The sequence below is a fragment of the Oculina patagonica genome, chromosome 14 (genome assembly GCF_052425735.1).
Source record: "Oculina patagonica isolate OP01 chromosome 14, crgOcupat, whole genome shotgun sequence".
NCBI classification, from domain to species: Eukaryota; Metazoa; Cnidaria; class Anthozoa; order Scleractinia; family Oculinidae; genus Oculina; species Oculina patagonica.
Genome location: NC_135771.1, coordinates 8,399,727 through 8,626,280, shown reverse-complemented (window position 1 = coordinate 8,626,280; position 226,554 = coordinate 8,399,727). Strand labels below are relative to the sequence as shown.

The window sequence follows — 226,554 nt, the reverse complement described above, 5'->3', positions numbered from 1 at the left end:
TACGAGTAAGTGAATACGTGACGCTATGTTACAAAAATCACAATTGACGCTCGACCTAGGAAAATTTCTTTCTATTCCGTGCAAGGTCGCCAGGGGTCTTATGGAGATTGGAAGAGTCCTTCTCAATGAAGACGATGCTAAGAAGATGTAAGTTGTAACACAGAGAACCCACTCGCCAGTGCATTGTGTATAGGTTCCTTTATCCGTTTCGTTTATTTGCTCTCGCACATTCACAGACTTCCAGATTTTGTATTAAAAGTGTTGAGACACTTCGCTCTTCTTGAGTACCTTGGACAAATTTCACCCCTCACCTCCTCGATATAACCCCCTCCTCCGAAACAATAGGGAGCTTTAGCAAACCACGACGGCAACGTGAACGAAACGTCACCAAACAAAAGGTTTAATGAGCAAAATAAAAGCCCTGCACGTGCGTTTTATATCCTGGAACATTTCTTGCCCGTTCTCTGCAAAACAACAACGTCAAATGACCAAGTTCTGCGTATTTTTAAGAGCGTGAGCGACGTCGGCTAAATTTTCGAATTCCTATTTGATAATGAACGCTTTCTGAAATGTTTAGCTCCAGCTTGTTGCTAAAGCAATAGATACACTGAATACATTTGGATAATAGCGAGATTCTCAGGTAAAATATAAACTTGCACCAGGGTTGTCTTCGGCGTCGCCGTTGTCATTGTTAAAGCTCCCTTTTGTATCTGGAAGACTTGCTTCATTTGTGTACAACATTGAAAAGTAGAAGCAGGGACGGTTGAAAATCTACATCGTATTTAAAGTGGGAAAATAAAAAAAATATTAAAATTAGCACTCATTCTCAGCACCTATCTCAACTACTTTGTGATGTGTGAGGTCAGAGGTGTGACCCTTACTGAGGCTTAAGGTCGCGCAGGACCCTTGCAATCATTATGTATGTATTTATTAAAAGAGTATGCGCGAACTGCGACGACTGAAGCCGACAACAAACGAAATATTCATGAGAATGTTTTTCTTAAATTTCTTTATACAACTAATTACACGTTATTGTTCTCAGCTTTGAGTCCCGTGCGGTGGAACAAAGCGAATTATCATAATTAGATTCACAGCTTTGAATATGGCACACGTTTTTGTAAACATTGACTCGGAAAATCTTCCGAAGCCTCAAAATCTGCAATTTTGTGTCCACGTTTTCTCCTTCGATGTAGAATTTCAGGAGTTGATTCGCGAGGAACATAAACTTGGTGTACTCTATTGTGTTCTGACAAGAGCAAATTTTGTATTGTCCTTCTCAAAATGAAGAAAGCACGTTTCAAAGTTTAGTTTTCACATTTTTACTCTCTTAGAATCCATTTACTTCTAGCAGTTTCTGAAATCAAAAATTCCGTTCTTGTCAGAACACAAAAGAGGTTATGATTTATCTCTAGGTTATATAATCATTTAATTCGGTGCGCTGTTCTAGCTGAAAACTTGGACACAAAATCGCATTATCTGCAGTTAAACTTTTAAGAGCTTGTAACATCACAGTAAACGGTCATCTCTCAGTAAAAGGACAATTATGATGTAATTCTATCATCCTTTAATATCCTTGAAAAATATTAGAGGAATCGATGTTCAAAATGTAGCGAATTAAAGCTTTACAAGATGACACCCCGTCAAGAAATTTGGCTGATGAATTTATTTAGAGCAAGGGTCCTGCGCAACCTTAAGCAATCTATATCTAAAAGGAAAAACTGTCCAAGCCCTGCTTCGAAAATAGGCCTTTAAAGAGGAATCATTGTCCTTTAGCCATTTTAGGGAAAGAAACGTTTTAAAATTTTCTTCTTTTTCCAAATATAATTACAGGATGAGTGACCTAAGTCTGGATCGCAACCAAGACGGTAAGATAAGTAAAGCAATAAAGAAAAATAAATTAATTAAAAAATAAATAAATACCTCTATTTAAAGGGGTAGTATCACGAAAAGTCATCTAAGTCTTTTTGTGTAAACTATTCTAGAATTGTGAGGTTGCACTCACTGATTAACAAAATAACTCTTGAACAACAAAAGAATGGCATAAATTCCTTCTCCAAGATGTAAACAAACCGTAAAAAATAGTTTTCTTCCGAGTATCACTGTCAAAACTTGAAGTTTTTGACCACTTCTCTCCTACCCGTCCGTAGCCAAACCCCTTTCTAACAATTTTCATCACACGTTCCCACTAGCACAAAGTGTTTTAGCAAGGCCAGGCCACAATAGGTGGATTTCTAACTAATACCAATACTTTTATTAGATTTTCAAGTAGTACTAAATTTTGGTGACGCTGTCCCTTTAACAGCAAAAAATTCCCCCATGAGGCATCATAAGATCCAATATGGCAGAGGTTTGGAATTCCATATTTTTGTTTGTATTTTTCAGGTGTAATATCATACAATGAATTCATAAAATTGGTCACGGAAAGCAAAGTGAAGGACATAGTGCACTATTTGGAGAAAGTTCATAAATCGAAACAAAATAAACGAACAAGAGACAGCAGCAATGCATTCCTTGATCCGTACGAGCACATTGATTTTAAACCACTCTTCGACAGCCTTAGAGACAGGTAAAGAATTCACCTCTCCTGCTAAATTAAAGTACACTGCATGTCGTTATTCGATAAATAAAAAATTATAGTACTTATATCGTTAGTCTAACTCTTTCCGTCACTTAGCGTTTTTGGCATGGACAGGGCCAGAACTGGTGTTACATGTGACTTTGTTATATGGCTGGAATTTTTCCCAACAGCGCGCGCTCTTATTGGCTACTTCGAAGTCACGTGATATTTAACAATAAAACTGTTTCCCGCCAAAAGTCTTTGAGCAGGCATCATTGATTTTTGCAAAATCTATGACGTCAGACCTAGAGGGTAACAGTGCAATGTTACCCGCGAATGTTGACCGACGACCGCCGTTTTTCAAAAAATTCGTATGCTACTTCCAAATACGGTAATTTCCCATGCCTTTGTATTTGCGATATTCAGTGATAACCAGACATTTTTATTCTCCAGAATACGCTTGGTGACGAAACTTCCTAAAGACATGATCTGGAGCAGTGAAAACATGCAGGTACGCACGTCTTCAAATAAACATCGATGTTTTTTCATGGGTTAAGTTGCCTACCACTCATTTCAGAACGTAGCTCCTTTAAATATATACTTCCATACGTTTTAACAGCCTTCCACTTTATCTTCGTTAATTATTGGTATTTTGGCTCGACTGCGTCTTGCCAAAATACGAACCATGGCTCAGCCTAACTCGCCGGGTGCAGCCGAAGGATACCAAAAAGGTACGATTAGGTACAATGATAAAGTCACAATATTTTGATGAGACATTGCGCAAGCAATGGCGTTATATCTAACAATTATTTCATGAACACGCGTTGGATATGAGATGTTAGATCCAACAAGCGCGAGTGAGATAGAACGGTTTTCACTTGAGTGTCGAAAGTAAATTGCGTTTTCTTTGGTTTTGCATTACTACGCTTAGTGATTGGCTTAAAACTCTTGCGCCACTTTCTCAGCCAATCAGGAGTAAAACCAAAACCAATCGTGACTAGCTCGCGCACGTTTTCCCGCGCTTCGTGCCAACTACATGTATTTGCTTCGAGTTTTGATTGGTTCACTGGGTTGTTTGTGTCCTTTGTGATTGGCCAGAGTAATTACTTTAGTTTTGGTTTTACGGCACTCAATTGAAAACTGCTCTAATTGTTTTATTAAAAACACCCAAAGAATTGCAATATTTGAGCTCCCCGGCTGTTCTCTCTGACGTGTACACTACCATATTTGTACTTCATAGTATATGAGCTCATATACCATTGCCTGTAAATCAATTAAAACTCAGGAATTGCAAAATACCATGGCTTGTTTTTAATACTTCAGGTTATTAGGTATAGCAAGAAGCAACATTACCACTGTCATTATGATTCCGAAGAAGAAGAGGCGAATCAGTTGCCTTGTTGCCATCATGCTGAAATTCTCGCTGAAGACTACTGTCAATATGGTGGTACAAAATGTGTTCCGTGCAGGTGAATACTCTAATCTAGAATTAATAATTAACAATTTTCACCAAAGTGGAGGTGAGTAGTGGTGGTCGCGGCGAGGTAAAATCCACCACATTCACCGACACTGAGGTGAATAAGTATACCACATAGTCAAGTTGAATAACTAGCGGACCAAAACATCACTTTCGGTAAACAAGGCGACACGCGAAGGCAGGTTTTGTTTCTCTTAAGCTGCTCGGAGGTAAATAGTACTTTGCTAATCACCTCCGAGCTAACCAATCAGCGCGCGCGAAAAACACTATTCACTTGTACATATGCTATATACTAACTTAATATAACGTTTTAAACGGTTTCTTTTACGTAAACAGCTCAATAAGCAACTACCAGTTGATGACCAATGAAATCAGGTTGCCGAGACGACGAGCCCCAGTTTGCGTCTGTATCAAACGAGTACCTACCCTCTCGTAGGCTCTCCTTTTTCAGATAACAACAAGAGAAAAAGAATGATCAGCGAATACGAAAGGATGGAATAACTCTCAATATGGCTCCAACCGAGATGCTCGTCTTCCTTTTAGGGGTCGAAAATCGTGTTTTGGTACATATTAGTGATGGCTTAAACCGTAAGCGCTTTGAGCTCCGGTTGGAGTGGTCCGCGTTCGAGCCCTGGCCAGGGTCACTGCGTTGTGTTCTTGGACAAGACACTTTGCTCTCACAGTAACTCTCTCCACCCAGGTGTATAAATGGGTCCAGGCCGAGTGAACTATTAGGAAAACCTTGTGTCCCATCAGGGGGAGGGGTAGAAATACTCGAAGTGGCTTCATGCTGCAGAAACCGGGAAGACTGCAGTAATTGTTGCATATCGTGGTACCTCTTAGAGGCTGGCTGTGTACCTTATTAAGTTAGTGCCTTATAGGGTGCATTTACAGAATAAGCCGCAAATAACAGGAACTAGTTGTGGGACAGGTTATAATCTCCCGTGTCTTGGGCGTGTCTCTTGCCTGGCCAATGTCACAGTTGACTTATCAATAATAGATTTTGGACTTGTTTTCTTAGAGTGGTAAAGATGAACTTAAGCCATGCCTGCTCTACCTTCCCCTCCCTCCCCCTCCCTCCCCCGCTCCTTTTAAAATTCTCGACTGGCATCCCCGTCTCCTTCCTATGAGACTTACCCCCACCCTGCAGGGCCAAGCGATGAAAGGAATGATCTGGGAGGCAAACGGAGGACCTCGTCACAGACCAACTTAGACTTGCCCAATGGGCTGCATAGTTGTCAACGTCTTAACGATTATATTTTGTCCTTATTTGTAGGTATTTGACGTTCTTTTATTACCTCAAGGGGCCGAAACTAGGTGGAGAGACTGCTTTTCCTATTGCAGACAGCGATGCTATCCCGACAAATGATAATAGTGTATGTTAATAGAGCGGTTTTCACTTGATGGTCGAAAGTATTTAAACTCTCGCGCCACTTTATCATCCAATCAGAAGTCATTCCGTTTTCCCGCGCTACGTGCCGGCTATATGTATTTGCTTAGAGTTTTGATTGGTTCACTGGATTGTCTGTGTTCTTTGTTATTGGCTAGAGTGATTACTTTGGTTTTGGTTTTACGACACTCAGTTGAAAACTGCTCTATATCTTAGGCGAAATACGGCTAGTAATTATTCTATAAGCTAAAATACGCCTAGTGTCCACGAGAGATTATCACTCGAAGCTTAAAAAGAATTGAGCTGTTTAGGTAGTAAAAAAAGGCCTCGATCGGCATTCCTTACATCAACATCATCATAACCAAATAGCGACTTCAAAAAGCTTGGGTGTCTCAAGTATCGAGACTCCATAGTATCGCTGTATCGTTGTGTGCGGACTTTCTTCGAACTGAAAGTTCAGATCCGGCAACAATTTTAGTTTATAGTTCAGTTGAGCTTTTTCTGGCGGCTTCCCTATAATGTCAGTGAAATATATTCCTATTTATACGCATCGTTAATGCTGCATGCTTCGGTTTGTCCGTTCGTCCGTTTGTTCGTTAGTTAGTTCTTCGCTCATTTGTTTGATAATGCACCTTATTTAATTAAGGTAGAAACCCTTAAAGAGGAAACAAACCAAAAATTGATAAACAACAATGTTAACGACTCGGGAAGATTAAGTCAAATTACCATCAACGAACTTCAGTTGAAAAATTGAGAAAAACCTTTCAACTTTGCAGCCAGTTGAGCTGATTATGGCGAAGGGTTGAAAGACCTGGTATTAACGAGTGGGTTTTTACCCTCCGATCTGTGTTAATCTTACATCGTCGGGTCACACGTGCGATGCAAACGCAAGCGACGTTCATGAGTAGAACGCAAATGCAAGCAACGTAAGATACGCAGGTGTAGTTGGAGTCTTTTTCCAAGGTGGTAGACAAGTCGCGTTTCCGTTGCTTTCGTTTCCACTTGTATATACGTTAAACCTGGTTCACACGTGCGACGCAAAAGCTAACGCGAGGAAACATAAGTGTGAACCCCCCTCCTCCCCTCCTATATGAAACAGACGGGGATGCTCGTCTGAAATTTTGAAAAGAACCCCTAAAAGAGACCAATCTGGGTGTGGCTCAAGCTTTTCTTGACCCCTAAAAGATACCGAAAACTAAGAATAGAATTTATATTTGTATATTTCTTCGAGTGTAACCCTAAACGAGACCATTATGGCTAAAAATATTGGCGTTTTGCCTGGAACACCCTAAGCGAGACGAAAAATTCCGAAATTTACACCCCTAAGCGAGACGACAAGCATCCCTGTCACTTTCATATGCAAGTCCCCTCCCCTCCCCCCCCGGGGTGTGAACTACCGTAACGCAAATGGCAACGCAGACGCAAGCCATGTGCAAGAAAATGGATAATTCTCTATTCCTTGCACTTGCTATTGCCTTTGCGTTGGGCTAGTTCACGTGTTCTTCCTCGTGTTTGCGTTTGCGTTCGCGTTTGCGTTCGCGTTTGCGTTCGCGTTCGCGTTTGCGTTCGCGTTTGCGTTTGCGTCGCACATGTGAACCATGGCCTGTTGTTCAAAGGCTTGAATAACAATACCCACCGCATAAATTACTATCCAGTGGATAAGTGCTGACAAAACGTACTACGCTATCCACTGGATAGTGTGGATATCCGGTTGATAGCGTTATCCATCCTTTAATTAAACAATCAAGGCCAGGCTTTACAGCTTAAGCTTAAAGTTAACATAAAATGTTTAGATTTAAAACTATTTAACTTTTGCCATTGCTTTTAGACCCTGATACAAGGCGATATAAACAAGTGTGACCTGAGCGATCATTGCTACGATGCAAACTTGTATTACACGCCAAAACGTGGCGCTGCCTTGTTTTGGTACAATCATCATGTCAGCGCGACAACGGGCTGGCTTGGTTCAAGGGACGTCTGGAGCTATCATGGCGGCTGTGACGTCATCCAGGGAATCAAATGGGCGGCAAACAATTGGATAAATGCTGGCGTCGACCGTGAAACCGATTTGAAAATTTGGAAGCGGAGTAGTTTGAGGGAGGAAGATTTTCTGAAGAGAATGAAAAGAAATCCCTTGGAAGAAGAAACAAGCGAGAAGGGAGACGATGGAGGCAGTGATAATAAGAAAAACAACGAATTCGAACAACCTGTTGTTAATTAATTAGTCGTGATTTTTAAAAGAAAAAACACGATAAAGAAAGTGCCTGAAACGGCTCTCACTCTGCTCAATGTTGCGTTAAGTATTCATTACTAAGAATAGTTTTACTTTCTTTGTAGTTAGTCTTAATCTGATTGTGACTAGAAAGCAACTTTTAATCCAAGCTCAGTATATTTTTATAAGACAACGAACACTTCTGTAAAATAATAGGTTAATGGTACGTTGGGCAAAAAAATAACAAGTAAAAATCTTAGTTCTGAATTTCATTAGTAAAGAATGTCTATATTCTTTGGCAGCGGTCAAGTTTAATAAAATGTTTTAAAGCAATAAAGATGTCTCGTATTCGAATATTTATTGACTAAGACATCACACTACGCTAATTAAAATTCACGAATACTATAAACTGCATACTTAAGTACACCACATGTACCACACCATACCACCCCACCCAGAGAACACTACACCACACTGCACGGCACCACACCATACAAAATCACACCACAACACATCACATTACACCACATGTACCACACCCCCCCCCCCCCACACCATACCACCCCACCCAGAGAACGCTACACCGAACTGCACCGCGCCACACCAGGCAAAAACACACCGCACAAAACCACACCACACCCCCCATCACATTACAACACATGCACCACACTACACCACACCAAACCAAACAACGTACCATTTTCCAGCTCCTTGTAGTAGCAATCCAGATGTGACAAAGATCGTCGATTTCCGTCTTCTTAGCAAACTCTTTCCTCCGCTATTATGGCTGCAAACCTTTTTAGTTTTTTTCGAAGCTATCGACTTTAGAAGTTTTCCCGGGGGGAAGCCAACTGAATATGAAAATGTCGAGGATGCTTATCGTCTCGCTTAGGGGTATTAATTGAGGATTTCGGTCTCTAGCTTTTAGAGTTTTCAGGACAGAACGCCAATATTTTTAGCTATCTTTAATGGTTTCTACGTGAAGAATTTTTCTTTAAAAAAAAAACGCCGTACTGTGTTGACGGCCTAGACCGATCGGGTTTAAAAAATGGTTTATTTTAGGGTAAAAAATAGCTTGAGCCACACGTAGATCGGTCTCGATCATTCAGGATTTTAATTCAGATTCCCGGATGAGCATTCATGTCCCTTTCCCCGCAAAGGGGGAGTTATCTTCAAAATGAGATTATTTTTGGCGCGAAAAGAATATCGGTTACAAATTTACATTGCAAATTATTCCAGCAGCGCATGCTTACGTACGCTACTAATTATTCATCACAAGTTCAGTTTGCTATCATCTTCGCTAGTTCTTGTTGCGTCCACGTCTCCGGCTTCCAAGAAAGGGGAAAGTGGGCTACACTGGTGAAACATGATGCTATTACGTTAGTACAAGAGATAAGATGTGCTCTGTGGTCTTGTGTCGACAACTGGACCAAATTAACGATATATTCAACACAAACTGAGACACTTGTACAAGCGCGACACACGTGCTTTTAATGGCGGCTTATTCTTGCTCAAATATGTATGGAATATGGCTGTTAAGGCTTTTTGGAATGTTTTTTGTCTTCAGGTTAGTAGAGTTACCAAAAAAATAATTGGTTAATATAATTTTTGTACACTAGTTTACTTTATGACAAGTTTGCCTACATTGTTTTCACCGACGGTATGCGTCGCAGGAAAATATTTACGGCTGTGTGACGCAAAGTTGACTTTCAATGGCTAGAAAAGTATCCTATACGACTCGTTTTAATTCACCTTCTTCTAAGGAAAGCGACACTTTTTCTTTTGGAGTAAAGACTAACTATTTAGTTTGTTTATGGAAAGGGCTATGGGGAATGCGTTCAGAAAGACAAAATATTCACGTCCGCATTCAAAATCCTCTATCTTAACCGTGAACAAAAAATGTTCAACGTTAAGGAATTAAAACACAACAATAATTATTTTGGAGCTCAATCCTCGAGCAAAGCTCGCTAACTTCACGGCAGATGTTCATAGTCAGTTCACATGCACTGGCCTTCTGCTCGTGCCCAGTTTTTAACTCTCGTCAGTTTCGTTTTAGGGTTAAAAATCTTATAAGGTTTAATTTTTATATAACATTTTACTATTTTCCATTTTAGACTTGTTGTCCAGTAGAAAATCAAACCGATGGACTGCAATCGTTTCTGTGACGTCTGTACGTACTTGCATAGGTGAGCATCACTTCTAATCGTGCCAATATACTAGTTATGCAACGCCATAGTATACCATGAGAAAGAGTTGTGTAACTATTTTATGCCATGCCATAGTAAATACGCTTACTAAATTTCGTCGAGAATAAGATCGCAGTGCACGATGGGAAGGTTGAGTTGAATACCGACAAATATACAACGGCTGAATTATGATTGGCTGTATTTTATGGTATAAATCACTGTATGTCTGTGTTTGTGTTTGCTTGTTATGTGGATCGTCGGAATAAACCTCCAGTATCTTTACTCACATATCTAACTTTCTGGTCTTGTTTCATTAGGGTTGACCAAGGTTTTCATGCATCCTGCAATTTTGACGAACGAATACAGGTCTTACAGGCAAGAAGCTTGCACAGAACTTGAAATGGTACGTGTTGAAAGTTTTTTGTTTGAGCCCCTCTCAGGGATTCCAATGTACAAGGGAACGTGGCAGAAATAGTTGGGAACAAGGGAACAAAAGGAAAATAAAGCTGCGAACACGGGAAAATTTTAGCAGTGATTCGGATATTTTAGGAAACAGGGCGCACAAAAATAGACAAACTACTTTTAGGGAACAAGGAAACAAAAAACGAGCATTTTAAAAAACGAGCATTTAATGCTTTTTTCACGAGCACTTTCGGTAAGAGCCTACCCCCACCCCGGGAGGGGCTCTTGTTGGTTGCTTAGAAAGTACCTAGACAATATGTACACAACAAGAGGATGGCCAGGCTATCTATAAATAAAGGTTTGATCATAAAAGTTTAGACCCCTTTGTGAGGGAAAGAAGAAAAGGAGGCAGTACTACTGCTGTATTCCCCCTCCAATCCACAGAGTAGGTTGATCGTTTTAATGCAAAAATTGCAAGGCCACGCGTGTTACATTACTTCCTATTCTTATATTCCTACATAATCCAAGAATACTAAAAAGACAATCAATTTGACGATTGAGAAAATCTTCAAGTGGACGTAATGCAATATGACCTAATGAGGAGGGGAATCGGGTTTGAGTAAAGTGGTTCAAAAATGTTAAGGGTTCCTGTTCCCTCTCTCAGTTATTATTGCTCGCTCGGCTAAGTTAAGTTTCTAATTTTTTATTGTTATTAATCGGGCGTGGCCGATTTAAGGTTTACCCTTTGGTCGTCCTAGAGCGTAGTCTCCTGGCGCGGCCAAAAAGACGGGGATAGCTCGGGGTTGCTACAAAACCGCTACGGGTGACGCATACCGCAATGGTTTTCATTTTAGTTTTGACAGGAAATCGTTGCAGGCACACTTGGTCGACTTTTGGGTTAATGTGTAATCAGGTTGTGTTTTTTTGCTTCGGCGGAAGGACAGAGAAAAAAGCTTACGGTGCAAAGTACAGTATGGGGCCCAGTTCTCGGCCACTTTTGACGTAAACTTGTATTTCTTACCTCAGAAGAACCGCAGGAACTTGAAATTTCTCGCAGAGCTAGCTACATTATTCAGCTTTTTGGTGTAAAGCTATCGACCGGTCAAAAATTAATTTGCCCGAGCAATAATAAAAATAAAAGCTCCATTTGTGGGCCCAGTTCTCGGCCACCTTGGCCCAGTTCTCGGCCACTTTTGACGTAAACTTGTATTTCTTACCTCAGAAGAACCGCAGGAACTTGAAATTTCTCTCAGAGCTAGCTACATTATTCAGCTTTTTGGTGTAAAGCTATCGACCGGTCAAAAATTAATTTGCCCGAGCAATAATAAAAATAAAAGCTCCATTTGTGGGCCCAGTTCTCGGCCACCTTGGCCCAGCTCTCGGCCACTTTTGACGTAAACTTGTATTTCTTACCTCAGAAGAACCGCAGGAACTTGAAATTTCTCCCAGAGCTAGCTACATTATTCAGCTTTTTGGTGTAAAGCTATCGACCGGTCAAAAATTAATTTGCCCGAGCAATAATAAAAATAAAAGCTCCATTTGTGGGCCCAGTTCTCGGCCACCTTGGCCCAGTTCTCAGCCACTAAAAAGCGTGTGCGTAATTATCTGTAAAAAAAAATGCTCAATTAATTTTCACAGTCATAAAATCACTCTGTAAACCTATTTATACTATATCGATCCCAAATTATTTTTATGATGCTTTGTTTTACTTTAGAAAAGAAGGATTTTAACGCGCCTAGTTGCCTATGTGCAGGTTCTGGCAAAACCGCATTGTGTGACCCGTGCATTTAGATGGTTTATTTTGCAGTGAAAAGGTCTTGAAATATTTAGGTGTTGTAGAAATAATAGACAAGACAAAAGTCAGCTCAAAACTTAGAGATAAGATTGAACTTTATTTTTAAAACATTTATTTCTTTCATTCTGGCAGCAGCAGATGAAATTATATTAAAAACCAAGCGCTAAGCTGTGATAGCGAGCAGGGTGGCCGAGAACTGGCAAATACGCAAACGTCGCAAGAAAAAAATTTCGAAGTAAATTAAGACCAAAAAATACAACGGTTCAACGAAAAGTTAACTAAAGCAGAAAGCTGAATTATTCTACGTTTCACATGCCAAAAATTAGCTCGTATGGTGGGGGCTTTTGGATAAAATACGAATTTAACTACATCCATGAATTTGGAGCCGTAAACAAACAACTACCTCCGCGTAAACTCGACGTGTGAGCTTTCTATATCGAATTGAACGATCAAACTCAAGATACTTAAAGCACATGAATCAGTCTATCGTTTGAAGGAAATACCTTTTCTTTTTGATTCAACTGGAGTGTGAAAAAACGCGTTAAACACAAAGTGGCCGAGAACTGGACCCGGCCGAGAACTGGGCCGATATATTCACCATTGTGAAATTGCACTTACTTTGACAAGTTAAAGTTATTTTTGTAAATGAAAAAGGTAACGTCATTGATGTCACGCAGTGTTTTTTTTTAGCAAACTAGATGGTTTGCTGGTTTCTGACTATGAATGGGGGTGTGATCTTGCGGTATATTTTTTGAGCCTGACTCCGCCGTAAAACTTTTTTTTTTATTTAGGAAGAACTGTGTCGATTTTCATTTCGAACAATTGGTCGTCAAGTCGTTTGTCACAAAGAGTAGAATGTTTGTACAGCATGTTTTGGAATTATTTTAGATTTGGTTAGTAAGACGCTTCTTAAGACCTGAGCAAAACATTGGGAATGTACAGTATTAATAGGAACTTGAATGGAATTTTTCACAAGTTGGATAAAGGTATCAACTGAAAAAAATGGAATTCAAAATGAGAACTTGGATTTTGTTGTAATTAAATTTTATCGCGGATTGGATGCATAATATCACGGCTTTGAAAGTCTTCAAATAATTAGAAAGGTTCCTTTCTTCCTTTTGATCTTATTGTTATTTTCATGTATTGATTATTCGAAAGTGGTTTTCGTTGATACGAAAAAAAAACGGGTTTTCACTGAATTGCTTGAAGTATTTTTAGACGTGATAATATTGGCTTAATCAAATTACATTGTGCACGAAATATTTGTTATTCTTTTGTCTTGAAACTTTGAGGAAATTGAAATTTTTGTTTGACAGTAGTGTATGAAAGGCATTTTATAGAACTGAATAAAAAATAAGAAACATTGATAAAGGTTATTTCAAAGATTTATTTTGCCTGATTTTGAAGGGTTTCGGGAGTTTTAAAGAGTGCTGGTAAACGGCTGTATGTTGTTTGTGATTACGGATCTTATTTAGTTTTGAACGCTCTAATTTTTAGGTTAAAACAGGTTAAAACCGGGCGGTTTCATGAGTTTTTTGGGTAGAAAGGTACGGTGGTGGTCAAAAAAAAATGTTTAGAAAGGAATGACTGTAGTAGCACGTAAGTCGGAGGTTTGCGTGAGTCACGGGGTATAGTATGCGTGAGCTGGATTTCCGGCGTCATAACGGCATGTTTTGTTTACTGAAAGATACACTCGACGTTTAGTTAGCTTAGTCGGCTTGGGAAACTATTTTAAAAATGAATGTTGTAATAGTTAATTAATAGTAATCTAGAATTAACCCACTCTCGATTGGAGTCTGTTCTGGATTCGCGCTACCTTTTCGCCGCGAAGGAATTTTGTAAAATTTCGCTAGTGGAAAGAGGTACTGTAAGAACAGTATCAATAACTCAAAAGGAGGAACTTCTTTGTAGCTCTGAATTAAGACGTATGATAAAATTTTAGAATAAGAAACTTTCGATATATGGTTTTCATATTGTTTTTGTCAATTTCCTTTTGTGGCAGATTTTTTGAGAATCAGCTTTTCTTTCGTGTGATGACAGACACAGGACAGAACGAGAGGTGGATGAGAAAGATGCCGAAGATGAATAGGCACCGAAAAACGACAAGAACCGTCAAGGACTTATCTTTAGAGGGCGGGGAGTTTTGGCATACTGTATTTCGAGGACTGGACTGGACTAGTAAAACGCGGACTAGTAAAACGCGGACTTGTAAAACGCGGACTAGTATAACGCGGACTAGTAAAACGCGGACTTGTAAAAGGCGGACTAGTAAAACGCGGACTAGTAAAACGCGGACTTGTAAAACGAGGACTAGTAAAACGCGGACTTGTAAAACGCGGACTTGTAAAACGAGGGCTTGTTAAGCACGGACTTGTAGAACGCGGACACTAAACGGAAACTAAACGGTTTAGCGAGCGAAACAATTTGTGTTTGAAGCTCTTGTGTGTTTCTTCGACGGCATATTTCTAGCTTTTTTGAGCACTCTATGGTCTGTTTTAGCGTGGAGATGTTTTTGCAGTATAGCACATGTTCGTTCTGCAAACCCCTACTAAAACAACGGGATTGATGCTATGAGTTGTGTGCATATGTTTCTTTCTTTCCACTACTTGACGTCTGTTGAGTGCAGTCGTTTGTATTGCTCGCACGAGGTAGAACGGGGCCCGTCCAGAAATCAACAGTCAATCGTAAATAAAGGTGACGGGCCTACACGACTCCTACGTTCGTGACATTGGAATATTTGCCGTTAAATGTTTAATTTCGGTCTTTCGACCTTATTTGCTTCTGACTTCTTTCTGAGGGTACTGTTTTAATTTGGGGGCAGTATGTGGTAAATAAAGGTGACGGGCCTACACGACTCCTACGTTCGTGACATTAGAACATTTGCCGTTATATGTTCAAATTCGGTCTTTCGACCTTATTTGCTTCTGACTTCTTTCTGAGGTTACTGTTTTTTTGAGACATTATGTATTGAAGAGAGCCGTAAGATGATTGTGGCCAAGGAATTCGAAGTGTCTAGAGGCGTTTTACAAGTCCGCGTTTTACTAGTCCGCGTTTTACTAGTCCAGTCCAGTCTACAAGTTAAAGACACATCAAGACCACCCCACTGTGAATTGCCATAGCACAGACAAAATTATAGTCAATATCTTATGTGTTTTTAAGAGAATTACATAAGAACCAAGGCATGTCTTGTCTTGCCTTACATTGACATGCAATAATTTGGAAATACTAAGCTCGTAACAGTTTAAGACAGAATCCATCAGAATTTGAGTAACATTAATTTTAGTTACGCAAAAATTGAGCACCAGAATAATTTAAATCCTTGTGTTCTTTCATACCTTGTTAAAGGCTTGACATGTGATAACACCAACATAACACCAACAACAGTTCTTTATCAGTGGGGATTGAAGAAAAAAATGGAAACATCATCACACAGTTGACCCCCATGCAAAAACACTCCAGGATGTCACGGGACTGTTTGGTGTCCGTCTGCCAATTTCTAACTTCAAATTCCAATGTTAAATTCACATTAAATTTTCAATATTTCTTAGTTGTCTAAATTTTACTAATTCTTTTAAAAAAAACTATCACCTGCCAAACATCCCCAAAAATCACTCAAAAAATTACAAAATACCGAAATACATAGATACATGGGATGAGTGAAGTTTCCTTGGATTCCTTGAAACACCAACAAGATATTTCCGTTTAAGGTGGCTGATAATGGGTTTCAGTATTTCCCAGTCCTTATACTTTGGTTCAGGACTAAAAGCCTTCATCAATTGCTATTACAGTAATGGTATGAAACAAATGTTCAATCATTCATCAACAAGTTGTGGTCATTTTCTTGACAATAGTAGTTCCCCGGTAAACAGTTGTAGTACTGTCCCATCAAAGTGCAATGCCTGGAAAATACCGAAAAGCACACGACCTTCAGGTGAAACCGCACCTTACAGTATTACCAATACACTGCACTTTGCTAAGTCTTAAAACTTTACATTGTCTAGTCGTCTACTTCAATCGTTTATTTGTATTTTGTGAGATACATTTATAAATTGAAACCATCATGTCATTAAGTAATAATGCAATCTCGACAACGTTCTAGATATTATATTATGCACACTAATACAGCTCATGCAAGCCCTGTGACTTACACAAACACAGTCGGACTGAGTGCTACTTAAGTAACTGCTTCGTGGTTTCTGCTGTACTGAACCCTGCCTTTCAAGGCAAAGCGCCCGATTTTAAGCTTCTCAAGCTTCTCAATGTTCTTGTTCCTGCAGTTCCATGGTACAGGGATCGCTTGCCGACCATCCGCTGTTGTCATAACAACGACATCTGTTATGGTGAGTTTTCAAACGTTTTTCTGATTATTGATTCAGGGTTAGCCTTTCGAAATCTCTCACAATTCTTTTTAGAAAATTTAAACACACTTTGTCGCGATATGGTGTACAGACGATTTTCAAATTACAGAAAAGGAAGAAAAACGACAAAAAAGTGAGAAAATAAACGAGGATGGTTGTGACTGTGGAAGATTAAAATGGGTTGCTAACAACAAACTTGAAACTGAAATTAGCAAAAGTGTTCATGAAGGGCCGTCTTTAACGTAGATCCAAGAACTAAGACATAAAGTACTTTCAGGCTATGTTGCTTCTAAACAGTCGGTTGTCTTCGGCGAGTATTTATAAACCAAAAATTTTCAAAATTGACAAAGATTTGGCCGATTTCAAAAGACAAACTTTAAAAATTCAGGCTGCATTTCTCAAACTGCACTCTTCGATACGTTATTAAAAGTTGAATCGACCATGGACTTGATGTTATTGTTTGCAGCGAACTTACGAAATTTCTTGTTAAACATTTTCGTTGGTGTGGACAACTGCTTTTAAATTCTCCTTGCAATTTTTTATGACCTTGAATGACCTTCAATAATACGCTTTTCTCACGATAGCCGCCATGTTGGTTTTCTGTTATTATGCAAATTAAGCACGTGCTTTCTAAAAGGTTGGAAAGGGCATGAGGGGAACATTGATGAAAACGCACTATGATAGGGGTATCCTAGATATTCAAGCTAACGTTTATTTGTCAGTCAACAAAAAGCAAGACAAAAGTTAAAAAATTATTCGTTGGTAAAAAATAAAAGGGTTGCTTTGCTAAAGCCTGGTTTTTACTAGCGACGCAAGCACAAGCGCAAGCACAAGCGCGATCACGCAAAAAGGACACATTTTAACCCTTGTGCTTGTGCTTGCGGCAAGCACAAGCACAAGCATCAATATGCAATGCGCTTGTTCTTTTGCTTGTGTCGAAGCCGTTTTCACGGTGAAATAAGAGCTGATATCCTTGCGCTTGTGCTTGCGTCGCTATAGTGAAAACCAGGCTTAACTTTTCTGCTCGGAAATGGCCTTATAAGAGATTATTCAGTGAAAACATGGATTACTATTGCTGCAAGTTTTTTTTTTGTTCTCTGTAGAAAGTTTTTTAAAAAATGCCCATAACGATGCACAATCATTATTTATGGCGTGAATAACGTGAAAAAATATACCTTTGCAAAATGGCTGACCTTGAATGACCTCCAATGGGCCGTATTCACAATGGCAGCCGCCATGTTAGTTTTCGTAATGCAAATTAACTGTGTGATTACGGCGAAGTGAAGAGGGGTGGGCAACAAACTCGATCACGAAGGCGAGCTAAAAAGGGGTATTCTCAAGGAATCAAATACTGGAGGTCATTGAATTTCTTTATTAACGCTAAAGTAGTTTAAATTTCAAAATTTTTGTTAGCGATGAACAAAAAATCTTTGATTTTCTTTCCAGTTATTTTAAACCCAACAGTTTTGAACTGCTTTTAATTATTTCGATGTGCAAGAAATATGTTAATAGCGAAATAACATTGGTGTCAACACAACATTATCACAACGAGCGTGCATGTTTACAACTCACAAATTACAAATTTCAAGTACACAACTTCACCAATTCTATTTCCTAATATATTTGTCCACAGTGGATTTAAAGGAACTACGTCACGAACAACGCATTTTGATAAAATTAGCATTTTTTTCATGTTTGTTATTCGTAATCCATCTTAATCTATGTCAGTCAAACCATTTTTTTATAACTCCTTTGTTGTTTTTCTGTTAGAAAAATAAATTTTTTAGATTTCCTTCAATTTGAAAGCAATTATAATTAGAAAAATGATTTCAAATATCGTGGCATTGCTTCCTTAAAATGCAAACATTTTGTAAAGCTGTAGCTCCACATGCAAAATCAAAGTGGAAGTAAATATGGCGTGGAAGGCACAAAAAGACAAGTCATTTTCATACGGACCTAACAACGAAAACTATAGACAGTATGCTTGAACTTGAGATATGTTTTATTCTAGTTCACCCCCACAACCCGCCCCCCACCAAGAAAACTTGGCTCGTATCTAATGTTATAATTTAAAAGACACCACGGCAGCAAAATTGAATACCTCTTTTTGAATAAGATGCAAAATTATTTTGCCTCATGCAATATGTTAATAAGCACTTTCCAGGTCTTTGTTGGTTTTGAACTTCTCATTAAAGGTCAAATCTTTAGTGCAATTCTTTAACAAATTTTCTGAGTATAATGCTTGCGAGGTACAATTAAATTAGAAGCTAAAAAATTACTAATGATAAATGTCCTTATTTTTCCTTAGAGTCGCTCCTTGTATCGGATTCTGACGAATTCTCATGGATTTTTTCTCATGGATTCTCGTGGAGGACGGATGGCTGGTTGTTGACATGAAGTAAATTCTGGATCATGCTTGTATCACGGGCTTGTATCATGTTTGCCCTTAGGTAAAGAATAGTAGTCTATATCGAGACAAGTTTTAGGTAAATGCGCAAGTCTTTCGGTTCGGAGAGTCATCAAAATCCATTTTCTCCTACATGTACTAAATCGTAAATTTTCTACAAAGTATTATTGTCTTGGCATGACATCAAATTCTCATAAATTATGTTAAAGGAATTATACGGCAATCAGTGGGAGAATTGAAATTTTCAGTTTGATCTTAGGACAGGGAACATTTTAATAAATGCGCACCCATGTTTTGGAGCCAAAATGGATTTTACATTTCTTTGATTTTTTTGAAAGAGATTTCTTTGATCATTTATTCACGACACCATTAATTGGAATTTAAATTTAATTTCTTTATCAAATATTTACATTTTGCTCCCTTTTACAATCCTAGTTCGAGTGACAGCAAAAATATCATGTACAATTCAAATTTTAGCACGCAAAATATTCTCTAAAAAACTTTAAGCCATGATGATTGCAGAAACTAAAATATGTGCGTATTGACCAAAGTTTCCAGTTATCTCGCTTTAAATCTTCTGTTTGATTTTCTTCGATAACATGGGTGCGCATTTTTTGTGGATTTCAGTTTTTGCAGAGAAAATTGCTTTGATTTATTTACAAAAAATCTGGCTCTAAAAACTTTATTTTGATACAGATTTACCAAAGTTTCCACCATTTCGTTTATTTGACGGGGTTTTGGATTCAATCGTTAGTTTAAGCGTAAAGCGAAGACTTTTTCCCAGAACTTGTTGAAATTTTTACTAACCTTTCCTATATACTTAAAAGATGTTTGCTCGTAAAAATTGTTTGAATAACACGGCAACTTTTACTTGTATTTAGTTTTGTTTGAGCAATTTCTCTTATCGACACTTTAACTTTGTACAAAATTTCTTGTAGAATTGTGTTCTAGTTTCAATGACATACTTAGTTTTTTAATAGGTGACCTGTTCTTGTAGCATATTTAGCAAAATCCTTCTGTTTTATTTGCTGTAATCTATATAGTTTTAAACACTTGTTTGTACTTAGAAATGTAGTTAATTAATATTACAACTTGTACTTCGGTTCACTCGTACTTTTAATAAAGTTGAAATAAACAAACAGTTGTAATAAACGAGTCTTGCTTTATTCAATATAAGAAAAACAAAAAAAATAATTGCGCTTTTAAAAGGGGCCTGGAAACTAGTCAGAATGTAGGCTATCTCTTTTACTATATTTTGACTAGGTAGGGTTGCCAAACGCGGAAAAAATTTCTGCACTATTAAACAGAGTCTAGTAATAAATCAAAATAAATGCTGCTTTTTGATGGGTAAAATCTGTTTGCAAACTGCAAAGATTTTTCCCGCCAAAAGACTTAGTTTATTTTTGACTTACTAAAAGACTCCATTTAAAAGCGCAGACTTTTTTCCCGCCAAAAGACTTAGTTTTTTTTTCGACATTTTTTCAGGCCCCTTTTAAAAGCGCAAAACGTTTCCCGCCAATAGACTTTTTTTACTTCTTTTCGGCCAAAAGACTAAGAATTTTTTAAGCTTCCCGCAAGAACATCACTTTTCAGCCAAAGTCTTACTATTTTTTCGCAAAGATTTCCCTTGAATTAGTAACTTTCCTGACCAACAAGCTTGCTAGTTCTTAATTGAATACATCAGCACGGATTAAGCATGAAAGTAGAGGGCTTGCGGCATCTTCAAGGTCAATTAAACAGCGCATTAAGACTTCTTCACTCCTGCAAGAAAAAAGAGACCAACATTAGAAATGTCAAACTAGCTAGCTTGCTACATGTATAAAAATAGTGATTCATTATGAACTTTATAATGAGACATGACGGTTTAGAGTTTTCATGTACGACAGCAAGACCACAAAATATCAAGATTAAAAAAAAATACTTGTATTATAAATATCTCAGCATGCAATAAACGTTGTTTACTGCTGGATGTTTTTACTCGTCACTTTGTTTTACTTCGTTAATTCTCGCCAAAAGGCTCATAAACAAGAAACATAGCCCGCAACAATACACAAATTCAATACGAAATTTTTACTTTCTATTTATCACGTACGTATAAAACGAATCGTTATAAATCAAATTTTATCCCTTGTGTGGCCCTCGACTAAAGTTAATGACAATCTACAAAAACGACTTAAAAATAACCTTAGATATACTAACAGAAAATTATTTACAAAGCTGAGAACGTTGTACAAACGACACAATAATTCAAACATCTGGTAAACAATACAACTTGGCAAATATGCACAATAAACTTGAAAAAAATAATCCACAGGCTATACGAAATTGTGCGTTGAATACTCGTCCTTATTCCTGTATTTCTTGCCTAAAATTGGCGTTATTTCATATCACTTCGATACGTAGAAAACAACTGATGTCATATTTTTTTCTACGGAAACCCGTTTAGTATTTTACTACGGTTAATCCAACAAACAGCCACCCCTAAAATTTTCGTTTTTCAGTCTTTGCGTTATATATCGTTTTGCACATTCAACAGGTTATGAATACATAGAATGAGGGAAAACCATTGTCGAGCAACAGGACCACAACAGCAAAACTTTCACGGTATTCAAATCTCTTCCAGGATGCATTTTGGTATTGATTCGAAGGGAACTTCGTCGAAGCAGTATTTCTGTCCCTTTCAAGTCACTTTATACATAAAAAACCCACGCCTTGAAATGTTTTTTTTTTTAATTAAATTGAGATAACGTGCTTCTGAATCGCGCAAAATTTGTGTTTTACCTATATCGAATTGTCACTTTAAGACAAAAAGCTGCTATTGTTTTCATACTGATCTGATGTAAGCTACAATCCCACAAAACACCTTTGGGGAACAACATCAGTGAGAGCAACTGGTTATAATACACATTTTCGAAGATTAGTTTGTCTCATTAATTAGAAATGATATTGCATTCCAGGCTAATAATTTACAATTTGAGAGTTTAATAGAAAACAAAACGTCATAGAAGTGAGCGGTAAATTAAAGTCTGAAGTGATAACGTCTCTAGGCGAAAACTAGAGTGAATAATTATACTTAGGGAGAAATGACGTCAAAGGCTCCAAAATACCTCACGGGTTGAAATTATAATTACAATATGTATTGAAAATCACGCGAAAAGCAACAAAAACTTTGGGCTTGTTTTTCGTGCAATTTTTTATGCTGATTGTTATTCTTATTTCAACCCGTGAGGTATTTTTGAGCCTTTGACGTCATTTTCTCCCTATTCGCAACCAAGTCTTGGAACATTGGTTGTTTAATGGCGGCCGTAAATTATCGGAAATAAACGTTAAAATAAAACGACTTCTGATGTTCGTAATAGATTGAAATTTGGCAAAGTGAGTAAGAAAGTCTAATTGTTGACGACAATGTAACAAAATGAAAATCAAAAATTTGATCATTGTAGCACTTTAAGACCAAACAGTTTTTTGTTTTATTTATTGGGAAGTAATTTTCCTTCAATTCGCGTTAATTTCAAATACCTTAATTAACACAAGCGTTAATTTTCTATAAGGTATTCTCTTATTTACGTCATACGTACATTAAAACAACCAATGTAACAACTACAAAGAAAAACACTCATTAAACACTCACCCTTTCAATCCATCAAAAGCTCGATGTGCAAATTCATGTACGATTTTTGTCAGCCTTGGATGATATTTGCTCGTCGAAATTGAAGATTTCTTTGTAGGTTTTGCCTTGGTAATTTGAAAACAAAAACAAAACCAGAAATTAATCATTTCAAACTACATTCACAATACATAATACCACCAATTAGTATAGTATACGTATACGAAAATATGTTCATATGCTCACCTTTACTGGGTACCAGCTTAGTAACTTCATAAAAGCAGTCACATCTTTTTATTCCTTTGGCAAGCCTGAAATTCATATGGAAAAGTAAAACTACATCCAACAGGGAAATTTAATGAAGTCTAAAAGTGTTTTGAACCGGCTTCAAGAGTCCTCATGGGCCCGATGAGGATAAGTAAGTAAGTAAAAGTGTTTTGAAGGCTTAAAAATAAGAACGAATTGTGGGTAGCCTGATAGTGCTTCTGAACTCATGATCAGTACGGGTAATGCCTGCTGGAAACCGATCTGTGAACCTCAACTTAGAGATCAGTTCAAGCAGTCAAGACGTTTTGTTTACTTCAAATACTAGAAGAATTGATTGTTTAAGGTCGCGGGGGATACCTACAGCATAAATAATTAAATTAGGCGAAATTTTGCTTGACCTGCATCTTTTAAAACGCTTATTTCTCGGCTGTTATGCGTGCGATTAAGCTCAAATTTTACAGAGACGTTAACAAATGATGGAATATTATGAATGTCATCTTTTACTTGGAAGATTTCACTTGACGGCGGTGATATTAATTGCTTTGTAAATGACAAACTGGGAGAAACATGATTTTGTGGCAGAGTTTGAGTATCGATTAGGAGACAGCAATCTGCGATTATGTCAATAACTGATCAGTCAATACCTATAGAGTGTCATAACAGAAGCGGATTTTTTAATTTAAAGTTTGCCAGCAAGTTATGATGGTTTAAATGCGCAAATTTTTTCTTTCTTTCTCTTTCTAAAAGCGCTCTTTTAAAATTCCGTTTCTGTTATGATACACTACAGTATTCCTAGTTTCCCTCTCTGCCGCAGCCGGGCAGGTCACGAAGTTCTATATCCGCGTTGAATTCTCTGCCACAAAATTGTCGGAAAAGTCCAAACTTTGAGATTTCCAAAGGTGTCCCGATCAAAACACGGTTTCCAAAGGGTAATTATAGTAATTATTTTCCACGCTTTTATGGTGAGAACAATGCGTTTTCAAAAACACATAAACAATTCCACACGCAAACACATCAAATCACGCGCGCGTGCTCATATTTTTATGCAAATATCTCGTCGTAGAGTTGTCGATGTCAGTCGTTGCACTTCGTGCATACGCTTTAAATAAATGCATAATGATGAACCTAAGCTGTCCCCCGCGACCTTTAGCATTCAACTAACGAACAAACAATTAACTTGATTTCTCTAAAATTTACTTGGCGAAATTACTTTCGCCAAGCCTGAATTCTTGGTTTGCAACCACGTGACAGGGCGGCCATGTTGGATGACCAAACAATAAAACATGTCTGCGCGGAATTTGCTTAATAAAAAAGTTAAGTTCCCAACGGAGGAAAACGCTTTGTTCCTGTCATCCAACATGGCTGCTGTGACGTCAGCTGCAAACCAGCAATTTTAACAAATATGTATTCCAAAATATACTGCGCGTAAAGGAGGGCACTATATAATAAAACAGGGAACGCGTGCATAAAGTAACTGATTTAACAATGGTTTTCTGAAATTCTACCAACCTGAAAACTCCCACGAAGTCGTAAGAGCCATATTCAGAGACAGCGAGCTCGAATAAGTCACCAGGATTTAGCACGTGAAGTTGCGTCTGCGTCAAAATCATCCCTTTAGGTTGCGCTTCTGTCCAAACGTCCATATCTAGCCATGAAGCATATCTACGTGAAGCATATCTTGTACTAACGTAACAATCTTGTTTTACCAGCTTATTGGTGTAACAAACTTTGCCTTTTCTTTTGAGACATACTAAACGGAGCAAGAACCGGCGAAGGCGATAGCAAACTGAACTTGCGATGAATAATTACCAGCATCAGCACGTGTTTTTAGAAAATTTACAATGTAAATTTGTACACGAGATCATTTTCGCGCCTGAACTCCGCGCAATCGCGTCGATTCGTCCTACACCATTACTATTTTAGACGACAAGCATCAGAAAGAAAACGAAAAAAGCGCGTGTGTTAAGACGAAAGCAAAGACAATATTTTTTACATTTCCTATGATGTAATTTGGGTGGTTTAAAATAATCCTACAGAGTTATCGCCATGAGGAGGGGGGGGGGCTCTTGCAGAACAAGTGGAGTCTGGGAGGGGGTACTCGTTGTGTGAAAAAAATAGTTTAACCTTTTGAAAACAAGGATTTCTAAAACTTACATTGTTTTTAATCTTAACAGTACAGAAACTATGCAATCAACACTTAATTAAACGATTCACTATTTAATTATTTTATTATGACGGTTTACTTTTACTCATCCAGACCCGGTTGTTCGGAATCCGATGAACGCTAAACCAGGTTTGAAAGTTAATCAAGGTAGCTTTAATCTTCCTACCCATTTTTATCCCTTGTAAAAAAGTGTTTTTCAACTTCAGTAAAAGACAAAACTGAAGGGCAAAAACTATGAATAGAAAACGTCACTGAAGAGTTAAAAAAACTGAAGTCAAAATCCACGCTAATGCTGGATTAGGTTAAACTCGCTTTGAACAACGGGGATGTGCTAAGTATTGTAGTTATATTTGTGAGTTTTTAGCCTGACTTGTAAGTAACAAGGGTTTTAATCCCATCTCTGTCTACTTTAGGCCAAGTAAAAAATACATTTTTCTCGTCCCTGTCCGCTTCATTTTTGGGGGCCACCTCTCTTTTTTAATTCTTTGTTATTGAAAAAGTTGGAACGAACAAAATCCAACAGGCTTTGCTTTCACGTTGTACGTAGTTAAAAATTCTGTAAGACATGACTTTTGTCCGCGTTAGGAACTCAAGCCAAAATTTTAAAACCTTGGTACGCTAGGTCTGTACTGGAGAGGTCAATTACCTTGCAGGATTTATTTTGCAAGTTCGCTTCTGGAAAATTTGACGATGGAATAAAACAAACATCGATTTTCGAACAACATAGGTAAAGAATCAAACAAAATAATAATAAAAAAATAACAAACAAAAACGCCAGCCCGCTCTCTTTTTTATAGAAATCCGGACGAGAGACATCGTTTTTTTTTTTCTTGACCATATCGCCCAGTGTACGTTTACAAAACATATTCCGCCGCTCGCTATTTTATTATTAAGCTTAACTGCGCTATACACAGTATTCCAGCTTGTTATTTGATTTTCTTCTTGGGATTTTTGTATGAAACCATCGTCTCACGTGATTCTCCCAGAATATTAATCCAATTGTTGGCGATCCATTTTTCGCCTTTGATGATATCGCACCCGCCATGATAGCTCATCTGATCTAGCCTCCCGTTCCACCCGGTCTTAGGGTCTCGCAAGTGATTATACCACATAATTGCCTTTCCTTTTTGGGGCTTCACAAATAAGTTGGCTTTGTGGCAATGTTTGCTCAGGTCACAGCGTAATTTTGTGATCTTTGCCCAGTCCTAAAAAAAAGGAAAGCCAGAAAGAAATTGACAGCGCTAAAACATGTTTTCTAAATGTTACATTTAGAATTGCCCAGCCCCCCACCACTTGGGGGGGTACCCAAAAACGTTTTGTACGGGGGAGGCTCCGCCCCGAGCTCTTACCCCTTACCCTTTTATACAACATTTTTGCCATTAATTGTACCCCTTTGGTATGCCTTCTATTGAAAAAAGGTACCCCTTACATATATCTGAAAGTCTTGGTATAGACTAAAACACGACGCTTTCTTGTCATTTTCAAGTAGCGCTTAATAAATTGAAATAATACAGCCATAAATTGCATCTGTTCGAAATATTTCAATTCAGAAGGCCCTTTTAAAAACCTAAATTACAGATTTCCATACCCTTTCGTGTACCTAAACTTGTGAAATCCCTACCCTTTTATTTACCTCAAGCCTGAAAGAGGTACCCCTTTCGGGCGGAGCCTCCCCGTATAGGTCATTATAGGGAGTACCCCCCCCCCCTCTCCCACGGGTGTCCAGCTCAGTTTAAGGCGCATTTTTCCCTGGTATTTTAACACATGCCAGGGAAGATTAGGAAAACCTGTTCTTCTTTGCTGAAACGTCTCGGCTAGCACTGACTGGGATCACATGCCTTAGCTGGTTTGGTCGCCCAAAGAAAAATGATTAAAACGAAACCAGCACATGCCTCCCTAATGGCTAGGCCTAACTTACATACAGCCCCGCTTTGTTCCCAAACGAAGAATTTACGTCCTCAATCAGATTGACTCACGACATAGAATTAACTAACAGTGAAGTTCAGACCGATTCATTCTGGACATCGATCTAAGAGGACAGCTTTTTTGCTAAGGTTTGTAGGGTGAGTAATGGTGTTTTTGTATATTGTACCTCAATGCTAAAGGTCGCATTATCTGCAACTGGAAATGCAGTCTCGCCTCCTTCTTCCACGTCGTTCAAAAAGTACAGCACCGTGATATATCTACAACGAATGAAATAAAAGAGGTTACTGAGCGCCTGTTTTTACAATATTATGAGTGCCAAAGGTTTCTCGAAGCTCGTTGAGGAAAATGTGATATAAATAACTTGTATCCAGGGCAGTTTCATACGACTGCCAAGAATTCTTCAGAAAGTACGTAACATAGTAAATTTTACTCCGTGATTATTATTTTATGTTGAAGACCCTGGCACACTGAGAAAGAAGAGCGCGCAAGAATTTCCTGTCGCAATCACCCCACGCCCTAAGTTACAAGAGGATAACCTCTGTAAGAAGGAGGGTTAAGATGGGAGATTGTTAATTAAATTAGCAATTTCAATTTTATTATAAAAATCAGGTTTTAAGTAAAAGTTGTAGTACCTGCAAAGACGGCAGTGCCGTCTGTCTCGGAAAGCACAACAAGGAACTCTTGGATCGACATCCTGGGAGTCATGGTGACAATGATAATGTCCCTCGGGATGATAATGAACAACCTTAACAAAAGAATCAGATGCAAATAAGTTCAAATGATCAATCAATCAGTTAGGCAGTCCATAGTTAGAACGCTCAGTTTGGCCTTCCATCCGTCAGTCCATCAGTCAAACAGTTGATCAACAATTCGGTCTCTCAGTTAACGAAAGGATAACCAATGAATGGGGCAAACTATTACTCCAATTAGAAACCATTTAGTCCATCGGTCAGGGGTGGTGCGTTCGTTCTTTTGCTCAATCAGTTAGCCAGCCAACAGTCAGTCATTTAGTCAGTCAGTGAGTCAGTCAGTGAGTCAGACAGACAGACAGACAGACAGACAGACAGACAGACAGACAGCATGAAGTCAGTCGACAGTCATTCAGCCACCGCCCAGTCAGTCAGTCTTCCAGCCAACAGTCAGTCAGTCAGTCAGTCAGTCAATCAGTCTTTCAGTCAGTCAGTCAGTTAGTCAGACAGCCAGCCAGCGTAAAGTCAGTCAGCCAGTCAGCTACTCAGCCAGTCAGTCAGCCGGCCAGCCAAAAGTCAGTCAGTCAGCCAGCAGTCAATCAGTCAGACAGCCAACCACTCAATCTGTTACCTGTTTAACAAAACACTTAAGGAATCCATCGCTTAATCAATGACTTATGACGTCAGCCCGCAATCACCAAATATAGTCATCAAACATTCATTGATTCATTAAACAGATAATGCCAATGAGGCTTTTAAGGATCCTCTAAAACTACAGTTTACATTTTAAACACAGTCTATAGTGGCTGCTGCAAAGAGACGGTCATTCAGTGAAGCTTATATAAGAGGGTCTCAATGGGGTTAACCGTTAGCCGTAAAACGACCAAAAAATAAGCCATTAGGCGTAAAAATTGGAAAGTTTAAACCGTTAGCCGGTAAAATATGTTAACCGTAAAAAAATTTAAATAAAACAGACTAGATCGCTTCATTGTCCCAGAATGGCCTTAAGACCTTAAATATGTTTCCCAATAATGGAAATTAATTTTTAACTTTTAAAACAATTGAAATTAATTTTTAACTTTTTGTTAACTGTAATGGAAATACATTTACCTTTAGCCGTAAAAAAGCCAAACTTTTAACCGTTAACCGTAAAAGCCACCACCCCATTGAGACCCTCATATAATCTAAGTGGGCTACCGTATTTATTCGATTAAGCGCCCTGGGCGCTTATTAAATTTTTCGACCTTGAGGGTGGGCGCTTATTCGAGGTGGGCGCTTATTCGAGGTTGGGCGCTTATTAAATTTTCATAATTTTTAGCAAGTAGTACGTTGATTTTGCAGGAAAACAACGTATAATAACTAAACGTGAAGGTGTACGAAAGCTGAATTTTAAATGTTCATTCAAAGTTTCAGTAAAAAAAACCTAAAAAACTCGGTCTTCGGGATAATGTCTTAGTAGTACTTAGTCAATTTTAATCTCAACTTCAACAATAATCAAAATTTCTCTTGTGCCCTCATTTTAGGGGGGTGGGGGTGGGCGCTTATTCGAGGCTGGGCGCTTATTAACTTTTCCTACCTACAGGGTGGGCGCTTATTCGAGGTTGGGCGCTTATTAACTTTTCCTACCTACAGGGTGGGCGCTTATTCGAGGCTGGGCGCTTATTAACTTTTCCTACCTACAGGGTGGGCGCTTATCAACTTTCCCTACCTATAGGGTGGGCGCTTATTAACTTTTCCTACCTACAGGCTGGGCGCTTATTAACTTTTCCTACCTACAGGGTGGGCGCTTATTCGAGGTTGGGCGCTTAATCGAATAAATACGGTATTTCGCGTTTGATCGCCAGTTCTTACCTGTAGCTCCTCACTTTCTTCAATAACTGTCCTGGGAAGTTTTGTTAAAGCTGCCACTCTGAAAGTGAATCTTTAGATTAAAACTCTTACCGACGACAAGATATTGTAAGAAGAAATTAAACACAAACCCGGCCGAAATGAGGGTGAAATCGGCCTGAACTTACGGTCAACTTGAATTGAACTAAAATCCAGTCGAATTGAGGTTAAAATCAGCCTAAAATTAAGCTAAAATCCAGCTGAAACCGTAAGGGTAAAATCAGCCTTGAATTGAGCAAAGAGCTAGCTGAAAAGAGGGTATAAAATCCGCATAAAATCATGCTAAAATTAAGCTACAATCTAGCTGCCCATATGCAGATGGTAAGCATCGCCAAAATGCAGCCTAAAATTCAGCTACAATCCAGCCGAAATGAGGGGGAAAATTCTTTAAGAAATCAGCCTAAGATTGAGCTAAAACCCAGCCCAATTAATAAGGGGGTAATATCCAGCTAAAATCAGTCCAAAAGTCATCGAAAATCCAGTATAAATCAGGTTTAAATTGAGACGGGGGGGTGGGGGCTTACTAAAGGTTTGAACTTTCGACGACCGGGGCGTGAGTGGGTTATTAGAAAGGGAAGCCCAAAAGAGAAGGGGGGGACTCAATATAGCCTTTATGGGTAGCTGTATGGGGCTTGTTTTTACAGCTAACGGTCATAGAGTAAGTTGATGGCCACAACGAAAGCCAGATCGGAAACGGGTTGATTTCCCCAGGATCAACACCAACATTGCACTCGTGTTTTTCATTAGAAACAGGTCCGCACCAATAGATGTTGAATTTTGTAGCTCGTAATTCGCAAACCTGAAAGAGCTCCACTGGTATTGGACAAGATCTAGATAACTTGCAAAGTAAAAATAGAATTTTTCGCTAGCGCAAAAAGACCTTCTTTTCAAATCATCGATAGTAGTACCACACACCGTTTATTGAGAAACATGATACAATTCACAGCACGCCAACCTCTGCAATTTGATAGGTAAATGCAGAGGATGTCAGTCAAACACATCTTATAAACTCAACTACCTGTCATTCAGTCCTTTGATTTTGCGATGATCCAGCCATGTTTGCCTGCTGTTTCGGCTTTTGACTCGTGGCAGCTTTTTTGCCATGTTATGGAGACTGGTCATTATTTTGTTGGTTGTTACTGCCAGAAACTCCTTCAAGTCCATAACACCTTGGACAAAATGTGATACAGTCAATTTTATCACAACGCCTTGATTTCGGGGTCGAGTAGCAGCTCTCGCAGGGGGGGGGGGGGGGCTGTACATTTTTGGGTGGGGGTGTGCCGCTGGGAATTTAAAGCCCTTATCCTATACCAGACCATGTTCAGCTGAATTTTGCAACCCTATACTAGACTAGACACCGAAAATCCCTACCCTATACCAGACTTGCATTTTTTTAGATTGTATTACCATACGTGTTTTAATAGAAACCATCTGTCAACAAAGATGCTGCGATGATTTTTTTGTTAAGGTCACCTCTTTCTCTTCTCGTTTCTTTCCTGTTCTGGACTTAATTCGTCATATCACCGATCAGTTTCCCGGCAAATGCTACCCTTTTTTAGACAAAACTCTCTGATTTTTATACCCTATCCCAGACTAAACTGCTTGAAATCCATACCCTTCACAGCGGCACATACCTATATAGCTCATATATGGGAGTGCCCCCCCCCCCCCCCCGGGGTCTCACATGAATGGCTCGCTACCCTTCAAGAGAACAATAGAACAAACAACAGGAACAATGGCCGTAGCGCCACCCTCCCCCAAAGAAAATAGCAACTGCTACAATAGAGGACCAGTGGAACTGCAAACTTATGAGAGCTGCTACACTACTGGACTCAAGGGTCAATGATAGCTATAACTATATCCCGCGTGGTTTACCGTAATCTTTGTCTCGTAACATTTTTTTAATAAATACAACGAACGTGCAGCACTATTTTGCGATCTCTACAATCCCTAGAGAGTGGTATGCGCACTATCATAAATCCACGGATCGACAAATAAACTAATACGTACGTATGTAATAAATCCAGTAAATTATCATAAAGAAAAAAACAATCGCTTACATACCGTTGTTGTTCTTATCCACTTTGAGTTCAGCAAACCTGTAAATTTAAGGTAAAACACGAAGTGATTTCCTTTAAAATGTAAAAGGGTTTGGTCGAGGGATTCTGTGCCATACAAAAATGCAAACGATGATTATGATGGTGGTATTTGTGGATTGTCCTGAAGGGGGATATAAATCCCATTTTCACAGCCTATTCTTTTCCCGTAGTTTCAAAATCCCAGTCCCAGTTATATTGTTTTGTTTGTGTTCCCAGTCCCAGTGACCCAAATCTCAATTTCCTAGTGAAAATTTGCCCAAATCCCAGTTCCCATTTTACCCCTTCAGGTCCCTCTTTGTGGTGGTGGTAGTGATAAATAAGAAAATTCATTGCGAACAATCACTTACATCCTATCGATGTCTTCTTCCGAGAAGTATAAATCACTGAGGTCAACAAGATTATGCATTACCTGTTTAAAAAATGCACAACAATAAGACAAGAGTAAACGCTTCTTATTTGTAGTGGAAAAAAAAAAAAAAAAGAAAAAAAAAAATAAAAAAAAAAAAAAAAAAAAATTGCCCCCCAAAACCCCCTATGGCAAGGGCCTGGTTACGGCCCTGTAGTAGTGATTTTGTAAAGAGGACCTAAATGTTACCGGTAAGAAGTGTCACTCTAAACTGAAATATCTCATACCAACATATTTTAAAACAGCTCTTCAAACCCTTTACCACAGAAAAACAACGACACGTGCGGCAGAGTTCCACTGCTACAAATCAGCCTAGTCCTCCCTGTCGTTTTCTCCGACTCATTGCGAGGAGCGCTTACTGAGTATCTAGAGCATCACTTCTACTGCCACGATAAGTAGTCACCATCAAATGAAATTAAAGCATTACTAGACGAAAAGTCCTTCAACTCCGATCAAAAATTGCCGATCTGCGCTTGAATACTAACTCGCCGAGCGAGTTAGTTTCGTTAATAACTACTCGCCTTCGCTTTCTATGAGCGATAGTCAATGACTATTCGCTAACGTCAACACCCCGGGTCGTTAAGATGTTAAATAGATGTAAGAGAGGATGATAGAAAAATGCGCTTGATTCACTCTCCTCCGCAGAGGCTCCTTCAGTGGGGGAAGGCGAAAAACACGAAAAATGCGAAAAAAGCAGCCTCGTCCCCAGGCCATACCGCGCTATGCGAGTGAGCGGAGGAGGCTGGCCGAGCGCGCTTCCCCGACAAGCTTGGCGGGTGACGTCACATCCAAATTCGCCGGGGACGACTGGGGACGAGGCTGCGAAAAAAAACGAAAAATGAAAAAAAGGGGGAGCGCGGGGGACCTTTCCCTTTCCCATTGTCCCCTGCGCGCTTTCGTTTCGATTCTATCCAGGCTCCGCGCGCTTACTTTTCACCTAACCCCATTTCCCAGCCCGTACGAAAAAATACGAGGCCTCTGCGGAGAAGAGAGAGCGCGTGATTTGTTAAATAGCCCCTTTGAACTATTAAAAACGACGCTGTGAAAAATAAAACAAAACAAAAACAAAAAATAACAGGCTGTTTATTACTGGCTCCAGGTATCCCTGATTCTCAGTTCTTCTTACTACGTACCTCAACTTTGTCAATAACACCGTCATTGTTGTAGTCCCAGCTGTGAAACGTCTCCTCATTGGTTGGCTCGATGTTGATTCCTGTTTCAGGGTCCTGGACCTCACTCGTATCCAGGCCTTCTCTTGAGGCGAGATTAATTACGGTCTGGCATTCTTCGTCAGTTAAGAAGTTTGGTATTTCTAACGAACAAGATAAAGTATAACAGAAAAAACGCATGCTATGCATAGCACTATTATATCTAGAAACATTAAAAATCCATTTCTATCTTGAGCAAAAACTTCAAATAAATAAAACTATTTTACATGTTTAGTACCAAAATAATATCATCTTATTATATAAAACTATATAACAAGACTATAAAACCTGCCTTACCGAATATAGGTGGTTTAAGGCTAAGTGTTTTTATTTCGTACATCTTTCCTGTGCTTAGCTGTCTTTTTTGTACATGTCCAACCTAAAAAATAAAAATAAAAATCATAATAAGGCACTCCAGGCTAACCTTACACCCAAGTCTAATCTGCGAGGAAATGAAGAGATACAAAAATCACCACACTAGTAAATTTTTTTCGGCACCGCACTCATGTACACCTTACGCTGTTTCAGACCAAAATGCCGTAAAATTTCCGGTTATGAACCCCCCCCCCCTCCCCCACCTCCGCTTATAAGCCCCCCTGGTTATAGGCCCATCTAACTGGAAACAAAAAAATACATCTGGTTATAGGCCCTCCCGGATATAAGCCCCCCCCCCCCCCTTTGTTGGATGACAATATTGAACAGGGCTAAATGTTGCTTTATCATGACTATTTAACTTAAAGACGTATTTCGATCAACACTGCCGTTGCTCGTTTTGAAACTGTTTTTTATTCTGCTTATAAGTCCCCGGATATAAGCCCTACCGTTTAAAACCCGTCATGAAGTTGGGTAAGCCCAGGGCTTACAACCGAAATTTAACGGTAAGCTGTTTTCCCTAAGCTATTTCAAACCCAACCCAAAACGTGATATTCTATTTCGGACCAGACCTCACCCAGGAACTATTCGGTTTGTCTAAAAATAAAGTTTCTTCCAAAAATGATACCAAATTTCTGACCGGAGTGCACAGACCATACCCTATCACAGACCAAAACAACTCGAAAACCTACCCCTTGGCGTCGCACATACCGTGTATAGCCTACATTAGGGAGTCCCCCCCCCCCCCCCCCGGCCCCCCTAGTGTTTACAGCCCTCTATTTTCTAGTATTTTTTTGTTTTTTTTTTGGATCGTTGAGAATCGGGAAAATCACGAGAGAAAACTCTTAAAATAATTTATTTTCCACTTGTAAATACTTTGCTCGTCTAAGGGCGGTTTATAACATTTTACTGAAAAACAAAAGTAAAAGCTCTTGCTGTGTGTGTACCTGTAGTTCACAAATGCCTGAAAGCATTTGTTTATCACCATGGATTGCGTTACATGTTCCCTCTATGTCACGTTGTTACAATCCGCCATCGACAATTCTTTTCACGTTCTAAAGCCACGTTCAACTCCGATTTGAACTGCAGCAGTCTTGGTGAATTTCAAACGAATCCTTTTCCACGCACATACGTACTCCACGTTCGTGTTATAAATAGTTGTATCTATCAAATAATTACCCGGAGTCAGGCTCCTGACCCAGGGTATAATTTGTCCTTAACGACTTGGCGATAATTTGCAGTTTTGAGGTTCGCACAAGGAAGAACAAATTGTATATCACCATAAAAAGATTTGAATAAATGAATGGGCTCAAAGCAACTGAACATATAAGCAACAAGTACAAATAGTGGTATTAACATAATATTAAATACAACATAATCGACACGTCATTCGAAGCTGTACTCAGCTGAAATTTAATTACCGTATAAAGAATATTAATTAAAAGGGTTTCTTTCGCTCACCTTAACTCCATCCAGTCGAGGAAGAACTTTAAAATCAGTGTTAATAATGTCATTTCTTGTGTTACCTGCGCTCCCCGTAGATTCTCTCGAGTTCTCAACTGTCCTTTTGTCTAATTTCTTTTCAATTCCATATCCGTTCTTGTAATAAACAGCCACGCATATTGCTATAAAAGCGGTTACGGCGACTGCTAATGCTGTGGAAGGAAGAGGCGATTTCGAATCCTTCTTTGTGGCTTTTTGTTTTGATCTTTCCTTCGAGAACTTTTTGTTCTCCACACGTGGCGGAGCCATGGTTGATTTTAAATGGCTTCCTAATTGCAACTTGTCGATTTCACAGCAACGACCAATACATTAGCATATCATTTGTAAACAAAATCACGTCCCGCTGCAATACAAACGCACAATTTGTGAAGGAATATGCTACGTAGATTTCACTACAGATCCAAGGTTTTCCTGTAAAAAAAAAGGATTACAGAAATATTTTAGCTCAAGACAAAGCTGCAGAAGTTGCAGACCGTGTGTTTTTATACCAATGCTCCGTTAACTATAGTATTGCGTGACAATAATAACTGTCACGCTTTCCTTATGTGGACTGCTTTTATGTTTCAACCCAAATTCATGCAACCTAGCAACGTTTGTTCTCTTGAAAAATGGCAGCATACAGTACACCGGAAGGCATGTTAAGCCAAATTATCCGGATATCATTTTTTAAAGTTTTGTTCTGTCTGAAGTAAAAGCTCGAGTCTCTTCGGTCTTGCGGTAAAAAAAATCCACGGTTTCTTGCTATTGTTGTTGCTTTGTTTTTTAATTTTCTGCATACATCACTCTTGCCATTCTTACTGTAATCTGTAAACGTTCCTCCAAATCTGACTCAAAACGGCATATTCACTGTAAGCCTTTTTGACTGTCCTCTTTAGCCAATATTGTTGTATGTTTACCCGTCATTGTACCGCACTATTTGTCAATAGCATAAAATTTTAGTGATAAAATAAAACTAATTTTTAAGTCTAAGACTCGAGTCCGAGAACTTCTTCTAGAAGTATCATCTCGATATCTTGGTTTCTAATAAACTTATTTAACCTTATATTGTATTTGGTAGTAGATAGGAAAGAGGTATTATAGGAAAAATCTTTAGAAGATTGATAGTAAAAGAGGTCCTCTGCGGTACGAACGAATTTAGACTTTCAAACAGGGGCAGAAAGTTCTTAGAGAAGTTCAGAAAAGTTCAGACCTCTCAAAACATTTTTCCCATAACTGTCGTTTCTGATGCACTTTATTTTGTATGTCAGTTATCAAAATTTACAGTCTAATTGGAACTAATAACAACTGACAAACGGCCAAAATGCAGTTGACAACAGAGGCCATTTCTGTCATTTATAATGAAAATTAGGGTTATATCTCGCCGTCTAGACCCCGAGGTCTTTGACCGCATAACAATCCTGAATTTGTTTCACGGGGTTTAAAAGAAATTGAAGAATTAAAACTATGAGAACATTAAACAGATCCTACAGAATACCAGCTGAACGGATTTGCCTGATGCGTTTGTCTTTGTTTATAACCCCGGTACCGTTCGGTACCCGCTTGGTTTATTTAAATTAACCAATCACAAGCGTGGAAGTAATGTCGAGAATCACATGGCTGCTTTAGAGTAAAACAATCTGTTTTTCATGAATGAAAAGCATCTGAGCCGTGATATTTTGGATCATTTATTTATGAAAAATTTTCTGATCGAGGTTCCGTAGCTTGGATGCCCGGCATAACAACATATGACCGCACTAATGGCCGATAGAAAGTCCTTAAACTTTATTTGCTGTGTAATATGTGTTTTGTTAAGTGCCACGAACTTACGAATCGACGCTGAAGAATTTTCACCTCGACATGGTACATGCGACAGCGAAGAGAGTGAAGACAATTTCTGTCACACTGAAGATGAAAATATGTATCTTGGAAATTCAAATTCCGATATAAAGAATCATGGCACAGACTTACAAAATTACGAAGATGGAAAGATTTCTACAGATGATTTGCCAGAGGAGAAGCTAAGTACAGAAGACGGTGCTAGTTCATCGGAAATCAGTGATAAACAAATGCACCATGTCAATAATTTCACCAATGAATGGTTAGGACTTCAGATTCCAATCGTCGATGGAGTTGGAGTAAGTGTTGCGTTCATTTCTTCGTATTTTCTGTTTAGATTTTATATAGTACCACAGCATGAAAACATAACTTTACTCTGGTGTAAATCTTAAGCAAAGCTGGCGTAAATTTGGAATTTATTTAGCTTTTCACTACCTTAACATTTTTTTAAACCTGACCTTTAAGCCAGCTTTACTTTACACTCATATTTAAAAGATTTAAGCGACCTTTAAGTTGGCTTAAAGTTTCTTAAGTTTAACGTCCTTTTAGAACATTTAATTTGTGGCTTATATTTGGATAACCAACTTTAAGGAGATTAAAGCCACCCTTTATTTTCCGTAAATCTCCCTACTCATGCTGCTTATATACTAAAATACGTTCTGGCATTCTCTATCGAAACTGCAATTGTATTTGCCCAAACGTCACCCAAGTATAAGTTCGAGTGGACTCTAGCCATGATTCTGAGTTAGCCCTTAACTGAGCTCTTTAGATGATCGATCAAAATGGAATCATAAGTCTTTTCCAAAGTTTTATGTAAAACTTTGAACTTGAAGTTTTGAACTTTCAAGTTTTATGTAAAACTGTGATTTATGTATTGTGGCTGTATCAATATTTTTAGGTACCTTACAAATGAGCTGAAATTCACTCGAATTTTAAAGTTAAGAGCAATCAAAGAAATACAGTTTCGTTTATATCTTGGCTAGGTTGGTCACGTTCAGGAAGTCGAGATCCTTCCAGGGATGAAGCGTCAAATGAAGACATTGAGCATGCGTCCTCTTGTATTTGGTAAGAAGTCTTTAAAAACTGATATACAACTCTCTCTAAAACGGACACCGTCAGAACCGGCTCCAATTGTCCGTTTAAGAGGGGTGTCCGTCTTATAGGGAGTTTAGTTACAGTAAAATGACTGAAAAACGGCAGGGACGGGACCAACACCAGGTGTCCGTCTTACAGAGGTGTCTGTCTTATAGGTGTCTGTCTTATGTCTGTCTGTCTTATAGAGGTGTCTGTTAAGAGAGAGTTGACTGTATAGCTATTGAACCACATTAAATTCACTATTTTTTAAAGTTTGTGTGTGTGGAATGGCTAAATGTAAATATAATACAAAAAAGGACACTACACTCAAGCTTTTATTTTTTCTTAACAAATCTGTTTGTTGATCAGAAAAGCTAGCACACCAGATTGAAAAAGTACGAGTTAACTTGGCAAGTCGCCAAAAAGCTCTCGTTTATAAGCTGAATAAGTAGCTCTTCAAGGACACTTGCTATTGAAAAATCAAAAGCGTTTGAGTTATCAACTTTGGCCGAAGTCTGTGACTGAAAACACAAATCTACAGAATGACAGATGGTAGATTGCCAACGAGATGAGCCAATTACACTATAGCTATAACCTCAATTCATTCTACATTTTTTTTTAATTCTTCGTTTTTTTAGAGATTCCCGACTTTCTTGACGCTGACGAATGTGAACTAATCATAGCACTTGCCGAGAATAAAAAGCTCAGTGATAACCCTAAGAGAACGAACAATCGAGGAGTATATTATGAAGACCCTCTTAACACGTTCAAACTGTGGGACTTGAATGGTGATGGCTACATTGATCCGGCGGAGGTTTGTGAAACGGTTGTTCGTTTGTCATAAATTTAAAAAAAAGGCTACAGAACGAGTTCGTTTATACGAGTTTATACGAGTTCGTTTATACGAGTTCGAGTTCGTTATTCGAGTTCGTTTATACGAGTTCGTTTATACATGTACAATTTAGCAATAAGGCTACTAGCACGAGTTTTTTTATTAAAAAAAAGTCAACGAAACGCAGCCGAATTGAAATTCGCTTATAGAAAATGAGGGCGAGTAGTCTAACTTTTTTAGTAAACACTTTAAAGGATTGCAGGATGTTCAAATCCTGTACATTTATCGTGAGCCGCAAAGAGCGCGGGTAGACAAGCAGAGTCCCTTGGGCAATTAAAAGGTTTACTTAATTAAGTACGTAAATGCAAAGCATTCGTAGAAAGCAGCTTCTTCTTTATATAGCTTATAATTAGAAATTTTAGTTTTTTGGTAGGATTATTTTTTTAAAGCTGATGATTAACCGTGTTATCCAACACAATTACAGATTTCGTGTATACGATGTAATGATTTACATTTCAGTGGTTTTTTTTTTCTACAAAACTAAACCAGCAATTTCTTTTTGTCCACAGATTGTCTTAATTCCTGGTAAAATGGACCTGAAGTTTACTGAGCACAACGCCACTCAGATGTAAGTAGAGTCCACACTCACCATCTTAACACTCTAAGCATACTCCAGTTGATCACGCGGGTTTTTTGATTAACAACCATGCGTTAGGGCTTCCTCTTCAACGCAGTTCAAAACTCATAGATTAACTAGTGTTCTGAAGTTATGTTTCTTTTTGGTTAACAGGATGAAAACACTGGAAATGGACAAAGATGACAATGGTTAGTATCCCCTTCGTATTACAGAATCATGAATTATCTCAGTTTGCGTGAATTTGGTAAACTAAGCCCTTGGTTCGGGCGACTCCAATACTGTTATCAAGTCAAATCAATCTTTATCGATGAACGATTGGTTACAAATTGTCACTCAAAGCTAAAAAATAAAAAATGCTTTCAAGATACTGTTCTATATAACTGTCGTGTGTGGATCCAATATGCCTAAGATATTGTTAATCTTTCGTTTGAACTTTTCGGCCGAGCCAGGATTTCTTTCACTTGAAAATCAGAGGACCTATGTCACAATACTCAGTCTTTTTATAATGTACAAAGTGACTGCAAAATTGAAGTAAACATCGGAATAATATAACAATAAACGGAGCCAATTTTTTTCCAAAAGTGAAACAGCTTTAGTAAGCTTTTAATTGTACTGGTCCTCTAGTGTAGCGGTTGTTTACGAGCTAATGGTATTGTTCCTGTTGTTTGGTCAATTGTTCTCTCAAAGGGTAGCGAGCCATTCATGTGAGAACTTGTGAGAGCTGCTACCCGAAACCTTTGAAAATGCGCGCGTTCTCTTCGTAGCTCCTTTTATGAAAATGTTGTTGTTTCAACAGGGAAAATCGACTTAATCGAGTTCAAAAATATAGAACTGGAAAAAATAAGAGAATACATTGGTGGACTTCTAAATGATTCGTCACTAAGAAGAATACCCAGCAGCAAAGCATCCTGGTTATGGCATGATGAAGATGAACTTTTGAGATATCAACCGGAGTTACTTGACGGATTTCACGAGCGGTCAGTAAATATTGGGTTTACTTTTCATTTATAAAGGCCTGGCTAAACTATAGGAAACATTGTTGCGGAAAAATTGTTGCAGAGGCAAATGTTTCCCAGTTGGTTAGGCCACGCGGAAAACAAATGTTGGGGAAACAAATTTGGTTTCAAGGAAACAAAAAAATGTTTCTGCCTCAAGTCAAAATCATTTTTGTTTCCGGTCACAAATTTTGCTTCCGAAACATATGTTGCCCAGTAAGCCACGATGGAAGCAATGTTGACTAGTTTATGCGCATGCTTGACACTTTTCCAAGAACATTGTTTCCTCATTTAGCGAACCGGGCAGCAAAACATTTTGCTTGCTTCCCGCTAATTTAGCCTCCTAGCGAATATGACAAGGAAAAATGTTTCTCCAACGATGTTTTCTAGTTTAGCCAGGCATTAACACTCCCCTATTTAGGGGTTTGTGCACAGATCTAGAGGATTGTCATCTTCTACATATAATTCAGTTGAGTTTTAACAAAATCCATTACAATTATCTTTCGAGGTCGTTCCTTAACATGAGTGTAACAACTTTCTATGTTGCTTGATTGTAGTTCAATGGTGCTAACAGCAAATTTTATTTCCAGGCTTCAGGCGATTACCAAAATACCAAAGGAAATCATAAAAGAGAGCGAGCCTATGCAGGTAAGTCGAGTTCTTATTCATATCTTGTATTATAATTGTTACTAAAGGGAGTTAACGCGGCGACAATTATCAGGTTAATTAATTAGTATAATTAACATGATGATGATGATGATGATGATGATGATGATTAGCAAGATCTGTATTGGATCTAAAATCTCCTCCACTCTTATTTTAGAAGAACAGTCTTTGAATTCATGCATGTTTAAATCCAAATATAGGTTCTGCAGTTTGAAGAAAACAATTACCAATATTGCCAGCAAGATAGCGAACCTAAATTTGAAGGAGTTCCGTGCTGTCTCTATGGCGACATGCAAGAGTGCAGGATATGCAGGTACGCTTGGAAACAAATAAATCAACAAATTATTAGCAGTCCTTTGGAAGGTGATAACGCAAGTTTAGGGGGTATTTGGGATGGATTTTCCCCGCCGGCGGTCTTGATTGTGTCAGCGGTTCTCGTAGGTGTTGCTAAGCAACCTGACGTATGATTTTTTGTCCAATGATCACGTGACAGCTTAGGATGTGTTTCCTCGTGCTTTCTATTCACGAAATACAAACATTTTTTTTTTCGTGTTTCCGCAGAGTTGTGGTTAGATTTTATGTCAGTAGTGATGGCCATTTCCATAAATAACTCTTTCTTCAGGTCAGAATGGCGAGTCGATGAAGAAATAAAGATAGCAAGAAACCTACTAATACTTCCTATTGTCAGAGAAACTTTCAGTTGCCCCGTGTGTTACTTTTGTATTTTATGTGTCCCATAAAGTTTTTAAGTTAACATTCGATTGTTATTTTATTTTCCAAGGTATATAACAGTGTCTTATTTTCTGAATGACGTTGATGATGGAGGGGAAGTTGTTTTACCATTAGCAAACAGCAAATTTGAGGTATTTCATTTGTTTCCCCCTTATTTGTTTGTCGGAAAGTGATTTTAAAAGAGGACTTAAGGAAGAAAGCGATTATTTTCTAAAAAAAAACTCAGTTTTGCTGCGTCAGCGTGTGTGTGAAGCACTTATTTGATTATCAGCTTGAAGTTGGTATAAAAGTTAATTAGCCGCCGCTGCGAATTTAAAAGCTGAAGCTTGGACTGTAAGTTCTCCGTGGTCGAAACATTCGTTATGGTTGTTGATTTACCTTCGATTTTAAGTTGATCATAAACTGGCAGGGGGTAGGGCAGTGAAGCGAAGTACCTCATGGTTAACGCACTTAGCTGCGGATCGAGTGGTCCCAGTTCGAGCACTGGCCGGGCTCATTGTGTTGTGTTCTTGGGCAAGTTACTTTACTCCCACAGTGCCTCTCTCCACCCAGGTGTATAAATGGTCACCGAGTGGATTTAATGCTGGGGGGTAACCCTGCGATGGACTAGCACCCCATCCAGGAAGAAGTAGAAATACTCCTAGTAGCTTTATGCTACTGAAACCGGGATAAGCTCCAGCCTGTTGGGTCACAAGGCCCAAACACAGACATAACCTTACCCTACCTAACTATCTGGCCCCAGTTGTTCAAAAGGTGGATAACGCTATCCAATGTATAAATCACTTTCCGGTGGATAGCAGAGTATGCTTTGTTTTAAAAGACCTATCAGCTGGATAGCGACCTATCCGGTGGATAGCATTATCCACCCTTTGAACAACTGGGCCCTGGTTTCTTATTAGTATTTAGAATTCCCATTTTTGCTACCATGAGGACATGAAGTTGTGATACTACTTTTATACAACTTAAAACAATAACAATCCAGACATCTCTTCTTTTAGGATGACATCATGAACAACTCTGGTAACTGGACAGGTTTCTTCACTTACGACAAGACAACGGGAAGTCAAACTCCCTTCGAGGTGGATATCCAGTTCAAAATGGACGGTGCTAACAGAGTCTTGTATGGAAAAGGAAAAGACGAAAGTGGTGAATTTGAATTGATTGACAGTTTATTGACAGGAGATATAATACGATTTCGCAAAAAGTATTTGGCTCAAGGGAAGAATGATATCTCTATTAAATACGCTGGAAGGTTGAAAGGGAGTACGCAGATAGATGGAAAGTGGTGGTTTCCAGGCGGGAAGAAGATGCACGGACGCTTCTTCATGCGTCACACAGCGTACGAGGTATGTCTTATTTAAATTTGTTGGTGATATCTCTTAAAGTGCATAAGAAACAAAACATTCCTGGCCTATTTCAACAGTATAAAGTTTTCAAGACACTATTAAGATGTTTAAAGCCAAAGGTTGCGCCAGTTATATTACCACTAAAATTTTGTAAGAATGTTTTACAAAGCAGCTCTTTTGGGGTTAAAGTTTAAATTTACAAAGCACTTTCTCTTTATCTTTTATTATTGAAACTTGCTCAGGACTGCATTTGAATATCAGTTCGCAGTCTCTACGATCAGTCCGTACTGACTACTCGCCCTCGTTTTCTATGAGCAATAGCGCTCATAGAAAGTTCCAGATTGCAGTCCAATTGTTAAAGGTTCAGTCAGACATGTGTAGCTGTTAACTTTCATGACTAGGAGCTCGTTTTTTTCTCTACAGAAATGGATGGATACTGAGCTACGAAAATGCAATTCGCACGAGTACTGCACAAAAGGAAACTTGGTCATAAAACCAGAGAGGGGCAAGGCAGTCATGTGGTACAACCACGTGACCAATGACGATGGCACGTGGATCGGAGGACTAGACAACAGAATGTACTATGGTCATTGTGACGTCAACAAAGGCGAGAAATGGATCGCTTCTAATTGGTTGAACATAGACGGCGACGGAACTACGGAATTACGAGCCTGGAAAAAAGGGACCAATCTTATATCCGAGACTAAAAAGCTCGAAAATCAAAACATTCTGCAGAGAATGCGAAAAGATGAAGAAAACCATATCCAAGATGTCATTGAAGAAGAATTTAATAGTGATATGGAAAGCGCACAAGAATGGACGTTTGAGTCTCGTCCGAAGGAAAGGCATGTACTTAACGCTGTTGTTTCGTTAATAGAAGCTCTTAAAGAAGAAGAACTTCGCGATGTTTCTAAGAAAGTACACGAGAAACTTGAGATGTTATGCGTTCCTTTAGTCCTTAATCAGGGTGGTAGAATTTCTATAGTAGATGGAAGTAAAGCGGAATAAAGGAATTAAGACGGAACCCATCAGCAAATCGAATAATCGATCGCGAGTAACAGAATCATTTGCCTTACTTTCTACCCTTTTTAAAAGCTAAAGATGTAAGTAATTATCAGTGATAACATCAATAACAATTTCTTATCAGAACCTGAGAAAATGAACTTCAAAGTTCACAAGAACCATGTAAACTATAGGTAAAATCTCACGCGCAGCTATTTTGTAAAATCATCATTTTAGCGATTCAGTGGAATTCAGTGCAACTTCGAAATTTGTTTTCAATGTCAGTTTGTTGTTGTTAGGAATGCGTTCTTTTGAAGATATTTGAAACAGTAACACAGAACATACCAACCGGTATCTGGGAGGCCATGGGTTCGATTCCCGTCGGGGACTCAGATTTTTTTTTTTTTTTTTTTTTCTTTGTCCCACGCTCGTGTCATGTAGAATAATTTCTTCACTATTTATCACCGAGCTTAAAATCTACCATCTTTATTATTTACTAGTAACACAGATGTTTACAATAGGATGTAAATAATTTTGGTACACTGATAATTTGACAAATTAATGCTCGAAGTCCTGGCGGATTCCGTCTTAATTTTTTTTTACTCCTAATGGTTAAACCTCAACTCTATAATATTGTTTAGTTTTAACCTTAAAACCTGGTTTGTCCCATTTAAATAAAAGCTTATGAGAAGTGTTGCCATGTGGTATTGTCATGGTAAACTTGGACAATTTCAGTACAGCACAACTGAATCTCGTCAGTTACGTTTACCAAAGGGATAGACCTTATTCTTCTGTTCTATAGTTAGAGATAGATTTAATTGAATATGAATTTTGACCATTCTGGGCTCACATGTAAGTTTTTAGTGAAGAAGCCATCTAAGAAAGCTAGAGTTTACCCTAGCAGGTAAAGTGCCATATGTTTCTTTTCCTTATAATTACTTAAACTTTTTAACTAATGCAATACTTGTGATTATCAGCGACTGTAAATAAACGAATTTTTGTACCACGCTGGATGTTTTATTTAATCATTCTAAGTCAATAAGGCTCGACGTAATCCCTGCGATTACAAAGAACGATATTTACGAAACTGTGAAGCTGCTGTTTAGCAATATTGGCCAATGTGAACAATTTTTGAAAAAAGAAAACGGATTTCTTAATCGGGGATGTCAGGTGGATTATTTGGTCATATCTAATAACGCTGCTAACGTTGCAGTCAAGAAGTTGAAAACACTCGCTCCAAACGTGGAGGCCAAATATGCTGACTCTCAATCTGAAACGGTCTTCATATTTAGGGCGTGTTTAAAACACGAAATGGCGAAATGGCGAAATGGCGAAATGGCGAAATGGCGAAATGGCGAAACGGCGAAATGCCGAAATGGCGAAATGACGAAATTTGCAAAATGATAAGATAAATACACGTAAATAATAGAGTTTGGTTTCCCTTTGAACTTCAAGGCAGTTCTGTTTACATGTCTAGACTGAATTACTGTTCAAGGGAACATTTCAATCTTCTTGCCCAGGAATATAATGAATACTTGTCGCTTATCACAACGCCAAATTGAACGTATTGCTGAAAGGTCGCAGCAAACCAGGATATTATTTTTTTTAGTACTTGCCAAGTTGCCTATCAGTATCTGCACTGCACTACAGAGCTTACATTGTACCGAAGGACTGATATAGACATCGAACGTTACTCCGTTTCTGTACAAAGAACGTTTGCCACTGATATCGTGTATAAACTTTATCGCGAAGTAGGTTCGGTTTTGTTAATCCATTTCTTGTGAATGTTGGAGCTCAAAGCATTACTTCTTAGCCGAGACTCGGTGGCAAATACGAGATAAACAAATCATTCTCTTCCGATCTCTAAACGAAACGCCGACATCTCGATCAAGAATTAATGTCCTAGGCATATCAAACAGCGCCCTGTTAACAGGGAGAGACTGGAATCCAAATTACCCATATGTTCGTGTCAAAAATGTTCGTGACGGGTCTACGTGACGGAGAATTTGCAGTTTCTTTTATTTTTCGGGACTTATCTACAAGGATGAATTCGGCAACACATGAACATTCCAGTAGAACGGTAATATCGTATAACTGTGGCTTTTATCTTCAGTATCATTTCGTCATTTCGCCATTTCGCCATTTCGCCATTTCGCCATTTCGTGTTTTAAACACGCCCTCATATTTATGTATATTTATGTACGTGTATTTATTTGCATTCTAAGTCAGTTAAATTACAATCGTGGCCAAAAGGATTTAGGAAACTTCCCTTTTTCCTTGCTTTTTTTATATGGAAATTACAACTAACTTACACTCACAGTACAGAAATAGCCACAAAGATCTTTCCCCCACATCCCCTAAATGTTGATGTCCAGCCTTGGGTACATGTGAATTTGATTGAAATTTTAGGAGGTTTAAAGAAAGGAAAGTAGAAAGGTTATTGTTTTTGAAACATCACCAGACAGTTGACCCCCAAGCAAGAGCACTCCAGGTTGTCAGGGGGACTGTCTGGTGTCCGTCTACCAATTTTAAACTTCAAAATCTAATTTTAAAATCACATTAAATCTGCAAAATTTCTTATTTCTCTAAATTTTACTAAACCTTTGAGAAAAACTATCTCCTCCCAAAAAATTCTAAAAATCACCCAAAAATTCACAAAACACCGCAAAACATAGATTTGTGAAATGAGCATAGAGTTTTTGGATTGCTTGAAACGCTAACGAGATATTCGCATTAAACCCACATTAAACGATGGAAAACCGGCTTTCACGTGAACATGCCCTCCGCCTTAAGCAGTTGAAGATTTTTGACACACACTTAACATTGCCCAGGGGGAGGGGGAGTAAACAGAATTGCTGTTTTCATGGACATGGAAAGATAACAAAGTGTCCCAAACCTTTTTGGCCAGAATTGTAGTATTTCGTAATAAACATGTATCTTTGAGAGTTTTCCTTTTAGACACACAAGGCTCATTTCCAGTATCTCACGCAAAGTTTAGCGGGTGGTTACATACGGTTGAAAAAGTCTCTTGCCCAGTCCCACTCTTGTAAACACTGGGAATAAGATTAGCAGTGTCAGGTACTTGTTAACTACCTGTTGAACCTGTATGAATAAATTATTAGGTGAATAAATTATCGGGTTTGTAATGATAGATGTTTTAGAGTGATTCAACTACGCAGTGATTCCTTCAAATCAAAGCAACTTTTCGGAAATCTTTGAGTGATTTTCGCGCATATAATGGGAATATATCTCCGCCATGTCTTAGCAACCATTTACGTGTTTGTAAATATAACATGCCGCGGGCATATGGTGAACTGCGATCATCTTGAAAAGCAACGAATCAGCGAATGTCGCGACAAAACGGGAGATTGTTTAGCACAACGACAGGATGGAGAGAGAAATAATATTCAGTTACGCTTACCACGACTAGAAGGAGTAAAGGTAAAAAAATATTATATATATATACTTATACTACAGAAAATAACGGAAATTCAACTGAAGATGTAAATGTACCTTGCCTAGCTCATGTCGATACCAGAAGCATAAGCTGGTTCTAATTTCTATTTTTGTCGCACACTGCTATAACTATTAGAAACGGGAAAATGTGTTAGTCTTAATTGAATTTCGAAGTCAAAATCAAAATTAGCCACTAGATGTCGATATATGCAATAAACGATCCTGTTTGGTTGTTTATTATTACACTTAGAAACCCTAGTACTTATATTATTTTGTAACCCTTCAATGATCAGATCAAGTATAATAAACAACTGAACACGGTTGAATACTATGGTAAAATTAAGGAGCGAAGATTTTTTCATTTAGAGAATGAAGAGCAGCGAGCTATTATATAAGAAAAAAGCTAACGCGCTAAAAGAATTAATATCAGTAAAATACAGCTACAATCCATGTTATAAACAGACAGGGCAGTGAAACAAAATTTTGATTTTAGCTGTTTAATCGTGTGTGCTTAATCCTTCCTCGATGTTATCTTAGAAATCTTTCTCATCGCGCAAGTAACCAATTGCAACGACTGATGGAACTTCGTTTTTTTCAACATCTCAAGGTTGTCTCAAGTATATTATGTGGATTAAATGGTCTAACACATGTAGATTGAAGCTTTTATTCGATTTACTGCCGGAAAAGTTGAGCTTTTTACCACAATAAACGCATTGTAATATTGTAATCTATATAATAAGCTGGGTAAAAGCTAGTTCGATTTGTTTCATTACTTGCAAAATGACAGTGTTTATGGTCAACTGCACTGAACCGTGCGTTGCTCGCCACGCACGAGCAACTCTTATACATTGCAAAGCTGTTTAACTTATATACGGGCCGATAACTAACGGTGTCTTGACTGATCAGTCACTAAACACGTATTTCAAATATGTGGAAAAATTGAACCTCGAATAAAAAAAAGGGAAAAGATTACTTTAAGGAAACGCGTAAAATGGAAAACGTCTTTAACTCAGAAATAATCCGTTTTAAAAAAACTGGGAGGGACTGCTCTATTCTTAATCAATTTTAGACTCACGGAAACCTATCAATGACTTAAAACAAACCAAGCATCACCGTCAATGCGTTGCAAACTGTTGAGACCGTGCTCTTGAAATTTTTGAAATGATAGTTTCTTTTCTAAAATATTATCTTAACCTGTTAAACGGCACTTCTTAGCTTATTTTCTCTTGTTCTTAATTAATATTGTTACCAAAAAATTACTGCAAGAAAGCAACATTGATTGAGGGAAAACTGAAAGATATCATTTAAGGGACAATGTCACGAGAAGTCTTCAAAGTTTTTGTGTAGACTATTTTAAAACTGTGAGGATGCACTCACTGTTCAACAAAATAACCCTTGAACAATAAAAGAAAGCCAGGCAGGCATAAATCCATTCTCCAAGATATGCATAAACCTTAGTCATATGGTTTTATGCGATTTTCTTCGAAGTAACGCTGTCAAACGTGAAAACGTCGGCCCGACGTTTTCAAGATTTCGGCCACTTCACTCCTATCCGCCCAAAGCTCCATCACTTTTTAACAATTTTCATGACTTGTACAGTGTGTTTTGGCAAGGCCAGGCCACCATTAGTGGATTTCCAATTAATACCAACACCTCAATTGGATATTCAAGTAGCACTAAATCTTGGTGACACTGTCCCTTTAAAAACGCCCTAAATAGCTTTCTTTTTTTAAAAGTTTCAACCAATCACAACGTACGTGGTAACTTGTTTCTTTTATAATATGAAAAAGATTGGGGTTAAAGCTGATTTCCAGTCCGTACTTCGCAGACTCGGGGTTTGTTTTCGTTTTTGTTTTGAATTCGTTAAAACGTTGCACTTCGTTGACAGCATACATGAAGTGTTTTTAGTCCGCCATTACAGTTCGCTTCGTTCAAGAATTTCCGATGAGCTGAAACGTCGGTTTGAAATAGCGTCAAGGTTCTTCTACTTGTTATTATTTGTTCTGCAAGGATATCTGGCGTTATTAATGAAGAAACAGGTAAGTTTGTCACGTAATTTTTAGTTTTGCTTTGTTTGTGAGGCTCACATAAACATTGCAGCCGAGATTGCGCAGTACGGACTGTAATTCATCTTTAAACGATTTTAAAATACAATGTCTAAATTGAATGTTTTGCGTGACTATTCACTGACACGTTTATATAACCTTGTGTTGTTAAACAAATTGTTGAAAATTGAGCTCTTGGGCTCAGAAACCTTTTGCCTTATAAAACACAATCATTTGATTGTCTATATCGATTTCACACAAAGGTATAGTTTACAACCTACGTCGGATGCATAAAAACGTTCCTGTATTCCTATAGAATAAAGGCCTGTTAACATTGGGCGCTTTCCATTCGACCAAAAATTCTGGTTTGAGTTTCCGGAAAATTCCAGTGGCAAATGGAACAGCATTTTCCAACTTTTCCGGTGACTGCACGGAAGGCAAAACAAAATTTGCATATGGTCAGGTAGTGCGTCTAATATGGAAATTTCTACGGTGCATTAAAATAATGCACTGTTGCCGGTTTCCTGCACATATAACTCGATATTTTGGAAAATAAAAAGCATTCCGAGCACTGAAATAAACGCCATGAATGACATCGTGGCTACAAATACAGGGACCTTTCAAAAGGCACACTACAAGCAACGAAAACGTCGCCAACTCAAAAAGTTTAATGAGCAAAACAATGGCGTAGCCTGCACGCGCGTTATAAATATTTGTACATTTCTTTGCTGCCGCCTGCAAAACAACAACGAAAAACAACGGAGTTCACCTAAATTTTTTATTTGGAGTTTCAAAAATGCTTCCTTAACATATATAGCTGCTTTCAGCTGTACAAATCGCTAAATTTTCTGCCGAAGGAACTTAGGCTGAGTGTAAAATGGTAGCTTTTTCCAAAATTTCCGGAAAAGAGGACAACCTCGCAAGGTAGACCCAAATTTTCGAAAACAATTTCCGGGAACTTTCAGTTCCATTTGATTTTACTTCTGGAATTTCCGGGGTTTTCGGTTGAATGGTTCGAATTTCGGAAAGTCAACACTTTCCAGATTTTCTGGAAACTTTCCGAGGAAATTTCTGTACCTTTCGTCCTTGTTCCGAAATTACCGGATTTTTTGGTCGAATGGAAAGTGCCCATTGGGTAGCCAGACTACAGGACTAGCAAACGTTCAAGCGATATTTGACGCTTTTCACGCATTACGACTCTAGTGACACAGCTAATTACTTCTAGCTTATGCTAATTCTTCTCTAGGTAGGACATACCCAAGAAATGGAGCTAACAAAGGGCAGCAAGCATATTGTGAGAACTCTCAGCTTAAAACCACCAGTCTTTGGTAAGTACTCATAACACTCCTCGAACCAAAAAGTGGTGATGACATAAAAGCCAAAAATAACATCAATGTAATGATAGCTGTTGGTGTATTACTGTCGCATGCTAACAAAGAACGCTAAAAATTAATTTGAAAAATCATTTTAATGGTTAAAACAAGGGTGCAGCTTGGTAGTCTTCAGGATAATCAAACAATCGAGGAACAAGATACATTTCTCCGTCAGAGTCCGAAGTTTTTGTCAGGCTGTTGCTAAGTAACATGATATACTCTGATGATACCAAGCTCACGTGACAGCTTTCGGAATTTTCGCTCTAACTTCTGATTGGACGACAACAATCGGAATTTCTTCGAGTAATTTTATAAATCGTTACCGTAAACGGTAAACTTAAAACGGATGTCAAACATCACTCAAGTTCGTTTGAGCCGTTGTAGTCAAAGCCTTTAATAAAGGAGGGTAGTTTTCGCTTAAAAGAACACATGAAGGAAATCGGCCTCTAAGCGCACAGTGAATATACATCATGACTGCGTGGGTCTTGAAGTCAATTATAGATTTATTTTTGCTTAATTCTATGTCATGTCGAAGGGGGTCTTTTCCTTAGTTACTATTTAATTGATACAATATTGTGTTATAGAAATTCCAAACTTCTTCACCGATGAAGAATGTGAAATGATCATAGACTTGGCTCTGGAAAAAGGTATGAGAGAGAGCCCGCTGACCCAAGACACTGACAAGAATGTTGATGAGGATTCTTGGAAAGACAAGTTAAAAGACTGGGACAAAAATGAAGATGGGTTTATCGACAAAACGGAAGTAAGGACACCTACGTATCTTCAATTTACGCCACATGTTAAATGTACTCACTAATAATTTTACCCTAGCATCACTTTCCGTTTAGTTCAGCTTTCTCAGAAAATCTAAAGCTGATTTTGGGCGCGAAACTTTTTAATTTAGCCTGCCCGCAGTGCAGTGTTGTGGTAATATTTTGTGCAAGTTTCGTTGTTTATTACTCTGAAAATTAACTGACATGATCTTTCATATACCTACGATTGAAAGGGACACTGTGTTAGTAAAGTATTTTTCCTTAGAGAAATAGCAGGAATTGAAGTCTATTGTGCGGATGTCGATTAACACAGTTTTCTAACTCCTATAAGTGAATTAAATCAATAGATCATGTAGAGACTAATTTATATGTTGTTTTTTTTTGTTACTAATCTAGGCTCTTCATTTGCCTGGAAAGAAAAAACTTTATTTCACAGAAGATGACGTTTTGGAAATGTGAGTTCATCGGTCTTCGTCCCTTTTGATAACAGTGGTTACACTGATTGTTTGAAAACCAGTACTTTTAATAAATTATTCCCCCATTTAATTACTTGATAAATAAACTGATTTTAAAGAAGCTTTTTGATCGTTGTTGTAAACCTAAACCCTAGCACTAGGCAGAAACTACTCGCCAAGGCCAAAGAAATATTTAATTTGTGGAACAAATCATAATTGGCTTTCTGTTCACCAGATATACATCTTGCAATTGCTTTCCGCTAACTGGTAAAGCACTTTGGATGACTTTTCTAAACAAAATTTAGAATTAAAATAGCAGACACATAAACGAGAACAAACAATTTTTCACCGGAATTTTTTTCTTTTAGTTTCCCTCCCTATAACTTAAATTAATGCAATGTGGCAATATTTTTGTATTGAAGGTTCAAAGCGCTAGACTTAGATCAAGATAAAGATGGTATGTAGAAAGTAATGTTATTACCCTTTTTCGTTCGTTAGCCTTACGGTTAAAGGCCCATCTACCTGTAGACAAAAAAATGCCTCCAATTATAAACCCCCCGGATGTAAGCCGATATAAGTATCTTGCCCAAAAACACAACATGGTGATCTCGATCTGGGCTCAAACTTGTACCTATCGATCGGAGTCCAACACACAAACTGTCAATGGCATGGTATGATATTAATTTTCTTTTCGATGCAGCGTATCATTCTATCAGTGCTGATCGCCAGTAAGACAATCGAATTCAAAATGGAAATGGGCCTAATTCTTTCCAATTTTATAGTTTTCTCTTTAAACCTTCATCAGGGCAAATGGAATTGTTGAAAAATATTATTTTATTATCAATTTATTAGGAAGGATCTCCTTGAAGGAGCTAGAACGAACTTCAATGGAAAACATCAACTCTTATCTTGACAAACAAAAGTTGGCGAAACCGCGCATGAGCAGTCACAACAGTCAGCAAGTTTGGTTATGGCACGATGATGATGAACTTTTACAATACGAGGGATTACTTGAAGATTATCACGACAGGTAGGGGTGATATCAATCTGTTGCAATGAAATTTGGGCTTATTGACCAAGCGAGAAGGCCGCACGGTAAAATATTGGACCTGAGGTCACAACCTCAGAGCGCAACTACGTCTGCGTAAAATGATTATAAGCAAAATTCTTTTTGCAGTTTACCAAATCAGCTTTATTTCGGGGCTTCGGCAAAGTTTAATAAAGTTATGCAGTTAGAACCTCGAAGTTCCAAATTACAAGCAATGAAAGCTAAGGACACACTTCGAAAAACCGCAATATCCGCAAATTAAACGTACCGTTTAACTTATGTATAGGTGACAGGGCAGCTCTTATTCTACTGATTGTGCAATACGTCTTTTATTTTTCAGACTTGAACAGCTTACCAAGATACCAAAGCCGATACTTCAGCAAAGCGAGCCAGTACAGGTATGAAACAATGTAAAGAGTTGTTACTTTAAGGGAGAAAGAATTATGCGGGTTGTAGCTGCGTATGTACCACTGGTGGGTTAAACTCCAAATTATCCATTCATATATCAATTCATCGATCACAATGATCATCGTGTATTTTGCAGTCAGACCCTAAACTTACCAGGAGGGCTGCATCTGGCAGTTAGCCTTTGAAATCTCTCAAAAACATCTGGTATATCTGTTAAACGGCCCTTTTCTAAATTTGCTTAAAATTGCTAACAATTGTCTGAAACGTACGAGTGCACATGGCTACCTTACTGAGCCAATAGATAAAAATACAGTTTATAAAGTTTCTAAAGAAACTGTTTTGCTGCGTTGAAACACTCAGTTGATTTTCAGATGGAAGTTGTTGACAAAGGCAAATAAACAGCCGTAACGAAGTTTGAAAAGCTGAGGTTTCGAGCGTTAGCTCTTCGTCGGAGCCACCAACGGCTGCTGCCTATTTCCCAATAGCTGCAGGGTTCCAAAGCACGCCCTTTGTGTGCTGCTTAAATTGATGACTTAGTTTTCTACTCTTAGTGAATTTCGAAAAGGTGACGTTTCGAGCATTTGCCCTTAGTCGGAGCTCTCACGGAGCCACCAATTGTTGCTGGGCATTTTCCAATAGCTGCAAGTTTCCAATGCACACTTTTGTGTGCTGCTAGAAAACTTAGTTTGTCATTTTCTACTCTAAAAGGTTGTACGTTACAAGGAAGAAGGTCACTATCACTGTCACCATGATAGCGAGGCAGTCATGCAGGAGAAACCGTGTTGTTTGTATGGCTCAAAAGATTGCAGGCTCTGCAGGTAATTAAGCGAACTTTGTTAACTGATACCGCATGCTGACGACGTATTCTAGTTGATAACTGAACTGTTAGGTCTGTGGTTGTTGTGTTTGTTTGTTTGTTTGTTTTCTTGTTGTTTAGTTTAAGGTTAAGGTTAATGACACTTTGTCATGTACAGCAAATAGCTTTAATAAAGAAAAAAATATGGGGAAGAAAAGTGGGAAAGCGTATCAGACAATGGGAGAAGTAGTGAGGGGGAACTGATTCTCATTCTAAGATTACTGTCTAAAAATGGTAAAAATGGTAAAATGTTTCCCAGTAGATGATGTTACATGATCTTTTGGGAAAAATTTGAAAGGATTACTGACCAAGTTAAAAGGTTCTTCCCAGCAGATCATGGGTTTATGTAAAAGTTAAAAGCTAAAAGGTTTCCCCAGTAGATCATGTTACATGACCTACTGGGAAAAAACTGAAATGCCTGTTCAAACGAAAACGGTCATAGATAGGAAAAGTGTCCTAGTGGGACACTTAAACTGAATCAAAGGTATCAACTGAGTTTGATGGCTAGCGACAAACTTGATCGAGACCATAAGACAAAACACAACCGACCAAAGGTGAATGATCCAAGTACACGCGACTTTAACTCTCGCCCTGGAATTCTCGTCATGCAACCCACTCGGTTGTAATATACACTTTTTATAGAGTGCTTTTCATTTGAGTGTCGTAAATCCAAAACCAAAGTAATCACTCTGGTCAATCACAAAAGACACATTGAACCAATCAAATCTCGAAGTAAATACATGTAGATGGCCCGAAGCGCAGGAAAACGATTGGTTTTGGTTTCACTTTTGATTGGTCGAGAAAGTGGCGCGAGTTTTTTAAACCAATCACCAAACGTTGTAATCCAAAATCAAAGCAAACGCGAATTACTTTCAATTCTCAAGTGATAATCGCTCTAATGGTCCAAGGATTACCTTTAAATCACGACAGGTTTTTCACATGCTGCAATTGTTTTCTTTGTCTGTCAGATATCTAACGATCATGGTTTTTCTGAATGATGTTGAGGAAGGAGGAGAATGCACATTCCCTGTTGCTGATAACACGACTTTCAGTTGGAAGGTAAACAAAGAAAAAAACAGCTCTCCTTAAAATATGAGCAAAGCAGTCTTACTTATATACTGTACAACTCTATTACACGAGCAGTAACAATCTTACCTCTTACCAAAATATCGTTAAACCTTGCTAATTTTATTTTGTAAAAAAAAAAACGAAGACGGGTTTTGTCCACCATGTTTGTCATAGTAAATTATAAAGATGGTAATTTTTTTTAAGCTCGGTAATAAATAATGAAGATGAAGTGTTCAACATGACTCGAGCATGGGACAAAGAAAAATTCTGAGTACCCGACGGGAATCGAACCCATGGCCTCCCAGATACCGGTTGGGCGCTCTAACCAACTGAGCTACAAGAGACTCGTTGTGAGCTGGGCCATTTTACTAGGTTGATAAGTGACACGCGTCCTGCATACTGCTAGGACTAACACTTCATTTTCATCATGTTTGTCATGTACGGAAGAGTGGCTGATATTCAACGGCTGCCAAGACAATCATTGTTCTGGAAATGCATTATTCAATGCTCCAGTGATTAATAACTGTAATTATATGGTAATAATTAAGATGTCCGCTTGGCAGGAAGATTGATACGCTAACTTCTAGATTCCATTTTTTCCAAGACGTGGTCGAACGAGTCATCCCAAAAGTGTAACATGGTGAAACACTGCGACAAGTCTAACTTGGTAACCAAGCCACGAAGAGGCACCGCCCTTCTTTGGTACAACCACGTGCTGGATGATAAAGATAGATGGCTAGGAAATTTGGACCCATTCTCCTATCAAGGGAGCTGTCAGGTCCAGAAGGGAGAGAAATGGGTCGCAAAGATTTGGGTCAATATCATTGGCGACGGGAAGCGTGAACTCAGGGCTTGGAAAATGGGGCATAATTGGCTTGCACAGAACAATTACAACAAAGAGATAATACACGCTTTACAGTCGGATATTTATGAAGAAGCGGAAACTGAAAATAGATATACCAGAGAAAAGAATGGATTTGAAAGTAAGGTGGACGTTGTTGATAATGTTGCGAACAAAAATGTGGCCTCTTCGAAGGAAGATATTTATGGTATAAAGGAAGGAGGAGTCGAATCAGAAGAAAATTATGTGCGCGGCCATGATGAAATTACAAACAACGAAGAAGCAACTGTTGAAAGTTTAGAGGATTCATCAGAAGAGGCCCCAAAAGGGCCAAAATTAACAAGGACAGAAACGTCTTCACCTCTTCCCCTCACGGAAGAGCAAATGACTCCAAAAGGACCCTCACCTGGCCAACCGCCACCGCAGAGGTTCGAAGGCAATCGCATAATGCAGTCAATAATGCTTCTATTAGAAGAACTGGATCAAGTAGAACTTGAAATTATCGCAAGGAATTTGCACACGAAACTTAAACTTGTTTGCGTTCCACTAATAGTGAATCCAATGGGCCGCATTTAGTTTGATCAATGGTACATGTATCTTTATATGAAAGAACGCTTTTAATGTGTTTATAGGAATTAAATTTTGTCAGTCTTTCTTTTTGGTACATCAAAACAAAAGAGAATTAAAACACTGAGGGACGAGCCACAGTGAGCAAGCCGGCTCTTACAAGTTTCATTGACCTAAAATCAGATATTACTTAAGGACCTTAGTCAGCCACACCTTTGTTATTGTTTACATATAGTCAGGTGCCCAGGAGTCCAAAATGTGACACCCACGGGCATTTTTGTCTGATTTTTGGCAACATTGCTATTTTTACTAAATCGAGTACGCTGATTTCGAAAATCAATGTTGCCAAGCTTAATTCTCGCGTTAAGATGATGTTTTGATGCATTTAATTATGACGTCATGGTCCAAATAAGGAATTTTCTTTCCTTTAGCTATTTTAAGCATAATACATTCAGAAATTCATTTAAAGCATTGTTAGTGTGCTGTAAAAATGATTTCAAGAATTTTCTGAGAGTTTTTACGCTGTTTCTGTGAAAATCAAGCCCTTCAGTGACAATTGACCACGCCCTCTTAAACAAAATTCACCATATCGCGGGAACCTTATCACGGGTGTAGTTTTGTTATTTTGTCAAAGAACAAATGCGATATTTGTATTAACAAATCGCTATAGTTGCAATAAGAAAGAAAAATATGGTCGTCGTGCCACGCTGAAGCTAAGAGCTAGCGAGCATCAAGAATGACGCCATTACAATTTTCATATATCGAGTTTCCCTTGTTTCAGCATTTCGTTTAAGTTTTGTGGTAAACTAAATGAAAATAACATCATAGTTAATGTCGTAATATATCATCGTTGTTTTAGTTAGAGATAAAACTTTATTGATTGTCTTGTATATTGCTGAATCTAACTTATTTCACAATGCACTTTGTCTGTTATAGGCTTATGATAAAGACTTTGGTTGAACGCATGTAAAATTAACGAATTTAAAATGATCATAACATTGCTCCTTGCTTTCAGGTTTAAATCTGTCTATAATATTTTTAATCAATATCGGTAAATATTTTTAATATATCTTCTGAACTTTTTTAAAAACACTGAACTAATATTGCTTTTTAAACAAGTTTCTTTAAAGCGCTTTAGCACAGTTTGATATAGCAATTAGCGTCGGTCTTGGTGCATCCACACAGCCCAGTGCACATGGCATGCGTTTATCTAAATTCATAGCGAAGAGGCATATATATAGCCAGATGTCAGATCGGATTTCATTCATTCAACAAATAAACGTTTTCTGCGGAGGTAGTGGTGTCAGCTTTGAGGACATCTTCGCCGACCGAGAAGAGAAGAACACATTTTTCTGTGATAACTCTCCACAGATGAAAGAGGTGCTGTTACAGCTGCCGGTGATGGTGTGAGATGGTAACAATGAACTTGACGAGTTATTAGGAAGATTTGCTGAGACATCCTCTAAAGTTATTTACGTTAGATTCTCTGAAGTTCCTGCCCATATCCACACTGTTGACGAGAGCTTAGCGCGATCGATGTGCCAGGAGAAGTAACAGCAAGTCTGTGCCTCGAGTGGAAACTATAATGTTGTCGACATACCCGCTATGACTGACTGCATAACGAACAAACTTCTTATCAGCCACCTCTTGGTTGGATCTCAAAAAGGCTACATCTAGGCCAGAATCTGAGCAGAATCCACTTCGTATGAAAAACCACCAGATATATTACGATTGCAGAGTCAGTGCCTGCGAGATAAGTTCATCTGAGAGAATCCGTGTAAAGTCCGCTTTGTTGTCTCCTAGTGCCAAAAATGCTCGCCACTTCATCGGCCGCAACTGAACCTCTCTTACGTACTTCAATGACTCTGCTCACGTACAGGCCGCGCCGTGTTCTAGGAGCGTCGACTTCTTGTCGTTGCTTTTATGGAGTGCCTCCCATCGAGTAACACATGAATCCTCTGGTATCCAGGACCTTTCCGTAAAACAGTGTTTACGTAACATTTCGCAAACCCACCGAAAGCATTTGCATTTTTTGGTTTGCCAATAGCTGCCACCATAATTAGTATGCTGCCACCAGGGCGAAGCCATCGAAGAACAAACTGACTCTAGGCACTTGACCTTTTCTTCTGAGAACGTCTTCTAAAATTGACTTGTTTCACACTTCTGCGAGAAACAGTGGCACCGGCATTATACCTCAGATGCTACAATATGGCTTGCATGTTATCTCGCGCCTGCCTTCATACATCGTGACTAGACAACATAGAATACTCTGGTTTCCATGCAAATTTAAAGTCTTTCTCTTTTTGCGGCTAGTTGCAGCACTTTTAACTTCATAAAGGCTGGCAAATAGAGGTGGATTATTCTTGCGAACAGGGTCACGAAAGTTTGTCTTCCATCCCTTCTTCCCGTTCTCGTTCTTCCTCTCTGTCTGAAGATAGTAGCCTCTATTCCACGAATCGTTCAAGCTGAGTCTGTCCAATCGAAAGATCTTGTTTTATTTCTAGAGTCACGAGATCTTTCTTGACAATTTTTTGCAATGTCTCATTTGTCAGTGACAAGAACAACCCGGATTTTGTTGTGTGGAATGTACAGAATTCTCAGCTTCATTATCTTGCTTCTGTCTCTCCTTGCCACTCTCTTTGTGAATAAAAGCAGTCGTTATGGTGTATGTCAAACATCGCTGATGTTTGTGGAGCAATTCAATTACTACTTTTTATTAATACAAGAATCACATTCAGTTTTTAAACAAAATGTTAACACTATACCCGTGATAAAGTGAATTGATAAAGTCAATTCCCACAAGACGGCTTGATATTCATAGAAACGGTATAAAAACTATCAGAAAATTCTTAAAATCATTTTACAGTATACTAATAATGTTTTGAACGAACTTCCGGATGAATTATGCTTAAAATAGCTAAAGGAAAGAAAATTCCTTATTTGGACCATGACGTCATAATTAGATGCATCAAAACATCATCTTAACGCAAGAATTAAGCTTGGCAACATTGATTTTCGAAATCAGCGTACTCGATTTAGTAAAAATAGCAATGTTGCCAAAAATCAGACAAAAATGCCCGTGGGTGTCACATTTTGGACTCCTGGGCACCTGACTAATACGAGAGTTTCGGTAATAATTTTTACGCGGAAAGTGTCTAAACGAAAGAGATCACTGTAAAACTGACATTAAACTTATTTTTAGTCCTAAGTTAATTTTAGTTTTTAGTTTTAATCTTCGAGGTCTTTTTTAAAAACCAACTATGTGTGAAAAGGTTATTAAACAGACATCTAGTAACACCATTTACAGCAGTGTAAAAATATTTCGCTGCACCATACAATTTTCATAATTTCGATGGCATCGAAAATGGCGGAGGCTGACTAGGATCCTTTAAGCTTGTTGAGCGTGATTCTTTGATGCAGAAACTCAGCATCAGCATCACGAGTAGAACTTTATTATCGTAAGCTTTTTTATCGTAAGCAGAAGAATTTGGAAGTACTTTGAAAGTTGACGCAAAACTAAAACACCCTTTGTTGAGCTATGTCCCATTCATAATACTAGTTATAAGTGATCTTGGTACAAGAGACACATGCCATAAATGTAAAGAACGTAATCAAATTAGTAAGACTTTGAGGCCATTGACGCTTTTAGCAGTGCGGGGTTTTATATAGCGGTTTAAAAATTTGAAAAATTTAAAAGATTTGTAATACTCGCTGTGGCAAAGCTTGTCATTCAGTAACTTATTTTCGTGATTGGCAAAGTCAGATGCAGGATTTTGCAAAGTGCCTATTAGAGCAGTTTACAATTGAGTGTCGAAAATAATTCGCATTTGTTTTGGTTTTGCATTGCTATGCTTTGTGCTTGGTTTAAAAAACTCGCGCCACTTTCTCATTCAATTTAAAGTAAAATCAAAACCAACCGTGGCTCGTTCGCGCACGTTTTCCCGCGCTTTGTGCCGGTTACATGCATTTACTTCGAGTTGTGATTGGTTCACTGGATGTGTTTGGTTATTCAGCACTCAATTGAAAACCGGTTAAACACGTCAACGGTTCAGAATTTGTGTCAGCAAACTAACCAAGTAAAGTTGGTAATAGTGGACAAAATAATATGACTCAGCGACCAGACTCTCACATAAATAAATGACACTGCTTTATTTATTATAATGGCTTTAAGATTAATAATGACTTTAAAAATCCCCCTTTTTATCCAAGCACAGATATATTATAAACAATTAACCTGTTCAGTGGTATAATACTTGGTTTATTAAAAAAAGGGGGGAGCAATTCTAATTTTACATATTGTTTTTTCGCTGTACCGAATAATGTACTTTCGAAACAAATGTTTTGCGGCAGCTTAATAGGCCAAGTAATCTTTGGGTTAAATTACTCCCCTGTTTCATTTCTCGGTCTTGATTATTTACTGCAGTTCATTCTTTTTAAAGTTTTTAAAGTTCCATGTAAAATCCCATTCGGCGTTGCAAAAGAGAACCAAAAAATCGAAAAATATGTTAAACAAATACTAAATAAATCTGCAAGCAAAGTTATATCAATCCGAAAGTGAACGTTTTACAAAATAACCTTTTGTTTAACTATACTGCGCTACAGAAAAACGGAAATATAAATCTTAGAGCAATACAAATTTCTATTTTGCAATATTTGTTCGGGCCTGTATAAAATTTTCATGCCATTGAATGTTCATTGAAATGTTCTCTGACATGTTTCAAATTTCCGCCGATAGTTTCTTCTCGTACCTTAGAGTCCCGCTTGTTTTGATCGTATTTCCTCGTACCTTAGAGTCCCGCGTGTTTTGCAACTCTTCCATTTTGGCGCGAAACGTCTGGGGATCAACTCCACTGGGGATAGTCCCATAAACTCTATAAGCGGCCTCTTCGTATTCCCTCTTGTAACGCTCATACTCCTTGCTTTTTTGATAGTAGTACTCTAACATTTCTTCGGTAAGACGACAACCAGTTGACGTGCCGTTTTTCTCTTCAGGATTATCTTGAGGATCGACCTTCCCTTTGTTGCTTTCTTTCAACGAGGCTCTGGCACTTGACTTCTCTTGATCGCTGTTAATCGAAGAGTCAGCCATTGGTAAAAATTCGGCCAGTAGTTTTCGGCCAGCAAAAAGTGATGATTTCCTGGCGATAGCTTGTCAAAATAGCTAATGAGAGCTTTGGCTATCTGATTGGAACCAGTGTTGTAATAGTACCGTACAATCGCAACCGATGACGTCAGTGACGAATGTCAATGTCAAGACATCAAGATACCGCGCTTCTTCCATTTGCGTCACTTTTCTTTATGTCGCCGCTGAGGTTTTTTAATGTGAAATACGGTTTTGGAATATTCTCCTTTTCTTTCAATTTAGCAGAAATGAGAGGTGGATCCGTTTTTGGAAAATCTTTGTGAAAATGCACACATGAAGAGTTTGTGGTACTTTTGCCAAATAACATAATACTGACATCACAGGGTAACCGTTACATCACGTTTAATTACGTTTGACAAGTATTCTGTGGCCAGGTTAATTAACGTTTTTTTAACATAACTAGCGGCGTTTTTGTTCTCATGTTATTTTACGTAATAGAGTATTACGCCGGTAATTACACCCGCGTTCAGTGTTACGTACATAGCGCCTTGCTATCGACTTCCATCTTTTGATGTGCTAAATAAACAAGATGAATCGAAAATCCGCCAATCACAGCCCACTAGCATGACCCTGAACTTGTGGGCTCATTTTCATGAAACCAAAACCGGTATGCATCGGTTTTGATCGGCTCTTTTCAAACAGTTAGTTAAAAGACAGTGTCGAAAGATGGATGTAAAGAGATAGATATGCGCTAAAAGTGGGTGTAATACACAACTAAATAACTAGTGATCACAAAACCGAATTTTGATAATGATTTTGCCTAACTCTCATCAGAACAAATTGTGATTTTGTGTTTCCAATTAAATTACTCATTTAATATTGAATCAGTTAACTCTTGGGCAAAGAAATAATTTCTACCATTTAATTACAGATAGCTCCCTCGGCCTCAAAAAAACTAAATAACTCCACTTCCAATATGCAGGAATATGTGCGACTCTTTTAACAATACGCTTCCCCATAATTCGCCTTTGTGGATTTTTGTCCATTGCAGTCTTCATAAACTTCAACCACTCTTACAGATAAGATAAGATAAGATAAGATAAGAAACTTTATTTAAGTGTCAGAGCCTTATAGCCTGGAAAATAAAACCATACTAATTAGGGGACACTGCTAAAAACTAAAAGCTACACTAATACTAAATATAAATACAATAAAAATATATATAAGTCATATAAAAAATGTTATTATAATCTATGGTGTAAAAAATGTTAAAATCTTATAATAATGTTTTGACTTGAGAGGCACTAAGTGCAGCATAGGATGCATCCCTTACAGCCGCTGTCCATTAAGGGAGTTATATCTTTTTTGCGAATACGGTTTGTGAAAGCCTGCAGAGTCTTGGCTGATCTGTCAGCCGTAGAAAGTTTTCCCCATAGTTTGGGTCCTACATAACGCAAAGAGTGCTTTCCATAAGTAACAGTGTTGTATCTAGGAGTAGAAAAATCTGATTGTCTCAGGTTATACGTGGAATTATGCTCGTTAAATCGAGCTCGCTCGTTATTATGCTCTTTGGTTTTATTTCTAGTATTTTTGTTTCGCGTTTTGTTTTCTTGGTGCGAAAGCTAATTCTTCGTCCAAAACGCGCTCTGGAAATTGAACTGACGCGATATCGACCGCTGCAGCTGTTCCAGTTGATTATAGAGAGGATAATACTTGGTTGCGCATTGAACACGAGAAGAGAAATTTCATATCTCCAAGCAACCATGTATTATTTTGTTTATTTTACAAAGCTACTTATAACGAGGGTCATGGCGATTTTCCGAAGATTTTCAAAATGTTGTCCGAAGATCAAACGAAGTTTCCGGACATTTTCCGAACTTTTCCGAAAATGTCCGAAGATTGCTGAGGAAGATCCAAGGATGTTTCGACTTAATATTGACAAATTTTAATTTGATCCATTCAACATTGAAACATGGCAAACTAGTAAGCAAATGTATCGAAATCGATATCTTCAAATGTGAAAGATATCATATCTTATACAGTGTGAAGATATGATTTTTTTCAGCGAGATAAATCCTGGTAATTTATTCTAGTTTATATAATAAAAATCAATTTGTAGACTGCAAGCAGCGAAGCCGCGAACTGCGAGTTGCGAGTAGCGCGGGCGCCAGAAGAAGAACTCTTCTTTCGGCGCCCGCGCTACAACTCGCGGCTCGAGGTTTCGGCGGTCGTATTCTTTGCGTCACTATTTCATGTTCGTCTCCATGGATTTTAGATTAAAAAGGGACTGCTCGCCGCATTATCAATTTGTTTTAATCCTTAAGATGCTTGATGATCAATTTGGCTGTGCCTTGTTGATTATTTGCTCTAGAAAACTTGGGCTCGTTGGTCAATATGGTGACGCTAAAGGCTTTTGTTAATATTTTACCACTTTTTAAAGAAGTCTCTGAGACCGAAATATATATTCTCCTGACTGTTTCTTCGCATATACTTTAACGTCAGTTTTGAGAATTTACTTAATATCGATTATCTTATTTATCACCTGTCTCCCTGACAGTGCTATTGTTTTCGCTTTTCTTTTCAATTCATAAATTCAAATGAGTTTCAGCTGACTGCTTTGTTAACCAAACTATGCAACCTGCAGAAGCTCAACAAAGGTTTTGTCTTTTTTCTTTTCGTCTGTTTGTTTCCAGTTTTTCAAACCTGTTACACATAAGAAAGGCCTAAAAGCATTTAAATTGCATAACATGTGTCTGCTGTCGCCATCAATATTTTTAAGTCTGCAAAATAAGAGCCTCTCTGTGGATATTTCCGAAGAAATCGAAGACGCGAAGATCACCGCGGAAAAACGAAGATCTCAAGATTAAAGCGAAGATCTGAATTTGACCAAAGTTCGCGTGATCAAATTGAACACTCTGATATTAAGCTGTCAAAACTCATAAACACTACAGAAAATATCTGTTATTTCTGAATTTTGGCATTTCACCACATTTCACAGAAAAAACGAACGAAGATAAAACGAAGATCGGCTTAAAAAAAAAACTAGTAGGTAGTACTACCCAAAGAGAGGCTCAATCTGAAATGAATTCTTCAAAATATAATTTTTCTTCAGTTCGTTTTAAGCCTGCTCTACATAGGGAAGAGAGACAGAAAAAACTGCATAAAATGGCTGATATGTTGCAGAATACTGAAGCGATAACCATATGTTTCAAAGCCTAAGTGTAAATGTAAAATCTTGCGATTTTTTTTCGCTTAATTCCTTCTTTAATAAGAAGATTTTTATACCTCATCTACCTAAGAGAGATTATGAAGGCATTTAAATTGCGTAACCTCGCTGACATATTCATTACAGATATAATGTTTTCCAACCCTGCGAAACATATACAAAGTCTTGCGATTACAATTTAAAAAAATAATTATTTAAAGGAGTTCAGTTTATACCTTTTCTACGAGGGGAATACATTAAGGTATTTAACTTGCATACTAAACTTAAACTCGATGATATACAATTTACAGAAACGGAATCTATACAGACTTGTAAAAATGCAAAATCTTGTGATCACATCAGAGACAAGATCATTTAATCACAAAAATGCTTTCAGATCTTTGTACCTGTTTAAAAACAATATCATTATAATTGCACAACACGTGTTTACATGAAGCATTTTTTTTAAACCAACAAAACGAATAGAAATCGTCAATGAAAAATCAAGTTAACGATCACTTTCTGAGGGGAAAAATCCAACAAGAAATGACAGAATAATGTTTAAAATTCACCGAGGTAGTACAATTTGCTTTTCCTCCGAGCGGAGATCTTGTTAACAATGTTAAACCGTTGGAGAGAAACTTCCTTTAAACTACTTCACCACACAGCTGTCACAACTGGTTAAAACTCGCTTCGTGACGTCACGACCTCTGCTTTGTTCTTGTGCAGGAACCGGTAAAAACCCTGAAAAATCGATATTCGCCACAAACCTCGAACACAAATACCTCATTTATCACACGGTTACAAGCGAGAAGATCCTTGATTTTAAGCAAGCATGGAAAACTGGAGATATCTTGCTTTTCCTTGCCTTATTTTGCTATGCTGCCTAATAGAAGTGAACAGCGAGAAATCTGAAGATACAATCGACAAAACAAAATGGACTCCAAATCTGCGAGACCCAGTGAAGGTAAGCTGAAAATCTGAAATTCTTCAAGAATATCATTTTAGTATCTTCTACTGAGAAGCCGAGCGTAAATTTGCCCTAATGATGGACAATAAAAATTATAAGACAATTAACGCCCTCTTTTTGAGATTTCAAGCTAAAAGAGCAAATTGATAAACTTGAGCAACCACGTGCGTAACACGCTAAGGCACTTCCTTTTAATGGAAACGTATTTTGCCTGTTCTGAGGTCTTTTCCGAACAAGCGTGTTTGTTCGTATTGTTTTCAACACAATCATTTTCTCCACTGTATTTATCTCGTCATCGCCTAAATCAGATTTGTAACTGAAAAAATTCTGTCCAAGTCAACTTGATAGCAATCAGTGCGAATACAGCCGCCTCTCACGACTCTAGCCGCTTCGAGTGTTCACGAGACTCTCTGGCGAAAACCCTTAACAAAATTGGCAAGGATCGATGAGAGTCGTATGTATTTGCGGGCTGCAGCTTGATGGAAAAGCCTCCTTTACTTATACTTTCAGGAACTTCAAATTCTCCGGACTGTTGCTTAAAAAATGAATAGAACTAGTAATGGGAATCTGTGTTTTGATACTGCCACCTGTCAATTTAGTCTTGCTTCGTGAGTGAAATCACGTTCGTTCCTTATTGAAAGACGCAAACTCATTTTTAAATTCGCCCGATGAGATATAAAGAAAACAAATTTGGAAATAAAAACTTTTCACGCTGGTGTTTTAATTTTGTCCAACGTTTTGGCAAATACTATACAGTTTTTGGTCTGCGACTTCGATGTAAAGGAACGCGTCAAAATCACCACATTGTTAAAACTTCAGGCAGATTACAACCATTTTTTTATGTAAAGTATACAAAACATTTTATCTCGTACCACATGTACAGCAGTTATGGATTGACATGCTAACGTTTTTTTTCTTTTTCAGTTCCATTACTAGCCTGCGTTGCAGACCCGGGGGGGGGGGAAAGGCCCAAAACTGAAAAATGACACCCTCTTCAAGGGAAGAAGAAATGATCCGTGACGACGCAAATAACGGCTAACCGCGCACAGCAAAACACAAATCTTTATGAAATTAAAATCGCTTTACTAACACTTGAACGGATGCCTTTTTACGTTTAGCTGGGCGTTTTTTTAGCTGATAGAATTAAGGTATTCTATCTAAGGATCACACCGGGAACACATTGCCAAAAGGATCAAAAAAGATACCCTATTTAAGGACTGAGAACCTCAAAAACCATACCCTATGGGGCGGCACATACCTATATAGCCCATAAATGGGAGTACTCCCCCCCGGGGGGGTTGCAGAGCGTCTGCGACGCAGGCTCTTCCATTTGAAGAAGAACTTTGCTTGCAGTTCCATATTCATTTCTTAACCTTTCTTTCTTTTTTATTGAAGGTTGGTCACGAAGAGGAGGTGATGATATTTCCATTTCACAAGAGAAAAGTAAAGACCATCAGCATGAAACCGCCGATATTTGGTGAGGTTTATATGAGGATGCAGTAGGGGTAGACGGAATTTACGAAATTTAGATGAGCCCTTCTTGAGAATAAATAGCTTTACCTTTCATGTTATTTTTTAAAACATTTTTATATTTTTATTTATAACAAGACCACATCAGCTCTGTGCAATACTAACACTGCTTCTGAAGCGCACAAAGTGGTTTTAAGGCAAAAATTGCAAGACAAATAAACTGTGTTTACACTGAAAACAAATTACGAACAGTTTTCGTGACACACTCGATTTGTGATACGTAGCTATACCTTTTTGTATTCTTGATTGCTTCGCATACCACTTTCTCTCCCACAAGCGAAAAGCGAACAACTAGTGGTAAAGGTATTTGGAAATTATTTGTTAAGCACGAGATTGATTTGTTTTTAGCTGATAGCGGTAGTATTGCTTCGGGAGCAACAAACAGAATTTAAGTAAAAAAAACTCAACCGGTAGCAACCGCGAGAAAACATGCAACATGCTCCCAGCGCGGGAAAACGTGCATGAACTCACGGAAAACCCGCCCCACCTGATGACATTGATTGGCTACGACATGTTGCAAGAGTATTTTTTAACCGATCAGAAAACTCACGAAAGCCAACTGAAAGACACTGAAGACTTGCAATTGAAAAACCGCTCCAAACAAAAGTGGAAAAAGTAATTGTTATATGTTCTTCTTATTTTGAAGACAGTGCCTTCTTCCTTGGCCAGCTGAAAATTTACTTCATTTTCTTTGTCTTATTTTATTCAAGAGATTCCAAATTTTCTGACTGATGTGGAATGTGACCATTTGATCAGTTACGCCAAGCGCCTCGGTTTGGAGAAGAGTCCGTTACAGAAAGCTAACCAAACCATTGATGATGAAACATCGGAGAGGACTTTTAAAATCTGGGATAACAACAATGACGGATTTATAGAGCCTGTTGAGGTAGGTCTAAAAAGGGCTTGAGCATGCAGTAGACTACCGTTGGCCATGTTTCATGCGGTATCCCATTTTAGGGCTTACCATGTCATGTAAGGACAGTCGAAAGATGTCTAAAAATCAAATTAGCCAGTAGGAAAGAAACAGAAACACTCTTGAAATTGCGAACTAAATTATTCAAAAACAGAAAAAATGTGACAGATTTTTGGCACAATTACACGCAAGAAGATAAAACGTATATCTGCTCCATAATTAACTCACCATTAATGGTTTGACAGACACAACAGTACTAAAATATTGTTACAGTAACCTATTACTTTGAGATACTACCGACAGTGGGAACAAATTTCCAACCTGAACTTTTACAAGTTAGTTTAGTTTAATTAATATGGCTTTTTAAGTTTTCACAATCTTCTTTCGACATGCCGTACTGTCCAAATAATTCCTTTCTATCACTTAGAGTTCGTATGACTTCATAAATTAAGCGAACGTTATAGAATTTTAATTCGTTGTAAATCTTTCAGATTATGCATGTCCGTGGAAAGGAAGACCTATATTTCACTGAAGAAGATCTTCTTGAAATGTAAGGAAAATTAGTATGATTGCCTCCTCCTTAAATAATTTGTTTTTATAATAATCACTATTGATCACGTCCTCTGATTGGATGATGTGTTACTTTATATAGACGCAGCTTCAAAATGTGAAAAAGGTATATACTGAATAGAAATGTCTCATTTGGTTCCTAGGTTCAAAGAACTTGAAATGGACAAAGACAATAACGGTGAGTTTACACTTAGCAACCAACGGTGTGGAAAGGCTACACAAATTATTTTTATTCTATTTGCGAGTTGACGGTTCTAAATTTCATCTACTTTGCGCTGGGTAGTCGAGAATCCGTTCACACTCAATTGTAAATATTTTCAAGTTCATGATTTTTTCCACTCTTTTAAATCCAAAGACACAAACATACAAGACATGCAACTCATTAGAGTCACTGGCTCGCTCCCAAGCCAAGCGCTGCGCCGTTTGACAATCTATTCGTGTTGTAAACGAGAAATAAGGTGACCGGATCCCTTTCGGAAAAATTCTTATTGATAATGGCAATGAATATTGATTATTAAAGCTACAAGTTCACTGCTATTAGTAGTTTGCGGCGAGATTTGACAACCAGCTAGATTATGAAGTGTATATTTTGTACTTCCTTTTTTTTTAAAAAAAAAACCTATTTGAACTTGGCTTTTTTTTTTTTGCAATTCTTTCGTATTTTAGGAAAGATCGATTTTGAAGAATTCAGCAAAGTAACTGTTCCAGTCATTAAAGATTACTTTGACAAAGTGCGCAGGACAAAACCTCGACTGCGCAGTCGCAACAGCCGACAGGTTTGGATGTTCCACAACGATCCCAAGTATCCAATCCTCTCGGATTTTCATGGCAGGTAGGAGAATGGTACCGAGCAAAGAACAAAAACGTTTCTTACTATTTCAGCTGATCAGTAAGGCATTATCTAACGGTGTCATGTTCCATTTGTTCAAAAACAATTGCAACTTGTCACGCAATGGCGTTACGTGGCAAGTTGCCGCAAACATCGCAACGTTATCATCATTACGTGACAACTTGCTGAAACGATTGCAGATATAAGAACTAATTCCTCAGTGATTCCTACTCTCTGCAACCAATGCAACAAGCTTCGCACTAATAGAGCTTATTGATCATGACTGTGGTTTATCGCCATTCTACGAGATTTCCTCTTAAAAATTCCTTCCCTTTCTCCTTCTTTTCTTTTGCTAGATTGTCGCGTTTAAGTCATCTTCCAGAAGAATTTATTAACAAAACAGAACCTTTACAGGTATGTAACTGGTTTGATTGACAGCTCGCATAATGAATGGCCAAAATAAGCGAAGCACAAAGATAGTAAGTTAAATTGTACAGAAGGTTTACAACACGGTTCCTCGTACACAATTTGAGTTGAAAAAGCCACCAACGCGAAATTGTTGCCTAATACTCAAAAATGCAGAGGTGGAAGACACGGTGTCTAGCGCTTTAGACTCGGAATTGCGCGGTGTGAGTTTGGGAACTGGCCAGAGTCATTTTCTTGTGTTCTTCTGCAAGAAACTTTACTCTCACTGTGCCCCTCTGGAGTATTAATAGCTACCGGCGAACCGTTGGGGAAACCAACTGTAATAACCGCCGACCGGTTAGCTCAGTTGGTAGAGCGCCGGACTGCCGTGCGGGAGGTCTCGGGTTCGAGTCCCAGACCGGACCAACACTCAGGGTCTTAAAATAACTGAGGAGAATATGCTGCCTTTGCAATGACATCTGCAAATGGTTAGATATTCTAGTCTTCTCGGATAAGGACGATAAACCGTAGGCCCCGTCTCCTGCATCTTCAGTGTTATGGTCAACAGGGGACGTTAAAGAACCCACACACTTATCGAAAAGAGTAGGGCACGGAGTTCCCTGTGTTGTGGTCTATCTTTGCGCATTGTGTTGTATACTGTGAAATGCTCGGTTTCATTAGCATATACTTGCTAGAGCCCTAACACGGCTCATAATACCGAGGGTAAATAAAGTTTCAATTTCAGTTTCAATGATCTGCAAACTGCTGCTGAGAGGTAACATGGAGGAACTGATAGGGCCATCCAAACTGTAGTTATAAGGATCATAAAGACGACTTATCTATAGATGCTGGCGGTAAAAAACGTTTTTTATTTCGCCAGGTCGTCAAGTATGACGTTCATGGGCATTACCACTGTCATCACGACTCAGATGATCTTGAACAAGGCGTACCATGCTGCTCTTTCTCAGAAGATGAGGACTGTCGACTGTGCAGGTGAGAGTTTGACACGAAGGAAGAAGGAGGAGGGAGGGGTAAATTTTCCCCCTATTCCGTGATTCCCCAACAGTGATCTTTGCCCATTGTACTGTGTTACTGTGAAATGCTCGGAGATATTAGTTGTATAAGCTACTCTACAAATCCGAAGGGTAAATTAAAGTGATGTGTTATGTGACAACCGTTGCTCCTGGTACCACAGGCAGTCCAAGCTCATTATAAAAGGTTTCACATCGCCTAGCATTGAGAATATACAAGGTATTTATAGGGAAAGGCAACAGAAGTCACTTAAAAGCCTCATTAGCCATAAAAAAGTCCAGTAAACTTTTTAAAGAAAATTGAGTTATCGAGCCGATGTGTGCTAAGTCCGGAAAGGCCCCCAAGACAACAGGCATAAACACAACATGCTCAGTTTAGAGAAGAAGGAGAAGAAGAAGAAGAAGAAGAAGAAGAAGAAGAAGAAGAAGAAGAAGAAGAAGAAGAAGAAGAAGAAGAAGAAGAAGAAGAAGAAGAAGAAGAAGAAGAAGAAGAAGAAGAAGAAGAAGAAGAAGAAGAAGAAGAAGAAGAAGAAGAAGAAGAAGAAGAAGAAGAAGAAGAAGAAGAAGAAGAAGAAGAAGAAGAAGAAGAAGAAGAAGAAGAAGAAGAAGAAGAAGAAGAAGAAGAAGAAGAAGAAGAAGAAGAAGAAGAAGAAGAAGAAGAAGAAGAAGAAGAAGAAGAAGAAGAAGAAGAAGAAGAAGAAGAAGAAGAAGAAGAAGAAGAAGAAGAAGAAGAAGAAGAAGAAGAAGAAGAAGAAGAAGAAGAAGAAGAAGAAGAAGAAGAAGAAGAAGAAGAAGAAGAAGAAGAAGAAGAAGAAGAAGAAGAAGAAGAAGAAGAAGAAGAAGAAGAAGAAGAAGAAGAAGAAGAAGAAGAAGAAGAAGAAGAAGAAGAAGAAGAAGAAGAAGAAGAAGAAGAAGAAGAAGAAGAAGAAGAAGAAGAAGAAGAAGAAGAAGAAGAAGAAGAAGAAGAAGAAGAAGAAGAAGAAGAAGAAGAAGAAGAAGAAGAAGAAGAAGAAGAAGAAGAAGAAGAAGAAGAAGAAGAAGAAGAAGAAGAAGAAGAAGAAGAAGAAGAAGAAGAAGAAGAAGAAGAAGAAGAAGAAGAAGAAGAAGAAGAAGAAGAAGAAGAAGAAGAAGAAGAAGAAGAAGAAGAAGAAGAAGAAGAAGAAGAAGAAGAAGAAGAAGAAGAAGAAGAAGAAGAAGAAGAAGAAGAAGAAGAAGAAGAAGAAGAAGAAGAAGAAGAAGAAGAAGAAGAAGAAGAAGAAGAAGAAGAAGAAGAAGAAGAAGAAGAAGAAGAAGAAGAAGAAGAAGAAGAAGAAGAAGAAGAAGAAGAAGAAGAAGAAGAAGAAGAAGAAGAAGAAGAAGAAGAAGAAGAAGAAGAAGAAGAAGAAGAAGAAGAAGAAGAAGAAGAAGAAGAAGAAGAAGAAGAAGAAGAAGAAGAAGAAGAAGAAGAAGAAGAAGAAGAAGAAGAAGAAGAAGAAGAAGAAGAAGAAGAAGAAGAAGAAGAAGAAGAAGAAGAAGAAGAAGAAGAAGAAGAAGAAGAAGAAGAAGAAGAAGAAGAAGAAGAAGAAGAAGAAGAAGAAGAAGAAGAAGAAGAAGAAGAAGAAGAAGAAGAAGAAGAAGAAGAAGAAGAAGAAGAAGAAGAAGAAGAAGAAGAATGCGACTGATTCATACAGCTAGCACGACACAGCTTTCAACTCCGACACCTCACTACCGCCAGTCAGCGATCACTTAGGACTTCATGTTACTTAAGAGGAAATCCGCCTGGACTTCGAGTAGTTATTGGACAAAATTATGTACCAAAACTATTTACACCTTATTGCAAGCTTTTGTGTTACTGCTTCAAATATCTTATCGAAAGAAATCTTTTCTAACAACACCACACATCGAAAACACATTTTGAAGTTCCGCTGAATTCCACTGAATCGCTTAAAAGATGTAAGCTTTTGCCCATAGCTTGTGAACTTTAAATATCATTTTCTCAGACTCTGATAAGAAATTGTTGTACCAGAATTATTTTCACCTTATTGGAAACCTTTTTTGTTACTGCTTCAAATATCTTATCAAAAGAAACCTTTTCTAACAACACCACACATCGAAAACACATTTTGAAGTTCCGCTAAATTCCACTGAATCGCTTAAGACGAATTTACAAAATGGCTACACGTGAGATTTTGCCTATACCTTGTGAACTTTGAAATTCATTTTCTCAGACTCTGATAAGAAATTGTTGTTGGTGTTATTACGGATAATTACTTACATCTTTACCTTTTATTAAGGGTAGGAAATAACGCAATAGGATTTAAAGTATTCTGGAAATTGATTTTTGTCCAACTTTAATAAATATTACTCGACTTCCTAGTGGATTTCGTCTTAATACTACAATGTGTGCCCCTGTACTCGACCAGTGGATGTAACGTGATATAGGCGATTTTTTGTTTTCAAATATCGGCGACTGTAAGAATTCTCGAGGATTCGCTAATCGAAATGTTACGAACTCTACTTGTAAGCTAAAAGTATTAATTTGAAAATAAAAATTGACTTTCCGCAGCGTTTTGTATTCTAAGAGAGTGCGAAATCGGGTTAATGAAATGGCAAAAAGACGAAATCACTTAAAATCCCCTCGCGAATATAACGGTGATAAATCATGCAAAATACGTAAGCTGTAACTACCGACTGACACCAATCTTGTCGTTATATATACATTATTTTGTTTGTTTTACAGACTAGCTACAGTATTACTGTACCTAAACGAACCTGAAAAAGGCGGAGAGACTGCGTTTCCTGTGGCAGGCAACGAAACGTTTTCACAAGAGGTATGGACGACATTTAACGATATGTATTGTGTTCACACTTAGGCCCCGTCCACACTGACCCGGGTAAATTTGAAAACGCATCTTTTTTTCTCCGGTTAGGCCAACCGTCCACACTGAAACGGCGTTTTCGGTCACCGAAAACGGAGCTTTTCAAAAACGCTCACCAATGAGCGTTTGGACTTGGAGCGTGAAATAGTGTATTTTTATATTTTATTGTAAATAATTTTAGAGGGCCACTGGTTTGTTAGTATTTTTTATGTTATTTTAGTGCTACCCTCGTTAAATAAAGACTTTACTTTTACTTACTAATGAAGCGTATCGTTTTCAAATTTACCCGGGTTAATGTGGACGGGGCCTTAGTGCCCGAGCAACTGGTACCTGAGAAAAAAAAAACGTCCTGTTCACACACAGAAAACCAAGGTACCCAAGTACCATTAAGTGCATGAGTAACTCGGCCACGGGCAAGGTGCCGAAATTATGGCGAGGGTACTTGAAAAAAAAGTATGTTCACATTAGTGTCCAGTGAGAATCGTACTCGGGCACTGTGCCAAGGCACCAAGTGTGAACACAACCTAAGCTTCCTGTTCGTCCTTTGTTTAGGCTTGGGAGAAGGAAGATGGTTGGAAGTGCAATCTCGCTCAAAACTGCCACAAAAGCAATCTTGTCGTCAAACCAGAGAAAGGAAAGGCGATCATGTGGTACAATCACTTGCTGGACAAAAATACAGGTAAATGTGAAATATTTTTGCTTTCATTTTCGAAACAATCTACGTTTTCAATTGTTCAGTTACAAGTTTTCTTTAGATTGTAATTTCGAGTATGAATTTAGAAGCACTCATTTTTGTTGTAACCCTACAATTTTATATCTATCTGTCTATGTAATTAACACTTCCTTCATTCACTACCGACACTACACTTCTGTACCATGCGGCTTTGTTTATATCATTCAACATACCTAGTGCCTGTAGTTGCCTTTGTGCATTACATGAGAGCCACTTGATCCCCATTTTGCACAATTTATGTTCTATACACCTACATTTGGTACAAAAGATTATATGAGACTGGAAGATACGAGTGACCGGTCTGTATAAAGAAAGCACTCCGACCACACCTGGTTCAAACAGATCATAAATCCTCGAAATCCACATGCAGCTGTCTTAAATGCTAACCACATCATCCACTGATAACAGAGGTTCCTTCCTGTGTTGGTTGATTGGAGATTGCTTTGATTTTGGAAGAACAAGCAGCCATCGAGTGCATCACTTTCAAACGTTTCGACGCCATTTTGTTTTGGAAAACACGGCCAAGACTGGGTATTAGACAAAATGTACCAGCCAGGGGATGGGTAGATGTACAGAAAGACGCGCTTAGTTTTTGATAGAAACGCATTTTTTCACTGTTTCGCCACCAAACCCTTGAGGCTTTTAAGCCTTAAATCCAAAAAGCAAAGAGTTACTAAAGCCCAGTAAAAATTGAATTTGTCTGCTTTTGTCTATTTTTTAGCTCACATGTTTCAATATACGCAGAATTTGATTATTCCAGCTTGTTAAATAACGGCAAAGAAATGTAGAAAGATTTGTAACGCACGAACGCATGTGCAGAGCTATTGTACTACTCATTAATCTTTTGAAATTTTAATTTTTCTGACTGCTGCGTGCCTGCGGCTAATCCGACTGGAAACCTCCACCTTTTTTGTGCGATTTCTAATATGTTTAGATTTTTAAGTTTAAAAAAAAAAACATACCCCTAATCCATGCATTTGAAAATGTTTTGCAGGCTGGCTTGGTGAGCTGAACCAACTGTCTCAACATGGCGGCTGTGATGTATTGGAAGGAACAAAATGGGTTGCGAACCTGTGGCTGACTTTGGTTGGAGAACCCGGGACAGGAGATGCTTTTAAGGGCTGGATTGATTACGGGAAAGACGAAACGAAATACGAGCTGGGCACCAACTGGAAAGGAGAGGCGATAAAAACAGGCGAGGGTGCAAAGGAAAGCGAAGTGAAACAGGAAGGAACTGAAGAGGAGAAAAGTGGGATGGAGAAAGATGAAGAAACGAAAGAACAGAAAGAAAAAGTGATCAAGGAGGCCAAAGAAAATGGAGATGGTTCATATGATGTAAAGCTTGAACTCTAATAATAATTAATATCAATTTCTCCTGCACTTTAAGAAATAAACGGAGATCAGTGAGGAAAATTTGTAAGTTGCCACTAGGAGATTTAAAGAAGGTTACCTCTGTCAACCATTTTATAATTGTGTCATTATTGCGTTTTGTTGTTAGATAGTACTGCTGTTTTTAAATAAATTCTTGCTGTTGTTTGATTCTTAAAGCAGTTTTGATTGTGTGTCGAGAACACTTCCTAACTTTTTTGTGAGTATCTTGTTTCCTACTTGATTCCGATTGAAAAAGAGGAAACTGATCTGCGATCATCAATCTATAGATTGATGCGGAACGATAGCGGAACGGACAATATTTTTTACTTCTAAAATCTAAGGAACCAGGAGTTAAGGGGTGTATGAGCACATGACCCAAGCAGTAAAACAGTGTCTTTTCTTGGAGCTAAGAAACAAGCTACTATAAAAAATAATACATATTCGAAAGCCTCAGCCTACCCTGTCTCGCTACCGGGGTCGGGACGGGGGAGACTCCAGTATGAAAGGATTGGAATGTCCTTTGTCACGCTTAGGAGTGTAACTTACGTTATGATTTTGGACCGGCACTTGAGGTTTTGAGAAAAGAACGCCGATATTTTAACTGTCAAAGCCTCGTTTAGACCCTTCAGCCGGGAGTCCTCGCTCTTCTTCTCTTGTCTTAAAACTATAAATAGTCTCTTTCTGTGTTCCATCCTTTGCTTGAAAGCACACACACATGCGCTTGCATATATTACCTTTACTGAAAAAAAAAACACATAAGAAAATGCTGTCTTTATCACTACTTGAAGTTGAATATTTGCCTCCGCTATTTGGCCGAATATATGTAAATACTATTTCAAGATCTGTTGAAGTAAAAGTACGATTCTCTGCAGAGCTTCTTAAGCTATCTACAAAAATACTACAAGATGAAGCAGGTTTTTCTGCTAATAATAGTCATTTTCGTCTTCTTCGTCCTTGAATAAATCACCAAAATTGTCTAAACTTGGAATATAGGGTCGCATGGAACCCGTATTTGGCCGAGCGGCAAGGATATACAAGACGAGATTTGACACGAAGTCTTTCCACTTGATGGTGTCACACCGCTGATACAGTGCTTGCTCATAATTTGGTTCAGTTTTCTTGATCCATTCAGTTCCAAGCCAGTCCCAAACAGGGACGTCTTCGTGTGGGCGATTTATTAGCGATAGATACCAGCTTTTATAGACCTGTCGAGAGGACATTTTGCTGATTTCACCTTCTCCTTCTGGGTCGTAAACTTTGAAGAATCCTTTGATTTTGTTAATTTCTTGCTTCGTAAGAAGAGCAACGAGCGTTCTCTGAAGAAAAGAAGGGAATAACCCACTTTGAAATACCAATATATGATATAGAGCGGTTTTCACTTGAGTATCAAAAGTAATTCGTGTTTGATTTGGTTTTGTACTTCTACGTTTAGTGATTGGTTTAAAATACTAGCGCCACTTTCTCAGCCAATCAGAAGTAAAACCAAAATCAATCGTGACTTACTCGCACACATTTTCCCGCGCTGCGTGTCAGCTACATGTGTTTGCTGCGAGTTTTGATTGATTCACTGCACGGATTGGCCAGAATGATTACTTTGGTTTTGGTTTTACGACACTCGAAAATCGCACTATTATAAGTTTTGAAAGCATTTTGTAACAATGCATGCACTAAGAAAACACCAAACAAGGCGAGTTTGCATTTTGATATCACATTGATACAGGAGTGAGATTCCTTTCTTTTCCTCTTAATATTTTCTAAAAGAAATAGAAAACAATTTCTTTGTGTTCACATCGAGTTATCAAAACACCCGTGAAAGTTTGTGACACTTTACACGACAAAAAGTTGTGTAAACACTCGTCAAAAAATACGGCTCATGTTCTTACAGTTTTTCTCGCTCTTCGAAACTCGATACAAACTCGGAAAATGTTTGTTATTTCGTAAATATTACAACAACACTTCTTTACTGACTGTCGTAAGACAAAAAAGCCAAACTCATCACAAATGCCAATCAAAACGTGCTTCAACCAATCAGAGCTCGTATAAAATCGTGCAACCAATGCATAGGAAGAGTAGTAAGCCATGATGGGCCTCTAATCTCCCTCCCTCCCCCTCCCCCCTCCCTCTCCCCCTCCCCCGCACCTTTTTTTAAACAAAAAATATAATAATCACCTTCTTTCTTTCTTTCAATTTTTTTACGCACATCGGTATCATGAACTCCCACCAGTCAATAAATTCCGTGTTACTCCTATCCATGTCATTAAAGGTTCGCTCCTCAATAGACACTCGAAATCCTGGCATTTCCAAACCAAGTAGCTTTTGGTAACAATCTTTCTGGTATTCTAGAAACTCGTCCTTGTTTATAAATGAATCTGAAATGATTTCAAAACAAGAATAAAATGTAATAAAATTATTTCATATGAATTTATATTACACCTGACTGCCTCAATTTTTTCTCAAGGTGTACAAATACTTATTAGCATTTTGATATGGTAGAAGTTACTCCGTTAGTAGGGGTAAATTTGAACCTAAGTGGAAATTACGTGTATATTCTATAGATTAAAATTGACATAATTTCTTTAAGTGGAAGTGTGGATTAATTGCTATACCAACCTTGATTTGTGTCCATTCGATCAAATGTTTCCATAATATCAATCTTTTCTGTGTCATATAAAAGATCGAACAAATTTTCCTGCAAAACGTACAAATGCAATTACTCCTCCGCCGTATTTTTAGTAGTCTGGAAAGTTACTAAAAGTAAGTTCTCTTAAATTATTCAAGCAGTGTGGCTAGACTGTGAACAATGCATGTTCCCTACTGAGAAAGTGAAAAAAACACAACAGACACAAAACGCAGACCCTGTCATTTTGAAATCATCTCTCGTGTTTCTTGAATGGTGATTAGGAAGGGTGGGGCGAAAGCACCGTTACAACTCCCGTTTTTGCTCTCTCATCCCAGCCCCCCTCGTCTTTCCAGACTTGTTGAGTTCATGCGTTTTTGTTTTTGTTTTTTCTCTATGCACATTTCCCCACTGAGAACTTAGAACTTAACCCTGGAATTAGCTAAGAGCAAATGTTTTTGCTCGCCGTCCATATCCAATACTTACGCAGTTGAAACAACTCCAACCAATGTCTGTTGTAGAGAGCTTTACAGTTTCACGTCCTAGGGTTCCTGAAAGATAACCTCGACTCTCCAGGCAGTCAGTGTGATAAACTCGTGGGCAGATACGACAGGGATTTAGAACACTGTCCTCCGTGGAAGAACTGTGACAAATATGGCAGTGATTTTCCCAATGTGGCTGAAAACAAATTTAATATAAGTTAAATACACAAGGATGGATGTGAGTAGAGAGGGGGGAGGAAGAGAGAGAGGAAAGAAGAAAGGAATTAATGAATTAGGGGACTAACGGACCGACTCACTTACTCACTATCTCCCTGACTGACTGACTGACTGACTGACTGACTGACTGACTGACTGACTGACTGACTGACTGACTGACTGACTGACTGACTGACGGACGGACAGACGGACAGACAGACAGACGGACTGGCTGACTGACTGACTGATCATGACTGACTGACTGACTGACTGACTGACTGACTGACTGACTGACTGACTGACTGACTGACAGTCTGTCTGGGACTGACTGACTGACTGACTGACTGACTGACTGACTGACTGACAGACAGACAGACAGACGGACAGACTGGCTGACTAATAAGTTAATGAGAAATAAATCAAAGAAGAATCAACGTCTCATACCAACAGAATACGAAGTATTTTATATTCTCTTGCTCATACTCACTATAAATTCGTCGTTGTATGAGATTTCCTCACTGGACACCTTCCCCTGATGAGCTGCAACTGAGCTTCTTCTAACAAACCTTATCATATCAGCTATTTTCCTAAGCCGCCCAGTTTCTTTTGAAATTGACTGTAAGACTGCCCTATCACGGTTTGCCGATTCACGCAGAGCATTCCACGCCACACTGGTATCGTTAATGGCTACCCGGTCGCCAACATTGACACTGGAAAGAGAAAAGATAAGAAATTAAAAATTTCTCGTCTAGCTATCGATGTTTCATGTTCCTCTTTCGATTTAAAGGAGCTACGTCACGGTGATTTCGCAGATTTTTGGTCTTAACTGTTCTGAAATTAGTGGTAGGCAACTTAACTCCTAGAGCAGTTTTCAATTGAGTGTCGTAAAACCAAAACCAAAGTAATTACTCTGGCCAATCACAAAGGACACAGACAATCGAGTGAACCAATCAAAACTCAAAGCAAATACATGTAGTTGGCACGAAGCGCGGGAAAACGTGCACGAGCGAGTCACAATTGGTTTTGGTTTTACTCCTGATTGGCCGAGAAAGTGGCGCGAAATTTTTAAACCAATCACTTAGCGTAGTGAACGCAAAACCAAAGCAAACGCAAATTACTTTCGACACTCAAGTGAAAACCGCTCTAACAAACATAATCTTTGAACAACTAAAGGAAGATTTAACATTAATTTGCGGATAAAAATCGATCTACGGCTGTAAATAGCGATTTTTGATGACGCACGGAAACAAGTTAGCCTAACTTTTTCAAGTTGCAATCTGGTTCCATCCAAGCCTTTCGCAGCCAAAGATGCTCGTAAATAGTTTCAGTGTTCTAATATAGCAACTTTTGATAAAAGTGTACTATTATTTTTAGGTTTCCTGCGACACAAATATAAATTTTGGCTGTTCAAAAATCTGGTAATATCCGTGACATAGTCCCTTTATTATCGTGGAGGAAGTCTGGTGAACTTAAGAAAGAAATACATAATACCAGGAGCCCATTACCCGAAGCTTCCATACGTACTTTACGCTTGAGTCAAGCCTTTCGGAATCTTTTTTATTTTTAGAAACGCCTTTCCGGCGAAATTATTACTCCTACGGTAGACCGCATGTGGCGCGGCTTGTGCGATGCGACGATGGAACTATAGTTGGAAGGAGGGGAAGATAAGCTCGTGATTTTACTCGTGTTTTCACACCTTAGCAGCCAGCCTTTAATTACTTGTTCAAAATGCGCGCGTTCAAACTGTGCGTGTAAAAGACATCGAGAGTCTTCGGAAATCATCGGAAGCTATCGGAAATATATTCGCAGCTCCTCGTAAAGTCGGAAATTTTGACGCAACTGCAGAGTTCTTTTATGGATTTGACGAAATAATTAATTATAAGTTGCCTTTGCGCGTGCAGTTCGGGCGTGCGCCGATAAAGGAAAGTAGCTGTTAGCTTATTGAGCAGTTAGATAACAATAACAACGAAAGTGATATCGTAAAACGGTCGTAAAACTAAGTATAAAGCTATGTCCAGTATTATCTAAAGTTATATCCAAAACCAGATCCGGTACAAAACCAAATTGGTCTTTTATCCAATCGTGGCTTGGACATAATTCCTGTGAAATAAAACCGTATGCGTATTTCTGTTATTCCTTTCTTACAAAATAAGGCAGGGCCGTACGTAGTGGGGGGGGGGGGAGAATGGGGGGGAGTTGCCTCCGCCAGGGAACTGAAAAACTAAGGAAACTAAAGAAAAAAAGAAAAAAAACTAATCTAAAAAGACCCCAGTTGCTCCCGCCAGGAAAACTTGCCCCAGCAGACAAAAAATCCTAGGTACGCCCCTGTAAGGTTATGCTCTTCAACAAAAACGGCCTAAAAACTGTCAGTCAGACAGTGGTTGGTATAGTTTGGCTATTAACCTCAAAATGTTTGCTGGCAATCAGAACTAAATATACAATCAAATTTTAAACCAGCCAAAAATAATTATTTCAGATGCAGCGTTATCAATTATTCACAGGTGCTGGTTACAGTTTAATAAACCTCCCGGTATGCTGGCTACAGCTAAGTGTATTTATACCATGCCATAGAAAATACAGCCAATCAGAATACAGGAAAGCCGTTGTATATTCGACGGTATTCAACCCAACCTTCCCATCGTGCGCTGCGATTGTATTCTCGACGAAATTTAGTAAGCGTATTTTCTATGGCATGGTATAAAATAGTTATACAACACTTTCTCGTGGTATACTATGGAATATCCCACTTGTCACTTGACTCGTGGGATATTCCATAGTATACCACTCGAAAGCGTTGCATAACTAGTATTTCTTGTTTTCCAGCCCGGGCCAAACGAGGATGAGAGTTGATGAGAGTTGTCTCTCATGAGAGTTTTTGTTAACTCTCATCGACTATCATCAACTCGGGCCAAACGAGAACGAGAGTCAGTCAAACTCACATCGACTCTCACGAAAAATATGAGCACGTTCAAAGTCGATGAGAACGCATGAGAGTCGATAAGAGTGCATGAGAGTTCCATGCCAAACGGGAGCGAGAGTTTGAACTCTCATTAACTCTCATCCTCTGTCCCAGGCTTTACACTAAAACAAAAACAGTTTTTGGCATTCAGCGACAACAACAATCTTGGCAACGCGCAATAATAAATGCATTTATTCAGAAATAAGATTAAGTAAAGCCCTACCGTGTTAAGCCTACATCACCGCATTACTTAACTTATTTGCTCCTATGAAATTAAGAGATTTATAAAATTACTTATATGGTAAACAACGGCTATTAGATATTATTTATTATAAAGAACCAAATATGAATAGTCGTAAAACGGGCATCAGATTTGAGATGTACCAGCGATGTTAAGTTGTTTTCAAACTATACCAGATACTACTGTTACAGCCAGCTAAGTATCAAAACCATTTTAGTTAGATTACCTGCGCACAAACTTAAGAACTTCTTTTCTGAATCGTCAGCGCCTTCTTGCGATTCATCAACAGTGGCAAGTTTTCCGCTACCAAAAACGTCTTTCTTCCTTCGAAACTTCCACGCAAGTATTTCTTCTATTTGTTCTGCTGTTGTTTTTCTTTGCGATTCTTTTCTTCTTGCCTTGAAAACGCCAGCGGCTCGGACCGTGGCGAGCATTTGGTTAGGGTTTATTTCGGCTTCCTCTCGTCGCCCAGCACGTACAATATTTCCCATGTTAACTTCAAAACTGTTCGTATTTGCATTTGTACTTTTAACATGCAAGCGTTAATTAGCGAGTAACAAAAGCAGTCTATTTGACGCAACAATGGAAGTGATTAACTATAATTGTGAAACTAATTAGTCTTCCACTCAAAAGTACTCGAACTTCTCGAGCTGGTAAACAATAAGCGACGGAATAAAACGAGTAATGATTTTAGTCTTTTAAGTGTTTATATATTTTATAATTTATTTTATTTATTTTAAGTGTCCCCTATTAGTAGAGGTTTTATTCTTCTGACACTAAGATTCATTCCAGTGGCGGATCCAGCTAGACCTTCAGAACAGTTTCAGATGAGGGGGGGGGGGGGGGTTGGGCAATCATCCAGACCCTGGAATAAGATGAGGGGGGCGCTCTCAAAAATACTTTTTCTCGTCCCAACGGGCTTCTAGATCATTCAATAATTATTTTCATTCAATAATTTTTTCCATCATTGAAATGGGGGGGGGGGGGGGGTGCTCTCAACTTTTCACTGGGAGGGGATAAAAAAAAAGATAAAAATTTCTGGACCGAATTTTGAAGGTCGAAACAGCTCCTGCAGTTTTCAATAATTAAGGAAAAACCAATCGGAAAAGCCGTCGGAAAGAATAGCTAATATTGTTTCAAGGTCTATCCAAAAAGCGGAGAAGACCCTAGGGACGGTCAGCGGATATGTTCTAGTTACCAGTCTTTCGTGAGTCGATTACACAAAATGGCGGACGAGAAAGCAGCTAAGGCTTCGAAAAAGGCCCAGGAACTTGACAAGGAAATTGATGAGTTCATTGAATCTGTTAAAAAGAAATCACATGGGAAAAAGCGTGAAATTGAATTCAAAGAGGAAAATTGGGAAGAGGTAAAGTAATTAGCGTGCAAAGATGGCAAACACGTCAACACGTGTAAGCCAAGTGTGATCGTGGGGGTAAAAACCTGTGAAATTTTTCTTTGTTTTGGAGCAATTGTTTTCCTGCTCTATATTGTTTCGAGGTTCTTTGTTGTCTTGGTCGTTCTTTGTTTTTCGTGGCTGCTGAGTTTCACAGGTTCTTACCAAGGATGAGCCGATTGTGGCACTCCTTATAAGTCTCAAGTCTCATGATTGTTTATTTTGTATTGAATTAATTTAATTTATAACAGCTTATTGTTGAAACTTCTAAACTTCCTTAAGTGGACACCTTTGGAATCAGGATATGTTTACTCTAAGAAGAGGTTGTTCCGCTTATGAGAGTTTTAAAAATCAGTGCTTGTAAGTGGCCAAAGGGTTAATGCTCTCATAAAAACATTTCAGCTCTTATTTTAAAACTCTCATAAGTGGAGCAACCTCTTCTTAGAGCAAACATATCCTGATTCCAGCTGTATCTTAAAGTTGGTTTAACTGCAAGACGTAACAAAATAATGAATCCAAACCTTTTCCGATTTCCCTTGAAGGTTTGAGTAATCGAGATTAAACTGTAGTTTTATTGATTTGATTCTGCTAGGGTGGCCGTCACATGCCTCTTGCCTAAATAATGCCTTATAAAAGCAGCCCTTGTGCAGTGGTCTCTATTTCTTTTGTAGGAATTTGAAAAGGTACCTGCTTTTATGACAAAAGCCCCGACACAAGAGGAAATAGACAATAACCCTGCCTTAGCAGCCCTTCAAGCTATTAAATATGAGGATGAAGACCCTGTAGGTAAGTGCAAAACACGTTTAAATATCCTTAGAGCCTGCCCCAATTTCTCAGTGTGGCTAGCTAGAAGTTGCTCAGAATGTAAGTTACTCAAAGGGGAAAAACATAATTTGTCAAACAACTTGTGGAAAACATTACTCAGGATCTGGACCCTGAATCAAGTTCACCACCCTAAGTGTCAGTTAAGAGTATGATATTAAAGATGATTTCCAGTCCGTACTGCGCAGACTCAGGGTTTGTTTTCATTTTTGTTTTGAATTCGTTAAAACGTTACACTTCGGTGATAGCGTACATGAAGTTTTTTAGTTCGCCATTACAGATCGTTTCGTTCAAGAATTCACGATGAGCTAAAACGTCGGTTTGAAATACCGTCGAGCTTCTTTTACTCGTTATTATTGTTTTGCAAGGATATCTGGCGTTAATAATGAAGAAAAAGGTAAGTTTTGTCCCGGAATTTTTGTTTTTGCTAGTAAAAATTCTTTTGTTTGTGAGACTCACAAACATTGCAGGCGGAGATTGCGCAGTACGGACTGGAAATCATCTTTAAGGCCGAGACACACTAGGTGACAAAATGCTGCAACATGTCAGGGGGACAAGTCGCTGCAAAATGACACTGTGTGACCTGGTGCATTTTTGTGAAAATCTTTGTTGCTGTGACAGAAGTTTGTCGCTGCGACTAGTCGCACAAATTCAAACTGGGTTGAATTCATGGGTCTGATCACAGGGACAAAATGAGCAAAAAGCAGCATTGCTCCAATTTCTGAGAATTATGGGTAGAAGGTTGCTCAGAATGCAAAAATTAATGTTACTTTAGGGAAAATTACTTGTGGAAAGCATTATTTTAATTTAGGATCTGGACCCTGAGTCCAGTTAACATTTTTTTGGCAAGAGTGCCACTAGACAATCATTTTGGTCAAGTTTTATTGTTTTTATTTTGCACACCTTAATGTGATATTTATTTTGCTGATGAGTGCTATATAACATACTCAACAATAAGTGGGCATTACTGGGGTCAAACAGCTGCATTAAAAGACTTTTTTTTCTTTTTTTCAGCAAGAGCAGAAGCACATAAAGAAGATGGTAATTATGAATACAACAGAAAAAAATTCAAGGAAGCTATTGCAGCCTACACAGAAGGGATCAAAGTCAAGTGTGATAACGCTGGTCTAAATGCCATTCTCTACACAAACAGAGCGACAGCACAGTTGTGTTTGGGTAAGTCATTTAAAGCAAATTTGGTCATGGGCCAAGTTGTCAATACAGCCACAGCTTATGTGGGTACTCTCCCCCCTACCCCCCCCCCCCCACCTTCCTTCAGATTAACCTGCGATCAGGCTTTCTTTTTTTTGCGGCGGAGGGAAGGAGAAAAAAAAGGAAAGCCGCCTCGTCGCCCCCCTAATTAAAATATCTGTCAACGTCGTCGAGAATGTTGGCGATGCCATCAGATAAGCGTGTTTAGCGCCTTCAAATTATATTTTTACTCTCACAAACATGTGTTTGAATAACCCTTTTTTAACAAGCTGATCGGATGGTTTTTAAAATTTGTTTTCTGCAAAGGCTGATTTTGTGTAAGGCTCAGGTCAGACATTTCAAGGTGTCGTAGTTTTCGTCACTGGCACGATCATCTGGCGTCTTTGGTGGTGTGATGCAATAATCTTCGACACCATTGGTGATAGATCACTTGAATCTTGCCAAATCCCGTCGGAAGCACCGCCAAAACATCTTTTCTTTCACAAACTATTCGTCGAATACACTCCCTTTGTTTCGTCTTTAAATGTTTTGTGAACAAAACTCTTGAGAGATTTTCTAAAAGCTAGAAGAACTCGCTTTCTACTTCATTCCGCTCAACACCCGCCATGATAACAATCATCTACGTGCAATATTTTTGAACCGGAAATTAGACTTGAACTCAATTTGCCAATCAGAATAGAGTTCTAATGTTGCCTTTTGTTTTCTGACCAATCAGAAAAAAGTCCAGATTCTGGACTTTTTACAGACGACTCGACAAGTAATTGTATCAGGCGTTCATTTTTCCGTTGACCCCTCCGCCGCGAGAAAAATAACACCTGATGGCAGGTTACCTTCAGATGGGATGCTACAACACCTGTAGTACATTGCTGGTTCCCCCAATCTTTTCCATTATTTACTGCAAGGTTTGTTCCAAAATTTGTCAGTAGCCTTTTGTACACCTTGGCGGGGAAGAGCCAGGCCTCAAATGACCTCCAGATTTCAAGTGCAAGGAGCTGACTATTTTAACTTATGCACACAAAGGCCATACAATTAACAAGGAAAGCATTAAACTTAAAATTCCTTTATTTGTACCTACATGTACATTATTGTGATATTTGTTTATTCCCAACAACTGAATATTCCCCTGTGCAAAACCACTGCTGGCCAGAAGTCATTTTATTACAGAATAGTAAAGCTATGGAACTCTTTAGACAAAGACTTAAAACTGTGCAAGAGTCATACAATTTTTAAGAAAACTCTGAAGACAATTGAAAGCTTCTCAGCGAGTTTTTAAATTAATTTTTTTTTCTTATTTCTTGCATTTTTCTTTCTATTTCTTTTTATTTTTTATAATACATAACTAGGGTACACATTTTAAATTTTACATTTTTATTCAACTTCATGTATTGTTCACTGAAAAACCTCTTTAGGAGTGTTCAATAAAATTTTATCTTATCTTATCTTATCTTCGTGTTTGTTGTTGTTGTTTTGAATGGCTTAATGATGTACATTTCTTAAATATGATACCAACCACATCAGTGTCAAACTAGTTAACTCAATTATGCAATGTATTTTTTTAACAAAATCGATTAATCTTACAGTTAAACCTTTCCTCATAGACACCTCTATAATACAGACACGTCCCTAAGTAACAAAAAGTAATAAACTCTACCTCTGTAATATGGACATCTCCATAATACGGAAACTTCCCTGTCCCTTTGTTGTCTGTATTAGAGAGGTATGCTGTATTCTGGAAGCATCACTACTGGTAGTCTAGGGATCAGTATATACAGGATACAATTATATGGCAACTCAGGGTAAAATGGAATTTCTTTTTGTTTTGCTTTGGACAGGAAACAATCGGAGTGCACTGAATGATGCAACAGCTGCGAAAAAGTTGCAACCAACTTACATGAAGGCTATTTTAAGAGGTCAGCCTGTCAGTTACAATTAAAATGTGTTTTTTTTAAGTAAAGAAAAAAAAATTAACTGAAACCTAAGTATAGTTGAGTAGACAAGCAAAAACAGAAAAAAATTAAACAACCTGTTCACCAGTGCCGTAGCAAGGGGAGGGGCCGGGGGGGGCTCGTGCCCCCCCCCCCAGTTTTCTTTCCCAAAAAGTAAAAACAGACCTGTATAAAATGTTGAAAACAAAATTTTATCTCCCGAGAGGTTTGAAACAATAACATTTGTACTTTTTTTCATTTTTTAACGTACGTACAGGTAGGGTGATGCACAACAATATTAAACAGCCAAAAACTAAAACAAACCAGAAATCGTGACTCTGAAAGGTGAAACATTTACTGGTTTCACGATACAGAGACAGTCGGCTTTCTATTTTGTAATAGCCGATTCCCTCTATAACGCGCCTGCAGGGAATCACGGTAGTTGTATTCATCAAACCATGCGCGAGACTCAGCAACGTGCATCGTTGCTGAGTCTCGCGCATAGCTTGATGAATACAACTACCGTGATTCCCTGCAGGCGCGCGCTATAGAGGGAATCGGGTATTGACGTTGCAAGTATTATACTCTCTTAGCATTTCCAAGGCTCTAGATTTCAAAATTTTCTGGGGCAGGGCCCCCCCACTTATTTTACCCTTGCTACGGCACTGTTCACACTACGCTAATGTCAATGTGATTCAAAACCAGTGCAGGTACAAAAAAGTTGTACATATGGCTTAAAAATGTACATGAAAAACTCCTGCCAACAGTTCACACAAAAACGTACTTTCTGAATACAGATGGGGGAACAAGTACTTTGTATCAATCTTGTTTAATGTTGTGATGACAAAATAGATTGCTTGAGAGGTCTACACTATGAAACAAGTTTATTACATGCATGTTCCTTTTTTGAATATAGGTGCGAGTGCTTGTGTGGAACTTCAAAAATATGAAGAAGCCGTAAGATGGTGTGATGATGGATTAACAGTATCCTTGATGTAAACATTCTTCCTTGACCAAAGCTTTTCAAATTATCTGTCAGGATCCCAGGGAGAGGGGGGGGGTGGGGGTACTGGCTCCGCCATGAGGTCCAAACCTTTACCCTTTCATATACCATTTTTGACAGAAAAGGTAACCCTTTTGTATACCTCTGATGGAAAATTGCACCCCTTTTATGTACCTATAGAAGGAATACTGCATCTTTTTTATAATTTTTCACTTGAATAGCTCCTAAAGAACCGTATAATCTCGATTAAACGCCGGGCCCCGAATAAACGCTGGGTCTCCACGCTGTATTTGAAAATAAACCCCTTAAACATTTATTCAAGGTTTAATATACTTTAGAAATAAAGTTTACATATATGGCTGTCAAAAAAGTGAATCAAAATCATTTCTTAGAAACATAGGGCTTGAATAAACTGCTGGAATCAAATAAACGCCGGCTTTACCGGGCCAAGTTTGAAATAAACGCCGGGGGCGTTTAATCGAGAAAATACGGTACTTAAATGAAGCGAACGTTCGGTGGGTCTGTTCGAGATATTTTAAAAGGCTCTTTTAAATACCTAAATAACAAATTTCCCTACCCTTTTGTATACTTCAACTCGTGAAATCTCTTTTATTTGCCTACAGCCTGTTAAACATCATTCCTGGATTACAGTCGTATATTTACTTAATGAACTATGAAATTATAAAGCTGAAGCCATTTAAAAATGTGGATGATTTTCTCAATTTACTGTTTGAAAAGTTACCAATTTTATATATGTCAGTTAAATTTTTTGACTATAAAAAGATTGAAAGACAAAACAAGAGGTTGTTGGAAATTAGAAACAAGTCTCTTGCTGAACAGAAAAGAGTGTTGAGAGATCAAAGGAAAGCCATGTTGAAGGAAAAGAAAGAAAAATCTGAAGCAGAGGCTTTGCTATCAGCGGTGAAGGTATGTCAGTGGCATATTGTCACAAAGAAAAATTAACTTAAAATTATTGTTTTTAATGTAAGTAAGAGATTCTGTATTCTCTGTTTATTGCTGCTAAAGAACAAATTTAATTTTCAAAGTAACCTTTTTTTGTAATGATGATCTATCATTATTTTAAATTTTCCAGAAAATATCCATACCCCTCCCATGGAAGGTTTTGGATTGAATCCCCCACCCCTCTGGAAATTCTAGTTAAGCCCCATACTTCTTTCCATTTCACAATTTGACTTTTTTGACCACCCCCCCCCCCCCCAGAATTTCCAATGACCTTCCATGGGGGACACCGCGGCAGAACGTCTACGCATGCGCTGAATTTAGCACTTCCGGTCGCCTTTGCAGTCACTCAACGGGCTTCACTCGTCGACACTCGTCACGCTTTCCGTTCAAGGTCAATCATTGCCTACGTTAAGTTGTTTTGCTTCGTGAATTGCGGTGTTTTAATCTGCTGTCGTCGTGGATTACATTCAAGCTAAATATGACCGAAACAATACTCGATAGATTTAGAAAAGGTAAGTCGCGGATTCACTAAGGTTTTGATTCTGAATTTGAGCAGTAGATGAGCTTTAATAAGCTTAAATTTAAGCTTATCTTTCACACAAGGCGGGAAGGCGGAGTTTTACTTGCCAGTTTCACCTCATCGATTAACCTTGACTAAATTCATAGTTTTGATTATTTTCAGTTCTACATTTATTTAACCTAAAACTTCAGGCCTTAATATCTTTTTGGAAATGAGAGTACGCAGTTGCTTCGTGTTTGTTTTTTGTTCAAAGGTATAAAAACTCAGTTTGATTACACCTGGCAGTGAGTTCCGATTTTTAACTATTCGGTTTTCACTTTTTGGTTTAAAGCAAGTTGTAAAACAAGTCTATGATTCTGCTTTTCCTTTCAGATTGAAGAGAGAGAACCGGTACGATAGTCTGAAAGTTTAAATTGGTAAATTGAACGCCATGTGCGAATCTGCAAGTTTCGTGTTCGCGCGTGAGGCAGCCACACGGACTGGAAATGTAGAAAAACATCCGCCAAGTAGACGAATATTCGACCTTGTGAGGAGGATTAAGAAATCAAATTGCCTTTGTCTTGAATTAAAACACTTTATTAACTTGTTTAGCTTCTCGGCTAACAGCTTTCAATCCAGCAAAAACTCCAGGTACTGTACGGGAGTATCGATCGAAGACTCAATTCATTCTTGTTGAACCAAGCAAACACTGAGCAAATGTTGTTTTCTTTCTTGTTTTGTGACTTTTTTCTCAGTGAAGGCAAGATTCATCTAACTCGCCTAAACCTGAAAGTTCAGTGGTTCTTTATTTTGGTTTATGTAGTTTTTCTTTCTCATGTTGCACTTTAATTTGCGAGCAATTTAAAGCGGGAAAAGTAATAGAAACCATGAAAACGAATTGCCGCTGTCGACTGTCGAGCGCTAGCGACCTGCAAACTTCAAGCATCATTTTCAATGTTGGTGCAAGCAGGAAACCCCATGGTGCAAAAGTATGAAGCTACAAAAATAAATAAACTTTTGAAAGAGACCATCCTTTTCCTTAAGTTTCTTTGCTATTTCTTAAGTTTTGTGTTTAAACTTCGCGCGACGGGAATTTGTATTTACGCGACTGGATTACATAGTCAACCGGAAATACAAAACTGACCGGATGTTAATTTCCCACCCATGTGCAGTGCGTTCTGCCGCGGTGTCTCCATGGGGTGGGTATGGATATTTTCTGGAACTGCACAGTAGGCTTAATATTGGGGGGAGGGGGGGGGAGGGGGCTTTTATAAAAAAATGAAAAACAACTCCAGACAGCGGTTGTTGTAGAGTTGAGTGCTTTAAGAGGGGAAAGGGGGTTAGAGCTTTACTGTAACAATGAGAACCACTGTAGTTTGTAAAATTGCATTACATTTTAGACTTTTTTCTTGTCCTTTTAGGCTCGAGGTGTCAAATTAGAGAAGGACGCTGACCTCTTAGGACCCATATCTGATGGTGGTCTGGATATCAAGATTTATATGGACAGTTCTGGTGTTATCTACTGGCCAGTCGTGTTCGTTTACCCAGAGTTCGAAGAAACAGATTTAATATCTTCATTTAATGAGAATGACAGGTACTCAGAGAATGCTGCAGTTGCTTGAAACAATCTTTTGTCTTGTTTGGTATAAGTTAGTGTCTCTCATTAATATTGTTTGAAGTTTCAAATCCAAATTATGTGAAGATGTTGTGCTTGTGGACGTTTAGAGTCTAACCCACCGTGCTTAATTTCAATAAGGTGTACCCTATTTGCTGGAATAAGCGCTGGGACACATATTAAATTTTTCGCTTAAATTTTTCAAGGGGAACGCTTAACGGTATTTGAGGGCGGCACTTATTTAAAATTTGGATGCCACAAAGAATCTAATCTTTTACAGTAATTAAAAAAAGCGTCTTTTGAATGTCAGTATTCCTCTCTTGCTAAAGAGAAAAGTGGTGCAAGCTGTCCTGGCAATGTTTGTGGTCTTCACAACATTTACAGAACTATACATTGTAAGAATGTTGGATTAAGAAAAACTAATGGGCAAACTGCAAAACATTGCTTTTGATGAAAAAGAAATGTCCAAGTTTGTTATAGAGTTGCCTTGTAGTTCTGTTTTTAGTTTAACGGACTTCCTCAAATAAGCGCCGCAAAGGGGCTGCAGTGCTTATTCGGGGAAGGTATTATTAAATTTTTTATCCCAAATGCGGCGCTTATTCGAGGGCGGCGCTTATTCGGGTAAATAGGGTAATTAAAATGGGTACTGGTGAATTGTTGGACCAATGTGACCTAAAGGCCCGGGGTAACCCATGATGAATTACTTTGAGCACCCCATCTAGAGGTTGTAGGTGGGAGTTACAGTGCCTAATGGTTAGCACGCTAGACACCAGATCAAGTGGTCTGGGAACAAGCCCTGGCTGTGGCCTTTGCATTGTGTTCTTTGGCAAGACACATTACTTTCATAGTGCCTTTCCTTGCCCAAGTTTATAAAATGGGTACCGATGAATTTAATGCCGGGGGTAACCCTGCAATGGACTAGCAACCCATCCAGGGAGAAGTATAAGTTAATACTTCAGGTCACTTAATGCTCTGGAAACCAGTATAAGCTAAGGCCAGATGAGCCACTTGGCCTAAACCAATACGTAACCTTACCTAGTAGTTTATGTAATGTAGCGGTATCAAAATAATTATGATTTTAAAATCTTTCATAGGATCTCCGATCACCTGTTCGCAATGTTTGAAGATGAATCCCCCTCCTGGGATGCAGAAAGAAAATACAGACTAGCAAATATTGAGGTAACTGATCATGACTGTGGAACACGCATAGTTTGAGACATGAACATAACGAAAAGTACTTGAAAAGTGTGGTCACATGTGCTGCATCTTTTATTTTCTGGTTTGCTTTCTTTGCCTGTATTTGCAATGGGGCAGCCCTTCAATATACAAACAATGTGTTTCAAAAGCCCCCTTTGAGAACAATTATTTTAATTAAAATGGGTGTGGAAAACCTGGGGGGTAAGACGTGCCAAAACCCCAAGATTCCCCATGGCCATTTTTCCACTTGTGCTGTTATTCGCTTCAGGCTTGATGGACTACTCGCATTCTGGTCCTATCAATCAATCAATCAATAAAATTTATTTACCCTCGGAGCTGACGGGGGCTGGCTAGGCCCCTAGCAAAACATATGCTAATATGCCGAGAAAATAAATTACAAATGTAAAAATATATACAGAACGAAAAATTCGTTAATAAATAAGTATTAAATTAAATTAAAATTAAAAAGGGACTATCTAGCTGCGCACAGCTTTGTCTCAACGTCCAACAGAAGTACTGATTCCCAGTCCGAGAGGCCTGAGAGCAAACGTCTGGCAATCGATGTTTCCTTTGCAGCAAATATTCTCACTGACTCACTCCACTGTGGTTGCCTCGGTAGCTCAGTGGTTAGAGCACCTTCCATGAGATCAGGGTGCGGTGGGATCGAATCCCGCTCAGGGCATTGGATTTTGTCCAGCATTTGTTCTGTTTATACAGATAGGCATATCAGAGTTCACCTCTCTGATGATGAACCTTTCTAATTTTACACCCTAAGTTTCTTTTTATTAATATTTTCCTTGTATATGTCTCATTATTCCTTCTAGGTTTATTTTGAGGACTCTACTGGTGAAAAGCTATGTCTAGTGAAACCCAACACTTGTCTTAAGGATGTTCTTTCAGACTCTAGGTAAGTGGTTACTTATAAGGTTTAATATCAGACTGACTAGTACACAGTCGGGAACAAGTAGTGTGATCATGAAGATGTGTACTGAGTCGGGGGGAGGGGGCAGAAGCGTCTGATTGAACAAACAGCGTTTGTCGTGGCATTATAATCGTTTAGTGAGAAAAAGGAAATGCATGAAATGCCACCTAGGGCCAAAACCCCGGGGACGTTGGGAGGGAAGGTTACTCCCTTATATCTGTTCTATTAGTTGTATACGTGTGAGCGACTCCAAAGGGTACGGTTTTCGAGCCGTTTTGGTATGAAGTGGGGTGTAGATTTTGACCTTTTTGGTCTTAAATAGGGTAGTCAGAATTAGGTACAATTTTTGGAAGAGACTATTTTTTACTATTGTTTGACGCCCTTGCGAAATCTTTATGCAAACCAGGCAGTTCCTGGGTACAGTCTTGCCTGAAATAGGTTAGCGATTTTGGGGCGAGCTCTGAAAAGGGTTGGAAAGATCGCATAGTCGTTTTGTGCAATTGAGTAAGGGTTACAAAAAGCGCGCCGCACACCCCTACCCAAATTTTCGGCGAGCACCCCAAACCCGGGAGGGGACCAAAATGACTGTCTGGAAATCGAGATTCAACTGCTCATGAACTTTTCCTAAGAGAAATTGCCTTCGAAATGGTATCGTTAAATTGGTCGCCGCTGAATTTGTTTTCTCTTTTTATTCAGGTTGCTGGTAAGACAGAGAACACCTTCATTTATTATCCTGAGTAAAGAATCTCCATTCCGGACAACTTTCCTTCAGCGATATCAAGTTGAGCGATAACATACATGAATGACTGCAGTGCATTAAGCGGAGCTCTGCCTCAGGAATGACCAAGCTGGTCTTCGTCGGATCCTCGTGAAAAACCCGAAGAGTTAACGATTCTCCTTGTCCTATCAAAAAATTAGCGCGAACACTGACGAGCACTCCGAAATTTATCCCGCGTCGGTTCGACACCATGTACGTACGTCACCATGTTGCCAAACAACGGCCACGCCGTGGACCGCGGGCTCGGTTAATTCTTGGAGACGCGACATGTTCCAAGCACTTAGATTCTGCGACGAGCAATGGAAAGTCAAACAGAAAGAAAAAAACCCCTCTGTGTTTCAATTTTCGCTCGCTTCATTTTACTGAGCAATTTCTTTGACAGAAATCGAAATTTTATTTAATTCTTAGAGGCTGAATCAGTTTTTCAAGCTTTGGACTGAAAATATGTGATCTAATGTCTCCAATTGTCATCCATTTATTGATGTCTCCGTGCTACTCGAGCTCAAATTTTGTCATGCGAACAACATAGTTACAACTGATACGATCGTCATCCTTAACATCTTTTAACGTTTCGTTCTCGAGTTCATTAATTCCGTCTTCAATTTGCTCGTCGCTTAACTGGTAAAATGAACTAATGAACCGACAACGAAACATTTCATACAACTTGGATTTTGCCACGTTCCAGGGATACGTGCACTCTTTCTGAGAAATTTTTCCTGGTAAATTCAACCCTTTAAGTAACTGTTCAGTATCGCCTACTCTTGCATACTTCATTCTCTGGGTCGTATCCGCCATTTCAGCCATTTTGAACATGGGGTTACCAGTGCTTACCGTAAAAAGTTGAACAAAAGTACCTCCGGGGCGGAGAGACCTGACTATGCCCTTGTAAACAGCGTCTGGGTCAGCGAAGTGATGCGCGCTATATACTGCTATGACTTTATCAAAGCACTGACTGATTTTCGGATCGGAGAAAAATTCTCCTGCCGTTTTCTGGACGGCGTAAATCCCTTTCCTTTTTCGTGCTACTTCTTGCATCTCCGCGCTAGGATCTACACACCAAACAGAGTTGTTTAGCTTGAATGATGTAAAGAGATTCTCGGCAATAAGGCCTGTTCCACTACCTATGTCAGCAACAACGTCCTGCGGCTTCAGGTCCAAATTCTTTTTTAGGAAGGGAATGAGTCCTTCATTGGCTTCATGGAAAAGATATTCGTACTTGTCAGCTACAGAGCGATAGTGATCTGGGAACGGAAAAAAAATACCGGGTCACTTTTTTGTTAAAAAAGAAACAGGTAAATTTTAAGATGTGGGGTAAAAGGCAAATGTGTGCGCTTATGTCTGGTTTTCAAAGCATGAAGTGACTAAGAGTATTGCTATCTCCCCCCCCCCCCCCTCCCCACCTGGATGGGATGCCTGTCTATTGCCCATTGCGAGTACCCCTCCCCCGCACTTCTCTAATGCGGACACTCTGCTCTGTCCCTTCGGTGTCCGTATTAGAGAGGTTCAACTGTATTTCAAGGGTGAACTGTACATAACAGAGAGCTGATTAAAAGGAGAGGTTCCACTGTACTTTGATAATAAAATCGATATTAGACTGATACCTTTTACATAAGATTTTCCCTGGTGCTTGTCCATATCATTAGTTTTGAATAGCTATAGCCTGCAAACATATTGAAAGAGAAAAAACTAAGCTCATCTTTGTAGGTCCCCAAAAGCTACATAATATGGAAAAAATTGAATTATTTCAGATGGCGAGGGGAACAGGGGGGTCTATACCTCTCGCTTCCCGTAACTCTGACTCCCGCTTCTCGCATCTTTTTTCTTTTGGTTCTCTCCTCTTTGTCACATTTTTTTCTAAAATGTAACGGAACGTTGCAAAAAATGTTCAATTTCATCCAGTTCCCGCCAAATTCGGAATCCTGCTTCCCGCCCTTTCTTCTCCCGCCTCCCGCCCATTTTTCTCCTGGGCTCCCGCCCTCCTGTCCCTCTCCACTCAGATAGGAGATGAAACGGGAAATTAGTTACGCATATGAACAAACGTATGACGGCCTTATTTTACGAACTGAGTAAAAAAGAAGGCAAGAAAACTCGATCCCACACTTGTTTTTGTAATTTTAGTAATTTGAACAACTGCCCAAAGAGAAGTCTCCAAATTTCACCCTAAACGGCAAAGTGAAGAAATAAAATTGCGTGGTTCTTCGATCTATAATTAAATTCAAGGCAAGTAGTTTTTAATATCATAACCCGATCGGCTGAGCTGTAGATGTTCATTGAAGGACTCAAAAAATTGACAGTGTGAAATAAAATAACGGAATTCTAGATCCTCGATCGATAATTAAATTCAAGCACAGCAATGCAAGTAATTTTAATAACATTACTATACAAATGGTTGAGATAGAAGTTTAGACTAGAGAATAGAAAGTTTAAGACTTAATTATCGACAGATGCAAATTGGCTAGCCGCACTTTCACCGTTACTTGATGGTTAGATAAGTTAAGAAGGTAGCACTTGCTAACAACCACCATTTCCATTGCGATGAGCTAAACGGTTCGGCCTGGTTCATTAACTAGCGACAAAACGACATAACGGCAAGGTCACGCAAATACAAAAACACCTCACGTTGATAACTCTAATTTAAGATTTGACTCATTGACTCCTTGACTCATGACTTATTGACTCATTTGACTCATAAAAACTTTACTCTCCTCAAGTTGATGTTTTATGTCACCAGTGTGAACAACATAAAATAACGACATAATTGGAACATAATGTCATAAGCACAACGACATAAGGAAAGAACTGAACTTTTCTTAATGTCGTTATGCCCATGTTGTTATGTCGCCAGTGTAGCTAGTGTGAGCCAGGAACCTTTTCATTTAGCTACCGGAGTATTAGCTCTACAGCTACTCTGTAAATTTCGAGGATAAATAAAGTGTACTGATGTATGTATAACGACAATTCAAAAGAAGTGACAGGCCTTTAGTCAGTAGAGACCTACCTCTTGGTGATGCCTCAGAAACACATTTCACATTTCACACATTTCTCGAAAAACTGTCGTCTTGTCATCAAAGACGCTGACTTGACCCTTGGGCGATTGCAAAGCACTTTAATCTTCTTTTGCATATCCAGTTGCGCAAGTCACAATTTATGCGTCTTATTCTTCTTTATAGCACGGTTCGGCATTCGGTGGATTAACCGGTGGATTCACTTCAATGCCTTTAAGAATAAATATATATTTTCACCAAAGATGAGTGCGTGCAAGTATTTGATTCATTTCTAAGACTTCTATGCAAGGACGATGTCTTGTTTCTGAGTCATCACCAAGAGGTAGGTCCCCCGGGCTCTAATGACTACTGGCCGAAAGGAACGACTCCATTGCTTTCGCATTTCAGCTTTTTCCTGTCAGTTCTAATGGATGGCCTTGCATACTTCCTGTACTCAAAACAGGTTCCATAAGTAGACCGATTCAATTTAATAATAATAATTCAAAAACGCCCTGAAAAAGCTTACAATGCAGAGATGAAATAAGAGATCTTGTTGAAACTAAATTCTTCATATCTGGGATATAAAGAATGATATTGGATGATTCGATGATGATATTGGGAACGTTTTTAATTTGGTAGAGTACTGCACCCGGCCACCAGCTACGCAGGTTACTTTCAGCGCCGTACCTAGCGGGGGGGGCAAAGGGGACAGTTGCCCCCGCCAGGAAAACTAAAAAACTAAGAAAACTAAAGAAAAAAAAGGAAAACTAAGCTAAAGAAAACCAGTTGCCCTCGCCAGGAAAACTTGCCGCCGCAGACAAAAAATTCTAGGTACGGCCCTGGCTTTGCCTCCCATCTAAGAGTAATTTCATCTCTTTCCCATATTATGAAGCTTTTCGAGAGCTTCAAAGATGAGCTTACTCATTTCTCCATCACTGTTTGCAGGGCTGGACTATTCACAACTACTGGAAAAATATTATGTAAAAGCAACCTCTCCTTACGAACTCCTCTAAGTTACGGAAAGTTTACTGGTCACAAAGAAACGAGAAATTGTATAATCTTTACCTCAGTAATATGGACACCTCTTAAATAAGGACAGTCAACTCTGTCCCTTCGGTGACTGTATTAAGGTTTAATTGTAATCATCATAGTATACAGTAAAAACCCGCGTGTAAGAACCTAGGGATTTAAGAACCTTCTGGCAGAAATTTGATTTTTAATACCCCAAAATATAAGAACCTGTTTAGCCAAACAAATTCCAACAGGTTCTTATATGTAGGGTTTAACTATTTAATTTATATATTTTTTTTTTTTTACCAAAAACCAGAAAGGTGATGTTACCGGGGTATATACAGTATGTTGTTGGACTTTTGCAACATGGGTGCATTAATAAATATTTGTAATGAAGAACAGACCAGATTTTATACTATTTTCTGATAATCAACAACAATGTCTACTCTGTAGAAATTAAGAACCTGATTAAGAACCTACTTAGCCTAAACTGTCAATAAGTACACCATAATACAAGAACCTGTTTTGCCAAACTCTGAAAAAAGTAGGTTCTTACACGCGGGTTTTTACTGTATTTAACTTTTATTCCACGAGCGCGCGTTGAATATGAGATGGTAGCGCGGTAGCGCCGAGTTGGCTATAACAATGTCATATCCAACAAGCGCGAGTGGAATAATGGTTTTATTAACAACGCCCAAAGAATTGCAATATTTGAGCTCCCCAGCTGTTTTTGTTGACGCGTATCGGCTACCATACTTGTGGTCAATGGTATATGAGCTCATATACCATTGCCTGTTAACCAATCAGGACGCAGAAATTGCAATATACCATTGCTAGTTTTTAATGAGACGGAATATGATCTTGAGTTATCCATACCACCCTCCGGTTAGTTTGTTGGACTGGGGACCTAGAGGTTCGGGGGATGCTCCACCCCAAAGTCTAAACCCTTACCCTTTCATATATCATTTTCGACAATCCCAAAAGATCAGACTGAAATTTACCGTTGCCATAAAACTGTTGGACATTAACCCAGGACCCATGTTGATAGCAGTTTTTATAACTGAATGGTCATCCTGTATAAATATGTTTTAATTATTATTATTATTATTAGCACTGATACGTTTGATTGTAAAACAGAAATCAATTATTAGAAAATAAATATTCTCCCTGACGTTCGTGCTGGATTTGGTCTGGTATTTTTAGAGCGGAGGGGAGAGGCATTTTCTTTTTTAAAGCATGCGTGCACACGTCCCCTAATGTTGGCTATCATTTTAATGTTGTACTTTAATTCTGTAATGGGGTTCTCCGCAACTTTTTTTTTTTTTTTATATTTTATTTTTTTTTTTTTTTTTGGGGGGTTTGGTGTCCCCAAATAGTAGAGGGGGCTATTCCCCCCAGCTACTACAGATTTGACACGTTAATAAAGTTGTTATTATTATTATTGTTATTATTACACGCTGTAAGTCTGAGAAAAATAAGGCATATCTAATCGTCTTCAGTTATAAGCGACATTTTTTGCTTGCTGTTAGTGCTTATAAAAATTTGTAAGTAGAATAGTTGTCAAACAAGTGTGGCACCGCAAAACCTTCCAAAGTAATCACTCTAGCCAATTATAGAGGACATAGACAACCTAATGAGCCAATCAAATCTCGAAGCAAATGTATGTAACTGGCACCGAAGCGCGGGAAAACTTGTGTGAGTCTGCCATCGGATTGGATAAGAAAGCGGCGCGAATATTCAGTAAACCAATCACTAAGTGTAGCAATGACCAAAGCAATTGGAAATTAGAGCAGTATTTAATTGACTGTCGCAAAACCAAACTCAAAGTCATAACTCTGGCCAGTCACAAAAGACACAGACAATCCAGTTAGCCAATCAAAACTCGAAGCAAGTTCATGTCGCAGACGCGAAGCGCGGGAATCACGTGCATGAGCGCGTCACGATTGTTGTGGTTTTACCGTAATGATTCGATTTAGCGCCCGGGGCGCTTATTTACTTTTGGCACCTTAAGGGAGGGCGCTAATTTGAGACAGGGCGCTTATTCGGGACAGGGTGCTTATTTAATTTTTTTGAAAAACCACCAAATATTTAGAACAAAACTTTAATAAATATCAAAATGACTAACAATAACAGAAACTGTAACAGTTACAAATTGTTCAAAGTTCAGTTACTTTTAAAAGAATTGTTCATTTTAGCAGTAAATATACATGTACGGTACGGTGACTGTTCATGAGTTTATCTATTCGACGTCCATGACTTCAATAGGGGCGCTTGTTAGAATAGGGGCGCTTATAAGAATGGGGGCGCTTTTTAGAATGGGGGCGCTTATTGGAATAGGGGCGCTTATTGACAAAAACACATTCGAAGAGGGGCGCTTACTTGAAAGGGGCGCTTATTGGAAGGAGGGCGCTAAATCGAATCATTACGGTAGTTTTGATTGGCTAAAAAAGTGAAGTGATCATTTTAAACCAATCACCACGCTTAGTAAAGCAAAACCAAAGCAAACACAAATTTCGTTCGACACTAAAGAGAAAACCGCTCTACTTTCGATTCTCAATTGAGAACCGCTCTGGAAGCTCGCAAAGGAAGCGTGAGAAAATTACATGAAGGGTTTAGGAATCAATAATGACAAGATGCTTTTCATGTACAAGGGTTTGTCTTGTTTATTCAATTGGGTTCACACCCCAGCATTAAATACAGGGTTTGGGATAACATGAATTGTGAGAGAGACAAACACTCAACAAAAAAAGCTAAGATACATCGCTTCACTCGCGCACTTTAATAAATAAAAACCTGGAAATACTTCTGCACACTGATACAGCGCTGAGAAACACAAAATGCCCATCCATCAATCACAAAACGGAGCGGGCATTGGCGACCACTCCGATAGCTGTGACGTCATGTTGCTTTCCTTCAACGAAGTCCGCTGACCAAGAATATAACAAGTTCACACAATGGTGCATCATGTATTGTAACAAAGGTGCGGTAAAATGTTTGTGCTAAACCTATGTGATGTGCAAGTGTTTTTCGTTAATCTCGACCGGCCACTAACAAGACGGGATGTCCCGTTACTTTTCGGGATACTCAGGAGGGGGCGCATTGGTTGTAGTTCATCACCATTCCGGGCTGCTGCACCACCACCACGTTGGTTGTCTGTGTAAATAAATAAAAATGCTTTTAGCAAATAAGGAATCAAAGAGGGCAGCAAATTAATGGTTATTAAGAAAAAACAGCCAAACGGGAAGCCATGGCAAAAAATATGACTTCAAATGGGGGTGCGATCAAAACAAATAGCTATAAATGATGTGTAATCTAAGGGTGGCCGCTCAAAAAGATTGCCATTAAAGGACCCTAGTCAGCCACGCCTTTGTTTTTGTTTACAAACGAGAATTTTGCTATTATATTTTACGCGGAGCGTGTCGAAACGAAAGAGATCATTGTGAAACTGCCAAAGGTAATTGAACAAACTTACAGTAACATGTATGATGAGTAAAGTTATCCTTTATATAGTGTGACAATACAACGTGACAGGTGCGTAAGATTATAGCGTGATACTTGCGAATTAATTGCGTGAGATATCAAAATGTAAGATGAGTAAAGTTATCCTTAATATAGGGTGACACTATAACGTGACAGTTGCGTAAAATTATAGCGTGACACTTGTGTGAGATATCATAAGTTGCGTGACTTACAGTATCTTTAGCGCAACAGGTCCCCATACAGCCAATGATAGAACCAGCAAAGGTCAGAATGGCAGCAATGGCGTTGATGATCACCATGACCATAAAGGAGCTTTCAATCATCCCGATGTCGTCGCAGTCGCTCACTGTGTTGAGAAAGATCCGAAATGTACAGTTAATACATGTCATCTGAAGTGGGCAAGAGGGAGGGAGGCGCAGTAGCCTTGCGGGTAGTGTGCTGAACTCAGGATCGAGCGATCCGGATTCGATTTCTGGCCGGTGCCATTGTTTTGTGTTTTGCGGAAAAAAATATAACCTTTTCCCGCAAGTTGACGCAGTTCGCGGGAAAAATCATAGACAAATGTATGGGAAATAAAAAAACGTAACTGAACGCTTTCTAGCCTAGCTACATCCTACAAACTTGCTGAATAAATACTTTTGCCTAGTATTTTAACTTTACAATTCATAAGTTGTCCAGAATTCAATTTTTGTAAAAGATATTTGCCGTCGGATTCCCATACAAACACTGTAATTTTCTACCCGCTCTGCCTACCCATAAAGATGGCGTCGAAAACCGTAATAAGGTCTATTTTGAAGTTTGGAGCTCTTAATTTACGAAACTAAATAAAATTACCTAAAATACCGTGACCAAGCTTCTTTAATCGAGAAAATATAATTTAAAAAGGTAGGAATTTTTTTTACTTACCGGGGAATGGGACCTCATTTCCATCGCGACAGATACAAGTATCGCCTACATTGCTACATTCGCTGTCCACGACCTTTCCGATCACGTGCCATACCAGCCATCCAATCAGACAGATAACGACTCCAACAATGCTTACGATCAACCACAGAATATTAAATACAGTGAAAGCAATAAACTGCAAATAAAGAGAAATTCATCATTATCAGTATAAACAGAAACTCATAAGGGGTTGAATTCTTTATGAAATGAAACGGTTTTTAAAGCCAATCTCTTTTTTATAACCTAAATTTTTCGGTGACTTTACTGTTCACCTTCATCAGAGTTCAGAAAAAGTTCGTCGGGAGGGAGAGAAGGGAATTGAAAAGCTGAACAGTAGTATCCCCAAGTGTTTCAACAGTATTTCCAAGATTGTAACAGTACTATTTCGACAAAAATATTATATAATTGTGCATCAAAGGTTCGAACACAAAAGGAAGTAAAAGCGTACTTCTAAAAATGAAGCTCCTTCCCGCTTCTCCGAAACTATTCTCCACTACTTCAAAGAGGCTTGATCGATGGTGGTGCTGGATTTCAGTTATAAGTTGAATTTTCGGTGATTTCTCAGCTAGGTACATATCAATTTAAGTTTTAGCCCATTTCTTAGCTAGCTATCGGATCTTAGCTATCATTCAAAGAAACGCATCGTGTTTTTCATATATATGCCCTAATTGCAATACCATTGCCATAGAAAATACAGCCAATCAGAATACAGGAAAGCTGTTGTATATTTGACGGTATTCATACCCAACCTTCCCATCGTGCGCTGCGATCGTATTCTCACGAAATTTAGTAAGCGTTTTTTCTATGGCATGGTATAAAATAGTTACACAACACTTTCTCGTGGTATACTATGGAATATCCCACTTGTCACTTGTATTTTCTTCGTATACACACTCGCCTAAAGGCTCGTGTGTATACCGAGAAAATACAAGTGACTCGTGGGATATTCCATAGTATACCACTCTATGACAACCGTTGCATAACTAGTATATATATCACAGACAAGAAAGGTGGAATTAAACATAAGGGTTCATATCTGCTTACCGCTCCCTTGTTCAGCTTTAGCCATGTCACCACTCCACAAACAAAAATAATTACATGCTGCAAAAACAAAATGTTATAGAAATCTTTATACAAAGAGGAAAAACTAAACAGCCAAGACACCATGATCAGTGACATTCTACCGTAGTCTTATTGTTTTAGTAGAAACTCATATGGATTTCAGTCCAAAACCTACAATAGGCCTAATCACGATTTTCGACGCCATCTTGACGAGTAGGCAAAGCGGATAGAAATTACAGTGTTTGTATGAGAATCCGGCGGCAAATATCTTTTACAAAAATAGATTTCTGGACATTTTATGAATTGTAAAGTTAAGACACTAGGCAAAAGTTTTTATTCGCCGAGTTTGAAGGGTGGAGCTGGGCTAGAAAGCCTTCAGTTACGTTTATAATTTCCCATACGTTTGTCTATAATTTTTCTACTCGTCAAGATGGCGTCGAAAACCGTGATAAGGCCCTATCAGCTACAAATCAAGAATATATAATTGTCATTTTTAACAGCAACGCGCATGCGTTTTTGTCAGTTATCACCGAATAGAAAGCGATGGGAGAACCAATTAGATTCGTGGATTTCCAATAGAATGCGGCTGAGTTTTTACTAATTAAGGATAGAAAATCGAATTCAAATTGATACCTAGCTTTTAAGGCCAAAGACAAAACAGGACAGAACACAACTAACGTTATTTTTATATAAAATAACGTCTCTCCCTTGTGTTCGTTTAGCTGCGCTGGGTTCGAAAAAGTAATTACAAACGACATCAGACGGTTTTTGCATAACTGTCTATTAAATCCGTAACGTATATAATGGCTTTTTTTTTGATCGGATGCAGTTAGAGTGTGGATTTAATGCTAATGTAATTAAGTACGAGATTTCGGAAACCGCTTGATTGGCTTGCGTCCTCGGGTTTTAAGCGAGTAAAGTCTCGAAATTTAATTTGGCCGGGAATCTCATTTCATATGCTAACCGAGGAATAGTGTTTAAAGTTTACTTTCAAAGAACATGAAAATAAATGGACGAAATTGATAAAAAGCTATGATTCAGGTTACCGATCATAACCAACGAATTTTGCGATCGCCAGAGCCAGTGAAAAAAAAACCAACTATGATGCGATCTCTGCTGAACGTTGCTTAGCAGTTCAAAATAAAATAACGTGGAACAATGATTTTTCGAACGCTCAAAGGAAACGAAAAATTTACAGTGTTCGCTTGAGCGTGAAGGGAAAAGGAAATAAAACGCTTTTGTTTAACGAGGCGTGCACGAACCTGATCGAATTGGTATTTAGATTTTGATTTTTTATAGAGGGAGGAAAACTAGAGAACCCGGAAAAAAACCCTCGGAGCAAGGAGGAGAACCAACAACAAACTCAACCAATATATTATGGACGCCGGGTCCAGGAATTGAATCCGGGCCGCATTGATTGGAAGCAAACGCTTTTAACATTGCGCTGTCCCTGCTCCCACAAAGGAAATTGAATTTAGCTAGAGTTATCGGAAAGTTCACAAAATCGAAAGTTTGAGAAATTGGGAAATCACTTTAATAGTTCTAACTGGAAAAGATTTGATTTTGCCTTGATAATTACTTTTAAGGTACATGTAAATAATGCAAAAGCAAATACCACGCGGAGAAAAATCAACAACCACGTTCGGTATGTTTAATTTTCGAAAGCAACAAGTTTGAAGTGGACCTACTTGTTAAACTATTGAATACGTTCTTAGTCCAGAGTGGATTTTAGCTTTATTTTGAAGTATTAAAGTAATCGGTGTTTCTGTCAACAGAAGCGTTTCCATGGAAATAATGCAACACTTTTAGGGTGCAATTGCGGTCCGTATAATTTCCGATAGCTTTAAGTTTAAAGTGGAACTACTTGTTAAACTATTGAATACGTTCTTAATCCAGAGTAGATTTTAGCTTTATTTTGTAGTATTAAAGTAATCGGTGTTTCTGTTAAGAGTCGAAGTGCTTCCATGGAAATTAGGCAACCGCTTCGAGTGAAAGTGATTCAGTGAAAGGCCGGACCTTGCATTTTTTACAGGAGCGCATAATCTCGATTTTTAACTAGAAGTTAATTCGGAGCAAAGACAGAATTCTGTTATGAACCCCTTATAGACTTACCCCAAGTCCAGTCCAAATTCCCGTACCACTTTGTTCGCCCAACGCGACGCTGATAAAACCACAAATCAAGTTTGCAAGTGCACAGCATCCGATCAAAATACCAACGATTCCTGCCGCCTTGGCTTTTCCTGGTTCAGCTTCTTCGGCCATTTTTTCTCAAACGTAAAACACGCTGCAACGAGTCCGTCAGTCTACGCTTCTAAACTTTACAATCGTTTCAAGGGTCTACCGAAACAAACTGTAGCGTTTTGCAGGCCGTCGGCGGAAATATTTGGTCTTCTGATCCCAAGAGACCCTATCCCCAGCACCGTACCATGGAAACCATGATAAACAACACTATCCAACAAAAAGCGCTGGTGTCACGTGTCACGCTGCCAAGCAACACTCAAAACACTTGGTTCGAAACAATAGTGCTCATTACATAATATTGCGGCGCTGTCCATAAAATCGCTCGTTTTATTCTTTTTTCGGCGCGCCTTAGTACTCTATAGAAAGCTTACGATTGCGCTAATACGCATCTGAAGTTATACCGGCAAATATTTGCATAGTTTCGTTGAAAATATCATTCATTTACTGTTGGTTAGGATTGGGCGGTTATTACCTGATAAATAAAAAACCAAACTGTGAATGGAATAAAGCTTACAATAGAACTATTTTGCATTTGAATACGGACTTTATGTGGTGCGGCGAGGTGTAATTATGAAAGAAAGTAAAATAAAACATTAATACACCGTGAATGTTAAATATGCACAATTCATAGTAAGTAAGTAAATACCTAAGTAAGTTAGTAAGTAAGAAAGAAAAACTTTCTTAAAGCAGGGTGCCCATTCATTAAAATTTAAAAATATAAAAAGTTCTGTGTTCATTACATGTGCTAATTAACTGTGGTTACACCGCATGCGCGCGCAGCCAGAAAAAACAGCGGAAATGATTCGGGTATAAATCAGTACAGTAAAAAGAAGCTGAGTGGTTTGAAAATCTAAGTTTAATTTTCGCTGATTTTGAGCTAAAAAACGTTCATACGAACTTCAGGCTTGGTTCACACCAGCGACGTTATAAAACACCAACGTAAGGTTTTGTTTTTTTCTTTGCGTTTGTTTGTCCTCGCCGTTATGTCGCTAGTGTTTGCTCAAACCGAAGCGAATCAATTCACCACTTGCCGGCTGGATACCGTCACGTATTCCTGGTTCAAAACAAAGGTGTCCTTGCCTTTGTGGCATGGCGCGAACAGTACGGTCACTTCGTTCCAGGGTCACTTCGTTCCACATCAGAATGTTTCAAAGAGACGGTGAGACGTGAAATGCGTCGGCCCCGTTCGATGCCTATGTCTCTATTAGAACAGCCTCATCATGCCTAAGTTTGAAAGTGTTCCAGCGTAAATGTTTCCTCACTTATGAAAAGACGTCTTATTTTCTTATCGTTTTTCTGTTTTGATCGATGAAGTTAGAAGCATTCAGTTGCGGCTGCAGATGGGTTAAACCCGAACAGCCTGACATAAACAAACTAGTTCACACTACGAAACGTGCGCACAAATTTCCAGCATGGAAAATAATGAGGCAAAGTGGAGCATTCTCACTAGTTTGACATATTTTCGAACTATTTCTAACTATAAAATATTTCTTTCTGACATGATCTGTCTATATAGAGTAAAACGACCTGACTATTTCGTGGAACAACCTGACATGGACCGAAGTCACTTTGGAACGAAGTGACCGGATACCTTGGCTACCATAAACACAATTATTCTCTTCTGATCATTGCTTTCGAACATATTTCGCCTGCGTAGCAGTCGTTTCCTTTCCAAGCACACGGAGCGAACGAAACGTGCAAGCGAGCGAACGAACGAACATGCGCGCGTTTATTTGCCCCGCGCGTTTGTCAGCCGCAACTGAATGCTTCTAACTTCATCGATCAAAACAGAAAAACGATAAGAAAATAAGACGTCTTTTCATAAGTGAGGAAACATTTACGCTGGAACACTTTTAAACTTAGGCATGATGAGGCTGTTCTAATAGAGACATAGTGAACGGGGCCGACGCATTTCACGTCTCACAGTCTCAAGATTGAAAGTGATAAATGATCGTCGCAGTAAATTTCCAATTTAAGCAATTGGAATAAAGAAGCCTGAAAAAAAAAATTCAGGGCTTTCCAATTGCTTAAATTGGAAATTCACTGCGACGATCATTTATCACTTTCATATACATCCGCAGTTCATATATGAACTAGTTGTACCTATCGGTAAGTGCCAACGAGCGAAATACTCATGTTTGATGATGATAAATAGAGGATATTACATGGTTGCGCGGAGATATGAAATTTATCTTCGAGTGTTCAAATCGATATCTCACGAGTGAGCGCAGCGAACGAGTGGGATATCGATTTGAACACGAGAAGATAAATTTCATATCTCCAAGCAACCATGTAATATTCTGTTTATTATATAAACCTACTAATTACGATGTCTTTGACGATTTTCCGAAGATTGCCGACCATTTTCCGAAGATTTCCGAAGATCTGCTAAATGTTGTCCGAAGGTCGTACGAATGTTTCCGAACATTTTCCGAACTTTTCCGAAAATTTCCGAAGATATCCGAAGATTGCCGAGGAAGATCCGAAGATGTTTCGACTTAATATCGATTTACTTTGGCTCATTCAGCATTGAAACAGGGCAAACTTGTCAGAAAATGTTTCGAAATCGATATCTTCACATGTGAAAATAACATGTTATTTTCACGTGTGAAGATATGATTTTTTCGCGCGAAAGATTTCCTGGTATTTCACTGATGTTTATATAATAAGAACAGATATTTAATGGTTCTTGATAGAATTATATTTGAAATGACCAACATATGGTAAATTGTATTTTAGGTAATATGCGAAAAAGTGCTATTTCTCTGGTGTTCATAAATGACACAGGCTTGATAGCCTGCGTAGCAGGCGCCGTATTCTCGCAATCACGCACTCTTTTAAACACACTAAAAAACGTACACAGATGTCTGCTACGCAGATTGATATAACTCCTGATAAATTCAACGTTAAAATGTCACAAAATGTAGGCAATAAATGAGGTTTACCGTATTTACTCGAATAAGCGCCGCCCCCGAATAAGCGCCGCATCTGGGACAATAAAGTTAAAAAGCGCCGCCCCCGAATAAGCGCCGCAGTCCCGATGCGGCGCTTATTTGAGAAATTCCGTTTAACTAAAAACAGCACTACATAGCAACTCTAAAACAAACTTGAAGATTTCTTTTCATCAAAAGCGATGTTTTGTAGTTCGAAGTAATTGTTTTACCGCTCGCACATTAGTTTTTCTATCAAACATTCTTACAAAACGCAGTTCTGTAAATGTGTGAAGGCCGCGAACTTTGCCAGAACAGCTAGCGCCTCTTCTCTCTTCAGCAAGAGACGAATACTGACAATCAAAAGATGCTATTTTCGATAACTACAAAATATAAGATTCTTTATGGCGTCCAAATTTTAAATAAGCGCCGCCCTCAAATAAGCGCCGCCCTCGATTAAGCGCCGCACTTGAGGCGCGAAAAATTTAATAAGCGCCGCGGCGCTTATTCGAGTAAATACGGTAATCACTGTTTTTTAAATACAACACGCGATGGTTTAAATGTTTCCGTCCACAAAAGGGATAGTTGCATTTCAAGAACTTCTTATAAATCAAATCCCAAAATCAAAACTGCTTAGATGCTTTTTTAAAAATAATTTGCAGAAATCAGAGACAGTAATGCACGGGTCATATTTCAGTCTCGCATGCGAAGTGTCATGTTCAGTTACGCAAAACTTGAAAAATTTAAACAGAAAACAAAACTTGAACGGTCAAGGATTATTTGGAGACAAAATTGTTATTCAAGTTAACATTACATTTGCCGTTAGAAGCAAAAAAACTTTTGACTGTCTTGTGTGTATGACATGCAGTAATTTTTTAGTGAGCGTCGCTTTGAATTGATGTTATTCCTACGCGGAGCGAAAATGCGTGCCAAATAAAATATAAACGGTACTTGATTTGGAATAAATCATCGGTCAAACAATTACTATAAACACAATCAACACTAAAAGGAAGCATTTACCCGACTTCAGCATTCTCGTAAGTCAAGAAAACTCTATTTGAAGTCAACAGTCCGCTTTTGATTTTCATGTCTCTCTTCGATCGTAAATCAAAGGACTCCAAAGTCGAAAGATTATTTCATCACTTTGAAGACCTTGATGTTCATTTTTTCGGCGGTCGAATATTCTGTAGGGTATTCTCTTTCGATTTATAATTCTCTAAAGGTGTATTTATCGGTAGAGGGATGAATGACCATATTGAAAACTTTAACAGCGAGCCGCGTGGACGCCATTTTGTTCATTTGCTCTCTAGCAAGGAGTGAGAGACTGGGAACCAGTTGGGAAGAACAATACAACCCAAATATGGGGTTTACTTACACCCAAATATGGTCAAAAAAAAGTCCCTTACGCAGAACATAAGATTTTCTCTGCCTATACTCATACGCACACGGCTCTATGATTCTGCCGCCTCGACAGCCTCGCCTCTTGGCTCGGCTGTCTCGTTGGCAATTATTTCATATACATTACATCATTTCAGTCTCAAGATTGCACACATTACAAAAAAAAAAAACAGCAAGGCGCAGGGAGTTCTTCTTTACATTTTCATCGAGCAAAAAGATTTTCTTAACATTTTCGTCATTTCAAAAGTAAAACGATCTTACAATTCTTTGAAACATTCTGATGTGGAACGAAGTGACCTTGGAACGAAGTGACCGCAACTCGTGTTTATCATACAGTTTTGTAAAGTGTTTTTGTGTTCGAGCACTCTATTGTTTCCTTCACGGTTGATATGACTTCGGCATAATCTTCTGACTTATACCGACGAATTGTTCGGCTTCTTTTTATGGCTTGTTTAGTTTTCGGCTGATGTCGGCTTTTTATTACCGACGAAAGAAAAAGCGATTCGTGTCGTCAGAACGAACGAAAATACCATAAGAAAAAATTTAACGCGTATATTTTGTTAAATTGTCGCATACGAAGTGCATGCATGTTTGTGTAATATGCTGGGCTCTACTCAATAAAGTCGATTTGAACGTGGAGTTATTTGTCCCTTAGGAGTAAAAGTGGAAAAAATCTTTTCTTTTCGACTTCTTTGCTATTCTTTGCCAATGACAATGGTCCGTATTACGTTCTCTTTCTTTTTTCTTCTACTAAAGCGGAATAGCCGCCTGGTAAGATTTCAGCTTTCTTTTGACGCTTTTATGTGGTTAATTAAGTTCTTCTATTTATATTTTTGCGTCTAGACCAAGGCATAAATTCTCTGTATTGCTGAGAAGGGTGTTGGATGGTAAATGCGAGACAGCAAGACCGATACCTTTTCTGCGAGCCCGAGACTTTTTTAGCCTTTCAAATGAAATCGAGACTCCGAGAAGGTATCAAAGAAAAATTCGACACGGAGAGACCCCTGAAATTTGGCTAAAATTCTGTAAGCCTCGCTTTTTTTCACAATTCACTCATGATCATGATCGCTGACAATATATACACAATTACACTCTTTATAACGCCCCGTTCAGACGCCGAAATCTTTATGGGTCGAACCTAATATCTTGAATTAGTAGAAACTCAGCTGTGTTCTATTGGAAATCCGTGAATCTGATTGGTTCTCCCACTGTTTTCTATTCGCCGTAATAGTTCACCACTAAATTTTCTCCGATTCTGATTGGTTTAAATTGAACACGTGACGGGATAGTGCCCGTCCGCCGGAGGGCACTATCAGCGCGCTTAATTTTATCAATCAAAACCTTCAATAAATCAATTCTAGCGATATTCTGAGTTTAATAGATCGGTCAGTGGGTTATGCAAACCCAATTAGACGGCTCGCTCTCGGTTTCTACCGGCTTTTGATAGTTGACTCGGGGCTGCGCCCCTCGCCAACTATCAGCCGGTAGAAACCTCAAGCTCGCCGTCTAATTGTTAAATAGTGCCCTCCCGTGAAAAATGCCCGGATCGATAGTGCCCGCCCGTGACTGTTTTTTGTAAACAAGCTGCCTGCAAACAAAAAAAAAACAACCAAATTTTATTGCACTTAATGAGTTTCTCGTCTGGTTCTGTTTCGTTTGTTAAATTTCGGCTTTCAATTGAGTTTTTTTATCCTCAAAAGTAAAAATAATTCACGATGCTTGTTTTTGCAATTGTATGTGCGCGCGGAAGAAAATTTAGTGGTGAACAATAAAGACAATAAAGTGTTTCTGTCTCGGAACTATCGGTCTGATAGTTGTCCCTTGGAAATTTGATGTTCTTAAAACTATTTGCTCATAGAAAACTCGGGCTCGTAGTCTAATTGTTAATTAAAGGTACATGAAAAGTTTGGTGTCTGAATCACTTAAGAACAGCTATTGCAATTTATTTCTGGAACGGCTCAGCCGTTCTTCCCGCCTGGCTTGACAGGGAAATTCGACTTTGGAACGGCTTTGGTTCATGTGCCGATCCTTATGCAAAACTTACTATAATGCATTTTGCAAGCAGTTCAACTCAGAAAGCATGCGTCATGGAGAGTGTTTACCATCAGAGGTATCAGAAACGGCTGCAGAACGGCTATTTAAAGGATGGTTCTCATATAATCACCCTGATCTTTTCTATCGCCTCTTCCACTTCAAAGAGTTTTCGGGGGCCCAAGTTTTTTTGCGATCGGGGCGATTATATGAAAACATTACACAGACGATCACTAACGTCTGCGGCCATTGGGGCTATCACGATCGCTTAGATCGCCCGTGTTCTATCTTTCTAGTTAATGTTTCCCTTTTTTCGCCGTAAAACTGCAATAACTGAGAAGATAAGAGGCCACGAGTTTTAATCTTTCATGAAGGCTGTAATTATGTTGGATCTAGGGGCAAAATGACTGTTTTTCGTAGGTCTTCGCTCAAGGCAAGTCTACGATCGGGGCGATCATATGAGAACCAGCCTTTAAAAAGCATTGGAGACAGAGGTTCACAATGGCCAAAATAAAGACATTCTTAAAGGGGCTATGTCATCCATTTTAGACCATTTCGGCACTGACCAACCGGTTACAGAATTAACTGAAATATCACAATAACGGCTTAAAACTGTAGAATAACTCAAAAGAAACACAGAAAGGTCAAAAAGCTGCATGGATGGGCAAACTTCGAGAAGATTAAAGTGCAAAAAGCTCAAAAATGCAAAAAGTTGCTCGAGAGGAAGAAAGTTGCTCGAAGGGGAAACTGAAAGTTGCTCGAATCATGAAAAGTTGCCAAAAAGTAGCCTAGCAACTTGTGGAAAGCCCTACCAATAGGCCCCTAAGGTATTTATTTAAAGTATCATAAGCCAGGAGCCCATTAGGCTCGATTTCCGCCGCCTCCTCGAGTCCGGTCTTGGTTCCTCCCCGAGAGAGGGAGGAGGAGCGCGGGCTCATTTTCCCGAAAAGCGGCTGGAAATCGAGCCTAGGAGCCCATAGGCTCCTGCATAAACTGAGGGTGCGTTTCTTTGGGAAAATCCAAAATTGGATCATTGATCTCAGATCACACGGATACTTTGCTCCCAAAGAAACGAAGAATCCGAAAACGGATTTTTGCCATGACAACCCCGTAAACACATTTCGCACAAAACATAAAATATCAGCACAAATTTATTTTTCGTCGAATGTATCCTAGCTAAAATAATTTAAGCATACAAAATCTTTTACAAAAACCACACGTCGAAGTAGATCTTCTTTAGCGTTAAGCACAATGTGGCGAGAAAGCATCTGAGCGCGAAGAATGATTGCGAAATGATCAGTGCAAAATTCACTCGTGACAATTTCAAAAGGATACAACTTCCGTAGGCACACAGTGGCTGTTCTAGAAAACCTGTATCCCGTTTAAAATGATACTACATACCTATCTGAAGCTACCGTTTCCTTTTATCATGAAATATTTTTGTATTTTGATCGAAATAACCGCCTAAAACTTTCCGTATGGCAGTGTTTGCAAAGAGCGAACCTGTATTTTCACAGCAAAGACCGCTGGGCCAAGGTACTTTTTTCGAATCCTTTCCCAAAGAAACGCACGGATCATGAATCCTAAAAATCCGGATTCAGATATGATCTGATGTATCCACTCGAAGTGTGGATTCTTCAGATCATTGATCCAAGATTAATCCATTTTCGGATATAGGTAAAGAAACGCAAAATCCGTTTTTGGATCAAGAATCCGGATTTGGATTTTTCCCAAAGAAACGCACCCTGAATCAATATTATGAGCCAGATACAGTTTTGTCAAAAATAACGAATAAAAACCGTTGTTAAATGAAATACAGGCTTGAATAAGCTGCAGGAGTCAAATAAACGCCGGGTCCATCAGGTCAAGTTTGTAATAAACGCCGGGGGCGTCTAATCGAGAAAATACGGTATATATTGTTTTGAAAGGGGTCTGGAACCTTGACTAGCAATCACGTGGTTTCGTGAGTACGGTTGCGTGACAAACTAGTTGTCAACTTGAGAGCTACACTAACAAAGCCATGTCGTGGTTCATTCCCGTTCTAGTCGGTTTTCTTGCAATTTATCTTATAAAAAGACTGATTCCACGATTAAAACTTGATGTTAAAGACAAATATGTTCTTATAACGGGCTGCGACTCCGGTTTTGGTCGAGAAACCGCCATTCGACTGGACGAGATGGAAGTTCACGTGATAGCGACTTGTTTAACAAAGGAAGGAGAAGAGAGTTTGAAATCCGCGACGAGCGACAAACTTAAAACATTCCAGATGGATGTTACAAAATCAAAGCAGATAGATGACGTTTGCAAAGAGGTGAATAGGATGATTCCTTATGGCACAGGTAAACTCTTTGAGATCTTTATTCTATACGGTTTGGTTTAATCCGTTTCTTTCAAGCAAACAGAATTACCATAAATCGAGATCAACGCCTTAAATCTTAACACTTGACCATGACTTGCAAATACAGGCTTACATCGTTCCTGGAACGAAAAATTTACTGAAATTCGAAATTTCTCGTTTGATTGTTTGATGAAAGAACGATATAAAAGAAATTTAGGTCTTTTTGTTTCTTCGTCTGTGTTTAATTAATATTTACATCGCGTGACTTGATCAATCATGTGTTGTGTACCTGATCAACTGCAAGAAATACTTGGAAACGAAATTAAACAAGTTAAAGCTACATAGATCTTCTCATTTGTATTAGCGAGACCAAAAATATAAGAAGTACTGAGCTTGAGTTTTCGCATTTGGGAGCAAAAGTGTCAGTCACGACACAAAATTTTTGTGTCGTGACTGACTGACTGACACTTTTGCTCCCAAACCACAACACGCAAATATTATGCGCAGAAAGGATGCGCAATGCAATTTACTGGAATTACCTTTATATAAAACTGTAACCATGAACCGTATGGACTAAACACACTAGTCGTCACACAAAGTCAATGGACATTTGTCAAATAGCTGCAGATAATTTGATGCTAAAACAAATGTTAGACTTCAATCAAATAATGGAAATGAAAGTACTTCGTAATTTATTCCATACAAAGATTACAGTCAACTCTCTGTAAGACGGACACCTTCGGGACCGGCCGCAACTGTCCGTCTTATAGAGCTGTCCGCTTTTCAGAGAGTTGAGGTAACATGTCACCAGTAGTTTTGAGATAAATAAAGCTGGCTTTGCACAATGCAACAAACCCTTGCATACTGCAACAAGACTAAAATAATAAAAGGACCGTATTCGCTTGTTATTAATAAAGGCAAAAGTTGAGAGCATCTACAAACTGTAATACTGTAAGTAGAAAACGACCTCTTTAGTGCCCATACACGTAAGAAAGAAAAAATACAAGAAAGTGATCCATTAAGGCGTCATTTGTTTTGGTTAGTAAACTTGGTTTACGTATTCTAAGGACGCTGACTAACTTTGCTTTAGGTCGATACGAAGTTTGGAAGTATTTTGACTAATAAAAGTGATGATAAAAAACACTTCTCAAGTGTCCGTTGTCCGTCTTAGAGAGAGTTTGGTTACAATAACATGACTGAAAAACGGCAGGGACCTCAGTTCACCAGGTGTCTGTCTTATGGAGGTGTCCGCCTTATACAGGTGTCCGTTAAGAGAGAGTTGACTGTACTTTTGTTCGCGCTTTAAGGTCATTGCCCTGAAATAGAACTGAACACAATTTTTTGACCAAACTTCGCCTACTGGTTTATTAGTTTAAGGGAAGTTAAATTTTGAAATAAAAAAGGGGGGTCACCAGATTCGTTTAGGAGCAGGAAGACCATGTATATTCCATATAATTCCTTTATAATTCCTCTGCGAGTACTGGCAAAGTACACTTTTTTAGCGATAATTTATTTTTCAAACACATGAATTGATCGGTTTTCATTTTACAGAAAGAATTTGATCGCTACACCAAAAATATGAGAAAAAATTGATAGGTCACCAGGCTCGTTTTGGAGAAAGTGAAAATTTACTTCTCTCGCGGACAAGGCCGCATAGAAAAAAGCCGCCATTTTGTTGATGTTCGCGCGCGCGCGCGCTAATTACGCGTAAAATTCTGCGCAGTAAGGATGCGCAATGCAATACAGGGCAATGACCTTAACTGATATACACTACTTTCCCTCTAACCCACAGGATTGTGGGGCCTGGTGAACAACGCTGGAATTGTTGGTGCACGTCCTATCGAATGGGCGCCGCTGAACCTCTTTAAACGCATCGCGGACGTAAATCTGTGGGGAATGATTGACGTTACTAAAACCTTTCTACCGTTGGTAAAAAAGAGCCGGGGACGAGTTGTAAACTTTGCAAGTGTTGCTGGTAAGAAAGGGATAAAAGGAAACTGATTGCTTTTAGTTTTATAGTTGCTACAAGAGAATCAGTTGAAAACATCAAACTGATCCTCACGGCAGAGAAATGACTGAGTTTTTTTTATCTTGCCTTAAATATTTAAGCTCCTTTTCTGATCCAGATCGTTGCTACAGATCCGGCTTATCGGTCTGTAATCCCTGTTCAATGTAAAGTAAAGAATAAAAGCGTTTGTTGTCTCTCTGGAAAAGAAACTTTCTATTTTGTTCTTCAAAATGACACTTTTAAGGAGCCTTTCTACGCGTTGGTGGGGTAATTTTGACTTTGTTAGACCTCAAAAGCAGTACTAACATGCAGAGGGTTTCGAATATCTGGAACCCCGATATAACGATATGCCAAGGGAGCAGTAAAATAATATCGTAGAATCGTTATATCGGGGTTCCGTCCCATACATTTTAATGTAACTTTTGTCGGGACATAGAACATACAGCATCGTTATATCGGGAATATCGTTATATCGAGGATCGTTATATCGGGGTTCCACTGTATATAGAAACTCCCGATATAACGATATGGCCGTGAAATAACCGAAAATATCGTTATATCGGGTTAAACCTAACAAGTACTTTTTACTGCATATTATAGGAAGATAAAGAGAATAATTTTGATAAATAGGCTTAGATCAAAGTATCATTTTCGTATATCATCGTGCAAAGCTGTTGTCAGAAACGTTGCAGATCACTCAATAACTGAAATGTAATGTTTTGCAAATAAATGGTGACTGTGTACTAATAATATCGTTATATCGGGAGGATTTTATGTTCGGTCCGCTAAATTCTCATCGTTCTTGATCGGGAATATCGTTATATCGAGGATCGTTATATCGGGGTTCCACTGTATACTAAGTACAAGACTGCCAAACTGTCCAAATGAGAGGAAAAGCCGGAGATTGATTTGCTTTCGTCAACAGGTCGACTTTCTACTAACTTCTTCGGACCGTATTCCGTTAGCAAATATGGCGTGGAAGCGTTTTCGGATGCTCTTAGACGAGAAATGCATCCGTGGGGAATAAAAGTGAGCATCATGGAACCAGGATCATTCAAAACCTCAATGAATGACGCTGCTGCGAGGGAAAGGCAACTAAGACAAGCCTGGGATAGTTTGAGTGAGGAGCTGAAGAAAGAATATGGAGAAGAATACTTGGAAAAGTGTATGTTATCCATTCCTTTTTTACTACCACTACCACTACCATTACCACTACTGTCACTGTCAGAGTGCATTTAGAAGCAAAATCTGTAGCATGGATTTGTTGAAATTCACGTTACTGAAAAAACTATGACGTCATAAAGTTTTTGTTGCATCATAGCTTTAAAAATAATGTAAATTTCAACAAATCCATGCTACAGATTTTGCCTCTAAATGCACTCTACCCGTGGTGTTGATATCAACGGAGGAAAACGTAAGCTGTGTGAGTTTCAGGGTTTTTGTGTTCTGGTCACGTGACTTACCAAATATGGTCATGACTGACGAAAATGAAGGCAACCTCCAATAGAACAAACGTGACCAAAAACTAAACCCAGGATACTAAGGGAGCCCAAGATATGACGGTTAGAAGCCATCCATAACAACCATCTTGTAGTTAAGTGTCACCCCCCCCCCCCCCTTAAAATTCCCGTTTGCATCATATTGCATCCTGGTTCCGCTTTCAGTGTCATGCAAACTAGTTCCCAGTGCCTATAGTTAGTTCTACAACTGAGGCGATGAGGTGCTGGGGAGAATTAGAGAACAAGCATGCAATTATCACCAAATAAAGCGAAACCCACTGTACACCCTTTTTAACACCAAGTTATTACCGGTAATATTTGCTGTTACTTGTTGCAGGTATTTCTTTCTTTAATGGTTTTACATCTTCCCCACATACGTATCAAGTTGTTGACGCTGTAGTCGATGCGCTGACGTCACAGACACCACGTGACCGCTATTTAGTTGGATTGGATGCCCAGTTTTTCTTCGCATCGTTGGCGTGGTTACCAACCGTCGTGACAGACTTTTATGTCACACGCGTGCTTTTTAGAAACATAGTGCCATTGGGAGGCAAATAAGAGGGTCTCAATGGGGGAGGACTGATCTGACGGTTGATGGTTGAATTTTAGGGCTTTTAACGGTTTACGGTTATCGAAAGTTCTGGAGGTTGTGTTTTTTTGGTTGTTTTTTCAAGTAAAAATTTTTCAAGACTTCTAATAGGCCATTTCCGAGTTACTCTTTGCCTCTGTTTTAAAACGAGTCTACGTGCGAAACCATTCAAATGAAAATGATTTTTATTTGCATGAAAATGGAACTGTAGGTGAAACTAATTTTCATATGAATGGTTTCGCATGCACATATAGACTCGTTTTGAAACAGAGACATAGGATAACTCGGAAATGGCCTATTATTTTTGTCATTGCAGTAAATCATTGATATACTAAAGACTTTAAAACCGTTTTGACGGTTAATAATAACTGCTTTTTGACGTTTAACGGAAAATTACCCTTTTTGACGGTTGATGGTTAAATTTTTTGGCCGTTTGACGACTGACGGTTAACCCTATTGAGAACCTCAAATAATGCAGTACAGCAGCTCCTAGTTTGTGGTATAGATATGAAACTGCAAAAGTCTTTCTTCGTAATATCGTTTGTTGTTTGTTGTTTATTTGTTTAAACATTTGGGTAAATCGTTACATTACACTAAGTCTCGTTTAGTGAGCCTTGGCTGCATGCTACTGCATCCCAGATTAAGCCAAGAAACGTCAAACATGTAATTTCTTAATAAAGATAAGATGTTCTACATGACACGAGCATGGGACAAAGAAAAATTCTGAGTCCCCGACGGGAATCGAACCCATGGCCTCCCAGAATACCGGTTGGGCGCTCTAACCAACTGAGCTACGAGAGACTCGTTGTGAGCTGGGCCATTTAGCTAGGTTGATATGTGACACGCGTCCTTCCTGCATACTGCTAGGATCAGCAATGTCGAATTCATCAAGTTTTGTAGTAAATAATAAAGATGGTAAATTTTAAGCTCGGTAATAAATAATAAAGATAAGATGTTCTACATGACACGAGCATGGGACAAAGAAAAATTCTTTATTATGTAATTTCTTGTGCGGTCACAGGCAGCTTAAGCTAACGACAAGAGCCACAAGACTTTATAAGGTTTTTTATGGGAATAGAACAATTTTGTTTCAGGAGGTATAAAATCAAATGTTTTATGAATAAAGTTGCCTTACACTGTTGCTGTGTCGTGTTCTTTGTTGTTTGCCAGCTCCTTGAACCAATTTGAAGTGATTTCGATGAATTATTGCTTTGCGAAAATTACGAGGCTGGAAACAATTATCCAAAGAGCAACTTTTTTCCGTTCTAGCAACTTTTTTGTTTTTTTGAGCAGTTTCTAGACAAGAGATTTCCGGAGATTCTCCGATTGTTGATCAAAGGCCATACAAATGTTTCCGATCATTTTTTGAACTTTTCCGAAGATAACCGAAGTTTCCGGAAGACGTCCAAGAAAGTTTCGAAGATGTTTGAACTCACTCAAGAGACGGCATATTTCGACAATTTTATATTACGCTGCGTTCGCGATATTTTCGGCACCAATACGTAAGGGGGCTCAGTCCCCCCCCCCCTCCCCCAAAAATGTTATCGTTGGGGGGGGGGGGCTACAGCCCCACTGCCGTCACTGCCCTCCTGATCCGCTGCCTATGACTGAGCGAGCTGGATAAAATAAGCTGGTTTAGTATTTGCCAGAAGCATATCAACTATATGTATTTGCCTGATTGCCTCACACAAACTAGTTTGCCCATCGTCCGTGCAATTTTCCAGCTGGCCTGGTAACTATTACTTACCGTCATGCGCAGTCGTCTTGCGCGGGAAACCCAAAATGGCGGTCGCGAGGCTCCGTAAACAGCGACCAGTGTAGTTTTCTTCTGTTTCTTCTCTTCTTGACTTTCTGACATGTTTAAAGTGATTCATTTTACAAAACAATGAATCAGGGAGGAAGAATTCTGCGTGTGTTATCACGAATTGGCTATCCGAAGGCGAAAGAGTTCGAAGAAGATACTCTGGAATGGCTTTTTGACTGCGAGTCACTGGTTCCATTTTTGGAATGGCTGTGTGAGAACATCCACGAATCTAACGTTGTGTCTGTCGAAGATTTAAAGAGGTAGGTTAAGTGTACATTCATTAACAGTCTAGCTTGTTAATAGCTTGTTAATTTGTCGGCTTAATGTCAGGGGGATACTATGAATGACTGTTTCAAACTTGCCATCACAAACGTCCACTCTTAAACTAGAAATCTTATTTTTAAGAACAAATTTCTCAAAACAAATCGCGAATTAAGGACCTTTGTCTTAAATCAAGTGATCGTTTTTTTATTTAAGAACAAAGGTCCTTAATTCGCGAACTGTTTTGAGAAATTTGTTCTTAAAATAAGATTTCTAGTTAAGAGTGGTCGTTATTAAATACTCTACCAAAAATACTTTCTTTACCCTGCCTTTTCCTACATTTATATTACAGACCCCCTAATACTTATTCTTTTGTGTGTCCTCTATTAGAAAAAGGATTTTTTTACCTTTGGCTAGTCTTTTATTTTTGACACAGAAAATAAAGTTACTTAAGACAGGTTTACACTTGGGAGATAAGCAAAAGCGTAGGCACAGGCAAAACAGAGAGCAACCCATTAGCTCAGTTGGTTGAGCGCCGGCCTGCCATGCGAGAGGTCTCAGGTTTCAAGTCGCAGACTGGACCAACACTCAGGGTCTTAAAATTAACTGAGGAGAATATGCTGCCTTTGCGATGACATCTGCAAATGGTTAAATATTCAAGTCTTCTTGGATTAAGGCGATAAACCGTAGGCCAGGTCTCCTGCATCTTCAGTGTCATGGTTAGCAGGGGCCGTAAAAGAACCCACACACTTATCGTAAAGAGTAGGGCATGGAGTTCCCGTTGTTGTGGTCTGGTCATTGCCCGTTGTGCTGTGGGTACTGTTGAAATGCTCGGAAATATTAGCTATATAAAACTCCTCTTCAAATCCGAGGGTAAATATATGTGGTGTGATGTTATGTTATGTAGGACTTAGCTGATTATATACTGGAAGATGACGTATAAAGGTAAACAAACCGCCCTAGCAATTTTGAAAAGCTGACGTTTCAAGCATTAGCCCTTCACTGAAGCACTTTGCTCCAGCAAAGGGCTAAACAGCAGCTTTTCTAAATTTCGCTATAGCTGTTTGTTTACCTTTTTCTTCTAGTTGATAATCACTTGCCTGCTGATGCAGCATAACAGTTTCTTTAGAAACATATAACTTTGTTATGTAAACTTATTTTACCCACCATGAGTTTGTCATTTTTCAGATATGATGAACTCCTTTCTTCTGGAGCTCATATTCTTGAGGTAAGTCATACATTATGTGCATGAGTTTCTGATTCCTTGGAGGCTGGGGGGTGCTGGTCATAATTTAGTGATTTAAAGTCTGTTTTCTAGACTGCCAGCAGTCGGTTTTCATTCCTGAAATCCTATGTGCAACCAGAATATTTAAATTTTTACAGTGAGGGGAAAAGAGGCAGGAATTGGGGCACCTTTACTGCTCGCAGCTCACTACTCAATCACGATTTGCATTTGTATTTTGGCGTCGCATATTAGGAGAAGAAAGAGACATCTTGTATTCTACATGTTTTGGTAATGCTATGGGTGTTTCATTTACTTTTACTATACAAGATTCTTTAAAAGGGAGGTGGGGAAAGAACCCTTTAAAACTCTCCAACAAGAATTCCTGTCTGCATGTATTTAACACACATTTGCGGGTTTCTGTAGAATGATCAAGTTGAGAAGACCCTGTCAATGTTATTGAATGAAGAAGAAGAATTCTCTAGTGAAACCCTAAGGTACTTTACATTGTAAATTATATTTAAGTCAAAATTTACACTCAGTAAAATTCTGAAAATGAGTTCTGGGCTTATATTTGCTTATCCCATTGCTATTTGCCTATATTTTCAATATTTATATTACATACCATCGACCAGTTAGTGCAGTTGCTAGAGTGCCTGACTACCAAGCAGGAGGTCTCAGGTTGGAGTCCCAGGCCAGACCAACCCTCAGGGTCTTAAAATAACTGAGGGGAATATGCTGCCTTTGCAATGACATCTGCAAATGGTTAGATATTCTAGTTTTCTCAGATAGGGACGATAAACCGTAGGCCCCTTCTCACAAGCCTTGCACATGTAGTAAATTCTGTGGGACGTTTAAAGAACCCACACTCTTTTCGTAAAGCGTAGGGGACGTAGTCCACAGTGTAGTGGTCTATCTCAATCTCACACTCACATAGGGGGCATCATTACTCATTTCTTCATTACTTGTAAACTGCACCATAGGCAACCTGGCAAAGTCCCCCAACCAGTGTTGTAAATTATCCCTGAAAAGCCCTAAGGGGAATGGATAATAAGATATATACAATGTACAATATTCCCTTTCAGGTGGACTTACAGTGTATCTTTAGGAAGGCTCCTAGATGGGGGGGGGGGGGCTTATTTTTGGATGAAAATTAGCGTTTCAAAAATCTTTGGGTTTCTGTATGGATGGGATCCTATGTTTTAGTAAAGTTTATTTATACCTCCTTGCATGTCCACTGTATGCTATGAGGAGAAATAACATTTTTTTCACCCTTGGAATCAATTATTTAATATAATGTAATGTAGGTTGTATAATTATTATTGATATTTTGTCAGAAATGAAGTGGACTCTTTAGGGAAGGAGGTACAACTGATGAAACAAAGACTTCAAAAGATAGTCTCACAAAGGAATAAATTAAGGTGCAGTTAACTTGTTAACCATGATTAGGGATTGACCATTATTTCTTAATCTTGGGAGGGTGGGATGATAAATTTCCCTTGACAAATATTTTTAAACTTTTGCACTTTTTTCCCAAGTGCTATTAATAACAAAAGTTCTATTTTATACTCGTTGCAGTTTATTTTTGATCTCTGTTAACCATGCTGTCCAACCCCTTATCCACTTTGCCATGTAGGAAACATTGGGTGAACCACTATTTTTTTAAAAATACAGTGGAACCTCGATTTAACAAACCTTTATATAGCGAAGTTCTTGATATAACGAACAACATTCTTCGCCCCAGTAATAGTAAAATGTATGAGATAGTACCTTGTTATAGCAAACAAATTTTGCCAGTCCCTTGACCCATCGTTGTATCAAGGTTCTACTGTATGATTCTATTAAACCCTTACCCTTACCCTGACCCTATTATTTACCTAGTATACAAAAAATCAACTAGGTAGAAAAAAATATTTAACTAGTTGATAAAAAATAAAAAAAATAAAAACTGAGATCAAAAATTAACTGCAACAGATTTATTGTGTTTGCAAACAAATTATTTGGGCTTTTCATACTCTAAAAACAGTAGTTGTCAATATTTCCCAATTGCCTCCTTCATAAAAATAATATTCTGTGTATGTTTAAGCTAGTTTTGGGTGTCCTTTTAATTTAGACCCATTATAAACTTCTCACTTGTACATTTTGTAAAGTATTGTTGAATAATTTGGTAATCTCCAGGAAATAACTACATGATTGAACATCATATAGAGATCTTGGTCTAATGTTGTGTTTGTTTTGTATTATGTCAGTCTTCATCATACAGGCTTGACTCACAAGCTTTCAAAACTGAGTGCCGTGATTCAGGAACATAAACAAAAATACAAAGCCAGCCTTGAGTCCAGCCAAGCTGACAATACACTGGTGAGATTGCAGTGTATCAGGAATTTACATTGTATGCACCTGTCATTTTTTCAAATGTCAATTTCCCACCCTTGTGTCTCCATTGAGAGTCAAATTCACAACCTTTGGCAAGCCCTCTCCACTTTTCGAAATGGGGACTGAGTCAAATTTTTTGGCCAAGGGGACTGTTGTGGATGTCAAAATCCCTACCTAGGTAGAGCTATGCAAAGTCAAATTCCTTTGGATTGCCCCCTACCCCATCCTGGGGCAAATCATCAAACTTGAAACGTGGCCTGCATGACAAGTTTTAGGCCACTACTGTCCTATCTGCCCGTAGCCAAACCACCTTTAAACATTTTCATGATGAGTACAATACCTTTTAGAAAGGCCAGGCCACTATTAATGGATTTCCAATTAATACCAACGCCTTCAATGCATTTTCAAGTAGCACTGAATCATGGTGACACTATCCCTTAAATAATAAATAAATATTACTATTGTCTTTCTTTCCTAGATGAACTCTGCTTTAGAGCAGTTGCAACGATCAGTTTCTGAGATGATAGCATTATATGCAGGACAAGAAGGTACAACTGTAGATAAACTTTTCTAGATGTGTGTTTAGCGTACTGTACAATCATCTGGTCACTACAGCTCACTGAGCCATTTGAATGGATAAAACTGAATGGCTGAATACATAACTTGCAAAAAATTTGGGACGATTTCAATTTTTGAACAAAGTGTCCAAAAATAAAATCATCCAAAAAATTTTAGCGTCCGAATATTCACAGTATCAAAAAAAATAGTTAGAAAAAACTAACTAGTGAAAATAAAAAAATTAACTGAGATCAAACATTAACTGCAAGAGGTACATTTCATATTTATCTGGCAGTTTACAGTTAAGAAGTTATGGTGGTTTTGGTCTTTTGGAGTCTAAGAAGAACAACATATGGCGGTTTGCAGGGGTGTACCTAAGAAAACGCTAAGCCGGGTCTTTAACAAGCCCAACCGGCTTTTCTGGCCTCAAAAGTTTATCTAAGTCTTTGTTTTCATGTCAAATTTCAGCCGGATTTAAGTTCTCTTTCAGCCGGTGAAATTAGCCGGCAGCCGGCCCTTAGCAACATCCCTGGGTTTGTAGACTGTACCACCCCGATAATAGGCCCTCTTTAAATAGTTATTTGCATTTTTGCAGGAGCAGGCAATTCTACATCATTTTTGTCCCAACTGCCCTATGATAATTACTACACATCAGAGGAAAAGTTTACTGGAGAACTTACTGCATACACAAGAAAACAGTTCTTTGAGGTACATGTTTAAAAAACAATTCCTAAACTAATTGAATTAATATTTTTACATTAGTGTAGGATGTTACAGGAGGCACAGTGGCCTACTACGATTTCCAGTTGAGTGCGACGCGAACAAAGTTTGGTGACGAGGTTTCAACATAACAACGGCATTGTTGTCAAGGGCAAACTTCTCTGTTTCCATTGGTAACTGTACACACATGAGAGTTACCGGTTGTGGCACAACTTGCAAAAAACCGCTCGGGCTCGCCTGGCTCGCTGGCTCGCCAGTCTCGCCTCGCTATTTTTTGCAAGTTGTGTCCACAACCGGTAACTCTCATGTGTGTGGGGGTCGCAATGCCAAAACTCTCATGTGTGTGGGGCCCGCAAGGCCAGCCCTCTTGTGTGCGGGGCTCGCACGCGAAACGAGTTGCAAAAAAAGACGTTTAATCCCAGAAAACTTAAGAAAAAAGAAAGCTGCAATCTTTATGCAAAGCATGGTTAAAACTAACAAAAAAAATCGGGAAAGCAGGCGTGGAAATGGTAAAAAAAAGGAGGAAAATGTGAGTGGCTTTCACATTCCTAACTTCCTGAAGCAGATTCGCCGGACCCGACAGTGTACCAATCGTTGTATGGCGCCATTGTATTAAATTACAACCAACCTTTAATTGCTGTGCCAGAAACAATTCCTATTGAACAAATGCTCTTATTGAGTAAACGAAGATGGGAAGAGGGAGAACTGGAGAAATTAACTTGAATGTAAAGAAAAACTTGAAAAGATCTCGTGGAAAAGCGTTTACAACATACAAAAAAACTAAAGAAAATGAAAAACAAATAACAATCTTTTTAACAGACGAGCTGATTGAAAAATTAAAAAAACTTGACAGCAGTGTTGTCGCAAAAGTTTTAACAAGCTAAACAAAACTTGCACGCTCCGGTGAGTGCATAAATTAAGTTTTCCGCGTATTGCTGCCTCGATGTTGTTGATCTTTTTCAGGCTTTTTTTTTTCTTGCAATACAGATTCTTTGGTATTCTATCTGTCGTTTCTCTTGTGGAGTAACTGTTTGTGTTGCCACTTCTTCCAAAAATTGATAAACTCGAGGATTGTGAAGTAAAACACGTTCTGTTGGCGTTTGGCTCGTCATTCTTTATGATATCCAGGTGTTAGCTTGATTTATATACAGAGTAAAGAAAATGACATCATTAAGCTATTTTTAGTGACAATGACTCACAATTGGCCGTCACGTGCATTAAATCAAAAGAACAATAGTTGTGCACGTGTAAAACAATAGATTTTACATTCCTGAGTGCTTAGAACTCAGATTTTAAGCACACAGGAATGAAAACAACTTACAAAAGTCTAAAAATATCATTCGGGTAATACCCCGACTTTGTACGCCCACGCACGCAAACACAAAAAAAATTTGCATGCCGCTGTGGGTCACGCAATTTCTCGCTGTTCGCTTCAACTTAATTGGTATTTTTTGCACACTCAGATTTAATCCTTTCGACTCGGCTGAAAGTCACTTTAAGTGCGCTGTAACCTTTTATTTTGCCTCGTTCAGGCAATTAACAACATCGCGGGTTATGTCTCGAACATTTTTTTGCAACTCGAACGACAATGCTTCCATCACAAAGTAAACAACAAGATGAGCGCAGACAATCATTCTTTCATTAAATGAAAAAATGTTCTATTGGACTGAAATTTTATTTCGAAATGTCGGTGGTGCTTTCGAGAAGTTTTTTTTTCATTTTTTGTCTTTCTGCTTTCATGATCTCTTGTCGTATTTTTTCGATGTCTGGCTGTGAATTTGTTTGTTTGTGTGCAAAGCTTGAACGTAAAGTCTCTTTAAGTTGACGATATTTCTGCATTTCTCGTAAGATCAGTTGAAACTCTTTGTCAGAAACAAGATTATCATTCAGAGCTTGTGAGACAGAGCTGTTTATCGAGTCATGTTTTGCAACAGCCAGAGCGAGGATTCTTGAGTGCTTATTAACTTTACGTTCAAGCTTTTTGTTGATAACTGACAGGCCAGTGGAAGCTGCGCCAGATACAGCTGCTACTGCTGCAACAGGCGCGCCGATAACAATTCCAACACCAGTAAGTGAAGTCGCAACAGCTCCAGAAGACAGAGCTGCCGTCACGGCGCCAAGACAGACCACGGAATAGTGAATAACTTTCCGGACTTTTTTATATTTTTTTAACACAAGCCTGTAATGCTCAGCTTCAGCGGATATTTCTTTTTCAATTTTACTTATTTCAGTCAGCCGAAAATTCTCGGCATTTGTTGGGAGGCTTGGATAAAGTTGTGTTTCTTCGCGATCACCATAAGCAGGGGCACTCGGGAGAACATTAGCAGATGACATGGTCTCGTATACATAAAAGTTATTTTTGTATTTAATTTAATTCAATTCCAACTCATATGTAAGATTTGAGCCGTTAAAATCGAATGGATTTCCATTCTCATCTCTAATCGAAAGAGTCAGAGATGTCACTTGTGCATCAGCCATAACGTCACGCAAGACATTGGGCTGTTCACTTTTGTAATTTATGTTTTCGTAAGCCTTTCCTCGGATGTCGAAACAAGCTAAAACAGAAGATGGTTTACCATTAAAGAGATTCTGTTCTCTGTCAACTAAATCGCAATGAATGAAATAAGTTGTGGGAGAATTTAATCTTCTTATATAAGTTATAGTTCCTAAATGCGAAGTGTAATTGTTTCGCAGTAGTAAATTAGACATATTTGGATCAACAATTAATTTTTTAAACTGGGCATTTGTGATTACAAGCTGGCCAAGTGGAGTATTAATATCTGTGGGCAATTCAATACGATGTTTGGAAAAATTATTTTTCAATTCACTTGCCAACCTTTTGAGAGTGTAATGACCAGCCGGAAAGGGCACATCGACAGGCTTTTCATGATCGTCCAAAAACCTGATAAATCCATTTTCTTTAAGATTAAACCAAGAGTTAGGGATATGAGATGACAGAAGTCTGATATAGCTCGGTTTTGGAATAGGCTGGTCAAAATAAACAGTGTTCGGATTTTCTTTTGTGGTGACAGTCAGCACAACCATTTTTATATTAAATAAAAATAAAAAATGTTTAATATAAAAGAGGACCATGGATGCGAAAACAAGAGATTTTATGAAGTGGATGAAAACCCCAGAAGCAACTAAAATTTCTGAAGCGGCAAAAGACAATGCATGGAAACCTTTTCTTGCAAAATATCCAAACGCTGACCGAACAAAATTTGTTGCACAGGTTGAGTTCGCGTACAACCACACAGCAACGGCAGACATTTATTACAAGGCAGGGCAAGGCCATTTGATAAATGTTTTTGGCTCTGACAGCAAATATTGGAGCCCAGAGATGAAAAAAGCACTGGGGGTGAATCAAATTTCAGGCGGTTTTCCACAACAGCTGTCACCAAGCGGCGCAAAAGGCTCATCTTTGCCAATTCCCGCTGTTGGATTTCACGAAGCCGCACCGAGTTTGAAAAAAATATTTAACAGCCAAATAAACATCTACGTCACACCAGACCAATATTTCACAACGAAATTAAGGGAGATTTTTCAAAAAACAAAACTGAAGCATACATCAGGAAAAGAGTCAAAAAGGTGGCTTGCTAGCCAAAATATGGGCTACTGGCCTCAGCAACTTAACTTTGCTGTTTGGTGTGCGACAACAGGCAGTGGGGTAAGCCGAGAAATTTTCGATGAAGAACACTCATCTCTTAGCTTGCCACCGATTGTGCGAAATTTTTACCTTTTTCACGTTTATTTCACGATAAGGCGAATATTGTTTCAGATGGGGGGGATTCAGAGCGTAAGCGCCTTGCCTGGCGACCCAACTTTTAGCCAGTTTGACAACAAGTACGACGTGGCTTCTTACAAAAGAATATGTGCTGAGTTCGGTGTCGACCCGTCAAGCGATTTCCGTTTCACAACAGGCGCAAACCACGGACTTGGTAACGTTTATATCTGGTTTACTAACATTGGACCAAACAAAACTGGAGCAAAATACCCCGATTACGATAAATTTTCGGATGAAGGTGGAACTGCAAGCAAAGGTAACTTGATTCAATACATCGAGCCAGACGACGCTGCATATGCACAGGCAGACTGGTTTTGTCCTAACGGCACTGAAGGGCTTACTCAGGCAGGTTTGTCGAGAGTAAACCAGTCGATAGAGGCTTTTGTCTACTGTATTCTCGGTTCGCAGGTGAACGTTCGAAGTAGCATACTTGGAACAGGCGGCCGTGCAAAGGAAGCGCAAAGTGAGTTCCTCGTGTTGGTTGAAGACGCTATAAGGCAACCTGATCTGGCAAAGTCGGTCCAAAGATACCAACTAGCCATCGACGAAGCTAAGGTTCGGCTTAACCTTGCAGTCTGCCCAGGTGCCTGGCTGATGCCCGCTCGTATGGTGATAAACACAGAAAGCGTTGTTGGCTACAATAACCAGCTTAAGCAGGCTGTTGTTGGGATGAAATTAGGAGTGAATGATGAGGTTAATAAAGCTACAAAAAAAGTGGGCGCAACAAGTATGAGCGGTGGGCCATCAAAAGTTAATAGACCAACAAGTCATCCGAGCTCGAAGAGCTCGAGCGCGTCGCGCTCGTCAAACCCGATTCACAAAGCTGCAAAAAAAGAGCCGGCGCCACATACGCCTTCAGCGGGTACTGTGACAAAAACAGACGAAAAGCAGAAGCCAGACACTGAAGATACAGCACACGAAAAAAACAAGACCTACCTTATTGCTGGTGCCGTTATTGTTGCGTTTGCAGTCAGCCGAGCTCTTTGAGGGTGCCCAAGGGGCACCGGCGCTTCGCGCCCTCTAGCGCTTAGCGCTCGCTTCGTTTTGTAACTCGCTCGATAAGAAAGATAGCAACACCGACAATCAAAAGCCAAGCATTCTTGCCGAGGAAGCTGATCACCTGGCCGGCCGTTCGAAACACAAAACTGGCGATCGAGCCAAGGAGGCCCGGCAGAATACTTGCAATTTTTTTGCCAAGTGTCTGAAGACCGTCACCAACACCTTTTGCTAAACCTTTTAAACCGTTTGAGAGAGAACTCAGAATTACGCCAATAGTCGTGCCAACGGCAAGCAAAACTGCTGTGACGGTGAAGCCATATTTTTTGAAAATCGCTTTTACCTTTTCTCTTAATTTGTCTGTTAAAGACAATCTTTCGATCTCTTCTTCTCTTTCATTTTCTATTTCATTAATTTCTTGATTCAAGTTATCAACTCTTTCGCGAGCTTGTTGTCTTTCCGCTTGTGGCCTGTTTTCGTCGTTTGCAATATCTTCTTGTTCATGTCTCTCTTGTCGTATTTCCTCTTCCCTTTCGAGCCTTTCTTCTTCATGTTGTTGGAATTCTTGTAAAGGTATTGTTACCCCAATCACAGGCTCGTACTCTACTTTTTTCAACCGATCTAATTCTTTCTGTAGATCAGTGCGCCTTTCAATTTGTAGTTTTGCTCTTTCTTTAGCTTTTTTTCTTTCCTCCGGGCTTTCATTGTTATCTTCTGCTGTTTTTTTGTTGTTATTGATGCCTTCTGAAAGACCTCTTATTTCATTTTCAAGAGTTAATCGACGACTTGGACCAAGGGCTTTTAAAACTTCTTTGGGAAGTCTTATATTTATCTGGTATTCTTCCTTGCCTTGAATTTTGGTTGTTAAATTATAATAAGGCTTACCTGGTTTAATTAACCCGACTTGCAGCCTTCCATTTTCATCTATTTTGTATTTAATCTTTGATTTGTCAGCTGATGGAAACTCTTTGTCAAGATAACTCGAAGCAGTGAAGGTTGTTGTCGCACTATCGTCGGGGATTTCAGGAAACATCGTTGTTGTTTCGTCCGGCCTATTCATCGTGGTAGTTCTCGTTGGTATTTGTTCGCTTGGTCCGGGCGTTGATGCCCCTCCAGGTTGGAATGGGCCTGTTGTATCGCTGTCATCGTTGTCATTACGGTCGTCACGGTCGCCTGTATGTTCCAAAAGAGGATCTCTGTCACCAAAGCCACCTTCTGCCGCCATGTTATATTAAATAAATACATTTTTTAATTTAAATATACAATGGCTGTCGTGAGCGAAAGACACCGACCAACGTTCGAAGAGAAAACTCCAAACGCGCTCAAGGCAGACAGAGTGCGACATCGCGTTACATTTAACCCGAATAAAGCGTCTCCAGAAGAAATTCTGAGAGTTGCTGTGCCAAAGCTTGAAGAAGGCGTCGTTCTCGTGCCAGGCTCCCTGGCTCTTGTGTTCAACTTGACGGTGAGCGGCCATGCCAACAACTTTCTCGTAAACAACGTCACCCGGGCGCTTGTCTCAAGGATGGTGGTCAAGTTTGCTGGAGAAACTCTGCAGGATACGAACGCTTACGACGTCTACAAACTTTTCGAGGACCTTTTTCTGCCGGTAGAAAAGCGCAGCAACATGTTTCTTGAAGGTATACAGTCCGAGGATTTATGCAAAATCCGTTCAAACGCTGGTGACAAAAAAACCTCAGGAGTTGACGCGGAAAAAAAGCTGGCAGAAGTTTATGGAAGCAAGTATCGTATCCCGCTTGATCACGAGATTTTGAGAGACCATGGCGTGTTCTATCCGCGCGCACTCGCAGACGAGCTTGTCTTCGAGATAAAACTCAATAGTCCAAATGTGGTTGTAAGAGGAACAGATCCATCAAAACTTGGGTATGAGCTAACTGACATCCAACTCGAATACGAGGCTATTTATCACAAAGAACTTGCAAGAGAAGTAGAAAGCACTTACATTAACGGCAAAAGTTTCTTTTACGAGCATGTGCATAATTACAAAACGATCACAGTAAAAAAAGCTACTGACACGATAATAAACGAAAGCATTAACGTCCCAAAGCGCTCCTTGAAGGGACTTCTACTTCTTTTTCCTGAACCCCACGCCGCAGGTGCAAGAGATACAGAATCTTTCTTTAACCCTGACATAACAAATGTAAAAATCAGCGTGAATGGCGTTCCAAATAAGGTGTACAGTCAGGGCGTTGAAGGAAGAGACATGTGGGAGGAAGTTCTCAGGTTCTTTGGCAAAAACGCAGACCAAAAAATGTTTAATAACGCCACAAAGTTTTATGCAGAAAAAAAGTTCGGGCTTTTCATTGACCTTCGCTCCATGAGCGACAACAACATGCACGGCAGCGGGCTCCGCTTGGTGAACACAAAGGATGGCGTTAATTTAGAGATACAGAGAACAGCCTCAGGATCAGGGAATGTCAAATGCTACATTTTCGCTATCGCTGATGCACAATTTTCTATTGTAAATAAAGAATTAGAAAGTGTTGAGTATTGATATAGCTTTCGCAAAGCGAAGCATGGATCCTGCCAACATACCCTTCAACGCCCTCATTGTGGGACCAACGAACTCAGGAAAAACAAGATACGTGGTCAATCAGCTTTGTGGCCCTTTCCGAGGCAAGTTTGACTACATCGTGCTCATCTGCCCGACGTTCGCGCACAACAAGACTTATTATCGCTTTGCTGAGGAAGATCTTCGATTTTTTGTTTTAATTTGCGAGCAGCACGAGGTGGAATCTTGGTTAAGGCTTTCAAGATTTCTTTTTGAGGGAACGAACACGCTTATCATCCTCGACGACTGTGCTGCTTCGAAAGATGTAAAAGGAAGAACAGGGGAGTTGGTGAATCTTGCTTTCTCTGCTCGCCACGCAGGCTTGAGCGTATGGGTGTTAACTCAAAAAATGACAAGCATAACAGCCTCATTCCGCGAAAATGTTGCGGCAATCGTTTTCTTTTACACCCCCTCTGCCAAGACCACGAAGGCAATCTTTGAGGATTACGCTGGCGAACTTGCCAATGAGGATTACAAAGAAATCATTTTAAAGCTAAAAAAAAATAAGTTTTCGCATCTTGTCATTTCTCATCGCCACCCTTACGGCACAAAATTTTTTTATTGAACATATTTTTTAGAGTAATAAATGGCTGACCCGTTCGCAACAACCTCACCCAATGCTGCATGTGAACAAGAATTAGCATTAGCTTCCGTAATGGAACTGCTTGGATCTGAACCAGAAAGTACAGAAAGCGCAATGGACACCAGCTTAATTCAAGCGGCTATGCAAGGACCAAACATTCCTGCTTTACGCGAGAAGCTTGCAATCCTTGTTTCAACAGGCAAGTCCAAAGAAGCAATCGGTGTGCAGCTGACACACGAGCATGTGAAGCGCTTGACAGATAAAGAAGTTGAAAAGTACTTCAAGAGATATGAGGCATACTTTGGCACCAAGACAACGGAAAATCTTATTGACAGCGCGCTAACTCTTTTAACAAAATTAGCAAGTCTGTTTGTGCCCATGAAAAATATTGAAGCTTTACAAAAAGAGCTTAAAAATGACTACATTATAAACAGCGAGCTTTCCAATCTTGTCGGCAGTTTGTCTTTCAATTACGGCAAGCTTCTTGCTCCTGCTTCTGCTGCTTTGATAACAGCAAAATATATTGATTACGACTCAGCAAGTTCATCAAAAAAACAGTCAGATCTTGATGAAATCGCCTCTGAGCGGCAGGGCGCCACGGAAAAAAGCTCCGAAGGCACCTTTACTGAGTAATACTCACAAGACTTCCTAAACAAAGCTAAGAAAATACTGAATACATACATACATACTACATACATACATACATACATACATACATACATACATACATACATACATACATACATACATACATACATACATACATAATTAATGAGCAATGCTTAGAAATTGCTTAGCAAAAGATCTTGCTGAGCAAATTTCTATTTAAATATTATTTTTTCATAAATATAATGGCCGAGCTCGAACAACGTGAATTGGAAACTCCTGTTTCTACCTCTTCTCCTGTCACTTCAACAACTCCTGCAACAAAGCCTGCCAAAAATCCAAAGAGAGTTGCTGCTGGCAAGCTTGCTGCAGAAAAAACAAAACAGGCTCGTGAAGCACAGAAAAAAGCTTCTATCGAGGCTGCTGCAATAATTGCAAAAGAAAAGGAAAAGAAATCTGCGGCTGCAAAGCGAAACGTAACACCACCGGCCGTAACGGAACCAGCTCCGCCCGAGGCTCAGCCGCAATCAAGCGGTCTCACCACAAATCAATGGATATCTTTGCTTGGTATCGGCGTTGCAATCGTTACAACTTATGTGAAACGCGAAGACATAAAAGCCTTTATAAAGGAAAAAAGAAGTCCAACATTTAAAGCTCCGCCAACTCTTATAACTGATGACACACCAGTTACAGCAGAAAGTATTGGAAGGGTTGCAACGCGTTCTTCAGACACGCGCCAAACGGGCTCTAGAATTCCGCAACCAACAAACCAAAATGGCTCAAAAAGAGGAATCCGTCCGATGGATTAAAAAAATTATTAAATAATTTTCATTTAAACATTCGATTTTTTTAAAGTATACAAAACACGATGACCGACACGAGGACATACACTATGCCTGACCCAATGGATTTTGGAAGCTTTGTTTTGTTGAGTCATTGTGCCAAATGCTTTGAAAAATGCTTTGAAGAAGATGAGGTACGAGCAACAGCTGCTATGGAATGGATAAAAGCCTTTTTTAACAAGCTGAAACCAGAAGGATTAAAAATTTTAAATGCTATTGCTGAAAAATCTGTGCAAAGTTTAAACAGGCAGTATAAGGATTTAATTGGTAAAGTTAGCCAACTTGGAAAAGAGTATGAAAAAATAGAAAATGAAGAAAAAAGAAAAGAGAAGATTGAAGAAGCAAAAAGTTTGGTTTGTGCTGAAATGGAAAAAATCTTTATTTCCATGTTCCATGATGTGCTTGACCAACTAAAGTTTTTATGCAAGTAATTTTTGTGTTACTGGCTAACTTTACCAATTAAAGCTTTTTTTTTCTTTATTATAACGATGAAGCTACCGCGAACTTTTGATGATTTTTTTTTTTTTTTTTTAAAATCGGTGCTACGTCGATTTCTATTAGTGTATTATGTTTTGTTATAGGCTCTTTAAGAGATGATTTTATTGAAACATCAAGTGGAGTTGAGGAATATGAAGAGGACAACCAACAAGAAGAAGCGCGCGAGCGCCAACGAGTCTATAATGAAGGGTACAACGCAGGTATCGAAAGCACAAAAAAAGTTGCAGCCGGCGCTGCATGAAAAAAAATTTTCAATTGAATACTTTTTTATTATTTTATACTGAACTGTCATGTCCGACAACAAGCTCGTGAAAACGCTCATGGATGCCGCCACCATTACAGGTCTCGCCGCCGGAATCGGCTGGGCTGCCAAAAAAATTGTAAAAGAAAACTTCACATCCGACCCAAGCGGCAGTTTTATGAACTATGTAAAGTTCACAGCCGTCATGGCTGGCAGCGTTGCACTTAAACAGTATCTCGAGGACCAGAAAATTCTCCCCACCAATTAAAAAAAAATATCATAATATAAGAACAAAAACACACAATGGCAAGCGTAGCGATTATGGCTGGCGGAGCTATCTTGAACGCTGCTGCTTTCATTGGCGGCAACTATCTTGCTCGAGCTTTGGGTGGCGGAGATGACGCCGCTTTGAAAGAAAAAGAAAGACACGACAAAGCTCTCGAGGCTTACCAGGCAGCTTACGCGAAATACTCTCGCGACCGCACCAAGCTCCTCGACTGGATCGAAACCAACAATGAAATAAAACAGCAAGCCAAACAAAACTTTACGAACACAGACTACGCTTTCAAACTCTACAACCAGGCACATCCTGACAAACAAATGATTCCTCCGAAAGAACCCAAGTTCTCTGATTTTTATCAGCCAAGCGAGCAGCAGAAACAAGGTGAACTGATGTTTGTTGGCGCAGGCGCTCTTGCTCTTGGGTACGCTGCCTTTCGGTTTCTTTAAACGTTTCTTTTTTTTCTTGTATACGCATGGATGCAAAGATTTTTGCGGAGCAAAACTTTTCGAAGAAAATCTCGAAAGTCTACTATAGCCCCCAGGGCTACTGGAAGGGAATTGCAGCGATAAAAAAATTAGCCGAGGCGGCCAAGGTTTCCGAAGATGCTGCTAAAAAGTGGCTCGTTAAGCAGGCCCTTTGGCAGATCTACCTTCCGGCACCACGATACGTTCCTCGCCCAAAATTCGATGTTTCTTCTCCTAACGCGGTCCACCAGGCGGACCTTCTTTTTCTGCCACACGACAAACTGCCGCGAGGGCGAAAAGTTTACAAATACGCGCTGACTGTTGTTGACGTTGCCAGCCGTTTCAAAGAGGCCGAGCCTTTGACCTCCAAAGATTCAACTGAGGTTGCAAAAGGTTTTCAGACAATTTACAGGCGAAGTGCACTAAAATGGCCACAGATGCTTCAAGTTGACCCTGGTCGCGAATTCATGGGAGCTGTTACTAAAGAAATGGAAAATCACAAAACCTATATTAGACGCGGGCGTGTTAACATTCACAGAGATCAAGCTATTGTTGAACGTTTTAATCAAACACTGGCAGGGCGCCTGTTTGGTTATCAGTACGGTGTCGAGATGAACCTGCCATCTGGCCAGCGGTCGACAGCGTGGGTAAAAAGGCTTCCCGAAGTTGTTACCGCTCTGAACAACGAAGTTACCAGTCTTACTGGCAAGAAACCTGCTGCTGCAATCAAAGAAAAGGCTGTTTCGTCCAAGCCGTCCTCAAAATATACAAGACCTGTTGGCTTGAAAGAAAAAAAACTCCCCTCTCTCGTTAATGTGCGCTATCTCTACCAACCTGGCGAGCTAGAAGGCGGCGTAAAAAGGGCAACAGATCCGATTTGGTCATTAAAAGTCTACAGCATCGAAAGGTCTGTTACTAAACCTTATCAGCCAGTGCTTTATTACTTGCACGATGGTCCAAAGCGCGGCTTTGTGCGTGAAGAATTGCTTATTATTCCTCCAAATACACAGTTACCACCAAGCACTTAGTGCTTGAGCCCCTTGGGCTCAGAAAAGCTATAAACGTTCTGTTTCGCAAAACTTATACCCGTAAGCATTTGTATGTATTCCGTCTTCACATATCCATCGCTTTGAGTCAAAGGGGGACAGCGATTTTTTGTTTACCACTATTGAATACATCTCGTGGGCATAGCTTCTTAGCATGTGCATTTCGTGAAAGCTTTCCTTGATTTGAAAAAGTGTTTCTTTGAAGTTTTCATGATTTATCTTTTTCTTTGTCACACACTCTTTTACCCCCTTTGCCTTTTTTATATTTTTTTCGCCTTCCGTCATTATTGAATACATTTTTGGCCTTAAACAAACACACTCTGAAATAACGTGAAGCACAGGAATAAATTTTCTTTAATCTCGCACCATTCTTCGACTGCGCACTCGTCTTTCATTTTGCCCAAAACTTTTTTGTTTTTTGCTGAAAACAGCGGATGTTCTTTTGGGTAGTTACTTGTGTCGTACTTGTCAATGTTTTTGGCCATGTCTGCGTAAAAGTCTTCTGTTTCTATCTCTAGCAAAAGGCTGTCTGTGTCCGTATACAAAAGCTTGCAACGCTCTCCGTACTCCTTTTTCAGGTGGTTGTAATAAAAATCATACATGCATAGCTTGCTTGCGTCTAGAATGGTCATGCCTGTGTAGATCGGTTTATTAAGCAAAAGCTTACTTTTTCGCATGTCTATTCCAACCAGATCGTTTGAAAACATTACATGCCTTGAATACAATGGGCTTGCAACTAATTTTCTTATTTTCTTTTTTTCGTCACTGCGCACTATTCTTATGTCTACACGGTTTCTCAAGTTTTCCATTGTTTTTCCAAAAACTGAGTTATTCATTAGCTTGTAAAAGTTCTTTTCAAAGTCGCTTTTCGCTTCTTTCCGGAATTCTGTGTTCATCCGGATGTACGGCTCCATCCACGCCTCTTGTTCAAACTCTAAGACCCTGTGCACTTTTTTGAGTTTCATTCCCTGTTTTAGATAAAACTGCAAGTTTCGGTAATGCACGACGTAATTGGTTTTGTCTTCAAGAGTTAAAACAAGCTTTTCAGTGTTTGGGGGGTTTAACTTAAGATTTTTTGTTAATTTATTTTGGTAAGGTGAAAACATTTCTTTGTTTATTTTCTTTTTCTCTGGCGCTAATGGATAGCTGTTTTGAGCGTCATGCAGCTCTTTCGGGTATTCCAAGTCCACCTCTAAAATCCATCCAGCTTTTGCATACTCTTTTTTTGTCGTTATTTCTTTTTCTGTTGGCATAACCTTTTTCCATCTAAAACCACTTTTTGGGAGCGGCTTGCTCATTGCCCACCCGTAAAGGTTATTCGCATCGAGGTACGTTATGTATTTTTTTGGCTGGCTCGGGTCAAATCCCTCAACATAAGGGTTGTTCGCCTTTGCATATCTCTTGCTTACCATCGAAATTCCGCCTCTTATTCCCCTTTCAACAAAAAGATGCATTTCATAGTCGGTAAATAGCTCAAGCTCCACGCCTGTCTTTTTCAAGAGTGCGTCCCAAGAAAGGCCTGGCGTCGTGTAATAATTTGCGGGGTCCAACCCGTACTTCTCAAGACAGAGTTTTCGGAAGTTTTCAAAGACGTCGGCTAACAGGGTCACGTCAGTCTTAACGTACAAATCGTGGTAGTCGCCCAGGGTCTGGCAGCCAAAGGTTTCCCACACGTTTTGCGCGTGTTCATACTCTTCGTCTGTAATGTGCTCATCATTAAGTTTGCTGTAAAACTTTTCTTTTTCAGGCAAACTTGTTTCGATAAATCTTTCCCATGAGTCCATGTATTCATAGGGATAAATCCCCTTTTGTGTTAACAAGCCAAAGTTTTCTATAAAAATGTTTTTTGCTTCTTTGTAGCCTTCATCTGTTATGTGGATGTTATTGGCAAATTGCCATTTTCCTTCAGTTTCGTTTTTATTTTCGAAAAAACTTTGACTCAAGTTGTGTTTATTAAATGCGTCCCACACTTCGACGTATTCGCTTGGATATTTTCCGTTGTCTAACAACAGTTCACTTTTTTCAAAGAAAACCTTTTTTGTTATCTTTAATGACTCTTTCGGTGTCGCTTCTACAAGTTTTTCAAGCTTTCCTTGAAGAAAGTTTAAAGTGTCAATAAAACGCAGTTTGCCAAGTGAAAATGTAATGTATTTTTCCATGTTGTTTGCAACACATTTTACTTCTTTCTGTGCCTCTTTTGAAATCTTTGAAATTGACTGCATTAAATGGTGCGCATCATAACCCCTCAGGTTGTGAAATGCAACTGTTATTTGAACCTTTTTCGGATCTATTCGCATCATAAAGTTACAAATGTTATGTGCGGCTCCTCGAAACTTGCCTGTTATGTGGCAATGGTCTTTTACCACATCCTTGTAGTTCGGCTGGATAAGCGGCTTGTGGCACGCTAAGCAGTTTTTTTGGTTTTTCGCGGCTAATTTGTGTGTTTCTTTTTCAAGCTTTTTTAGCTTATAGTGGGTTTCGGTATTTAGGTTTTTTACCTCTTTTTCCTTTCTGTAATAACATTTTTTGTGCATCTGCCCAAAGTAATTAAGATCCTTTTTATTTCCAATCCAAACTGGCAAAGAGTCCAAAAAGTTTTGTTTCATTAGCGTTTCTTCGCAAATGTGGCAATTGGTTGCATTTTTGAAGTTTACCCAGTCTTTTGCCGTCATCACAAGAGGTTTTGGCTTTGACAATTCATATCTTATTTTCTTTTCTTCACTTAAAAGACAGTTCAAAAATACTTCAACGACGTTTTCTCCTCTGTACACAAATGTTTTTTCGTGTTCACCATCACTCCTTACAACTGTGTAAGCAAATCCGCATGCCTCGTGCTGTTCTGTTTTGTCTGTGTAGCTTTTTTTCTTCAAGTCTTCCAGTTCTTCCCCTTTTTCTTTTGCCTTTTCTTTTTCCTTTTGGCGGTCCTCTTCCGTTTCGCGTTTACACCCTTCTATCGGCCTTAGCAGTGCCTCAAAGTCGGCGTAAATTTGGTAAGGCACTTTCATTTGTTTGTGATAGTTTTTAAAAGAAAGAGTGTTTTTCCCCTTTTCGGGCATTTCGATTCTTGTTGGTCTGCCTTTAGCGCCATTGCAATATTTTTTGTGCTTTTCAAGCAAGTCTTCTCTTGTAAAACCTGTCAAGCACATCATGCAAAAGTGTTTTTTATGCTGATCTCCGGTTTGGTCATGTAAAGCAAAGCACTTACTCTTTTTATAAAACAGTAGTGCTGTGTTAATCCTGACTCAATCAACATAAGAAATATACGGGGAATGCTATTTTCTTTTTCGCTTAATCTTAAAGGTATCACACATTTGTCTTCTGAATCCCACCCAAGCACATTTATTGCAAGGTCCCTGTTTTGCGCCTCAAGCCTGTCAATCTGCTTTAGTGGAGTTGGAAAATCGATTCCATTGTAGTTAATGCCGTCGTCAACTGGGTATCTGCTTGTTCTTTGTGGATTTTTCCCATCTCTTGGAGGAAATAATGCAGCTCTCAAAGCCCATTTTAGGCATTGGTTATCTCTGTTTTGCACGTTAATAATTGCTTTCTTGTTTGCCAATTTTGGGGGCAAAGGCAAATAACTTCCACCTCGCAATGGCTGATAGCGTGCAACGTTGACGTACGCTTTGGTTATTCTTTCAATAACCCAGCCTGATCCTCTTTCTGACCAAGCCTCAATTTCTCCCTTTGCTCTTTCAATAAATTTGTCAAACTCTTTTTTTATTTGGTCTTTGTCGTTTTTTAAAAAAAGGTGTGGTTCACTTTCTCTAAAATAGTGTTCCATGTGTTGCGTCTCACCGTCTCTTTGTTTCGAAAATTTGACTTCAAGTCCAAAGCTTGCTTTTAAATTTTGTAAGTCATCAATTTCGCTTACTAAAAGTTCATAAAACCTTTTTTTGTTTTTTCTTGCAAAAGTGTAAAGATCTTTGTTGTTTTCGTTAGCTTCCGGTATGTTCATTTCCCATACACGGAGCCATTCGTTAAAATTGGTGTGGGCCAATAAAAAAGTTAAATTTCTTTGGGGGTTTCTTTGAAATTCACGAATGTTTTCTTCCATCATTGCTTGCAAAGCTTCTGACGAGTATCCTTGCTGCAGCCATTTTTCGGTGTATATACCTTAGAAAATATTTGTTCAATTGATATTTATTCCTAGCACAGGGTTGGCCTTGCGAGCCCCGCACACAAGAGGGCTGGCCTTGCGGGCCCCACACACATTAGAGTTTTGGCATTGCGACCCCCACACACATGAGAGTTACCGGTTGTGGACACAACTTGCAAAAAATAGCGAGGCGAGACTGGCGAGCCAGCGAGCCAGGCGAGCCCGAGCGGTTTTTTGCAAGTTGTGCCACAACCGGTAACTCTCATGTGTGTACTGTTGTAAACAGGTACTGACCGCCATTGTTCTTTTATACAAGGAGGACCTCTCGGGAAACAGAGCAATTTTTTGATTGGCTAATTTGATCCAAGATGGCATCAGTTTTAATTGAGCAATTTTGTGATTGGCTAATATTTTGAAATTTCGATCCGAAATGGTGTTAGCTTTTGTCAGCTTTACGAAGCACCAAATGTTCCTCATTTCAGTGCGCGAATTGTTCATTTTGCACTTGAGAAAGATATATTATTTAAAGCTGAAGGAATTCTTAAAGCTGCTAGAAAATCCCTGGAGGTGGACAACGATTTAATTTCAGTTGAACAGTAACTCTAACGATGAAGGTAAAGTGACGCACGTTGAACATAACGTCAACTCTCGACACAGATCTGTTACCGTCGATATAAAACAGCTAAGGCATAATATATTTCGTTATTTGTTTCTTTTATCGTTGTCTCTGTGTATATTTTTTTTTATTTGAAAGCGTAATAAAGTGTTGCTGACAATATTTGTAGTGTTTGTATTTATTTAAGCATCGAAGACAGTTACAAAAACAAATTTGTTACCAATGGTAACAGAGAAGTTTGCCCTTGACAACAATGCCGTTGTTATGTTGAAACTTCGTCACCAAACTTTGTTCGCGTCGCACTCAACTGGAAATCGTAGTAATGGTTAGCGCACTGGAGTCTGGATTGAGCAGTCCGGGTTCAAGCCAAGGAAATCACATGACCTCAAAAAATAAATACTCTGTAAAGTACTGGATAACATCTTAAACAAAGAACCACCTTTTTTAAGTATTCTCATGTGGACAGACATTTAAATGTGTTTACATGTATGGACAATTCATGCATTATTACGTTCTTTAGGGAATTGCAGAGATGGCCGGAAGAGAAGAGAAGTCAAGATATGAGTTGCTGGAAATCAGTGATCCTTCAGCTCTTCTAGTTAGAGGTACAGATTTGATGTTAACTGTACAATAATATACAAATTCTTGAAATATTTTGACCCTGACTTAGTGGAATGTAAAACACGATCACAGTAAAACTTGTAACAAGATGTTTCGACTGAAAAGCTTTGTCCTTCTTCTGTTTGAAAATGACCAAAAAGCAACAGCTTACTTAACCATTCACATTTGTGTGTGCATGGCTGACTATTACAACAAAACATGTGAATGCTGCTCGAGATAGCAAACATTATGCAAGCAATTTGTATAATATATCTGAAATTTCTATTTCCTGCATTCTGGTCTCTCTGCAAATGCCATGCTTCAAGGTAAAGCCTCTTGTGATTTTTCAACAGGAACCAGGCAACTTCAAGGAGAAGTTCACTCCAGAATGGCCATTTATTTTCTTTACGCCAATAAAAAGTTTACACAAAGATATGTTATTCACCAAAATTTCAGCCTTCAACGTGCGCTATAACCCTACGAAATCTTTCCCAAACCTGGACAACTGAACGCCGCCATCCTGGAGCTGGTAATGTATGCGTGACGTCAAAGAGCTCAGCCTGAAGTTTGGCGGGGAAATTTAAATAGTCGAAACTCCTTGTTTCTTCGTAGTGGCTTTTGTTTGTCAAAATGCCTGGTTGTGCAGCTCCATTTTGCTCAAGCAGAGCTCCAAAAAATTAAAAAAACAAGGAGCTTTGACAATAAAAATTTTCTCACCAAGCTTCAGGCTCAGCTCTTTGACGTCATGCATACATTACCAGCTCCAAGATGGCGGTGTTTAGTTGTCTAGTTTTGGGAAAGATTTCGTAGGGTTATAGTGGACGTAAGAGGCTGAAATTTTGGTGAATAGCATATCTTTGTGTACTTAACTTTTTACTGGCGTAAAGAAAATAAATGGCCATTCTGGAGTGAACTTCTCCTTTAAAGGCCAACAAAACCTCAAATTAAAGAAAGAGAGAGAAAAAGAAACAAGACAAAACAAAGGCAAAGAAAAAAGTTTGCTTTTTGCACATGCCCAAGCAGAAACCAAACTATTTGCCTCAAAGTGAAAGGGAATATTAGTTTTCATCTTTAAATGAACTTTTGGGCCATTAAGCTGCAATCTCTCGCTTTCTTAATGCACATGCACAAGTAACACTTAAAATTATGTGCAGTAAGGATGCCCAATGCAATACTTAGTACGGGTTACGAACTTAAATGGCTGTTTTTTGGGAAATGGGCTCATCAACTGTCTTTCTTCTTTCCATTAGGGGAGAGTGATGACGTAAATCTAAATGAATGCCAAGAGCTGGCAAGACTGCAGTCTGTGTAAGTGATTTCTAAAAAACATGTTCTTAAGTTGAAATGATACGATTTAGCCTCGAGTACTAAATTGAATTTTTGCAGCTTATGGGAGACCACTTATAGCCAAAATGAAGACAGCTAAGCGGCCAAGCTGCAGGCAACTGGTTGTTTTCCCTATGAGTTGTTTCACCAATGGCCAGTTAACTAACATACATCTCATGTTGATGTAGTAATAATTGTTATAATAAAGCCGACCATCTATACTCCAACTTCAGTGTTACCACACAGAGGAGTGAAAACACTTAGTCTTTCTCTCGAGCCAAAAGAGAAATGGAGCACTCCCCCTCCCTCCCCTCCTTACTAAGTGTTCTTCTTGTGCCTTTTACCATTGTGCAAGAAAACCACCCACTGTATCATGTGTCGTCAACAAACTTCTGTTTGTTGTCTTGTTTATGCCTCAGCTATGCTTCAAGTGAAAGTAAAAGAGTTTATAACATGGCCACAGCAACAGGAGTCACCGCAGCACTCAAGACAGCTGAGGAGAGATTGAAAAGCTTGTCATGGGAGACCAACCCACCAAGCACTGACATAATGAGGTTAGATACACATATTTATACCCATCAACATGCAAAGCATGTTAACTATTTGCATTCTATACAGTCAAGTTGTTTTATGTTGTGTGAAAGATGCAAGATCCAGAGAGGCTGGTCAAGAATTCAAGTTTAGCTGTTATCCTTAAGTGTTGTGTTCTTGAGCAAGAAGCTAAGCATCTGCCTACTTGAGTTTGGTTTTTGTTCCTCTCCAAGAGACTTGCTTTCATGGAGAGGAGCGTGGGCTCATTTTTCCCAAATAGCGCCTGGAAATCGAGCATATCTTGGGCAGCGCTTCACATCTTACTTCTAAGATGTGCAATGCGAACACTTAATACCAGGTTCTTGCATAAGAATTTAGTAATTGATAGCTTTGACCTATTGTGTGTGAAACAGCTATATATTGTTTATTAAGTTGAGCCATTACAATTTTGTTATTAATTTTATTATTAAGCTTACTCTTAATTTTTTTAGAAACTTTTGGATTAATAATTATTGTCAAGCACTTTTAGCATGAGCCTCTGGCTTAGAAGATTTCCCAAGTTCCCTGTGTTATTGCCATTTTATAAATTTCTTACTTTATTTTAATCAGTGCCAAACTGCTTGAAACTCAAAAAGCTCTTTCCCAAGTCAAGATGGAGATAGGGGAGCTTACTGAGAAGGCCCTTCCTGGGTTGGTACAAGAACTGGGAGAGCTGCAAGCAACAAGTATCCTTAAAGGGGACTATGAACTGAAGATTGCAAGGCAGGACTACTTTACTTCTAAACAGGACCAGGTTAGTGGTTTTTGTTAATTAAAGGAGCAATGTTACAATATATTACCGGTAAGTCATTTTTCTGATTCCTTCCAAATTGAAGGAAACCTCAAAATAACAGTTCTCTAATTGATGTAGAAAAACAACAAAAGAGTAACGAAAATGTGAAAATAACCAAGGATTACGAACCACAGACTTAAAAAAAAAAAACTGGCAAGTTTTTTCAAGATGCATTGTCCATGACATAGCTCCGTAAAGCCACAAAGAACATTACAAAAGGAAAGAAAAGGGGCTTTGTCCCAGATTTTTGCAAATTTTTGAACAAGCAAAATTTAAATTTATGTTGTTGAAAACTTTAAAATAATGCTTCTACTTTTATAAAACATTGCTATATTAGGGCACTGAAATTGTTAGCAAGCGTCTTTTGCTGCAGATGGCAAGGATGGAAATGGATTGCATTTTGAAAACTTAAGGCTAAACTTTTCAATGTTGTTTCCTTGCGTCTTCAAAATATCGAAATTTACAGCCAATATCTTTCTTGAGATGTTCAAAGAAAATATTTTTTGTGGGTTTAGTTGCCTACCACTAATTTCAGAACAGTTAAGACCAAAATTCTACCTTACGTACCTACTGGCATGAAGAAATGATGAATTTCTTTTAGACTAATAATAGCAATTGCTTAAAATTGATTTCGAAGATTATTTTATTTATTACCAATAATCTTTGGTTGATATGATGAGGAGGTTAAGTCTGCATCACGACAAGGGTCCATACCACCAGAGCTTATCCCGTTACCCATGGATTGAGTGCTAGTCCATCTCAGGATATTTTCCCACCATTAAATTTTCCAGTAACCATTAAGACATGTACACCTGGGTGGAGAGAGGCACTGTGAGAGAAAACACCGCAACACAATGCAGTGACCCCAGTCAGGGCCATAATCCAGATCGTTCAATCTGGAGCCCAGCACAGTAACCACAAGGCCTCACTTGGCCTCCCATAGTTCGTATAAATGCCGGTCATATATTCATCACATTCTTTTTTTTTTCTCCCACTATTTTTATCTTTAAGGTTATCACCCAGCTACTGCTGCAGCGTTCCCGGCATGAATTTCTCTCCATGGCCCTTGAAGTTGAAGGGCGTAAGAACCGTGACACACATCGCCTGTTTAGCACATTGGAGAGTACACTTGGTGACACAGTCAAAGGAATGGAAGCTCGTTCTGTATCCTTAATGTATTACCTCTCCTTACTGATTGACATATGTTTCTTTTAATATCAGTTCTGAGAATTTTGGGATTCATCAAGATGATTATGTCTCCTAGTTTATGATATCTTTATTCGTATCACTTGTCTACCTGGCCGTTTGTTCACATCTTTGCTCGCACGATGAAGTTACGTAAACAGCTCTTGCTAATTGTTTATATCAAGCTACATATGTACAGCATTAAGTGCGAACTTTCTTCCACAGTGTTTTCTAACTCTAACTAAAGGCACACTTTTTGCAAATACTATGGTTTTTTACACATTTTGGCACTATCCTTTCTTTATAAAATAAGGGATGTGAAAGTGGCGTATGGACGGACTGACAAACAATCGGTGACAAACAAAATTTTTCAGCTCAATGGGTTAACCAAATTTTCTATCTGCTTGCCATTAGCAAGCGTGGGAGCTCCACTTAATTGCCTCCTTAACCAACGACCAGTGTATTTTTACAAATTTCTGCATGGCTATCAACGATCATATTATGATCCTTCCATGAAATTGGGTGGAATTTAAGAAGGCTTTCTGTTGTAGATATTTCCTTAACTCTTAGCACAGGCAGTAATGGAAGAACATGCTCTCCATCCTCCCCACCGCTCTCGAGGGACTATAGACAGCCGAGACCATTTTATGGAAGGACTCTACCGTATGCTTGAAAGTCCACCCCAGGGGGAAGAGGACAGGACAAAGGAGATTTTTCTGGCTTACAATCAACTCGTAGAATGGAGTCAGAAGTTGGCAGGGCAACTCGAGTCATTCACTGTGTCTTTGGCCTCCTCGGGCAGCAGACAAGAGGAAGCCTGGAAACAACTGTATGTTCTTTTGTTGGTTTGAGTGTCAGTTGAGTAGTCTCATTCTCTTCCCCAGAGCCACTTGTCACTTTAAGCTTGCTGAGCCTGGGGAAGGAAAAACAAGTGGCTCTGGGGACACATGATTTGATTGGTTAGATCTTCAACAAAGGAAATTTAAATCCAGCCAATCAAATCGACCGTATTAATATCCCATACAACAAAGGGATTTTAAAACCGTTGATTTGATTTGCTTAATTGAAATTTCAGAGCCATTTTGTTCCTTGCGCCCTAGGCTCGGCCAGCTGAGAGCAACAAGTGGCTCTTGGGAGGAGAATGAGTTAGTCTGCGCATTCAACAGAGTCCTTTTATTTCAGTTATAGTGCCATCTCAAGGAAATCCATTTCAGCAGGAATGTTTCCATGTGAAATGAGAACAGATGTGGATTGAGAGAAAATGAATGTTTTCAAATTTTACGCATTCTATACACTCAAAATTACTACTAGTATGAACATCCTAAAAGCTAGGAGAAACCGTCTAACTCTGTTGGGATGAAATTGTTAAGGCCAGTGGCCACTGCAATTGTATTTACTATTAATTGCATTATTGTCTCCCTTGTTGCAAACATAATTTAATGGTTAAAACTAGTTCATTTAGCCTTGTGACCGGATTTTTCATCACTATGTTAGGGAAAGTAACCTGCAGCAGTGTGTAAAAACAGTTTATGGAGAATCAGCTACAACTGGCGGTCTTCCTCAATTGAGTCCTCAGGTAAAAGTTATCTCATTTACTTGCCAAATGATTTATTTTTTTTTTGTTTGTTTGTTTATTTATTTTTTTTAAACCTTTCTTTCACTTGCTTTTAAATCGAAATTAAGAAACTATTTACAGCGCTTACGAGGTAAAAAACTGACTAAAGATGACTGATTAAGTCGATACGTTCAAGTTATTTTTGCTCTCCTCTCTTTATTTTCGCATGTGCCAATTCCTTTTTTCTTTATTACATTTTTTTTTATTTCTTTTTATTTCACAGAGCATAGCAGATGGCCTCTCTCAATTAGATGAACTTCTTGTCACTCTAGAACAGTCAATTAAGGATATCATAAAAGACTGCGAAGCCAAGAAAAAGGTAAGGGCGTAACAAAGCTTAAGGTTGCATACATAGTGATCAAACGTACAGCACGTGTGTAGTTCCCGCCAAATCTGTCTCTGCCCAAACGCACAGCAACATGGGTATTCCCCGCCAAAACTGTCGCTGCCCACTCCCAGGTCAAACGCACAGCGCGTGTGTATTTCCCGCCAAAACTGTCGCTGCCCACCCCAAGGTCAAACGCACAGCGCGTATGTAGTTTCCGCCAAAACTGTCGCTGCCCACCCCCAAAGTCAAATGCACAGCACGTGTGCATTTCATGCCAAAACTGCCAGTATGCATAGTCAGTACACAGCGTTCAAATGTACAGCACGTGTGCGCTTCTCGCCAAAATTGCCGCTGCTTTCACAGGGATGAAACGAATGGCACGTGTGCAGTTCCCGCCAAAACATGTGCTTCAAAATACCACCTTTTTTCACAAAGGCATGGAAATTTTAAGTCAATAACTGAAACGTTTAGCCCGCACGCCGAAAATCTTGTAATTTTTTGTCACCATTTTTATATTGGTTTGACGCTTTCTTCCACAAACTTTCAAAATTCAAGCCAGTTAAAGGGGCTATTTCACGCAATTTTGCGCAATTTCGGCACTGACCAAACGGTCAAAGAATTAACTGAAATGTCACAATAGCGGCTTAACACTATATAATAACTCAAAAGCAACACAGAAAGGCCAAAAAGGGGCATGGATAGGCAAAATTCGATAAGTTAAAAACGGATTGCGTTCGGGTAAACTTGAAAAACGTCGGCCTGACTTTTTCCAAGTTTATCTCAATTTGTTTGAAAGTGTCATTTACAGTTGTTTTTTACGTGACCGTGATTTTGCCAATAAACGACTTTTGCTCTGCCTATTTGAAGTTTACAGGTCTTAATTAACAAAAATAAATAGAATTTCCCTTAATATAGCGTGACCTTACCCCTTTAAGCCGAAAGTGGGTTGCATGTCTGCACTAACCGCTGTGAAGACCGCTGCCTGACCACATTGCAGTACACAGCATTGTGACGTAATCTCACTTTTTCGTCTCCAGGTCCTCCGCTCGGATAGCTTAAAGCTCATGGAGAGAGAACTGTTTGTATATTTTTTCACCGATCCACCTCGCCTTAAACGAGCCATTGCCGAGTTATCAGCTCGCGTGGACGCGCAAATTGTTTCACTGAAATAAAGGAGGATGATTTCTTCTATAATGGGATGAACACTGATGCTGCATTTCAGGGTCTCTTAAAATTGCCTTTCGCCCTCGAAGTTGTACATAAAAAAACACAGTGTTTATACTGAAACTGTAAATCTGGAGAAGTTATGAAGATTATTTTAAAAAGGCAAAGCATTGAAATGAAGTTCATATCTGTAGAAAGTCTGGAACTTTGTACCATGCAAAAATCAGGGTGTATCTTTTGCTTCCTGTCTTTATTTAACAATTCTAATTGACTTATTATTCTAGATAACAACGTACATTTATTGACGCAATAATTTCAAGTCTTGTACCCAGTCCTTGCTCTTTGAAACGAATCCCTGGTAACATCCGTTTAACATACCGTAAAATTCCGGTTATAAGCCCTGGGCTTATACAACTTCGTGAGGGGTTTTGGGTGGGCTTATAAGCGGAGGGGCTCATATCCGGGAGGGCTTATAAGCGGAATTTAAAAAAAAAAACGTTTCGAAACGAGCCATGGGAGTGTTGATCGAAATACTACGCATAATAAAGCAACATTTAGCCCTGTTCAGTACCGTCATCTCACGGTGGGGGGTTTATAATTCCGGGGGGGCTTATAATCGGCGGATGTATTTTTTTTGTTTCCAGGTAGATGGGCCTATGACCGGGGGGGAGGGCTTATAACCAGAATTTTACGGTATACATTGAGTGTCAGAATGTGACACAACGCGACAGTGTGTGTTTAATTCGACACAAATCGTGTTCAGGTTGAATCTGCTTTGAAAAGTAATCATGTCTATAATGACAGTAAATTATCGCCTTACAATCTTTATTTTAGAACACAGACTTTTTGCGTTGCTAAGCATCACTAAAAATAATAAACTAAGACAAAGCGTAAAGTTATGGTACAATTTCTGTTTCCTCTGGACTGAGACAGCATACCTAATATGCCCCCCCCTCCCCGCCGGGGGTACTCAAAAGTACAATTTACAGAGAGGCTCCGCCCCGAGGTCCAAAACCTTACCTTTTTACATACCATATTATGAGAGAAAGGGTAGCCCTTTTATAATCCCTCCATGGAAAATGGAACCCCTCTTTACAAACCTATAATAGGGATACTTCATCGTTTTTCTAAATATTTCACTTGAATAACCTCATAAAATACTCAGAGAATCCACCAAGTTCGGTAGTTCTGTACGGTATATTTTGAAAACCTCTTTTAAATACCAAAATTACAGTTTTCCTTGCCCTTTTCTACACTCCAACGCGTGAAATCCTGACCCTTTTTATGTACCAGCTTACAGACTGAAAAATGTACTCCTTTTGGGTAGCCTCCCCGTATAATCCACCAGAGGGAGTACCCCTCCCACCTCCCCCCCCCCCCCCCCCCTCCAGGTAATGTTCAGGCCTCCAAGACGTTTCATAGATCTGGGCTTTGCTAGAGTCTTCGCGTCAGCTGCCCTTTCTAACCAAACTAGATTCGGAGAGTTCAGGCCCTGGCGAAAATTACTACTTACACTTAAACTTGTTCATATTTTAAAGGGATTTTTTTTGTGCGTTTAGCTTGCTTACTGCAATGTATCGGCTTAAAAGATCCTGTTAAATTAAGGCTTGCACTTCTGTTACTACTTTATTCATACATGTTTTTTACGTTTGAACTATGATAAATGACCTAGCTCCCACGAGTCTCCTGTAGCTCAGTGTTATAGATCGTCCGGCCGGTGTGTGAGACGGTCATAGGTTCGGCTTCTATTAGAAAAACACGGAAAAATTCTCCCGAAGACTATCTCTGACTTTACTTCATCCGGTGAAAAGTGATGTGATCACTGACTGATCAATGTCTTCATAGCTCTACCAAGCTCTACAGCTACATGGCCATCATTTCTTTCTAAACATGTGTAGTTTATAGCGTCAAAGGCGTACAACTTACAGTCGAACCCCTATTTAGGGGCCACCGCGTATAAAGCGGCCAGTTATCAAAGTCCCGAAAGTATAGCCAGTATACTACTGTAAATAAAACCCTTATTTACGTTATTTTAGCGGCCACCTCTACTAAGCGGCCACGGCCACCTTTGGGCCATCCCGATGAGGATTCGTCTATTTTTTTTTTACCTCTATAAACGGCCACCAAGAATTTTATACCAGATAATGTTTTCACGTTGCTTTCAACAACCTAATGACAGATACGAGTCCTAAACTGGAAGTGACGACTAAAAAATATTCAAACACATGCTTATTTATCGTGTTGAGGTAATTCCGTTGACACTAAGCTAAGTGATGATCTTTTGATTTCCTGGCAATAAAATGATGTTTCTACCACGCCTTATGCTACCTTCTGACTTGCCATCTCCCAAATGTGGCTGCTTAATTGGGGTTCGACTGTATCCTAGTTGGCTATGCTAACCCAGTATACAAGATTAAACAACAGAAACGCTGAAGGAAACAGAAATCTGCAAAAATTGTTTATGACCATTCCCAAATTCTCCTTGGTGACTTTTACTGGTAGTCCGCAAAGCTTCTTGGGTAAACGTGGCTTAAGGATACTCCTTCGTTTAAGACCAGACGCGCTACGAACGATGGGATAGACGGCTCCTTGGGAATCTGCTATAAAGTAGGAGACACGGCTTCTTATCTCCGGTTCCTCGGGCATCTAAAAATAAAATTACGTTAATAAGCCCTGTGCTTGGAAAAGGGATTTTGGGTGTGAAAAATTAAAGTCTATTTATTCTACCCGGTGTTTTTTTAACTTAAGGTTTTTTTTTGTGGGGGGGGATGAAAAATTTTTTTATTTTTATTTTTTTTTTTTTTTTTTTTCTTTATAAATTTTTTTTTTTTTTTTTTTTTTTTTTTTTTTTTTTTTTTTTTTTTTTTTTAAAAAATTTTTTTTTTTTTTTTTCCCCCCAAAAAAAATTTTTTTTTTTTTTTTTTTTCCCCCCCCCCCAAAAAATAATGGTCCGTCCCTAACTACCAAAAAGTTCTGCTTTTTAGCTTAAACACCTTCGTAATGGGTTTAGGATGGCTTATAAAGGGGAGAGCTTATATCCGGGGGGAGGGGCTTGCAAGTGGAATAAAAAAACGTTTCGAAATGAGTTACAGCAGCGTTGATCGAAACACATTTTTCCGAAACTGGTTTTGAATTAAGCTTTAAATAAAACAAATTCATTTCAATATTTGGAACGATATTGGGAGGGGGACTTATATCTGGGTGGCTTATTATTGATGTATTTTTTGTCTACAAGTAGATGGGCCTATACATATACATATACTATTGCAAGTATCCACATGCAAATTCTCCTGACTGATCGCCACACATTTTCTTATAGTATAAGTTGAGAGAATTTATTAAAAGATCAAAGCAATTTCCCTTTGGTGATCATTTTCTTAACTCTCATAACCTTTTCTCTTGATTACGTATTGATATTGTGAGGAGAAATTTGATGTTGGTCACACTTCCCATATGCAACTGTCCAAAATGGAGACACGTTGAGTCCAACAATGTCAGCTTTCGGGAATTTCGATTGTACCAAACACAGAAAGGTAATCTATCCAACATCACTTTTAGAGCAGTTTTCAATAGCGAAGCGCGCGAGGTCTAAAAAAAGAATGCAAATGAATAGAACCCCAACGAGGCTCAGAAAACATCAGCGTGTTCTGAGAGAAATAGAAGGAATTTAGGCGAAGTTTTCGTTTTATGAAAGTGTTTTAGGAACAGCGGCTGTTTTAGAAAGAGTTTTACTAAAATCGTCCGCCATTTCGGTTTGTTTGTCTGAGTCCTGACGTCACTGGCGCGCTTCGCTATTGAGTGTCGTAAAACCAAAAGCAAAGTTATTACTCTGACCAATCACAAAGGACATAGAGAATCCATTGAACCAATCAAAACGCGAAGCAAATACATGTAGCCGGCACGAAGACGCGGGAAAACGTGTGTGAGTGAGACGCGATGATTTTGTTTTGGTTTTGATTGGCTGAGAAAGTGGCGCGAGTTTTTTAAACCAATCACTAAGCGTTGTAATGCAAAACCGAAGCGAACTCAAATTTCAATCGACACTCAGTGAAAACCGCTCTTATAAAAAGTGTTCATACATACGTGCACGGAAGCTGCCTCGGCTGCCGGCTCACCGCTGACCGACCTCGGAGGGCGCTGCTGTCTGGCGGGCTGTCGATCAAATCGGAAAATCAACAGACACATGATCAGCGTCGTAAACACGAAGATAAACGAAGTCATCAGATACCAGTCGATCGCCTTCGGGTAGCTTACTCGGGGCATGGTGCCGTTACTGGAGCCGAGTAAGAACACGATCGTGAGCACCGTCGCGATGCCGAGCGCTATTCGGTCGCCGATGCAGTCTCGATCCATCCAGAACACTATCCAGCTTATGATGACCATTATGATGCACGGCACATAGAAGTTAATGAGATAGTAACCGATCCGACGGCTAAATGTGAAAGTTACGATCATGTCGCGGTATTTACCTGAGGGTAAAACAAGTATGTATCAGTAAGAATCTACCACTTAATGTTTCTGTCGTGTCATTGGTCAGAATGGGTCACGTGGTAAACCTCTACTGGACAATTATCAAGCGATAATTCTCAGTTTAGAGTGATGGCCTTCAAGTAGAGAAACGGGTATTAAAAAAGGCCCTGTCGCACTGGACAATTATCGTATAATTTGTCTCGCAATTTTGTTGCAACACAAGTTACACTAGAAATTGCATAAGGCGGGGGTTCACGTGAAAGCCGTTTTTCCAACGAATAATGAGGGTTAAATGCAAATATCTCGTTAGCGTTTCAAGCAATCCAAAAACTCTATGCTCATTTTACAAATCTATGTTTCGCGGTGTTTTGTTATTTTTTGGGTGATTTATGGGAATTTGGAAGGAGATAGTTTTTCTCAAAGGGTTAGTAAAATTTAGAGAAATAAGAAATATTGGAGATTTAATGTGATTTTAAAGTGAGAATTTTGAAGTTTAAAATTGGTAGACGGACACCAGACAGCCCCCCTAAAAACCTGGCGTGCTCTTGCTGGGGGTCACTGTCTGGTGTTTCAAAAAGCAATTTTTTCTTTTTCTTTTCTTTCTTTAAACCTCCTAAAAATTCACATGTACCCCCGCCTTAAACACCCCCCCCCCCCCCCTAAAAATAAACTAGTCTTACAACGTTTCTGCGGCTGTGAGTGTTGCACGAAGTGGAATCAAGTTCTACTTGTGCCTGAACAACCGCCATGTTGAAAGTAGAGTGCCCTGCCCTGGGGACGAGGTTGCTAGTTGTCAGGTATTTTGTTTACAACTTATATGATATAGTCAGGCAGTTTTCAAGAAAATCCCCCACCAAAAAATCCCAGGGGTATTCCTAGGGCTCCGCGGCACTCGAAACCCGGACCTGTTAAAGGTGTCAAACACCCTTACCGTTAGGAGACCGCGCCTCCCAGAAACCTTTTTAAAAGTGAACCCATAGCCCTGTTTACCATTGCGCGTCCCTACTGCCCAGAATTCTTTCGCGTAATTAGCGCGGCTTGGCGCGAGCACATCAACAAAATGGAGGGCTTTTTTCTATGCGGCTTAGTCCGCGAGAGAAGTAAATTGTCCTTTCTCCAAACGAGCCTGGGGACATAGGAATTTTTTTTCGCATATTTTTATTGGGTGTAGGGAACAAAGAATTCTTTACTGTAAAATGAAAACGGATCGATTCATCTCTTTGAAAAATAAATTATCGCTAAAAAAGTGTACTTTGCCAGTACTCGAAGAGGAATTACTAAAGGAATTATATGGAATATACATGGTCGTCCTGCTCCTAAACGAATCTGGTGACCCCCCTTTTTTATTTCAAAATTTAAGTTCCCTTGAAGTCAAAACCAGTAGGCTAAGTTTGGTTAGAAATCTATGTTCAGGTTTATTTCGGGGCAACGACCTTAAAGGTGAACCCATAGGGTGTATACCTGCAACGTATTCGACATCCTCAATGCTGTACTCTGTCTTTGTCAAATCAAACTCTGCTAGCTCCATATTGAGAATGTTAACTGGGTCGTATTGCTTCCATCTGTATTCCACCATTTCTCTGGTATAGGCAACTTAAAAAAGCAAACATTGTACTTAGTGAATAAGCAGGCACAAGCACTGTTCTTCCCCGAGCAGCACAGTATTTCAGTGGAAGGGGTTGGGGGAGGAGACAAGAAAGGCTGTTATCAAAATGAGAAGTTTTGAAAAACAAAATGAGAAGTTTTTAATCCGAAGATAGACCAAGACAAACTGAGTGACAGCGAAGGATTACCGCAAAACGTCCAAAATTTCCAAGAAATTTTATTGGTTACCCTACAATTTTCGAATATTCATGTCTACGTGAAATCAGAAAACGTCAAATCGGGTAAACTAAGTACGCAACTACTGGAAAAGTTTCAAAAGAAAGAACGTTTAAGTAGTACATAGTTCTCAAACAACAAATCTCAGATAATGAACAATAACTATCGAAAACATATCGTACTTCTCATATATATATAGTCCAAATCCCTCGTTGGTGGGGGAGGGGTGTTGCCTTTTCCCCGTGGAATTTTAAGCCTGCGCTCCAGTCCAGTGGCCCATCAGACAGGAGCTTATCCCGGTGTCACTAATATAAAGCGACAGGTGTATTTTTACAGGGTTGCCACGGTCAGGGAGAACTAAAAATTTTTTAGGTCGGGGAAAAGTCAGGATTTTGCAAAAAGTAAGGGAAAACTTAGCTCTAGTCAAATCAGTGAAATGTCAGGGAATTTTGGCTGAAACAAGAAACAAAATCGATTTGTTGTTGAAGTCAGATGCTATGCGTTCAATATCCCGTGAAAAACGTAAAAAGAACGAAAATGAAGATTATCGATGGTCTGCAAAAAAAGCTGAATAAAATGTAAAAAAGGGTTGAGCTTATTTGTAAATTCACTTAATTCAAAATCAGTGAAAATTGTTTTGAGGTCAGTGAAAAGTCAGGAAATTGTTTTGGTCCTAATGACTGGAAACCCTCTAATCTACGTCCCGCTAGACGTGGGGGGGGGGGGGGGTCCTGGATGGGTTGCTAAGCCATCGCAGGGTCAGTCTGGCATTAAATTCGCCGGTACCCATTTATACACCTGGGTGGAAAGAGGCACTTTTTGAGAGTAAAATGTCTTGCTCAAGAACACAACACAAGAGCTCGAACCCGGAGGCCAGCACACCAACTATTAGGCCACCGCGCCCCTCACACAAGGACACATTTATCGTACTTACAGCTTTCCAGAATAAGACTACATTTCTGCACGTCTGTTGGAAACTTTTGTAGATACATCCGGCACGATGCCACGACAAATAATCTGATAAAAGGAAAACGAATATTTTGATATGATTATTTAACCCAGCACTTGTTTATCGATGATAATGATATTTTTTAAAACTTACATACATTACGGCCAAACATTGCCTGAATAGATCCATTTAAAAAGGCACGCCATGTCCGTTTTTGAGCTGCGGGCTTGGAAAAAGGTCAGTTTGACCGTAAACAGCTTTTGGTCGAGGGAAAACTGGCTCTAGGTCTGCAAGTGCCCCATTTCTCTGTTAGTTGCAGCAGAAACATTGTTCTTGAATTGCTAAGAGATTATCTTTACTAAAGCGGCCTTTTTGAAGACCTGTGTGGAGGAGAGAGCTCGTAATAAAACAAATCTGACTCCCGCTGCACGATCGTCTGTTTCACGCGTATTTTTGGAGGCGATAAGGCCATCCTAATATAAAATGTTTCGTTTCCCACCGCCCTGTCTCTTGTGATGGTGGGTCGGTCGGCCGCAGGCCGGGCAAAAAAAAAAAAATGAATAAACACTTAAAGTGGTCTGGGTTCCAGAGAAGGCCGGGCTGCTAAGTAAGAAAACCTGGTTACAAAACCAACTCGAAAGCGTGTTCTTTTCATTCGATATTTCTGATGCACAAATGCAACCAGTAATTCATGTGCACTTGTGATAAGATTACGAAAGGAGAGAGTTGTGGCCTTATCTAGGCTAAAGTTCGTTGACAAGAATTTGTCATTTCAAGAAGTATTTACCGATGTGTAAAGTACTTGCTTCTTTGACTAGTGAATCTTGACTTTTTTTTTTTACTTTTCGAAAAAAATGGGTCGGTCCAGCGATGGGAAACGAAACATTTTATTGGGATGGCCTAAGTTGTATTTCACTGTAATTTACCTTGCACTGTAGTAGACGTAACCAAATTTCGATACGAGAGCAAGTTGATTTTCCTCATATAACTTGTAGTCGTTGTTGTTGGTAAAATACGTGTCCGGACGCCAGATTTTCTGCAAATCTTTGCCTTTCACGGGAAGCGTTCCTTTCAGACCATGTGCTAACCTTATGTCAATCCATTCTTGACGTAAAAACATTGATGTAGTGAATTCCTGTATAAAATAAACAGTGTTAAGTTTTAGTTTAGTTTATTAACGGAAAAATAACCGGCAGGCCCTGTAAATAATTGACCAACCGAATGTTACGACAGTTTTTGTATCCTCAGGTAACTCCAGAAAACAGACCCTATGGAGAATAACAGCCCCCTAAAATAACCCCCTTGAAAAAATGAAAACCACCTAAAAGAAAACACTAAAGAAAAACTAGCAAACATTTCTGACAGACCGACCGACTGACTCAGTAACGGACCCAATGACTGTCTGAAAGAAGGACTGTGACTGAGTGACAGGCTGACTGACTCACTCACTCTCTGTTTGACTTGACTGTCCGACTCACTGTATGACTGAGACTGACCGACCGATTGACTGACTGACTTGACTGTCTGATTTACTGTCTTTAAGACGGACTGTCCGACTGGGTGGCAGACTGACTGACAACCAACTGACTCACTCGCTGTCTGACTGACCGACTGACTGACTGACTGGCTGACCGACCGACCGACCGACCGACCGACCGACCGACCGACTGACTGACGAACTGACCGACCGACCGATTGACTGACTGACTGACGCACTGACCGACCGACCGATTGACTTGTTGACTGACTGAATGACAGGCCGATCTACAACAAACTCTCACCATATTTGATTCCTTGATATTTGTAAAAGATTGAATCGCCATACTGAGGTATACTTTGACAGGCGAACCTAAAGAAAGAAAATAATTCATTTTAAATACCATTCTCAGTTATTCTTTTTTTATTACTGTTTTTTATTCATTCTCGGCCCCAAAGCTATTTTCTTTTGTGATCACTGACGGTATAAATCTGGGGGTCCCGGCAAAAAAGGTTGTTCTGATTATATTTCGATGAAACAATAAAACGCTTTGTTATGCATACAAATCTTTGTCTGACTCGTCCCCAGTCGTCTCTCTGTCACTATTATTATTAACGAGAGAAGCGCGGTGCGCGGAGTGATCCCATCATCCCTTACGCTTACAGCGTTCCGTCCCCCGCGAGACGACTGGGGACGAGCCAGGTTCTTTATTTGAAGAAAACAACTTTCCAAACGACAAGCATACCTGATCCTGCCCCGGGTCTAGCGTTTGTATCATAATCAATCTCTTTAAGAAGCTCATCTAAAATGGCCGAAGAGTTGGCGATTTCTGTTCTGTCAATATTGGCTTGTTCTTTGCTGGTATAAAAACAAAGATTATAATTATATTATTGCCTAGTTCCTGTAGAGCTTTTTCCCAGGCCTTCGCGGTATTGTTCACGTCACTACTCGTTTCGGTCACGTGACCCAAAACGGGTTGATTGCGACGAAAATAGAGACCTAGGAACCAGGCAAATTATGTTACAGTTAAGGAAGTAATCGAAAGCGCGCACAATCGTGTACGAGATTGGGTTCGTGAAAGATGAAAAGTTTACGTGGTAACCCCCTGGGGGACTCTCTGTAGTGGACTATACGGAAATGCTCCGCCCAAAAGGGGTACCTTTTTCAGTTATAGGTGTATAAGCGAAGAGATTTCACGAGTTGAAGTAAACAAAAGGGAGGAAAAAGTGTCATTTAGGTATTCAAAACGCCCTGTCGAAATATCTCGAACAGACCCACCGAACGGTCGATTCATTTAAGTGTTGGGTCATTCAAGTGAAAAATTAAAAAAAGAGAGATGCAGTAACCCTTCTGTACGTATGTAAAGGGAGTATTTTTTTTCCTATTGAAGGTACCATAAATGATCTAATAAACGCCCACTCTCGAATAAACGCCTCGTATCTAATAAACGCCTCCCCTGAAGTGTAAAGCTTGTATTAAACGCCCCCCTCTAATAAACGCCCCGTGTGTTATAGACGCCCCCTCCAAGAATCATCTCTAAAACCAAGGAAATGCCCTAAATACGTTTTCCACAGTACCCTGAGCCCTGTTTTTCGGGGTTCCTGGAGCCCCAGTCCCGTTTGTGAGCCTGACTGTTAAACTCTGAATTGAGTGGGTTGAACTGAGGGGAGACTTCAAGGGAGAGAGTTCAACTGAGACTTTATAACTCTCACATTGCCTCTCTCCGTCAAGTAATTAGGGGTTAACAGGGGTATACAAAGGTTTACAGGAGTATACAGGGGTTATCAGGGGTAATAAAAGGTTTACAAAAGTATATAGAGGTTATCAGGGGTAATCAAAAGTAGACAAAGGTTTACAAGAGTATTCAGGGGTTATCAGGGGTAATAAAAGGTTTACAAGAGTATACAAGGGTTTCAGGAGTATACAAAGGTTTTCAGGAGTATACAGAGGTTATCAGAGGGAATAAAAGGTTTACGAGAGTATACATGGTTATTTAAAGGTTTACAAGAGTATACAAGGGTTTCAGGAGTATACAAGGGTTTTCAGGAGTATACAGAGGTTATCAGAGGGAATAAAAGGTTTACGAGAGTATACATGGTTATTCAAAGGTTTACAAGAGTATACAAGGGTTTAGGTTTCAGGGGTATATATACAGGGGTTATCAGGGGTATACAGAAAAGTATTATAGGATATAGTATTATTATAGGATGTCCGGGTGACTCTGACAGAATGCTGGGTGGGGAGTGATCTGCGATGGACTAACATCCTATCCACAGGGAGCAGCAAAACTCTTAGCTTCTTCGTACTACACAAACCGGACATAAACGCCGGCAAATTTTAAAATAATAAATACTTACCAAGCCCCAAAGGCTATTATTAAAAGCAGAAATGCCAAGCATCCTGTTACAAAGAAACTCGCATCCATTCTATGGAAATAGATATCAGTACACGTAATTAGAAAAGAAAGAAGGAGCGATATCAGAAAAAAACGATGTTGTCTTTGTCAACAGAAAAATGTCAAATGCTTTGGTTAATTTTGGTAGCCAGTGAACTTCTGGAAATAAATATACTTTTCTGTGATAATTACGCGTAATTATCCCAGAAAAGTGGCGGGAAGAAAAGAGAACTGGAAACGAGGTTGTGCATCGGATTGGCTGAAAAATAAGGATGGGCCGATAAACGTTTTTCAAAACGATACCGATACGATGTTTGCCTTTTTTCTCAATACCAAAATTATGAGGTCATTTCCGTATTGACGTCATTGGTATGTCACGTGATTTGTCTGACCATACAAAGGACAGTCCTGGCATTATAAATGCTAGCCACAAATGTTGATTTTTGGTCTTTTTGTTTCACTGTTGCATCAGCAACGTGTGGACATCAAGTCAAGGCAAACAATATTTTCTCATTCGTTAGAGTACAGTGCTTGAGTGAGATGAGCAAGAACAATCATCTAACTCAAGGAAGAAAGTCTGTACTAACTCGGAAACAAACCAAGGACTCGATCTATGAAAGAACGATGTGTACGCAATAATTACAGATATTTAGTTTTACAAAAATTTTCTTAAAACAAGTCAGAGTGTAAATTGTTTATTTAAAAATTGGCGAACGCAATCGATAAAGGAAAACCATGCCAAATCTATCGCACAAATCCCGCTGTAAATGTTGGTGTAAACATAATTACAGCAATCAGAAAATAGGTTTATATAATTAGCATTGAAAAATGTGAATCTCCTATGATAGCATTGCCAGCATGACTTAATGCAACACTTAAAATACGATAATCACGAGACTTGTGTTGTCCTAAAGAAAATAGTAAATATATACAGCGGAACCCCTATTTCTCAAACCCTTGATTTCTAAAAACTCCCAAAAACTCGAACCAAACGTTGTTGCTTTACTTCAGCAAACACTGCAATTTTATCCCTGATTTCTTCACGTTCTTGAACCAATTTTCGTTTCCCTTGCAGAGTCGAGAAATCGGGATTCCAATCTATATATGAACAACAAAATGATCGAAATGCACCAATAGCAGTGAACCAACGTGCATAAATAGCGACGCGCAAACAATCGACCTCATCGCCTGATGAAGACTAGCAGTATTGCAGTCGAAACGTCGCGATCAACATCTTAAAGCGATTCTATCGTGAGACAAACAAAAAAAAATCATATTATTACCAACCACCGTACAGTACAATAGAATTATTATTGATCAAGCTTATGTAGTCCATGTGTTGAAATATTTGTAAAATTCGTTACGTTTTATTGTATTGGTGAAGCTGGATTTTCGTCTGGATCTTCATGAAAAAACAAAAACGTGGTCAATGTTTTTTTACATCTTAAACCGAGCTTGGCCAATAACAATTATGCTCTCATTGCTCTTTATGTAAATGTTTTTTTTTTCTTGTGTTTTTTTATCACAAACCGCAAAAACAGGAAGATTTGAGATTGCGATTTGTGCTGTCTTAATCAAGTTACTTGCAATGTAAGTTTCTCGATGCATCAAAGACGATCTATTCTTTAAATATATGTAACATAAAAAAACGGTGCTAAAAGTGGCCATCGCGCGCGAGCGGTCCATACCGAAAATATCGACCGCCCGTTCAACCAATCAGATTGCGCGATTTAGATCAGCTAGCTTCACCGCGCGCGGAGGAAAAAAACAAGAATTTAACTTATCAACTTTGCCATCAATATTTAGGTTTGTATTGTTTTCTTTTTTCGCAAACCCTTAACCTTGACATGATAACTCGAGAGCAAAACAACGAACAAGAAAAACTATAAAACACACTTTTATCTGATGTGGCCGTAAACATAATTTTATTTTTCTTCGAATTCAGACGTTATTGCCATAAATAGAAATGCCCAGATTCCACCAAAGATAATTCCTTAATGTTAAAATTTGGCGTAGTTATTGTAGCAATCAAAACAACTTTATCTTAATAACGGTGTTATAACGTTTATTTAGGCCATTTAAGGCAGTACCGTTTTCTATGATGTGATTGGATGATTAGAAATTCTGCTTTGTTAGCTGTTGTGATTATAAAATACCTGGGAAGGCTCGTGTGGAAATTTCTTAAATACTGCGACTCCAATTTGTCTACAAAAACTCGAATTACCTAAAAATGTTTTTACTCCGCCGTCGAGATGAAGAGCAAAAGATATGCGAATACTTTTTGCTTACGTAAAGTCAAGTTTAGTTGATGATCCAATAAAATCAAAACTGTTCTATACTTTAAAACACGGGCTATAATTTTACAGCATGCATTATTTGTGGTCTTGCTAGAAGCGATATAGAAAACGCTTTCGTTATTCATAATCCTTAACACATGTAGAAATTTATGATATTTTCGCTGTATAATTTTAAATAACGATTTAACTGAAGTTTCTTCGAGGAGATTTGATTTTGCACGCTTCGCTTTGAAGTGTGAAGTAAGCGCAATTTCTTTTCAATTTTTGTTCCTAAAGATGACATAATTTTGCTACGACTAATAAACTTCGTATTACTTGAAATTTTAGTTAAAATAACTAAATCATTCGCATATTTCATTGAACTTCAAGGTATCTTTCTTCTTCAACCTAGTTCGTTAACAGATTTGAGAATGTAAAGCTTTTATGTTAACCTGTTTTAAAATTTAGTTCTACATTTGCAAGCTTCAGTAATTCCACAAAGGTCTCTTACCTTTTCTGCAATTTTGGAGCGAAGCACTCAACTTTTCTAGCAAAATGACTCACTTAAACGCTGCATCTCACAGTAAACTTGCGATTTTCCCGTCTGTCATCGATTTAATCTGCGAAAATCGCGGCTTATACCTAAAATACCTTCATAACTTGCTCTCAAAGAATATGGCGCTCATTTCGAGCGAATATTAAATGAATACAGATAAAGCGTAAACTATTAGCTTCATTTCGCGTCAGTTAAATAATTTGCCAAATAAATTACGAGAGAAGCAATGAAGAAAAGAGATAATCAAAATTTACATAAGTTCTTTAACCAAAGTTATTAAATATCCGTATTTCATAAGGAACTCTTCTAGATCCAATTCCATGTTATAAAATATTTATCATCTAAGGTAAAGACGTCCTTAAATGCCCGCCGCGACCAGAAATAACTGCTTATTTTGTAGTTATCTGTTACACCGAAAAGCTAAAAAGCATCTCTAGTGTGATACAGAAAATTGTGGATTAAATTCTGCGACATTGGCAAATAAAATTTATTTATAATCCAATATTTTTAATAAGGTAACTTTTTTCTCTTTTTCTTCAAATATCTGTAAATTGATACTCTGAAATAACGTTACGCCTTTTTAGGCCTTATTGCTCGGTGGATAAGTTCAGAAAGTTACACTAGTCCCTTAACGTTTCATTTTTCACCGAAGCTTACTTTTTCTAGATTATGCCAATGAAACCTGATCCATCATTATCGTGAAAAAATGAAAATGCTTATTATTGGAATTCACACTAAGCACAATGGGACGCTCAACTGCTTCTTGCCAAGGACAAAAAAGCTAATTTGCAAGAAGACCAAGGGCGCGCCTTATTATTCAACACTTTATACAAAACGAAACAAATAGACTTGTAGGCTTGTTCTAAGTGCTTCCATTAAATTATTACTATAATAAATACTATTATTGACTGAACCAACGGTATCTCCCGCATAGCTTATCTCGTTTTTATAAAGATAGCGAGCCGTTTTTCGCTCATTAAGAGAACACGCCGTTTAAATTACGTGCGCAGGTGCAGATGACATCAGTGAAAAATTGTGGTTTTTAATTGCGGTTCCTGTGGCACATAACCGCACTACAAAGGGGAAAACGTTATACGTTGTACAGTAGAGCCTTGATTTAACGAACCTCTATATAACGAAGTCCTCGGTATAACGAACGATATTCTTCAGCCCGGCCAAATTTACAGTAAAATGTATGGAACAGAACCTCGATATAACGAACCTCGATTTAACGAACCTCTATATAACGAAGTCCTCGGTATAACGAACGATATTCTCCAGCCCGGCCAAATTTACAGTAAAATGTATGGAACAGAACCTCGTTAAAACGAGATCCTCGTTATAACGAACACAATCCAGAAGCCTAAACGCAAAAAGTTCCGCGATATAGCGAATTATAGTAAACACGCGACAAAAGATGAATGTAGAACAGACCAACAAGGATGAAAATACTTTAATCCTAACAGGAAAATGTCGTTGCGACAGCAAGGAGTCAAGACGGCCATAGTGAAAGCACGCCATTAGCAATTTATTTTGCTTATCAGTTACATTGTTACAAAGAATGTTTTTCATTGCCCATCTTTAGTTGAAGACTATCAAAATTTGTACTTATCATAATTGTTTCACAGACATTTGAGGCAATTTTGCGTCGTTCAGAGGGTGGATAACGCTAAACACTAGATAAATCACTGGTTAACAAAAACAATTGAACTATCCACCGCTTTATCTATCCTTTGAACAAGCGACGCATGGCTTTCCACCTCACAAGCTTAAGTAAAGACTTTAAAATTAAAAAGTGAGAAATGGTTAGCTTAGTTGGTAGTTCAGTTAGTATAGCGCCGGACTGCTGTGCGGGAGGTCGAGAGCTCGAGCCCCAGACCGGACCAACACTCGGGGTCTTAAAATAACTGAGGAGAATGTGCTGCCTTTGAAATTACATCTGCAAATGGTTAGACATTCTAGTCTTCTCGGAAAAGGACAATAAACCGTAGTTCCCGTCTCCTGCATCCTCAGTCTTATAGCAGGGGACGTTTAAGAACCCACACACTATTCGCAAAGACTGTTGTCGTCTGGCTTTTGCGTGTAGTAAAATTACAGTAAGTGTACAGCGCATTTGGACATATACATATGGAAAATGCGCTATATAAATGCATTATCCTTATCATTGAATATCTGAAACAGATGAATGCTACTAACTTCAAGGTTTTTTATCCAGGGCAGTGTCCGTACTAGTTTCACAGTCCAAGGCGTGCCCAGTATTCACCTATACAATATCTTTCCAGACAGTATAAATAAAAACTTGAAAGAAGCCTATTTTCTACGGAATGTTAAAGAGGCTTTTGTCATTTGCGGGCGGGAGAATTAATGGATATTGTACATTTTACAAACTATATCGGCTAGCTTTGGATTGGTTTTAAACGAACTGCTAATTTGCAATAATTTTGCGCGTCATATCAACAGGTAATCCATACAGTCGCGCGATTTGACGCGATTTATTTTGCACTATAAAAAATATTATGCTGGTTGACAAGTCCGTTCGACGCATGCTTAGTGCCTCATTACAAAAGGCTGTCAAAATGTAAGGTAAAAAAGATTAAGTCTGCGAAAAGCCTAGTGGTGCATCTTGCCGGAGCTTATCCTGGTTTCTTTAGCATGAAGTGACTAGGAGTATTTCTACTCCCCCCTGGATGGGATGCTACATGCTAATCCATTGCAGGGTTACCCCCAGCATTAGTTCACCAATACCCATTTTTACACCTGGATGGAGAGAGGCACTATGAGAGTGAAGTGTCTGCCCAAGAACACGACACAATGACACACTGTAATGACCCCAGCCAGGGCAAACCAAGGCCACTCGATCCGGAGTTCAGCGCGCTAACCATTAGGCCACCGCGCCTTTCGCTGCCAAATGTGAGCCCACGTAAAAATGGCTTTTTCGGACTCCACTACATAAAGTTTTCATGTTTTCAAAAGCAAAACAAAAAAAGCCATGTCTTTCGAAGGTTTATAAAGCAAAAAGTATAGGTTATTCAATTGCATAGTCCGTTAAGTCACAGTATTAAAAGGGTGAAATTGAATTTGAATTTGCGATACACTACATCACAGCAAGGTTAAAAATATAAAAATTCGGGTCAGTGCTTTATATGTGTAAAGGTCCGTTTACACAGGCAATTTTTGTCGCGCAAATTCGATGCAACTTTCTCGCGCGGCCTAAGTTAATCGATACCGCGCTATCGCAGGAGTCTCGAACCTGTTCAAAACTTGATGCATCTTCAATGCGACAATAAATGTATTGAATTGCGTAAAAAACCGCCTGTGTAAACGGTCCTTACATTTAATAATGCTATTATTGAAGTTGATTTTTGCATGATCATAGTAATTCTCGCTATAATTCCTAACCTCATCTATTTATCGTAATTTATCGAAGAAAATCATTTAGAAATTCAGTTAACAGTCTCTATATATGATGAACGTACGGTTGGATAATCAGACAAATCTGCCTTCACCAACCTAGCGGCCTGAATTTCAGACGTCCCTCTCTGGTCGAATTCAGGCTAACACCAACCATCTTCTGAGACCAGTTGTTCGAAAGCCGATTTACATTTATCTGGGATAAAATTTCGACCAAGGTTTTCAGTATTTCGGGAATTTCAAAGCACTTTTTACTGCTATTTTTTTTAGTTTACACGTTTTGGCATCGTCGAGAGTTGAAGAGTTTAGATAGAAAACTTCTGAGAAATCGTCACCGATATAAAACTTACAAAACTGAATTTGAAAATGATGTTATTCATACTAATTCCAGACGCTTAAAGGTTTCTGTTATCATTTGTATTGTTACCAATCAAAGGCGAGATGGAATTGCAAAGGAGATAGGATTATTTGATTAATCGTGTGCTTTGTCGCCGAGATAACTGAATTACAGAACGAGAAGATATCGCATGGCAGGGGGTTGTCGAAGTACTGATAACACTCGTTTGCACGTCCCTCCCCCCCCCCTCCCCCACATTACCAGCATATTTAAGGAGCTGCGTTACGATCGTGCTTCTTCGTTACGTTACGTCGTTCGTAACGTTAGGGATCGTGCTTTTTGAAAACTTTTGCCTTAATTTTAAGTTCGTTGCCGACATATTTAAGGAGCTGCGTTACGATAGTGCTTCTTCGTTACGTTAAGGATCGTTACGTGCTTCTTCGTTATGTTACGTCATTCGTTTCGTTACGGATCGTGCTTCTTGAAAACTTTTGCCTGTTTCTTTTTGGTTATGGGACGGACCACTATTTTCCTGGAGGGGGGATATGAAAAATATTCAAAAAAAAAAATTTGTTTGCAGGGCCTAAAAAGACAAAGTAAATTGCTTGCAAACACGATATTTATTTTAAAAAGTTTGCATTTCGAAAAAAAAGATCCTCAGTGAAAACACTCAAGCTTTATTATTTACAACATTATAAACTTAAGGTTATTATTCCAGAAACTCCTGACCTGATAACAATTTAAATCTATCTTATAAAAAAGTAGAAAAACAAATTTAGTGAGCAGCGATCGGCAAAAATTTGGGGTTAAAACAAATGGTCTACAGCTTAAAATTATCAGGTTAATATATCTCACCATTTTGATTGAACGACGTATCGATCAGCTCTTCTATCAAAAACGGATATTTGAAAACACAAGAAGAAATAGAAAGCATGAGGTGAAGACGAGTCGGTTTCCTACATTTCTCAAATGTTCTGAAATAACCGGGGTATCATAAATTATTAAAAACTAGCCATAGTATATTGCAAGGTCTGTGTATTGATTGGTTTACAGGCCATGGTATATGAGCTCATATACCATGGACCACACAGTGAGAAGAGACGGAGAGGTCAAATATTGCAGTTCTTCGGGTGTTTTTAATAAAAAAATTCTTCCTCTCGTGCTTGTTGGATATAAGATAGTTATAGCCAACGAGGCGCATAGGCTATCTACAACTCTCTATAACACTCCCATCACCTGCTCATGATACAGATTTATAAACACGCAGAAAACATCCGTTTTCTCAAATACCTCGCGTTGCTTTTTAGCCTGTTCAAGCTTACACAGTCTCCTGCACTGTAACTATTGCTGGGCAAAAACAAATTTGCGTGAACTGGGCCACGTCTATGAAATCTTGGAAGCACGTTGTATTCAGTCTTGGTTATTTTAAAGTTCATTAACATTCAGTTCTTCTGTTCTTCACTGTAGCCGTATTAGAGCCACTCGTCATCTTTCAAGATAAGTGGCGAAAGAAAGTTGGCAGCAAACTCTGCAAATAAAATAATAATAGTCAGAATAGTTAGAGTATATTTACTGTAAGTCTGTAAAATGGTGTAGCTATACCAACAAATTTCTATGCTGCATGGAGTCAGTTTATGGCTAAATGAAAGGGTTCACACATCTTCCTCCTAAATTTAAGAATTGTGCTACCTGGTGTTTTCCTCACGAATGGACTATGATCCTTCAAAAAAATTCTGGACTGTAGCTACTGTGCTTGTATAAATTAAGCCGAACAAAAGGGCTATCTACACCCATCCCGTACGCTCCCCCTTACCCCGTTTTGCAATTCACAACACTTAAAGTTATGCCTTGGCAGGAATCTTTATGGGTTTCTGGCCCCGAGAGTATTATGTTAGAAGATCTTTTGAGTGAGGGTTTATTGGGGAATTTAGTGGCTTATTTAAAATCATAAATTAGCCAACGCAGCTTGCCATGTCATGTTAGCCTTTTTGAGGGGGAATGGGGCGCTTAGTTAGTTAATAGTGGGGCTATTAGAGAGGGGAGCTTAATAAGACTTTAATTATTTTTGAACTGTAAACAAGCCTTAGATCAAATTTAAAAAACTTTTTTTTTTTCTTTGCTCTCTTTTCGGGTTAGTAGGTGGGGGGGGGGGGGAGGCGAGGGCATAGAAGGAGGTTATTATCAGGGGAGGGGTCAGTTACCTTCAATAAATATCTTTTTATCATCCGTAAGATTTGTCTTCGTCAAGATTTCGTTGATTTCGTTTATCGGTACATCATCCAAAAACTGCAAGGATCGTTTGATGGCTTTTCCTTCAATAAATCCACGGTTCTCAGAATCAAACACTTTAAAAAACATCGCGGCCTCGTCGTCTTGCCTTAGACTCCTGTAATTCTCCATCACGTTCACAAACTCTTTAAAATCAATCGTGCCTTCATCTTGAACAGTAAAAAAAAACAATTACGTTTCAGTGTTTTTAGTTATTTTTCATGCATTTCTTTTCATATTGGTTTGAAGACGAGTAATACCTCTTGAATTATGACAACTAACACGTCACGAAATATTCGTCAAGATAACTGCAGGGCGCTAAGAGAAAACAATGACTGATTAACTGACCGACTGACTGACTGACTTTCTTGTCTGACTGATTGACTGACTGACTGACTGAATGACTGACTGACTTTCTTGTCTGACTGACTGACTGACTGACTGACTGACTGACTGACTGACTGACTGACTGAATAACTGACTGACCGACCGACTGACTGACTGACTGACTGACTGACTGACTGAATAACTGACTGACCGACTGACTGACTGACCGACTGACTATAGCGCACGTATCCCCATTGCCTTACATATCGGAAAGTCGTTCTTCTTCCACGTTTCGCCTCCTGTTTCATTTTTGCTCATGTCCTGTAATTCTGCAAAGAGAAACACATAAAATGTCATACAACACTGGCGCATCTTTAAATTGTCCATACTACGTATAACTAGCTACTGATAAATAAATAGCACTTACTTGAAAGAAAGTAATTTTAAGCATCTTCTTGAGGTTAGAGCGGTTTTTAATTGAGTGTCGTGAAACCAAAAAAAAAACTCTGGCCAATTACAAAAGACAAAGACAATCTTTTAAAGCAATCAAAATTCAAAGTAAATAATGAAAGCGCGGGAAAACGTATGTGAGCGAGTCATGGTTAATTGGATTTGCCTTTTCTTCTGATTGGATGAGAAAGTGGCGCGAAATTTTTATACCAATCATTAAACCAAACCAATCATTACTCAAAAGTTTTAGGGATTTTTAAATTCTAGAGCACGGTTCGAGACTGGTACTAGTTACGCGCGCGCAATATCAATTTTTCAACGCAGTCGGTCCTCCCCACCAAAAATTCACCGTTAAGCATTGCCGAAGTCTTGATACCATTTTTATGTAACGTTTACAAAATTTAAATAATACAGCCGTATGGTACGTCTGTTCGAAATATTTTAATTGACGACCCTTTTAAATATGCCTAAATGCCCGACATCGCTACCCTTTCATATACCTAAACTTGTGAAATCCCGATCCTTTAATATACCTGAAGCATGGAAAAGGTACCTCTTTTGGGCGGAGCCTCCCCGTATAGGCCATTATAGGGAGTACCCCCCCCCCTCCCCCGGGCGTCCTTACCATCGTAGTCCAAGCCATTGACAAGTTCCTGTACTTCCATGTCGGTTGGGTTTAACCCGAGCATGCGCATAGCGTATTTGAGTTCCTTTGTGCATAAGTGGCCGTTTTCGTCCAAGTCGAAGCATTTAAAAGCCTCAACATACTCTAGAACGAAAAGAAAGCAGAATGTAATGTGAGTTAATGTAATGTGCGCTTAACTTTGGCTGCATTTTGGTTGCAATTCAAGCTGCTGAATATGGTATAAAATAGCACCAATTTGTACAGCATAAAAGTACTGAACTCGTGAACTCGTAAATATTAAGTATAAGCTAGATAGTTTTTTAACCTTAATGATCAATTGTATTTTTATTAATTTTACTGCGAATTTCAATTTTATATATTTTTAGTCGTATCGTTCTTAGCTTTTAGGGGTTTTTAATCAACTTTGTAATAATTTCGATTTTTAATTCATTTTTTTATGCCATTATTTTTTATCTCAGGACCTCCCTGAAAACCACACTAGTGAGTGGAGCCTCCTGTTAAAAGATCATTATTATTTATTTATTTATTTATTTATTTATAAAAAAAAAAATTATTATTATATTTTAAAAATTAGCATTGTTGGTGAAGTTCGGTGTGATTTAAAGTGCTTCGTTAATTTCTCCTTTCTTCAGTAAATTTTGTTGCGATTAAACAACAATCCATGCAGTTACCTTCGATTTCCTGTTGTGTTAGTTTTTCCTGTTGACAAAACAAGGCTGTCGTCAATTGAAATTACAACAAAATAAAAGTTAGTGTTGTATATGCTTTATTGCTGGTTTGCTGGTTGTTTTGTTGTTTGGGTGCAAGTCGTTACAGATATCGGCTTTTCTAGAAAACTCTATCTCATACTCTCCCTTGCCGGTCACAGACTTTAACTCGTCAGAAATTGTCAAAATCGTTTGATTTGGCCACACAAATTTTACATAAAATGTTACGTTACTTGTGTAACAGGATGTTTAGGTTAAGAGGAAAGAGAAAAAGTTTAGAATTTGCTCGCTTGACACGAGCCAATGAATGGCTGTGTGCCATCTCTCCTTCCCTTTAGAGGGCAAGAAACTCAGCTGGTAAAATGATAAATTATCGTACCCCCCCCCCCCCCAAACTGAAGACCAAGCAGTAAACGTCCACAGTTAAATGCCATATCATTTAATCATCAACAGCCAAAGCCAGTAACCCCCCCTTTAAAACGATCGTGTATTCGGTTTTTTTTTCAGGCGGCTTAAAAATTGATCACGTGGCTCAGCTGGCCAACGTACCACGTGATGCAAGGTCCCCATGACACTGATGCGTTTTAAGGTCGCGGGGGACACCTCAGGCTTATCATTATGCATTTATTTAAAGCGTATGCACGAAGTACAACGACTGACATCGACAACTTTACGAGATATTTATGACTGGACAAAAATATGGGCGCGTGCGCGTGATTTGTAAAAAAAATCCCTGTTTCTTTGATATTTTAACCAATTTAAAACAACACTTAGCGATATACGTTCATATAGATTGTAGGAAGTCTTTGAGCTTATTTTCATTTAAATTTGAATATTTATGCAACTCAGAGTAATCACAAAAATATTCGGCATAAACAATCGTGTCCTTTTTGAAAACGCATTGTTCTCACCATAAAAGCGTGGAATATAATTACCATAATTACATCTCTCCTTGGCAAAATGATCGTATTTAGGTCGGGACACCTTCGGAAATCTCAAAGTTTGGACTTTTCCGACAATTTTGTGGCAGAGAATACAGCACGGATACAGAACTTCATGACTTGCCACTGCAGATAGGTAAACTATGAATACTGTAGTGTGTCATAACAGAAGCGGAATTTTAAAAGAGCGCTTTTAGAACGAGATAGAAGACACTAAATTCAAATTTGCGCACTTAAACCGCCATAACTTGCTGGCAAACTTTAAATTAAAAAATCCGCTTCTGTTATGACACTCTAGAGGTATTGACTGATTAGTTTTTGACAAGATCACAGTGTGCTGTCTCCTATTCGTTCCGCAAACTCTGCCACAAAATCATGTTTTTCCCAATTTGGCACTAACGAGGCTATAACATCGCCGTTAAATGCAATCTACCAAATAAAAGATGACTTTCACAATCTTTCATCATTTCTTTATGTCTCTGTAAAATTTAAGCTTTATCGCACGCATTATAGCTGAGAAATAAGCGTTTTAAAAGATGCAGGTCAAGCAAAATTTCCCTTCATGAATTTATTCATGCTGTTGGTATCCCCCGCGACCTTAAGGTCGCGCAGGACCCTTGCAATCATTAGTATGTATTTATTTAAAGAGTATGCACGAACTGCCGGACGACTGAAGCCGACAACAAACGAAATATTCATGAGAATGTTTGTTTTTAAACTCTTTTGTACAAGTAATTACTAGTAATTGTTCTCAGCTTTGTGCACGTGCGCTGGAACATAGGGAATTATTATAATTAGATTCACAGCTTTGAATATAGCACACGTTGTTGTAAACATTAGAGTGAATTCGTGTAACCCGTTTTTTATATGTTAATGAGTCGTATAATATTCTAATGTTTGTGTACAATAAAACAATACACGAGTGGTCAGAAAACCTCAAAGAAATCACTTTAATAGTTATATAGAAAATAAGTATAAACAGGACGTGTCTTTCTTTAAGCACTTCAAGAACATGTTCAACCTAAATCGAAAATTAGTTTGTTTTTCTTTAAGGGATGTTGAATATAAAATGTTTGTCTAAAATCGCAAGACAATTCAAGGCATGATAAATTTTAAGCCCCGTTATCTGTTTTGGTTTTTACATATTGGTAAATGCTTGAATTTAAACCTGACTTCCACATGCAAATAATTACGAATTGTCCGCAATTTTCTGTTTTCCTGTACAGCTCATTAAATATCTCACGGCGCATTTGCATATAACAAACGGGTTACACGAATTCACTCTATTGACTCGGAAGGTCTTCGGAAGCCTCAAAACCTGCAATTTTGTGTCCGCCGATATAGAATTTCAAGAGTTGATTCGAGAGGAACAAAAACTTGGTGAACTCTATTGTGCTATGACTAGAGCGAATTTTTAAATTTCCTTCTCAAAATGAAGATAGCACGTTTCAAAGTTTAGATTTCGCATTTTTGCTCTCTTAGAAGCCATTAACTTGTAGCAGTTTTTGAAATCAAAAATTTCGTTCTAGCCATAGCACAAAAGAGGTTATTATTTACCACTAAACTATATAATCATTTAATTTGGTGCGCTGTTCTAGCTGAAAACTTGGACACAAAATCGCATTATCTGCAGTTAAACTTTTAATGATTCTTAGTTTCTATTTCCATTTTTACAGCTTAGCTATTTTATTTGTTAGTTTTTTCCTTTTATCACTGATGTAAATTTTTTTTTAGTAAATTTCACTTTTTAACAACATTTTTATTGTAAAGCGCCATGAGCCATGGATATGGCGCTATATAAATCTTTATTATTATTATTATTATTATTATTATTATTATTATTATTATTATTATTATTATTATTATTATTATTATTACAAGTGAAACCGGTAAAAAAATATATAATTATATATCCAAAAAAAGGTATGTGAAAATATTAGTGTGATCATAGATCAATCTAGCTTACTTTCATAAGCAATGCCTACATTTGTGGTTCAGATCCATACCCACCCCGGCTCCGATGGGGATGAGGGTCTTATTTAAAAAGTGGGAAACTAGAAATCCCAGGGGATGGGAGGGTCCAAACCAAAAACATCCTTGGGGGAGGTATAGTATTTTTGGAACCACACCCTGTGGAACGCCTGCGCCGAAAAAACTTGAATATTAATTAACTGGAGTAAAAGTTTGTGGTCTGCATAATAATTATGTAAATTCTCTGTTATTTATTATTTTTACATGTTTTTATTGAAAAAATTCTGTTTAAAAAAATGCACCTTATGTCTGGCCGCGCTGCTTCCCCGCAGTCTACTCCCCCTTGTCTAGTCCCTCAGGGTCCCCCCCCCCCCTCAGCTTATTCCTACCTTGATACACCTGGGTGGAGGGCACTATGAGGTAAAGTGTCGGGGCTCGACCGCCCGGTCTCACTAACCTGCCACCCCCCCTCTATACTTTACTAGTTAATGCAATGAATAATTTAATTTTATTATTACAAGTGTGTATTTTTGAGTTCATTTTACTAGTGCCCTTCAAGTCTTACTAAAAAAAAATATTATTTTGATGATTGCTGTTTTCACTAGACTTATTTAATGTGGCCCTTTTCATTGTGGAAAACGCTGCTTTTATGTTGGGCCAGGGATCAATTTTCACTGCTACTGAGTGCACATTGGATTTTTATTTTTTTGTGGCCCCCCCTTTTTACCTATTCTTGCTCCCCCGCCCCTATGCTGGGTGGCTTAGGTTGCTTTTACTGGCTTGTTGGCACTTATGTGTCTTGCGGCCTGAGCCATTCAGTTCGCTTCCGGTAGCCTTCTCTGCTGCCTTAAGCACTTTGGTGCGGGTCTCTTGTTGCAGTTAGCTTTATATTGGGATTAGGGTTTTCTGGTTGCTTTTTGGCCTCGCGTTTTTTACATTGCTACTTTAAATGCTACTGAAGGTCATCCAACAACTGAAAATACAGGCCTTAAAAAAAACAGATTATTTGTAAAGTAGAAAATGTCTGGTCAAAAAAGATCTAATGCCTCAGGTAATGATGTGTGAGAGAGAAGGAAGGGAATTGCAATTGACTGTCAATAACTATGTGTAAAACTAAGAGATAAAAACCTGAACTTGGTACAATCCTATTTAACTACTGAAGTAATCCGTGTCCTGTCAAGAATTAGGCATTCTATTAGTCCCAAAAATAACTACCTGTAGACAAATCATAAATTATTAGCTATTTTGCCTCGTTCTAGGTCCCGAATTACTGAAGTGGCCGGGTATTCTGGTGCTCCGCAGTAGTCTCTAGTCTAATTAAAAGAGATCACACTGAGCTGAATTTCCTTCAATTTCAAAGGTATCACATAAATTTTCCTGACGTAATTTTTCTTTGCGGCCTAAATGCCACTTGGTCAATATTTTGAGGAACATTTCCTCACGTATAAATAATGAAAGGATGCGAGTCTTATTAATTTGGAAAAAAAGTAGCTTAAAATCAATAACGAAATAAAAAAGTTGTATGCCTCGACGAAATGACTGCCATTTAATACTATCGCCTTGTTCTCACCATCTATTTTTTTACGCCTAGCCAGGCTTTAATTCCAGTAGCTAAGTTGATAATCATGATAACGTCGAACATAAGCTTTAACCAGTCTAAAAAAATCATTGTTCAATGAGAAACGCTCACCTCAGCTCCCTGTTTATAGTTTCTGTTGCCCACGTTTTCGCACGTTTCTACTCATTCCATATTCTTCTTTGTCGGGAATACAATAAGGAGGTTTTCCCCACGTTTGGGGACTCGTTTTGATCGCGTCAAGAAGGAAAAACATCGAAAAACTGTCCTCTATAACTCAAATTTTGTCGCATAGTCGCCATTTTGAAAATGCTCTTCATGAGCCCACAATACGGACCACGGGGAATCCGCTGGGGTGACCACTAGCAGGGGGAGGGGGAGGGGCAGCTAGTTAACTTCTCCCCAGGCCCACTCTTTTCGTCTGGAAGAAATTACATTCAACCTCGCGAAGAGCAATTGAAATGAGAAAAAACTGACAACGCTATTATAAAGAGCATACACTCCTTCCTTTGGCAAAATTTTCTTTTATTCCTACCGCAAATTGTCGTTGAGAAGGAAGCCAACAAACTTTTCAGTTGTATTTTTTACTGCCGTCCTTTTTTAGGAAAAAGTAATAATGGCCATTTTTAAAAACACTATTTAAAAAGCTATAACTTGGCGTAAAAAAATCTTAAGAGAGAGATACAGGTAAAGTTTTTAAGCGAATTTAAAACTGCGGTCCGTTCTGATCACGTGACCGATGACGTCATAACAATAAAAGTGATAAAAATGTACTTAACATATAAATATCTACCAACATGTAATTTTTTGCTTCCTCACATTTAATGCAACGCCAGATACGCACTTGTACCCAGACTCCCACTTTTTGAAAATTGTACCTAGCCCCCTTAATTTTTTATATTTTTTTTCGGTACCCGGGCAGTCTGAAATACCTCACACCAATGTGCTTCAAACTGCAATGACTGCTTTTTCAGTAACAAAATATCTTTGTCACAGTGAGCAAAAACGAACTTCAGGGCAATGTCACGTGACTAATGACGTCATCGTCCTATGACTTATACAAGAAGTACTTTATGGTAAGAGTTATTTCTATACGACGTACTACTCCTGCTGACTTCAAACTGACCAAGTTATTTGGCATTGACGATTTTTCAGTTGCAAAGGAGTTTGGGAAGGTTTTTATTATAATTATATATTGTTTTTATAATTATTATTATTATTATTATTATAAACTCTTAAGGGCTTGCAACATCACAGACAACGGTCATATCTCAGTAAAAGGACAATCGTGATGTAATTCCAGCATCCCCGAATATCCTTGTTAAATTTTAGAGGAATCGATGTTCAAAATGTAGTGAGTTAAAGCTTTACAAGATAGCATTCCGTCAAGAAATTTGGCTAATGAATTTATTAATGAGCAAGGGTCCCACGCGACCTTAAAACGTTTCCATTTCCATTCAAGTCAAAAACCTAACAAATGATTCTCGTCTGCACAATTGTTTTCACTTGCGGTCTGACATTACGCTAACCTTAAGTAAAATTAAAGAACAGCTTGTGAACCACGATTCATTAATTTTTAGCATGATGCTGCCTTCTTTAGTTTCCTTTTTCGATAAAATGATCAGCGTTTTAGATCATTTAGCGTCGACGGGAAATTGGCGAGAACGCTTTAAAAAAGTATTAGTCTTAGAACGAAAAACTGTCCACGATACCTGATGTTAGAAAAAGCCTTGGTTAAAGAGCCACGTCTCAAAATATAATTAACCTGGCCTAATTTAATCGCCGGAATCAGTAATATAAATTTGAAAGAGTAGGTAATATGCAAAAACTTCTGGCGCATAAACATGGTGACATTTTTTTTTTTTTGTCATCTTTAGAGTCATTTTATGTTTTATTCTTTATTACGTGAAAAGCAATCAAGAAGAAGAAGAGAAGTTCATGATAATATTGTCAGACTTCTGATAAAACTATATTGTTGGTAAAATTTCCTTTGCTCTTGTTTTGGTCAATTTTAAAGTATAATTTGCCTGTTGCCATCTGGTTACAAGAAAGGTGCAGCTTTTCTTTAGAAGAATAAATTACATAACTAAAGATGGATCCACAAATTTATTTATGCAAAGATCACGCGCACTTTGAAGCTAAAAATATCTGCTGGCCACTGTTTTACCCTTTAGAGATAATTATTCTCTTTCGTCTGATATTGAACACTCTTGTTATTTTTCAATCGTGATTTCATTCGGGATTATACTGGGAGTTTTTTCAAAAAATGTACACGTTGAAAAAATATTTTTCAGCTCACCGTAATTGATTTATAATAATGATAATACCACGGTTTTAATTTCCTTTCAGTTAGAGGACATAAACAAGCCTGTTTTACCTACTGTAGCTTGGAAAACATTAAACTTCGTGGGTATAGCATATTAGCTTACTAGCAATGACAATCGTGTGCTAACGTTTACACATTGTAACGGCCGCCCGCCGTACCGCCTGCCCGGGCTGACATCGGGAAATATTTCAAATCTGCGTGCCGTGTCTTCAGGACTTTCGCAAGTCATGATAACAGAACTACATAAGTTGGTTAACTGCTGTTATAACGAGTTTTATCAACAAGTGGGTAAACAACCGAGGTGTAACTACGGGCTTATTATAAATATGTATAATTTAATATTCATTTGACGAAATAGTGGAAATAACGTAGTTATTTTCATGCTTACCATCTGTGAATTATTCAGTTATTCTTCTTCGTTGCTTGGTTAAAAATTGCTATCTGTTTTCCAAAATAAAGAGAAAAAACGAAGTTACCTCCTGCATTACATAGTCATCCAGAATGGCCTGTGCGATCGCCGTTTTCAGTCAATTTGTTATACAAAACATATTTTTTATCACATTTCAAAAGACTTGTCACATATGACATATTTTATAATGCAACACATTTTGTTAACCAATGAGTTTGGTGCAAAATGACCTCAATTGCCATCTGTCTCAAGAAAGATCTAGGCTGGTATAAAAAAAATTGAGTTTAATGAGATGGCTAATATGTAAACATGCCTGGCGAAGCGCACGCAAGGAGAAAACATGTGTTAACGTTTTCTTTGAACTTTTTATTCTGAAAAAAAAAATGCGAAAAATATGAATAATGTTCGGTTATCCTCATCAGATGTCGCCAGATAATTACTTAATTTATTTGGTGGTAAATTGTGTTTTTTTTTTAATCGCGTCAGAGTTACGTTCTAGCATAAAACTTGCATAAAACAAACACTTATACAAATAAATTATGAACAAAGTCTAGGGTCAGTCTAGACACGCAGTGAGTCGATTTTTGTGTTTGTTTTGTTGTTTTCTTTTTTATGCACCTACTTGAATACGAAAATAACTTACTAATGCTTAATATTTACACCTGCATCTTGAAAGCTATGAATAATTTATTTTTTAAGAATATTCGTACTAAAAAAAGATCTATCTTAAACTCGCCTATATCGGCCTTATTACACGAAATTTTCGCGACACGTTAATTTCGCGATTTTGAAGTGCGTATATTTCGCGACACTTAAATTTCGCGATTTTGCGAAATTTTGTATTTTGAATCACTTTAATTTCGCGTTTTTGAGTAAGACACAATTTACATTTCCTTTAAAAAGGACTTCATTAATGAAAAAATAAAGTCAAAATAAACAAAAAAGCAAGGGTGGGACTAAATCTCGGCAATAGCTACAACAGAGCAGTAAATGTCTACAAGTAGGTTATGCTTGTAAGTGCATGGTCATTGTTCTTGTTTCATTGACGACAACATACATTTAGATTTATAATTCCTTCCTTCAGTGGCACTAAACTTATTTGTCTTAATTATTGACATAATGTGAGTCACTTAATTTTCGCGTCATGTATGTTCGCGACACTTATTGTTCGCGTCACTTTAATTTCGCGATTTTTTTCGAATCGCGAAATTCGCGAAATTAACGTGTCGCGAAAATTTCATGTAATAAGGTCGTATATCTCCGGTCTTGTGCCGCCTTTCGGGCCCCACTCCAACACAGATGAAACCTCCCCCCTCCTCTCCCTGGAGATGAACTGGCGCCAGCGGTCTCCAGGTACCAGTACCCCGCTTTCTGTTTCCACCAGGTGTCCAGAACAAAGCTTATTTTGTCATGTTTTGTGGTGTTACCGGCCAATGCCCGTTCTCAATTTATGTCCAACCCACTGTCAATTTAATAACTAGACAAAGGAAAATTCATAATTTTCTTCAAAAATAGCGAAGCGCGCGAGTGACCTCACGACTCAGACAAGACTCAAACGAACAAACCGAAATGGCGGACGATTTTCCTAAAACACTCCCTAAAAAGGCAGTGTTCCTAAAACACTTTCACAAAACGAAAACTTTTCCTAGATTTCTTCTATTTCTCTCAGAACATGCTGATGTTTTTTGAGCCTCGTGGGGGCTATAGTCATCATGGTCATATGCATTCTATTTTTAGATAATACTGTTTAATTTGAATTTCGAGGCAAACATCTGTTATCATGGTCTTTACTTAATATATAAGTCTTAAGATATAAGGGTTTTTACCTTAAACGATTTTTGTTATAAATGGGCTAATAGAGAAGATTTTTTCACAATTCACTACCAACTACGAGATCAAGTAATGAACAATAAATTTGTTTTCAAAGTGCAATTTACACAGTTAAAAAACCTTTTATCGGGAAAGCTAAATGTTTTTTTTACTTTATTAGATGTGCCTGAGAAAAACGTTTGGGGTATTCCGCATTAAAAGAGTTAAAATCACAAAAAGATGCCTTTAGCGGATATTTCTGCTAGTGACGCACTTTCTTTTATTTAGTACAAATTTTGGAATTTCCATGCGTTTAGCCGGCCCTTGTAATAACTCTGAAACCCAGTACCTGCCATCTGCCCGCCATCTGCGGTCTTTTTGGCCGAATATGTTCCCATCGATAATTACTAAAAAGCCGTAAGTTAAATAAGTCTAAAACGATTTTTTTTCTTTTTGGTATTCGTTACCACGCATTACGGTGATAAAATTAATAAAAGCTGCGTACTGTCTTTATTTACTGTAGGTTACGCAAAATTAAAAAATACCCCTGCCGGTTTTTTTGGTGTCTGTTTGCATGCATTACGGACCTACAAACGACAGCTTGCACAGCGGCGTTACAAACCAACCCATAAACCCCTGCGAGCTATATGAAAATATTTTTCCAAGCTCGTCAAGGAACATTTTGGAAAAGGGGAGAAAATGTAAGTATTATTTCTACATTTTATTGCTTTAGTTGGCGCAAGAATGTCTATTATATACCGTGTTAAATAATTTTGCTTGAACCTAAACAATTTTATAAAGTTAAATTTAGCGGAACAAAAATGTACGAGCTTGCGAATGAGTTGCGATTACTGTTGCTATGATAAACGATCGGTGGTCAACGATGTCTTTGCATTTTTATTCACGATCAGTTATACGAAAAACACTTGCAGCAGTGTTATTTTACTTTATTTCATAGCATTTTTGGCTTTTAATTGTAAAATTATTAAATGTAATCCAATATTTCATACAGTGTAGTAACAATTCTTCATTTCATCTCAGTGACTTGAATAGCAAGCTGTCAAGCTCCAATGTAGCTTATAAATATAAATTACATGTATCCATGCACCTGATTTGTGTTCTAATTTTTTTCTGTTTCTGAAAATTTTCCAAAATATAATTATAATTTGGTAGAGGAAAAGGCAGATTAGCAAGTCAATACAGTTTTGTTTTAACCTTGGGCATAATATACTCCCGGGGTATCCAATCGAACGTTCGGTAATCGAACTCAATCGAACAGCAATCGTTTGATTGGGTTCGGTAATCGAACATAATCGAACTCACAATAAAATTTGGTCAATCGAACGTTCGATTACCAAACAGTGAACAATCGAACTCAATCGAACGTTCGATTACCGAACAACCAACAATCAAACTCAATTGAACGTTCGATTACCGAACTCCTGTTTGTTTATACTGCATACATATTGTACGGTGCACCGTTCCCCTAATCCTTTTTTGGCGATTCCATACCCCGGGATAGGACGATTGTCTGCACAATAGCCACGGGCACACCAGTCTGCCACGTGGATGGGAGAAATTTTGCCAAATGTGTGTTCTTCACATATTAAACACAACTGCCTGTGTTGCAGTGAATGAAATGGTGCAACTTCTGTTTGAGCGTAACGGTGAAAAGCAGGGCAGAAACCATATCCTTCCTTCTAATATAGAAATGTAAACAATAACTGTACAATAGTGCATTTCAGTTATTTTACCGTCGTTTTGTTCTCTTCTACCAAATATATTTTACTAAACATTGACATTCAGTTCCATATTTGAACGTTTTTATATTTATTCCATTCAATAAAAGTTGATTTTGATTAGTCCTGCATGATTTACTTATCAAGAGAAAGATTCCGAACAAAATCGAATCCGATTGAGTTCGATTGTGTACGATTGGTTCGAAAATCGAACTCACAGCAAAATAGATGTTCGATTTTGTTCAATTACCGAACCCAATCGAACGATTGGTGTTCGATTGGGTTCGATTGAATTTTTGTTCGATTGGATACCCCGGGTATACTGAAGCAAATTAGGGCCTTCTAAAGGATCCAGTTTCGTAACTTCCCTCTAGAAAGGTAAAAAAATAAAGAAAGATTTTTTTAGGGCTTTGATTCTGAGATGTTTTTAATGCTTTTTGGAGGTACAATCCTTTTTGTGTTTGAAAAAGTTGAGGTACTTGTATTCTTTGGCAATGTACGGCCCTGATATGGATATTTTGGGGGTGTTTCGTAACAGCTTCCATTTCAGTCTCCCCATCTCTTTTATTGAGTCCCTGCCCCCACCCACCCTTCTCCCTCCTCTGTATTACAGTTGATGCTCATAAAGCACGGCTACAGCTGTAGCTGTATTCCATTGAGTTTCTTCATGTTTTCATTGTTGTATAGGAGTGAGTTTGGAGGACGTCCACCCTCTGCTAGAGGCCAAAGACCACCATCTGGTACAGGAATGAGACCAGCTAGTGGAGCACGAGGAAGAATGATGCCTCCGAGCTGTATCCTTAGCTGCTATAATTGAAAAACTAATGCCTTTATAGTTGAGAAAAAAAAGTTCATACTGTACTTACATAAAATGACTAATCAAACCTTACAGAAAGTATTTTTTTGCTATTGGAATGAATCTAATTTTTTCATTTTGCTTAGTTCCATAAATTATTCATACCTGGAAGAGATTTTTGCTTAGAGCCCCGACCCTCTGAAAATCCTAATTGAGCTTCATACATTTCCTTAAAGTTTTTGGCCTTTTAGACACCTCCTAAGCCCAGGAACTTCCAGCCCCTCCGTTGGGGGGAGTATGGACATTTTCTGAAACCCCAAATTATTGTGGTTTCCAGTGATATGCAAAAATCAATCGTTAAATGTAAGCATAAATTGTGGTTTACCTTGACTTCATATCACTATTAAAACATCTCACAGCCATGGGTAGACCTCCAGGTAAAAAAATTAAAAAAAAAACATTGTTCATTCAGTCAGTCAGGTTCACTTATTCAATTAGTCAGTCAATAGCCAGTCAATCAGTAGCCAGTTGATCAGTCAGTTAGGCCTGGTTCACACTAGCGACATAATGACATAAAGAAAAGATCAGTTCTTTCCTTTATTGTTATGCTTATGTCATTATGTTCCAACTATGTCGTTATGTTATGTTGCTCACACTGGTGACATAAAACATCAACGTAAAATATTTTATGCATTTGCGTGACCTTGCCTTGTCATTATGTAGCAAGCTAGTTAGTCAGTCAGTCAGTCAGTCAGCCAGCTAGTTAGGCAACTTTAAGCGTGTATTCTCCAGACAAAAAATAGACAAAATTTAATTATGTTGTCTATATTCTACCCCTGTTAAGGTACAGGAATAAGAATGCCTCCAGGAACTGGAATGGTAAGCTGTCATAATTGATTTGGTATTCATAATTTTATCCTCCTGAGTTTTGTTAATATACAATACCAATAATAATTATTTTTGACTAAATGCTTTGTCCTAAAATGACAGGTCCCTGGCACAGCTCGCCCAGGTTCAAGAGCTGGAGACATGGGTGGAGGTACTAAATAAATTGTTTTTGTGCTTATTTTTTAATAATTGAACAATTTGCTGCCCATAAGTCCTTTTAGAAAACACCCTACAGAGTGCACACTACAGTAAACACCCGCATATAAGAACACGATTTCGGAGGTCAGGCTGATCGGGTTCTTATTAAATTGGTGCTTAGTGACAAATCAGCCTCAAAGTGTTCTTAAATGTTCATAAATTTCTATATTAGTAATACTACCCCAAAATGTCCCTTGATGTGAAATTAGCATAAATTAATAAACATTCTTTGATTTTAATGATCACAATCAATACTGTATCATTGTAGAAACATCAGTACAGTACTCAATACAAAAATACAACCACTTGACAGCTGATAGCGTCATGACTGCCATATAAAATCACTTGTTTTTTATGTAATTATGACACCTTTTCTATTTTATAAGAACATGCTGAATTTTTCAGGCTGATCTTGTTCTTATAAAAATGGGGCTTTATTGGCCAAATTTCAGCCTGGTGTTCTTAATCCATTTGTTCTTATATGCGGGTGTTTACTGTATTAGCTCTACTTCTATAGCTTGATAGAAACACTTACACAGTCAGAACTAGCACTAGCCTTTGAGGCAATGATGGCACAAGCAAAGAGAATTTACATTTTGATAATCAAAATAGGCAAGTGATTTCCACATGTATTGGTAATTAAATTCCTCTAACAATGTTTAGCAGTAGAACAATTCTGGTTAATAGGGTAATAATTTTGCACCTGGACAGAGACCTTGTTTGGAACAGTGGCAAAATGCAACTGAGAAATAGCCTACACTTGTATATTGATTGTGCTTTTAAAACTAATACAGTACTACTCTGAGCAAATCAAGATTGATGAATCAATCAGACAGTCTGCAGTCTATAGCTTACAGTTAAAATTTATCACTCTTCAACCAACATGTACATTATTTTTGTTAAAAATAGCTCTGAATGCACAGATAAGAGTAGCAGAGAGACCAATGACAAAGCAAGGTTTGACTGGAATGAAGACTGCCGCTGGGAGAGGTTAGTATCCACTTATCAATTATTATTCCATGAGCGCGCGTTGGATATGAGATGGTAGATATGGATGGTAGATAGCCAACGGGGCGCATAGCACCTAGTTGGCTATAACTATCTTATATCCAACAAGCGCGCATGGAATAATTGTTTTATTAAAAACACCCAACGAGTTGCAATATTTGAGCTCCCCTGCTGTTCTTGTTAATGCGTATCGGCTACCATGTTTGTGGTCAATGGTATAATAATAATGAGCTCATATACCATTGCCTGTTAACCAATCAAAACTCAGAAATTGCAATATACCATTGCTAGTTTTTTAATAAAGTGTATTAGCTATGGAAAGTGGAAATGTTTTTATAGGAATTCTTTTTCATCAAACAATTGATTTAATGAAGCCATGTACATGTAAATTCTCATTTAGTCTCCTTACAGTTATAATGTAGAGGGAATTGAACATCCCAGGTGAATTTTTTGAAAAACTTTTTTAAAAGGATCTTACCTGGATTGTCTTGACAATCGGCGCTTTAATATCTTTGTGTACATTTTTTTTGTTTAATGTACAATCCTCAAAGATTATAAAAGGAACTTTCATAACTTTGCTAGAGATTGCTGAAAAAACTATTTTTAAAGTTTCTGCTAATTTCTTCAAGAATCTTCAAGTGAGCAACATCATCTCCAAGAATCATGTATGATCCTTCAAAGCTTCATAGATCCTTGTAAAATAAAATAATTGAGGATCTCAAAGGATCTTTGCAAATATCAACCTTTGCTTAGATCTTAAAAACCAAACTTATTTTCAAATAAAGGATCTTGGCAGGTCTTCAAAGATCTTCTGAAGATCCATAAGTTTAAGAACCTGCAACAGCAAGGTTTTTCAACCAATGATGAGAAAAAGATAAGAGAATTAAAGTCAGGTTGATATTATATTTGATATTTTTTTATCACTCAATAATTAACAATAATTATTATTATGATAAAAAATCATTAATAAAGCTAAATGTCTTCAATTAAATTATGATTTTGTTTTATAATGCAGGTCCTCAGAGAACAATTTATGATAAGTCTTATTATATGGGACAACTCCGGTAAGCAGATAAATAAATATTAATGTTCAGTTATGCAATTATTATATTAAATTACTAATAATTTTATAAGTGCCCATTCAGTTGTACACTTACATGTTGAAAATCATTCTCGTCTGGACTAGCCCTTATCGCTTCTCTTGGCTGGCGAAGCCTTGGCACAAGAAATGAAGGGCTCTGGGGGCATAGAATTTTTGAATTATCGGTAATTCGATTTTTTTCTTATTGGCTGTTTGAAACAAAGAATTCTTCAACAGAAGTCAGAAACTCTCTCATACATTCTTTTGAAACATGACTATATACGTAAAGACCAGCCAAGGCTATTCAAATTTGATAGTTATTTGCTTGGACCTCTCACTTTTTAGTCAAGCATGTTTACAAAGAGAACCTAACCTGAAAAAACCACTGATAAATAACTACATTGATCATTTTCAGGGCAAAGATCACTGATCTTGCTACAGAAATAGCAAGAATGCAGAAAGAAGTTGACCAGTTCAACCAGGAGAATGCAACATTTATTACTTACGAAAAACGGTATGTAGATCATTCTTAACATCTAAATATATTATTTAAATAATTATCATCTCTGAACTACCCTTTGATTCTCTGAGTTTATCAAACTATCAGTTACCATGTGTCATTGTATTTATTTTATATAGTTAATATGTACAGTGTACATGAAACCAAAACAAATTTGTGTTTAAAACAGAGCTGAAGGCTTGGCTGCTGAAATCAAAGAACTTCAGGGACAACTAGCTGACTACAACACAGTAAGAAAAATATTAATCTTTTTTTAATCACGAGCTATGTAATTTATATGTATTCTTTATACAGTTGAATCTCTGGACAGGGTCCAGTTGTTGAAAAAGTGGATAGTGATTTAGTTGGTAGATAGCATTATCCACCCTTTGAACAACTGGGGCCAGTATGGGTTGGTTCCCACTAGCAACATAAGCAGAATCGGAACTGGAATCATAGGCATAAGAACCTTACAATCTAGTGGAAATAAAATAGACGGAAGCAGAGGAAGCAGAGGTGAAATCAGAAGAATAAGGAAACCTTGTTCTGCTTCGGATTGCGATTGCAACACCATTTTTTGATTTTTTAAGGCTCCTTATGCTTCCGATTCGGACTCCGCTTCTGATGGTGTCCCTAGTGGGAACCAGCCCTAAGTAGACATGCTTGGACAACTGTCCACTTAAGAGAGGTATCCACTTATGGGAGGTTGAAAATGTAGTGTTTGTATACATGTGGCTAGGACTGTGACTAAGTGTCCACTTAGGAGCTATAGGTGTCTTCTTATAGGAGGTTAAAAATGTAGTGTTTGTATGTGGCTAGGACTGTGGCTAAGTGCACGCTTATGAGAGGTATCTTCCATACAGGAAGTATCAGTTTAACTGTACATGTGAAATTGCGGAGAAATTATTTTTTTTGGTTACGTCAGTAACCGTACTATGCTAGAGGGTCTGTTAGTAAGTCCGTAAGATTTTTCATGGGGATAACTGCTGATGGTCACATTGTCAGAACTCTTCTTTAGTGGAAGAAGAAGAAGTGCTGAGCCCGAAACATATGGAAGATTAATTTTTTTTCGAAAGGGACTTAATACTCATTTAGTAAGAACCTTATTTTTATTTTTTTTAGTCTTACAAGTACCACGCAGTATGCAGATTTTTTTTCTTTGTACCACATTGTCAGAACGTATATGTTGCAGTTATTTTTTGATCTTAGTTAATTTTTTTATTTTAACTAGTTAGTTTTTTTCTAACTAGTTTTTTTATTATTATTCTAGGTTAATAAGTAGAAAAAGTAGAACACCTCCCCCCTTGATATCTCATACCCCCCCCATCCTTACTAACCCTCCCCTACTATCTGCTACTATCCCCCTCCCCTAAGTACTATTTTTTTTTTCTTTTTTACTAACCTGCACTAGATTTGAACTCTCAACCTCTGGATTTGCTGTCCAACCCCTTATCCACTGTGCCACATAGGAAACGTTGGGTGAACCACTATTTTTTTAAAATATATGATACCCTAACCCTAACCCCATTATTTAACTAGTTAAAAAAAATCAACTAGTTAGAAAAAACTAACTAGTTAAAATAAAAAATTAACTGAGAGTAAAAATTAACTGCAACATATACGACATTGCAGGCTCGTTTTCCCACGTCCTTTTATACTCACGCATGGTTGACCAAACACTTAAAATGGCGTCTGTTGTAGGCTCTTTCGAGGCAATGTTTTTTGTCCATTAATGATTAAAAGACATTTTTTGAAGTCTAGAATTGAAGGAAATGAATCTGGAGAATACTCAACGGCAGAAACAAGTGGACATTGATGTCTTTAAGTCTTCATTTCCGTGTCGTTTGTCAAGGAAGAAATTCACAATCTGACACAGACGAAACTTTAATTAACCCAAACTACGAAAATAAGAAAAAAAGAAAATGTTACACAGACAAAAAAATGGAAGGCAGTGGATTTGAACCCGGACTCGCACGCATCAGGAGCAACCACGCTAACCGCTAGGCTATCAGTTCACTTCAATCAAACATTCTTCAATTTTAAGTTAAATTTGTGTTTCTCATACAAATTAAAAGAGCTGTTAACAGTAAACAGGCTTACTTGAGTGCATTGAAGGTTAACCGAAATGAAGACCCGCAAAACATATTTTTTATTAAGCTTTAAGGCCAAACATTAAAGCGCAGTTAATGGAGCGAGACGCTCGTGGCCCCCGCGGGGTCGTTAATGTTGATTTGGATTGTGTAATGTAACGCAATGAAACTGTACGCTTTTCTTGTCTCGAAAGGACAATGATTACAATGGCCGTTTAGATATAAATGTTGCAACACTGTCTAGCACAAATATATCATGCATTTTGTATGGCTAGTCTTTTAAATACTTCTATTCATGTCTCATTTAAGCCTGCATGAGTTCCTTACTTTCTATGGTACACTATTTGCCATTGGCCTAAATCCAGACAACTGTCTGGCTATAAAAGTTTATAGAATGAACTTTAGCATCATTCGCTAGTTGTATCGCTTGTGTTACTGTAACCTAGTTCGAAATTTGTAAATCCCACCCTCCCTCCCTTTGGAGGCTTGATTGTTGTTGTAATTAATTGAATAAACTGGGGTTCACCTCTTGCATGACGCTATCGGTTAAGTCTCGCAGCGACTTCCCCAAGCTTCGTTTTCGCTATTTTAGTGGCGCTATTTTACGCTCTTATGCCTCTTCTTGTCCGATCCAGCACGTGCCGGCAGAGTCGGCTCGTAGTGCTGGGGAGATAAGTAAGGCTTGACAACTGTCTACACTCTAGCATGATGCTGACGGGACGTCAGCTCGTAGTGCCATTTAGAGTTAGACTTCTAGGGCGCGTAAGCTTTTGGCCTTGCCGACTTGTCCGATCCAGCGCGGGTTTTACCGCTGGGGAGATAAGTTTGGCTTTTGGTCACGCAACGGAAGTTCGTCTGTCACGCCGATTGCGGAGCGGTGTTCCCCCCTTTACGCCATATACGGTGTGGTTTTGTGTCTGATTATTTTTAGTATTTTAAAGTTAAACTTCGTAGGAACTGTGACATTAAACGTTTTTTGACATATTTTCAATGTTTGTAACGTATTTTTTTGTCCAAATCGCGAAAATAAAACACCAGTAAATACTGTCTCGTCAAAATTGCGAAATTTAGCACCTGCGGAATTAAGTACCAATAAAGTACTCTCCAATAAACCCAAAGATACAGCTCCTCTCTCATCATTGTCATTCTTATTTACTATACAGAGACGTAACCACATGTCCTCTTAGAGGGCTTTTACTGTTATTTCTTTAATTCAATCACTCATGTGTACCATACTGTACATGCAAGTTGCCTTTCCCTTATTTCTCAGTTTTGTCTTTACAAAATCAAGATTCAAATTATTTTTGAACAAAACATCTACTAATGTCCCTGACAACCAGATGGCAAAACAGATATAGTTCTATGGTAACACTTGCCAGCAACTTTCTTGTTCTCCTATTAATCCACTTACAAGTGTTTATTACCATAACTGAGATCTATATAGAATCATGATAAATACTGCTTTAAAAATTTATTCATATGGTAATAAAATTGTTTACGTCTGACTTAATTATACCAAATAATAATTTTTACTCAATCATCTACAGCTTTTGGATAAAATAAATACAGACACAGAAATGGATGACATCATTCAAGACTACAATGCAGTAAGCTTATTTTTTATTCTTTTGTTGTAAGTTGTTGTTGTTGCTGCTGTTGTTGTTTCTTTGATGTCAGTGGTTTTGTTTAGAACTGAATCGTTCTATGTCTGTGAGACTTATCATAATATTACAGAAAAATATTTTTCACCTCTTATTTTAATTGTTTTGGGATGTAAGGCAGTAATTAACATTGTTTATTTTTTGTTCAATGCACGTTTTTTGTGTGTGACTGAACACGTAGGATGAGAGTGCAAAAATTACATGACCAGTTTAGTAACACTGTGTAATTATAATAATAATCATAATAATAATAATAATAATCATAATAATAATCATAACCATAATTAATAATAATAATAACAATAATAATAATATAAATAATTGCCTTTCAAAAATTGCAAAGTTACAGTAAGTCACAAAAACTTCTTGTGATGGGGTATTTATGCTTAAGTAGCTATTAGTAGGCCTCGCTTTGTCTTTTTTATTGATGAATATGTATGTAAACACAATAATATTTTTATTATCCTACTATACATTGTAATAATGTTACAACATTGTCTCTTTGTATTTGTTTAATTATTTTAGAAATTGTTTATGAGTCAGAGTGTTTCTCTGAGGAAAGTGGAGCATCAAAATGCAGTTAATTCTGTTGGTCTTGCTCATTGCAACATTTAGCTCAAGTTCAAAATAAAATTATCATTACTATTATCTTGATCTCGAGTGGAAATGTTGCATTGAATTGTGCACCACACTGTCATTGAACCATGACTCAATGGCTTTAATTAATCTATTAAAATTAATGATATAAATTACGTAAGTGAGGCTACAATAAATAATGTACCGTATTTACCCGTGTATTAGTCGATCCCGTGTATAAGTCGACCCCCTATTTTTGAGGCCAGAAACTAATTTTTTTCATTTCTTGGTAAGAATTTCCTTGGAAAATTAACCTTGTGTTTCTTAGAATTTCCGTTCAGGTAGAGATACTTGATGAAAAAATCACAGCAAGTTTCGATGTTATGTTTATTATCGAGCTTACTCAAGCGTTTTACATTTTGTAACAACACGTGTTAATGCAGGCATTTTGTCCATAATTTTTGAAACAGGCTTATAAAATCAAACACACTTATTTCAAACGAACCTTTTCTAATTGTTGAGAGATAGCAGCGGCTTTAGAAGACAAGCAAAACACCAAGAAACATCAGAAATGTTTCAAATTGACTCGATAAACAAAGTGCTTGCTTGGGGAACTTGGTAACCAAGCTACAAAATCGGTGAGGTACTGGTAACTGACAACTACACGCGCTTGCATCATGCCAGGTTACTAAGTAGCGAAGTTCGAAGCAAGAAAGATCTAACCTGCGATCAGGCGTTATTTTTCTCGCTCAACGGAAAAATGAACGCCTGATACATTTACTTGTCGCGTCGTCTGTAAAAAGTCCAGAATCTGGACTTTTTTCTGATTGGTCAGGAAACAAAAGGCAACATTAAACTCTGTCCTGATTGGTTAATTGAGTTCGATTATAACTTCCGGTCCAAAAATCTCGCGCATAGAGGATTTATTTGTGTTGAGCGGAATGAAGTAGAGAGCGAGTTTTCTAGCTTTAAGAAAATCCCTCAAAAGTTGTATTAACAAAACACTTAAAGATGAACAAAGGGATTCGACAATCTCTCGCCAATGGTGTCGAAGATTATCACAACATTCCCGGGCCACATCGTGCCAGTGACGTAAACTACGACCTTGAAATGTCTGATCTGACAATTTTGTCCAGAGCGTTGGAGCCTTGCACAAAATCAGCCTTTGCTGAAAACAAATTTTTAAAACCCGCTGATCAGTAAAAATATAATTTGAAGGCGTTTGAATGATGCGACACGACCACAAAAGGTTCAGGGGATTTTGTGCAGGCCTGTCTTTAACTTTATTTTCACAAAGCAGACAGTACCTTCACCAACCGACAACCTTTGCTGCAAGCTCACGCTTATCTCTTATCTGATGGCATCGCCGACATTCCGGCGTTGACAGACACTTTAATTAGGGGGCGGCAGACGACTTGACAAGTAATTGCATCAGGCTTTCCTTTTTTCGCCTTCCCTCCGCCGTGAAAAAAAAAAGAAAGCCTGATCGCAGGTTAAGAAAGATCATGCACGAAGATGTTTTCCTCGAGTGGATTTAGCAGCTTTATTGGTAAAATATGACAGCTCTTTATTCAAATCCTGTGCCAGTGAGTCTCTGCAACATTCAGGTTTATATTAAGAGATAAATCATATGGAATTTCAACTTGGGATGCCAATTTAATGACACAGATAGCAAAGTGAAAGGACATCGTAACCTGTACTGTTGTTTATTAGATGTTTGTGAACATATTAAAACAATTGTTATGCTAATTGTGTACAAATTTATTTAACTGGTGCTTGGGTGAAAAATTTTGACCTGTGTATAAGTCGAGGGCGATTTTTTGGGCCGATTTTTAGGTAGAAAAAGGTCGACTTATACACGGGTAAATACGGTAGTGCACAATCTTGTATTACTCGCTTACAACTAGCTTTTTGTTCTTTTTTGTTCAAAGTTGAAAATTCAGAATGAGCGTGAACAGAACTCCATTGATGAGCTTTTTACTCAGAGGAGAGAGTAAGTACATGCACATGTACTGCATGTAGTACAGTTAATTAGCTTGTTGTTATTTATTTATTTATTTTTTTTGCCCTCTTTCTAGGTACGATTTTGTGAACTTTATATCATGATTATACTGTGAATTGAAATTACATGTTTTAACAATCTTAAGTTCAGGGAAAGAAGTTATTATTCTGTTAGGTTGTTTGGTTGGGTGGGTGGGTTAGTTGGTTGGTTGATTGGGTGATGGGTGGGTTAGTTGGTTGGGTGGGTTGGTTGGTTGGTTGTTTGGTTGGGTGGGTGGGTTAGTTGGTTGGTTGGTTGGTTGGTTGGGTGATGGGTGGGTTAGTTGGTTGGGTGGGTTAGTTGTTTGGTTGGTTGTTTGGTTGGTTGGGTGGGTGGGTTAGTTGATTGTTTGGTTGGTTGGGTGGGTGGGTTAGTTGGTTGGTTGGTTGTTTGGTTGGTTGGGTGGGTGGGTTAGTTGATTGTTTGGTTGGTTGGGTGGGTGGGTTAGTTGGTTGGTTGGTTGTTTGGTTGGTTGGGTGGGTGGGTTAGTTGGTTGGTTGGTTGTTTGGTTGGTTGGGTGGGTGGGTTAGTTAGTTAGTTAGTTGGTTGGTTGGTTGTTTGGTTGGTTGGTTGGTTGGGTGGGTTAGTTAGTTGGTTGGTTGGTTGTTTGGTTGGTTGGTTGGGTGGGTTACTGTATTTATTCGATTAGGCGCCCTGGAAGCTTATTTAATTTTTGGACCTTGAGAGTGGGCGCTTATTCGAGGTGGGCGCTTATTCGAGGCTGGGTGCTTTTTAAATTTTCATGATTTTCAGCAAATAGTAAGTTTGTTTTTGTAACAAAACAATAAATAATAACAAAAGGTGAAGATGTACCAAAGCAGAATTTTTACTGTTCATTGAAAGTTTCTGTAAAATACTAAGAAAACTCGGTCATGGGGGAAGTCTCTCAGTAGTACTTAGTCAATTTAAATAATCAATACTCCTCTTGTGCACTTCAGTTTTTTTTGTGGGGTTGGGGGTGGGCGCTTATTTGAGGCTGGGCGCTTATTAACTTTTCCTACCTTCAGGGTGGGCGCTTATTCGAGGGTGGGCGCTTAATCGAATAAATACGGTAGTTGGTTGGTTGGTTGGTTGTTAGGTTGGTTGGTTGGGTGGTTTAGTTAGTTGGTTGTTTGGTTGGGTGGGTTAGTTAGTTGGTTGGTTGGTATAGTTTTGCCCAATTGACATGTAAGTTAGGAGAACGTCGCTGAGTGTTATCTTTTTCACATACTTTGTTTGTTAGCAAGGACCATCAGATTAAGCAACTGGAGCTGGAACTTGACCAGGAACGAAGAATGGCAGAGAGCCTGGTGGAAGATATGGTAATAACAACTAGCCAATTAGCCATTTAGGCTAACCGAAGTGCTATTTAGGCTAACGAGAATGGCTCGCACTTGAAACAATCCTTAATTTTGCAACTTTACAGTATTGATCAAATTGGCATTAAAAAGTTAATAAATGTTAAGTTGCTGTCAATTGTCATACATGTAGTTGACATGGTGTCAACATGCTGTTGTTTTTTTGGCACATGAGTTAACAAAAACTTCTGCTTTTTTTTCTTGTAGCCTCCTGATCAGAAAGCAAAGTATGCTAAATTGAAGAATGTTAACAACTCACTGCAGTCGGTAAGTATTTTCATCTTAAAGTGTATAAAGACTTTTGGTATATGGATAACTCTCGATTATTTAAAAAAATACTTTCTGACTAACTTGACACCTAACTTGTTTAACAGGAGCTTGAACAGAAACAACAAGAGTTAGATGCTCTGACTACTCGCATTCAGAACCTTGAAGATGTAAGTACCGGTATACCAGTGAACAGAATACAATGTTTGTTTTTTGATAATATTATTTTCAGTCAGTAAGTGCATGTTCATGTAGAATGATTTTAACTGTGAGGACCATATTGGTGTGTTGGCCAAAAAAAAAATGTGTACCCAATACAGACTAAATGAAGTTCAGTGAAGTTTTTATACATTGTAAGGACTTTTATAAATTTGCAAATAAATAAATATGTCCATTCTTGGCATTGTTTAAAAATAAGGAGATTTATGCAGTTTTAAGCCATGTTTCTAAGAAAATATTTGAACCAAAACTATTGGCCAGAGGCAAATTAAGAAAGGTCTTTACTTAACAGAAAACAGTTTTCTTTTATACATACAATATTTCAAAAAAAGTAAATTAGGAAATCAATTAATAATTATTGTATTTTGCTTATTGGTATCAACAGGAGGTATCCAGCTCGCCAGTCAAACAGGAAGCCGGTAAGACAGACAATAAAATTTAAAATTATCTTCTGACTGCATCAAATGAAGCATGAAAAATAACTATTCAAGCTGTTTCTTGTCTATGTAATTGTTCTGTACTTGACATCCATCTATTGTGTGTCTGTGTTGCCCAGCTGTGGTCCATCTGTTGTCTGACTGCTGTCGCATGTTATAATAATAATTATTAAAACTGTGGCCCGTCTGTAGTCTGTGTAACTGTTGTCCAGCCTATGTCATTGGCCCAGCAAGAATGTACCAGTAATGTACTTCACTGTGCTGTGCTGTGCTGTGCTGTGCTGTGCTGTGCTGTGCTGTGCTGTGCTGTGCTGTGCTGTGCTGTGCTGTGCTGTGCTGTGCTGTGCTGTGCTGTGCTGTGCTGTGCTGTCCCACACTGCATTCTTTATTTTGTAATAATGGTAAAGACTAGCCTGTGTGTCTCAATATTGTACATGTATTTTCAGTGACTTTGTATGAAAAATTGAACGAACTGGGAGAGAAGAAACAAAGCTTGGTTGACGAAATGGAAAAGGAGAATAGAGGAACTCCTGCAGAGGAGAGAGAACGGCTTCTGAAACAGGTACAGTGGAACCCCGATATAACGATTCTCGATATAACGATATTCCCGATATACATTGTAACGATTGATATTCAGTGTCCCGGAAAAAGTTACAGTAAAATGTATGGGACAGAACCCCGACATAACGATCTTCAATATAACGATATTCCCGATATAACGATGTCAATTTAGCGGACCAAACATAAAATCTTCCCCGATATAACAATATTATCAGTACGCAGTCACAATTTAAAGAAATCATCGAATTTAATGGAATAACATTATGGTAATCGAGTCATCTCTAACATTTCTGTAGACAGCTTTGTACGATGATATACGAAAATGATACAGTGTTCAAGCCTCTTTTTCAACTTTGTCCTCTTTATCCTCCTTTAATATACAGTAAAAAGTACTTGTTAGGTTTACCCCGATATAACGATATTTTCGGGTATTTTATGGCCATATCGTTATATCGGGAGATTTGATATAACGATTCCTCAATATAACGATATGATTTTACTGCTGCCTTGGCATATCATTATATTGGGGTTCCACTGTAACTCCTAACCGGGATCAGCGTTTATTTTCTTCCTACAATCTTGGTTAAAAAGATATATTATTACCAATGCTTTGTTTTGGAGTATCTAGAGTGCAAATCTGAGTGTAGGTCAGGGTTTTTTAGTACTTCTTGAGTGCTCTAATTTTTGTAAAATTTAATCATTTTATTGAAGCAATTCTCCTCCAGTCTTGGTTAAAAAGATGTATTTATTTATTGCCAACGTATTGAAAGTACAAATCTGAGTGTAGGTCATTTTTTTACTGTATTACTTGAGTGCTCTTAGTTTTTTAAATATTTTACATTTTATCGGTTTTATAAATTTGTAAATATAACATAATTCAACCTTCGGGTTGCGAAGTTGTATAAATAAACTATCTATCTATCTCTCTATCCTCTTTATCTATCTTTGTCATATTTAATTATTAATTTAAACAACACTTCCATTACAACAGCTAAGATGCCACTCCACATACACATACCTATCAGGCATTTACTACATGTCTCATCAAAGAATTAATACTTTAATTGATTACTTAACAGGTGAAGGAAGATAATCAGGAGATAGCCAGCATGGAGCGCAAGTAAGTTCTTTTTTTTATCCTAGTAGTTATTTTGACTACCTAAAGATATAAGATTCTTTATTCCCGAAAAGGAGAGTCACAAAAGCTTGCGAAGTTGTCGGCGGAAATCTTGAAAAAAAATTCAACTCTTTGTTTAATGCCGAAGCATGTTTTGTGTTCCATTCAAAGTATTTATCCAAATTCATTTTAACTATTAACTTGACTTGATAATGACGTTCAAGCAGATCGAAACATCGTATGTTTTACAACCATCCTAAACAAGTTTAAAATGATTTTTAGCAATATTTTATTGCAGTTATTTAAAGTTGAATGTTTTAATGAGTCGCTTATTCGACTTAAAATGTCCATGTTTAAGGGGTGTGCAACAAGTTCTATTTTACCTCCCCCTGGGGGGCGTAATCAACAAAGTTTTATACAGGAGGACTCCACCCCTGAGTTCTAAACCCTCACCCTTTTATAAATTAGCATTGTTGACAGATAGGGTGAGCCTTTATTGTACCTTCCATGGAAAATGGTGCCCCTTTCAACAGAAATGCTTCATCCCTTTTACAAAGTTTTCACTTTTAACCCTCAAAATTCTCAGAAGAATCAGAAATGATGCCTAAATGGCTTTTTCCTTTGCCCTTTCCAAACTTCTCCTCTTCTAAAAGCCCTACCCTTTCATATACCTACAGCCTGAAAAATACACCCTTTTCGGGCAGAGCCTCCCTATATAGTCCACTATAGGAAGGTCCCCCCCCCCCCTCCCCCTTGAGTATTAACCTGCTTGGAGAATAAGAAGTAGCAAGTCAAGGGTTCTAGTTTCTTAATCTCTCATTGCGTCTCCAACCAATCTCTTGCTGAAAGAAAAAGTTTTTTTCTTCTTCTTTAGGACTGCTGAGCTTCGAGAGAAGATTGAAACTGTTAATGGTGAAATTCAACAGTTGGACATGGATCTTGAAGAACATCAAGGTTATTACTTTACATTGTTTGAAACACACTGTGGCTATGTGTATTAATTGATGTTGTGTTTTTCCCCTAAACCTTGATATAGACATAGAATACGTAAACAGCTTTTGTTAGCAGATTTACATGTTTTGCGTTTTGTGATATAACATCGTATCTAATAAAGATGAGATGTTCAACATGACACGAGCACGGGACAAAGAAAAATCCCGACAGAAATCGAACCCATGGCCTCCCAGATACCGGTTGGGCGCTCTAAACAACTGAGCTACGAGAGACTCGTTGTGAGCTGGGCCATTTACTAGGTTGATACGTCGTTTGCAACTGTATTTTTGGCTTTTTAGGAAAGCTAGTGAAAAACTTCCCAACCTAAAATTTTGCGATCTGGATCAAAATAAGGTTAATTTCTATGTGATTGTTTGTGTTGTACCTTCTGGCCAGTTTAGAGTGAAGGTGTCCACCTCTATTTTAGGTGAAAGAAACGTCAAGTACAAGGAATTAAAGAAACGAGAAGAAACAATGGATGGTATGTCTGCACAAAATTAACAACAACAGCTAAGAATCTTAAGGTTGAAAGTCAGCAGCAGTTTTTATTTGAAAGTTGAAACTAATCCAGAATTGCCTTTGTTTTGCTTCACCGCGCCGAATGATTGGTTTAAAAAGAAAAAACTCGCGCCACTTACTTAACCAATCAGATGCCTAACCAAAACAAATCACGGCTTGGTCGCACGCGTTTTCCCGCCCTTGGCGCCGGTCACGTGTATCTGCTTCGAGTGCTCATTGGTTCATTGTGTTGTTTACGTGTGTTTTGTTGGTCAATGCATGTGACTGCTTCGATATTTTTGCTTTTACTGACTAGGGCTTGCGTTATATTTAACCTGAAGAATGAACTGCACCTCTGGCTCCTTTTGCATTCAAATTCACCACTGGTTTTCAAATGGCTTTGGTTATATTTAATCCAAAGCAGAAGCAATTATTGACCAAGTGATAAATTTTATATTTAAGTTAAAACAAAATATTTTCAACAGAAGAATGCGGTGAAATGTTATGCGTAGTATAGCAAGGAGTTTATTAACGATGATACCTTTTTCAGATTTTCTAGAAACCTTTGAAGAAGTCAAGGCAAATGAGCAGGTTAGTTCACAACAGAACTTTTTAAAAGCTAAGCGTTTCTTGTCCGGCACAAAAGTGCCGCTTTGAGAGTATCCTCGCTATTGCTGGACGTGGCATAATTTAATTGTCTGGCAATCTCTTGCTTTCCTTTTCTTTCATGTTCATATGATTTGTTGGCTTTCCACAGGCGAGAAAACAACAGTTAGAAAACAGCATTGTGAACCTCCTTGAGCACATGAGTAGGGTAAGTTGGTCTCTATTCCCTTCACTTCTCTGTGGTGTAGAGGGCCTCTCCTGATAAAAAAAAATTGTCCCTATCAAGAGAAAAGCGTTTATAGTCAACTCTCCCTAAAACGGAAACCGTCGGGACACGCTGGCTCTAACTGTCTGTCTTAGAGAGGTATCCATCTTAAAGAGATTAAGTTACAGAAAAAGGACTGATAACAGAAGGGACAACACCAGTACCAGGTGTCCGTAGTAAAGAAGGGGTACATCTCATAGAGGTGTCCGTGTAGAGAGAGTTGACTGTATCTCATTCCTAATTGAACCCGCGCAGTTGTAACTGCCGTTCTTTGCAGCAGAACCTCTACCTGTTTTCTGGGATAATTTTTTTCATTCCTGGCGGATAGTACCAATGCACTGTCTATTGTAAAGCCTTACGTAAAAAGGGGGGAGAGGAAGGGGGGGTGAAGGGGAATCCATTTTCTCCACGAATTCTCTCAATCCTCCTACCCCCCCCCCCCCCTCCCCACTTACCCCTTATTGCGCCTGCCTAAGCCTTACCTTTCATTTCACTGGCCATTGTACATCAGTTTTTTTTATTGCCATCATTGTTGTGGTTTGTTTAAACTACCGGACAACTTGTCTCTTTTTCAAGTCAGATTTCTTTGCCTTCCTTTTTGTCCTTTCTCCCTGTGTTTACGAATTCCAGAAACAGCTCTTTCTCTTTGTTGCGAGCTTCGACATTTTATAAATTCTCAGTTTTCAAATTCCAATTGTACATTGATTTGGTATAAGGAAAGGTTTCTGTTATAATTGCTTTTGTTGTTGTTTTGTTTTATTGTTCCCGTGTGTGTCGAATCAAACACCACTCACTTTTTGACCTACGCATATCTAAGTTTTGTTGGTAGCATAACGAAAGTATATTTACTTGTTTCCTAATAAATATTTTCTAGGGAATGGTACGAACCAAACATATGCCTAGTCCAGCTGAACTTCAGCGCATGAAGGTATTGTACAGCTCTGTTAACTGACATGCTTATCATATTTTATCATGATTTTGTATAAGAACAAAAGAAATCCTACTTCAAGGGGCTTTGTCACGTATTTTAACAGATTTTTGAACAGCCAACTTATATATTTGTGTTGAAGAAAACCTAAAATAACTGTCCATTTTTATTAGCAATTACTATATTAGAGCACTGAAACTGTTAACAAGCGTCTTTGGCTATGGATGGCTAGGATGGAAATGGATTACAACTTGAAAAATTAAGGCTAAACTTTTCGAGTTGTGTCCGAGCGTCTTCAAAAGATCGATATTTATAGCCGTGGTTTGATTTCTCTCTGCAAATTAAGGTTATATCTTCCTTTACATGGTACAAAGATAATGGTTTTCATGGGTTAAGTTGCCTACCACTAATTTCAGAACAGTTTAGACCATATTTTAGTATTTTAATTCATTTTTTAGCTTATTTTATACACGACCCCACAAGCTACTCAGCTTTAAATTTTTTTCGTGTTAAAATAAAGGTTACTACTACTACTACTACTAAACCCTGTAGCTCCTTTAAAGCCATTTGTGATGTGATATATCCGGTCTTAGCCTTTACCCAGGTTGGGAGCAAGATACGATCAGAATCTATTTTCTCCAACTAATATAATAATAGCAAAACACACCAAGCTTGCAGGTCACAAGAATGAAGGAACTGATCACCAAACGAAAACTTGTAATCAAATTCTCCTTGCTCGTTCTATAACGAATGTATGGAGACTAGAGCGGAGAATTTGTATGTGGATATCATGGGTTTAAAAGGGTAAACACATGCAATTCTCCCAACTAGTACTATAAGAAAAGTATGAAGACCAGTAAGGAGAATTGTATGAGCAATACTCTTCTTCATTAAAAATCAATTTCTCCCAAGCATATTTAGGAAATGTATCATACGATCTAAGGAGAATATTAATATTGACCTTGAAACCTGCAAAGTAAAAAGTAAACCCTTTTCAAAACCTAGTGGCTGTGTACAGCTAGTGTCCCAAGATGTGGAGGGAGACGGGGTCTAGATCTGAACCTCCCGCCTCCACCGGCCACCGTGCTTCTCACTGAGAACTATTCAGAAAGTACTACATTTGAATCTTTCCAATTATTCACTTTTTCTTTTTTTTTCTTTAATTTTTTACCATGCAGGATGACTTGAACTTTAAAGAGACAGAGATGCATAAGTCTCAGTCCACAGCGGTCAGTTTAGGTTCAGGTAAGGACTGGAACACGCACAATACAATTTTACAATTTTAGCAAGTTAGAGCGGTTTTTTCAGTGGCTTTTAAAAGCAATTAAAGTCAAACCATGCCAATACAAACCAAATACGAGGAACAAAATTACCCTGAAATAACCTAATAATGGGTATAGCATTATATATACCCCCTTTTCCCCCCCGACTGCATGTTTTCCCGCGCTTTTACCGGTTACACATTTTCCCGCGCTGTCCGCTGATCGCATACTTTTTGTACCAGTTCTTGTCGGTTTTTACGAGTCTTGCCACTGCAGTTACCGCGTTTTACGACAGTTTGTGAAAAACCGCTGTAAATAGTAAAACAGCTTTAAATTGCTTAAAATGAACGTTAACTTGTACGTTTTGTTTTCTAACCGCAGAGCACACCCGTCTTTAAATTGCTTAAAATGAACGTTAACTTGTTCGTTTTGTTTTCTAACCGCAGAGCACACCCGTCTTCAAATGGATCTGGAGAAAGTTGAACAGGTTGGATGTCACTTATTTGTTGTATTGTTTTTACACTCTTTGCTGAGTGGATGTCGTTGACAATGGTAGTTGTGATTTTCAGCTCGTATGTCTTCCGATGGAGCTATACCTACGTTACCTACTGATTGATCAGTTTTGAAATAATTTTTGCAAACTATATGTCCATACGTGACAGGCCAGCAACGTCAAACTAGTGCATCAGCACCTTTGCAATTCCTGTACGTCATTTGCTCAAGAATTGGACACCGTCACCAACAACACTTCTTCTCAGAACTAAACTCACCTGGAAGATCACATTATGCGAACTACTGATACTCCTGGCATGGGTTTTAACCATTCACTTATAGTACTACATTAGTGTGACAATTCTGCTTTACATTTTTCAGCTTGAGACGAAAATCACGTCAGAGCTTGAATCACTGAAAGAAAGAATCCAGACAATGACTCAGGTAAAGATTTTATCAGTTCTTGGTTTCTCGCTTTAACCTTTTTACAAAAATCGTTTTGAAAAACGGCACTGTGGGCTTTATGGTTAGAGCGCTGGACTCCAGATTGAGCGATCCGGTTTCGGGCCCTGGCGGGGCCCTGGCTTCGTTGTGCTCTTGATCAAGTCACCTTACCAAAAGGTCCGGCAATTTTGCTGGAGGTAATCCTGCGATGGAATAGCATCCCTTTCAGGAAACCGGGATAAGCTCTTAGCTCCAGCTTAATGTGCCACTAGGCTCGAACGAAGACTTGATCTTTACCTTGCTATGTAAAAATGACCAGGTTTCGTCATTGTGTTTTTTTGTCTTAGGAACTTGAGACATACAGTGACTTAGACACCCTGAGAGAGCAGTCAGAGGAGAAGAAAACGGTAGGAATCGGTATTTTGTTTGCTAAAGAAATGGTTTAGTGTTGTTCTACTAAATAAACAATACTGCAATACTGTTGTTTACTTCTTTTGAAACGATCCCTTTTCAGTTTTCTTACCTATTCTTTCTTCTTATTCTATTCTTATTCTATTCTATCTTCTTTCAAGTGGAGCCTGTTTACACTGTGAAAGTCATTTAAGCCAAAAGTCTGTTCACGAGACAACTATGTGCTACAGAAATAAACAGTCGAAAATATTGTAACGTTTTGTTCTGTCGTTAGCGTCTGCATGGAGAAAAGAAGACATTGTCCGCAAGGAAAGAAACTTTCAAAAAACGTAAGTTCATACATATTTCTTATTATTAATGGGAGAATACTGGCCGACCCAATTGATCAATCCACGGATGACAGGTTTAAAATGCCTTTGATTATTACAGCTTAATTTGGTGAACTTTTCTTTTGTTTTATTCAGACGTTCAGAGGCTGTCTTCACTTTATGATGCTACCAAGAGTAAACTGATGGAAAACGAGACACATTCTCAGGTACCGTATTATTTTGCATAACTACTGCTATTTTTACAAAGTACGTACAGTGTACGGCATTTGCTAGCTTGGAGTTTAATTTGTATGCGAATAATGGTCTCTGTTTTCTGTACTTCAAATACAGCTTGGAAACTTGGAAAGAAAGTGGCAACATCACGAGCAAAATAACTTCGTTATGAAGGAGTGTATCCTTTTGTTTCTGATAATAACAAAAGCAAAATATGCATGTTTAACTGTTTCACTCCCAGAATCAAACCTTGAATCAATTGTGTATTTTAACTTTTAGATCTATAGTTCAATCCTTAGTGTGTGGGCATTTAAATGAAAGCTATTGAGCAGTACCTTCATGTGGTACTGTTTGCTTTCTTATACATGGTGTGTCTACCTTTAACGTCTGTGGATGAAACCCTTGTATGTGATCATTCAAAAAGCTACTAAGCAGTACTTTCTTTAGCCTGTTCCAGGCTTTCGGTAGTTGAAGGGGAAAGCGAAAAACGCGGGCGAGCGAGAAAAAAACGAGGGGGGGGGGGACCCGCCTCAATTTTTCCTCGCTCACCCGCGTTATTCGCTCTCCCATAACTACCGAGAGCTTGGAACAGGCTATACTTTTTGTGGTACTGTTTATTATGCTGTACAAGGTGGTTCTAACTTTTAAGTCTGTGGATGAAACCCAAGTGTGTGACCATTCAATTGAAAGCTATTGAGCAGTACTTTCATGTGGTACTGTTTATTATGCTGTACAAGGTGGTTCTAACTTTTAAGTCTGTTGATGAAACCCTGGTGTGTGACCATTCAATAGAAAGCTATTGAGCAGTACTTCCATGTGGTAGTTTATTGTACTGTTTGTTTATTATGCTGTATAAGGTGTTTCTAACTTAAGCTATTGAGCAGTACTTTCATATGGTACTGTTTTTGTGCTGTACAAGATGTTTCTAACTTTAAAATTTATAAAATAAATTAAACAGGTTATTTCAGTAGTACTTTGAGGTTAAGTGTATGAAAATTGAATACTCGCGTTTTCATCATGAAGTGTACCCCGCAGTTTTATTAACAGCTCCTTAACTGTTCTCAGTTATTGCTTCCAAAAGCATGGAGAGTGACTATCGGCCTTTGAAGCAAAATGTGTCTGAACAGCTGGAGGACATTAACAGACTGCTGATCCAGTCTCTTGGAAAATAACTGCACTTCTCTCACCCCCGTGTTTAAAAATGCACCCCCACCTTTTACCGATCTTCTTCAGGAAGATAGGTAATAGTCCTCAAAAGTTACGGTGACTTATCCCGTTTAATGTAATGCATGGTACATCTGTTTTTACTAACCTGAATATTCGCGAATAACGGTTTATTTATTAACACGCAACTGATTGTGACTTGTAAATACATATAGTGGTAAAACTATCTCTCAAAGTGGAGTAATTCTTAAAGATTGTTCACGTGCAAAGCATTCATCCGTTTCTCCGTTCTGTAGAAATAACTGACCTTGCAAGATGTATTACTTGCTAAAATAAAATCATTCAACGAAAAAGAGATGTAACTGAATTTTTTATCAACCAACAAGAAAAACGTGTAAGCACCAGCCTTATCGCGTTCTGGTTGCCATGGTAAAGAAGCGTTACGTCACTAGGCGTGGGAAGCGCGGGGGCCTAATGGTTAGCGCGCTGGACTCCGGATCGAGCGGTCCGGGTTTAAGCCCTGGCCTGGGTCACTGTGTTGTGTTCTTGGACAGGACACTACTCTCTACCCGGGGTATAAATGGGAACCTTCGAATCTGGGGGTCAACCCTACGATTGCCTAACATCCCATTCTAAAATCGGGATAAGCTCAAGCAATTTCAGACCCTTGGCCCGATGCAGACGTGATTATTTTTATTTGCGTTGCTAAGCAGGTTTTGTGATGATAGCGATAGGCTTGGTCACTTCCCGGGCAAAGGATCCTTCCAAGTCTCGACTTCATCCAGTCAGTAGTGTTTCTTGTGCGCTCTGATTGGCTACTAAAAGTGCAAGAATAACACTATTCACACTATTCGCTGGATTTCAAATAAAATCACTTTATTTTAACACGGATATGCCTTCAGTTTAGAATCATGTTAAGCTAAAACAAGACTTAGCTTAACTATAAAACAATTCAACACATAAACATTAATAAGATGGCGTAAATTCGCAGCTACCAAGTGCTCGCGCTGAACGTTCAGACCTACAACTTTGCTGTAAAATTGCCTTACATGAAAAACCAACACTGCAGCTTTGCGAAAGCTAAAACGTAATTTTTTGCACATTTTTTGTTATTTTCTCGCGCCATTTAGTAAATATAACAAAAAGTAGTATAGTGTTAGGAAATGTATATACTAATACAAAAGAACAAAAACATTTTTTCAAAGGGGAGAGCGCGAACGGGACGCAAGAACCCATGCGAGGCGCTTTCCAACAATTATGTATATGAGCTATATGATATCATCATATCTGTACAACGGACAAAAAATAATATTTACAACAATAAAAGGATTAAAAAGCTGCAAAATGCTTACGCTTAAAAGAAAAAATACAAGGAGAAAACGATTTAAACATATTAAACATCCGCATGACTTTTAACGTTTAGCGCGATTCATATTTCTCCCGTGATTTTAATAGCTTCAATTTTTGCCCTTTCTTCGGTCACGCAAACCTACGTTCATTGTTTGCTTTGGTAGTGTACAATAACACTTTCGTATTTTTAAGTCCTCGTGGTTCAGTTCTTGGGGACATTCAAATCGATATTCGAACAACAAATCTCGTTCCCAGGACCCTTGATCCTCCTTCAGTACTGACAAGTAGACGCGGTGGTTCTGGGAACGAGAATGGTGAGACACGTGACGATCTTGAGCACGCGCGCTAGCATTGAAAAAAAGTCACACAAAAAAAGTCGTGTATTCTCGATCGGAGCTTCGATCCGCTGTCGGTAAGTAAACTTTTAAGAAATAGTAGTGTTTTTTATGGAAATTCAACATTTCTTAAATCTAAAGCCCAGTAGTCGCAAGTTGAACTTGCGTACAGACTTGCGTTGGCTGGCCAAACGGACTCGCAAGTTAACTCGCAAGTGCGCGCAAGTTGTCAAAAAAACCCATTTCAATGCTACTGCGCGCGCTGCAATACAGTCGGAGTAAACAGCAAGACTTGCGTTGACTTTCGCTGGGTGGCCAAATGGTAAAAATTTGGTGCAAATTTGATCACCAAAGTTAACGCAAGTCAACACAAGTGCACAAAAATCCTCTCCAGACAAAGATGCAAGTAGGCGCAAGTTGAATGCGTCTCCGTTATGTTAATGTTAATGCTAATGTCAATACATTCTACAGTAAATTTACATGTATCTCGAAAAATGAAATGAAACATTATTGTAAACGCTTTCTAAGCTATGTTTACAGTTGATCTAACTGTCAGCTACATCTTTCAAACGCGAAATTGAAGTTAACAGACGGGTTCTCACATTGAGCAAACCACATAACTGTTGAGTAGTAATGTACTACACTCTAAGGCAAAAAATTTTTTGCCTTAGAGATTTAGTACATAACTACTTCCCGTTGTTGGGATCAAATACGGAAAACAAAAATGGAAAACAAAAATGGAAACCAATCCTGAAAACAAACCCTGTAATCAAAACTGTATCAATCCTGAAAACAAACCCTGTAATCAAAACTGAATCCAAGCGTAGCCGTCTCATATGACATAAACTTTAGTTTATGTCATATAGAGACTGATGTTCAAATAAAATTTTTAAATTTTATTTGCTCAATTAGTATAAATAAATATGCTCTTATACCTTTTTCAAAATTTTGGATACAGTGCGTTTAAACAAGCCTTGAGATCATAACTGAAATATGAATCTGGAAAACCAAGCGAAGCAGATTTTAATGAGTCCGGCACCGCAGATCGTAAGATCGAGGAGGGGGATGGGACGAATGTTAAAAAATCACAAGGCCTTGGTGGGTAAAAAAGCTTCGTAAGAAGCTTTTCGGGCCTTGTTTTATGATGTTTTTGAAATTTATTTCAAAAATCACATTATTTAAAAAATGCTCTTATACTCTTTTTTAAAAATCTTGCATTTTAGTGCGTTTAAACAAACCTTGGATCAAAACCTAGGATCATAACCAAGGATAAACATATGAGTTTGTCTTTAATATCCATAAGGGTATGTTTCTATACAGCTTTCTGATATGTGTTTTATTGCGCGCTTGTCATATCCAAAGCTGTATACCTTTTCCTCATATTTGTTAACAATTTGTTTATTCTGTCTGGTTATCTTATTTTCATTTACTAATGTGAGTTCTTTGATATCGCCCTTAACCATCTTAATCATATTTGTGTGATTTAGTATTTGTGAATTTTCATGATTAAGGGAAAAACCTTTAATAACACATTTCTGTTTATTATCGCCATATATGAAACTGTAGTTTTTAGGGCCACCGCTTACGAAGGTACCTTTTATAACATCACCATCTAACTCATCTGTTAAATCGCCTAGCATATCGCCTGTTTCTATTGTCTTACCATTCTGGGATTCAATATACACAATACTATCGGTATCAAAATATAACACCTGTTTATCTAAATAGTCAAGTTTTTCATACAACATTAACCGTGCACTGCTGGTCGTGAAACATGCAATGTATATATTCGTATTATAGCTGTTATCAACAAACTGATCTTTGTAAGTGTAGCTCATTTGCACCATTTCTTCATTTATGAAATTCATGTTTAAATTATCTATTGTGTCATCTAGAACTACTTGGTAAAATTCATTTATATCAGTTACGTATTTACACTGATTCATGTTATTTCGTTGGCCAAATTTACCCCAAAGACTGTTTAAACACATCTTTGAAATGGCTCGTAAACCTGCATTTTCATGTAATTTACCTAATTCAATGTCTAAATTCGTTTTGACTTTATTTCTGAAAATAAATTCTTCTTTGTCATTTTTAAAATTATAGCTTGATGATTCAAGTTTTAGTTTCATGAATTTTTTAATGTATCCTTTGAATAAATCGTCAGATGACTCCTCAAAATGCCATACCTCATATATTTTTATGATATTATAACCTTTTTCAATGGCTTTATTGAGTTCATCGGATGTCCACGTTCCTATAAAAGACCGTTCATTTTCACTATGTTGGCATGTGTCTTTTTGTTTTGATTTAGCACATGATATACACAGAGGGAACATTAGCTTTTCAGCCTTTTCACATTTGATTTTCTTAGGTAGAACGGCATGGTATAATTCTCTTGGTGCCAAAATTTTACATTTTATAAAACCGTACCATTCCGTGTTATATTTATCTGGTGATATTATTTTTTTAGGATGACCAATGGGATATTTTTTGTAAAACTGAACTGTTGGATACAGGGAACAAAAATCAACATATTTACCACATTCGCCTTCTTTGAATTTATACAATAATTTGGTAGCATTAGTCCGACCGCCAAAGAAAGCATCTCGCGGGTTTAGTGGGCCAACCACTTCTCTATTCCAATCATTTTTATAATATTTTTGGAAACATTTATCATTTTTTAATTTACATTCCCACATTTCAATAAGATTGTAACCAGCAGTTGTTATTTTGTTATTTTTAACTTGTGTTTTATTATATAAAGTACCCATATCACATTGATTCTTATTATTGATTACATCAGGCTTGTAACAATCTTGGCATCCATGCCAGAAGCAACCTTGAAATTCATAAACACTATTTGTGGACTCACAAAAACCATCTACTTTTAATTTGTTATTGAGACAATTGATAACTTTTTCACCCCCTTCCAAGGCATGTTGAATTTTAATTTTATTTTTCTTACTTATGTAATCAAGCCATGCAATACTGACTGCACTATGGTTTTCTGTTTGAACAACATTATCAACCACAGCTATGGTATTTTTTGGCATATAATTCCCTCTATAAATCGCCATACAAACACCGGCTATTGTAATGTATTTTAGTGGATCGATATTTTCTTGATTCATGAAATCTTGCCTGAATTTCAACATGCAACGCCTTAATATATCGACGTCTGATCGACAGTAATCGATTAATTCATTTTTAAAATCGAAAACATAATTTTCATTAACACGATCATCATACCATTGTAAAAATTTTTGCCTATCATGTGATTTCATTTGGTTAAATCCATAATGATTTTTGGAAGGCATCTCTCCTATATAGTTTTGATTACAAATTTTGTTGAAAAAATGTGGGAAATAGCCCTTTTTCAGCTCGTCTAAGCCAAACGTTTTTGGAAACGATGATAAGGGTTGCTGAATAAAATTTAAGCTGTCGATTATTTTGATTCTTAATTGTGGAATTTCCATCATCATAATTTTTGCACCATTGTAAATACAGTAAGGTTTAAAACCATTATCAATACACCATTTAAGAATAAAATGAGAATCGTACCTTTTGGAATTGTGAGCCAGAAGTGTGTATCCTTTATATTTTTCATTAAGAATACCATTACAAAAACTATTAATATCATTGAAGATTGTCTCATTTCCGTTGTAATCATGACAGATAGCTAAATTAACTTCATGTGTGCCAGTGTTTTGTGTACATTCGAAATCAAAAAATAAATATTTTTCATTATACGTTTTGCATGGGTAACAATAATCTTTTCGAGGTATGTTTTTATTTAATCTGCAAGGGGTTTTGTTATTTTTGATACAATTTCCTCCCTTGCATTTTATTTTTTTCATGAAACATTCATGTTTGTTCTCACAATATTTATTGCAATTATTACACATTTTGAAACCACATTTATGTATTTTTATATATGGTTTTAGTATGATTTGATTGCATTTTAAGCATTTAGCAACACTGTTACATACGGCCTCATCACCATCTTTTATCGATCGATTACGTGTGTGGTTTTTGAAACAGCTGTCACCATGAAATACACGATTGCATTGCTTACATGTAATGTCTTTACCGTCACATTTATCTCCATTTGGGAAATATTTAAAGCAAGAAAGGCATTTTTGGGGGCATTTGTGTTTATCACGTCTTGTATAAGCTTTTTTGCAACTATGACAGTAATATGCTACATTTAGAAAAGCTGTCATTGATTTTATGACATCAAAATGATTCCGTGTTTTGTATAAATAAATTTTGTCAATTCTACCATTATTAGCTGTATATATGATTTCATTAAACTGCTCAGAATCGATGATGTTAATCTCAATATCTAAATACGATGCAAAGGTATTTACATCTTCTAAAGTATTGCCATACTCGTTAATTTCAACATTTGCATTATAATGAAGTTCTTTGGCTTTAACTTCCTGTAGCCGTCGTGATTTATTGAATCCATCTTTCAACTGAGTTGTGGTGTAATTCTCCGGATGCAGATTAGCAAAACCCGTTACAACGGACCTTGCTAGGCATATTGTATCAGTATTTTTTATGGTAATAATACATTGCTTTCTACTCACTGTTTGTTTTGATAGATATAAACGTCCTTTTCCTGCAGGTATTTTAACAGATTGAATAATTATTATGCAATTTTCTAAATTTATTTCTTTATACTCCAACGTATTGATTACATCTGAAAGTTGATTTAACTTGATATCTGATACATTTATCATTTTTGTTGAGATAGGGTGATCTAATTCATCATTTAAAATTACCAATCTGAATCTGTCATTTCCTTTTAACTGTCTTTTCTTTATTGTCATTTCAACCATTTTTTCAAATACACTGAAAACATCATTTTTATTGTTTATGAAATTTTTTCGTACATTTATTTTGAATTCATTGGTATAAGCATTGAATTTTTTATTCGCTGTATTTCCGATTTCCGTTATTTTGAATAGAGGTTGGTCATTGGATGTTGAATCAAAAATACTGTCATCGAAATTAAATTCATTAAGTGTCCTGTTTAAGGTCTTATCGGTCTTATATTTTTGAATTTTATTGATTACTTTTTTCCTTGTTGAGTTTTTTACAAGATCTATCCATGTATAGCCTAGGGCCTTTGCATCCCTCAGGTAACTTTTTGATAGTTGTTTAAGAGTATTATGGGTTTTTGTTCTTGGTTTAGGAGTATTTGAATGAGATTGGTATGTCTTCTTTTTTGGTATTTTACGCGAGGGGGTGGGGCTTTGATTCGGCTTCTGGGGCTCGTGTGCTTTCGGCTCGACCTTTTTGTGCTCGTGTGCTTTTGGTTCGGCTTTTAGTGATAAAATGAGTTTTATAAGGTCGGTTTTAGATAGATTGTTGAGATCAGATTCGTCCATATTAATATTGGTTGAGATATTTTTTTGTGTCATTTTTTGTGTACTATATAGAATCACCAAACCTTTAAGTCCTTTATATAGTAAAAATTATTTTTGAGATTTTTGGTGCGTTTAAAGATAACCAGAAATAATATATTTTTGGTCACCAAAGGTAACAGAAAACAGCAATTTATATATGCTGTGCTATACAATATATAATTATATAATTTTTCTTTATATGTTATTCATCAGGTATAATATTAAACCGATCATCTTCTTGAATGCCTTTAATGACAGCATTTTTAATGTGTTTTTTAGTTCTCATATGACTCCATTTTCCTGCAAGGCAAGTGTGATATTCACAAATATCACAATACCAAGGCTTATTAAGCATGTATTTCGTTTTTGATCTAGTAATAGCTTCTAATCGGTCTTTTTCGGTTGTATAAATTTTGTTCCTTCCCATTTATTATATACTATATATACAATTCTTTATATGTTTTTTATAGTGCGTTTGAGTGATAGATATAAACATATAATTATTTTCTTTAATATATATATAGAATGACTGATATAACATTAAATATCAAACACCTACTAGAAGCTGATCAAAGCTCGAATGATATAGCCTTCATTAATAAAATGTATTGTATTCAGAGCATCCTTAAAACAAATATTTGTATTATTAAAATGCTATCTTCAGACCTGAATAGCAGATCTGAAATATCAAATGAAGACAAAAATCATGTACGTTTAAAGTGTATACCTGAAGACCAGAAAAGACGACGTGGAAGACCTCGTAAAGATCAACATTAAATAAATAATTATTCAGTTTACGGTTTTAGCCATAAGTTATAAATGATTAATGACTAAACCATTGACCGAAAAAACCTGCTGACGCGTCAGCAGGTATTTTAATCTGGTGTGATTTCTATTGACCAATCATATTTCAACAAATTTTACTCAAAAAGTTTACACAAAAGTTTACACAAAAGTTTACACAAAAGTTTACTCAAAAGTTTACTCAAAAAGTTTATTCTGAAATTTACTGCCAAACACAGCTGTGCCGTGAAGTTATGTGTGTTATATATATAATGGTTTGTAATTCTGAAATCCACGATGAATTAAAAAATTTAAAAGAACCTATATGCCCTTTCTGTGATCAACTATTGATAAAAGGTATCAAGGATGCTGAGCAATGCTGTAGTAAGCAGGATATAGAAAATATAAATGGTATGGATGTCTGTCTAAATTGCGGTTTGGTTCATAGTTATGATTATGTCATTGAGTACATTGATTTTTATGAAAATATGCATAGAATACGGCGAGAATCGGTATATCATCGTAAATACCACATTGAGAATGTTTTAAACGATTTATGTATTAAAAATGGAGTTCAATTGTCTCATAATCAGCGCGATAAGATTTACAAAGTGTTTCATGAGATCGATACTATTCTTCCATCTATAAATAAAAGAAGAAAGAGGATGATCTCAACGAAATATATTATAAGACAGCTGTTTAAAATGCTCGGTATACCCTGCGATTTTATACAGATTTCTGAATCAAAAAAAACACTAGCGTTTAATGATCGGTATTGGGGTGAGATTTTATTGTTGAAATTTGATGAGATTATGAAGATTATTCTGAAGTGAATTTTTTATAATATTTTTTAACATATTCATCTACAGTGGGGCATTGATCAATTACTATGTCGTCAAGCACTTTTAGATCGGTCAGAAAAGCATTTTCGTCTGATGGTAAGCCTCTCAAGAAGCATTTTATCTGTATACAAACTTTCTCATAACTTGTGTATGCAAATTTGCATTTATTCACTTTGTCAGATATGTTACTCTTTGTTATATAACCATGAATCAAAACACCCGATCCTGTTAAACAACCTATAACAATAGGATTAAGAGTGATACTACCAACAACAGTACCTATGACAGTCAAGCCAATGGAGGACATCTGCAGAGACAGATAAACACGTTTCAATTTCTTATACTTCCATTTATAACATGTCTGTAATCGGTGGTAATTATTATACAGGTCCTTCAATTCCTTCACTCTATCTTCTGATAATTTGTTGGATATGTGATTAAAATTCATCATATATCTTCTCATATGTTATATGATTATACAATGTTTCGTTCATTCGATTTTCTATTTTTTATTCTGTTATATAATTTCCTGATATTTTGGATCAATCGTTCAATACTTTTTAGTATCTCATGTATTAAATCTACAGCTTTCATATATATATATTGTTTATACAATTAAGCAATTTATTCAAAGAAAATTCCTTTCGCTTTGTCTATAAACTGGACTTTGTGATACTCTTTACTATTTACTGATATTACTGTTTTACTAAAACCGATTCTTTGTACATAGTAATCTGAACTGATTTTAATTTTGGCTGAATTAATATTAAATCCAGCCAATATTTGGTCAATACTAATAGCATTATTGCAAATAGCAATTCTAAATTGATTCCCTATTTTAGTATACCAGAGATTCATATATTTACCTATATAACCATCTCTAATTTGCTCTGTATATGAATCTAGATCATAATCGAGGAATAGCTTATTATGCTCCACTTTAACCCACGGAAAACTAAAGCTATCACCATCGATAAATTCAATTTTAATCCTTTTATTATCACTGGGCTTATAGTCATATTTAAATGCCATATATATAGTCCAGTCATTGGATTCAGTGATATTTTCATTTAAATTAATTTCAAAATCATTCATAAACCCCATATTTGGATTAAAATCTTCTAACATTTTGGTGGTATTAAATACGAGATTACCAATTAATCCAGAAACAACAGCTCCGTTGCTATCTGACATTATGAATTTAGAGGCATCCGTTAGATCGAAATAGTACTCAAATATTTCACTATAAAAACTCTTGGACTGTAATAATTTAATCTGATTTTCAAGAGTTGTTTTGAGAATATTGATTTGACTTACCAACTGTTTATAATTAACAGCTTGATCATCAGTAGTACCTTCTGCAATACCATGAATGGCCTGTGTTTTCATATCAATTGATGCATTGAAAGCTATTCTATCATTTTCAACATAATATAGCTGATCGTATATACTGGGTTCAACATTACTTTCATAATTCTTAATCCCAGATATTATAATATAAGTTTGCAGTTTTGGTACATACGAGTGTCCTGACTTCATTTTTAAAACGATATCGACATAGAGATAGTTGTTGTTATGTTGTTGATACTTATGAACTTGAGCTATTGTTCGACTATAACCGTTATAAACTCGTGTAGTTACTTTATTAACAGTATCAATCAATGACACAACACTGATATCAACACTATTCTCATCTATTTCAACTGGAAAATAGAGTTCAAATGCCATGGTATAATAATTAATTGGTATAGGGTACATGTTGATACCTAATCTGCTTGAGTAGTAATTTTTCGAACTATCGAGAAGTAATTTTGTATCTATTACCTTTTTATTGATTTGATGAACAGGATTTGGATGATGAATTAAATCTCCAAGCTCGATATCATTCTCTTCACTAAGTTGATTATCACTGTCAATCATTATATTATTGAAAACGTTTCCTTTATCAATAGAGGTAATATGTGAACTGTCAACATACAATTTATTTACACCATCGGTTCCATATATTGGTTTGCTTAGATTTGTTATGCGATTATCGTTCATATCGAGATTTGCCTGCATCATGTTACTACCGTGAATATCAAGCTTGCTTAGAATTTTTTGAGTCAAAACGCGTCCTACGACCTTCTTTAAAAAAGTGTTTTCAACGTACGATTTGTCTGCTTTGTTTTGAAGGCTTTGAGCTAAGACACCTCCTGATTTCTTCGTTAAATATGTATTATCAGCGTACGATTTGTCAGCCTTAGTAGCAAGTTTGGTATCAATTTCAGTCCTTACTTTGTTATCCTCAGCACTAACATAGCCTACGTTTGGTACAGATCGATCGTTATATAAACTTGGATAATACACTTCGGTATTTTGCAATGAAAGGCCGGCACAATCAAACACTGTTTCATTTCTGTTCTTTTTAAGGAAGAATTGGTTAAGATATCGTTTATTTACGGCCGTCTCGAGATCCCTTGAATAATTTTCAATTGAATCATCGATCGCAACGTCATCAGGCGTTTTTAGCCCTATTACTCTCTTTTTGTTCAAATTGAAATTACCTTCAGGCGTAACATCAAAGCCGACTCCTGGGTCACCCTTTTCACCTCGAGGGCCTTTAATTGGTGTAATATTAGTGTTATTTGATTGTAATAAACCGTTTGAGTAACTCATATTATATCAATCAGTTATATTATATTATATTTTTTCATTGAAATTCTTAGTTACGAATTTTCGTGGCTTATCGATATATATAAAGCTAAATGGCTCTTTAGTTGCTTTCTCGTATAGCTCTTTTGGAATACTGTTTTCACGGCATATTAGACTACTCTCATTAGCACTTGGGAATTCGTATATAGAGAAATGTGAACAGTTTAATCTTATGTCTTTTGGTGTCTTATAGTAGCTTTGACTCAGATATATCACGCTACAGTTCTTATGCCTTCCTCGTATAAAATAGTCGACTAATGGTTTTTGGTTTTTATCACATACAAAATCGTCAAAAATGATGATTTTCTGAGAGTCACCATCAAGGTCTCCAACGGGAATAATCTCATCATTGCGTGCTTCAATAACATCATAACCAGCTTCATTACTTATTTGCTGGAACATATCCATAAGATCTACAAACTTGGACTGCTCTAAGTTTTTTGCGTATAAATAAATTTTATCAAAATATAATAGATTGTATATCATATGCATTAGTGTGTTTGTTTTTCCCGAACCGCTTGGAGCACAAACCAGCATCCGAAAACATTGATTTGGCATGAAATCGTATAGTTGTCTAAAGTTTGAGGCCATATCGTCTTCAGTGTCATAATTCGGTATTCTCATTATATTATATGGGTATATTATTTTCAGTTCAACAAGGTGTTCAACACGGTGTACATCAAGGTGTTAAACGCTATGTTAAATGTTGATTTTTATATTCAATTTTCATTTTTTATGTAACGTAATAATATAAAATAAAATGAGTTTACTTAGATGGAAAGAGCTTGCAAAGAGTAAATCTGATTTGGGCGATAAAATCAATTATGTTAAAAATGCAATCACACAAAATAATATCGGTCAGCAGACAAGCCAACAGTCATTTTCGAAGGTATTCAAACCAGTGACAAGTAAATTAGATGATGTAATTAAAAGTAATTTGCAGATAGCAAAAGTACCCAAAAATCGTGTCAAAAAGGGGATGAGAGGTGAAATGGAAGCTCCAGATTACTATCCTGAAGTTGATCCTTTTGAGGATATGGACGTAGATAATTTATTTGATGAGCCTGTAATGCCACAAAATGAAAAACAGATTGTACCGAAACCACCAACATATGAAGAATCTTTAAAAGATCTTTTAGAAGGAAATAAGGAGATTTATGTTGATCCCCAATATTTTCCTGAATATGAAGATGAATTACCTCCTGAATACGATGAGGATGAAATTGATTATGCTTTAGATGCTGATGATGAAGTAAGTGAAATACTAGAAGACGTTGGTATCGACGATTATGATGTAGTGCAAATGAAATTAGATCAGCCTGAAATGACACCAAAGAAAACCAAGAACTATCTTAATAAGATTTTAGAGAAAGCCAAATATAAACGGAGACAATTGAAAGGTTTCAAGGCGAATGTTACTAAAGAATATAATAGGGGAACTATATCTGAAGCGGAAAGACAGATTAAAAATAAGAGAATAAGCAATGCAAGAGTTGCATTAAATGACTACATAAATCATTACGAAAGTAAAGCCAAAACGATAAAAGGTTCTGGTATTCGAAAAAATCAGAAAGGTGGAAATGTTATATTTTTTAACGATGTAAAACAGCTTCTCAAAAAATTGGAATTGATCATCGGTTCAATAAACGCAGGAAACACATCAGTTAAAATGCGAAATATGGGAGTCGCTATATTAGACACACTTTTAAAAAGGTCTACTATAAATAAACAACAATATAAACAGATATATAATCTGTACTTTAAAGTCTAATTTATGTAACTGTATTATATATATGGATCGTGAGTTAGTATTATCATCATATAGTGTTAAAAATCAAGGGAATAACACTCCTCAAAATTTTACAACTAAATTCAACAGGCCTATAACATTGGATAGCAATTACCAATATATGATAGGTCTCAATCGTATTATTAACATGTCATTTACATGGTTTAATGTAAATCCCTCATATGGTAATCAGCTGATTAAATATAGTTCAGATAATGGGAATAAATTTGAAGACATAACTTTCCCTGCAGGTGTTTGGAATTATTCTGAATTTGATGAATATATTAAAGAGATTACTAAGACGGGGGATGATGATAACCCTATATATCCCATCTCTATTGATTTTGATTCAACAACATTCCGAGTCACAATCACTTTATCTCAAAATTATCAACTTGATTTGACGCATAGCAATTTCAACGACCTTATAGGGTTTGATAAAAAGGTATTAAAGGATGCGGTTAATATTGGTCCAAGAGTCCCAAATCTAAGCCAAGATACCGATATATTAAATGTACATTGCGATCTAGTCAATACTTCTTTAGTCGATGGCGAAGAGTCGGATATCATTTATACTTTTTCGACCAGCGTACTACAGCCGAGTTATTCGTTTACAATCGAGCCTCGTAGGGTCACATATAACCCGGTTAATAAGCAACAGATAAGTAGCATTCGAATATACATCACAGATGGGAAGAGACGGTTAATTAACCTGAATGGAGCGGATACGTCTTTTTCATTAATTTTGAAAAGGATAGAATAATATAACATAATAGTATATAATGAAACCATATGAATTCAAGAGGTTTTACCATCCAAAATTTGGTAAATTTGTATATAAGCACAAAGGGTCAGGGATTATCGTTGATAACATTTTCAAACCGATGAAGAGTGTTATGTCGTCTGTTGTTAAAAAAATTGTCAAGCCCTTAGGTAAGAAGGCAATAAAATCAGGTATTTCTCATGCAGGTGATAAACTGGGTAAAAGGGCATCAGAAAAAGCCGGAGACCTTATAATGGAAAGGCTAAGGAATATGAGGAAGGGAAATGCTGGGCAAAAGTCACTATCCCCAATCTTACAGAAAGTAAATGCCTCACCTGTCAGACACCAACAGAAAAATGAAAGTACTGATATGATCATTAATAGATTAATATCAGGATCAGGTGTAAAAAGAAGGCGTTGAGTAAAATGAATAAAATGATTAAAAAAATTGGTACATAATTGCAAAATTATGTAACATAATAATATATGTCTTTTAGAACAAGCGAATACTTACAGAGATATGAGTTGGTTCGATTTCAACTCGATGATGTAATTCGAGTCCCAGCTAACGGTCAGCACCAACTTAAAAACGGCTATAAGTTCACGATTAACGATAGAAGTTCATTCTACGATTGGTATAATGCGTATTTCGAGGTGCAATTTCAGGTGCAAATGTTAGCTGATGGAGCAACCACGGGGGCGAATCGTATCACAGTTATTAATGGAGCACATTCATTGATTGACCACATGATGATTAAATCAGCAGGAAAAATCGTTTATGATACCGATAATCTCCATAAAGTTACTTTCGTTAAGAATCTCCTCGAATATAGTGACGATTTTAGTCGTTCAGTAGCAAAAAATAGTCTTTGGTATCTAGATACCGACCATAGGATAGCAAATGCTAATCAGAATGCAGGGTTTGAGGCTAGGCGACTTTTGACGACAGGTCTCAATGATGTCAATGTTGTTATACCTCTAAATCGTTACAGTTTCTTTGAAGAGCTGGAAGGTCGAATGTTACTCCCAATGCAACTCCAATTCAATATACAGTTACAGAATGACGCCGAATTACTTAAAAAGGCCGATGATGTAGCTGATGGACGAGTGGTCCTTAATAGATTCCTTCTATGGGTCCCAAAATTGACTCCAAAGGACAGCCTATATGATAAGTTTGTTAGTTTCTTCTTGGTAAAGAACACTTGGACGTATATGCGCGAAATGTATGAGGTTTCCGCACCAACGAATAGCAGTGGATTCTTCCAGATCTCATCCAGTATTGATAATGTTAAGGCTATCTTTGTATATCTACAACGAGCTAAATCAAACAATGCAGATGAAAATCCCTATGAATTTGATACCTTCAATATCAATCTTGACCGTGGGAATGGTAGTTATTTGACAACATGCCGATTGGAATACGGCAACGGAGTGTTTTATCCTGAGACCGAATATGATAGTGAGTCCAAAGTTAGGATCTTCAATGATTTGATGTCTTATGGTATGAGAAAGAATGATTACAACAGCGGTACACAACTCAACTTGGCAAATTACAACTCTCTCTATCCTATTATCTTTTTTGATTTATCATATCAAGCAGAGCGAGTAACTAGAGACCCAAAGCAGTTGATCTTCAGATATAAACTAAACGCTAATAGTGCGGAAGATAGTCCTTTCAACGTCCATGCCATCGTTCTTTATGATGAGACAATCGTTATTGACAAGGTGGGTAATGAGCTGGTTATTGTATAAATCAATCAATTGAATATTATGTATAAACCATTTTATTTTGTATACGTTTTATAAACAAGAAATTATATAACGTAGTATATATACAAGTAATGACAACTTATCACTCTCATAAAGTTAATCTATCAGAAGGACAGCGAAGGAAGCTTTTGACTGCTTATAGAAATAAAAGTGAAATTACAATTCGCTTAAGCAATTCAGATCTGACTGGCAATGACAGTTTAATGCTAACTCAACGACAAATCAATAAATTGAATAAGGCTAAGAAGTTAGGTGTTGGATCTGATTTAAACATCTCAAAGACACAAATTCGAAATGTCATTAGGGTCGGTCATGGGGCACCGCGAATTGGTTTTCCAATGATTGGAATTAGTGCTCCGAAAACGCAAACAAGATCAAGAAGGTCAACAACTAACAAATCAACAACTCATGACACAACAACGAAAAAAGACGGGGGTAAAATCAAACTACCAAATAAGAGAAATGCATTATCTTACAGACCGCCACCATTCATTGGTTCTTGGGATCAATATAATAAATTTCTCAAAACTGGGGGATTAGTTCTTCCAAATTATATTTCAAAAAAAAAGATTTCAAAACCCAAAAAAAAGTAATCAAGCCAAAATTTCATAAGAATATACCCATGAGTAATTTTGATCTCATACAATGGTGTAAGTATTTGAATATACCAATAAAAGATGTACTAATGAGAGATGAGACCGTTCCACATAATCACAAATTAGGATTATTCATTTATAATCTTGAACCATCCTATATGAGCGGAAGTCATTGGGTTGCAACTTATGTAAAAGATAACGCTATCAATTATTTTGATAGTTTCGGTATGCCTCCATTTCAAGAAATAGTCGATCACGCAAAAAAAGAAGAATTTAACATTGATACATCAAAACAATCAGATACAGAGCATAAAGACTACCACCTGCGGATACTTTTGTATATACTTTCTCAACGAAATGAATAAGGGGAATTCGTATTATAATTTATTAGAAGTGTTTGACATATATGACACAATGAATAATGAAAAATTCATTCAACATTATTTCAAAAATATGTAACGTAATATATATACAATGACTAAATCGTATTGTGTACGTGAAAAAATAAAAACTAATTCAGTTCCTAATTCTGAAAAATATATGAGAACAAAAAACAATCGTTTAATACTCAAATCGAAATGCGTTTCTTGTGGTATTACTAAAACCCGTTTTGTTAGTGAGAAAAAAGGGGGTAAAATAGGTGAAACGATTAACAAAAAGGTCGGCGAAAAGATTCCAGGGTTTCAACAGGCTCAAGACTTAGCATCGGCTATCATGGGTGCTACCGGAGGCGATAAAGATTTGCTTAAACGTTACTGGTCGGGCAATATCGCTAAAGGGGCTTTTAATAAGAAGAATGGTTTATTCTCAAAGAAATTCTGGACATCTCCAAGTGAACACCAAGATCCTTCATGCTCTGGTACTATTTGGGATAAGAAATCTAAAAAATGGCGAAACACATACTGCGATTAAATATCTAATGTATATATATATGTGTAAGTCATACTGTGTTTCATGTAAAAAGAATACTGAGTCTATGAATTCTAAAAAAGTCAAAGCAAAGAATGGCCGTCTTATGGAAAAATCAAATTGTTATATTTGCGGTAAAAAGAAGAGTAAATTTGTCAAAAGTCAAAGTGGTGGAGCTCTTGCTCGTTATAAAGGACCATCTACAACTGATAAAATAGCCTATGTAGCATCAAATTTCGTAACTCCATCACCTAGCTTTGCTTCAATGGCAAGACTTTTAGCAGGGCAAGCTCTCAAAGGTGTAAAAGACAATGTTGATTACTACAGAAAGGGAAAAGGTATCGATATCCATAAAGCTATTTTAAAAGTAGCACCAAAAAAGGGTTTTGTATTGCCTGGTCATCGTTATACAGGTCCTGGTAATCCTTTAGAGAAACAGGTAAAGTGGGATCAAAAAACAGGTAAAATACTGGAGATATATGAAAAACCAACAGGAAAAACAGATGCCGTCAGCATGCAACATGATGTAGATTACAGCGTATGTGCAAATAAATCCTCAAAAGATCAAGTAAAGTGCAAAAATGAAGCAGACAGGAAAATGGTTAAATCCTTAGACGCAATACCATGGAAAGACAGGCAATGGGGACATGCTTTGGCTCGAAATATAATAGCTGGTAAATCGAAAGTAGGTATGGGTATAAAAAAAAAGAAGTCAAAAAACGTAAAAAGCCGTCGGGTGAAGAAAACTGGCAAGAAAAATTAGCTAATGAATTACACACGCAAATAAAGAGGAACTTTACTCGACGGCGTGTTATTGTGAATCATATTGACGAAATATGGTGTTCGGATTTGGTCGAAATGCAACAGTTTAGTAAATGGAACAAGGGATATAGATATCTTCTCATGGTACTGGATGTTTTCAGTAAATATGGTTGGATAGTGCAACTAAAAGACAAAAAAGGTGAAACTGTAACTCAAGCATTCAAAACAATATTCAAAGAGGGGCGTAAACCACAATATCTTTGGACTGATAAAGGGAAAGAGTATTACAATAAAAATATGAAGGAGCTTTTGGAAAAGAATGGTATAACACTATACTCAACCGAAAATGAAGAGAAAAGTAGCGTATGCGAACGATGGAATAGGACAATTAAAACCCGAATGTGGAAACAATTCACTGCTCAAGGTAATACGACGTACCTCGATATGCTACCCAAGCTGTTAAAACAGTATAATAATACCAAACACTCAAGCATTAAAATGACACCCGTAGAAGCATCGAGGAAAAAGAATGAAGGCTTAGTATATTTCAATTTATACGGTGATATGAAAACATCAAAACAGAAACCGAAATTCAAAATAGGTGATAAGGTTCGAATATCGAAGTATAAAAGAAATATTTTCGATAAAGGGTACACGCCAAACTGGACAGAAGAAATTTTTACCATCGATAAGATACAATACACTAATCCTATTACTTACAAATTGAAAGATCTCAATAATGAAGACATACAAGGTAGCTTTTATGAACCTGAATTATTAAAAGCAAAACAGGATGTATTCAGAATTGATAAAGTGATCCGTAGAGATTATAAGAAGAAACAAGCTTTAGTTAAGTGGAAAGGATACAGTGATGACTTCAACAGTTGGATTCCAATCAAGGATTTGAAAGATATATAAACAATTTTTAAGAGTGCCTTAAAATCAATTATCAAGTATTACACATGCAAATAAAAATATTAAGTATAATATTTTTATAAATCAGTATTTGATTACAAAAAATATTTTAGGACATACATTCATTTTAAAAAAACATTGAATTTATCAACAACTAATTTTTCATCTAATTGATTTTCATTATAAAAAAAGGTATCAATATTTATAATACTACAGCCGTTATCAAAAAGCATTTCGACAATATCTAAATTAAACAAATTTGATATTACGTAATTAGTATCTTTATAATTATCAAAATATGCTTCAATATAATCGGCCCATGGGTTAGCCCCGCCATCCATAACAATTACACTGTTTGGCTGATTAAATACCATGTGCTTGAAATTAAATTCATCTTCTAAGATTTTAGCAATTATTTTAATATCATTCGATCTATTATTTTTATCCGAGGTTAAACCGATTATAAATCTTTTATTATTCATATATATATTACAAAGAGATTTTATTTTTATATGGATTTATGTGTTTTTCCCTTAAACGCACTATAAAAAACACATATAAAAAAAAAATGTGTCATAATATTATATGAGTAAAGCAGATATAAAAAACAACCAATTATCTAATTTAATCAATGAAATAACATCAAATCATGATACAAACAGTTGCTCAAAACATGTAATATCTATACTAAAACTTGTAATAGCACTCAATAAAAGAGCTCAATTAAATGAAAAAATATTATTCCATTTAAAATCCATCTCAAATTTAAATCCAATAAAAAACATCCATAAGCTACAAGAATTGAGTAATCATTTAGATTCTCAAGTTAAAAAAATTGATATTTTAAAATCACAAATCATCAATTCAAACATTAAAAAAATAGAAATCATTATAAAAGATGATAATATAAATTTATCTGAATGTTAAATGACCAATCCACTATAAAAGAGATATAAAAAATAATGTATAATAAATATTATAATGGCATCAAATTACATCAAAGAAAAATTCGTTGAGATGATGAATATCATAGAAAAACATTGCATTAAAGACAATACACTTTTCTTACAATTAAGTGAAAAGGAACAATCAAATATATTAGTTAACATTTGTACTGATCTCGGTATAATATCAAATATGATTCTACATAAAAACATGTTAAAAAATCTGATAAAAATACAAAAATATTATATTGAAAATGTAATATAAGACGTTCATTTTAAACGCACTAAAATGCAAGATTTTTAAAAAAGAGTATAAGAGCATTTTTTAAATAATGTGATTTTTGAAATAAATTTCAAAAACATCATAAAACAAGGCCCGAAAAGCTTCTTACGAAGCTTTTTTACCCACCAAGGCCTTGTGATTTTTTAACATTCGTCCCATCCCCCTCCTCGATCTTACGATCTGCGGTGCCGGACTCATTAAAATCTGCTTCGCTTGGTTTTCCAGATTCATATTTCAGTTATGATCTCA

General features: G+C 38.0%; 13 protein-coding genes, 1 long non-coding RNA gene, 1 other non-coding gene and 1 pseudogene across 16 annotated transcripts in view; 8 read left to right on the top strand and 8 right to left on the bottom strand.

The window, feature by feature from the left end:
• Nucleotides 1-19,328: 19,328 nt before the first annotated feature.
• LOC144639209 (uncharacterized) lies at nt 19,329-24,682 on the bottom strand. The gene is made up of 4 exons (XR_013568086.1): nt 24,168-24,682; nt 22,638-22,702; nt 22,416-22,519; nt 19,329-20,545 (listed from the first exon to the last, which is right to left on the bottom strand). It is a non-coding gene; the product is annotated as an uncharacterized LOC144639209 (long non-coding RNA).
• Nucleotides 24,683-24,859: 177 nt separating this feature from the next.
• On the bottom strand, nt 24,860-35,402 carry LOC144639178 (transmembrane prolyl 4-hydroxylase-like). The gene is made up of 10 exons (XM_078498450.1): nt 34,871-35,402; nt 33,335-33,416; nt 32,963-33,141; nt 31,771-31,832; nt 31,389-31,423; nt 30,343-30,493; nt 29,289-29,346; nt 27,381-27,493; nt 26,915-27,005; nt 24,860-26,027 (listed from the first exon to the last, which is right to left on the bottom strand). The coding sequence occupies exons 1-10, from the start codon at nt 35,159-35,161 to the stop codon at nt 25,749-25,751; spliced, it is 1,341 nt and encodes a 446-aa protein (XP_078354576.1). The 5' UTR covers nt 35,162-35,402; the 3' UTR covers nt 24,860-25,748.
• Nucleotides 35,403-36,608: 1,206 nt separating this feature from the next.
• On the top strand, nt 36,609-45,022 carry LOC144638515 (uncharacterized). Its single transcript, XM_078497710.1, has 12 exons — nt 36,609-37,026; nt 37,711-37,792; nt 38,440-38,615; nt 39,203-39,261; nt 39,424-39,458; nt 40,067-40,247; nt 40,856-40,913; nt 41,132-41,244; nt 41,713-41,794; nt 42,662-43,009; nt 43,433-44,362; nt 44,533-45,022. Exons 1-11 carry the CDS (start codon nt 36,637-36,639, stop codon nt 44,015-44,017), a joined length of 2,109 nt encoding a protein of 702 aa, XP_078353836.1. The 5' UTR covers nt 36,609-36,636; the 3' UTR covers nt 44,018-44,362; nt 44,533-45,022.
• A 2,145-nt stretch (nt 45,023-47,167) lies between these two features.
• LOC144638153 (transmembrane prolyl 4-hydroxylase-like) lies at nt 47,168-57,127 on the top strand. Its single transcript, XM_078497352.1, has 10 exons — nt 47,168-47,452; nt 50,759-50,840; nt 51,470-51,648; nt 52,055-52,113; nt 52,536-52,570; nt 52,966-53,143; nt 53,502-53,559; nt 54,278-54,387; nt 55,394-55,484; nt 56,098-57,127. The coding sequence occupies exons 1-10, from the start codon at nt 47,249-47,251 to the stop codon at nt 56,908-56,910; spliced, it is 1,809 nt and encodes a 602-aa protein (XP_078353478.1). The 5' UTR covers nt 47,168-47,248; the 3' UTR covers nt 56,911-57,127.
• An 8,791-nt stretch (nt 57,128-65,918) lies between these two features.
• LOC144638188 (transmembrane prolyl 4-hydroxylase-like) lies at nt 65,919-76,567 on the top strand. The gene is made up of 11 exons (XM_078497387.1): nt 65,919-66,156; nt 67,555-67,636; nt 68,400-68,575; nt 69,094-69,152; nt 69,316-69,350; nt 69,839-70,004; nt 70,358-70,415; nt 71,287-71,399; nt 74,157-74,247; nt 74,848-74,974; nt 76,023-76,567. The coding sequence occupies exons 1-11, from the start codon at nt 66,025-66,027 to the stop codon at nt 76,379-76,381; spliced, it is 1,398 nt and encodes a 465-aa protein (XP_078353513.1). The 5' UTR covers nt 65,919-66,024; the 3' UTR covers nt 76,382-76,567.
• Trnag-gcc (transfer RNA glycine (anticodon GCC)) lies at nt 70,759-70,832 on the top strand. Its single transcript has one exon. It is a non-coding gene; the product is annotated as a tRNA-Gly (tRNA).
• A 553-nt stretch (nt 76,568-77,120) lies between the features above and the next one.
• Nucleotides 77,121-83,453, bottom strand: LOC144638192 (PHD finger protein 24-like; annotated as a pseudogene). Its single transcript, XR_013567894.1, has 6 exons — nt 83,141-83,453; nt 80,202-80,424; nt 79,503-79,694; nt 79,010-79,088; nt 78,569-78,768; nt 77,121-77,715 (listed from the first exon to the last, which is right to left on the bottom strand). The product of XR_013567894.1 is annotated as a PHD finger protein 24-like (transcript).
• A 666-nt stretch (nt 83,454-84,119) lies between these two features.
• Nucleotides 84,120-95,592, top strand: LOC144637828 (tetratricopeptide repeat protein 4-like). The gene is made up of 10 exons (XM_078496908.1): nt 84,120-84,280; nt 84,979-85,093; nt 86,144-86,305; nt 88,174-88,251; nt 89,183-89,250; nt 90,053-90,196; nt 92,153-92,325; nt 93,441-93,525; nt 94,368-94,450; nt 95,162-95,592. The coding sequence occupies exons 1-10, from the start codon at nt 84,140-84,142 to the stop codon at nt 95,256-95,258; spliced, it is 1,146 nt and encodes a 381-aa protein (XP_078353034.1). The 5' UTR covers nt 84,120-84,139; the 3' UTR covers nt 95,259-95,592.
• Nucleotides 95,593-95,601: 9 nt separating this feature from the next.
• On the bottom strand, nt 95,602-96,938 carry LOC144637829 (putative methyltransferase Aflv_0758). The gene is made up of 2 exons (XM_078496910.1): nt 96,845-96,938; nt 95,602-96,484 (listed from the first exon to the last, which is right to left on the bottom strand). Exons 1-2 carry the CDS (start codon nt 96,876-96,878, stop codon nt 95,736-95,738), a joined length of 783 nt encoding a protein of 260 aa, XP_078353036.1. The 5' UTR covers nt 96,879-96,938; the 3' UTR covers nt 95,602-95,735.
• A 4,953-nt stretch (nt 96,939-101,891) lies between these two features.
• Nucleotides 101,892-107,090, bottom strand: LOC144639293 (uncharacterized). Its single transcript, XM_078498589.1, has 5 exons — nt 106,838-107,090; nt 104,708-104,764; nt 103,625-103,799; nt 102,931-103,064; nt 101,892-102,391 (listed from the first exon to the last, which is right to left on the bottom strand). Exons 1-5 carry the CDS (start codon nt 106,985-106,987, stop codon nt 102,323-102,325), a joined length of 585 nt encoding a protein of 194 aa, XP_078354715.1. The 5' UTR covers nt 106,988-107,090; the 3' UTR covers nt 101,892-102,322.
• Nucleotides 107,091-115,300: 8,210 nt separating this feature from the next.
• LOC144638257 (short-chain dehydrogenase/reductase family 9C member 7-like) lies at nt 115,301-119,872 on the top strand. Its single transcript, XM_078497476.1, has 4 exons — nt 115,301-115,664; nt 117,456-117,638; nt 118,597-118,836; nt 119,508-119,872. Exons 1-4 carry the CDS (start codon nt 115,346-115,348, stop codon nt 119,726-119,728), a joined length of 963 nt encoding a protein of 320 aa, XP_078353602.1. The 5' UTR covers nt 115,301-115,345; the 3' UTR covers nt 119,729-119,872.
• A 1,613-nt stretch (nt 119,873-121,485) lies between these two features.
• On the top strand, nt 121,486-151,520 carry LOC144638147 (HAUS augmin-like complex subunit 3). Its single transcript, XM_078497341.1, has 16 exons — nt 121,486-121,823; nt 123,013-123,052; nt 123,473-123,543; nt 124,384-124,467; nt 125,296-125,407; nt 125,901-125,970; nt 126,576-126,688; nt 143,851-143,935; nt 145,181-145,238; nt 145,676-145,810; nt 146,397-146,580; nt 147,631-147,783; nt 148,380-148,633; nt 149,299-149,380; nt 149,643-149,738; nt 150,785-151,520. The coding sequence occupies exons 1-16, from the start codon at nt 121,645-121,647 to the stop codon at nt 150,917-150,919; spliced, it is 1,851 nt and encodes a 616-aa protein (XP_078353467.1). The 5' UTR covers nt 121,486-121,644; the 3' UTR covers nt 150,920-151,520.
• Nucleotides 151,521-152,678: 1,158 nt separating this feature from the next.
• On the bottom strand, nt 152,679-164,979 carry LOC144637885 (glycine receptor subunit alpha-3-like). The gene is made up of 9 exons (XM_078496976.1): nt 164,811-164,979; nt 161,986-162,054; nt 160,374-160,486; nt 159,933-160,000; nt 159,078-159,286; nt 158,137-158,219; nt 156,843-156,974; nt 154,995-155,380; nt 152,679-153,557 (listed from the first exon to the last, which is right to left on the bottom strand). Exons 2-9 carry the CDS (start codon nt 162,051-162,053, stop codon nt 153,294-153,296), a joined length of 1,323 nt encoding a protein of 440 aa, XP_078353102.1. The 5' UTR covers nt 162,054; nt 164,811-164,979; the 3' UTR covers nt 152,679-153,293.
• A 4,562-nt stretch (nt 164,980-169,541) lies between these two features.
• On the bottom strand, nt 169,542-180,283 carry LOC144638307 (uncharacterized). Its single transcript, XM_078497540.1, has 6 exons — nt 180,204-180,283; nt 172,966-172,993; nt 172,274-172,417; nt 171,462-171,527; nt 170,805-171,041; nt 169,542-170,131 (listed from the first exon to the last, which is right to left on the bottom strand). Exons 1-6 carry the CDS (start codon nt 180,204-180,206, stop codon nt 170,076-170,078), a joined length of 534 nt encoding a protein of 177 aa, XP_078353666.1. The 5' UTR covers nt 180,207-180,283; the 3' UTR covers nt 169,542-170,075.
• Nucleotides 180,284-182,685: 2,402 nt separating this feature from the next.
• LOC144638150 (intraflagellar transport protein 74 homolog) lies at nt 182,686-206,508 on the top strand. Its single transcript, XM_078497350.1, has 30 exons — nt 182,686-182,734; nt 184,460-184,566; nt 184,988-185,005; nt 185,413-185,447; nt 185,559-185,607; nt 186,564-186,644; nt 187,678-187,726; nt 188,159-188,257; nt 188,433-188,493; nt 191,880-191,939; nt 194,501-194,562; nt 195,833-195,911; nt 196,155-196,214; nt 196,322-196,384; nt 196,819-196,852; nt 197,317-197,432; nt 198,511-198,551; nt 199,423-199,502; nt 199,969-200,022; nt 200,590-200,630; nt 200,797-200,853; nt 201,785-201,838; nt 203,017-203,083; nt 203,547-203,587; nt 203,974-204,036; nt 204,384-204,443; nt 204,722-204,776; nt 204,912-204,982; nt 205,107-205,167; nt 206,055-206,508. Coding segments are annotated over exons 1-30 (1,827 nt in total). The 5' UTR covers nt 182,686-182,732; the 3' UTR covers nt 206,162-206,508.
• The window catches only part of LOC144638165 (kelch-like protein 11), a 90,450-nt gene continuing 47,760 nt past the window's right edge, over nt 183,865-226,554 (bottom strand). Inside the window, exon 2 of the mRNA XM_078497363.1 lies at nt 183,865-183,898. The gene's annotated coding sequence lies outside the window, so the exon portion shown is untranslated. The remainder of the gene's footprint in view (nt 183,899-226,554) is intronic.

Excerpts from the sequence above, each read along its gene's own strand:
- LOC144637829 (XM_078496910.1), bottom strand. The coding sequence starts at position 96,878 with ATGGACAAGCACCAGGGAAAATCTTATGTAAAAG. Across the intron at positions 96,485-96,844 it reads GGGAAAATCTTATGTAAAAG|ATCACTATCGCTCTGTAGCT; the intron begins GTATCAGTCTAA and ends TTCCGTTCCCAG.
- LOC144639178 (XM_078498450.1), bottom strand. The coding sequence starts at position 35,161 with ATGGCTCCGCCACGTGTGGAGAACAAAAAGTTCTCGAAGGAAAGATCA. Across the intron at positions 29,347-30,342 it reads ATCAAAGGACTGAATGACAG|AGTGGCAGCTTTAACAAAAC; the intron begins GTAGTTGAGTTT and ends ATTCACTTTCAG. Across the intron at positions 26,028-26,914 it reads ATGCGACCTTTAGCATTGAG|GACTGGGCAAAGATCACAAA; the intron begins GTACAATATACA and ends CCTTTTTTTTAG.
- LOC144638147 (XM_078497341.1), top strand. The coding sequence starts at position 121,645 with ATGAATCAGGGAGGAAGAATTCTGCGTGTGTTATCACGAATTGGCTAT. Across the intron at positions 123,544-124,383 it reads TTCTCTAGTGAAACCCTAAG|AAATGAAGTGGACTCTTTAG; the intron begins GTACTTTACATT and ends ATATTTTGTCAG. Across the intron at positions 125,971-126,575 it reads ATTATATGCAGGACAAGAAG|GAGCAGGCAATTCTACATCA; the intron begins GTACAACTGTAG and ends GCATTTTTGCAG.
- LOC144639293 (XM_078498589.1), bottom strand. The coding sequence starts at position 106,987 with ATGGCCGAAGAAGCTGAACCAGGAAAAGCCAAGGCGGCAGGAATCGTT. Across the intron at positions 104,765-106,837 it reads GAATTTGGACTGGACTTGGG|CATGTAATTATTTTTGTTTG; the intron begins GTAAGTCTATAA and ends TTGTTTTTGCAG. Across the intron at positions 102,392-102,930 it reads CCTGTTGCGCTAAAGATACT|ACAACCAACGTGGTGGTGGT; the intron begins GTAAGTCACGCA and ends TTATTTACACAG.
- LOC144637885 (XM_078496976.1), bottom strand. The coding sequence starts at position 162,053 with ATGGATGCGAGTTTCTTTGTAACAGGATGCTTGGCATTTCTGCTTTTA. Across the intron at positions 158,220-159,077 it reads TACGTCTACTACAGTGCAAG|ATTATTTGTCGTGGCATCGT; the intron begins GTAAATTACAGT and ends TCCTTTTATCAG. Across the intron at positions 155,381-156,842 it reads GGATGTCGAATACGTTGCAG|GTAAATACCGCGACATGATC; the intron begins GTATACACCCTA and ends TTTTACCCTCAG.
- LOC144638153 (XM_078497352.1), top strand. The coding sequence starts at position 47,249 with ATGGGAATATATCTCCGCCATGTCTTAGCAACCATTTACGTGTTTGTA. Across the intron at positions 52,114-52,535 it reads GAAGATGACGTTTTGGAAAT|GTTCAAAGCGCTAGACTTAG; the intron begins GTGAGTTCATCG and ends TTTGTATTGAAG. Across the intron at positions 53,560-54,277 it reads AGCAAAGCGAGCCAGTACAG|GTTGTACGTTACAAGGAAGA; the intron begins GTATGAAACAAT and ends CTACTCTAAAAG.
- LOC144638515 (XM_078497710.1), top strand. The coding sequence starts at position 36,637 with ATGACCGCACTAATGGCCGATAGAAAGTCCTTAAACTTTATTTGCTGT. Across the intron at positions 40,914-41,131 it reads AAGAGAGCGAGCCTATGCAG|GTTCTGCAGTTTGAAGAAAA; the intron begins GTAAGTCGAGTT and ends ATCCAAATATAG. Across the intron at positions 41,245-41,712 it reads CAAGAGTGCAGGATATGCAG|GTATATAACAGTGTCTTATT; the intron begins GTACGCTTGGAA and ends TTATTTTCCAAG.
- LOC144638150 (XM_078497350.1), top strand. Across the intron at positions 200,854-201,784 it reads TCCTTGAGCACATGAGTAGG|GGAATGGTACGAACCAAACA; the intron begins GTAAGTTGGTCT and ends AATATTTTCTAG. Across the intron at positions 204,037-204,383 it reads GAATCCAGACAATGACTCAG|GAACTTGAGACATACAGTGA; the intron begins GTAAAGATTTTA and ends TTTTTGTCTTAG.
- LOC144638257 (XM_078497476.1), top strand. The coding sequence starts at position 115,346 with ATGTCGTGGTTCATTCCCGTTCTAGTCGGTTTTCTTGCAATTTATCTT. Across the intron at positions 115,665-117,455 it reads GATGATTCCTTATGGCACAG|GATTGTGGGGCCTGGTGAAC; the intron begins GTAAACTCTTTG and ends TCTAACCCACAG. Across the intron at positions 118,837-119,507 it reads AGAAGAATACTTGGAAAAGT|GTATTTCTTTCTTTAATGGT; the intron begins GTATGTTATCCA and ends TACTTGTTGCAG.
- LOC144637828 (XM_078496908.1), top strand. The coding sequence starts at position 84,140 with ATGGCGGACGAGAAAGCAGCTAAGGCTTCGAAAAAGGCCCAGGAACTT. Across the intron at positions 84,281-84,978 it reads AAGAGGAAAATTGGGAAGAG|GAATTTGAAAAGGTACCTGC; the intron begins GTAAAGTAATTA and ends TTTCTTTTGTAG. Across the intron at positions 90,197-92,152 it reads CTTTGCTATCAGCGGTGAAG|GCTCGAGGTGTCAAATTAGA; the intron begins GTATGTCAGTGG and ends TTGTCCTTTTAG.
- LOC144638188 (XM_078497387.1), top strand. The coding sequence starts at position 66,025 with ATGGAAAACTGGAGATATCTTGCTTTTCCTTGCCTTATTTTGCTATGC. Across the intron at positions 70,005-70,357 it reads CTCTCGGATTTTCATGGCAG|ATTGTCGCGTTTAAGTCATC; the intron begins GTAGGAGAATGG and ends TTCTTTTGCTAG. Across the intron at positions 74,975-76,022 it reads CTTGCTGGACAAAAATACAG|GCTGGCTTGGTGAGCTGAAC; the intron begins GTAAATGTGAAA and ends AATGTTTTGCAG.
- LOC144638307 (XM_078497540.1), bottom strand. Across the intron at positions 171,042-171,461 it reads GAAGAACGACTTTCCGATAT|ATGAAGGCACGATTGATTTT; the intron begins GTAAGGCAATGG and ends TTACTGTTCAAG. Across the intron at positions 170,132-170,804 it reads TAAAAAGATATTTATTGAAG|AGTTTGCTGCCAACTTTCTT; the intron begins GTAACTGACCCC and ends TTTTATTTGCAG.